This window comes from Pinus tabuliformis, chromosome 4_1, assembly GCF_031772625.1.
Source record: "Pinus tabuliformis cultivar Carrire ecotype Pingquan chromosome 4_1, CPIR1, whole genome shotgun sequence".
NCBI classification, from domain to species: Eukaryota; Viridiplantae; Streptophyta; class Pinopsida; order Pinales; family Pinaceae; genus Pinus; species Pinus tabuliformis.
Window position 1 is genome coordinate 254,291,719 of NC_142303.1, and position 288,358 is coordinate 254,580,076.

A 288,358-nucleotide genomic window follows, 5' to 3' on the forward strand; every position below is an offset into this window, starting at 1 on the left:
AAAGAGACGAAGCTCACCCCAAGGGAGAGATTTAAATAACTCACGAAAGGAAAGAGGTTAGGCAAAACTCACCAGAAATGAGGTGATTAGTGTTAACGTTTATAATTTTATTGATCGATAAAAATTTATTTGTGCAGTGAAAAAATAAAGTTTTAATTTTAACGGTCATGTAAATATAGTTTTAAAATATTTTTTTTTTCCGAAGGTGGCAAAACCTATCAAATTCAAGTGTCAAACCAAGTGAGGACAACCATCTCTGGCTGCTATCCGCGAATGTCGATTTGACTCATCACCGTTATCAAGGAAAACCACACCACCTGTAATAACCCGCTGGTGGTCCGTAAGGGAGCAGGCTTTCACTCCTGCCAGATGCCTCTGGGTCTTGGGCCGTTAACCTGTTTCCTTACGTCCGAGGAAGACGAGCTCTTAGCCAAGCAGAAGCAGTTTTACGGCATACTCCAGGCCGTTAGCTTTAAAATATTATAATATTATGTGCTTATTTATATAATTATATTTGAATTATATTAGTTGTTTAAATCAAAATTGTCTATCTAAATTAAGAATTATATATTTTATTTCTTAAAATTTGAATTAAAATATTCAATAAAAAATAATTTTAATATAATTATTAGCTTATAAAAATATATAAATTTTATTTTAAAAATTTTAATTTATATTTGAAAAATATAATAATAACACTGATTTATTATTTAGTTTATTATTTTGAAGCTTCATAAAAAAAATGTCTGAATACATCAAGCAAATGAAAAAACAATCTGTCCTATAAATTATCTTTAACCTTATAAACATTAAAATAATTTCTTTCTTTTTTCTATATTTTATTTTATTAAAATTTAAATTTAAAAAAAACAATTTATATATATAATTTTTTATTTATTAAAATTAAAATTAAAACATTCGATTAATACAATAAAATATTCAAATTCTTAACGAATAATAACATGAATAAATATTAATTTTTTATTATAAAAAACATTATATAATTCAACATTATTAAATAAAAAAATATGAAACATATTGACTCAGGGTCAATGCAATTACCTATTGACGCGGCAGAGAATAATTCACGTAACGACAAGGGCGAGACCATTTAAATAGTTCGTGTAAGGACCAAAGGTGGCTCCAGATTGGCAATCTATAATCACCATCGTCCCCACCTCCCGGTGATCGCACATGGTCTCAACCAGAGTGTCCAATCCATGTTTTAGGTAGCAGACAGGCTTGGAATCTTATGTTTTACATTAAAAAAAAAAATTCAAGTTATTTAGATTTATTTTAATTGTTTTAGTGAGATTTTTTTAAAAATGTTTTTGGTGGGTTTTTTAGTCTAATTTCTCTAAAATTTAATACGAATTAATTGAAATCACAATTTTGACCTAAAGATTTTTCAAGTCCTTCAATCTATGTATAAAAAAAAACCAGTTTAAATAATACAAATCAAGATTTCACCTCAAATTTTTCTACTTAATTAAACACCCAAAAATTCAAAAAATCACCATCAAAAATGAAACATTTCCATATTCTTAATAAATGAGCTACCCACGAAAAGCTCCACATCAAAAGCTATACTTTTCTTTTGAAAAAAAAAAACCAATCTAGAAAAGATGATCTATATAATTGATATATTTAATACATACATCACGCTGTGCGATGCACTGCACTGATTTTTGACGCGTACTGTGATGGCTGGAGCTAACCAACCATATATTGAGTATTTAATGCCCTCAGAGCAGCACACCACTTAGTCTGAGCGGGCAAATATTATTTAATGCCGAATTTGCCCGCTCCGTGTTATGCGTTAAGTCGCGCGCTGCTCTAAGGGCATTAAATACCCAATATATGGCTGGTTAGCTCTTTCCTACTGTGATCACTTTTCCACATCGAGTTTATGATCTGTCCCCGATTTTTACCCATACTGATCGATTGCCCTTGCCTATCCTTTAGTTACGATGCTTTAGGTAGCAGACAGGATTGGAATCTGACGTCCCACAACTTCTTATATATTTTCAATGGTTTCTATTTTGATTTAGTTAAATTTATTTTAAATTTGATTTCTTTAAATGGTAAATATATATATATTTAAAATAACACCGTAAATTTTTATTCAGCCTAAATTTCAATTTCATTAAATTAATTTAAAATTTGATTTTTTAAATTGTAAATATACTATTTATTTATTTACATTTATTTAAAATTTGATATTTTAGATGGTAAATATATGTTTTTAGAAATTAAATGATTATGTTATAAATATATGTTTTTAGAAAATAATTAATACACAAAAAAAGATTAAATTCATAGAGGTGTAAAAAAAAATTCAAATTTTCATTTTAATTAAATATGGATCTATGTTAATTATTAATGTCACTTGTCAACTCCATATTTATTATAAAAAAATTACATTTCTATCTCACACTAAGTAACACTTCATTTAAATGTATTAGCTAATATGTATTGTGAGGGATTAAGTTTTCAAGTTTACAGACTTGTCCTCAAATTTTAATTTTTTTTTATGGGTGATCAATCTAGAGTTAACATAGATTTAAGTTGATTTTTAAAATATTATGTGTAAATTTCATATTAACTATAAGAATAATTATACATCTCCCTTACTTATATTAAGCAACAAGTTATTCAAATATTTTATATTTTAACCATAAGAATCTCTATTTTATATTAAAAAAAACAATTTAATTTACTTCAAATATTTATGTTTATCTTCTTAAATTACTAATAAATATAATATAATGTGATTTTTTAAGCAATAATAATAAATCGACAAAAAAACCTTAAGTAATAAAATTAATAATCATTTTATTACTATCACTTTAATAATTAAAAACCAAACTATAATAACTATTATAACTATTAAAAAAATTGTAAATTTATTAAAAAGTTAGAAATGTGAAATATAAAATTAGGCAGATTACCAAAGTTTGCCTCATGAATTTCTAAATGATTAGTGACTAATTTCTTAATAGCCACATGCCAACAACAACCTAGTGACTAATATTTTATATAATGTGATTATTCTTAATACAATCATTTAAACCAACTTGTGTATTGTCTATTTACAATTTTAGTTTTTTATTGTTTTTACTTTCTTTCTTTTTTGTAAGCTGAGGTAGTGCCTTTCCTTTTCTATTTACATAAAACCAGGTTAAGCCATGTACATCGTTTTGCTGGCCTCAACCCGCCCAGATGGGAAACCGAGTCTGTTGGCCACCTTAAATTAATATAAGCCATCCAATAGAAAAAATGAGTAAGTCTATCAATCCAAGCTAAATAAACTTCGCAATAAAAATACTAAGCATATGTCTGACAGTCATGAAAACAAACAAGAAAATGGAATACTATTTTCAGAAAACCAACATGGTAAACAACTGCAAGAACTAAAATGTCATTCTTCCACAAGCTCGGGTGGTGCTGTCGCTTCCCTCTTTGCTGGAATAAGCTGCTTCCGCTATTGCTAGATTTCATCAAGCTTACTATCCTGCATGATCATTGTGATTTGAAGGTTCTTCATTTCCTTCTTCATATTAGGCATGCCTTGGGCTAAAAACCACCATTTTGCCTGCAACTTGCTCCAACGCCCTGGCGAGTAAGCGTTTCAACACCCAATAAACATGCAAGACCTGTTTATATAACGTCATTCGTCCCCTGGTGTTACCCGGGTCTGGAATGAGGTTCCCCCATTCTTCTATTTCAGGCTCTGAATCTTCTTCCATTACGTTTTCTTATAGTTCCTTAATGAGCCTACAGATATCCTCATCAGTGCCTTCTCTGTATGCCCTTTAAGCCTCTTGAACAGATGTCATACTTTTCCGACTGCGTCTTTGAGGGGTCGGCATTAAGGTTGTTGGGTTATTGCGACCGGGCTGGTTAGACCGACCTCTTCCACCATGCCCCCTACCCCGTCCCTGGCGCGCCATTTTCCTCCTTACAACCTCCTGTTTATCATGGCCAACAGAAAAGGTTAGATTCTCTGCAATTGCTTTTGTTCCCGTTTCCTGAGTTCCCTTTTCCTAGATTTTTCCCTCCCCTCTCCAAGTTCTCTCGATGGTCTGGCTGCTTCCAGGCTTTCCTCCCCCTAGCCCTGACAATTGTTTACTCTCTGTAGTCTTCTCTACCTCCCAGATTATTTCCTTCTCCTCTTCAGGTTGTCCCTGAGCGCAACACTTGCAGAAGCCCAGCGGGTCTTTACCCTGGTTTCCACGGTTCTTTCCCATGCTATGCCCTTCCTCTGAATTTTCCTTCGTGCCACCTTCCGCCTTCTTATTGCGAGCTATAAGGGGTATTGCCCCCTCTGGCATACTTCTACCTCTCTCTGCTATTCCTAGCTCACCTCCCTCTTCCATCAGACTACCTAAGATTAAAAAAATTACAAGATTTGGCTTTGCGAAAACATACCCGGACCTTTGCTTCGCCTCAAATGAAACCAGTTCACCCTGCACTCCTGCTATCTTCCTCCTTCGCTGCATAATGATCTCCCTTACTCCCTTCACCACCCTTATTAGCCATCTCCCACTTGTCCCACATCCCATCATTCTTCCACCATCGATTCCTATTGTTTCTTCCCCCATTCCCCTGTCACCTCTGTTTCTCGGGATGCTGTCCCACCTGCATGCCGCCCCCGCGTCCTGTTTTATTATGGGAATGTTTGGTGGCCGGCCATGCCATCCTCTCCTCGTCATGATCTGTGCCCACATCATATCCCCGTCTCTCACCCCGATCGGGGGCCACTTGTATCGATTATCTTGAGTTCGTGTCCGCATTATTGTCATGGGTAATGATTACTTTGAGGGGCTCCCACCTTTGATCTTCCGTATGCATCGGCCATATACTATCAACCTTACTCCCTTGTTCATTGCATCCCCAATTAGCAAGGAGGTCCGCTGCCTTATTGCCATCCCTTCTGATATGATTGATGATATTGTAATCAATTCTTTTTATGATCATTTCTATGTCCTGAATTAGGCCTGCCATCCTCCATCTCTGCGCTACTTTTTCCCAACCCTTGCCATTATTCAATTTTATGAGAATCTCTATCACAAGCTTTGAGTCATCCTCGATTTCCAGATTATTGTATCCATTTCGGATCGCTATTCTTAATCCTTGGTGAATTGCCATTAGTTCTGCTTCGTTGTTGCTCATAATACCCACATAATCTGCGTACACCCATCTTGTCCTCCCTTGATGATCCCAAAAGATGCAGCCTAACCCAGCTGGCCCTGGATTTCCTTTAGAGGCTCCATCAAAGTTCAGTTTGATGAAGCCATCTTGAGGGCACCTAAAATTTGCAGGGCTATGGATAAGCGTTGTTGGGTCTTTCTGTTTCTAGGGGTGAACCATTCCTTGTTCTAAATTGAGGTATGCCAAGATATTTCCTTCCTTCGGAGTTGTTTTCCAGTCTTCTTGATTCCAGTTTTCCACTAGGATTGTTTCCCTTATGTGGCTTTGAGTTTTTTTCCAGATCAATTCAAGTGTTATTTCTTTGTCTTGAAATATTTCTTGTTTTTCTCTTTCCATATCGTCCACATGTTTAAGCCCACCGTTAAACTCCAGGCCCTTCTAACCCGGGCTCAGGAATTGGCCTCGTCCCCATTGATTAATAGTTTCTTTAATGCTGTGAGGATCTCTATTTGTCTTCCCAAAAATCTTGTTGATTTCTTCCCATTGTTGCTGAGCGAAAGGGCATGAGTTTAGGAGATGTTCCTGTGTTTCCTGAGCTTGTTTACATAGACAGCATCTGGGGGGTCCATGGATTCCACGCTTCTGAAGCTGATCCCATGTCAGGGTGCGACCCTTCCCTACCAGCCATAAAAACATAGTTACCTTTGGCCACCAATGACTCTACCATATTTGTTTCCATATGGGAGCATTTTCGTCTTGCCCTTGCTGCGTGGTTAGATGGTAGGCTTCTTTGATCGTGAAGGTTCCTATCGTAGATTTACCCCATCTCAATATATCTGGACCTATTCTAATAATTATTCTCCTAGACTTCATTTCTCTTTGTTCCGAATCAATGTTTCTATCCCACACTTCCGGATCCTTCCAAGTTCTCCAGGTTTCCTCCTGCCTTACTTCATTCCAGTAATCTCTTACATAATTTTGTCCTTCCTCCTTAGCCCTCTAACATGTGTTTCGAAGGCCCTCCATTTCCTTCAGTTTTCCTTTTTGCTGCCAAGCTTCATCCCAGAATTTAGTTGAGTTCCCATTTCGGATTTCCCAGAATGCATATTTGGAGATCATGTCTCTGTTTTGATTGGCCAGGTTCCATATTGTAGAACCTCTTGGTGTTTCTTCAAGTCTTAGGAGGTCTTCAATAGTTGTGGGCATGTTATATTTTTGCATCCAAATTCTTTTCCATAGGTCTCCTCCTCCCTTCATCCATCTCCACCACAACTTCGCTCCCATTACTTGATTCAGGATATAGGGATCTCTTAGCCCTAATCCCCCTTCTGCTTTGTTTTTTGTCAGGCCCTTCCACGATATCAGGGCCCATTTCTTTTGTTGTTGTGGCCCTCCCCAAATGAATTTTTTGAATATCTCCACCATTTTTGTGCATGCCCCTTTGGGTACTGCTATTGCCGACATAGGGTAGATGGGTATTGCTTGTAAGATCGATCGAAGAAGCATTTTTCTTCCTGCTATATTCAAGGTTAGAAAGGACCAGTTTGCCAATATGTTCTTGAGTTTTTCTATGGTTTGGTGTCAGTTAGCCATCTTGAGCTTAGGGCTAGTTGGGTTCCCAAATACTTTGTGGGTAAATCTCCAGAGCGAAAGCCCAATATTCTAGTCAAGAAAGATTTAACATCGTCTGGCGTGTTGAAGAGGAATGTGCAGGACTTGTCCTTGTTGATTTGAGTGCCTGAAGCTTCCATAAAAATGTCAAGAATCCTTTTTATTCTTTTTACTTCTCTTAGGGAGACTGCGCAGAAAAGCATGATATCATCTACAAATTTCTAGTGGGTGATCGGTAGGTTGTTACCCCATAGTCTTAACCCTTTGATTTTCCTTTCTCTCAATTCTTTCTTGATATATCTGCCCAGTCCTTCTGCTGCTATGATGAACAGAAATGGGGACAAGGGGTCCCCTTGCCTCAGTCCTCTTGTGGCATTGAATGTCGAAGTTGGCGTCCCGTTCAAGAGGATGGAGAAGTTTGGCGTAGAGATCATATCTTGCACCCACTGTATCCACCTATTGCAAAAATCGAATGCCGCTAAAACCGATTTAAGATAGTCCCAGTTTAATCGATCATATGCCTTTGAGAGATCCAGTTTGATCATCATGCTCGCTTCCTTTTTGATTTTCAAGGAGTGCACCACCTCCTGAGATACTACTAAGCCATCAAGTATTTGTCTTCCTTCCACAAACCCAGTTTGTTCCAGAGAGATAATACTTGACAGAATTGGCTTCAGTCTCTTGGCTATCAGAGTGGTAATAATCTTGTAAATTACATTACATAGAGCAATGGGTCGAAAACCCTGGGCAATATCAGAGTTAGCAGTTTTGGGAATAAGAGACAAGAGGGTTGAGTTTAGACCATGACATACCTTCTAATTTTGGCGCGATTCTTCAACCACCTCCAAAATGTCTTGCCCCAAGAATTTCCAACCCTCTTGGTAGAATTCCGCTGTGAATTCGTCTGGTCCTGGAGCTTTATTCTTCTTCATCCCTTTCACAATCTCTTCCACTTCCTCTAGGGTTGCAGCTCTCATAAGGGCCAAGTTCTGATCTCTAGTGATCAGTTTAGGGATCTCATTACAAATCTTACCAATAGTTGTTCTTCTATTCACCTGGGGTTCCGTAAGGAGTTCTTTGAAGTGATCTACTAGAGTCTGCTCCATTTCCTTATGCTGGGTTAGGCAACGTCCATCTTCATTTGTGATGGAAAAAATTCAATTTCGCTGTCTGTGCTAAATCATGGCTTGATGGAAAAATTTTGTATTTCTTTCTCCTTCTCTGAGCAAATTCGCTCTTGATTTTTGTTTCCATAAAATCTCCTCCTGTTTTCTTCTTTCTTCTATTTGGCTTATTAATATCCCTTCTTCCCGGATTCTTTCCTCACTTCTACCTTCTAAGATTATTTCTTGTTGCAAGATTTTATTTTCTAGTCTAAGAGCTGGTAGTCTTTGAATATGTTCCCAAATTCTTCTCTATTCCATTTTTTTATCTTCTCCTTGAGCTCTTTTAATTTTAATTGGAAGGTCTGCATTCTACTTCTTCCTCTTTGCTGGCTCTGATTCCACCATTCCTCCACTTTTGTCATGAATTTCTAATCCGTGAGCTAGAAGGACTCGAACCTAAAAGGGCGTTTTTTGGACTGGCCTTAATGTCAATTTCTAGTCTGATCGGCCAGTGATCTGAACCCATTCCTGGTAGGATCATTGCTTCAAAAAATATGTCTTTGTTTATTACTTGTTCAGATATTAAGAATCTGTCTAGTCTTGAAGCAATTTGGTTTATACCTCCTCTTTTGTTATTCCATGTATATATCCCATTTGTAGTGGGTATGTCCACCAGTCTTTGTTCCGCTATCATATCGCCAAAGGCTTCCATGTACAGATCAGTTCTTCTCAGGCCTCCTCGTTTTTCCTCTAGGGATGTGATCATGTTAAAGTCACCTCCTATAATCCATGGTAAATCTGGAAATAGACTTCGGATTGTTCCCACCATTTGAAGAAAGCTTCTGCATTCTCCCGTTAAATGGGGGCCATATACTCCAGTGAGGAGGACCCATTCTCGAGAACCTATATTCCTGAATTTTCCTGAAAGAATTCGAGGCACACTCACCCAATTTTCAAATTGAACTTCCTCTAGGTTCCATAGAATTTCCAGGCCCCCTACACTACCTATAGCATCCTGTCCCATTATTTCATAATGAGGCTGAAATTTCTGCATTATCTCTTTCAGCTTCTGTTCGCTAATTTTAGTTTCTTGAATAATCATTATACTTGGTTTATCTTTCTTCAATCTATTTGAAAGAGGTATAACTCTTCCTGAGTTGACTAGCATATCTCCAACCATTTGGATGGTTTTGCTCATGGGCATTCTTCCTCTTTTTCTCCTTGCTTTTTCGGTGTTTCCCACTTTTATGCCTTGTCCTCCTTGCGCTCCTAATTGTTCTGGTTGATTTGCTACGGTTGCTCCTCCTTTCTCCTTATATTTTTGGAACATATCCTTGTATAATTGTTTTTGTTCTTCTGGTATGAATCTTTCATCCAGATGACACCATTCATGCAGAAGTCTCTTCATTACTTGTTCTTCTTTGCTTCATTTGTCCTTTTCTGGGTCTATCTCCATTTCGAATAAGTCTTTGGGGGTTCCCATATTTCCTCCTTCCTTCTCATGTTCTAAGATTGTTTGCATCGTGTCTTTTCCTTCACTCCTTTTTATAGGTTCTACTTCACTAGTTTCCTTTTCCAGTTCCATTTCCTCTTCCTGCAATACCCCAAACTTGTTTTGGTTTTCTCTGATGATTATTTTGGTAGATGGTTTTAGAGGAACTGATCCTTTTTGAGATTTCATTCTGCTACGCACTTCTATGAATGCTTCATCATCCTCCTTGTTTGCTTCTGTCTCCTTCTGTTCCTCCTTCCCCTGTTCTGTTCCTACTCGAGGTGCATTCAAGGGACATTGTTTAAAGAGATGACCGTATTCATGGCATCTTCAACATTGAAATGGGATATGCTCATAATCCACTGGTTGCTACCAGACCTCATCATGGTACTCTACTTCAATATACTCCCGTAACGGTTTTGTGATATTCATGTATACATAGATCCTGGCATAGGACGTATATTTTCCTCTTTTGGTAGCCTCAGCCACTTTAACAAATGTCTCGATCGTGTTTCCTATCCCTTCCAGAATCTCTGGATCCCAAAACTCAATAGGGAGTCCAAACAGTCGGACCCAGATAGGCGCCGCTAGCATTTTTTCCTTATCTGGGTTGTAGCATTCCTCCCAGTGCCTCATAAATAGACAAGCATTATTCAGGAAATAGGGTCCCCCCTCAAAGATCCTCTCCTTATCCTCCAAGTTAGCAAAAATAACCGTAAAAAAACCCTTTGCTCCTAATTTTAGGTCTATGTGTCCCTTAGGTTTCCATCTCTGTTGTATCCATTTGGCTAAATCCTTCTCAGACGGCCAGGTCCCCACAAACTTACAAATCAGAGCATGATCTTTCATGTATCCTCTATATTCTTCTAGTTTATTGTTAGGGATTACGAACCTGGGTTTTTTCGTTGCTCTGGGCAGGCATCTGCTTCCCAGCCCTGCTTGCCAGTGAGCTCCCATAACCGGGCTATCCTTGTTACTTCTGTCGGTACCTCCGTACATCCCATTTCTGCTGGTCTTGCTTGCCGCTACATTTTTATAGGAGGGGATCTCTCCCCTCCCGTCCCCGTCTGCCATTTCTCTGTCAGTCCCACCTTCCTTTGAATCCCCGTACTCCTCTCGTCTCAGTGCTCCTCGCCTCTCTGATCAGATTCAAGTGGCTTTAGGCTTCCCCTGCTCTCTGTCCTGGGTACAATACTGCCAGAAGCGGCCCGTGCCGGAACCCTAACCCTAGTTGAGTGCCTTCATTGCTTTCTCTGCCATGTGCTTCCCGAAATTCAAAAAATTCTCCTCTTATTGTTTTTACTTTAATTTAGTTGTCAATTTCTTTTTATATAAGTGCATATTACACTCGTTTTTAATTAGTTTCCCATACGTATTTTTAAGTCATCCAAATTGAAACTTTTACATTAGCTCCCCCAAAAAGCTCCATATTATTCATTATTAATAAATATTATAAAATTTAAAAAAAGACACTTTTAATTTCTCAATATTTTAATTAACATTAGACTTTTCCTCTTATAAAAGATGTATGTGAATCATAAAATATATTTTTTAGTTGTTAACCCCTATTAATTTATTTTAGTTTTAGTTTTGATACTTAAACACTAAAATCATTTATGATATTTAAAGACTAAACTCATTTCTATTTTTGTTAGCTCTAATCTATTTTTTGATATACTATACCATTCTACAATTTCAAAATCCATGCTCGCATATATTATCACTATATTGGGGATATATAAGATTCTGAGTGCCACTTAATATAAGTTTCCCATAGAAGCTTACACACTTTATCTTTCTAATTCCCACTTGAAGTCATCTATTATGTGCAAATTTTATCATTGAAAATATAATAATTGGCATGGCATTTAATGTGTATAGTTAATGTATACAAATCTCACACTTGCCATAATGTCACTTCCTTTGTTAACTTTTCCCTCTCTTGGCTTTGCAAAAAAATAAAACAATTAGTCAGGGATTATTGCAATGGCATTGAAAACTTATTAGCAAGATTCAAAATATGTGTAATACAATGACATTTTTGAAGAGAAAAAAATAAACATCTACACAACCAGGAAATGAGGTCAATTTTCTTTCTTCGTGATGATATACTACATCTCTCTAAAAAATCCAACACATTGATAAATATAACATGGTTATAACATTGGTGTCTAATATTTTATTATTATTTGCGAACATTTGTTGGCTTATCAATAACAGAGTATAGTTGTAAACGACAGTGGCATTGAAAACTTATTAGCAAGATTCATTACAAATGTGTGGTTAAATGACTATTTCGAATAATAATAAAAAAGACACATATTGAACCTAGGAAAATGAGGTAATTTCTCTTTCTTCATGGTCATATATTTCATCTCTCTAAAAGTATCTAAGATGTTGAAAAATATTACATGGTTATAACATTGGTATCTAATATTTTATTATTATTTGAGAATATTAGCTAGCCTTTTCACCACTTAGTATGTTGTTCATAACATCTTTGTTGCAATAAACACTTGGAGAAAAACACATAATTAATATTTTCATGTAAATATCTCAAAAATTCTATGATCTCATAAAGGTTTTGTTAAGCTCATTATAAATATAATGCACAATTTTTGTGGTTTTCAACACAACAATCGTGTTAATGATTTTGTTTGGTATTAAAAAAAAACTTTGTGTAGATTAGTAATAACTTGTATGCTTTTGATTAAGTATTTATATGAATATATGCAAAACAGAATTTATCAATATCACAAAACTTAAAGTTGAAATTACAACAACGAAAAGTGTGATTCCAATTATTTGATTATTTGCATCTTCAATTCTTTACCATTCTAATCAATTATCTTCTCCCGAATTTTATGTATCTTTATCTATAACACTCCTTGTTTCTAGAAACTTTGACATCAATTTACTTTAACTGTAAAATATTCAAGAATGCTCCTTCAATCTCTTTCACTATGTCTCATCACAATCCCAAGAATACCTAGGTCTATCATTCACAACCTTATTGCTTGGAGAAACATTTGTAATGCTCGTGATGGATTCCTAGTAAGTAAGATATGTAGAAGATAACATAATTCAAGTTATCCTTAGACATATGCAATAAGGATATTCTCTAATGACCATTTTGTCACACATTTTTTGCATGATTTCAAAAATAGAATGAGTTGTTATTGTCCTCAACACTTGGTGGCCTTGATGAGAAATTTCCTTTAAATTTGTGTTTGTATCAACCTTAGGAATATCAAAATTATAGATATCTTAGCCTTCATAGTAAGCAATGGGTGCAATCATTCTAGATTTGCTCGTTCTTAGAGCCTTATAAATCAACTAGGCTCTTTTCATGCCTTTTATATCACTTTGGTAGAATTATTCCCTTTCAGCAAAAGCCTCAAGGTCCAGGACAATTTCTTTTTCTTTGATGAGATATACAACAGGCATGACTCCTATGGTCAAGAATGATTATGATATACTTAAGATATGAATCTAAGTTATAATGTCTACACATTATATGGATATGAAAAACAAATTCTCTCTTGTATGGGTATTTCATCAAAATGTTTGATTTTAACATTGTGTCTAAAGCTTTGCATTGTCATTTTTACACTTTGAAACTCCTCCATAGTTCAAACAAGTACAACTTGGTATTTGTGATTTACATTTTATATTGTTAATATACATATAACCCATAAAAAGGGTTAGCTTAAATTGCAAGTATGATTATTATTATTATTTATTGAAATTACAACCATCTTTCGATGGTTTGTTAACTTTTTAATAGTGTAAAAAAATTGGAAGGATGATATTTAATTTAAAGTCATTTTTTATTTTGAAATGTGTATTTAGTTTACTCTTGAGAATTAAAGTACAATTACTTTTACAACTATTCATCATGGGAGGGTTGGATGAAAATATGCCTTTCAACTTGAAATAAAGAGTAACTCTTCAAATTCGATCATTAATTTGAATCAATCAAAGTATTTTACTATGTAATCCTTATGTTCGATGTAATTGATTGGCTTATTATCCTATATGTATGTTGTTAAGTAAACTAAATATTTGTAAATCCATTATATTATATTAAGCTAGAAATCGATTGAGTTGATTCTATATATATGCTTGACTGAAATTATGGCTAAGGGGTATTCAAGTGTATCCTGTGCCATATTTCATTGCATATATCATACCTTAACTATAGCACTTCACTGAAATGGAGATTACTAGTTTATACTAGTTTGGTCATAACCAAGACAATATAATTTTGGATTTTAATGATGAAACATTGTGAATTGTTCAGTGGCATGCAAGCATTGCATTTGATATGGGTGACATAGATCACCCCATTTTTGGCAAGTCTCTTTTTTCGGACGAGTCTCATTTCTAAGTATCTTGATCATTTTTTTGGAAAATTGATGATTTGGTTGAACTTAAAATTGGCCAAAAACCCCTAGGGGAGCCAAGTTTCTTGAACAAAACTTAGACTTCCAACATAATTCCAACAGGATTTAAAGAAAAAGTTGCATAAAAAATTAGAGCACTTTGATTATAAAATATTCCACAATTCCCACATTTGCATCACCTATGCACAATGGGAACTAAAAAGTACACTCTAGTTAAGTTAGATATAATACCATGCATAAAATCACCTAGGTGGGATACATATATCACACCAATATAGCATGCTCACTGAAATACTCTAATTCCTTCCCATTCTCTTAGGTGACATTAAATTTGATTAGATCCATATAGGTCATGTCAATTCTCTCATATTGAAGAGATTAGAAAGCAACAACACCAATAATTATGGAAACACAAAATTATCCCTTGGTCATCTACCTAATCTATATGAAAATCAAAGCCATCCCTTGGTGACACTAAAAATGATTACTAGTGTCAGAATAACTTAAATAGATGGGCGAGTGTTGTTTCTATACCTTTCAAAGGAAGATCATATTTTAATATTTTGTAAGTCAAGTAGAGTTTACTTTTAATATATATATATATATATATATATATATATATATATATATAAAGTTTATTAAAATCTTAAAAAATTATGTACTTAATTTAATATTTTAATAATTATGTGTGTGTGTGTGTGAAGTGGGTGTAGCTTGGGTGGTAGGGAGGAGTTGCTATTATCCTCCCCATTTAGGTTTTAGTCCCACCGAGGTTGACATGCTTGTTGTTGGTAATATTAGCATTGATGTGAAATGGTCATGTTAAGGAAACTTGATGTCACTCATCTAATTGATTGGTGTTGATTAATTTATGTTGAATGCCATTTTTACAATATTGCTTGGAATGTAAAGGCTGAAAGTGATGTGGAGTGTAAAGGCTATGATAGTTAGTGTGAAGGCTCAACATTGTTGATGGTTGTGCAAAGGGTATGATAATTAATGTGAAGGTTGAACATTGTTGATTGGTTGTCATTGTTGAAAAATGAGACATGATATATTGAGACACACGCTGGAAAATATATTCTTTATGCTTTCATTAAGCAAAAAAATTGAATGGTACAAGGTTGGAAAATGTAGCCAATACAAGTAGATTTGTCTGTTGTAATCATTACTGTTGAGTTATATTATTTCAACCCTATTTTATGTTACAAAATTCAACTTTCATATTTGAAAATGAAGAGAGAGGTAGTGAAAAGTTTTGGAAGATAAAGAGACAATGCCTTATTTCATATTCATCCATAGAATACAAACAGCCAATAAGTCATGTTTATAAAATATACATTGTTGAATGGACTACATAACTTTTTGGAGTTAAGCAGTTTGTATGAGAAAGTTCATCAACAACAACAGAAGAGGAATATAATTGAAGAAGAGAAACGGAGAATATGTGCAATAGTCTTGACAGTAAAAATTAATATCAGGTAACTAGAACACTTGACTTCCTATTGTGATTGGGAGATTGCAGTCTCATTTCAATTTGTAGCTTGATAAAGAACAAGTTGTAGCCTGTTGAGGTACGAGCCTCCTGTGGGTTGTAGTATGCAGAAAATTTGTGGGAGTTGGGGCTTCCTTTGAGGTAGGAGACTCTTGTAGGTTGGAACCTACAAAAATATGATGTAATGGTGAAGTAGGAGCTTGCCTTCACATCACTTTCAACCAAAAATTTGTTGTTTTCTCCCTTATGGGTTTCCACTTATATCTGGTGTCTTCATGTGTTGTTTCTTGAATATTGTGTGAATTCTCTTGAATTATTTATAAGTACATCTGCAAATATGTCTCTTTTGTAACTACAAAAGGAAACCATTAATAATTGAGTATATACATAAATCATTAGCTGCATAAGAAGAAATTTAAGCTGAGAAAAAATTGAAGTTTAAAATTACTGATTCACCCTCCCTCTCAGTGATTTCCAAACATAAATATCAATTGGTATCAAAGCCAAGTTCCTTCACTATCAGTCTAACAACTGGAAGGAGGTCCTAAGTCAGTTGAATGGCTAATCAGGAAGGATGCTCAAAAAATAAGGCCCCCCGGTTTACTGGTACAAAATATGCCTTCTGGAAAGTGAGAATGAAGGCATATTTAATATCTCTTGGAGTAGAAGTCTGGGTTGTTGTGATGGTAAGGTATGAAGAACCAAGGAAATGACTAGTGAAAAAGATGTCAAACTAGATTTTATAGCTAATGAAAAAGCTATGGATGCACTTATGAGTGGATTATGTGAGGCTGAATTCATTAAAGTAATGCATTGTCAAACAACTAAATATATATGGGTTAAATTGGAAAATATTCATGAAGGAGATAAAAAGGTAAAGATGGCCAAATTACAAGTATATAGAACACAGTTCGAGACTTTAAAAGTGAATGAAGATGAAGATATTGCTAATTTATTTTTAGGATTTGATGGAGTTGTGAATGTCATGATGGGTCTAGGAGAAACAATCAAAGAAAGTGTAATAGTTCAAAAAATATTGAGGTCATTACCTTTTAAGTTCAATCCCAAGGTTTCAGCGATAGAAGAGACATCAAACTTTGAGACTTTGAAATTAAAATGGCTCTGCTCGTAATTAAGCCACAATACCACAGTCCACAGCGTCACTAGGAGTCCTCTAAATCCTCCAGCTATGTATCATGAAAGCAAAAGATTTGTATGCTAGGTTATATTTGAATGCAGGAATTTGAATGAATACAAATAATAAATGCTTGAAGTATCAAAGAAGAAATTCCATGAAGCTCTTCTGCAACATAGAGTTCATTTGCATAAGAAGAAAGAATAGCATATGCAGAGGCCATTCTTCATATCCCTCGAAGAAGACATACATGTAGAAAATACGGATCATCTATCACATCGCAAGAAAATCCAATATATAGTATTCTCTACAATCAATGAAATAAAATAGCCATGCTCACAACATTCTCAAATGAAAACTCTAAATGCATTTGGCATTCTACACTAAAGAGAACTTCAAGAACACCAAATCATTAAACAAGAAGTCACCAGTGCATGTCATTGAAAGAAGCATCACCAGCAATGACTAATTGCATACATTGAAAAACTTTAAAAAAAAGAGGGGGAAGCTCCCTAAAAGATCAAGAAAACATAGATAGTAAGCACACATGTCAAGGAAGGAAATGGCAACCCAAAGAGAATTGAGCGCTCAGAATAATCCCCATATGTAATAGTGAGAATGACTGCTCATAAGAAAGGTAACGTAAGGAAGAGTAATGACCATGTGGTAGGAATATTATTATGATTATTCAGAACTGACATGAGCAGAAATGATAGAAGATAGAAAGATAGACAAGGCAGTCAATGAATAATCTGCATATCAATCCATTGGGAAACGTCGATCACAATGTTAATTGAACAACACTATACGTTGAGGAAATTTGCAACAAATTAATACATAGCGGCATCAATATTATGCCAGGACAAAGAATGACAGCGTTAATATATATTGAACATCCTTATATCTATTGAAGACATATATTGAACAACATTAATATATTGAAATGCATTATACATTGGTTCTTTTATTATACATTGGACAACGTCTAAATGGAATTGGCATATCATAATTAATACCCTCTGCATATCATGATTACTTGTGTGTGCATTCAACATATTTGCAGGGTTAATACTTGTGCGTTTAGTATATCAATGGTCAACATATAATACTTGTGCCTTCAGTATATCAAAATTCAACATACACTTATCTTCTCAGAGCAACATTATATATTCTCCTTTATAATTGTGTCCTTGGCATTCACATTTATGATAGCCATGTGTTCACGGTTATGGAGCATGTTTTTTAATTGGAGCGAGCCTTTTAGGAATGAAGTATATTTTAGGGTTTTATGCGCTAATCTGAGCACATGCAATTTGATGAAAATTTCATCTTCTTGAACGTTGCCTGCAATAGAAACCTACAAAAGTTGAAGCGATGTCCTATTTTTTAAAGCGATATCCTACATTTTTTTAGGCGATAATCAATCCATGAGTAGTGGGGAATTGAAAATTCGATCATCATTGGTTGGGAATCCAAATAGCTGAAAAATGTATTCATTTCTGAATGTTTTTACTTGAACCAATGGAGTCAACAATCACCAGTGCATCTCATGCAGGGAGCCAAGTTTTAGATGAGCCAATCAACATAAACAAATCTTCTTGCAATTACAACCAAATAAAAAGCATTACAAACAAGGATCAAATCCAAACAATAACGTTCATTGTGGAGGAATCGGCTTCTTATGATCTTTAGCATTTATTTTTGTGTCATTGTAGCACATCCTCTTTGCAAAATTTCTGACTGGTCATGTTAAGGAAACTTGATGTCATTGATCTGATTGATTGGTGTTAAGTAATTTATGTTGATTTCCATTGTTGCAAGATTGCTTGGAATGTAAAGGCTAAAAGTGACATGAAGTGCATAGGCTATGATAATTAGTGTGAAGGTTGAACATTGTTGATTGGTTGTGCAAAGGCTATGATAATTAATGTGAAGGCTCAACATTGTTAATTGGTTGTCATTAATGAAAAATGAGACATGATATATTGAGATGCAAGCTGGAAAATATATGCTTTATGCTTTCATTAAACAAGAAAACTTTACGGTAAAAGGTTGGAAAATATAGCCAACATAAATCTGATTTGTCTTTTGTAATCATTATTGTTGAGCTATATTATTTCAACTCTATTTTATTTTATAGAATTCAGCTTTTCATATTTGAAAATGAAGAGACAAGTAGTGAACTGTTTTAGAAAATCAAGAGACAATGCCTCGTTTCATATTCTTACAGAGAATACAAACAACCAATAAGTCATGCTGATAAAATATACATTGTTGAATGGAATAGAAAACTTTTTGGAGTTAAGCAGTTTGTATGAGAAGGTTCATCAGCAGCATCAAAAGAGGAACAAAATTGAAGAAGAGAAGCAGAGAAGATGTGCAACATTCTTGACATCATAAATTAATATCAGGTAACCAGAACACTTGACTTCCTATTATGATTGGGAGATTGCAATCTTGTTTCAAGTCGTAGCTTGATAAAGAACAGGTTGTAGCATGTTGAGGTAGGAGCCTCCTGTAGGTTGTAGCCTATAGAAAAGCTGTGGGAGTTGGAGCTTCCTTTGAGGTAGGACCCTCTTGTAGGTTGGAGCCTACATAAATTTGATGTAATGGGGAAGTAGGAGCTTGCCTTCACATCACTTTCAGCCAAAAAATCATGGTTTTCTACTTTATGGGTTTCCACTTATATCTGGTGTCTTCATGTTTGTTTCTTGAATATTGTGTGAATGCTCTTGAATTCTGAATAAGTACATCTACAAATATCTCTCTCTGGTAACTGCAAAAGGAAACCATTAATAATTGAGTATATACATAAATCATTAGATACATGAGAAGAAATGTAAGTTAAGCAAAAATTGAAGTTTAAAATTATTGATTCACCACCCCCCCCCCCACCATTAATTTCCAAACATAAATATCACTTGCTCTTTGGGAATCTTTTCTACACGAAAGATAATCGGGTCACCTAGACATGGGTAGGTTTTCCATAGATGTAGCTAGTATTGATCTCCAGTACGGTAAACCACTCGAAAAAAATTGATAAAAATACATACATACATATATATATATATGGGTGTATAATTGTAAATTAACTAATTTCATGTGGTTTTATATGAAATTGTTATATATAAAATAATTAAAAGCACAATTTAAATTTTTGTTTGTTTGCTAAGTGGTGTGAGTCCTGAGATGATTGCACGCTTAACCTTTGGCTTGAGAAACTACGGCCCAGGGGGCATCTAAGCTATCAAAATCACCCAAGGATCACACCCGGCTTTGGCCACACTAGCCCTTACATGGTTGGATCTTTTCCCATGGAGTTTCGAACTAGTGGCCTTCACATCTCAGAGTGCCTTGACAATACACCACATCACCATCTATGCTATGCCCAGTGGGATAAAAGCACGATTTAATATTAAAAATTCATTGGTGATAATGAATCTATTGTTTAATTACAATTGATAGAAATTAAGAGGAAGTTGCCTTGTCCTGCAACCAAATTATTGATATATGAATGTTCTCTAATTACAATTGATACGAACTAACACAAAGCTAATAGCATTGCCATGTTCTTTTGATATATCAATGCCTATTTAATTACAACTAATACAACATGAAGCTAAACAAAAGTTGCCATGGCCTATTGCAAAATTGTTGGTATATGAATACCTTGATTGATCCCATTTCATAATTATGCCATTGTTGGTATATATCAAATTTCTTCCATGTTTTTTTATAAGCTAGTGTTATTCATCTAAGTTAACATATTAAATACCAAATCTTGTTATTGATTGTAATGCACCGAAGGGGATAATATGGGGTACCTAGGGAGGCTCCCAAAGGGAATAATAATGCATAGGTCTTATGTATCGCTATTCCCCTTGGGTAATTCCCTAGATACCCCATGTTATCACCCATAGGTACATTATATTGATTCATGCAAGTCATTGAACTCTTCATATTCATGGAACATAATTGAATTTATTAAAGTTATGGCATTACAAGGAGCACTCATATCATTGTTTATACTACCTTGAATGGCGAAATATCCCAAGAAATCTCATATCATTGTCTATCCTACCTTTAATGGCGAAATGACCCAAGAAATATCATGGTGAAATGAATTTTCATTTGAATAATCAAAATACAAATTGGTGATCAGAATAATTTTGTTCTTTCAAATGTTGATAGATCCAAACCACATCCATTGTGGAAAGTTGTTATTTTATTTTGATTAAGATAATTTATAGTATGTAAGGGGTCTTTGCTAGCCCAAAATCTTATTGAGGTGCTTGGCTTGAATCATATATTTTCAGTCTTTGCATGATTTAATTCATGGCTTAAGTTGTTTCCATTATGTTGTGTACAAGTATGCTCTGTAATATGTTAAAAGTATCATCCCTATTATTATTTTTTATTTTTTAAGAGAGGTCGTAATTTCTCTATAGTTTTTGTTGCCACGAATAATTTGAAATGAATGTTGGCTTATTGGAATAATATTACCATCATCTAATCCATTATTTATCCATTCTTTTCATTGTTTCGAAATATGTATTTTTATTTATTTATTGCTTACTTTTAGGCACAATCATATTTGTTTTCTAGTAGTACATGTAAAAAATGAAGTGTGAAAAGGGCAATGTATATTTTGTTTTTATTTGTTATAAATCTAATTTTTTCGAATGGTTATTTGCTCATGGTCTAGGTTTCTGGTTAGAAATCTAGATTTGTGATAACATAATCTGAAAGGGGATATAACTGTTGAATTTTCATATCTACTTAGTGTTGGAATATCTAATTCCTACTTGTATCTAGTTGTGATTCTTTCTATGTAAGGAGTCAATTCCTATTCTATAGGAGTTGGCTATATCTACTTGTTCCTAGTTTGGTGTGTAGTTAAGAGATTTCCTCAACCAACAGATTGTGTGTCCAAAATAATCTCCCTATCTTGAGACAACACTCTGTATATATGTAATCTTATTTTAATGAATAGAAGACAGATAATGTGCATATTGAAATTTTTAGTTGGTATCAGAGCCCTAAGGGCCTAGCCCCTTGTGGGCTTGGCCTCTCCTGGGCCGAGGAAATAAAGAGTTGGTGATTTTTAATTTGTCCATCGACTAGGGTTATGAGATTCAAGGGAGCGTAATGCTATGTGTGGAGCATTGATTCAGCCTATCGATTAACTAGATCTTGGAGCGGTGGTGGTGACTAATCCTGGATTTGCCCACAACTCCAGTGGTGCTTATTTTTCCTTTTGGATCTATTCGTGGGCTATGTTCTGGTTAGCTCAGTTCGGAGTGGTGTATTCGTGCCTTTGCAAGTTCTAACAACCTGTTCGTGCCTGCATTGATTCTTCAGCGCTGATGCATTCATCGATTTATATTATTTAAATTGGTGCAGTGAAGCCAGCATGAGAGTCGTGCCAACCAGGGATGTTGAAAAAAAAGCTCGAAACCTTATTTGTGTTACACAATTCCTTCAAGGAATCCATTCTGTCAGAGATCCATTCAGACTGTTGAGATCGAACAATTGAACCGCTTGATCCGACATTACAAACATTGAAAGAGATGCGCTACTTGAAGAGATACACAATCTTCGATCACATTAATAGTAACCTGCTGATGCATGCTAAGACACAATCTCGGTTAATTGATCCTCCTCCCCCTGCTCAAGAAATCAAGGTTGAGATACAGTGGAGCACATAAAATCCAAGGCATTGCGGGGCGAGACGCTGGAGCGGTGCAACAAATTCGAAGCTGTGACTGCTCATCTCTGGAAAGCGCAAATAATGGTGCTGTGAATCGAAGCCAAGGAGATGTCGTGGGTGTTGTTTGCGGTGGACATGAGCCCTAGAATGGACCCCCCGATCCGTAAAGAGTATGCGGGTAAAGCACTTTGTTCCCATATGAAGAGCCTCAGTTTTCAGTCCAAATTCCAGGAAGCTTGATACTGGATCGAATTATGAATCTCAAGGTCCAATAGGGTTGACATTGGGTCGAATAATCAATAGATCGCCATGAGAAGGCCCTACACAATATAACACGATTGATTTGGTTATACTATGGTGAAAGTTTGAATGCAATACACGCGTGTTTGAACAACAGATACAGCTCATGTGATTACAGCAATGATAGGCGCAGGAGTTTTATCTTTGCCACGGTGTGTTGCTCATGTAACTGGAGGTTTACTACTTTCTTTTTTTTCTTCAGGTCAACTTGACAGAGTTGGAGTTTGGGAAGGTAAAGGCATTGAGCCTGATCAACTCAATGTAAAAGTGAAATTTGTTAGAATTTCATATTTAAAATAAAATAAAAGACTCGAATGAGAAACAAATTAATGTGGTATTTATAAATGTTTTGGAATTATAAGCATTGAGCTTAGCTAACTCAATGGACTGGTTTTGTTAGAATTAGCTACTCTAACGAATCATGCAGGTAAATCCAAGACAATTAAATCAGAAACATAAATAAAAGACAAAGATGCTTAGGATGTGATCAAAAGATAAAGTGCACAAGCATATTGGAGGATGATGGACAATTTAGTTTGTGTGAGCCTGAGTGTGTTGTGGAATAGACTCATGATGATTATAGTATATCACAAATTTTAATTTTAAGCAAGTCTAGGATGTTTTATAATGGTCTTTGTAAACTGTGTACCTGGTAAGTCCAGAGTTGGAGTGTGAAATGTAAGCCTTGTAAGGCATGTGTATCCCCATACAGTTTGTGGTAATCTAAAAACCATTTTGTATTTGCAGTGTCGGTTTGTGGTAAGCCAGAAACCACGTGTAATAGTGAAGTGGGACAGAAAATCCTGTAAACATGGTTTAGGATTTGCCGACAAAACCCTTGGCCCATGGTGGTTGGAGTGCCCTAGTGGTATCTCATTTTAACATGGTATCATTTTAACATTGTTGAGCCTTCATGTTGAGAATGCAACAAGATGATGGAGCTTAGTGGAAAGAAGTTGCCCTCACTAAGTGGGCCCGCAGGCTATTTTTGGCACAAAGTCTATTTTTAGACATATGGATCATGGTCTATGAGTTGCAGGATGTTATTTGTGGATGATTGGTCATGTTGGTAAAAATAGATGGACTTCTATTTTTAGACATATGGGCGGATTCTATTTTTAGACTGCCAGGCTAAAAATAGAACAGTCTAATATTATTAGCTCATAATAATATTTGGACTATAAACATTATATTATCCTCTTGGAGCACTTCAGTTTGAGCTATAGATGTGGCACATGCAGCTGTCAGAAGGAAATACGCTTTTCTTGTGATTCAGTTGAGCTATTGCATGGTGGACTTCAGTTAGAACTCAAGTGGTTGAGTTTTGGAGAAGTTGATTGAGGAGTTGATGGAGTTGTGTTCAGTTTGACTTGGTTAAACTAGTTGTATTTAGTCTAACTGCAGAATACACTAGTGATGAGTGATGTGAATTAATTGTAAATTAATTCACTAATTATTAACTCATAAAGCAACTAAAGAATACATCAGTTAACTCAGTGCATGGACAGTTCAGTGGAGACAGGTGTTAGAGGTTGAGATTGCTATCAGTTGTGACTATAGTTGTGCATGAGATCTTGCACAATCAATGGATTGAGTAATGCCAATGAGGATTGCGTGGTTCAGCCAAGGAAATACGAGTTTGCTTCAGCCATTCATCATTATTCTCATGCAGGATTGCGCAGTGGAGGCAGGCAAAGCAGTGGAGGAGATTTGAACCTGTGATTGATTCAGATCTGAGCTAGTTTTGTGTGTAATAGGTGGAGATAGTACTGAGTACTTGTGAGGAGTATTGTACTATGTATTGTTACATGTTCTCAATCATTATAATATACAGATAGTGTGGGGTTTTCAGCTGTATGCTTTCCCCGGGTTACATATTGTGTTAATGTGTGCATGCGATTGATGTTTCATTGTTTTTAATGCTGCTAAATTGATGATCAACGTAGAGGAGGTTATGTATTATGCATGTATTCCACAATAGTGTATAATCGGGATAATATCTGTGAATAAGTGTCATATTATTCAAAATTTCTACATGGTATCAAAGCTGTTGATCATCAGATCTATTATTCAGAAAGTGTTTACATTTTATTTCTTCAGGCAGAGTCTGTAATCGGGCCAGGTAGCCTCTGGATTCATCCTTCCTTTGGAAGGTGAGATATCTGGTAAAATCCCATACAGTCAATCTCTGTACGAGAAATACTTTGTTCTCACGAATTCTAGATCAGAGGCGGTTGAGTTCTGAGCTAGTGGAATTCGTATTTGCAGCAGTGTTTTCTTGGTGTCAAAGTTGAAATCTCTTTCAACGGATTGCGATTGGAGTATGCTCTTGAGGGCAGCTCGAATTATATTGCATGGAAAGACAGGATGGAGGCGATGTTAGATGATAATGGGTTGAAGGAGTTCATAGAGGCTGAGGTCCCAAAGCCTACTGAAACTACGCAAGTTGAGGCTTGGCAAAAGAAGATAGCAAAGTCTCGAAGGATTCTATTGGAGGGCGTGAAGGATCACATTGTGTCCAACCTGCATGGAAAAACTTCTCCATACTTGATGTGGAAAGCGTTGATAGATCTATTCCAAGCAAGAGCGACTAGAGGAAGTTGGCGCTCAAGGATAAACTCAGAAACATTAAGTGCGAGAAGGGAGACAGTATGCCAAGTATCTCACAAAGTTCACTCAGTGCCGGGATGAGCTGGGAAGTGTGGGGGTGACTGTCGATGATGAGAACTTGGTGAGCTTGGCTCTCCTTGGTCTTTCGAAGAGTTGGCATTTCTATCAGGACTCTGTCAATGGTCGGGAGAAATTTCCAGGATGGGAGAGACTTTGGTCAGATCTTGTGCAGGAGGAGATCAAGCGGAATACCAGGGACGGATCTTCATCAAAGGCACCTAATAAAGAAAATTGTGCTTTCGCTGCCAAAGCAAAGAAGGGGAAGAACAAGAAAGCTTCTCATTCTAGTGCGAAAGGCAAGAAGTAGGACATGTCCAAGGTGAAGTGCTTTCACTGTCACCAGGACGGACACTATGCCACAAATTGTCCATAGAAGAAGAAAAATAAGCATGCTGCTGGATCTGCAGCAGGAGAGGCCTTAGCCTCGCAGTTTGAGATTGATTTTTCATTGATCGCATGCTTGGTATCAAGTGTGATGGGATCGGTATGGTTCTTCGACAGTGGCGTGTCTTTTCACATGATAGGAGATCGAGATTTGTTTTCTGATCTGGAGGAGAAAGATCTTGGAGTGCACATCGAGATGGGCGACGATGGTAGATACAGTGCGACCGGTATCGATACCATTTCCTTTGAGAGGGAGTCTGGTAAACCCTTCGTATTGAAGGAAGGGATGCATGTTCCAAGATTGAAGAAGAATCTTATCTCTGTGGTGATGTTAGAAGACAAGGGATATGATGTTGTTTTCAGCGAGGGAAAGGCTTTCCTGCGTAGTAAGACAATCGGAGAAACCTGGAAGATAGGGGTTCGAGTCAGGAACCTTTATCAGTTACATGTAGATGGCTGCGCAGCAATGGCATGCAAGGCAGAAGGATTGGTGAGCCGAGATGATGGCGAGCTGTAGCACAGGAGATTGGGTCACCTTCACCATGGAGCCTTGAAGATACTGCAGCAGATTACTACAGGGCTTCCTAAATGCATTCTTGCTAGTCAGATCAGTGCAAGGGGTGTACTTTGGGAAAATTTGTGAAAGCCACCTTTCACGAGAAGGATAGTTGTGCCACGACGATCCTTGAGAGAATTCACACAGACATGTGTGGACCTTTCTCAGTAGCTTCGACAGCCAAGCACAAGTACTATGTGATCTTTGTTGATGATTTCTCTTGAAAGTGCTGGATCTTCTTCATGCAGAAGAAGAGTGAGACATACTCAAAGTTCTGTGAGTTCAAAGCACTGGTCGAGAAGGAGTCAGGGAAGAAGGTGAAGGCTCTTAAGAGCGACAATGGTGGTGAATACATCTCTGGCGAGTTCAAGGACTTCTGCAATGCAGAAGGGATTCGAAGAGAGCTCATAGCTCTCCATAACCCACAACAAAACGGGGTTGCTGAGCGGAAGAACAAAACGATCGTGGGTGCTGCACGGGCAATGTTGCATGATCAGGGCCTACCCCTTCACTTGTGGGCGGAAGCATGCAATACTACAGTATATGTGCAGAACTGTTGTCCTCACAGGATACTTGGCATGAGTACACCTGAGGAGGCTTATTCTGGTAAGAAGCCTGATATATCTCATTTGATGATTTTTGGTTCTAATGTTTACATGCATGTGACGAAGGATTCCAGGAAGAAGCTGGAGCCAACCGCAGAGGTTGGGATATTTGTGGGGTACACTGATACGCCCCACAAATATCGTTTGTATTTTCCAGACAGTGGCAAGATTGTTGTGCGACAGGATATTAAATTTCAGGAGGAGAAAGCCATGAAGTGTTCGCTTGAGAGGGAGCCACACTTGCATGCAGATGAGGAGCTATTAGTTCCTAAGGATGAGCTTCAGGATGTGGATCAGCCACAGGATGAAGTTCATGGAGTGGAAGAGACCACTCATGCAGCGCCAACCATCAGAGGGCGAAAGCGCACTACAGAAGCTGAGCGACTGGCTCAAGATGCAGAGAAGGTTGTAGGACCACCTACAGCTCAACGTAGACAGAGACAGTCACCTGATCGGTACACTGGATACATGGCTCTTATGAGCAAATGTGTTGTAACTAAGCCATCCTCTTTCGAGGAAGCTGTGGAGGATCCCGCATGGGTAGATGCCATGGTGGAAGAGTATGATGCGATTGTCAGAAACAGTGCATGGGAGATTGTCCCAAGACCGGAAGGGAAATTAGTGGTGGGTTCGAGATGGATCTACAAAGTTAAGCAGGCAGCTGACTAGAGTGTGGAGAAGTACAAGGCTAGATTTGTTGCCCGAGGCTTCTCACAGATAGAGGGGATCGATTATGAGGAGACCTTTGCACCTGTCGCAAGGTATTCTTCCATACGGACGATTCTTGCTCTCTCAGCGCAGATGGGGTGGCACATTCATCAGATGGATGTGTAGACTGCGTTCCTCAACGGATTCATTGAGGAGGAGGTGTACATAGAGCAGCCCGAAGCTTTCGAGATCTTCAGCAGCGAGTCGCATGTGTGCAGGCTCAAGAGAGCGATGTATGGGTTGAAACAAGCACCACGTGCTTGGTACACATGGATAAACAGTTATTTCACCAGACTTGGATTCTCCAAGAGTGAGGCGGATCCTAACCTATACCAGATTGTGGTGGAGGATAAGTTGCTTATCATTGTACTTTATGTAGACGATTTGATTCTAACAGGTGATGAGTTGTTGATACTTTCATGCAAGGATGATCTTGCTAAGGAGTTTGAGATGAAGGACTTGGGCCTCCTTCATTATTTCCTGGGTTTGGATATTTGGCAGCGCAGTGATGGACTATTTGTTTCTCAGGGTAAGTATGCTCGGCAGATAGTGGAGAAGTTCAACATGCATGGTTGCAAGCCTGTTGATACTTCTCTTCCTGGAGGTTGGAGGAAGGAGGATGCTACTTCAGCAGAAGTAGTGGATGCCATTGTTTATCGACAGTTGGTGGGGTCGCTTATGTATCTGGTCAATACATGACCCAATATATGCTATGCTGTTAACCATCTTTCACAAGCTATGGTTAAGCCAACCAAGCTCTTCTGGAAGGCAGGAAAGCATGTATTGCGTTATCTCAGAGGCACATCGGGATATGGATTGTGGTACAGATAGGAGGATGAGGTGAAGCTATGTGGCTTCATGGATGCAGATTGGGCAAGGAGCTCAACAGACAGAAAGAGCACAGCTAGAGAGGTCTTCAGTATTGGGTCGACAGCAGTTTCTTGGTACAGCAAGAAGGAGAGATCCGTGGCACTCACTTCAGCAGAGGCCGAGTATATGGTAGCAAGTTTGGCTGCATGCGAGGCTATATGGATGAGGAAGATCCTGGTCGGGTTGTGTTTGGTCAATTTAGTGATGTCTAAATTGCAACTTTTAAATGTCAACCCGGGGATCGTAAGCTGATGAAGTGAGGTGTACTATATGTACTTAGATAACCTTTTCTTAATCTTTTGTCGTTTTTATCTTTTTAGTTTGTTTTTTATTGTATCTTTCCTAATGTGATGTGATGGAGATGTAATAAAGTGAGTGAACGTGGGTGATTGTGACGATTTCTAAGTGATTTCTTGAAACTTAAAGGGTATTCTAAAAGAAAGCTTGAACAACAATTGCGATAAAATCAAAGATTGAAATCAAATAAAGGACTAATGGCATTGGCCCAGTATCTCTGCTGCTGATGAAAATGAAAATGAAATCTATATTAACTCAATTAAAAGCAAAAACAACTACTTTACACTACTTTACACTATTTTAACTCTTCATTTAAATCTAGTCAAAGTGAGACAAATCACACTATTTTAACCTTTTCTTAATCATGTGAGAACAATTATGAACAGGTCAGTAATGTGAGTCCTAAAGCAAAATAAACCAAGCTGCACTAAGTGATATTTTGGCTCCAATAAAGTTAGTTGATTATAGAAAAAGAACCATCAATAAATGAACAACTTGATAACTACTGAGCAGAAAGTAAAGTGCAAGTTAAAAGAAATGATACTAATGAAAATCAAACTGCAGAAAAGTAAAGGTCAGCAGCCTAGACAAGATGATCACACATGCCACTAGTTGTAAAAAGAAAAGAAAGAAAACTGTCCCGGGCTCGCCTAAGAAACCTGCATAACACACTGATCAGTCATGAACAAAAGTGCAGAAATGTAAATCAGCAGAATTCAAAGTTTATGTACACTAATATACATGTTGAAAAAATAAAATGTAGCAATTCATAAAGGTAACTGTACATTAATATACATGAAATCAGAAAAAGAAATGCAAGAAATTAAAAGTAAAGCTACTGTACAGTGGCTGCAGCAAACAGGGGCCCTCTGCCTACTTCAGCCAATCCAAAGAGCAGTTACATGCTTAGAAACAGAACAGTCTTCTCATAAATTAATCAGCAAATGTAAAATACAGTGGGGAGCTTATGAAACGTTTACAAAAGAGGTTTCAACAGAGTTTACAAAATGGATTAATGACTAACTATCCAGCGTTCAAAGACGCTTTATTTATAGCAGAGGAAAGCAAACTAACTTAACGAAAACTAAGCTATTCAAGCAGCTGTGTAAAAACACGTAATCTTGCTGCGTCCTTGGATTTAGGTAATGGTCGTTGTGGGCATTCAATCTGCTGTTGGATTCATGTTTCCCACTGTCTTCGTGGCTGAGGGAGATGCCACCTGTTCTTCACGTGCTCCAAAACAGAACACGCAGAGCTGTGCCACCGCCAATGACCTCTGTTTGACCGTATTTACTTCCTCGTTGACCACGGGTTTTTATGACCGGTTTGGGTGAGCTGGAAGGACACACACCATGTCCTTGGTTCCACGAACTTGCCCATATGGCTCTTCTTCCCGGAGGACACCTGGAACATATCATTTAATAAAACGGCTGCGGAATCCGGGGTTGGCTGCGGAAACTAGGATCAGCTGCGGAAACCCTGTGTGAGCTGCGGAAACGCAGCACTTTGAACCAAAATTCTAAACCAACAACAGTCATTAGCATAATTAGCAAACCATGTAAAAAGTCCTAAAATACAATGATTTGAGCAATTTGATGGAGGGAATGAGTGGCAAAAGAAGGAAATGAATAGGAAAAGGAGGCTGAGAGGATGTGTAAAGAAATGCAGGTTTGAGGCTCAACATACCCCCACTGTGAAGGTGTTGCATGTCCTCATGCAACCAAAATTTTGTCATTGTTTTTCAATCCATGTGCTCAGATGCTTCTACCAAAACATCTAGCCTTCTTCTCTTTCTCCTTGCTGCCAAAATTGTCCTTGGTTTTCTGACTAAACACCTGAATTTCAAATTGATCAATGCTCTGCTCAGCTTCTTACAGTTTCTCTTCAATTTTCTGTTCTTCTTCTGCCAGAGTCCTAAGTGAAGCATGGTATTGTCATGGACAATTTTGTCCACCTTGCTTTGTTCTTTCAATGCTTCGTTTTCTTGTTTAATATGTCGGTTCAGGACTTCTAGCTCAAACACCTCTTGTTTTAAAGATTTGACCTGTTCATCAAGGGGCAATATAGTGCTTGGACCTGCAACTGATTGCTCCAAGGTCTCTAAGTAGTTATAGGCTTCTTGCTGGGTGGAATCAACCTCAGGTGTTTTTCTCGGCCTGAACTCAAATTCTGATAAAGGAGGACTGTTTTCTCTTTCCTGCTGAAAAGGACTTTCCTCACGTGGAGGACTTGCCTCTATATCTTGCTGAGCTGGACCTTTTTCAGGTGTTCCTAAGTCAATGAAATGTGATTGTTTAGTCACACTGATTTTTCCTTTAAGTCTACTGCTTCTTCTCACTTGTGCACTAGTGCTCTTTTGCTGGGCACTTTGTTTTTCTTTTTGTTTCTTCTTTGAGAGGGCAGCAGCTTGAAGTTGTGCTAGTCTATCAGCCAAGGTTTGAGAGTCTTCTTCTACTGAAGGTTCAGGTGATGGATGTGATTCTTGAACAATTGTTTTCCCTTTATCCTTTTTCTGCTTCTTAGTTCTGGCTCCCTCCTCTTCTTCTTGAGCAATTTCTTGAGTTTCTACTATAGGAGGATCTTGGGTTGCAACATCTCTTTCTCTTCTCCTACTTCTTTTTGGGATTCTAGGGGAGCTGCTAGAGGCTTCAGTCACCTCTTGGAAATGGTTTCTGATTAAAAACTTTTCCCATGTATCCTTGTTATTCTTCAATTTCTCTTCTATGAGAATTCTAATGAACCCGTGATGATACAAGTGGGATTCAATATGGCCTACATGCTTTTGGACAATGGAACTCATTTTCTTTAGGCTTGCTAATAGAAAGTAGGGTAAATTGAGGGCATGGCCTTCCATGAAATTCATCATAATCCTTGCATGGTACATATACATAGTGCCAAACCTACCCTCACATGTAATAAACTTCTGAACAAGTAATAACAGCGCAGACCATTCTTCTTTAATTAGGTTCACAGGAATTCCTTTGGTAAATATGGAAGTATCCATACCTGGGTTCTTAAGCATGTCTTTCCATCCCTGATCTTCCAGCCCTCTGTTCTTAAACCATCTGTCTCCCTGCTGTGGTAAACTGGTTGCTGCTGCTATTGTGGCCTCTGTTATTGTGAATTTCAGGTCCCCTACTTCCACGGTGTGTCCATTGAAGGATCGAGCAAATGCTTTCGTTACCTCCTTATCATACCCTCTGAATTTTTGAATGAACTTCAACCACTTTGCTTTCTTTAATGCTTCCTTCGTCTGTGGGTACCCTTCTAAATACTTCGGACCCTCAGGTTCAGCTCTAAGCAGCTTCCCCATCTTCGGCTCTCAACTTCGGCTGAAGCTTTGACTGTGTGTGGATGCTCAAGGAGGATGCTCACGGGAAAAAAAACACAGGTGGATTACGGCTGTAAGTGGAGTAGCCGATGCTTACGGGAAAAAACACAGGTGGATTACGGCTGTAAGTGGAGTAGCCATAACGAAATGCAAGGCGTATTGCAAAACTGTAATCGGGGTTTGAAACAGAGCTGTGGAGTTTGCAGCGGAAATGAAAGTGGAAATGGTGTGAGTACGAGGGAGTAGAAGACAACACGAGAAATGAGTTCGATGCATGCGGAAATAGAGTGATAAGTGGACGGAATAACGGCCGAATCCTTTAGAGTCGGGTGGCTTACGCACACGTCTCAGCGTTGGCTGCGGAAATGACGGTAAGGAGAGCCGTGGTACATTGGGTTACGTCACAGAGGTACGGCCAGTAATGGAGGAGCAGCCCCGTTTCAAGTTTTGAATTAATGATGATTAGGGGACCGTTAGAAAGATATGAGGTGGATGAAGCATTATCATGGAGGAGGAGTGGGATGATCTTGCCGAATCATTGCATTTAGTGGCTCTTCCACGATTTAATAATTATGCATAAAATGACATTAAATTGTTGTTTGGAAAAGATTTTGATCATACCTTCATGAGTTTGCCATTTGTTGATTAAGGTTGCTGACCCATTATTGCTTTCTGATCTTGCAGATGCCTCATATCCTTGCTGCCCTTGGTGATGATGATACCTCTGACTGTGATTTTTGAAAACAGAGTAATCCTGGTTGTAGAGACAGAGTGTGCTGGCTGCGGAAATCGTTTCGAGCTGCGGAAACTGGTGTTAGCTGCGGAAACGGTTCCCAGCTGCGGAAACTGAGACAACACTCCTTTCACTTCACAAAATAGTTAGAAAAAGAACTAACTGAATGAAATAGTCCTGAGAGGGACTTTTATTGATGGAATGGAATGAGATGAATGAAATGGAATGAAAATGAAGTGGAATGGAGATGGAGATGGAAGTGAGGTGGATGAACTGAAATGGCGAATGAGATGGAAAGGGAGAGAGATTTTTTTTTTGGAAAATATAAAGTGTCAGGTGCCCCTGATTTTCACCTTATATTTTCTGTATAAGACTGCCAATTCAAGATTGGTTTTCAGGCTTATACAAGAGATTTTTTTTATTTATTTTTTTTTTTTAACTGAAAGAAACAAAGACTAGGCTGATGGAGGAGAAGAATTCTTCTCCACCAGCCTCATTGCAGAATTTTCTTGGAATATTTTGACAAAGTCCTCTTTTGAGAGTGGCTTATGATAAATTTTCAATCGGTGGCCATTCACAATGAGAGGAGTTTGAAACTCATCAATAGTCTTGACTCGAACTGCTCCATTGCTAAAGACTTCATCAATCTCATATGGTCCAAGCCAATGAGTTTGAAATTTTCCTTTGAAGTCTTTAAACTTGGAATCAAACAGTAACGCCCAATCTCCTTTTTGAAACTTTCTCTCCTTGATATATCTGTCATGCCACTTAGTTGATTGGTGCTGAACTAGATCAGTCCTTAAAATTGCATCTTGTCTTATTTCATCTAGCTCATTCAGCTGCTCCATTCTGTGCTTTTGGGCTTCTGATAGATTCATCCCCAACTGAACTGCCATCTTGAAGGTCTTGACTTGAAACTCAATGGGGAGCAAGACTTCTTTCCCATAAACAAGTTCATAGGGAGAATGTCCTGTTGTGTTCCTCCATGTAGTTCTATAGGCCCATAAGGCTTCAGGAAGCCTTTCTGCCCAATCTCTTCTATGGAGATGAACAGTTTTGGTGATGATGCTCTCAAGAACTTTATTTGTGGATTCCACTTGACCATTTGCTTGCGGATGGTATGGAGTAGATTTTCTATGCTTAATTTTGTATTCTTCCATCAGCTTCTCCATCAAGTTAGATGTAAATTGGCTTCCCTGATCTGTCACAATTTATCTTGGGACACCAAAACGAGTAAAAATATCCTCAAAAAGAAATTGAACAACTGAATTTTCAGTGGCAGAAGGCAATGCCTTGGCTTCTACCCATTTAGTAACATAATCAGTGCAAACCAATATATACTTCTTTTGTTTAGATGGTGGATTGATAGGTCCAATGAAATCTAAAGCCCATTTTTCAAAGGGTTCGATGAGTACCTGTGGTTGTAATGGCATTTCATTTGAAAGAGTTGGTCTCCCACCTCTTTGGCAGCTGTCACACCTTCTAACATATTGTTTTGCATCTTTGAAGAGAGAAGGCCAATAATATCCCAAAGAAAGGATTTTATAGGCAGTCATCTTGTCAGCAAAGTGTCCACCGCACGGTTCATCATGACATGCCTTAAGGATGTCAGGCATTTCATCTTCCCGAACACATCTTCTGATCACACAATCTAGCCCTGTTTTGAACAATTCATTAGAAATCCATGTATACTTTGAACTTTCCTGAATGATTTTCCTTTTCTCATTAGGAAATAAATGTGGAGGTAGCTTCCCTGTAACCAAATAGTTAGCAATGTCTGCATACCAAGGGGTTTTAGTAGTTACTGCAAACAAATATTCATCTGGAAACTTATCCTCTACAGGAGAATCTTCATTAGTGTTTTGGATTCTAGACAAGAAATCAGCTACTGTATTTTGTTTCCCTGGTCTATCTAACACAGTAATATTGAATTCTTGTAAAAGTAAAAGCCATCTTGTAACTCTGCCATTAGTAACAGGTTTGTTCATGAGATATCTAATTGCAGAATGATCAGTATGGACAAAAGTTTCATAGCCGGTTATATAATGTCTAAACTTATTGATTGCATGAACAACGGCTAAGAACTATTTTTCAGTCACAATATAATTTAACTCAGTGGGAGTCAAATTTTTACTGGTGTAGTAAATGGCATAAGGAATTAAATCCTTTTGACCCAACACAGCTCCTAGAGCTGTATCTGAAGCATCTGTAGAAATATGGAAAGGAAGTTTGCAATTTGGTCCTCTCAAAATGGGTGCTTCAGATATTCTTGTTTTTAAAGTTTCAAATGCAGATTGACAGTCAGGATCCCAATTGAATTCACAGTCTTTTGTAAGCAATTTGAAAAGCGGAGATGCTATCTTAGTGAAGTTTTCAATAAATCTTCTATAATATCCAGTAAATCCAAGAAAACTTCTAACATCTTTCTGACAATTTGGAATAGGTAACTTGGAGATGACTTCAACTTTTGATCTATCAACTTTAATTCCATCTCCTGAAATATGATGTCCTAAAACAATCCCTTCAGTAAACATCATGAAGCATTTTTCATGACTTAATGAAAGATTTGTTTCTTTACATCTTATAAGGACTTTTTCCAAATTTTCTAATGCTTCTTCAAATGAGTTACCATAAACTGTAAAATCATCCATATAGACCTCTACACAATCATGAATTAGATCAGAAAAGATTCCTAATACTGCCCTTTGAAATGTTGCAGGTGCATTACATAATCCAAAAGGAAGTACTCGGTAAGCAAAAGTCCCCCATGGACAGGTAAATGTGGTTTTGTCCTGATCTTCAGGTGCTACCTGAATCTGATTGTAACCACTAAAACCATCCAGAAATGAGAAATACTTTTTACCTGCTAAAGTATCTAATACTTGATCAATAAAGGGTAAAGGAAAGTGATCCTTCAAAGTTGCTTTGTTCAATTCCCTATAATCAATGCAAACCCTCCATTTACCATTCTTTTTAGGTACTATAACCAAAGGAGAAACCCACCGGCTATCTGAAATGGGGTAAATGAAGTTTACATTAAGTAACTTTTGGAGCTCTTCTTTCACTATTTCCCTAAGGTTTGGATTCATCCTTCTTTGAGGTTGTCTGATTGGTCTACTATTTTCCTCAATATAGATGTGATGAATGCAAGTCTTCGGGTCAATACCTTTCATATCTGTATATTCCCATGCAAATGCAGTAGAATGCTTTTGCAAGACTTTGGTTAGCTCTTCCTGTTGTGATTTTTCCAAGTTTTCGTTGATATTCAGTGTTTTTCCTGGAAAAATCTCAATGGCAGAACTACCAAACTCTTCCATAGAGAAAAGAGACATCTGTCTAGATGATAGACACTCAATGTCAGAATCCAACTGAAATTGTGTGTGGTCATATTCTGAAGATGGTTCAAAATTTTCTAATGTGTTCAGAATTTGACTATCTTCACTAATCTCAGAAATGGTAAAGACAGGCTGTATAGTATCTTCATCATCAACCCACTCATTATCCCCTATTTCTGTAATTGCTTTTGCTGGAGGATACAGATTGAACTTCTTTGTCGAATTACCATCAGAAATATACATATCCCCGGACCTACAACTTATGAAAGCATCAGCTGTGGCTAGCCAAGGTCTTCTTAAAATAAGAGGATGTCCTCCTAGATTACTCTTGGGAGTTAAAATCATGAAATCCACTGGATATTCCCAAGAGTCTAGGGAGACTGGAATGTCTTCTAATACACCATCTGGTTTAATAATTGATCGATCTGCAAGTTGCAATAAAGTAGGTGTAAAAAGAAGATTAGGAAGTTTTAGCTGATCCATAGTTTGTCTACTCATGATGTTGATAGCAGCCCCTAAATCAATCAAAGTATTTGGTATTTCTACCCCATTGATATGTGTTTTGACAATTGGACTACCGGGATCTACATATTTCTGCATAGTAATTTTTCCCATCATGATATCTGCAATTTTTCCTACCAGGTGGATCCTTCTGGTATCTCTTGGTTTCCTTCCTGGTCTTTTAAGACTCAACTCCTTTATTGTTTTTGCTAGAATAGGAATCTCTTTAATGGCTTGTAACAACGAAATCTTGATACAGACATTCTTCAATTCATCTAGAAAATTATAGTCAGGCAACCAAATTTGTTTTTCCACTCCTTTATCAATTTGTAATCTTTCAGGGAAAGGAGGTGTGGATAAGGATGCAGGTTGCTCAACTATGGGAGTTGTGGGGGTTAATTCTTTTTCTTTTTCTTTTTGAGTGTTTGGGTTTTGAAGAGATGCTTCAGAACCCTTATTGGCTTCAAGAGACTCTTCCTCAAAAATGCTTTGCTTTTGATCATTTATAGAAGGTTTATCTAAGACTCTACCTGATCTGAGTTGTACTTCATTGAGAGGAACAATCATATAGGTAGGAAATTGCTGACCTTCCATCATGTAGGCATTTTGAGGGTTTTTATTATTGGGGTTTGGCAATGGCTGAGAAGGAAGTTGATTTGACTTCTGTTGGAATGGAAGCAAGAGTTGAGAATTTGGATTCTGTTGAGAAGGTTGTTGTTGTGGAAATGGCAATGATAGTTGTGGATTTTGATTTGGAAGTTGTGGAGCTTGTTGGTTTTGAAAAGATGGAGGATATTGGTAAAATTGAGCAAATCTCCCATAAGGATTTTGCATACCTTGTACCCATGATTGAAAAGAATTTTGAGGTTGGGACCAAGGTTGTTGCCAAGGATTCCAATTTGGTTGGGGTTGAAAATTCATATAGTTGTTAAACCCTTGATTTTGTTGCCCCTGCCAAGGTCTCCTTGCAACAAAACAGAGAGATTCGATTGTATTTGTATTTTCTTGAAAGACAGCTTTGAGCCCAGGAATTGAAGGACAATCCTTGGTCTCATGGTTCTCTGAACAAATTACACATGTTTCTACAACTTTTGCATCCAAGGGACATTCCCTTAGAGCATGTTTCTTCCTACACTTTGGGCAAAAGATGGCCAAAGCCTCAGCTTCTGCTTTCTGCTTATTGTGAATCTTAAGGGTGTCTAGTTGCTCACTAAGACTCCCTAAGATATCAGTTTTGAATTCATCAATCATGTTTCCAATCTCAGCCCTACTTACCGATCCAGTCGCAGATTTATTTGCTCTGATGAGAGAAGGATCTCTAGACCCTTTTTGAGTTTTGGATTTCCCCCTTGAGAGATGGACACATAATTCTGCTATATCAGAAAGTGGAAGTTGAGATACATCCCCTTTTCCCATCATATTCAAAAGATCTATCCATTCATCTCTAATGGCTTTTAGTAAAAGGGCTTTCAAGGTCTCCTCATCCAAGTTACTCATTTTTGCTCTTTTCAGATTGTATTGAAATCTTTCAAGTAATTCCTCCAAGTTTTCATCTTCTTTTTGCATCATTTTGAATACCTCATCCTTGTGATTGGTGGGCATACAATAGTCCAGGTACCTATCCAAAAATGCCTGTTTCATATCATTCCAAGACCTAATGGATTGAGTGAGTAATCCCATGAACCATTTCAAGGCTGCTCCTTTCAATGTTGAAGGAAACAGTTTGAGTTTTTGAGAGTCATCCAGATAGTCATAAGTTCGACACACTACCTCAAACTCAAATAGAAATGTTTCAGGGTCCTCATTCCTAAACCCATGGAAGTTTGGGAGGACAGATGGTGAGATGTTTTTCATTGTGGCTCGGGAGTCCTCATCAACTATAGGAAACCCGAATGAGTTATCCCCATCCCTATTTCCTCCAATGTTACCTCTACCTCCTCCATTGTTTCCTCCTCCTCCTCTACCTCTACCTCTACCAAATCCAGTTGCTCCTTCCTCTGTCATGGTAGTTTCCCTGGAGACTTCAGAGTCTTCTGGTTCTTCTACTAAGGGTGTATGAGAAGGAATTTCTCCCTCTTTTTCAGGTGATTCTACTTCTTCAATTACAATTTGTCTCTCTGGAGAAAGAAGGAAAGGATCTCTCTCTAATTCAGATTCGATGGAAGGTATGGGAAAGTCGACTCCTGCCTCTTGAATTCCAGGAATCCTAGGGCTAGGAGTGTAAGTTGGAGATGATGGAGGTGTCTCTTGTCTATTCCTTGAAGTAGATGGAGTTGTAAAAATCGAACTTTTGGCTCTAGCTAAAAACCTTCCCCTAGAATCTCTTGCCCTATGCATGTCATTTTATTTTATTTTTATTTTTTTTTCAAGTCGGGCTAATAATTCTCTTTTTGATCTTCCAGGTCACTCTAGGTGCAAGAAGAGAGCATACTCAAGAAACTATTAAACCAATAACTTTCTCTTTTCTGATCCTCCAGATCACATTAAGTGCAAGAGGAGAGCATACTTTGAGATGTTATCAATTTCCTTCCTTGAAATTTTCTTGTTGTTTTTTTTCTTAAGAATCTGGCTACCTAATTTCACTTCCCCGGCAACGGCGCCAAAATGTTTGGTCAATTTAGTGATGTCTAAATTGCAACTTTTAAATGTCAACCCGGGGCTCGTAAGCTGATGAAGTGAGGTGTACTATATGTACTTAGATAACCTTTTCTTAATCTTTTGTCGTTTTTATCTTTTTAGTTTGTTTTTGATTGTATCTTTGCTAATGTGATGTGATGGAGATGTAATAAAGTGAGTGAACGTGGGTGATTGTGACGATTTCTAAGTGATTTCTTGAAACTTAAAGGGTATTCTAAAAGAAAGCTTGAACAACAATTGCGATAAAATCAAAGCTTGAAATCAAATAAAGGACTAATGGCATTGGCCCAGTATCTCTGCTGCTGATGAAAATGAAAATGAAATCTATATTAACTCAATTAAAAGCAAGAACAACTACTTTACACTACTTTACACTATTTTAACTCTTCATTTAAATCTAGTCAAAGTGAGACAAATCACACTATTTTAACCTTTTCTTAATCATGTGAGAACAATTATGAATAGGTCAGTAATGTGAGTCCTAAAGCAAAATAAACCAAGCTGCACTAAGTGATATTTTGGCTCCAATAAAGTTAGTTGATTATAGAAAAAGAACCATCAATAAATGAACAACTTGATAACTACTGAGCAGAAAGTAAAGTGCAAGTTAAAAGAAATGATACTAATGAAAATCAAACTGCAGAAAAGTAAAGGTCAGCAGCCTAGACAAGATGATCACACATGCCACTAGTTGTAAAAAGAAAAGAAAGAAAACTGTCCCGGGCTCGCCTAAGAAACCTGCATAACACACTGATCAGTCATGAACAAAAGTGCAGAAATGTAAATCAGCAGAATTCAAAGTTTATGTACACTAATATACATGTTGAAAAAATAAAATGTAGCAATTCATAAAGGTAACTGTACATTAATATACATGAAATCAGAAAAAGAAATGCAAGAAATTAAAAGTAAAGCTACTGTACAGTGGTTGCAGCAAACAGGGGCCCTCTGCCTACTTCAGCCAATCCAAAGAGCAGTTACACGCTTAGAAACAGAACAGTCTTCTCATAAATTAATCAACAAATGTAAAATACAGTGGGGAGCTTATGAAACGTTTACAAAAGAGGTTTCAACAGAGTTTACAAAATGGATTAACGACTAACTATCCAGCGTTCAAAGACGCTTTATTTATAGCAGAGGAAAGCAAACTAACTTAACGAAAACTAAGCTATTCAAGCAGCTGTGTAAAAACACGTAATCTTGCTGCGTCCTCGGATTTAGGCAACGGTCGTTGTGGGCATTCAATCTGCTGTTGGATTCATGTTTCCCACTGTCTTCGTGGCTAAGGGAGATGCCACCTGTTCTTCACGTGCTCCAAAACAGAACACGCAGAGCTGTGCCACCGTCAATGACCTCTGTTTGACCATATTTGCTTCCTCGTTGACCACGGGTTTTTATGACCGGTTTGGGTGAGCTGGAAGGACACACACCATGTCCTTGGTTCCACGAACTTGCCCATGTGGCTCTTCTTCCCGGAGGACACCTGGAACATATCATTTAATAAAACGGCTGCGGAATCCGGGGTTGGCTGCGGAAACCGGGATCAGCTGCGGAAACCCTGTGTGAGCTGCGGAAACGCAGCACTTTGAACCAAAATTCTAAACCAACAACAGTCATTAGCATAATTAGCAAACCATGTAAAAAGTCCTAAAATACAATGATTTGAGCAATTTGATGGAGGGAATGAGTGGCAAAAGAAGGAAATGAATAGGAAAAGGAGGCTGAGAGGATGTGTAAAGAAATGCAGGTTTGAGGCTAAACAGGTTGTTTGGTTCATGCTTGGAGCCTACAGTGATTTATTGTGATAACCAGAGTTGCATTAAACTCTCGGCTAATCCAGTATTTCATGATAGATCTAAGCACATTGACATCAGGTACCATCATATCAGAGATTGTGTGCAGCGGAGAATCATGTTACTTTCATAAATTCCAACGGAGGATCAGGATGTTGATATCTTGACGAAGGCGCTCACCAGGAGCAAATTCGAATACCACCGAGGCGGGATAGGGGTTGCTGATAATCCATATCTTGTTGAGAGGGAGTGTTGAGAATGCAACAAGATGATGGAGCTTACTGGAAAGAAGTTGCCTTCACTAAGTGGGCGCGCAGGTTATTTTTGGCGCAAAGTCTATTTTTAGACATATGGATCATGGTCTATGAGTTGCAGGATGCTATTTGTGGATAATTGGTCATGTTGGTAAAAATAGATGGACTTCTATTTTTAGACATATGGGCGGATTCTATTTTTAGACTACCAGGCTAAAATTAGAACAGTCGAATATTATTAGCTCATAATAATATTTGGACTATAAACATTATCTTATCCTCTTGGAGCACTTCAGTTTTAGCTACAGATGTGGCACATGCAGCTGTCAGAAGGAAATATGCTTTTCTTGTGAGTCAGTTGAGCTATTGCATGGTGGACTTCAGTTTGAACTCAAGTGGTTGAGTTTTGGTGAAGTTGATTGAGGAGTTGATGGAGTTGTGTTCAGTTTGACTTGGTTAAACTAGTTGTATTTAGTCTAACTGCAGAATACACTAGTTATTAGTAATGTGATTTAATTGTAAATTAATTCACTAATTATTAACTCATAAAGAAATTTAATAATACATCAGTTAACTCAGTGCATGGACAGTTCAGTGGAGACAGGTGTTAGAGGTTGAGATTGCTATCAGTTGTGACTATTGTTGTGCATGAGATCTTGCACAATCAATGGATTGAGTAATGCCAATGAGGATTGCATGGTTCAGCCAAGGAAATACGAGTTTGCTTCAGCCATTCATCATTATTCTCATGCAGGATTGTGCAGTGGAGGCAGGCAAAGCAGTGGAGGAGATTTGAGCTTGTGATTGATTCAGATCTGAGCTAGTTTTGTGTGTAACAGGTGGAGATAGTACTGAGTACTTGTGAGGAGTATTGTACTATGTATTGTTACATGTTCTCAATCATTATAATATACAGATAGTGTGGGGTTTTCAGCTGTATGCTTTCCCCGGGTTACATACTGTGTTAATGTGTGCATGTGATTGATGTTTCATTGTTTTTAATGTTGCTAAATTGATGATCAACATAGAGGAGGTTATGTATTATGCATGTATTCTGCAATAGTATATAATCGGGATAATCTCTGTGAATAAGTGTCATATTATTAAAAATTTCTACACTTCATGGCTGTGGTTAGCCTTGGTGGCTGAGAGCCCTTGGTGGCATGGTTGAGGGTGATCCGATAAAACCCAGTGCATGGTTACGGGTAATTCGACAAAACCCGAGTTAACAATGATGGAGGGGGATTTACAGGTACAGGTACATGTGTGCAGTTATAATGGTTGGAAGAACCATGTATGCAAAGGAGATCCTACAAGACTAGCAGTTGCAGTGGTTAGTACCCATGCATTCTGGTGGATGGTTTCTCCTTTATATGGACATCAACATATTCTTTTTGGTATATTTGACCACAAATAGACTTTGCAAACTGATATCGAGACAAGTACTGATTAAGGGGGAGTGTTGGAATATCTAATTCCTACTAGTCTCTAGTTGTGATTCTTTCTATGTAAGGAGTCAGTTCCTATTCTATAGGAGTTGGCTATATCTACTTGTTCCTAGTTTGGTGTGTAGTTGAGAGATTTCCTCAACCAACATATTGTGTGTCCAAAATAGTCTCCCTATCTTGATACAACACTTTGTATATATGCAATCTTATTTTAATGAATAGAACACAGATAATGTGCATATTGAAATTTTATGTCTTAGTAGTCTATATTTTATCTTTGTTTTAAGATGTTTGGATGTGAAAACCATTGTCACTCTAAGGAATAGATTGCCTCTAAATATTATTTTCATTTGAACAAATCCTTACTAAGCTTTAATGTGCTTTTAGGGTTAAGCTACAATATGATTCTAAATATTCAGGTCAATAAGGACATGATTAGAATTTTCAAGTTGCTTTATGTAGAGTAGATGGTCAAGAAAGGGAAATGACTTATTCTTCGCTTTGAGTATCTCGACATAGAATTGAATAAATTCATAGATTAACATCAAAACACAATGTCATTGTTGGCCCTTTGTAGCTACAAACTATTCAGACATTATTTTCGCTTAATCTATGTGCTCTTTATTCTCAACCTTGCATTTTATTGGCATTTTTTTTCCAAAAACATTGCTCTTATTTTTGCACTTAGGTTTTCAAATACAAAGTTCTTTGTATTGAATGTGCAAAGAAGTCATCGTCCCAATGATGGATTAATGTGGATGATGGTTGATTATATGTTCATGTTACAACTTTAACATCTTTTTGGATTCATTTATACTATCTTATAACATAACGCATCATCAGGAAACATTTCTTGTCGATTTAGGATGCGTGAGTTCAAATTATTAAACAAGATATTAAAATAAAGGTATACAGCTATGGTCTTCAATGGGATTTTATTTTATTTAGGGACTTAAAGCCATGGAATCTATCAATGAAAAAAAGTAAAGGCTTACTTAAAACTATGGATATGGCCTTTAGGAGATGTTTTACTATTCCCATGTAGAGTTAAACCCATGAGATTGTCCTTTAATTTATTGCCATTGTATGAGGCAAACATACTTTAATTTATCATTCTTTAACTTCTCCATGATTGATAAATATTTTGATTTAGCTTTCAATTTTGATGTTGCATATTGTCGCTTTATGGCATAGGGCTTTAGAGTTATTATCAAAACCCACCCACTACTCCGCGTCTATAGACATTGGTTGCTTATATATATATTTTTAGTGACTATGTGTTATGCCCTAGACAAGCCCCATGTTAACCCTAAAACTCCTTATTAAGAGCTAGATATTGTGTTTATATTTCTATTGTTATATTGTTATGTAGGTGAGAACCTTTCATTGTACCCTTTCATTATAATTGTAACAAGGAGACCTAGTCCTAGGATCAGTGCATCTTGTATTGTATTATATTCACTGTAAAAGGAGGTCCCACCCTCCAAGTGGATTGTATTCATTGATTTATTAAAAAAATGAAAGCGCAAGGTTCATAACAATGTGGATTTAGTGTATCCAAATGATTGTTTTCAATTTCTTTTTTTCTATATCTCGTTCATAGAAGTAAGGAATATATAACCACATTGTTGTCTTGATTATTTTTGTTGAAATATTGATAAGACAATCTCTTCTCCCTCATATTTAGAAAAGAAATAATTACTTCATATCTTTAAATACAACTATAGATTGATTTGAAAAATATGTTTATGTCCTCATTCATTCAATTATAAATCAAATTGTTGAAATGTTATTTAAAATCCCAATTGACAAAATATGGTCAAACCTAAAAAGTTAAAGACATTAAAATGGATATCCTCAAGCCCAAAAGCCTAACTTAAACAGTGTTCCACATCTATAACTTAGTTGTCATAATCTTGACAATATTTATTTTGGTTTATCCGTTAAAACCATAAATTTTGTTAAATTATAAAGTATTAAAACAAAATCAAATTTATGCAGATTTGCAAATGATACTACAATGAAATCCTTCAAGGAGGATTTTGGTGAAAAAAAATCTGGTTTCACTCTTTGATCTTGATAAGTCGTAGTTCTAAATACAATATATTATTCATCGAGGATCCCAAAATGTAAAGGTGAATATATTCATGACATTGGTTTTTGTTGATATTGGGATTGGGTTTCCATTTTTTTTATTGCAAAATCAAACAGATTTTCCAACCTTGCATTTTATTTTGGTCAACATGCTCTTATATTATTCATTTAACTGCACTTGTAAAATCCTTGATGGATGTGTTCGACCCAATCCCTTTGTACAATTGAATATTAGTATATTTTATTCATTTAATGTGATGGGATGTGTTTGTCTATTCCTTTGTGCAATTGATGGTTTGTATTTTTAGATTTAAAGACCATATCTAACTAGAGTATGATCACAATATAATTTGAATTATTTAAAAAATAAATAAATTTTATTATAATTATAATTATAATTATAAGTATGTTTATTGGTGTGTTTATTTTGAAATAAAATTGTTTAAATTTTAATTTAATTATTAATAATTATTAAGTAGATAGTAAGAATTTAACCTCCACAAAATATTCTAAAGTATTATTAATAGTCTTCACAAATGAAAGGTTGTAATTTATCTTCTAAATAGTTATTGTTATTTTTATCCTTTTAATTTAATTTATTAATTAAAAAAATTGTCACATGAATAAGAGTTATATGAAATGAGTTATGGTTTTTTGGGCATGTGGTATTGATATGCCATGGTATTAGCCTATATTATTGTAACAAATACTATTTACAAATTAAAAATCTCCATAGTAAAGTGGCGTGAAGAGCAATGATTAAGAATTTGTTTTTTTGTTTTTAATGTATATATGTTTAACCTATATATTAATTTGTTTTATAATTAATAATAATAATTTTAAATAAAGCTATAATTAAATTATATTTTATGATTTTTCTAATTTTAACAACGTAAAACATATAATGAAGTAAGTGCTTTAATCCTTATCATAGATTGATGCTTATAAATGCTTACGAGCCATTTAATTTATATGGTTGTCCTAATTATATAAAATTTAGAAAGAAGTAGATGAATAAAAAGTAATTTATTTATTTTTTTAATTTTCATGTATATATGAGATTATTCAAAATTTTGATTTTATATATACAAAATTTTGATTAAAATTTTTATTTTTATGAAATTGAAATTTTATATATATATATATATATATATTAAAAAGGATTTTTTTACTTCAATTATTTTTTATTTATTTTTTTATTTATTTGTTTTATTAAAATCTTTTATGTATATTAACATATTTTTATTATTTTATTATTAACAAGTAATGCATAGAGGGGTAGCAGGAGCGAGAGGGGTTATTTTATGCCTCGACGAACAAACAAAGATTCAATACGCATATGGATTGGATATGATAACCAACAACCAAGTGAAATATCTAACGTTATGGCAGGGCCTAGAAATTTCAATGACAAAAACAATATCCATATTAACAATATTCGGGGATTCAATGATAGTGATCAAAGAGTTGTGGAAGGCCAAAGGAATGCCAAGAACATATTCTCCCCCATTTTGCAAAGGCTTATTTTGCAACTTAGACAATTTGAACAAATCGATTTTTTCCATGTGTTACAACATTTAAACACGAGGGCAAATTCATTGGCCAATAAAAGAGTAATGCTAGAGAAAAGGAAGTTAGAAATGGACCATAGGTTCACTCAAACTTCGCCCATTCCATGAATATTGAATTTAATTATCAAAGCATTAACTCCCAAGTTAATGGCATACACCATTGGATATCTTAACAAACCTCTATGGAGAAGGTCACCTGAACATTCCTCTTGTCAGATACATGGACTACAACCTATTGGATGGTTTATATAGTTGGATGGTTTATATATAAAGGCACGACAGAATATATTAATTCCTTAGCCACACAACTTCATGGATAGAAACCCTTGTCCAAATCAATTAAACATCTAGTGAAATCCCGTGGTGAATTGCAAGAACATGTGGCATAAGAAATTATTGCTTCGAGATGTTATTTCATTCACACAAATGAGGGGCACCTTAGCGCTGGTTGAGCATTCAATCCACTATAGGATAAATTTAACTCTCCTCAACCTCCATAGTATTCAAATGACACTCCCAAGAGCACGTTGAGATTTAGGTATGGATTTGGCAGCCCCGAAATTCAATGCTATAGGAGGTAATCCATAGGAAGGTTTGCTTATAAATGGTATGGTATGGTCCTTCTGTTATACGTCATGCTATTGTTGAGTGTTTCGAAAAGTGATCAAAAGAGGTAATTATCCCATAAATCCAAAAGCACGAAACACCTCATTACTGGAATGTAGAACGTGGGTGATTAGACATAGGAAGACGAGCAAGCTAAATACAACAGGTTGTTGGCGTGACTACTGGAATCGATCAAAGGGTTTTTGCATGCCCTTGAGTTGAAGAATCTAGCGGAGGATCAAGAACGGTGAACTTTTCAATTGCTTATAAATACCAAATTCGAATTGCTATAGGGGAAGCTTAAGCAATTTCAGGCTAACATCAGAAAGAATCTGGTCGCCCTAGACATTAAGGTGGCAGCTCTGGAGGAAATATTTAGCAATAGTGCCTAGGTAACTGTGGAGGAAATATATAGCAGTAATGCCTAGGTAACTCTGGGGAAATATTTAGTGGTGATGCCCTATTCAATGTCAGAAAGGCAAGGACTAGTAATGAGCCTGGAAAGAAAAAGGCTAGACATGATTGGGAGGTAGGAAAAATGAGATAGATATGGAGCATCATGTTGCACTGGGAGATGGGTGAATCTAAATCTCTTTTTGCATATGTTGAAATTTTCTAATGTTATGTAAGTTTATATTGTTATTAGGAGTACATTGTCGTGAATATGGTCAACACTTATTTAGAACAACAAGAAAATGTTGCCATAATAGTAGGTTTTCAATTTTGTGGATCTCTAATAATAATGTTTTGTTGGAGCATGAAGACAATTATAAGGGACCTAGCCCAAAATCCAATATTTTTTATATAATATAAATGTTAATAGTTCCTTTGAAAAAAAATAACAAGTTTTGCATGGTAGTTTAGAAAAATTATAATGAATAGTTAAACTTAATATATACAAGTAAAGAGTTCTTTGTTAGAAGATAATTAAAATAAGAAAAATATTATTTACTCATAAAATCTCTAAGGAGGATTGAACTATGTATCCTAAAAGCAAAAGGAGATTTAAATCTTTTGAAGCAAGTTCATATGAATAGTTATTAATTATAAAATAAATATATATCCTATACTATGTTAATAATTACACCGAAGGTCTCTCGATCGGGATGAGGGCAAGTGTCAGAGGCGCCAGGCTTGAGTTGACATGGTCAGTACAAAAAAATTCATTACAGTCACACCCCACATGCTCAAGGCAGGGAGTGCGGTGTCCTCTGCCTTGAATGCATGGGAGGTGGGTTGGCAAGGTGGTAGAGGGGGACATAAGGGAAGGTGGTAGAGTGGGAAGAGGTATTCGACATGCAGGGAAGGTGAATGGTATAGCGGAGAAGGAAGGAACTGCAGAGCGGAAGGGAGGTGAAGCAACCAAGTCTGTGGGCAAGCGACGGCTCTCGGGTATGTAGTCTGGTCTTGGCCTTGTTCAATTCATAAGTTCTGGTCGGGTTCAAGGGGAAATTCCATGAGTTGGTGGGAGATTCACTGGGGAGGAGGGAGAGGCGTGAGGCCACCCCAACGAGGCTTAGCCCAGCCAGGGAGGAACCAGGGAAGGAAAGGGGGAGCTATGGCTCGGCTCTACATTATTTTTATTTTGCTTTCAAGAAAAAGTTGGGGCTATGGCATGATTGATACTGAGTGGAGCTTAGAAACAAGACCCGACCTGAACGACTAGCCCGAGGGTATAGGGACTAAAGGGCAAGCCCCGCTTGGGCGACTGTGTGTAGCTGAGCGAGGCAAGGGAGAGTTGTAGGTAGGGGGTTGGGATGCTAGCAGGGTGGGCAATTGGCTAAGCAAACCCAGGAAAATGGCAATGCAGAATCATATGGGAGAAGTCAAGGACCCTAGGTGGCCTGAGTGGTGAGCAGAACTTGGACAAGAAATTGTCGGCAGAGGCAAGGGTTTGCAGGTATGATAGCACTAGCAATACCTGGCTCCAGATGGGTCTGAGAGCCAGGTCATGGCCACAAGGGGGTGACCAACCTCCGAACCTTGGCAAGGGCGAGAGGCATGGAAATAAACCAGGGGAATCCTACTCAAATCCCACTTCCACTGGCCACCTATGGGCACAGGGATACCTTAGCCTGTCGCAGGCCAGGCATGGCAGCGAAGTATGGTTATTGCAGTTGTGTTGTGTTGAGATGAATGAAATAGTGAAACTAACAATGTTGGAATGTATACATGTTACAAATCGATAAGGTATGGCTCTAGCAAAACGTGGTCGTGGTCGTGGCAATAAGGGCCCGAAACCCCGGGCAACCAAACGACCAAGTAGGACAAAACGCCACAGGGGTCGCAAGCTCGTTGTGCACTTCATAGCTGAGGTAGCCGTGACATACAAGGAGGAAACAGATGAGGGTATCCGAAAGTTGATAGATGATTGGGAAGACCAGGTAAAGCATGAACTGGAACCAGATGATGAAATAGAAGTCTGGAGAACAATGGTGCCTGACCTGGGGACCACAAGAGGGCGAATTACACAATTCAAGCACACCCTGTACCTGTATTTTCTGATGAAAAGTCTGCTAGGCAAAGCAATGGAGAAAATTTCTGTGGGGATGGCAGTTACAATGCAGGGCCTTCCCAACTACAAAAAAGACATGGAGAAGATCCTATTTCAGTTGCACAAACATGACATTAGGATGGACCGTATTGACCGACACATCCCTTGCATTGTGGAGCTCTTCGGAATGCCAGAAGCAACTGCTTGCCCCAGTAGCCTCAGACTCTGAGGAGCAGAATGTCAAGAAAGATTAGTCTTCCTATGCTTAGTTTTTGTTTATGCGGATAGCATTTAAATTTCCAGTTGTTTATGTCAGTTGTCATAATTATATTATTTATGGTCATGAGACTGAAACTTACCTAGCTTTGCTAAAAAAACTGAAAAAGTTTTGTTTTTGGATGGCATATAATGTTGACCGTTGGCCAACAAAATCGGTTTCCCATCGGGGATGAATTGAGGCCACCAAGTAAAACAATGTGGTGTAAATTTATCTTTTATATATAATAGAAAATGGCAAATGGATGGTCTTGCCCAGCATTACAAAAAAAAATGACACAGAAGGTGTCTCTTTTGAATCAATTAAAATGCCGACAATCGTCTACCCTTTTGTTTTCTACCATACAACTATCGCTACTACTTTTGTTTTCCCCCGTTAATCAGCTGCTTTGGTTTTCCACAGTTTTCTTCAGTTTGCTTGTCAATCAGCGTGCGGGAAAACTTTAAATATCTCGAGATGGCTCTGCCAGAATTGTCGACACCCTCTCTCCATCATCGGAGCAGAGTCCTACGCCGAAAAGTTTGGAGCAGAGCCCTGAAGATCAGGTTAGGGTTTTAATATTAATTAAATGACATATGTTCATTCGATTATCCAAATGCATACAGGTCAAAGACCATTGCAGTTCCATCAGATGAAGCTGACACTCAAACACCAAAGTTGTTTTCTTCAATGGACATTGTGCATTCTGGTTATTCTCACGAGCATCAACCTGAGTTAATTACGAATCCGAATCAACGCAAAGCAACTTCTGTTGAACAACCTCTAAGTTTCACTTCATTGACAAGAAATCTCGAATTAAAATTCTTAATCATGGTAAAAGTGTTCATCCACAATTAGCCCTAACAATCTATATTGCCGCTGTCTGGATTTCAACGTTGGTCATCTGTACATTCCTCTGATTATCAAATTAGAATGGCGCTGAGTTTTCTGGTTCATGAAACTTGGGATATTTATCAATTTTGTAGAATTTCCTCGTTCTCAAAACAAGACTTGATAAAAATAGCTAAAACAACACAATTACAGAAACTCAATCATATATTATGCACAAATGGTGTATGTGCAAAGACACTCACACACACACGATTACATTCAGATTACTCTATTAAATAGAGTTTTTGAGATCCAACTTATTCCTAAATTAGATAGAGAGGTTGAGAGAATTTCTCAACCATCACAAACCAACTTCTTAAATATGGAATGTAAGCATTAATTCCAACATCCCCCCTTAATGATTACATTACATGAAAATAACAAAATAATCAAGCTTATCAGTAGATGCTCCATCAAGTTGCCTCATAACCCTCGGAAAGGTGTAGTTGGCAAGTTGGATTCCCGAGTTCCCTTCCTCAACTCCCGAATCAAGGATCTCCCGAAGTCAATTACTGGACAGCATCCCAATCTGTCGCATAACCTCATTAGGAAACCACCACGTTTACCACTAATGAGGGATCCTTCCCTAGATCCGCAACTGCCATACTATCTGGACAACCATCCATATTGAGCCTTACTACTACTTGATCTTTAAAAAACTGGCATCAGACACATAGTTGAACTGCTGGTTATTTTAAAAGAGTTTAATAGGTTCACTCTCTTCATCATCAGAATTCCATCATAATATGAATGGTTTTGCCAGCTCACTAAGACAGAGAGCAGAACCAAAAATATAATGACTATGAATACGATAGCACTGAACACCTCGAACCATGTCGTGACAGAAATAGGCAAGCACATCAGACATGTAAGAAACGAGATACATCTCAGAAAACATTTGTGATAGTGCGCTTAATGTCACTCCTCCAAGGTCGGCCCAAACACTTATAAAACCATAACTTGCCAATCCCGGAAGCAAATAAGCAATAAATACATGCATCGCAATTCGTCCGCTATCAATTACAAGCTGAAATTTTGGACGTGTTGTATTAAACTAAACAAATGAAATCTAGTGCTGAATCACTACTAAACAAACTAACATTTGTTAATTGTGATAAACTTTCAGAGTCAACCATAAGCGATTACCTCAACCTAAACCACAACTACAGCCTTTCTATGCGTATAGAGTCATTGGAACAACCCTGTATAGAGTCATCGGAACAGCGCTGTATTTATAGAGCAACCCAAATGCACCTGAATAAAAGCAATTCCATGGGGACCAACTAACAAATTTACGAACTAGAGAGTAAGCCGAATGATCTTCCGCTCTGGTTGGCAACGACATCGCTTCAAATTAAATCACAAACCTCGTCTTAACTCCGCACTGGTTGGAAACGGCATCGCTTCTGTCACTATCGTTGTTCCTCTATGGAAGCTCACGGCTGCAATGAAGATGGGGATGGTTTACGGCTGCATACGCAGGTTGCTCCGTCCAGAATACTCAGGTTGCAACAGCCCGGTTAACATCCAGATGCACCTGATCTAGCTCTGATACCATGATAAAAATAGCTAAAACAACACAATTACAGAAACTCAATCATATATTATGCACAAATGGTGTATGTGCAAAGACACTCACACACACACGATTACATTCAGATTACTCTATTAAATAGAGTTTTTGAGATCCAACTTATTCCTAAATTAGATAGAGAGGTTGAGAGAATTTCTCAACCATCACAAACCAACTTCTTAAATATGGAATGTAAGCATTAATTCCAACATCCCCCCTTAATGATTACATTACATGAAAATAACAAAATAATCAAGCTTATCAGTAGATGCTCCATCAAGTTGCCTCATAACCCTCGGAAATGTGTAGTTGGCAAGTTGGATTCCTGAGTTCCCTTCCTCAACTCCCGAATCAAGGACCTCCCGAAGTCAATTACTGGACAGCATCCCAATCTGTCGCATAACCTCATTAGGAAACCACCACGTCTACCACTAATGAGGGATCCTTCCCTAGATCCACAACTGCCATACTATCTGGACAACCATCCATATTGAGCCTTACTGCTACTTGATCTTTAAAAAACTGGCATCAGACACATAGTTGAACTGCTGGTTATTTTAAAAGAGTTTAATAGGTTCACTCTCTTCATCATCAGAATTCCATCATAATATGAATGGTTTTGCCAGCTCACTGAGACAGAGAGCAGAACCAACAATATAATGACTATGAATATGATAGCACTGAACACCTCGAACCATGTCGTGACAGAAATAGGCAAGCACATCAGACATGTAAGAAACGAGATACATCTCAGAAAACATTTGTGATAGTGTGCTTAATGTCACTCCTCCAAGGTCGGCCCAAACACTTATAAAACCATAACTTGCCAATCCCGGAAGCAAATAAGCAATAAATACATGCATCGCAATTCGTCCGCTATCAATTACACGCTGAAATTTTGGACGTGTTGTATTAAACTAAACAAATGAAATCTAGTGCTGAATCACAACTAAACAAACTAACATTTATTAATTGTGATAAACTTTCAGAGTCAACCATAAACGATTACCTCAACCTAAACCACAACTACAGCCTTTCTATGCGTATAGAGTCATCGGAACAGCCCTGTATTTATAGAGCAACCCGAATGCACCTGAATAAAAGCAATTCCATGGGGACCAACTGACAAATTTACGAACTGGAGAGTAAGCCGAATGATCTTCCGCTCTGGTTGGCAACGACATCGCTTCAAATTAAATCACAAACCTCGTCTTAACTCCGCACTGGTTGGCAACGGCATCGCTTCTGTCACTATCGTTGTTCCTCTATGGAAGCTCACGGCTGCAATGAAGATGGGGATGGTTTACGGCTGCATACGCAGGTTGCTCCGTCCAGAATACTCAGGTTGCAACAGCCCGGTTAACATCCAGATGCACCTGATCTAGCTCTGATACCATGATAAAAATAGCTAAAACAACACAATTACAGAAACTCAATCATATATTATGCACAAATGGTGTATGTGCAAAGACACTCACACACACACGATTACATTCAGATTACTCTATTAAATAGAGTTTTTGAGATCCAACTTATTCTTAAATTAGATAGAGAGGTTGAGAGAATTTCTCAACCATCACAAACCAACTTCTTAAATATGGAATGTAAGCATTAATTCCAACATCCCCCCTTAATGATTACATTACATGAAAATAACAAAATAATCAAGCTTATCAGTAGATGCTCCATCAAGTTGCCTCATAACCCTCGGAAAGGTGTAGTTGGCAAGTTGGATTCCCGAGTTCCCTTCCTCAACTCCCGAATCAAGGACCTCCTGAAGTCAATTACTGGACAACATCCCAATCTGTCGCATAACCTCATTAGGAAACCACCACGTCTACCACTAATGAGGGATCCTTCCCTAGATCCGCAACTGCCATACTATCTGGACAACCATCCATATTGAGCCTTACTGCTACTTGATCGTTAAAAAACTGGCATCAGACACATAGTTGAACTGCTGGTTATTTTAAAAGAGTTTAATAGGTTCACTCTCTTCATCATCAGAATTCCTTCATAATATGAATGGTTTTGCCAGCTCACTGAGACAGAGAGCAGAACCAACAATATAATGACTATGAATACGATAGCACTGAACACCTCGAACCATGCCGTGACAGAAATAGGCAACACATCAGACATGTAAGAAACGAGATACATCTCAGAAAACATTTGTGATAGTGCGCTTAATGTCACTCCTCCAAGGTCGGCCCAAACACTTATAAAACCATAACTTGCCAATCCCGGAAGCAAATAAGCAATAAATACATGCATCGCAATTCGTCCGCTATCAATTACAAGCTGAAATTTTGGACGTGTTGTATTAAACTAAACAAATGAAATCTAGTGCTGAATCACAACTAAACAAACTAACATTTGTTAATTGTGATAAACTTTCAGAGTCAACCATAAACGATTACCTCAACCTAAACCACAACTACAGCCTTTCTATGCGTATAGAGTCATCGAAATTGCCTTGTATAGAGTCATCGGAACAGCGCTGTATTTATAGAGCAACCCGAATGCACCTGAATAAAAGCAATTCCATGGGGACCAACTGACAAATTTACGAACTGGAGAGTAAGCCGAATGATCTTCCGCTCTGGTTGGCAACGACATCGCTTCAAATTAAATCACAGACCTCGTCTTAACTCCGCATTGGTTGGCAACGGCATCGCTTCTGTCACTATCGTTGTTCCTCTATGGAAGCTCACGGCTGCAATGAAGATGGGGATGGTTTACGGCTGCATACGCAGGTTGCTCCGTCCAGAATACTCAGGTTGCAACAGCCCGGTTAACATCCAGATGCACCTGATCTAGCTCTGATACCATGATAAAAATAGCTAAAACAACACAATTACAGAAACTCAATCATATATTATGCACAAATGGTGTATGTGCAAAGACACTCACACACACATGATTACATTCAGATTACTCTATTAAATAGAGTTTTTGAGATCCAACTTATTCCTAAATTAGATAGAGAGGTTGAGAGAATTTCTCAACCATCACAAACCAACTTCTTAAATATGGAATGTAAGCATTAATTCCAACAAGAATGCTAGAAATCAAAGCTCCAAAAAAGGTCACGAGCGTCATAATGATAAACGAAAGTTGGAAGCATTATTGTCCAGTGCAAGTAATCTCTTTATAATTATGGAGAGCCGCACACTGCCTGCCTGCTTCTTGGTCGTACAAGTATCCCGCAACTCTCACAGATAGAAGATAAGTTCCCAAGGGACTTGCCACTGCTCCAAGATTATGGTGAGTCGCATAATACTTGAGACCAAAAAGCTCCGAGACGACAGCAAACAAAAGAGGCCATTGAGATCCAAAACAAAGTCCAATTATGATGGATGCAACGTACAAAGAACCAGGAAGAGCGAATGCTATGAAAATATGCCCAATGCAAGCAATAAATAAAACTATTGTCATCATCAGCGGCCTGGGAAATCCATACTTGTGGAGAAGAATTTCTGATAAAAATCCAGCAACAACACGGCCTAGACAATTCCATATGCTAATAAGAGAAACAAAGATGCTTAAATTATGGGGAGTGTAACCAAGAGATTTCCCAATATATCCCATATTATCAATGGCGGTCAGAGTTGATCCAATCTCGCAAGTAGCGGCTACAAACATGATCAGCATATTGATGCTCACTAAAACTTGAGGAATTGTAAAATCGTCTCCTCTCTTGGGGTCTTTGAACAATTTCACAATACGGGATCCAAGAAAAGCTCTCACTTTTCTTTTATGATTATCACTATATTTTTTGTTGCTCCGCAAATCTTCTTCCTTGGGGTAATGTTGGGTTTGGGTTTTCTTCTCTTCATTTTCTTTTGTACGTGCCGTGATTTTGGCATAACCTGCTGCTTCAATTTCTACGGTTGAGCTATGGGTGGAAATCTGTTGCTGCTTCTTTTTGTCCATCTCTGCCTTAGCAATCATCACGAGAGGAAATGAAAGGAAAATCACGATAATTGCAACCACGATTCTGTAGCCTGCAACAGAAAAATTCTTTGAGACATTCGATGAGAACCATGAGAAACCCCGCCAATCCCAATGTTATGTAGATAAAATGGTAAAATCGCTTCAGCTCATTCTTCTCTATAGTCTGTTTTGTGAAAAGAACTATAAACATAACAATCAGAGAAACTGCACTAGGCAACGAGGGGAGCAACAAAATCACACCAGCAGATCCACTGGCACTATTTCCATAAACTGCATGATATATCTGAGTAAACATTGCTCCACTCAGACCTACAAATCCTTTCATAATCCCCAAGACAACTCCTCGGCTCTGCAGAAAACTCTTGACACAGGTAACCATAGGTCCTGTGTTGGCAAATGCCTGAGAATTAGCTCCAACGATCATATACACATACATCTTCCTTAACCTGGTCTTGGAAATTCGTTAACCATACCAATGAATACCCATCGATATTCATGATGGCTCCAATTCCAACAACAACCCATGCAGGGAAGACTTCATTGACGAGACCTGAAACAATCCCAAGATTAGCACCTAGATCCTTGAAAAATCCTAAGTTATCCAGAGTGCTCTGGTCATAGCCCATGGTTGTTTTGATTACTCCTGAGTATACCCCAAATATGTAGGTTCCACCAAAACATGACATAATAAGGAAGGACACAAACAGTACAAACCATCTTCTCTTGGCTACTCTTTTAGCCCAATCCAACACGTCCTCTCCCTGCATCATCTTCAATAGTGTAACTAACAGGAATCACTTTTTCACTAAGAATCGAATCAGGACTACCAGAACTCCCAGTAGTCTGTACTAAGGCGGGTGCGCAGATTCAGGACTACCAGAACTCCCAGTAGTCTGTACCAAGGCGGGTGCGCAGCGCAGTGGAAATCCAATTGTAAGGATGTTTGGATCGCTAGAATACTCTTATGCACCGACTTGAATAATAATTAGAGCATTTGAATTGGGTATGCGAGATGAGCGAAACCTGAGAGCACTTGAATTTGGTATGCTGGATGTACGACACATAGATGGAGTTTGATAACGTCAGGACAAAAACACTTGTTTTTCTGGTTTGATAGGGTTGAATTTGGTTAATATATTCATGTACTATCTTGTCGATTTCCTATTTATATTTATGGACTATAAAAGGATTAAAATGATTGAGGAGATCTGTTTAAACATTTTATTAAAAGGATTAACAAAGACAAAACCGATTTGTTTAACCATTTTTTAGTTGGTTACACCAGCGATAATACATTTTCTTTCCCCGGTGGGATAGCAAGTAGTAATGACTTGGATTTTTGTTTTATTCAATTTGTATTATTTATTTGTAACTATTAATCACCATGTACTAAATTAATGATTTTCTCGTTGCTTTTTATATTTTGATTATTGGATGAGAATCAATAGAGAGAGGATAGAAAACTAGGGAGTTGATGATTCAATGATTGTTTCACTGCATAGTGCTTAATATTCGTTGAGTGCTTAATTTTGTGTTCTAGGTCATTTGATATTTTACTTATCATAGCACTATTTAATTGTTATTACTTAATTAAAATTGAATGAGAAATAATATATTCTTTATACAAGTTATTGGTAAGTATAAATAGAGTATCTCTTTTCTAATTCTTAAGTTTTGTAAATGTAATTAAAGGATGATAATGTTGATGCCTTGCCAATATTATTTGATGTAAATATCTCATTTAATTAAATTATAAATTGCTAAACTTGAGGAAGAATTACTAGCTTATACATACCCTAATGTTTGAAAGAATAACTTACTTAAGGAAGTCAGTAAGGAAGATTGGAAAGTTTCATATCTTCCCTAATTTTAGTTTTTCTGAGACTTGATGTTCTAGTTTAGCCACCCAACTTCCAAGAAATTTTGAGAAGAATATGGAAAGGGGTATGAGACTGCCCAAGCATGGGCTATGTACTATATGGTAGTCCTAGTTGACTCCATAGCCCGGGTAGGAACCCCAATTCTCTCATGTGATGAGGTAGTGTTGGGGAAAGGCGAGGTTAGCCATCATGAAAAAAAAAGAGGAGCTTGTGTGTGAACCTAAACTCATCATGGGGTATAGAGCAATAATGCTTTTAGCAATTGTGCATAAGCGATTATATCTATGTTTAGAAGTTGGACCACAAATTCTAGGCTTGACTAGTATTGGCTGAGGAAACCAATGAGGATGCCCTCATTCTGATATGAAATTGGCTATTTGGTATTTTTGTGCACATGAAGCACTAAAAAGAAGGAGTATCACCAAGGAACCATACGAAGTGGTGAACATGTATCCTTTTCTATTGTGAAAATTTTAAGAGACCATATTTTACTATGTGATTAGCCTAGACTCGGTTCCTAGGGTTTATTATTCCCTTGGGTTTAATATTATTTCTTTAGATTTATAGTCACTTGGGTTTTTAGTATTAATCCCTTGACTTTGTTATTCCCTTGGGTTTCTAATATCATGGTCGACGTTGTTCAATCATGGTCAGCGAAGGTCAACCATGTTTTGTAAAATCAATCATGTTCTATCATGGTCAACCATGGTCTAACGTCGCATTGTGACAAAGATTGTCTCAATATGGAAATCAATCATGGTCATCCATGCTCCATCATAACAATGTGACATACATTGTCTTGATATGAAAATCAATCTCGGTCAACCATGGTCTAACATCACATTGTGACATTGATTGTCTCAATATGAAAATCGACCATGGTCGACCATGTTTATTTTAAAGTTATAATATTTATCTTAGGGTTTATATACCTTGGGTTTATAATCCCTTGAGTTTATATTTATTAATTATAATCCCTTGGGTTTATACTATTATTATTATTAATTAATATTACTATTATTATTAATTAGTATTACTACTATTACTATTAAATAATTAATTTATATTACATAATTTAAAATTAAATAATAATAAATAACATCTAATATTAAATAATTATTATAATTAATTATAATGATAATAATAATAAAAAATATTGCGATAGTTTTTTGTATTATTATTTTTACTATTACATATTTATCAATGGTAGATACAAATGAAGTCTTCCGCTATATCAACCACATTAATATATTAGTGTGGTTTTGCTAGTAGTATTCATAAATTAATGGTTGAGATTTATCTTCAAAACAGTTATGCAATTTCTATTTTTTAGTTAAATTGATTATTTAATAAAAAATGTCATATGAACGAGTACATTATGAAATGAGTTATCCTTTTTAAACATGTGGTATTAATAAACCATAATATTGGTCTATAACATTGTAACAAATTCTATTTAAAAATTAATAATCTCCCTAATAAATTAGAGAATATATATATATATATATATATATATATATATATAAATATATAAAATCATCTTTGGATTTGAACTTGTGACACTGGTTTTTAATTATTAAAGGAAAATTATAATTATATTACAAAATTTAAAATAGAAAGTATAGATGTTAAAGGAAGAATAAATACAACAAAATCATTAATTGAGAAGAGTTCTTGCAAATTCAAGATTTATCTTGATGCACATTCTGAATCAAATTTTTTTATGTGCAACTTTTCCTTAAATTTTGCACTAGTAAAAAATCTTGCACCTCATACAATTTGATCCCTTTGGATGCACAAAGGATTTTATATGTGTAATGATAGATATATATGTCAAAATTAAGTTAAATACAAAGAGAATTACACATCTCTTTATATGTTGTTTTACTTTCAATTGCTTTACATAGCCCAACAATTTGACTACTAAGATTTAAGAAAGTGTACATACTCTATCCCTTTGGATTTGAACTTGTGACATTGGTTCTTAACTATTAAATAAGTACAAATTGAAATATTTAATTTATAATTAATATTGAAATATTTTTTATCGTCAATTTTTTTTGAAATATTATATCTCTATTTTCCAATGGAATGAAAAATTACAGATATATAGAATTGTAAAAAAACACATTACACTATAAAAATAAAAATAAAAATAGCAAGTGCTACGTAGTAGCTAATACTTGTCACTTAGTTTAAATATACCTAATTGGAGTTTGAATTGTTGACATGTTGTGAGCTGATCAATTAAAGCCTTCATAAACAAATAGAAATGAAAGTGAAAATGTTGTGCTCAACTGGTGCTTTTTGTTGAGCACCCTACATTATTGGTTGTAATGAAGCTTTATAGCTTTATTTCTATTTCTTTAATTTCAACTAAGTAAGATGTCAATTCCAGAATACTTGTTTTGCACAACTTTCCTATATAGTTTGTTTGATATATATATAAAACAAACTATGTATAAAATATTAAAAAATGTTATATTATTAATTAACTTTGTAGATATTATTATAACGTATTCAATTTTGTATTAACTTGTTATTAATTTCTTTTTTATTGAAAATATTTAAAGTTTATCCCAAATTAAATGAATTTAATACGAAATGAACAGCATGTTAAAATACATGTGTGGGAAACAAAAATCAAACAATTTGCATCGAGTGGAGGTAGATAAAACTAAGGCTACACGTTATTTCGTAGCAGAGCAGGTTGCTCTCTACCAGGTTTGATGTGTATGTTATCCACTCTCACTCTAACCGTTAAATTGGCCCAAACAAAAAAACTATCAAATTGTACCCATTATAATAATTTAAAATCAATTGGGTGGCGTGCCAGGATAATTTGGCTTTTCATTTTTTCAATTGAGTAGAAATTTATCTTTCCTTGAATGCAATGAAACTTTGAAATTTTAAAAAGAAAATTTGAGTAATTAGGAATTTTAAATAAATCATTTATTTTTGTATATAGTGTAAAAATTTATTATAATAGAAATTTATCTTTCGTTGAATGCAAGGAAACTTTGAAATTTTAAAGTGGGAAATTTGAGTAATTAGGAATTTTAAATAAATCATTTATTTTTGTATATAGTGTAAAAATTTATTATAATTTAGAAAAATAGTAAGGGGATAGTAAGAAGACATATACTACAATAAAAAATTGCAATAATTAAGTAAAAATTAGTTATATTGATAGTAATATATCAAAATATATTTTTAGATAAAAACAAATAAATTATAGTAAAAGATTTATTTATAAAACCCCGGATGCGGGTGTCTGATGGCAAGGAGGGCAGGCACGTGGTCGGTCACATGGACAAGTGTCCGAACACGCCTGATATGAGGTGGTGTACAGGGCTTTTAATGCTTTTAACGCGCGACATTAATTCCTCAACCAGACTCCCGGTTAACTGTGCCATGGAGCACCATATCCGTCGCTCTCCTGATGCTTCCGAGTTCATTTCTGCTGCTCCAGTCTCTTGGGATACTGTGGTCAGGGTAAAGAAGAGTCTCTCCCTCAGCGTGGCAGTGTTCAATTACTTTCCAGGTTCATTCGCTCCACCTCAGGGCCTGGCAATGCCGCAAGAACGGCTCAGGATGATAAGTAGGCGAGGAGGCTCCAGGGGTCGCGCCATCTCGCAGCGGTCAACCTCCCCGACGCGCTCATTCACGGAGGTGCAGGATTCTGGGCGAAGCAGTCCTCCTGGCACAAGATTTGGTCGTGGCAGAGGTCGAGGGCGCGGTAGACGGAATAATTGTGAGCATGAGGCACACCCCACGGTCCGCTATCGAATCCCCTGCACTCTTGCTCATTCGACCTTTATTGTTTCTGTCACAATTGAGAAATGTGAAGATCCCAGAGGCCAGGTAGATGCTCCTCCGGAAATGCCGGCCGTCCAGCGAAGGGCGTCTCCAATGGACAGTCAGCGCCCAGTCTCAGGAAGCTCCTCGATGGTGAATCAAGCGGTCACTGCAGGTCCAAGCGAGCCAGTGCAGAGAGAACCAACAGGCTCGGGGGCTCGGCACTCAGATACGGAGGACTCTTTACAATTTGGTTGCAGAGTTGTAGAGGAACCATACACCACTGATGATGATTGATCTCTCTCGGCTCTCCGCTAAAGGCAGCTTCAGCAGCAGGAACACCACTCTGTTTTGCTTCTTGACTCATGCCAGTATCGGGTCTCTGTCTGTGTTTAGCAATGTTTCGGGTACTTTACTGTCTTTGTTGTCTCTGTTTAGCCTTGTTTCGGGCACTTTACTGTCTCTGTTCAGCAATGTATATGTGTCGGGTCTTATAAGAGGCCATATCAAAAATGGAGGTCCTCTGAGAACTAACAATGTGAACACTTGTGCAAATTGCCAACCTCTTGGCAAGACTTTCAAGGCCACAGCCTTGCTGTAATTTTTGCTCTTTTTGTATAATAATAGAAGTAGACAGATCTAGAAAAAAAAGATTTATTTATAAATATGTAAAACTTGTATATATTAAATAAAATGATGAAAATTATTTTTATAGTGTAAGGATTATATAAAATATAAATTCGTTTATCAAAGTGCAAATATGATAAATATTATTTTAGATTTATTTTAATTTTCAATTATCTAGACAAACCAAATTTTTGGAGTTGTAAATATATTTTTGAACTCAAAATTTGACTAAAGGTTTACAAAGAGATTTGATATCTCTCAAGTCTCAACTACATTTGGGGTGTAATTATTATAATGTTCTTTCCATATTAATGAATTCACATTTGTATTTGTTTTTTTTCCTTAAATTACATGTAATAAATACATTATAATATTTTTCATCTTTCATTTTTAAAATTTTATTGGCTGCTTTTAATTACAATAAATATAATGCCAATAAAAATGAAAACATTTTAACTTTTATTTTTTATTTTTTATGTACATAAACTAGAATCCCATGATTTTTGAAAATAAAATTTTGAAAATTTATCTTTTTAGTATTAATAAGAATTCAATCCTACTATTGTGCTTTTTTATGTGACTAATTGTTCACTATTAAATTTCCATGGAAATGATATCTACCAATATTCTAGCCTTCCATGCGAATATATATGAAGAAATCGTTCCCATATGATCATGCTATATCAAACCAACTATGTTAATATATGTAGACATAAACAAAAACAATATATATATATGGCAACATCTCCTATATTAAATTGTAAAACAAATCTACAATTAAATTCAAAATATTTCTTAAAAAACAATAGTTTTCAACACACATTCTTAGATATAAAATACGTAAGCATTGATTTCAAAGTTAAATTAAAAACTTTTCCCACCCATAAAGAAGATAATGTATTCTTGATTAAGCAATTATTTGACAACTAAAACTAACAGAGAAGCTTTGCATTGAATATGTCACGTTTATTTGCAAAAATAAAATTTTTGGAGTGTTTTTCTAGTATTAATTTGTAAAATAAAATTAAGGATAAAATCATTTGGTTTAAATATTATTTCATAATAAAATTAACGATAAAATCATTACTGCCTAGATGAGGCATCCTCACTAGTAATGGCCTTGTGAGTGGGGATTTTGGTTGCCTAGGTGAGGCATCATCACTAGCAATGGCCTTGTGAGTGGGGATTTTGGTTCCCCGAGGTTCCTGGTTTAAGTCCTCCCTAGGTTAACAATGTAATCATATGTAAATATTGTATCCACCTAAAAAAAGATAAACTCATTATTAATAAAATCTTATTCTAACTATTATATTTTATTATATTCTAAGAGTTTTTTATTAAATTGTAAGTTAGTGTGTTGTGCATATTTTATTATACACTTTTCCAATGTCACGACAATAAAGTGCTCATAAATCTTATTGTATCTATTATATTTTATTATTCTCTAACAAATTAAACATTAATAATGCATGCATCTAAGTAGAGAATTGATGCACTCATGGGCCTGGACCATTAGTCCAATCAAGATTTGTGAGTCAAGGTAAAATTCATAGGAAAATGAAGAATTATAAAAAGAAATGTTATTTTTTATTAATATATTAAACTTTTTCAAAGCATAAAAATTGATGAGTATGTTGGACAATAATCACAATCCAAAACTTAATTTGATATTAAAATAAAGGTTGCAAGAAAACCCTCTGTAAAGCATAACATAGATACAAATGGACAGTAAAATTAAAATTCATTTATGAACTAGTTCATCTGTGCGGGACCATAGTAATATAAAACATTTAAGATAATAATAAACTAAGCACATAAGTGTAGTCCATAGAAATGGACAATAACATTAAAATTCATTTATTAACTACTCCATCGATGTGAAATACTTCATCTATGTGGGACCACAACAATATAAAACCTTAAGATAATTATAAACAAAACACACTAGTGTAGTCCAACTTTGAACAAAGTCTTTTTGTGTTCTAAGTGATTTAAATTTTATGAAAAATCTGAAGTTATCCATAGTGCTCTGGTCATAGCCCATGGTCGTTTTGATTACTCCCGAGTATACCCCAAATATGTAGGTGCCACCAAAACAGGACATAATAAGGAAGGACACAAACAATACAAACCATCTTCACTTGGCTTCTTTTAGCCAAATCCAACACGTCCTTTCCCTGCATCATCTTCAACAACGCAACTAACATGAATCACTTTTGCACTAAGAATCGAATCAGGACTACTAGAACTCGCAGCAGTCTCTACCAAAGAGGGGTGTGTAGCACAATGGAAACCCAATTGTAAGGATGTCTGGATCGCCAAAATACTCTTATGCACAGACTTGAATAATAATTAGAGCATTTGAATTAGGTATGCGAGATGAGTGAAACCTGAGAACACTTGAATTTGGTATGTTAGATGTGCAACACATAGATGGAGTTTGATAACGTCATGAAAATAACACTTTTATTTTTCTACTTTGATATTGTTGAATTTGGTTGATATATTCACACACTTTATTGTCGATTTCCTATTTATATTGATGGACTATAAAGGGATTAAAATGATTGAGCAGATTTGTTCAAACATTTTATTAAAAGGATTAACAAAGACAAAACCGATTGGTTTAACCATTTTTTAGTTGGTTACACCGGATGCAATACATTTCTTTCCTGAGTGGGATAACAGGTAGTATTGAATTGGACTTTTGTTTTATTCAATCTGTATTATTTATTTGTAAATATTAATCACCATGCAGTAAATTAATGATTTTCTCATTGCTTTTTATATTTTGATTATTGGATGAGAATAAAGTGATAATCAATAGAGAGGATGGAAAACTAGGGAGCCAATGATTCTGTTGTAGCCTACTCTGTTGTTTAAATTTTCATTTTATATATTACTCAAAATTCAAAAAAATGGAATATTAAATTTTGAAAATCAAAAGAGAATTAGAAATTTTAGAGTATTTGTTACACTAACAGCGACATTTAAGATGTTATGAAAGTGGGCCCGATCCATCAGTTAAAGCCCGAACATGTCAGCGAAGTGCGATCAAAGATCGGTGAGGGAGACAGGTAAAGTGTTCTGCGGGGGAACAAGGAGCACGAGTTATAATTTATAGCCCAACCCCCGCAGTTGACCCTGACGTCAACATGGCTGACTGAAATCAATGACCCATGATCGCTGCGGGGGTTCAACCTTGATCAAAATCCCGTACACTCCGCATTGTTTACTCCACATCACCTCTGCCACGCCATCCGCCACTCCCATTCATTTCCATCCAACTCACCCACCATACCCCGTCACCTCATCTGCCACTCCATTAATTCGTTACATTAATTGCAAATTTCCCTCCATTTTGCTTACCATATATAAAAGGAAAGTGAAAATATTGTTGCATCAGTCATTTGTTTTCGGTACTGAGCGGCTTCACCTCCATTTCAGCATTCCAAGTCAGCAAATTCCATTCACAGACGCCATGGCCAAACAAGGAAACTTGCTACCCTGGAAAACATTTGAGACCTTGCTAGTTGAGTCAAAAAGCAAAGTTGACAATACCCATGAGAAGACGTGTCTCTGGTGCTTTGCCTGCAGCCTCAAGAATACTTAAAGATTCTTCCTCATTTCACAGGGGAAGATGAACAAACAACAAAGAAACATATAGCGACATTTTGTAATTTTGCATAAAATCTCAATGTTGAACACTTGGATGTTGTTTTAAGGCTCTTTGTGCAATCTTTAGATGGTGAAGCAAGAAAGTGGTTTAAAGGGCTTGCAAATGACTGTATTCGTACATGGGAAGAGATGGAGCGCATTAGATGGGGAGAGAAGCAAGATCATGGATATTTGCTTACAGAATTCAATTCTATCAAAAAAGGAAATATGATGAAAGCATTGTTGATTTAGTCAGAAGGTTTAATAAGCTTTATAATGGTCTACTAGTGGAGAACAAGCCCCCTCCTATTGGTGCAAAAGTGACTTTTATAGGGGCATTTAAATCAGATTTTAGAATTACATTAAGGGAGAGAAGATCCACAACCCTTGGCCAGATTCAGACTAATGCTTTAGAGATAGAAGAAAATCTGGTGGCTGCAGGAAAAGCACCAGAGACACATCCTGCACAAGATAAGGGAAAGGCCAAAGAGGAATCATCTTAGAATCAGACATTGAAGGAAATGAACAAGGTGATAAAGAATTTGTCTAGCAAATTGATTAAACTGGAATTAGAAAATAAAAATTCTCAAAGGAAAGTACAGGAGAACAAAGGTTTTAATCCCCAATTTAGAAGGCAACCTTTGCAGATTTTGCAGAAGGAAAGAAAGGACCAAGATCAAGTCCAAGCACCACTCTACTTAGAGGCAAACCCTGGTGAAGCATCTAAAGAATATTCTAAAGATCAGGATGATCATATTTCCACAATGTATGCAGGGGGCAAAGATGAAATTGGTGTTGAAGAAGAATATACTAAAACAAATGTTACTTTTGATGAAAATGAAATGGATGAGTATTGGAAGTAGTGTACCAATTTTATGCAGGCAGAATTGCATAAGAAGTATGACTTGAGATCAAGGAAAAGATCTAGATTTCAAGAAAATGAAGGTGAGCAGCAGGTTTCTGCTCCCTTACAAAAGGCAACTCCACAAGAGGCACAGCCTGCAAAACAGCTGAATAAAGGAAAGTAGCAGCAAAGTGTAAATAACAAGACTCAGATACATCAAGGTGAACCTTCTCAAGATAAAACTGATAAAATTCCTTTAGAAAAAATTGTTTCCATCCCTGAAGAAATTCCAATTATGAGGAGAAGAAACAGAAAGGAATACAAGACAGCTCCATGCATTTAGTCTCACTAAAGAATTGGAGAAGATTAAAATTCAAGTGCCTCTCACAGAGCTGGTCAAGACACCAGTTTACAGAAAGGAAATTGTTGAGTTTATTAACTTGTCCCAAAATTTAAATTTGAATGATACTGTGAATCTACAAGAAGATAAACCAGTATTTTTTTTTGGCCCACATGTCGAGGAGGTAGATTCTTCAACTCCCCCTTTCTACATCTCTTTATTGATTCATGATTTCATCTTACATAATTGTATGCTCGACCCCGGGGCTTCACATAACCTCATGCCATTGTCAGTGATGAAGCAGCTGAATTTTCAAGTCACTAAGCCTTACAAAGACCTATATTCCTTTGATTCAAATAAGGTCAAATGTCTTGGTGTCATTAAGGATATGATGGTGTCATTAGCTCAGATCCAAGCCAGAAGCTTAGTAATAGACGTAGTAGTGGCAGATATCCCTGCTAGGTTTGGAATGCTGCTATCTAGGTCCTGGGGAGCTAAATTGGGAAGAGTTCTGAAATTGGACTTTACTTATGCTATTATACCGGTTTTTGGTGGGGAAGAGAGAAGGTTGTATAGAGAAACAAGGTTTGTTAAAACAATTACAAAGAATGGAGCAAGTAATTCACCTATGTACAACCAAGATAAAGATGATTTCTCTTGTTTTATGTTGCATGGCAATGTAGAACTGGCTGAAGATAATCAAAGGCAGCTCACTTCAGCATGTGTAAGTACAAAGCTACAAACAAAAGGATTATGGAAGTGCTTTGATGGTGCTTACTCTAAGGAAGGAACAGGTGCTGGTTTCCTGTTGATTACACCTGGAGGTAACATGATGCCATTTTCCTTTAAATTAGAGTTTGAAGCAACTAACAATGTGGCAGAATATGAATCCTTAATAATTGCTCTTCAGACAACAAAACAAATGGGGGTTTAGTCTATCTCTATTTTTGGAGATTCAAAATTGATCATAAAGCAGATAAAAAATCATTGTCAAACAAAACACCCTAGACTTAGGGCATATAGAAATGAAGTTTGGGATTTAGTTGAGAATTTCTTTGAGGCTTTCAATATACAGTTCATTCCAAGAGATGGGAACAGGTTAGCAAACTCCTTGGTTGTGGCTGCCAGTACCTTCAGACCTCCTATAAATCCAAGACTGAGGTATGCAGTCGAGATGAAGTATAGACCATCGGTTCTAGATAACATAAAGCACTGGCAGGTTTTCGAGGATGACCAACAAATTAAGGAGTTCCTGACAATGATTGAAGACTTTCAAGGCACCGAAATCGATCAATATAGGGAGGAAGTAACAAAAAATGTAGAGGTAGGTGATTTTAAAAAGTCTATAGCTAATCAGAAGATCATCCAATTGAAAGATAATGTTATGCCAAGAGGACTTGTCCCTCTTGAAAGACTTTTTAATTCTAATGATGTAGTTGTCGGTCCAGAGAAAGTTTCACATGATGAACAGATCCAAGATTGCAATATTGGAACCCAGAAGGAGCCTAAGTTAGTCAAATTGTTTAAGGGAGTTCCATTTAATTATAAATAAAGGTATATTGAGCTTTTTAAGAAGTACACTGATGTTTTTGCTTGGTCATATGAGGATCTCAAAACATATGATGTGAACATAATTCAACACAAGATTCCCCTGAAAGAAGGGATTAAACCATTTAAACAGAAACTCAGGCAGATCAATCCTTTGTTGTTACCATCAATTGAGAAAGAAGTTAAGAAGCTTCTCGATGCCAAGATAATAGTTCCACTCCGGTACTCTGATTGGGTGGCCAATTTAGTACTTGTAAGGAAGAAAAATGGAGAGATAAGGTTATGTGCGGATTTTAGGAATTTGAACAGAGCCTCCTTAAAAGATAACTATCCATTACCTAAAATGGATCATGTGTTGTAGAAGGTAACTGGATCATTCAGAATGTCAATGGTCGATGGTCTCTCCGGGTATAATCAAGTGGCTGTTGATAAAGAAGATCAAAAGAAGATTGCATTTACAACCCTTTAGGAACCTTCATGTATGCTCGAATGCCCTTTGGGCTAATGAATGCAGATGCAACGTTCCAAGGAGCTATGGACAATGCATTTGTGGGTGATAATTTTGTAGTGATATACTTGGATGATATCACTTTTTTCTCTAAATCAGATGAGGAGCATTTGGAACATCTGAAAAAGACATTTGAGAAGTGCAGGAAATATGGGCTATCTTTGAATCCCAAGAAGTCTGTTTTTGCTCTAGAAGAAGGCAAACTGTTGGGGCACATTGTTTCAAGAGATGGAGTAAAGATAGATCCAGCAAGGGTATAGGTTGTACAAAAAATACCTCTGCCCAGAAGTAAGAAAGACATTCAAAAGTTTCTGGGAAAAATAATTTTTTTAAGGAGATTTGTGTCTAATTATGCTGAAATTGTGAAAGAGATTACTAATATGCTAAAGAAGGAGAATGAAGTACATTGGACTAAGGAGGCTAAGGAGTCATTTTCCAGAATCAAAGAAGCATTACAAGTAGCTCCAGTTTTGATTAGTCCTGATTATCAAAAGCCCTTTCAAATATTCTCATTTGCATCACCTTGTTCAATAGTTGTTGTTTTGTTACAGAAAAATGATGAAGGTAAAGAGCAGCCAATTGCTTTCTTTAGTAAGGTGCTCAGGGATGTTGAACTCAAATACAATATTCTTGAAAAGTAGGTGTATGCCTTGGTGAAGGCCTTAAAAGCCTTCAGGACTTATGTGTTACAGTCACAGATTATTGCCTATGTGCCAAATGCTGCAGTGAAGGATGTCCTAGTCCAGAGTGATGTGGAGGGTAAAAGAGGTAAATGGATAGCTAAGATCCAAGAATATGACCTAGACATAAAGCCAACCAAACTAGTGAAAGGACAGGGATTGGCAAAGATGTTGACTGAGTCAAACTTTCAGGATTTGGGAATAAATTTATTAACGCCTGAAAAAGAAGAAATAAGTAAAGGGAACGATGAAAAATCAAATCCAGGTATGAAGATTCGATACAAATTTTTATGCTCTAAATGGTATAAGCACATATTCCACTATCTATATTTTCTTTCTTGTCCTCGGTCATTGGATAGAACAAGATATAGAGCACTAAGAATCAAGGCACAACCATATGTGATTGTGGAAGGTAGATTGTACTGGAAAGATCCTGTGGGAATTTTGCTGCTATGTTTGACAGAAGACGAGTCTACGGAAATGATTAAGGATTATCATGAAAGGTTATGTGGTGGCCATTACAGTTGAAAGGTCATAGCACACAAAATTCTCCAGGCAAGCTTTTATTGGCCTACCTTATTTGGTGATATATATAGGTTTGTCAGAAGTTGTCAAAAGTGTCAGCTTTTTGCTGAAAAGAAGAAGTTAGCCCCATTGCCATTGATCCCAGTCTTCATAGAAGAACCATTCAGACAATGGGGGCTAGACTTCGTTGGAGAGATTAATCCACCTTCGAGTGGACAGTACAAATGGATTCTTACAGCAACTGATTATTTCACCAAGTGGGTAGAAGTTGTACCTACTAAAAAGGAAAATGACCAAGTGGTGATGAAGTTTTTAGAGGAAAACATCTTTAGCATATTTGGGTGCCCTGTCAAAATCATAATTGATAATGCTCAAGTGTTCAGTTCAATTAAGTTTGTTGCTTTTTGTCAGAAATATAATGTCATTCTATCTCATTCAACAACTTATCACCCTCAAGGGAATGGATTGGCTGAATCCACCAACAAAACGTTGATGAAAATTCTTAAAAAAACCATTGCAGAGAATCAGAAGGACTGGGATTCAAAATTAAAATTTTCTCTTTGGGTTGTCCGAGTGACCACAAAAAGGTCTACAGGCAAATCACCTTTCGAGCTAGTGTATGGAACGCAAGCCCTGTTTCCTAGTCAGCTTGTGAAACCTGTAATTGCAATGATTCAGGAGGCAAAAGAAGAACCCAATGCCTTAGTGAGGAGGATGCATAAGGTAATGGAGTTGAATGAAAGCAGAGATAAGGTAAGAGATAATTTGATTATGTATCAATAAAAAATGAAGGGTATTTTTGACAAGAAAAACTAAAGAAATTGATTTTAAAGCTGGAGACTTGGTGTTAAGGTGGGATACCAGGAGAGAAGACAAAGGAAAACATGGGAAATTTGACCCTCTCTAGTATGGCCCATTCAGGATTACAGAGGCAAGGGCAAATAATACATTTTTCCTGGAGAACCTTGATGGTGATACTTTACAACTGCCTGTCAATGGGTAGTATCTCAAACATTATTTCCAGTTCTAAGTCACATTCACCTTGTCATTGTAAATACCAGGGTGAATCCATTGTACATTTTTCATAAAGTTGAATATGGCGAAGCAATACATGACTCCATGCCCGAAGTGAAGGCACTAATATGCGGTTCTTAGTGTTTCTGTGACAAAAGCACTATCCCCAGGTGGAGCTAGGTGTTGTAGCCTACTCTGTCGTTTAAATTTTCATTTTTTTATATTACTCAAAATTTAAAAAAAAGAAAGATGGAATATTAAATTTTGGAAATCAAAAGAGAATTAGAATTTTAGAGTATTTGTTACACTAACGGTGGTATTTAAGATGTTATGAAAGTGGGCCCGATCCATCAATTAAAGCTTGAACATGTCAGCGAAGTGCAATCAAATATCGGTGAGGGAGACAGGTAAAGTGTTCTGCGAGGGAACAAGGAGCACGAGTTATCATTTATAGCCCAACCCCCACAGTTGACCCTGACGTCAACATGGCTGACTAAAATCAACGGCCCATGATCACCATGGGGATTCAACCTTGATCAAACTCCCGTACACTCCCTACTCCCGCAGTGGGCCACCTCGCATTATTTACTCCACATCACCTCCGCCACACCATCCACCACTTCCATTCATTTCCGTCCACCTTACCCATCGTACCCCGTCACCTCATTTGCCACTCCATTAATTCGTTACATTAATTGCAAGTTTCCCTCTGTTTTGCTTACCATATATAAAAGGAAAGTGAAAACCTCATTGCATTAGTCATTTGTTTTCGGTACTGAGCGGCTTCACCTCCAGTTCAGCATTCCAAGTCAGCAACTGCCATTCACAGATGCCATGGCCAAACAAGGAAACTTGCTACCATGGAAAACATATGAGACCTTGCTAGTTGAGGCAAAAAGCAAAGTTGACAATACCCATGAGAAGGCAGCAGTACTGAAGCGAGCAACTATTGTGAATTACCTTAATAAAGATTTTAAGCTTTTGTGGATGGTGAAGACTTTGTTTACAGACAAGCCTACTTATAGTAAGATTACAGCATGCAGAATGGCACTCAACAAATTGGAAGAAGCACCAAAGTCACAAGTACCATTGTGGAGAAAATGTAAAGAGTGGATGATAGAGCAGACAAAAGATGCACCAGCAGGACCATCTACTCAAGCTACTGATTTGAACAGTGACCAACAATCACCAATCATAATTTAATTCCTTTCCATTTTATGTTATCTTATTTCCTGAGGAAAATGAGGTGTCTTTTACCCTCCAATGTAATGTTCTGAAATGACTTTTTACTTTAGGCAGTTAGAAAGTAGTTAAGTAGTTTGACAGTTTTGGTAGTTACCAACTGTCCTATGATGTATAAAAAGAGGAAAAATCAAAGAAGAAGGGTCTGAATTTTGGAGAATCTGGAGACTACATAATTTTGTACTTGATAGATGAATGAAAGAATCAGGAGTTTTCCATACAGTGTTGGGTATGATTTGTAATCTTTCTATGATGTGCCATTTTGTCTTTCCCTCTCTTTAAATATGGTAATGAAGCTGTGGGTCTTTGTTTGCTATTGTGAATAAAGTTAAATTTCCTTAAAATAGTGCTTCCATGTTTAAAACTTCTTTCTCTGTAATTCTTCTAAGTTAAAGATAATAGTTTATGTCAAACACAACATATTGTCTTTAATTTCCCAAAATATTCTTCACACATTATTTATATTCAGCATCACGTGGCATCTTGAGACTTTCATATCAGCTATATATCAGGGGTTTTAAGATAATGCTCTTCATACTCCTCAAGATAAAGACACCTTATACAAATGAGTGACATGCATAATAATACTTTAATGTCTTAGGCACAATTTCTCCACAACCTAGAAATTGGTTTCCTAAGGGACAACAGATTCAATGATTGTCTTACTACATAGTACTTAGTATTCGTTGAGTGGGAATTAAGCACCATGAAGTAAGCTAATCATTGGCTTACTGATTTTCCATCCTCTCCATTGAATATCACTTTGAAAATATTATTGCTTAGTACTCAATATGATTAATCACCATATAGTAAGGCAATATTAATTCACCGTTTTCTTAACTTGTCCATCAAATATCACTTTATTCTCATCCAACAAACAAAATAAAAAAGCATCAAATATCACTCTATTCTCATCCAATTAACAAAATAAAAAAGCATTGATATTTACCATTTACATAACACTCAACTCTGAAACTACTTTGATTTCTATATAAAAATTTGGATTTAAATTTTTACACTCAAATCTAAAACTACTTTTATTTCTATATATAAATTTGGATTTAAATTTTTACACTCAACTCTAAAACTACTTTAATCATATCACAAATTAGCCCAATGTCAAATCATTCTTACTCCCTCATTTACGTGTCTATGAATTGCATGTTTGTCCTTTTACCTATTCTTCCTATCGTTCAACGATGTTCAAATAAAAAAGATGGAATTCTAAGACTTGTAATACATTATCTATGCATGCAAAACTCATTTATGATTCACTCTAAGTTGGTTATGTATCCAAGCTAATGATAATTCTTTTTACTTGTTTAGATATGCCAAGCAATAGTCAAAATGCGGATAAAAACGAACGATGATGTCTTCTTTAAGCACAACACAAAGATACAATAAATGCATGTCGACGACTTCTTTATAAAAACCGCAACAACCCTACTACTTCCACTACATCCCTTCCCACCTCAAGTGCTCTCCCAACTATGCAAACCAACCCACCTCACCTTCATCAAAACCAATATAAACCCCCCCCAATGATGAACATCGTCACTTTCGACAAAGGATAGATAAAATTTCTACCATGCATGTTTGCATAGTATGCAAAAAATTATACCCAGGAATGAAAACAAGGCTTTTACACGGTAGCCTTTCTTGCATTCGTTGTGCATCATCTAAATCTACCAATCGTTTTTCTCATCTGAACAACATGGACCTTGGTGAACAACCATATGTCCTTCAACATTTAACACGAGTTGAGGAAATGCACATTACACGTGTGAACCCCATTCTACAAGTCACTCATGCCCGTAGTGGTCAATACAAATATAGTGGCCATACAATCAACTTCCCTCAAGACATCACTACTATTGCTAAATACTTACCTCTAATGGTTTCTGAGTTAGATATCCTCATTGTGAAAGGGCACAATCCATCTGAAAAGGCTTATGAATTCTTTGTTTGCAAATCATGTGTACTTGTAGCACTTGAATACAAAATAAATAATGATCCTTACTATAACGATGTCCAACTCAGCTCATCTTCAATTTCTGCTCTACCAGATCACCCTACTGATATTTCTTCTCTTCTTCATAATGTAACCACCTCCTCTTTTGAACCCCATAAAACCAATGTTGATTATACTTACGATCCTGATGTCATGCTAACTCCATTAGAAATCCAACCCTCTTCTTTCATTCCAATACTCCCAAATTCATGTACTGAACTTGAGCACATTTGTGATTATTTGCACTTGACCCATTCAAATTCAACAAGCTCAGTTGATTGGCCTCCAATATCTTTAACAACTATGAATGAATACAACACCAAGGGCCTCTTTTCCATGGAATTCCCCACACTCTTTCCTACAAGCATTGCCATGATCACGCAACCAAGAATTAGAAAAGTTGAGACGCATGAATATGCTTTGCACTTGTTGCACTACCATGATAACTGATTTGTCCAACATCCAAGATTTCGCTACTACCTTTACAACATTCTAATGCGCCATCGTAGCCAAGCAACTGCTACTATTTTTGTGAAGAAATACATTGAGAACAACTTGCCAACAACTGTTTCAAACCTACAACAATGTCTTCGTGACTTTCTAGGTTCAAAATTGCTCGAGCAAGCAATATGATTCGGTTCAGGCTTGTGAGAAACGCGATCTTTCTGGCAAGCGATGATGTGAACTAACTGACATGATCACACAAATTAGAAGCCCGACATTCTTCTTCACTCTGAGTGCAGTTGATACCAAATGGCATGATTTGCACATCATCATGCCTACCAATGTTCCCTCTAGTTCAGACAACCACTTCCAATGGAGAATTCAAAACATAGTTAAAAACCCACATCTAACATCCCAATATATGCATTGCAGGTTTACAATTTTCCTCGAAGAAGTCCTGCAAAAAGGCCTCCACGCAATAGATTATTTGTGCATGTATTTTTTAATATCCATTTCTCTCTGCATTAGTTTGTACATTGCAAATATGTTTGAACCAACTTTTACTTTCATATCGTATTAAGATACGAATGGAAACATAGAGTATTTGCACACATTCATGTCTTCCTTTGGTTGCAAAATGCACCAAATATGGACACTCTTGATTGGAACAATGCATTAGAAGTTGTTGATGCTCAGAAATATTTTGATCACTATGTAACTGCCTGGAATCCGCAACAGCCACAACATCGCAATCTTGCGCTTTACCAGTGAGCAATTCATAACCCATGTCTTCTTGACACAACATCAATCTTCAGGTCAACCCAGTCTGAATACTATGAAGAGCTTGTCAACTGCGTTCAACGTCACACAAAGTGTCATGAATCTTCTTGTCTTCGCAAGAAAGACAATGTTCTTAGTTGTCGATATGGAGTACCGTGGGAGTTAAACTCCACATATTCACTTTTCATTGATGATAAAGGTCATAAAACCTACGTCCCTGCTCGTAATGATGATAGATTGAATATCCACAATGTCGATCTACTTTCTATTTGGAGAGAAAATGTTGATTTTCAACTAGTTCTATCTCGCCATGTTGTGTTAAACTATATTTCAAAGTATGCAGCAAAAGTAGAAACAAGATTTGAGAGCTACCAGAAAATGCTATCACGTCTTTCGCAAAGTGCCACTCCAAAAGCACCTACTGTTAATGTCATCCAGAACTCCTTATAGAAACCATTGCAGATAGAGACATTGGGGCACAAGAAATATGCCATATGTTACCAAAGCTACCTCTCTCTCTCTCTCTCTCTCTCTCTCTGTAGTCGTACATTTGTTTCTTTGAATGTTAATAGAATTGTTTTCAAATGTATTTCTCAAGATACTGAGAATCCCCTTTCGACATTAAAATTTATCCTCGCATACATGAATAGACCTATTTCATTGGAATCATTGCCCCTCCTTGAAGTTGCATGCTCTTAGTCATTTTCTGCCCATCGAAAAAAACCAATGGAAACACATATTCCCTCCACTGATTGTACATGTCTTGCCACGATACATTACCATTCCTTCCTCTGATTATCCTTGTTATTTCACTTTCTGTTGGAGTGAACTACTATTGTATTTCCCTTTCCGCACACTCCCCAATGACATTGGTTCAACTAATGCAGAAATAATTGCACACTAGGAACAAAAGAAAGGTACATATATACCATGGCATGTCCATCGAGAAACTGAAAACCCATAAACCCCACATACTGAAGATCAATATACTTCTGACCCCCCCCTCCCCCTGACTCCATGCAAATGAATGAATGGCAAATCCTCTATCAACTCCACCCAGGTTACAATATTGAAATTGATGACCTTGAAATGATTGGCTATCGCGACTTCGATGATAACCACAATTGGTCACATACTTCTATCCCTCTCTACTTGCAAGAAACTGCCATAAATTTCATTGAATTCAACCGCTCAAACATTCAAAACCAACATCGTCCTTTTTCCAACCTCTCCCAAGATCACACATTATCTCCTACCCAAAACACAACTTTTACCATTATTTTTTCTCACTTCAAAACCCCTTCACCAAAACCCCCATGCAGAATCATCATACAAGGAATAGATGGGATAGAAAAATCTCATTTAATTAAATGTTTGCACCATGCATTTATGCAAAACTCACCAACAAACAAAAGCCCTTTGTTGTTACTTGCACCAACCGGCGTTGCAACTTTCAACATAAATGCCTTCACAATAAACTCCGCCCTTCATATCCCTATCCAATCAATGCATCCTCTTGAAGGATAGTCACTCCTACACTTGCAAGAGAAACTTCGTCATGTAGAATACATCCTCATTGATTAAATGAGCTTCATTCATCCAAAAATGCTTTCTCGCATTGACAATCATCTAAGAGAGGCATTTCCCCTTCATCGGAATGCACCATTTGGCAATCACTCCATTATCCTTGTCAAAGATTTAAACTAGCTGCCACCTATGAAAGACATCGCTCTACACATTGGAACATCACGTGGCACTACACTTTGGCGCAACTTTGACACATTCATAACACTTTCAACTATTTTTCGCCAACAAGGAGCTAAACTGTCCCAGGTTCCTTTCCGGCAAATGCTCACAAATCTCATAAATGGAATATCTACTCTTGAAGATTGGAAACTCCTAATGTCAAGGACAAATCCCTCTCTTAAGCATGAAGAGCAACAAACATTTCAAGACTCCATGCACCTATATGCAATGAACAACTCAGTTGTCTTGCATAATACAAGAATTCTTAAAAAATTGAACATGCCAGTAGCACTTTGCTCTGCAAGACAACAAAGGCAACATACTTCTACTACAACAACAGATGAGCATTTGGATGCAAAAGTGCTCTTATGCAATGAACAAAAATGTATACTCACCAGCAACTTGTGGGTAAATGTAGGCCTTGTTAATGGCGCACTTGGGAAAGTCATTTCAATATTTTATTCACCTGACTCAAAGCCCCCATAATTTCCATCTTTCATGGTCGTCGACTTCAACGAGTACAAAGGAACGCCATGGGACATTTCACACCCAACATATGTACCCATTTCCCCCATCATAATGGGTGCACGCTAACAGATACCACTTTGAATGGCATGGGCTTTAACGATATACAAGTCACAAGGAATGACATTATACAAAGAAACAATAGACATTGGCACCAAAGAACGCCAAGGTTTAACATTTACTGGAATTTCAAGAGTGCGGTCATTGGCAGACATTCAAATCAATCTAGAATTTCCATTCTCATGCATCGCACACATGCACGAGAATCCATATCTAAAACGTAGACAACGAGAGGAATCACTGCTCGCATCAAAATCTGTGTAGGAGAATACACTCTAGCCAACCGTACACCCTGTCTTCCAAATTTACCCACATGGTACATCACTTGCTACTTAACCAAATTTCACATACACTTGCTTGCTACTACATTTAACCTCATAGTGTTTTACACTTATTTAAATATATATATATATATTTATTTATTTTACTTCATTTCTTAAAAAAAAAATGTTTTCAGTAAACACGTCCATTATCACTTACTATTTTTCTTTTCTAATGGCCAACAAGTATGGATACAAACTACTTATGCATGCTATATGAATATTGCCAAGAAATTCAACAACAAGAACTTACCTTACAAGATATTCAAGCAAGGATCCCGCCCTAACAATCATTGCCTCTTTATCGTTTGTGTCCAACTATTGAATTGTTACGGAAGATAAGAAAAATATTGAAAAAAACAATTCACATCCATGAAAGGGACACATATAGGAAAATGTAGGCTCAATTGCAGGAACAACTTTCACAACTTGGCACCACAATAAACATTAATTGGTGTTGTTGATGCCATGCCTCATCATGTATATATGATTAGTTGCTCACTGTTAATTACATCTATATGTCATAAAATACTTTTATTGTATATATGTTTAGTTATTAACTGCCAAACATGTCTCTATGTATACACCATATGTAAAATTTCAAACAAGACATTGCATAACATGTACAATATTGTTGCCACTTTTATGATAATGCTCATCAACATTGTATATGATTCAAATTTCATCTGTTGATCGTTGTATATAAATACTTGTTAATGTTGTTACTTTCAATTATATCACTTTACAGTCAAATTATTCTTATGAAGTACATGATTTGAGTGCGTAATCGACATTGGATAACATGTACAATATTGTTGCTACTTTTATGATACTGCTCCTATTCAAAACTTACGTTTTTGAGTAACTAGAATGTGTTTTCTAATTTAATTAATGACACATGGTTTGAGTGAGATGGTTTCATATGATGCTATAATTGGCCTTAAAGAAAATTTTCTTCCATGGAGAGATTGTAGTGCTATTTTGTTATCTCTTTATCATTGAATCTCGTTGGAATTAAATGATATGCTCAATTAATGCAATGTCAAACTCTATTTATTTAGTTTCATTGTGGTTTTACAAAGGAAAATGGAATAGTATGGGAAGGCTAAGTTGGATTCTTCATATTAATTTATAGGGATGTTTACATGTCAATATTGTTAGGCTAATCATTTTGAAGCCTATAATCTTCCAAAACTTCCATGATTCAAATTTGGACCTCACATTAATTATCTCTATAAAAAAGAGATATATTTCCTCATAGTTCTTAAAATAAATAAATTTATACTTAATGAACTCAAACTTCTTCTCAGGCTTCACCAACATATGAATTATGTAAGATACAAATCATATCTACAAATGCATTCCACTTAAACAAACCTACCGGTGTCTCTTTGCACCTTTTGGGCCATTTGCTATTAAATATCATCAAAAGGCAAAGGATTTTCCACTTATTCCTCCTAGCAAGAATCCAGATGATATGGCACATGTAGGACCGAGCCGCAAGTCATATCTACAAGAGCTTGTGGGCTTAGAGAGATTATGACTCTCTTTTAATGAATTCCATGTGAATTGCACACAAAATTGGATTAGTTTTTGTTAGAAATGTGTTAAGGAAGACAATGAAGGTCTTGGTTTCTTTTGAGAGGAAGCTATGCAACAGGATCTTTGAGACATTTGCTATTGAATTTTGAACAAATTTCTTTCATAAATTGGTTTCAGGAAGCAGTATGAAAGCACTGATATAATTTGAAGTTGTTGTTTCCCTAAGCCAGAGAGAACTGGAAAAGTTGTTCAAGTTGTTAGACATGGTTGAAGGATTGGAGACATTGAAGGGGGACTTCAGAGTGGTTTTTCAAGGGCCTGGAAATCAGACCTCAGTCGTGTAAAATGGAGCAGCACTTGGTGCACAGTGCTTGTCAAGTTATGTGGGGCTTTGGGAAGCAGGTAAAGGAAAATTCAAGGATGTTTGTTTATGGGAGTCCACCAAAGCTTACAAGTTACACTGTGAATTATCTCAAGTTTATGTTGATTGAATATGAGGAGGTAATGGAAAAGGTCTAAGGAATGGGTCAAAAACAATATACCATGCCAAATTCATACAAATCTTCAAAATTAATTTCTACAATTAGGGCTTTTGCTTTCTTGGCTGGAAATTATAGTCAACTATCTTGCATTATATTGCAGCTTGCTAGATATTGTGGTTCCTTATAATGCTCAAAACTAGAATGGTTCCAAGGTAACTAGAGAATAGGGTGAATGGTGGTTGAGCATAGACTACGAGGCACTGAATATGGTAACAATGAATAACTGTTTTCTTCTTGATATGATAAAAAAAAATGAACACAATAGCAATTTTATGGATTGGATCCATTATTGTTGCTTTTGGGAATGTTTAGTTATCTTTTATGCCTTATTTGGTATCATGTCAATATCATACTTATTTGCGAAGTTAGAGATTCCCATCCTATCACAAATAGAAATATTCAAATCCTTGTAATTAGGTAAGATCCCTTCAACCGATCCCCATCTTATTTCAAATTGAAAGAACCAGATCCCTGGCACCTGGAAATGTCCTACAACCGAGAAGCTAGAGGTGGGCTATTTATTCAGCCAAATTTCCCTGACATTTGTACTTAGTATGTATTCTTCCAAATTTACCCAGGATTTGCATTGTGTAGGATTTGTATCTCTCTATCTGGCATGTATTATGCCAAATTTACCTAGGATTTGCATTGTGTAGGATTTGTATCTCTGTATCTGGCACTAACAAATGGAAGATGAAACCTTGATTGTTTGCACAAAGATTTCCATCCTATCTCATATCAAAAGATCCCTGTGATTGAGAAGCAGTAAGTTCGCCCATATTTGCACATAACCCAGTCTGTGATCAAGTAAGTAGTCCATGACTTGGAAAACTTGTGTTTTGAAGATTAATACCTTTGGTAGATTTGAGACATTCCTGTTTCACCAGATAACCAAGGTCCTATTGGTTATCATGTCTATTTTATCTCATCCAAATCCACAATACCTTAATTTGTGGGCATATACTTGGCCCAACATGCACACTCTCTGAATTGCTTTCTTAAATATGTTGGCATAGTGATTTCTCTACCACCACCTCTCTTAAAAAACTGGTTTGCTCCCAACATTAGTTTTACCAGAGTTTGCAGATTGATAGTGAGCTATTTGACATAGAGATTGCATGACCTGAGTAGTTCTATATTTGTCCTTGCTTATTGATGAATTTGTTGTGCATACAAATCCAAATGAGGTCAAAGTTCTGGCTTGCTTGCTAAATTTGTCTGACAAATAAAAATGGCTCTCATGGAGCTTGGATGTTGACTGATCTTTTTAGAAGCTCAAGGATTCTCTTTCTTCAACTTTTGTGCTTCCCCTTCCTGATTTGCAACAGTGTTTTGAGATAGATACTAATGATTCATAATACATAGTTGTTGTTGTCCTTAAAGCTGGGAGGAGACCTAGTTGTAGTTCAATGTCGAAGCACACAACATTGTCACTCAACTAGGCTAGCAATGAAACAAATTAAACATCAAAACAATAGAGAAAATAGTTTACAACTACATTCTACGCATAGTTGAAGATTCAAGGCATAAGGGAGTTCACCACTATAATGAACCTCCCTATTATGGAACTGAGTTAGCAGGCCAAAATATGAGTGAGAATAAGCATAAAATAAGAAAATACTTTGCAGTTTCTATGCTCATACCCACAGGCACCAATAAAACTAAAAAAGAGACGATAGTTCACACAATTAAATTTTGCAAGAGTATAACAACAACTAGCTAATCACCAAGATAACTTAAAATGACCAAAAGAACCCCCTTTTGCTTGAAGAGCAAGCTTCATTTTATAACACGAATTCATGGCTCTTGGCCTTCCTATTTCCTATCCTTTCCTCTACCCATTAAGCCTCTTCATCTTTTCAAAGCTCTGGACTCACAAAAGAGTTTCACATTTCAAGCAAGGTTGAGACTTGTGAATGATAAGTGTTTCATTAATTTGTTATGAAACCAGCTCACAAAAAGATAGAAAAGATAGATCAACGCCTTAGAATTCAGCCTCTTCGAGGGGGCAACCTCCTTTACATTACACAAATGAACAATTCTTAGATGATACAAATGACAAGACCTCCTTTCTATATATAGGAGTCTAAGGAGTCATAATATAATCAGAGCTGACATAACAATAATAATGTAAGGGCACAATAATAATAATAGTGGGCTTCTATGGGGCACAATAGTAACAATATGTGGACTACATGGGTACAAACAATATAATAAGGGGGTTGTACTAATAACAATAAGGGGTTACACTAGTAGTATAGGTGCCTAACATGCCCCTCTCCTTCAAAAAGTGTTGTCCTCAATGCTTGAGTAGTTCTTGATGCTTCTGTAGAATATTCTTGTCCTCCATGTGGAATCTTCAGCGGGTAAGTTCTTCCACTTAATGAAATACTCTGAAATTGATCGATTTTGTAGTTGTTGGGTTCTTGTTTCTTTGACTGCTCCAGGTTCCAATATGATTTTTCCTTCCTCTTCAAGCTTTGGCAATACTGTTTGAATTGGGATCTTCTGCAACTTTTGAATGAGTGGCCACACTTCTTCGTCCTTCTTCCATTCATCCCTTGCTTCGTTTATCCAATCTGGTTGGATAACAGAAATAACACAAAACAATGCTTCCACATCCTCATCCTTTCTTGAGAGTGCATCTGCAAGAAAATTTTGCTTCCCTTTTCTGTAGATGATGTCAAACTCATAACCCAATATATTTGTGACCCATTTTTTCTATTCTTCTATAAATAATATTTGTTCTAAAAAGTATTTAAGACTATTAGGATCCATTTTTACCTTGAAGTGTCTTCCCATTTAGTTAGATCGCCATTTCTTAAGTGCATGTAGTATTTCCAACATTTCCTTCTCATAAATAGATTGCTTGAGATGTAGCAGTAAAAATACCCAATCACCTACATCAAAACATTTTTCACTACAATGTTGATCTACCTGTTGTTTCATTCGATTTTGCACCAAAGTGGCGTTATCCTTTAAAAGTTGGAGAACTTGTTGTTGATGTTCGATGTGATCTTTCACTGCTTGAACCTTTTTCTTCTTGATATGTCCTTCTATCTTGAGAGTTTGAGGAGTGGTAATTTCTTCCAATGCTTTACAAGATATGGTCGGATTCATTTCTTGATGCTTGATGTGATCTTTCACTTCTTGAACATTTTTCTTCTTGATATGTCCTTCTATCTTGATAATTTGAGGAGTGGTAATTCCGGCCAATGCATTACAAGATATGGTTGGATTCATTTCTTCTTTCTCGATGTGATCTTTCACTTCTTGAACCTTTTTCTTTTTGATATGTCCTTCTATCTTGAGAGTTTGAGGAGTGGTAATTCTTGCCAATGCTTTACAAGATATGGTCGGATTCATTTCTTCTTTCTTTGGGGTTGGTTCCTGGTGTATATACTCTTCTTTTGATGTTTCTTGATCATTTTCTTCCTCCTCTTCATAATCTATGTAAAATAATTTCTTTTCAGCACACTTATGACCTTTAGTGCATTTGCTATCACAATTGTAACAAAGCCCTTTTTCTCTTTTCTCTTCCAATTGTTGTGGTGTAACCCTTGTAGGTTGTGGAAGGCTAGGAGAAACAACACTTCCATTATTATAGTTGTGAGGGGTAGACTTCCTTGTTGCCATAATTTTACTTTCCACTATGTAACAAAGCTCTTTTACTCTTTCCAATTGTTGTGGTGTTGCTCTTTGTATCCTCATAATGTGCTATCATTTCCTCCGTGAAAATTGACCACATAACAAGTTGCTTACAGGAACAAAGCCCTTTATACCATAAAAATTGATCTAGTTCTAAATATGAAGATGCAATACTTATCTTTTATAACAGTGGTACACCATGTAGATCAAAATATTTCTCCATCTAAAGTATCCAATTTACCGGATCCTTGCCATCAAACTTCCTCATATCGCCTTTTCTTGATTTTAGGAGCTCGATCTTGAAACGACTATAACTTTGTAATTTCAATTCTTTCAGTTCTAAAATTGCGACTTGCAGTAGCCCTCTGTGTCCTCTTTCCACTTCCACCAGTCTAATACAAATTGGATTCTCCAGGGAAGAGTTATGCCAAATCTCCCACAGTGACCTAATTATAGACTAGTTTAGTAGAGCGAACTTGTTCGACATGCCACGTGTCACTGTTTCGACCTTTGGCTCTAAAAAATATATACAAGAAACCACAGTCCGTCCTCTTTCTGTACCTTCTTACGAAATTTTAATCCGATGCTCAGAGAGAAAGCTATGACGATTTTCCCTCGGTCACCTATTTGGAATGTAATTCGGGACTCTGCAAAAAGACCAACTTCCTCAGATCATATCTCCGCAAATATAGCGCAAAAAGATCTTAAATTCGGACCCGAGGTTCAGTGCGATTTCATCTCAAATGGGTTTTTTTTTTCGCTTCTCAAACATCGCAGAAAAAAAAAAGTTATAGCGAAAATGCTACGATGACCTGTTTGGAGCAGCGAAACCCTAGAATCCAAAGCTCTGATACCAAATGTTATGAAACCAGCTCAAAAAAGATAGAAAAGATAGATCAACGCCTTAGAATTCAGCCTCTTCGAGGGGGCAACCTCCTTTACATTACACAAATGAACAATTCTTAGATGATACAAATGACAAGACCTCCTTTCTATATATAGGAGTCTAAGGAGTCATAATATAATTAGAGCTGACATAACAATAATAATGTAAGGGCACAATAATAACAATAGTGGGCTTCTATGGGGCACAATAGTAACAATATGGGGACTACATGGGTACAACAATATAATAAGGGGGTTGTACTAATAACAGTAAGGGGTTACACTAGTAGTATAGGGGCCTAACGTAATTTTTATAAGCACACACTCAAGTGAGTGAAACTTAACCATTCTTGACTCTTTCTTGCATATTTGATCACTTGTTTGACAAATTAAATGTGATTTTTTCATTCCCCTTGCACTTTACTGGGGAATCCTTGCACTTGCATTTTGATTTAGCTGGAAATTCCAGTCAACTATCTTGTATTATATTACAACTTGCCAAATATTGTGGTTACTTATAATGCTCAAAACTAGAATGTTTCCAAGATGACTAGAGAATAGGGTGAATGGTGGTTGAGCATAGACTATAGGGCATTGAATATGGTAACAATGAATTCACTGTTTTCCTCTTCACATGATAAAAAAAAAGTGAACACATTAGCAATTTTATGGATTGGATCCACTATTGTTTCTTTTGGGAATGTATCTTTAAGCAAGCTTCAATGGAATCAACATAAGTAATCACTTTCATACATCTAAGACCATCATGAAATGTATAAAAAGAATAGGGGCAGGCACGCGATTACTTCAAAATTATTCACCTAGCCTGAAATGCCAATTAAGTGCAGGGTAAATGATTAAATTGATGCCAATTAAGATTGATCTCCAATTTATCCAACTCTAGGTTGAGAGGAAAAAAACTTGTAAACTTCCAGAGTGTTAAACGAATTTCTTGATAAAAGAATGATCAAGTTGTCATGGACCGTGTTTCAGTGGCTCACACATTTCTTTTCTTTTGAGGTTGAGATCAGAGAGATCAGAATTCTGTGAGGCTTCTTTGTTAATAAAAATATAGGTAGTTGACCTATTTCATTATGTATTCTGCAAACTTTAATTTTTTTTATTGATTTACGTTAGGGTTTTAATTGGAATATGTTTGATGACAAACTGTGAAAAGTTCATAACTTTGCTATCATGAATGTGTCTTTTTCTTCCTTTTTTCTTGATTTTGTCAAGGGTTAGGAATTCCGGGGTGTTGATTATAGTTTTAGCTGTAGGCTTTCAAGCTTTTGGGCTTCGACAACTTTATAGAAGTGGGTTTTCTTATATCAAACATTTGTGCAGGGTTTCAGCGAAATAACATTTCATTGAGTGGATATTTGCAAATCAGTGGTTTTGGGATCAAATCCCACAAAGTAGTTTTATACCTAATCCTTCAGGTTTTTGAAAGTAAAACCAATGAATGTTTTTTTTTTGGTAGGTAAGCACCCACGGGGGATTTGAACTAGTGACCTATCGCAAGGAGTGCCTTAACAGTGCACCCATTCACCGTCAATCCAAAGCCCCATGGGCAAAACCAATGAATTCATCATTACCATTTATCAATATAAATTTACCATAATAAAAAATAATTAGAAGGGCTTTGGCCAGCTCAAATTGCTTTGGGCTTAAAATACCTCAAAATAATAGCTACGACCTCAACAGTGTAGCTACAACAAATTAAGAGGTGGAGAGAGCATTCCTCCTAAATTTACATAGAGGGCATTGGTTAGGCTTGAACCAACATCTCTTCTAGAGAACTTCCCATGTAAAAAACTTGCCACTATGAGCTATCCAAGAAGAAAGCTTTTATTTAAGTAAGACATTTACTTGCCACTAGAATAGTCAAATTTCATCATTTCAATATTTCAATTATTATTTTAATCATATATTACCAATTTAACACAAACACGTTGTAGAGCCTCTAACTTGCACCTAATTATCTATCACTACCTACAGCTTTTCCTCACTTATCTCTCTCTTTTGCCCTATTTTCCCCATAAACCTATCCAGATCATTACATTTGATGTCTTTAAGCATGATTGGTTAACTTTGCTAATGTTTGACTGTTTGTCTAGATTTTTGACATATGCACAGCAATTCCGCAGCCATTCAACAATTCCGCAGCTATCTAGTCATTCCGCAGCCTTTTCATTGATCTCTATGTTCCACGTGTCATTTTGAAAAACGAATCACATGGGCACGTGGGAATGAAGGTGTTAAAGGTTCCTATGCTATTAGTTCGGTCAGCAACGCCACGCACACCTCCGGTCAACGTGGATCAAACTTCGGTCAACAAAGCCAGCTCAAACGGTGCTGCGTGAGCTGATAGGTCACGTCACTCCAGATGGCGATTCCTCCACGCTATGCAGGTTATGGGAGACAGGATCTAACTTTGGATTCACCCTCCATGACGACAGAAGCCTCCAGATAACGCACGGACCTATTGACGTGTTGTTGTACCTTTAATTAGCATGACTGTCAGTTAATTTCTAGTTTCATGTTTTACGCAGTAGGCAGTTGTTCATACGCCTATAAAATCCAGCGTCTGCGTACGCTTAAGGATTAGTTTTTAGTTGCTTTGTTTATGTAATTGCTACAATTTTAGTGTATACAGAAACTCTGTTTTGAAGCTGCTGTTTCAGCACTTTTTACTGTAATTTCTGCATATGAGTTAATAGAAGACTGTGCTGTTTTGACTCCTTCAAGTAGCTGATCTTTCCTTGGGTTTTGTGGATGGAGGGCCCCAATTCATAACAGCCTTTGTACAGTAAATTTACCTTTATGTTCTTGCCATTTCCTTCTTTTGAATTCAGCAATTTTCCTTTTCTTTAATACATGTACAGTTTTGATTTACTTTCACTGTCATTTCATTTCCAGCATTTACTTTAACTGATCAGGATTGTTTTCTGCAGGTGTTAGCCCGGGATTGTGTGTCTTTGTTGTATTTGCTTTATCTCTAATGGTATTTTCAGTTGTCATATTCATAGTTGCTGCCTTTACTCTGTTTTTCTAGCTTGATTTCTAGTTTAGTTTCTCAAGTTGTATGCTAACATATTGATAGTCTCCTTATCATAAGTTGTTCATCTTTAAGAGATCAGAATACTAATAAATTACAACTTGCTTTGAGTAGTTTTTGACTTATATCACTAACTCTTTCTTCACTTGTTACACATTACAATGTATGTTGGAAGCAGAATGTTGGAGAGAGGCAAAGTGGTGTTATAATTTGTCATCTTAGAGCTTGATTACTTTTGAGACTTATATCTAACTACTTCTTAATCATGTTTCACATAGTACTATATGTTGGAAGCAGAGTGTTAGGAAGAGATGAACATTATAATTGGTCTTTAAAGTGGTTTTTCTTACCTTTTTATTGCAGCAGCATGAGTAGTGACTAGTGCCATTAGAAAGTGGTTTTTATGCTTTGCTTTCAGTTTCATTTCAAGTTATTTCTTTCAAGCTCTTTCTTTGCAAGTTTAGAAGGTAGTTAGAAACCACCAGTAACACACACTAACTCATTTAGAGATCACCTTACACACACTATCACTCATCTGTTTATAAAACCTCCATTCCATCTTAGGAAGATAAATTGACCACAAACAACACCCCCAAACGACAAAAAGATCTAAGAGGTTGCTTAAGTACATATAGTACACCTTCACTTCATCAGCTTACGAGCCCCGGGTTGACAATTAATGACATCAATTTAGGAACACTAAATTGACTAAACATTTTGGCGCCGTTGCTGGGGAAGTGAAAATTAAGTAGCCAAATTCTTAGAAAAAAAAAACATAAAACATAAAATTTCAAGAAAAGAAGTTGATAACCTATCAAAGTATGCTCTCCTCTTGCACTGCAAAGTGATCTAGAGGATCAGAAAAGAGAAAGTTATTGATTTAGTAGCTTCTTGAGTATGCTCTCTTCTTGCACCTAGAGTGACCTGGAAGATCAGAAAAAGAACTATTAACTTGACTTGAAGAAATAAAAAAATGACATGCATAGAGCTAGAGATTCTAGGGGAAGGTTTTTAGCTAGAGCTCGAAGTTAAATTTTTACAAGTCCATCTGCTTCAAGGAATAGACAAGAGACACCTCCCTCATCTCCAACCGACACTCCTAGCCCTAGAATTCCTGGAATTCAAGAGCCAAGAATTGACTCTCCCACACCTTCTATTGAATTTGAACCAGGAAGAGACCCTTCTCTTTCTCCTACAGAAAGACCAATTGTAATTGAGGAAGTGGAATCATCTGAAGAAGAAGGAGAAATCTCTTCTCATTCACCCTTTGTAGAAGAACCAGAAGATCTTAAAATCCCTAGGGGAACCATCATGGCAGAGGAAGAAGGAGGTGGTAGAGGTAGAGGTAGAGGAGGAAGAGGAGGAAACAACAATGGGGGAGGTAGAGGTCCCATTGGAGGAGGAAATAGAGATGGGGATAACTCATTTGAGTTTCCTATTGTTAATGAGGATTCCCGAGCTACTATGAAAAACATATCGCCATCTGTCCTCCCAAATTTCCATGGGTTAAGAACTGAGGACCCCGAAACATTTTTATTTGAGTTTGAAGTTGTGTCTCGAACTTATGACTATTTGGATGACTCTCAGAAACTCAAATTATTCCCTTCAACATTGAAAGATCAAGCTTTGAAATGGTTCATGGGGTTACTCACTCAATCCATTAGGTCTTGGGATGAAATGAAACAAACATTTTTGGATAGGTATCTGAACTATTGTATGCCTACTAATCACAAGGACGGGGTATTTAAAATGATACAAAGAGAAGACGAGAGCCTAGAAGATTTACTTGAAAGATTTCAATATAACCTGAAAAGAGCAAAGATGAGTAACTTGGATGAGGAGACCTTAAAAGCCCTCCTATTAAAAGCCATTAGAGATGAATGGATAGATATCTTGAACATGATGGGGAAAGGGGATATATCTCAACTTTCACTCAGTGATATAGCAGAACTTTGTATCCATCTCTCAAGGGGCAAATCAAAAACTCAAAAAGGGCCTAGAGATCCTTCTCTCCTTAGAGCAAACAAATCTGCAACTGGATCAGTAAGTAGGGCTGAAATTGGCAATATGCTTGATGAATTCAAAACTGATATCTTAGGGAGTCTTAGTGAACAATTAGATACCCTTAAGATTCACAATAAACAAAAAGCAGAAGCTAAGGCTTTGGCCATTTTTTGCCCGAAATGTAGAAAGAAACATGCTTTAAGGGAATGTCCCTTGGATGCACACGTTGTAGAAACATGCGTAATTTGCTCAGAAACTCATGAGACCAAGGATTGTCTTTCAATTCCTGGCCTCAAAGCAGTCTTTCAAGAAGATCCAAATACACTTGAATCTCTCTGTTTTGTTGCAAGGAGACCTTGGCAAGGGCAACAGAATCAAGGGTTTAACAACTCTATGAATTTTCAACTCCAACCAAATTGGAATCCTTGGCAACAACCCTGGTCTCAACCTCAAAATCCTTTTCAATCATGGATGCAAAGCATGCAAAATCCTTATGGGAGATTTGCTCAGTTCTATCAATATCCTCCACCTTTTCAGAACCAGCAAGCTCCACAACTTCCAAATCAAGGTCAACAACTATCATTGCCATACCCTCAACAACAACAACCTCCTCCACAAAATCAAAATTCTCAACTCTTGCTTCAATCCCAACAGAAGTCAAATCAACTTCCCTCTCAGCCATTACCAAATCCCAATAATAGGAACCCTCAAAATGCTTACATGATGGAAGGTCAACCATTTCCTACCTATATGATTGTTCCTCTCAATGAAGTACAACTCAGATCAGGTAGAATCCTAGATCAACCTTCTATAAATGTTCAACAGCCAAGCATTTCTGAGGAAGAATCTCTTAAAGTCAATAAGGGTTCTGAAGTATCACTTCAAAACCAAAATATCCAAAAAGAAAAAGAAAAAGAATCAACCCCTACAACTCCCATAGTTGAGCAACCTACATCCTCATCCACTCCCCCTTTTCCTGAGAGATTGCAAATTGACAAAGGAGTGGAAAAGCAAATTTGGTTGCCTGACTATAACTTTCTAGATGAATTGAAAAATGTCTGTATCAAGATTCCCTTGTTACAAGCCATAAAGGAAATTCCTATTCTAGCGAAGACAATAAAGGAGTTGAGTTTGAAGAAAACAGGAAAGAAAACCAGAGATACCAAAAGGATCCATCTGGTTGGAAAAATTGCAGACATTATGATGGGTAAGATTACCATGCAAAAGTATGTGGATCCCGGTAGTCCTATTGTCAAAACTCATATTAATGGGGTTGAAATCCCAAATACTTTGATTGACTTAGGAGCCGCTATCAACATCATGAGTAGACAGACCATGGATCAGTTAAAGCTTCCTAACCTTCTCTTTACACCTACTTTACTGCAACTTGCAGATCGATCAATCATTAAACCTGATGGTGTATTGGAAGACATTCCAGTCTCTCTAGACTCTTGGGAATATCCAGTTGATTTTATGATTTTGACTCCCAAGAACAATCTAGGAGGACATCCTCTTATCTTAGGAAGACCTTGGCTAGCAACAGCTGATGCTTTTATCAATTGTAGGTCTCGAGACATGTATATATCAGATGGTAATTCAACCAAGAAATTCAACTTGTATCCTCCAGCAAGAGCAATAACAGAAATAGGAGAAGACGAGTGGGTCGATGATGAGGATACTATACAATCTGTTCTAACCATCTCTGAGATCAGTGAAGACAGTCAAATTCTAAATACATTAGAAAACTTTGAAATATCTTCAGAATATGACTCTACACGGTTTCAGTTAGATGCAGACATTGAATGTCTTTCCTCTAGACAAATGTCTCTCTTCTCAATGGAAGAGTTTGGTAGTTCTACAGTTGAAATCCTTCCAGGGAAAACATTGAATATTAATAGAAACTTGGAAGGACCACAACAAGAAAAAGTAACCAAGCTTTTGCAAAAACATTCTACTGCATTTGCATGGGAATGCACTGACATGAAAGGAATCGATCCTAAGACTTGTATTCATCACATCTATATTGAAGAAAACAGCAGACCTATTAGGCAACCACAGAGAAGGATGAATCCAAACCTTAGGGAAATCGTGAAAGAAGAACTTCAGAAATTGCTCAAGGTAAACTTCATTTACCCCATTTCAGATAGCCAATGGGTTTCTCCCTTAGTTATAGTGCCCAAAAAGAATGGTAAATGGAGAGTTTGCATTGACTATCGAGAATTGAACAAGGCAACCTTAAAGGATCATTTTCCTCTACCTTTCATCGATCAGGTACTAGACACTTTAGCAGGTAAGAAGTATTTCTCATTCTTGGATGGTTTTAGTGGGTATAATCAAATTCAGGTAGCACCTGAAGATCAAGATAAGACCACATTCACCTGTCCTTGGGGAACTTTTGCCTACCGAGTACTTCCTTTTGGATTATGTAATGCACCTGCTACTTTTCAAAGGGCTGTATTAGGTATCTTTTCAGATCTAATCCATGATTGTGTAGAGGTCTATATGGATGATTTTACAGTCTATGGTAATACGTTTGAAGAAGCTTTGGAAAATTTGGAAAAAGTACTGATAAGATGTAAGGAAACAAATCTTTCTTTAAGTCATGAAAAATGTTTTATGATGTTTACTGAAGGGATTGTTTTAGGACATCATATTTCAAGAGATGGAATTAAGGTTGATAGATCCAAAGTTGAGGTCATCTCCAAGTTACCTATTCCAAACTGCCAAAAGGATGTTAGAAGTTTTCTTGGGTTTACTGGGTACTATAGAAGATTTATTGAAAACTTCACCAAAATAGCATCCCCGCTCTTCAAACTACTTACAAAGGACTGTGAATTTAAATGGGATCCTGAATGCCAATCTGCATTTGAAGCTTTAAAAATGAGAATATCTGAAGCACCCATCCTAAGAGGACCAAATTGGAAACTCCCTTTCCACATTTCTACTGATGCTTCAGATACGGCTCTAGGAGCTGTCTTGGGACAAAAGGATTTGATCCCTTATGCCATTTATTACACTAGTAAAAATTTGACTCCCACTGAGTTAAATTACACTGTGACTGAAAAAGAATTTCTAGCCGTTGTTCATGCAATTAACAAGTTTAGACATTATATAACCGGCTATGAAACTTTTGTCCATACTGATCACTTTGCAATTAGATATCTCATGAACAAACCTGTTACTAATGGCAGAGTTACAAGATGGCTTTTACTTTTACAAGAATTCAACATTACTGTGTTAGATAGACTTGGGAAACAAAACACAGTAGCTGATTTCTTGTCTAGAATCCAAAACACTAATGAAGATTCTCCAGTAGAAGATAAGTTTCCAGATGAATACTTGTTTGCAGTAACTACCAAGACTCCTTGGTATGCAGATATTGCTAATTATCTAGTTACAGGGAAGCTACCTCTACACTTATTTCCTAATGAAAAAAGGAAAATCATTCAGGAGAGTTCACATTATTCTTGGATTTCTAATGAATTGTTCAAAATAGGGCCAGATTGTATAATCAGAAGATGTGTTCGGGAAGATGAAATGCCTGACATCCTTAAGGCATGTCATGATGAACCATGCGACAGACACTTTGCTGACAAAAGGACAGCCTATAAAATCCTTTCTCTAGGATATTATTGGCCTTCTCTCTTTAAAGATGCAAAGCAGTATGTTAGAAGGTGTGACAGCTGCCAAAGAGTTGGGAGACCAACTCCTTCAAATGAAATGCCACTACAGCCACAGGTACTCATCGAACCTTTTGAAAAATGGGCTTTAGATTTCGTTGGACCCATTAATCCGCCATCTAAACAAAAGAAGTATATATTGGTTTGTACTGACTATGTTACTAAGTGGGTAGAAGCAAAAGCTTTGCCTTCTGCCACTGAAAATTCAGTTGTTCAATTTCTTTTTGAGGATATTTTCACTCGTTTTGGTGTCCCAAGAGAAATTGTAACAGATCAAGGAAGCCAATTTACATCTAATCTGATGGAGAAGCTGATGGAGGAATACAAGATCAAGCATAGAACATCTACTCCTTACCATCCGCAAGCAAATGGTCAAGTGGAATCTACAAATAAAGTCCTTGAGAATATCATCACCAAGACTGTTCATCTGCATAGAAGAGATTGGGCTGAAAGGCTACCTGAAGCTTTATGGGCCTATAGAACTACATGGAGGAGTACCACAGGATATTCTCCCTATGAACTTGTTTATGGGAAAGAAGTCCTGCTCCCCATTGAGTTCCAAGTCAAAACTTTCAAGATGGCAGTCCAGTTGGGGATGAATCTTTCAGAAGCCCATAAGCACAGAATGGGGCAGTTAAATGAACTAGATGAGATAAGACAAGATGCCATTTTAAGAACCGATCTAGTTCAGCACCAAAGAACAAAATGGCATGATAGATACATCAAGGAGAAGAAGTTTCAGAAAGGAGATTGGGCTCTATTGTTTGATTCAAAGTTTAAAGACTTCAAAGGAAAATTTCAAACTCATTGGCTTGGGCCATATGAGATTGATGAAGTCTTTAGCAATGGAGCAGTTCGAGTGAAAACTATTGATGAATTTCATACTCCTCTTATTGTGAATGGCCATCGCTTGAAGATCTACCAGAAGCCACTCTCAAAAGAGGAATTTGTCAAGTTTTTTAAAGAAGATTCTGCAATCAGGTTGATGGAGAAGGATTCTTCTCCTCCATCAGCCTAATCTTTGTTTTGACTCAAAAAAAAAAATATATATATATATATATATATATATAAAAGTATAGGCCTAAAAACCAGTCTCTGATTGGCAGTCCTATGCAGAAAATCTGAGGTGAAAATCAGGGTCACCTGACACCTCACATTTTCCAAAAAAAAAAAAAATCTCTCTCTCCTCCTTGTTCCATCTCATTTCGCCCACTTCATTCACCATCTCATTCATCCAATCACTCTCACTCCACCTCATTTCTTTCCATCCAGCCATCCATTACATTCCATCTCACCAATAAAGTCATTGTCAGATTTATTTCACACAGCTAAAGTTGTTTTGTGCAGACAGAGGGTATCACTGCAGTTTCCGCAGCTGAGGAGCAATTCCGCAGCCAACATCCCAATTCCGCAGCTGATACACTTTCTGCACCTGCATAAAAAAAAAACACAGTCTGTTTTAAGAAGGAATCTGCAGTCCAAAAGTCATCAGCAATAATTAAAAAAAGGTCATGTAGCAGCAATAAACAATGAAAGGTTAGTGTCATATGAGCAAAAGGAATCAAAGTGCGGATGCATAAGGTATGATCTAATTTCTAAACCTACGGTTATAACATTTTGCATGGTTTCCGGATTGTGTTTTTAGCCATTTAATGTAATGATTACCAGTCCTTTCCATTACTCGACCGGAAATCCACGTATCTCTCAGCCTTAACAGTCCCTATTCATCACGATTTTAAAACTCAAACACGACTGCTCTTCCATTAAAACTTTTGTACCTGAGTGACGTAGACAATTGTACTACGGCTCTCTGCGTTATGATTCCGCAGCCAAATGTACACTCATGACCGATATCTAAGGGACTTAACCGTTTCTTCCCATTATTCATAACCCTCCTACGCATGTATAATCTCATTCACGCTGTTGATTCACTTCCGCATTTCCCTTGTTTTCCACTGCTCTGCCTTATTCACTACTCTGCCACCGTAACCATACTCTGTTTCATTTTTTTTCTCCGCTAAACTTTGACCACTGTTGTGAGTGCATTACGGCTGTTGTGTTGAAGCCGTAAATCTATTGTGTTGAAGCCACTGTTGAAGCCGTATAACCCTTTCTCCAAAGTATTAAAACAGAGCTGTAAGACAAGCCAGAGAGCTGATGGGTAAACTTTTGAGGGCAGAGCCAGAGGGCTCCAAATTTCTGGACGGATATCCCCAAATCAAAGACGCTTTGCAGAAGGCAAATTGGCTCCAGTGCATCCAAAAATTCAAGGGTTACCATAGAGAGGTCACAAAGGCTTTTGCACGTTCTTTCAAAGACAACCAAGTGGAGATAGGAGATCTGAAATTTACAATCACCGAAAGCAGTTTAGCACAGGCCACTTCACTACCACAAACTGGGGAGAGATGGTTCAAAAACCGATCAGTAAAAGACCAGCAATGGAAGCAAATTCTGAAGAATCCAGGTATGGATACTAGCAATTTTACAAAGGGAATCCCTGTTAGTCTTATCAAAGAAGAATGGACAGCTTTGCTTCTACTAGTACAAAAATTCTTTACATGTGAGGGAAGGTTTGGAATTCTATATGTTTACCATGCCAAAATTATGATGCATTTCTTAGGAGAGCATGACATTAACCTTCCATATTTTTTACTCTCAAGCCTTAGAAAAATGTGCTCAATAGTCCAAAGAAACCCAAGAAACATTGAGCCACATTTGTATCATCATGGGCTTGTCAAGATACTAGTTGAAGAACAGTTGAAAGCAAAAAGAGATACATGGGAAAGATTTCTTGTAAGGAATCATTTCCAAGAGATAGGGGAAGCCTCTGGTGGTTCACCTCAAGTGCCTAAAAAGAGTAGAAGGAAAAGAAGAGAGGAAATTACCCCAGAAATTGTTGTCCAATTAGAAACTGCTGACCAAGAAGAAACTGTCCAAGACCTGATTGAAGAAGAAATTGCTGCACATCATTCTGAAGAAGAAAATGACCCTGAGCCTGCTGTAGATATTGACCAAACAGCCCAAGAAATCATTACAGAAACCCTGCAAGAAATTGTCCAAGAGGCTGCTCAAAAGAAAAAGGAGAGTAGGAAGAGACAAAAAAAGGATAAGGGAAAAGCTATAGCCCAAGAAACCTACCTTACTCCTAAAAATTCTAGTGAAGAGGACACTCAGCCATTGGCACATAGATTGGCCCAACTTCATGAGGCTGCCCTTTCCAAGAAGATGCAAAAACAAAAGCAAAAGCAACAAAAGGAAAAACAGAGCATCACCACCGTGAGGAGGAGCAGTGGGCTACAAGACAAAGTGGGGGCCACAAAGGACAAAGAGTCACTCATTATTGACTTGAGCACACCTGAAAAGGTTGCTACAAGACTTGACTTTGAGGCAAGCCCACCACATGTTGAGATTACTCCTCCACGAGAGGAAAGCCCTTTTCAACAGGAGCATGAAATCGAATTTGAGCATGAGCCTAGTCCAAAGAGGTCACCAGAGATTGACCCGGACCAGCAAAAAGTTTATAACTACCTGGAGACGTTAGAACAAGCTGCTGCTGGTCCAAGCACTGTTCTACCTCTTGAGCAGCAAGTTCACTCACTCAAACAGGAAATTTTTGAGCTTGAAGTTTTAAATCGCCACATCATACAAGAGAATGAAGCATTGAAGGAGCGAGCTAAAGTGGACAAGATGGTCCACGATAATACCATGCTTCATCTGGGCCTTTGGCAAAGGAAAAACAGAAAGCTAAAGAAGAAATGCAGGAAGCTAAGCAGAGCTTTGGTCAATTTAAAATTCAGATGCTTGGTGAGGAAACCAAGAGTCAATATGGCCACACAGAGGAAGAGGAGAAGACTAGATGTCCTAGCAGAGGCATCTCAGCAGGTGGATTAAACAATGTTTTCGTTGCATGAGGACATGCAACACCCTCGTAGTGGGGGTATGCAGAGCCTCTAACTTGCACCTAATTATCTATCACTACCTACAGCTTTTCCTCACTTATCTCTCTATTTTGCCCTATTTTCCCCATAAACCTATCCAGATCATTACATTTGATGTCTTTAAGCATGATTAGTTAACTTTGCTAATGTTTGACTGTTTGTCTAGATTTTTGACATATGCACAGCAATTCCGCAGCCATTCAGCAATTCCGCAGCTATCTAGTCATTCCGCAGCCTTTTCATTGATCTCTATGTTCCACGTGTCATTTTGAAAAACGAATCACATGGGCACGTGGGAATGAAGGTGTTAAAGGTTCCTATGCTATTAGTTCGGTCAGCAACGCCACGCACACCTCCGGTCAACGTGGATCAAACTTCGGTCAACAAAGCCAGCTCAAACGGTGTTGCGTGAGCTGATAGGTCACGTCACTCCAGATGGCGATTCCTCCACGCTATGCAGGTTATGGGAGACAGGATCTAACTTTGGATTCACCCTCCATGACGACAGAAGCCTCCAGATAACGCACGGACCTATTGACGTGTTGCTGTACCTTTAATTAGCATGACTGTCAGTTAATTTCTAGTTTCATGTTTTACGCAGTAGGCAGTTGTTCATACGCCTATAAAATCCAGCGTCTGCGTACGCTTAAGGATTAGTTTTTAGTTGCTTTGTTTATGTAATTGCTACAATTTTAGTGTATACAGAAACTCTGTTTTGAAGCTGCTGTTTCAGCACTTTTTACTGTAATTTCTGCATATGAGTTAATAGAAGACTGTGCTGTTTTGACTCCTTCAAGTAGCTGATCTTTCCTTGGGTTTTGTGGATGGAGGGCCCCCATTCATAACAGCCTTTCTACAGTAAATTTACCTTTATGTTCTTGCCATTTCCTTCTTTTGAATTCAGCAATTTTCCTTTTCTTTAATACATGTACAGTTTTGATTTACTTTCACTGTCATTTCATTTCCAGCATTTACTTTAACTGATCAGGATTGTTTTCTGCAGGTGTTAGCCCGGGATTGTGTGTCTTTGTTGTATTTGCTTTATCTCTAATGGTATTTTCAGTTGTCATATTCATAGTTGCTGCCTTTACTCTGTTTTTCTAGCTTGATTTCTAGTTTAGTTTCTCAAGTTGTATGCTAACATATTGATGGTTTCCTTATCATAAGTTGTTCATCTTTAAGAGATCAGAATACTAATAAATTACAGCTTGCTTTGAGTAGTTTTTGACTTATATCACTAACTCTTTCTTCACTTGTTACACATTACAATGTATGTTGGAAGCAGAATGTTGGAGAGAGGCAAAGTGGTGTTATAATTTGTCATCTTAGAGCTTGATTACTTTTGAGACTTATATCTAACTACTTCTTAATCGTGTTTCACATAGTACTATATGTTGGAAGCAGAGTGTTAGGAAGAGATGAACATTATAATTGGTCTTTAAAGTGGTTTTTCTTACCTTTTTATTGCAGCAGCATGAGTAGTGACTAGTGCCATTAGAAAGTGGTTTTTATGCTTTGCTTTCAGTTTCATTTCAAGTTATTTCTTTCAAGCTCTTTCTTTGCAAGTTTAGAAGGTAGTTAGAAACCACCAGTAACACACACTCACTCATTTAGAGATCACCTTACACACACTATCACTCATCTGTTTATAAAACCTTCATTCCATCTTAGGAAGATAAATTGACCACAAACAACACCCCCAAACGACAAAAAGATCTAAGAGGTTGCTTAAGTACATATAGTACACCTTCACTTCATCAGCTTACGAGCCCCAGGTTGACAATTAATGACATCAATTTAGGAACACTAAATTGACTAAACACACGTTAAACAACCTAAATCTAATACGATAATTGTTATTTTAAATCAAATTACAATTTTACCAATTCAACAATTCCAATTTAACTGACCTTCTTTACTAATTACGCCGTAAGGCGTTCTATGAAATCAACTCCCCTCTCTGCCTACCTGTCATCTTTATACGCCATAGGATTATATGTTAGACGATTGCAAAGGTTTCAGCCATTAGATAAGAATGGTTACAAAAAATTAGTTGCTGAAACGGTTTGCGCACTGGTCTAATGGTTACAAATTCATTGCTGAATCTGTCTCGACTATATACTCAAAGGAAATGACAATTGAAGCCAAGTCTTCTCCGTTTTCTTCCAGAAATCCTCGCGTTACCTGGTGCTATGAGCAGGACAACGCGTTCCCTGCTGAGTTGCATTCAATGGGAAATCCACCAAAACTGCACGCATGCTCTACTTGTTTTTGTAAGCTAGCTTTCCTTAATCACTGTGTATGGAACCCTGTGCATTAAATGGTTCTGTTCACATGTTTTTGTAAGCTAGCTTTCCCTGATCACTGTGTATGGAACCCTGTTCTGTTCAATGGTTCTGTTCACAGATTTATTTTTTGAGGATTTTGTTTATGAAAATAGTTTTATGAGATTTCTTTTTTGCCAACACATAATTTGTTTATGTGTAGAGTTAGGGTTTTGGATTTCCTGGTTTGAGATTTCGTGGCAATTTTATTTTTTACACTTAAATTTATTGGGTGGATTTCTAAATCCCACAGGAAGCAAAGTCTTATATCTTTTATGTCTGTTCGTCTTCTGCGTTTATGGAAAATCTCTATTTCTCTATCATCCTATAGCCCTGCAAGGGTTTCTGTTCATTAAATTCAAATTAGAAGAGGAACCTAATTCATGCTTTGTACAAGGTCCCGATTGGAGACACCCCGTACAGTAGAGCCAAGCACCTTCAGGTGAACTATTTTGTCAGATGTTTCTTAGAACACGCTATTTTATTCATACCTTCTGTGTGAAAGATCAAATTAATCGAAATTTTGAGGATACAGCTCGTGGAAAAGGATCCTGCTGGCGCCATTGCATTGTTCAGAAAAGCTATTAATGCCGGAGACCGTACTGACAACGCATTGAAGGATATGGCCGTCGTGATGAACCAGCAGAACCGGTCATTGGAGGCCATCGAGACCATAAAGTCCTTCAGACACCTCTGTTCTAAGCAAGCACAGGAGTCTCTTGATAATGTACTCATTGATCTCTTTAAGGTATAATCTCAAACAAATCGCATATTCATAAGCACTATACAGTATATACTCTGCTCTATAACATATTATGTCGTGCGTTTGTATTGCAGAAATGTGGGAGATTTGATGAGCAGATTAGACTATTGAAGCATAAGCTCCGCCTAATTCAGCAAGGAGTTGCATTCAATGGGAAATCCACCAAAACTGCACGCATGCTCCTATTTGTTTTTGTAAGCTAGCTTTCCTTGATCACTGTGTATGGAACCCTGTGCATGCAATGGTTCTGTTCACAGGTTTTTGTAAGCTAGCTTTCCTTGATCACTGTGTATGGAACCCTGTGCATGCAATGGTTCTGTTCACAGATTTATTTTTTGAGGATTCTGTTTATGAAAATAGTTTTATGAGATTTCTTTTCTGCCAACATAATTTGTTTCTGTGTAGAGTTAGGGTTTTGGATTTCCTGGTTTGATTTAAGATTGCGTGGCAATTTTATTTTTTACACTTAAATTTATTGGGTGGATTTCTGAATCCCACAGGAAGCAAAGTCTTCTGTCTTTGCTATCTGTTCGTCTTCCGAATTTAGGGAAAATCTCTATTTCTCTGTCATCCTATAGCCCTGCAAGGGTTTCTGTTCATTAAATTCAAATTAGAAGAGGAACCTAATTTGGAATTCTGGGGTAAGGCTTTCCTTTCCTATAGGAGGTGGAGAAATGCCTAGTGTAGAATATGACACCTGTGATAAAGACAGGGAGCCCTTTGTGGAACTGGATCCCACTGGTAGGTATGGTCGCTATGAAGATGTGTTGGGCCGTGGTGCTATGAAGAAGGTATACCGAGCTTTTGATCAAGAAGAGGATATTGAGGTTGCTTGGAACAAGGTGCCTCTGCAAAACCTAGATGATGCTTCCACACAGAGGATCTATGCAGAAGTCTGTCTGTTGAAATCTCTCGGGAATGAAAACATAATTATGCTCTACAATGCATGGCTGGACAGAAAGACAAGTCATGTGAATTTCATTACTGAGGTCTGTACCTCGGGACTCTGAGAGAGTACCGCCAGAAGCACCGTCATGTCTCAACGAAGGCTTTGAAGAATTGGGCACTTCAGATACTGGAGGGTTGCATTATCTTCATAATCATGAGCCTTGTGTAATTCATAGACATTTGAATTGCAGCAATATTTTTGTGAATGGCAATGGTGGCGTTCTGAAGATTGGGGATCTGGGTCTTGCCACTACCCTGGGAAATGTTCATGCTGCGCACTCTGCCCTCGGTACTCCGGAATTCATGGCTCCAGAATTATATGAGGAGGATTATAATGAGCTTGTAGATATTTATTCTTTCGGCATGTGCTTGCTGGAGATGGTTACTTTGGAAATTCCTTACAGTGAGTACCGTAGCGTTGCTCAAATTTATAAGATGGTGAGTTCTGATATAAGCCCTGCAGCATTGGAAAATGTTATGAATCAAGAAATGAGACAGTTTATTGAAAAGTGCGACCATTGGTTGAGATGAGGCTCTGCACAGTTTGAGCTCTTGTGGTTTTGACATAGTCGATGTTTTGCTGAACCGTGATATTTTTGAAAGTGGCGTCATCGAAGAGATTGTAGTAATTCACATCCACAACTGTGCAGGACAGGCCGTTGTTAATTTGAAACAACTCTTTTGGATCAACAGGGCCGATTCTGTTGCACATTATCACATACGCCGACGACGAATACTTTCGAACTATGCCGTAACCCCTTGAGTAGTACTCAGTCACATTTTTCAAGCTAACTGCAGACGAACGTGGCTCATTCAATAGTTCAGTGCCCAAAAGGGCAGGGTGTGCAGCATATCTGTCAATCACAAAAGCAATTTTTAAAAATTTGCTATGGACCTGATTGATTGGAAAAGAAGGGGCTTTTTTCTACTATATCTAGAAATATAGTTACTCTATGGAGCAATTTCTTAAGCCATGTCAAAATCTATTGAAATGAATTACTGCTACAGGAATTTGTTGTACCTCGCAGCAAGAAAATCAATGACAGAAAGACTCTTGTCGATGTTCTCTTGCGACTCAGGCCATTCAATAAATCCATCTCTGGTGCCACTATGCTCATCACCATTTTGTGAGCCTGGAGTAGCATGGAGATTGATAATCACCTTAATGTCGTGTTTCCTGCAACATTGTTTCCAAAAAGTTAATTAACCTATAGTCCATTATCTTGACTTCTGATTGTTTTCTATTTTTAGGATTGAAAATTGTCAGAATGAAGGCCAGTTTTCACTCACTGTGCCCACGAGAAGGCTTTGTCGAGACAAGCTAGAGATCCTGCAACAAAAGGAGCAGGAGGTTTTGGATCACTTGCAATCCACCATCCAATAGCAACTCTGACAGCATTTATCCCGTGCTTGGCCAGGAAAACGAAATCATTCTCTGTAATGAAAGTGCTTTGGTGTTCCTGAGAGACCAAAAAGTAAAATCATGAGAGGCCCCATTGGCTACTATTTCTCAACAATGTAAGAGTAAGATGTTTAGTAGGAATTGCCCATTACGTTCAAGACTTGTGTAGCTTTCTCAGGTCCATAACCATTTGAGATTTGAAACTCCCCCTGCAAATAGATGGATTTACTGCTCTTCCAACATAAGAGACCGAAAGGCAGCTACAACAAATTTGAATAACAAAAGAGAAAATATTTCTTTGTGAAAAAATATAGAAAACACTTAGGCAATGGATCCTCGAAGATTATTACCCTCTATAAATATTTTACACCAATGAACAACCGATGTGAATTGTTGCGAGTGATAATATTGTTGGGTTGCAGAATTTACTTGGATTAGCATTTTCAAAAGTCTATGGAGAGCTATAATTCTCCAAAAATACATTTCTCATGCATCGATATTGGATTGTATAAGATCCCCATGGAAATCTATCAAGAATGTTTGAAGTCAGTGGAAAGCTTGGGTGCTAGGTTTTGCTACGAATGGATAGTTTCTAACCGAGTAAGTTGGTAACCAGGAAAATGGAAGGATAGGATCTAGATCCTATTATGGGGTGTGCAGATCAAAATTTCTTAAATCAAATATGAAAAACCATGTTCATGAAAATGTATGGCATCAGGAATTGAAATCAACCCCATATTTGGGCATAGATGCGGCCCAGTCTAAAAATTGGCGAATGTCTCTGAATGAGATGAAAAGAATTTATGTTAGAATTTGAGATGAAGAGGACTCTCTGATGTGTGCAAATAATAAGGCTACAAGAATATAGATATCAAAAAGGGGATATGAAGCTTTAATTGATCCAACTAGTCTAAATGATATGTGGTCGTGGTCTATAAATCTAGAAAATAAAGCTGGAAAATAGAGGATCCATAGAAAACAATATTTTTTCTCTATCTAGTACTTACGTAAAAGGTCCTAACTTGGGACAGTTCAGAGAAAAGAGGGAGACAAGGCCTCAGTGATTGTATGTCATGTACAAGGGAAACAAAATCTATTCCTCATTTATTCATCTACTACTCATATGGTCACATTTGTGGAAACATATCGAGAAATTGACTACAATAAATATCTGGAGGGGATTCACAATGGAAGAATGTCTTCAAGACTTGTATCCAGAGAAGGATCTAAGAGAATATAGAGCAATTCCATGTTTTTCCTTATAGGGTATATCATTGTCAAGAAATGCTCAAATTTTTTAAAGAACCCAAATTCCTACTTTCTAGATATACAATAAGCTCTGTGGACTTTATCTAGGATGCAAAGTGTCTACGAAAGTCAAACATCATTGACAGTCCAAAAGCCAAGACCCACATGATATGAACGGTGAAGATGGAATTCCGAGTAGTATCTCCAAGGATCACTTCATCAAGTACAAGGCTTGCCTGGGCACTCGAACAAACAATTTTGCAGAATTGAAGGCTCTTCACATATTATTAAAGCTATAATGGATATCATGAGGTTGCAAATATTCAGGGATTCTTCTTAGGTCATAAAATGGATGAATTATGAGATACATATTCATTGTTAATTGGATGATTTGGCGAGGCAAATAAAGAAGGCTGCATTCAGGTTTATCTCTTTCACAAATGGTTTTCATTACCATAACATGCTAGTAGATGCACACTACCAAAACAAGCAGAATGGGTTCAAGCTGGATTTAGTTTGCCAGAAGAATAAAAAAGGTAACTTGACACAAACAGGTACATCTGTTTTTAGCAGAATATCTATTTCCTGAAACCATATATATATATATGGTCCTTTGTGGTTTTTGAGCAGTCATATGAATTCATATTTTTGTACAAGTTGACACTTGAAAGTATCAATTCTCAGGACTCTAGAATGAGAAAATATTTTGTTTTTACCGATGGATTTTTTTTGAGAAAATACTCAAAGAAATATATGAGAGACACTCCAATCCCAGTGTTCCATGTTAGGTGACTTAGGTCGAAATACATTGAGACAAAAACGTTGGCTAATTAGAAAAATCAAGATGTTATCAACAAGATGATGCGAATGGAGTATTATTGTGAGTGAATAAGTGTAGGGAATGGTAAAATTTTGAAAACTTTAGGATTATGGCAATCCATGGGCCCACATGAATCATCGAGTGGTAACTGTTTTTGAAAATTGTTATATTATAACAACAAGTTGGCATTGAATTGTAGGATTATAAAGAAGGTAGTTGCTTGTTCTTTTTTGTTTTGCTGCGCACTCTGCCCTCGGTACTTCGGAATTCATGGCTCTAGAATTATATGAGGAGGATTATAATGAGCTTGTAGATATTTATTCTTTCTGCATGTGCTTGCTGGACATGGTTACTTTGGAAATTCCTTACAGTGAGTACCCTATCGTTGCTCGAATTTAGAAGATGGTGAGTTCTGATATAAGCCTTACAACATTGGGAAATGTTATGAATCAAGAAATGAGACAGTTTATTGAAAAGTGCTACCATTGGCCAAGATGAGGCTCTGCACAGTTTGAGCTCTCGTGGTTTTGATATAGTCGATGTTTTGCTGAATCGTCATATTTTTGAAAGTGGCGTCATCGAAGAGATTGTAGTAATGCACATCCACAATTGTGCGGGATAAGCCGTTGTTAATTTGAAACAACTCTTTTGGATTAACAGGGCCGATTCTGTTGCACAATATCACATACGCCGACGACGAATACTTTCGAGCTATGTCGTAACCCCATGAGTAGTAATCAGTCACATTTTTCAAGCTAATTGCAGGCGAACATGGCTCATTCAATAGTTCAGTGCCCAAAAGGGCAGGGTGTGCAGCATATCTGTCAATCATAGAAGCAATTTTTAAAAATTTGCTATGGACTTGATTGATTGGAAAAGAAGGGGATTTTTTCTACTATATCCAGAAATATAGTTACTCTATGGAGCAATTTCTTAAGCCATGTCAAAATCTATCAAAATGAATTACTGCTATAGGACTTTGTTGTGCCTCATAGTAAGAAAATCAATGACATAAAGACTCTTGTCGATGTTCTCTTGCGACTCAGGCCATTCAATAAATCCATCTCTGGTGCCACTGTGCTCATCACCGTTTTGTGAGCCTGGAGCAGCATGGAGATCGATAATCACCTTAATGTCGTGTTTCCTGCAGCATTGTTTCCAAAAAGTTAATTAACCTATAGTCCATTATCTTGACTTCTGATTGTTTTCTATTTTCAGGATTGAAAATTGTCAGAATGAAGGCCAGTTTTCACTTACTGTGCCCACGAGAAGGCTTTGTCGAGACAAGCTAGAGATCCTGCAACAAAAGGAGCAGGAGGTTTTGGATCACTTGCAATCCACCATCCAACAGCAACTCTGACAGCATTTATCCCGTGCTTGGCTAGGAAAACGAAATCATTCTCTGTAATGAAAGTGCTTTGGTGTTTCTGAGAGACCAAAAAGTAAAATCATGAGAGGCCCCGCTGGCTACTATTTGTCAACAATGTAAGAGTAAGATGTTTAGTAGGAGTTGCCCATTACGTTCAAGACTTGTGTAGATTTCTCGCGTCCATAACCATTTGAGTTTTGAAACTCCCCCTGCAACGTCCTTACGATGGTCATCTCAAAAGTTGCTGCATTATCGCCTTCCCAACCAGGCTCCCCTTCAAAATCAGCAGTCAGCTGATCCTTACATTGTGCCTGCATGTGTCGAATATTAACAAAAATATATATATGATGTTAATGGTTGAATATGAATGTGAAATTAATGCTTATCAGTTTTTTTGCTTGACTCTATCAAATTTAAACCATCCCTTCTGGTATTCCTATCTACAAGATGCTTTTTGGCTTATGGTTAAACCAATTGAACAAACTCCTATCGTACTTTTACACGGTGCCGTTCTGAAGATTGGGGTTGCCACTACCCTGAGAAATGTTCATGCTGCGCACTCTACCCTCGGTACTCCGGAATTCATGGCTCCAGAATTATATGAGGAGGATTATAATGAGCTTGTAGATATTTATTCTTTCGGCATGTGCTTGCTGGAGATGGTTACTTTGGAAATTCCTTACAGTGAGTACCGTAGCGTTGCTCAAATTTATAAGATGGTGAGTTCTGATATAAGCCCTACAGCATTGGAAAATGTTATGAATCAAGAAATGAGACAGTTTATTGAAAACAATCTGCATAGAATTTCTTTTCTCCCAACATAATTTGTTTCTGTGTAGAGTTAGGGTTTTGGATTTCCTGGTTTGATTTAAGATTGCGTGGAAATTTTATTTTTTACACTTAAATTTATTGGGTGGATTTCTGAATCCCACAGGAAGCAAAGTCTTCTGTCTTTGTTGTCTGTTCGTCTTCCGAATTTAGGGAAAATCTCTATTTCTCTGTCATCCTATAGCCCTGCAAGGGTTTCTGTTCATTAAATTCAAATTAGAAGAGGAACCTAATTTGGAATTCTGGGGTAAGGCTTTCCTTTCCTATAGGAGGTGGAGAAATGCCTAGTGTAGAATATGACACCTGTGATAAAGACAGGGAGCCCTTTGTGGAACTGGATCCCACTGGTAGGTATGGTCGCTATGAAGATGTGTTGGGCCGTGGTGCTATGAAGAAGGTATACCGAGCTTTTGATCAAGAAGAGGGTATTGAGGTTGCTTGGAACAAGGTGCCTCTGCAAAACCTAGATGATGCTTCCATACAGAGGATCTATGCAGAAGTCCGTCTGTTGAAATCTCTGAGGAACAAAAACATAATTATGCTCTACAATGCATGGCTGGATAAAAAGACAAGTCATGTGAATTTCATTACTGAGGTCTGTACCTCAGGGACTCTGAGAGAGTACCGCCAGAAGCACCGTCATGTCTCAATGAAGGCTTTGAAGAATTGGGCACTTCAGATACTGGAGGGTTGCATTATCTTCATAATCATGTGCCTTGTGTAATTCATAGACATTTGAATTGCAGCAATATTTTTGTGAATGGCAATGGTGGCGTTCTGAAGATTGGGGATCTAGGTCTTGCCACTACCCTGGGAAATGTTCATGCTATGCACTCTGCCCTCGGTACTCTGGAATTCATGGCTCCATAATTATATGAGGAGGATTATAATGAACTTGTAGATATTTATTCTTTCCGCATGTGCTCGCTGGAGATGGTTACTTTGGAAATGCCTTACGATGAGTACTGTAGCGTTGCTCAAATTTATAAGATGGTGAGTTCTGATATAAGCGCTGCAGCACTGGAAAATGTTATAAATCGAGAAATGGGACAGTTTATTGAAAAGTGCGACCATTGGCCGAGATGAGGCTCTGCACAGTTTGAGCTCTTGTGATTTTGATATAGTCGATGTTTTGTTGAACCGTCATATTTTTGAAAGTGGCGTCATCGAAGAGATTGTAGTAATGCACATCCACAACTGTGCGGGACAGGCCGTTGTTAATTTGAAACAACTCTTTTGGATCAGCAGGGCCGATTCTGTTGCACATTATCACATACGCTGACGACGAATACTTTCGAACTATGTTGTAACCCCGTGAGTAGTAATCAGTCACATTTTTCAAGCTAACTGCAGGCGAATGTGGCTCATTCAATAGTTCAGTGCCCAAAAGGGCAGGGTGTGCAGCATATCTATCAATCACAGAAGCAATTTTTTAAAATTTGCTATGGACCTGATTGATTGGAAAAGAAGGGGCTTTTTTCTACTATATCCAGAAACATAGTTACTCTATGGAGCAATTTCTTAAGCCATGTCAAAATCTATCGAAATGAATTACTGCTATAGGAATTTGTTGTACCTCGCAGCAAGAAAATCAATGACAGAAAGACTCTTGTCGATGTTCTCTTGCGACTTAGGCCATTCAATAAATCCACTCTGGTGCCACTGTGCTCATCATCGTTTTGTGAGCTTGGAGCAGCATGGAGATCGATAATCACCTTAATGTCGTGTTTCCTGCAGAATTGTTTCCAAAAAGTTAATTAACCTATAGTCCATTATCTTGACTTCTGATTGTTTTCTACTTTCAGGATTGAAAGTTGTCAGAATGAAGGCCAGTTTAAACTTACTGTGCCCACGAGAAGGCTTTGTCGAGACAAGCTAGAGATCATGCAACAAAAGGAGCAGGAGCTTTTGGATCACTTGCAATCCACCATCCAACAACAACTCTGACAGCATTTATCCCGTGCTTGACCAGGAAAACGAATTCATTCTCTGTAATGAAAGTGCTTCGGTGTTCCCGAGAGACCAAAAAGTAAAATCATGAGAGGCCCCGTTGGCTACTATTTCTCAACAATGTAAGAGTAAGATGTTTAATAGGAATTGCCCATTACGTTCAAGACTTGTGTAGCTTTCTCGGGTCCATAACCGTTTGAGATTTGAAACACCCCCTGCAACGTTCTTATGATGGTCATCTCGAAAGTTGCTGCATTATCGCCTTCCCAACCAGGCTCCCCTTCAAAATCAACAGCCAGTTGATCCTTACATTGTGCCTGCATGTGTCGAATATTAACAAAAATATATATATGATGTTAATGGTTGAATATGAATGTGAAATTAATGCTTATCAGTTTTTTTGCTCGACTCTATCAAATTTAAACCATCCCTTCTGGTATTCCTATCGACAAGATGCTTTTTGGCTTATGGTTAAACCAATTGAACAAACTCTTATCGTACTTTTACATGGTGCCGTTCTGAAGATTGGGGATCTGGGTCTTGCCACTACCCTGAGAAATGTTCATGCTGCGCACTCTGCCCTCGGTACTCTGGAATTCATGGCTCCAGAATTATATGAGGAGGATTATAATGAGCTTGTAGATATTTATTCTTTCCGCATGTGCTTGCTGGAGATGGTTACTTTGGAAATTCCTTACAGTGAGTACCCTAGCATTGCTCAAATTTATAAGATGGTGAGTTCTGATATAAGCCCTGCAGCATTGGAAAATGTTATGAATCAAGAAATGAGACAGTTTATTGAAAAGTGCGACCATTGGCCGAGATGAGGCTCTGCACAGTTTGAGCTCTTATGGTTTTGATATAGCCGATGTTTTGCTGAACCGTCATATTTTTGAAAGTGGCGTCATGGAAGAGATTGTAGTAATGCACATCCACAACTGTGCAGGATAAGTCGTTGTTAATTTGAAACAACTCTTTTGGATCAACAGGGCTGCTTCTGGGTCACATTATCACATATGCCGACGACGAATACTTTCGAACTATGTCGTAACCTCGTGAGTAGTAATCAGTCACATTTTTCAAGCTAATTGCAGGCAAACGTGGCTCATTCAATAGTTCAGTGCCCAAAAGGGCAGGATGTGCAACATATTTATCAATCACAGAAGCAATTTTTAAAAATTTGCTATGGCCCTGATTGATTGGACAAGAAGGGGCTTTTTTCTACTATATCCAGAAATATAGTTACTCTATGGAGCAATTTCTTAAGCCATTTCAAAATCTATCGAATTGAATTACTGCTATAGGAATTTGTTGTACCTCGCAGCAAGAAAATCAATGACAGAAAGACTCTTGTCGATGTTCTCTTGCGACTCAGGCCATTCAATAAATCCATCTTTGGTGCCACTGTGCTCATCACCGTTTTGTGAGCCTAGAGAAGCATGGAGATCGATAATCACCTAATGTCGTGTTTCCTGCAACATTATTTCCAAAAAGTTAATTAACCTATAGTCCATTATCTTGACTTCTGATTCCTTTCTATTTTCAGGATTAAAAATTGTCAGAATGAAGGCCAGTTTTCACTTACTGTGCCCACGAGAAGGCTTTGTCGAGACAAGCTAGAGATCCTGCAACAAAAGGAGCAGGAGGTTTTGGATCACTTGTAATCCACCATCCAACAGGAACTCTGACAGCATTTATCCCGTGCTTGGCCGGAAAAACGAAATCATTCTTTGTAATGAAAGTGCTTCGGTGTTCCCGAGAGACCAAAAAGTAAAATCATGACAGGCCCCGTTGGCTACTATTTCTCAACAATGTAAGAGTAAGATGTTTAGTAGGAATTGCCCATTACGTTCAAGACTTGTGTAGCTTTCTCGGGTCCATAACTATTTGATATTTGAAACTCTCCCCTGCAACGTCCTTACGATGGTCATCTTGAAAGTTGCTGCATTATCGCCTTCCCAACCAGGCTCCCCTTCAAAATCAGCAGTCAGTTGATCCTTACATTGTGCCTGCATGTGTCGAATATTAACAAAAATATATATATGATGTTAATGGTTGAATATGAATGTGAAATTAATGCTTATCAATTTTTTTGCTCAACTCTATCAAATTTAAACCATCCCTTCTGGTATTCCTATCTATAAGATGCTTTTTGGCTTATGGTTAAACCAATTGAACAAACTCTTATCATACTTTTATATGGTGCTGTTTTGAAGATTGGGGATCTGGGTCTTGCCAATACCCTGAGAAATCATGGGTCTTTGTAAGATTTCCCATACTAACAGAACTGGTTTTTTCAATATCCTGCTTCCATCTTCAAGGTGGCTCTTTATCCAACTCTACAAAAATGAAAGTTGGGTCTCCTCATCTACCACAGCAAGCCTTTAAAAGTTAAAATCACAGTTCAATATATTAGTGAAAACTCAAACATTATGACCGAGCAATGAACAAAAATGAAAGTTGGGTCTCCTCATCTACCACAGCAAGCCTTTAAAAGTTAAAATCACAGTTCAATATATTAGTGAAAACTCAAACATTATGACCGAGCAATGAACACTTGTTACTATAATAATGAACTGCATGCCTATAAGATTACATGAATGAATGCAACAGCTGTTGTGACTCAATATATTAGTGAAAACTCAAACATTATGACCAAGCAATGAACACTTGTTACTATAATAATGAACTGCATGCCTATAAGATTACATGAATGAATGCAACAACTGTTGTGACTCAATCAATTTCTGTAAAAACCCAACATCTCGAATATAGATTGAAGTCTAGAGAATAGATCTAAGTTTGTAAGAACCTATCAATCTCAAGCTTTTAATCACTCCTGTACAATATAAACATGGGAAGAAAAGATAGAGACTTACCATATGACAAGATAGGAATGAATTGTTGCAAAATAAAGTCAAATAAAGTCCTTTGATTTGGTTATTGGTGATGAAATTTGTATTGATCTCTCTTTTGTATTCTCCATAAAAACCTTCCAAACCAGCCTCGAGAAGATGGTTTCCATCATCCATGTTTCTCATGACACTACACATGGAAGAGATCTAACATTTTCTAAAAAAAGCCTTCCATACACTACTTTAAAAATTTAAGGAAGGGCCATTCTATTTTCCACCTATTTCCCTATACGAAAATCACTTTGCACTTGAAAAAAAAAATTCCATCAATGAATATTTAACACATTCACCACCAACCCTAAACAATATAAGAGACAATACATTTCAATATTCCTCCACACTCTATGCCTTAAGCAGTTTCCTTTGCAATATTAAGTACAAATGCTAATAAATAACTAAATAATTGAAACTACCCCAATTATTGATCCTCTTTCACACCGTTTTAATTTCCTTGGGTCCATCAAAGTCAGGCCATAGCTCTAATAGCTTTAAATTAAGATAAGTCGGTCGTACAAAAGGACAAGAATGCAATGCACGGCACGGCCTCTTTTCCCTTTTCCAGCTGGCGCTAACATTCAAATTAATATGTCGGTGGTACAAAAAATTAAGAATCCAATGCAGGCATTGCCTTCTTTTGCCTTTTCCAGCTGGTGTTTTGATCACCTTCGTCCATCTTTTTCCACCGCTTCATCTTCACCGTCCATTTACCCGCCACACCTATAAATTGACGAGTTCTGCATTTTGTGAAATCAGATTCATTCATTTCCTTCCCACCGTTCCTCCCTTTACAGGGATCGAAGGCAAATGCGATGGAAGGGGTTTCATCTATCTTTGGCGTCTTTGGCGTGGTTGCGTGCTGAGTTTAAAATAGCATTACTCGTTGGTAAATTTTTTTCTTCCCAGGGTACACAGTTGTACGGTTTTTCATCAGTGGTCATCTCTGTCCTTGCTTTTTCAACCCACCTTGTTTTTCTCTGGTGCTGTCTATCGTTAATTTCTGTACTTCTCTTGTTTCTACTATTATATATTCTAACACCTTAATTTCTACATCCGCTTATGTTGAGATGAACTGTGGATGCGATTGTGCATTGGGGGGATAGGTTTTCCATAGGTCTATGGAGATAGCAAGCGACGCATTTCAATTTGCTTATTCAGAAATTTAAGGCATTCTTTCAGGTACTTTTGTGAAGTTTCACTCAAGTGATTAGGTTAAAATATGTTTTTTCTGTTGTGGTTCAAGGATCAATATAAACCAGTGGAAGCGTTGTTCTGCAAGTAATTAGGTTAATTATATTTTCCTAGGAAGTGGGTTGTGTATGCATTATAACTATATGCGCATATGCTTTGTAAAAAAGCGGAACCTTTTAGTCGCTGACAACAGGAACGTATGATCTTATGCTTTTGGGTTTACCCTAAGGGGATCTGCTTGTGTTGGCCTATCTGGATGATAAGATCTAACGATGGGTGGCCGTCTACACTATTGGCTAGTGCACTTGAAAGTATTAGCTGAATCATTTCATTCTCTTCAATCTTAGAGATGGTAGGCCGCCGTCCACACCAATAGGCGCTATTGGTCCTTCTCATACTTGATTTGAGAGATGGTTGATCCTTGGGCTCTGCAGGCCTTTCCCGAAATTTGGAATTCGATCATGGGAAACGGATTGTTTCCTTCAACTTCTTCAAGAAGATTTAATTAGGGATCTGTTACAGGATCTACATATCCGGTTTGGTGTCGAATATTTTTTTTGTGTGTGTTATATTCATGTAATCAAGTCTATTTAGCATTACCCTTGTCTTTAATAATTGCTATGCCTGATTTGGTAAAGAATTGGTCCTTGGGCTGCAGGCTAAATATATTCCTCTACATTGATCATAGAAATCAGAGTATTCTCTTGAAATTTTATCAACAAACAGCCGTCTGACAAAATATCGCAGGTCTATAGATCTACAACTCTTTTTGAGCCTGTACTTTATAATCTTTGCATGACTTTAGTCCTCTTTTGAGTGTGTACTTTGTAGTGTTTGCTAGACTTTAGTCCGTCTACATATATTCTAGTGATATATTATGATTACTCCACAGTCTGCCGCCCTAGGCATAAATTTTGCAGGAAATTGGATGAAATGGCGGGTTTAGAAGGCATTTCGGGGTAGAAAAAAGCATCCAAGAGGTTTGCTGTTTAAGCTCTGATGTGTGGTTTTCAGATGGAGTTATATTTTCACGTTCTCTGTTTATTAGAGGTGCAAGTTATATGAGCCATTGATGTGAAACTAGAACAAGTGGATAAGCAGGGGCATAATACGTAAGGATCAGTCACTTTAATTGAACAAGTGTGTTTTCAATGTTAGTATGTGTTTTGGAGTGTTGGATAACTTGAGGATTAGTCCGTCTCTTGATATTTTGGTAATATTTATGATTACTCCGCAATCTGCAGCCCTAGGCATAAATTGTGCAGGATAGTGGATTGAAAGGTTAGAAGGCGTTTTTGGATCGAAAACATCATCCAAGAGATTTGCTATTAAGCTCTGAAGAGTGGTTTTTAGTTGTAGTTACCTCTGTTTGTTAGAGGTGCAAGGTCTGAACGATAAGCAGGGGCATAATACTTCTGGATTAGAAGTGTGTTTTCAATGTTTGAGGACTACTTTGGGTGCCTAGTCGCCATATTCTCCTTGGGAATAGTAAGGAGTTCAATCCCAAACCGGTGATTTTTTTCTTTTTTTTTTTTCCTTATTGGGTCTGTATCGTGAAGGTGTAATGGTTTTATGCTCTAATATATTTGAGACAAACGGTATTCTGTTTATATCTACAGGTTGTGCTGTAATGGTTCAGATGAAGTGACAAGGCAATATTTTATTGGGGTCTGCCAATGAATGGTTATTTTCTGAAAGCTCTCAAAAGCTTGCCTCTCAGGTACCTGAAAGCCTCTGGTTGTTCAGTAACTCAGTTTGCTTTGCTGTTTTAACTGCTATCATATTACCCAGTTAGAGATGCAAAATCATATTAGGTCGTATTAGACATATACTTCTCTATGTTAGAGGTGCAAGATCATAGTAGCCATTCATGTGAAAGTAAAACAAGATGATAAGCAGGGGCATAATACGTCTGGATCAGAGGTTTTCAATGATTGAGGACTGCTTTAGACGCGTAGTCGGCATATCCTCCTTGGGAATAGTAAGGATTACAATTACAAACAGGCCATTTTTGTATTTTCGTTTTGGGCCTGTATCTTTAAGGTGTAATGGCTTTTATGATCTAATACATTTGAAACAAGCGGTATTCTTTCTCTGACGAACCGGTACTGGATCAAGCTATATCTACAGGTTGTGCTGTAATGGTTCAGCCTTTTTAGTGGTAAAGCAAATATTTCATTGGATCGAAAACATCCAAGAGATTTGCTATTAGGCTCTGAAGAGTGGTTTTTAGTTGTAGTTACCTCTGTTTGTTAGAGGTGCAAGGTCATGTTAGCCATTGATGTGAAAGTAAAAGAAGAGGATAAGCAGGGGCATAATACGTCTGGATTATAAGTGTGTTTTCAATGTTTGAGGACTGCTTTGTGTGCCTAGTCGACATATTCTCCTTGGGAATAATAAGGTTCACAATACCAAACCTGTGGTTTATTTATTTATTTATATTTCTCCTTATTGGGTATCGTGAAGGTGTAATGGTTTTTATGGTCTTAATATATTTGAGACAAGCGGTATTCTGTCTATATGTACAGGTTGTGCTCTAATGGTTCAGATGAAGTGGCAAGTCACTATTTTATTGGGGTCTGCCAATGAATGGTTATTTTCTGAAAGCTCTCAGAAGCTCGTCTCTCAGGTACCTGAAAGCCTTTGGCTGTTCAGTAACTCAGTTTTCTTTGCTATTTTAACTGCTATCATGTTTAGCCAGTTAGAGGTGCAAAATCATATTAGATCGTATTAGACATACTTCTCTTTGTTAGAGGTGCGAGATCATATTATCCATTCATGTGAAAGTAGAACAAGAGGACAGGCAGGGGCATAATACGTCAGAGCTTTTCAATGATTGAGGATCGCTTTAGACGCTCAGTCGCCATATCCTCCTCGGGAATAGTAAGGATTACAATTACAAACAGGTCATTTTTGTTTTTTTCGTTTAGGGCCTGTACCTTGAAGGTGTAATGGTTTTTATGATCTAATATATTTGAGACAGGCGTTTTTTCTCTCTGACGAAAGTGTACTGGATCAAGCTATATCTACAGGTTATGCTGTAATGGTTCAGCCTTGTAGTGGCAAAGCAATATTTAATTGGATCGAAAACATCATCCAAGAGATTTGCCATTAAGCTCTGAAGAGTGGTTTTTAGTTGTAGTTACCTTTGTTTGTTAGAGGTGCAAGGTCATATTAGCCTTTCATGTGAAAGTAAAACAAGAGGATAAGCAGGGGAGTAATACGTCTGGATTATAAGTGTGTTTTTAATGTTTCGAGGACTGCTTTGACTGCCTAGTCGCCATATATTCTCCTTGGGAATAGGAAGGATAACAATCCCAAACCCGTGATTTTATTTCTTTTTTCTTTTTCTTTTTCTTTTTTTCCTTATTGGGCCTATATCGTGAAGGTGTAATGGTTTTTATGGTCTAATATATTTGAGACAAGAGGTATTCTGTCTATATCTACAGGTTGTGCTGTAATGGTTCAGATGAAGTGGCAAGGCAATATTTTATTGGGGTCTGCCAGTGAATGCTTATTTTCTGAAAGCTCTCACAAGCTTTTCTCTCAGGTACCTGAAGGCCTCTGGCTGTTCGGTTCTCAAAAGCTTTTCTCTCAGGTACCTGGAGGCCTCTGGCTGTTCGGTAACTCAGTTTTCTTTGCTGTTTTAACTGCTATCATGTTAGCCAGTTAGAGGTGCAAAATCATATTAGCAAAATCATATTAGATCGTATTAGACATATACTTCTTTTTGATAGAGGTGCAAGATCATATTATCCATTGATGTGAAAGTATAACAAGAGGATAAGCAGGGGCATAATACATCAGAGGTTTTCAATGATTGAGGACTTTCTCTCCTTGGGATTAGTAAGGATTACAGGTCATTTTTGTTTTTTTCGTTTTTATGATCTAATATATTTGAGACAAGCGGTATTCTCTCTGACGAAGGTGTACTGGATCAAGCTATGTCTACAGGTTGTGCTGTAATGGTTCAGCCTTGATGTGGCAAAACAATATTTCATTGGGGTCTGCCAGTGAATTACTAAGGATAACAGGTCATTTTTGTTTTTTTCGTTTTGGTCCTGCATCTTGAAGGTGTGATGGTTTTTATGATCTAATATATTTGAGACAAGCGGTATTCTCTCTGACGAAGGTGTACTGGATCAAGCTATGTCTACAGGTTGTGCTGTAATGGTTCAGCCTTGATGTGGCAAAACAATATTTCATTGGGGTCTGCCAGTGAATGTTTATTTTATGAAGGCTCCCAAAGGCTCTCTAACTCTTAACACCCTCATCGGATTGTTAGACACCATGATTATGTTACTTTTGTGTTTTAAGGTAACGACATATCACTTGTTCTGATTTTTCTCATTATATATTCATTTCTTTAAGCTTGCTTTAAAATCGTAGTCGGTTGAGTTGCCACAGTAGGGTTGTGGTCAACTTTTCCAGTTGTGGTTGAAAGTGATTGTTGTTTGGAGTGGTGCATTGGTCACTGTCTTCAATATTCTTCTCTCGTAAGTTTTTGACTGTATTATGTTCTTTTCACCTCCGACCTCCGATGTGCATTGAAACACTTGTCTGGTCTAGAATGGTTCTTCACTTCTCTAGATTGTCTCGTGGCTGTGTGGCAAGACTGCATTTTCAAGGGGGCTTTCTGAGCAAGATGGGTCTTCTCAAGCGAGCGTGTTCCAAGATAGGTTTCTGAGCTAGGTGAGTTATTCTCGAGCGAGCGTGTTCCAAGATAGGCTTCTGAGCTAGATGAGTTCTTCTCAAGCGAGCGTGTTCCAAGATGGGTTTCTAAGCAAGATGAGTTCTACGGTTCGTCATTTTTCCAAGCGAGCGTGTCAATTCTTGATTGCATATCTGCTTCTAATCAGCGGAGATGTCTGAACGAGTTCTTCTCAAGCGAGCGTGTCCCAAGATGGGTTTCAAAGCAAGATGAGTTCTACTACGTTTCGTCATTTTTCCAAGCGAGTGTGTGTCAATTCTTGATTGCCTATCTGCTTCAAATCAGTGGATATGTCTGAACGAGTTCTTCTCAAGCGAGCGGATATGTCTGAACGAGTTCTTCTGCTTCTTAACAGCGGGCCGCTTTCTATGAGTATTCCTGGATATAGTGACAATGACAGCGGATGCTCTTTCCTCTAATTGAGGTCTTCTATTTGTCAAGTGATATTCAGATTTCCTCATTTTATCATGGGGATGAATCAGATTTCCTCATTTTATCATGGGGATGAATCAGTTGGGATATCGGTTTATCTAAGAAGCATACTTGCCAACTGTTATCACCAAACCTTTGGAAGTTGTCTGTAAGTTGAAGCGTTTATATTCCTATTTACAGTCGTTCCTATTTATAGTTGAAGTGTGTATATTCCTATTTATAGTCGTTAGAAATAGAAGTTTGGATTTAATAATAGTAAAAATAAACATAGAAGTTTGGAGTTAATAATAATAAAAATAAAAATAGAAGTTTGGAGTTAATAATAATAAAAATAAAAATAGAAGTTTGGAGTTAATAATAATAAAAATAAAAATAGAAGTTTGGAGTTAATAATAAAAAAAATAAGAATGGTTGAGAGAACGATTAAGTTGGAGTTAATGATAATAATAATAAAAATGGTTGAGAGAACGATTAAGTTGGAGTTAATGATAATAATAATAAAAATAAAAATTTAATCGAAGAACGATTAAATGGTTGAGAAAACGATTTTTGAGTTAATAATAATAATAAAGTCCGAGTTAATAATAATGATTAATATGATAAAGTTTGAGTTAATAATATTATTGATAAAGTTTGAGTTGATAATAATAATAATAAAGTTTGAGTCAATATTATTGATATAAAGTTTTGAGTTGATAGTAATAATAATAAAAACAAAAATGGTTGAGAAAGGAGTTAATGGTTGAGAAAACGATCTAGGTTGCTAAAATTAACTTACCTAATTAAGTGGGAGTTAATAATAATAAAAATAAGATGGTTGAGAAAGGAATTAATGATATCTAAAGGAATTAATGGTTGAGAAAACGATCTAGGTTGAGTTAATAATAATAAAAATAAAATGGTTGAGAAAGGGTTAATGGTTTGAGAAAACGATCTAGGTTGGTAAAATTAAGTTACCTAATTAAGTTGGAGTTAATAATAATAAAAATAAAATGGTCGAGAAAACGATCGAGATTGGTAAAATTCGGAGTTGATTGGGAGAATGAACGATCAAAATACCTTTTGGGCATGAAAAGGGTGGGAATGGGAATTTATTTATAGCAAAGTGATATTTATGTTATTGTATTACGAGTCGGCATGAAAAGGGTGGGAATGGGAATTTATTTATAGCAAAGTGATATTTATGTTATTGTATTACGAGTCGAAAGTTATGGAGAAGCAAGTGATATCCATACATTAAATTATAGCAAAGTGATATCCATACATTTCGAGGATAGGAATTGGAATTTATTTATAGCAAAGTGATATTTATGTTATTGTATTACGAGTCGAAAGTTATGGAGAAGCAAGTGATATCCATACATTAAATTATAGCAAAGTGATATCCATACATTTCGAGGATAGGAATTTGTTTGAAAGTTGCGCATAACTATAAGTGACAGCCATGCATTCCATAACGTGATATTCCTAAATTTCCTAGGGTTGAAAAGTTATCCATAAGCGACGTCCATACTATTCCAACTTTTCCAAAGGTTGAAAAGTTATGCATAAGCAAGTGACATTCATACATTCCATAGCAAAGTGATATCCATACGTTGACATTCATACATTCCATATTATGCATAAGCAAGTGACATTCATACATTCCATAGCAAAGTGAAGTGAGATTCACACTTTTCCAAAGGTTGAAAAGTTATGCATAAGCGACATTCATACATTCCATAGCAAAGTGATGTCCATACGTTGACATTCATACATTCCATAGCAAAGTGAAGTGATATCCATGCGTTTCTTGTGGTTGCTCTTGAGATTTTCTGTTTATTAAATTTGGCAAAAATTTCATGTAGTGATAACAATAGGATTTGTTGCTATATTAGCTTCATTATTTTTGAGGAGTTAATACATCCTAAATTTGTTGTGAGAGAATTTAAGATTCAGTTTTATACTCCAGCTATAAGAAATGTAAGCCCGTAGAGGATAGGTGTGTAGAAAATAGGGTGCGTTGAGAGTATGTGTGAAGAATTAAATTGTTGTAATTTCCTATAAGATTGCCGATGCCTCTGTTTGGTAGATGTAGCCCAGATTGGTTGGGTGAACAACGTTAAATCTTTGTGTTATGTTTTTTATGATTTTGTATGCGCTGTGTATGCTTTTTTTCATTTCCGCTGCGCATTGTTTGCTCCAACAATTGGTATCAAAGCATGTTGTGGAGCTGGTACGTGTGACAGAGACGTTACGGAAGGAGGAAGGTCGAGTTTTTTTATTGGCGGTTTTGGCACAAACAGTCGCGCCAATTTTTGAATTAAAGTGTTGGAGCAAACAATGCGCAACGAAAATTTAAAAGGCATACACAGCACATACAAAATCATAAAAACATAACACAAAGATTTAACGTGGTTCACCCAACTAATTTGGGCTACATCCACCAAACAAGGCATCGGCAATCTTATTATTCAACAAGAGATTACAACAATTTAATTTTTCACACCAACTCTCAGCTCACCCTATTTTCTACATACATCTCCTCTACGGACTTACGAGATGGTATGTGTGACAGAGACACTATGGAAGGAGGAAGGTCGAGTTTTTTTGTTGGCGCAGTTTTGGCATAAACAGTGGCGCCAATTTTTGAACTGAAGTGTTGGAGCAAACAATGCGCAACGGAAATTTAAAAGGCATACACATCACATACAAAATCATAAAAACATAACACAAAGATTTAATGTGGTTCACACAACCAATCTGGGATACATCCACCAAACAGAGGCATCGGCAATCTTATTATTCAACAGGAGATTACAACAATTTAATTTTTCACACCTACTCTCAGCTCACCCTATTTTCTATATACATCTCCTCTACGGACTTACATTTCCTTTATAGCTGGAGTATAAAATTGAATCATAAATTCTCTAACAACAAATATAGGACGCATTAACTCCTCCTCAACAATAATGGAGCTAATATAGCGATTAACCTATTGTTGTCACTTACATGAGATTTTTGCCAAATTTAATAAAACTAGAACTCTTTCTTGCCCAGCGGATAAAACTACTGGGACAGTCTCACAGACTTCCACTTTCACTGGCACAGCGGATAAAATGACTTCACTTTGACAACAATTAGCCTGATACCCTGTTCATTTATTATTTTATCTTTTTTGCAAGCTAAGAAAAGCCAGACACCAACGTAGCTTCTCTAACAAAATTGATTTCGTGAACATGTTTGCACAGTGTTCCTTGTATGCACTTTTTCAAGAGAGACTCCCTTTTCAGTGATAACCTGTCTTACAAAATGGGACTTGATAGGTATATGCTTTGATTTACTATGATAGGCCAGATTCTTAGCCAAATGAATTGCATTTTGACTATCACAAAATCACTTGATGTTGTTCTGCAACCTACCAAACTCACCAAACAAACCTTTCAACCAAATCGCCTCTTTGCAAGCATGTGAAGCAGCGATGTATTTTGCTTCAGTAGTGGATAAAGCAACAATATTTTGTAGCTTTGACATTCAGCGAATAGCTCCACCGGCAAGAGTAAAGACATCTTGAAGTTGACATTCTCTTATCCAAATCCCCTGCAAAATCGGAATCAACATATCCGCAAACAAATTCACTACTCCTCTTATAAGTGATACAATAAGCACTTGTGCCTTTCAAATACCGAAGCACCCATTTCATTGCTGACTAGTGTTCTTTTCCTGGATTTGCCATATACTTGCTGACAACCCCAATTGCATGTGAAATATCTGGTCGAGTACAAACCATCACATACATCAAACAACCTACTACATTGGCATATGGAATTCGAGACATATATTCCATTTCTTCATTTGTATTAGGACATAAATTAGAAGAAAGTTTAAAATGGGAAGCTAAAGGGACTGAAACAAGCTTCACATTGTTCATACCAAAGCTCAAGAGTATCTTCTCAATATACTTCTGTTGTGATAGCCACAGCTTACCATTCCTTTTGTCTCTGAAAATCTCCATGTCCAAAATTTGTCTTGCTGCTCCTAGATTTTTCATATCAAATGTCATAGCCATCTGAGCCTTTAACTTGTTGATCTCTACTATGCTTTTGCTTGCTAAAAGCATATCGTCAACATACAACACTAAGATAATGAACATGCCATTACTTAATTTCTTAAAGTAAACACAATGATCATATTCACTTATTATATAATTTTGACTCATCATGAAAGAATCAAATTTCTTGTACCATTGTCGAGGTGACTGCTTCAGACCATACAATGATTTCTTTAGCCTGCAGACAAATTTCTTGTTGCGATTTTGAACAAACCCTTCCAATTGTTCCATGTAAATTTCTTCATCTAAATCTCCATGTAAAACGCAGTTTTAATTCGAATATTAGCATTTTTACATGGAGATTTAGATGAGAAGATTTACATGGAACAATTGGAAGGGTTTGTTCAAAATCGCAACAAGAAATTTGTCTCCAGGCTCAAGAAATCATTGTATGGTCTAAAGCAATCGCCTCGACAATGGTACAAGAAATTTGATTCTTTCATGATGAGTCAAAATTATATAAGAAGTGAATATGATCATTGTGTTTACTTTAAGAAATTAAGTAATGGCATGTTCATTATCTTAGTGTTGTATGTTGACGATATGCTTTTAGCAAGCAAAAGCATAGTAGAGATCAACAAGTTAAAGGCTCAGATGGCTATGACATTTGATATGAAAGATCTAGGAGCAGCAAGACAAATTTTGGACAAGGGGATTTTCAGAGACAAGCAATGGTAAGCTGTGGCTATCACAACAGAAGTATATTGAGAAGATACTCTTGAGCTTTGGTATGAACAATGTGAAGCCTGTTTCAGTCCCTTTAGCTTCTCATTTTAAGCTTTCTTCTAATTTATGCCCTAATACAAATGAAGAAAAGGAATATATGTTTCGAATTCCATATGCCAATGTAGTAGGTTGTTTGATGTATGCGATGGTTTGTACTCGACTAGATATTTCACATGCAGTGGGGGTTGTCAGCAGGTATATGGCAAATCCAGGAAAAGAACACTGGTCAGCAGTAAAATGGGTGCTTCAGTATTTGAGAGGCACAAGTGATTATTGTATCACTTATAACAGGAATAGTGAATTGTTTGCGGATATGTTGATTCCAATTTTGCAGGTGATTTGGATAAGAGAAGGTCAACTTCAGGGTATGTCTTTAACTCTTGCAGGTGGAGCTATTAGCTGGATGTCAAAGCTACAGAATATTGTTGCTTTATCCACTACTGAAGCAGAATACATAGCTGCTTCACATACTTGCAAAGAAGCGGTTTGGTTGAAAGGTTTGTTTGGTAGGTTGCAGGACAACATCAAGTTATTTTGTGATAGTCAAAGTGCAATTCATTTGGCTAAGAATCCGGCCTATCATAGTAAATCAAAGCATATACCTATCAAGTACCATTTTGTAAGACATGTTATCACTGAAAGGGGAGTCTCTCTTGAAAAAGTGCATACGAAGGAAAACTGTGCATATATGTTCACGAAACCAGTTTTGTTAGAGAAGCTACGATGGTGTCTGGCTTCTCTTGGCTTGCAAAAAAGATAAAATAATAAATGAACAGGGTATCAGGGTAATTGTTGTCAAGGTGGAAACTGAGAAGGAACTTGTTGAGGTGAAGGTATGATTGAATGTGCTTATGAAGTTGCTACAATAAGATGAGGAGAATTAGAAAAGTGAGTGGAATATGAAGAAAAGGGGAAAATGGCTTATTGAGAAGTTATTTGCAATAAAGTTTATATGAAAACAAAGGCACAAGTTGAAGGAATAAAACTTGAGCAAGGAGAAAATCTTAGCAAGGATGGTGATAATGTTGATGAAGATGAGGCTAAGTAGCCTTCTTTTTAAAACTTAATGTTTTGTGTGTGATTGTAGGTTTTGATATAGGTGAAGAACAACCATTTGAATTTGTCATGAAGATAGAGGAAATCGGGGGAGAATAACAACCAAAAGTAGGAAACGATTTTCAGTTCTCAAGCTAATTTTGTGTATGCAGGTAGTAGAAAATTGAGGATGGACAACTTCCAAAAGTTGTTTATAAAGAAAGATGCAACAAAACAAAATGTTGAAGAATTTATTGATAACCTAGAAACATGGTTTAATCAACACATTGAAATAGGACAAAAAGTGTTTAGGAACAACTCTACAAGTAAATGAACGTAGGGGTAAATGTAAGGTACATTGGTTTGGTTTTATACTCTTATTTTGATTGTTCTCGTAGTTGAAAAAGCTATATTTGAAATAGTGAATAAAAGTGACATGCGAAGTTGAAAGGTGAGCAACAAGAAGTGCAAGTATGGAATCATGGTGAAGTTTTAGAAGCATAGATGTAGAAGGACAACAACATGACGAGACAAATGATGATCAACAATAGTGAAAAGTATGGGATTTGGGAGGATTTGAAAAATGATAACACATGATTAGGAGGTCATGAAATGTTTCTACCTTGGAAGTTTGATGCAAGGGAATTAGATCTTCCAAGTCGTTAATTCATCGATGAGAAAAATATTTAAAAGGGGGTCTTGACATTTGAGAATACTTCAAATGATTTTATGTAAATAAATTGTATTTTCTAAGTTGATATATTTTATAAGTTTTAAAACTAGATGCTTAAAAACTATGGCAGGGAGATTTTTTCTCCAAGGCAAAAACAAATCTACCTTGAAAAACATGAAATATTATAGGGATAAATTGAATGACTTCAAAATTTAGAAAAAAATGATTTATGGAGTGATTTTAGAGTTTAGGAAAATTTGATTTATGGACTTCTTTTACCATTTAGAAAACTATTGCATTTCTTAATTCTATTTGTTATAAGTTTACAGATAATGAAAACTAATAGCCAAATGATTGTAAACTCATACTTGTATAAGTTTAGTTAATGAAATGAAGTTTCATACCTTTTTGTGTATGAAGTTTGTGTATGGAGTGCTTAGGGATTCTTAAAATTTGGAATTGGTAGAATTAAGTGCTTATGTGTGTGAATCGGGCAACAAAAACCCTTGTTGAAGATTTAGTGAAACTAAATTTGCTACGTGTTAAATGGTGTAGACTTGTATTATTTTATGAAGAATAATTATTCAATGTGCTTAATGGAAAGAAAGATAATGGGTGCTCATGAATTATATTTTTGTATTGAGTGGGCATGGTGAATTCTCAAGGAAATGTTATGAAATGAATGAAAATGTACACGTGTATGGAGTGGATTCATGAAATTGGTGTTAGGATAGATTTGGTGTAGATTTTTATGATTTTTTTTTTTTTTTTTTCATTTACAAGTAACAAAGGAATACATCTTAAAACAAGACAAAAATATATCACTATTTTAAGAGAGGTTGATAGGATTGTTAAGTTGTGATAATTTCAAAGAGATGTACATTTGAATTCAGCCTCCCAATATTATTAGCCTTTCAAGGGAGAATATATCACTATTTAATAAAAAATTAAAGTGGAATCTCAACTCATTAATTGATTAACTTTGTAGTGTTAATATGAAAATATCAAATTGGGAAAAAGTTGAAACAGCTTTTTAGGTGATTTTTTCCAAATTTCAATGTGAAGTTAGAAATATTTATGGTTGTGGCCCAAATTGTAATGTGATTGTAATAAATCGATGTATATGCAGTTATATAACTTCTTAAGAAGTGTTGGTTAGATCATTATAAATATCCATATATGAAGTTATATAACTTCTCATAAAATATTGGGTAGATCATTTTTAAGAATGAGTTTTGTTTGCTAGAGGAAATTGTCAGGAAAGGGATTTTTGCTTGGCCTATATTGTGACCTCGATTAGCGCCTTTGCAGATGGAGACATCTTCTTGCATGGCCAGTGCGCGACCAACAACTCTCACACACCTATACTACTAAGCCCCACTCTCGCCTTCCAGCGAGATTAAGAAAAGACAAACGACAATGTATTAAGAATAAAATATGTACTTATGACCAATATAACTTATATAACCCATATTCTGACACTGTGCCTACTGGGCACCACCATATAAGAATATATATGATGCACGGTGGGGGTGAATGCAATCTTAGTTATTGTTAGTATGGGTGAACGTGTATAGTTAATATATATATGAAATCACCAAAAATTATGTGAGTTTGCAAAAAACAAAATAATTGTTTTGTCATTCGAAAGAAAAACTAAAATAGATAACCATCTTGAAAACCACAACAAAGAGTAACCACACATTTTTGGGTATAAGATAATTAATTCCTCTCTAATTTGCAAAATTGCATGGTGGAGATCTTTTTAAAACTAAAAGAGGGGATACTTGTATTCTTATACATACAAGTGTCTCATTAATAATACAAGTGGAAGAGTAATATGATTTTATCAAGACTTGACTATCTACTTTAAGGACGTCATTTATATGCATGTGAGACTATAAATGTATAATGATAAGTCTTGAAAGTTAAATTTCAAAATATCTCCAGAAGCTTCATTATTGTAACAAGCCTTACACCTCGATGAAAAGAACAATTGAAGAGAACTGACCTCTCTTAAATTAGGATTTACTTGGGATTTACCAAATGAGAAATTAAAAAAAAAAGAATGTTGGGTCAAATTTGAAAATAACCTTGGGATTCAATTAATTAACCATAATTGAGAATCGACTAATTTGCTACGTTGCGATAGAGGGCTTTCAAGGCATTATCTTCGTTCGCTAGTCGACACATGGAAGAATTCATCACGGAGAGACAACACAAACTTGGATAATCCAAACAATTGAGAGTGTGCGTTGTTATTTCGGTAACCAATTGCTCCATCATTGATGCTCTTGGAGGGAGCTGTGATAATGTCTCAACTAACTCGCCGTTAATCAAATTGGTGGTAAAATTTTGTGATAATGTCTTAACCAACTCGCCGTTAACCAAATTGGTGGTAAAATTGTGTAATTCTGGCCTTGAATAACTGGTTCTACATACAGTTTATCAGAAAGTTAGGATGACCACATCCACGTTTTTCTACACTGAAAGGATACGTTATATTCATACTCCCACATGTATTAGCATTTTTGCAAGACTGGTATTGCACGTCCAAGCATATCCAAGCATAAGTAGCAGTAGAATAGAGTGGCACATCAGGTAATAAGGATAACAAAGAATGATCCCATGTTCGTACCCCTTTCATAGCCATGAAATTGATTCAAAGTTAGTATATTTAGTATAGAATGATGATTTCGTAATGTGGAGGTCGTCACATTAAACCACCTAACCATTTTAAAGGTTTGTAATTAATGTCCTGCACTTAAATGGGACAAGACTAATTGTTACTCCCAAATGAGAATTCACACATGCCTCCCATCCCTTACCATTATATCTAATTACCAAACCTTAAATTTCCATATAAATTTTCATATTTTTCTTAACTTAAAAAAATGATTTTGAATAATACTTTTTACACAGACTTTTGTTCCTCTGCAAGGTTGCACTAGGCAGATTTAGCTAATCAAATCCTTCCATTTTTGTTTACCTTCATCAAGTGATATTTTACCACATGGCACTGTCCCTTTCCAAATCGCAACCTTTCATTTTTCAGTCGGCAGAGCAGGCAACCACTGTCGTCCACAAAAAGCAGGGGTGATGAGCCCAAGTTTACCATTGGATTTCTGGTTATTTCGACTTTAGAGAATTGATGTTTTGCATCCTCCTACTAATTAAGGAAATGGAGTAGTTTTACAACATGGCCATATTCGAATAATTCGTGTAACAAGAACAACTTGTTGAGATCATTTTGTGAGAAATAAGGTGAGAGAACACATTTATTTGAACATTTCTTTCTGGAATTTGCAGGTGGTGCAAGCATTCTCTGCCTTCGAAACTTGGCTCATTCTTTGCAAAACAATTCCACACAATTTTTTTGTTATATCGGTTTTTCCCTTTTCCTTTGAATTCATTAATCTTAAGGAATATGGTTGTTTACCTTCCCATTTTTGTATCGAAGAATAATATAATTAGTGACTAGTAGTAGGAGGAGGTTCCTAATTTGTGTAGGACTCTAGGCTTAGGGCACGTGCCTCCAACTTGGAGATAGGAGGTTTGCTCAACCATGTTGTCAAAAGCATTTGTTATCGTCTTAGGTGGATACAAGAAGGTATTCAATTGAATTTTTTCCAAGACTATCTCAAATCATCGGTTCAACACTAATCTCGAGCTTTGCTTATAGTGCATTGTCTTAGCTTGAGCTTAAGTATTTTATTTTGTGGTTTCCTTTCCCATTGGTTATTATGTTTTTGTTTAAGTGTATTTTCAATTTTTGTGACCTTTTTCAACAAGAAATTCTATCTCTTGGTACTGCACTCAAGTTTAGATCCCCTCTTCATTCACAACTTGTTTTTATTAAGTTTGGCTTGAGGAGGGTCTTTTTTGGGTCATATCCTGTCATCCTTCTGGTTTTGTTTATTGTATTAGGGTTCTTCCCGGTTGATCAATTTCTTCCCCCTTTCCCATATTCTTGGTCAAGCCACCCCTGTTCATTGTTACTTCATCAATGCAATGTTAATAGTATAAGCATCACCAAATTAATATCAAACTAAACTAGAGAACTATCACCAAGATACTCATGCATAGCTCTCCCTGATATCATACAATACTGATAATGTGGACTTGATAATCATCCCATGAGGTCATGTACCTGCAATGATTGTTAGAAGTATGCTTTAAGAACATTGGATTGTAGTAGCTTCAATCTTCCCAATGTATGTAACTGATGTTCCTTCTTCCTCCAAATCTTCTTGCAATTTCTAATCATGTGTCAGATACATAGGGAAGATTGACCCTACTACAGTCCATTGTTCTTAAAGCATACTTCTAACAGTCATTGCAGGTACATGACCTCATGAAGAGCATGCGATGATTATCAGGTCCACAAGATCAGTGGTGTATGATATCAGGGGGAGCTATGCATGAGTATCTTAGTGATAGTTCTCTAGTTTGGTTTGATATTCATTTGGTGATGCTTACACTGCTGACATTGCATTTCTGAAGTAACAGTGAATAAGAATAGGTAGGGTATGTTCAGAGGGCGCTGATGTGATGAGAAATTCAACGTTTTACTTTCTGTATGTGGATCACCCCACCAGACAGATTTGTCGTTGAATGATACCTATTTAATTCAAATAAAAAAAGTGGTCTTTTGAAATGTGAGTTAATTGATCAATTTGATGAATATGTGTTTAATATGTACCCCTCACCAGTAGAGTAGACAGAGTTCAACGCCAAGATTTTGAACCCCCTGGGTTCATTTGCAGGCTTGAATCAAATTCTTATGAATTCAACTTAATAAGATATATACTCCTTAGATTCCTATGGGTTATTTAATTCTTTTTATCAGCGATAGGATTTAATAGATCTGAAAACTTATTTCATTAAATTGTTCATGATGAGTAGAAATGGACGCAAGGCTTGTGGGAAGATGAAGAGGGAAAGAAACAAATGTTAGCAATGGTAGTGTATATAATGGTGATCTTGAAGTGGAATCTAAAGTGAAAACATGAACGGAAGTAACCTCGATCTCCCTTGGGATTCAAAAAAACTCCAGACGAGTATCCTCAAGGCATCAGTTAGCAAAAGATAGGTTAACATTGTCAAAGCTCACTTTTCTTGGCGGGAGAATTTCCAGAACCAAGGATGCTAAATTTGGAGACAAAAAGGCATCTAAAGTCCAATTCTCTCTAACATCCGATGTAGGGGTTGCTTCATCTGAACCTAAGCTTGAAGTAGAGGTAACTCAAATGATTTTGACTTTATGCATAGAGGATAACTCGTAAGAGTGGCCATGCTATTCAAAAAAGGGATATACTTCAGAAACTTGACGGTTGTGCATCTATAACATTTTTGTTTCTATTGAGTGTTGCTCTTAATACTTGAAAGGTCAAAAAACTGCAGAAATCTAGCCATGTTTTTAATTATTGGGCAATTACCTTGTTCTCCTCCCAATCTTTCTTTTATGAGTGAGATATTGCATGGATTTTGATCCAAAATAATCTTGTTGAAGAAACTCTAAATGCAATGGTGTTTTTTTTAATGTTCTTTGTTGCGAGTACAGGATGGCATTTGGGAGAAAAGCATGAGATGTTCTACCCATTGGAGAGTAAGCTTTAGAAATCTGTATGAAGTCATATGTGAGGATGAGGAGAAAGGTCTTGAGGATACTGAATTAGAGAATGACTTCACAATGCATAAGGCAAAATTAGCAGAAAGCAGGTATACTTTATGCTTTATCGATCACAATCCATGCTTGTATTTCTAAACAAATAAATGTCTAAGTGGATTTTTTTATGAAGTAATGCAAGGTTGCAATTTATAGCTGCAACAAACAATTGCTAAATAAATTGGCTATTCCTTTGTAATGCAGCTCTCCAATACAAATATCCTCATCGATGGCAGAAAGTGAAGAGGATGTTAGCCAAAGCTATCTGGTTCATTCATCTGGTAAATCCACTCCTCGAAGAAGGCCTCCAAAGGATTTTTTATGTCCCATAAGAGGTCAGCTTTTCAAAGACCTAGCCACCTTGGAGACAGGCCAAACATATGAGTGTCAGACAATTTAGGAATCGCTAGATTGAGATTCTAGTTTTTATTTGTTTTATTAAATAGTGATATATAATTATTTCATATCGGCCTCTCTTAAAACCTCTATAATTATTTTTAAAAATATGTTTTATTCAACTATATATATATATATATAGAGAGAGAGAGAGAGAGAGAGAGATTGTTTTTCATCCATCTTGATGCATTCCGAGTGGAAAAAGTAGAGGAATTAGCTCACGAGATTGTTTTTATAGGCGAGACCTAGTTTGGCATCAAGGTTTGAAACCTTTCGGGAGTGTTTTGAGGGATCAAAAGAGATTTTTGGGGGTAAAAATTTACCACTTTAGCGCCACATATTTTCATGCTATTTTACACAAAGATATTTCCAATGGTGTAAGAAGTACGTCAGTCAGAGTCCATACGCTGCCACTTAGAAGTTGACCTCCTTGTTTTCACCACCATGGTTCAAGAGGATGTTGCGTCAGCCCCCATTATTCATGGAAAAGGGGATAGCCACATGATTGTGACGTAAAAGACTTGGAAGAGTCTATATTGTAACTCTGGTTAAGAGTTGATGTAGTCACATTTAACCACTAGTAGGGTATTGAGATGTGTTATAATCGAACCACTAGGAGGAAGAAGTATTCCATTCTTTTGAGTGCATTTGCTCCATAGCTAAGCAAAAATAGCCAAGAGGGATAGGAGATATATTTCACAGAGGATTTGTGCACCGGATCAACGCACATGCCGCAAGGCATACTTGTTTGTACCTATAGCCATATTTCCAGACAAAGAAAGAAAGTGAAGCAACTTCACCTTCCAACTTGGTTTTGTCCCAAAAGGATTTCCCAGAGCATATCTTATGTTTTATGTGTGTATGTGTAAACTTTTATTTTTCCGTTCTCTATTTTTTGCATAATTTCTTTTTGCATGCATGTACTAATTACAGTGAAATCTACAGATCTAAAAATTTAATAACTGTAATAATGTAGAATATCAAACTTTTAATATAATATTATTAGATATATTGTGACAAATTGTCCAGTGAAATATTCACGATAGTTTATAGATCATATATATATATATGAGGTTATTAAGATAAATAGTATAAGAAATTTTCAATTTAACTAATTTCAATTTTTATTTAAATTAATACTTTCTAATTGGTTTAGAAAGGTGAATAAGATCCTTGAGAAAAGCTTTTGCCATTATTTTGCAAATGATATCCTATTATGTTTAATCATAGTACCCATTGAATTATCCCAATTTTTTAAAGTATAATACAATTATGACTTTGAAAAAATCATTTTTAATTTATTATAACCTAAATAAATTAATTAACATACTTTATTGAGTGTAGGTAATTTAAAGTACAAAGAAAAATATTCAATTAATACGTGCACATTTACATTAATAAATGTAATTGATATTAAACTAACTATTAAATATATAGTCTATTGATTATCCAACTTCATTTTAAAATAAAACGCACTTGATACAATGGAATCTAGCACAATCAATAATACACACCTTTTGCTTTCAACAACACAATGTCTTCATTCTAAAAATGAATAGATACTTCCAAAAAGTATTCCTACTATAAACGATGGGTTTCGTCACTTCACGATTAAATTAGCCTTATTAGTTTGTAAACTTCTCATATGCAAACCCTATTTAAGAAAAATAATCTCTACGTCATAAATTCTATATAAATATAATTTATAAACTTATATGTAATTCCTCTTTAAGAAAAATAATCTCTACGAACAGGAAAAACACTTACCACACAATACATAGGTACAAACCATGATACATGACTCATGTCCACGGACCTATTTCCGCTATAAGAGAAAGTCAACCAGATAAAATGTTGCTTAAACAATTTAGTAGTCCCCAAAACTGGTAAGAAATTATTTTTTCCATAATATGATGGCATCAAGTGATTCTGTTGAGCGTAACATTTTATTCATTGAATATGTAATATTTTACGTATCAAAGCAATAGTGTCATTGAATTTTATGAGCTTATAAATAGTGTTATTGAATTTTATGAGTTTATTTTATAACAATGGTATTAAATTTTGTTGAAAGGCTTCTCAAATTTTTTTCAACTATTTTTTTTTGAGTAACTAATTTAATTATTTGTGTAAAAAATGAGTTTATATTTTTAGACTCTTTCATATAAATTGTCTTAAAGTCTCTCCTCAACATTTGTAGTTTTGTTGTTTTCACTTTTGCTATGTCTTAGTAGGATATATGGAGGGTGTTCCATGCTTGCTTGGACTTTATCGCTGCTGCAATCCTTGGGAAAATACTTTCATGAATAGCTTGAAAGATGTAGAAGATGTATTTTGAATCCTCCTTCTTGTTGTCTCTCAACAAATCCTTTTCTGCTTGTGACAAGACATTGTATGATGCCGCATTTGTTGGTTCTTGAAAACCATTCTCCACCAAATCCCAAATATCTTGGGAAGAAAACAAAACCTTCATTGCTATAGCCCAATAATCATAAATTTCCCCATTAAATTGAGGTATCTGAGGATTAGTCAAGCACAATTCTCTCTGTTGGTAAATAGGGGAGATCAAGTTGCAACTAAAATGGAGCTAAAAATACAACAATTTAACGCACAGGTAAAACACTAAAATTTGGGAGTGAAAAAATAAAACTTTGGATTATAATTCTAATACAAGAAATACATTCATATGGAGGTTTGCGGCTCTTGCGGCTCCTTCATCCAGTAAAACAAAATAAAACTTTGGATTATAATTTAAATACAAGAAATACATTTATATGGAGGTTTGCGGCTCTTGCGGCTCCTTCATCCAGTAAAACAAGAATTCTTACTACAATTTAAAACAATAATTTTTACTGCAATTTACATTCACCACATACCAGTAAAACAAGAATTCTTACTGCAATTTACATTCACCACAGATTAACTCTTTGTAAAACCCCACCAAGAGTTGGAGAGTAACTCTATGTAAAACCCCATAATTAGTGCGATTTACATTCACCTCACATTACCTCTTTGTAAAACACCACCAAGAGTTGCAGATTAACTCTCTGTAAAACCCCATACCTCTTGGTTTTCAGGCGTCCACTAAAATTTGCTCCACGATTTTCTTTTCTTGACCTCTCAGGGCGTCCACTAAAATTTGCTCCACTATTTTCTTCTCTTGACTTCTCAGACTTAACTTTGGATTATAATTCTAATACAAGAAATACATTCATATGGAGTTTGCACTCCTTCATCCAATAATTCTCTTGACCTCTTAGACTTAACTTTAGATTATAATTCTAATACAAAAAATACATTCATATGGAGTTTGCGGCTCCTTCATCCATTAAAACAAGAATTCTTACTACGATTTACATTCACCAGGAGTGGGTGATTAACTTTATGTAAAACGTTTGTTTTCACGCGTCCATTAAAATTTTGTCCACGATTTTTTCCTCTTAACCTCTCATACTTACATCTGCTCAACTAAACTAATAACTTTCACATTTATATTCAAACATATTTTTGAACGCATTAATTCACGACTAAACAAAACATTAAGAGAAAGGATGGGTGGTTTTACAGAAAATGTTTTTGTATGTTGCGGAATAAATGTTTGACCATACTTATTTTGCCAACCCTTCATTAGATGTTCATTTGTTCTTAAATGCTTGATGTCTGTTGCGGATTAGATAATTTGTACTCATGTTCAGAATTTCATTTAATCTGTCCTTCAACGTGCAAACAAGGATAATTTGTACTCCTGCTCAGAATGTGTCCTTCAGCATGCAAACAAAATGCAAACAAGGATAATTTGTACTCCTGCTCAGAATGTGTCCTTCAGCATGCAAACAAAATCCGCAACCTATAGTTTAAAGTGTTCCATACTTATGGCTATTATTAGTTTAATAACTACGATAGTTGAGATTAATTTTTCCAACAAAGTAAATTTAAAAATATGATAATGAAAACACAACTTTCAAACTTAAATTTTAGTGACAATAAGAAAAAATTACCTGGTAACCAAATAAAACCGAATCTCACTAATGATGATAACGTTTTTGGATAAATTGTTTTTTTTAATTGATACAAAAGTATTCAATAATAAAAAGATGCGTGTTGAGAGATAACATAGACACAATTGGAACCCCATTAAAGCTTACAATTTTTTTTGAGAAAATTTTGTTTTCTCTACCCCTGACTTGACTTAAAAAATACACATGGACATAACAATCTAGCTTACGATTAGTTACTAGATGAATTGAATGGCTCTGAATTTGGATGCATTTAGGTTTATAAAAATGTGTGTATTTAGGTTTATAAAAATGTGCGTAGAGAGATAACATAGACACAACTGGAACCACATTAAAGCTTTACAATTTTTTTTGAAAACTTTGTAGAGACGGTTGTAGCGTTCTCTACACCTGACTTGACTAAAAAAAACACATGGACATAACAATCCAGCTTACGATTAGTTACTAGATGAATTGAATGGGTCTGAATTTGGATGCATTTAGGTTTTTGTAGCCAAGTGGTAAAAGGTTGGATAAGTGGTGATATTCATATTTATTTTAATTAAAATTTTCAAGTGGATTGTTTAAGAATCTTATCACTGATTCTGAAATCAATACGAGCCATCGAATTATTCATATTATATGAATATTTTTTTTAGATATTTTGTATAGGTTAAATTTCATTGTCCATTTAATTTTTTTACACAAATACATTAAAAAGATGTCCAATTTCAAAATAAACATGCCTCTAAGTATAATAAATTTCGTTCAATCATAACTTACCAAAAAAATGACTTGAAATTGGGCTAAACAATGTTTAAACAAATCATGCTTTTTTTGTTACAAAGAGTTCACAATTAAAACTTGTGATTTCAACTAATCTTTTCCAATTTCTAAAAATATACTTAAAAAAAACTTAAACATAAATTAGCAAGTGGGCAGAAGAAAGAGATAAGCGTGCTAAAGGGCAAGCAGATTTTAGACCTAAACATTTCACAGTTGATCATTGTATAACTTTAAGGCACGTCATAGAAAGAGTTTGGGAGAAAAAGGGAGAAGCCTTTTGTTTCTTTGTTGATTTCAGAAAAGTGTTTGACTCGGTTCTTAGGGTTAAGATTTAGCACAGAGTGGAGGAACTTGGGGTCCCTAAACATTTGAGAGCAGCAGTGCATAGGCTGTATGAAAAGGTGAAAGTCAAAATTAAAACTTTAGCAGACATTTATGAAAGTTTTAAAAGTGATATCGAGGTCAAGCAAGGTTGCCCACTATCTCCTACCCCCTTTTGGTTTATATATCGACAAGCTTGAGGAGTGGTTAAATTCGCAAGGGGGTGATGGTATTTATTTGGGCAATTTTGTTATAAGGCTTCTTTTGTATGCAAATGACCTTAATTCTGATTGCAAGAGCACTTAATATCCCTTAAGTATTTTTATAGAAGTGTGGGGATGCAAGTCAATATCAGCGAAACGAGAGTACTGGTCTTCTCTAAGAAAAGAAAACATAACCAGCGTAAGTTCTACTTTGAAGACAACATTCTGGTAGAAGTCGCAGATTACAAATACCTGGTAATTGACTTCAACAAAAATCTAAGTTGGAATGGTTGTAGAAAGAAAAGAATTTTGCGGGGAAAGAATTTTATGCTTTTCAAAATAGGTGTAGAGAGACAGAGTTATGGGACTGGAAAACCACTCAAACTCTTTTTGGGCTTCTAGTGATTTCGATGATTCTCTATGGTTATGAACTATGGGCCAGTAGTACATCCGACATGCAGTGGAGACAAATTGAGAAAATTCAGAAGCATTTGGTTACAAACAAATTTAAGATTAAAAGTGCAGTTCCTTATGCTATTTTGTTAAGTGAAACAGAGACTGCTCCTATTGAAGCAATTGTTATGGTGTGAGTCATAAAGTATTTAAAAAAGTTTGAGCAAATGGAAGAGGGTAGATGGCCTAAGGTTGTCTTTAATTATAGATTGTGCAAGGGCAAAAAAACATGGATGCAATGAAATAACAAACAGTTTAGTAAATGGCGTATTTGTTTGAACGTTCGTCCCATAAACAACAAAGAGAAAAATAACTATATTGAAGTGTTTAATCCCACTCATAGTCATCAATCAAAAGCATAGTCATCAATCAAAAGCATACATAGAGGCCAATATCTCTTGGAGAGTCAAAATTCGTATTGCTCAGTTAATGACTAATTCTCATCAACTGGCGCTCGAAAAGGCCAAGGGAAGTGTGGGGGAAAAAGTATGCATTTTTTGTTCTTCCAAAAAAGTGGAAACAGAAAAACATTTCATTTTAGAATGTGAGGCCTTCAAAGACAATAGCGAAAGTTATGCAAATATGCTTACAACTAGCTTTTGGGATAATCTATTTAGCCAGGGGTTTGTTGAGAAGCTAGGAGCATTTATTTTGAAGTTTCACACAAAAAGGGCCAAATATATCAAGTAAATGAAGAAACGATTTGCCCCATAAACTATCTTTAGCCTCATAAATATTAAAATAATTTCCTTCTTTCTAAACTACCACCCAAAATATATGTGAAAAAAAACTACAACCCATAGATTACTTAGACTAACCAGTCCATAATGTTCAAACTGGACAACAAGCTCTCCAATTATGGAGGTACACCACATCTTTGTTTTACAGTTGGCCATTTTCAGCGGTTTATGCGTCTTGTCCTTTTTGGGATGATGCGTACGTCTCCTTCTCGCATTGTTCACTACATGTGGAAGGCACAGGGGAGCTTTTTGGCAACCAATAAATCCCATGCTATTGGGCCATTAATGCATAAGATTTATGGGTTGCCAGTACCTTATGGCTACCATGAGCCATGAAAGCCATACCATGAGCCATGAAAGCCATACATATTTCCGGCGACGTTCAGCGTCAATTTCGACGGCGCAGGCCTCTCGCTCCAACTCACGAAAGTCCATCATTCGTACTTCATCATTAATACAACTTGTACAAGCATTCAATGCCACCTCCCCCTTTACCATTTCAAACCTCCTAGGTTTTCGATTTCAAACTGGCATTGGCGCGCATACTACCATTTCAAACCTCCTTGCTTTCGATTTCAAACTGGCATGGGCACGCATATTTTATTTTCAAATGAATTGAGATCTTAAAAGATTTCAATCTGGGCAATAGCACTCAATTCTTTTTGTTATGCTGCGCTATTGTATCCACTCTCGGAGAACAGCAACCGACTAAGCATAAACAACCTCAACAGAACCAGAAACTATCCACAGCTCAAGTCACTGTTTTTCAAGGTTTCTTGTTCTGTATGCAGATATGGAAATAGCGAAGAAACTAGCTTTGAAACGCTTCCTCCAAAAGCGAAAGGAGAGGTAATCAAACTCTACATCTTCTATAATATTTTCTCTGTATAAATTGAGATGATTGAATCGGCAAATGTGTATTAATGCGATGTTTTTTTGGAGTGCAGATTCAACAGCGTTGCTCCTTACACCAGCGTGGAGAGGGCAACATTGCCTTGGAAAGTAGGAAAGGATTCAGATGACCAGATCATACTGTCGTTGGGTTGTGTATGACAACAATTGTAAAATGTTGGGGAATGCCACTGACTTTTAATTGCATCACGCAGCATGTTTTACCCTTAACCGATCTGTTTTTTAATCAAATTTTTAGATCGAGGGAACCAACGCGTTTTCTGTATTTCTCCACTGTGAGTACACGGTGGCAGGCAAAACTGATGGCCCGGATAAGAAAGTGGCACTCGAAACGGCAATGTAGCATGAAAGTGCAGAGGAATTTCTTAATCCGGAAATATTCAATCTTGAAACATTCAGATTAACATTAATGTTGTGACATTTTTTTTAAGTATATTATAGATTTTTGTAATATATCTTATTTGTGTGGATGTTTGTTTATTTCCTCAAAAAAAATGAATTTAATTATTAAATAATTTTTAGAATAATTATTAATTAAATTAAATTATAGATATTTAATTTTTTAATAATATTTTAAAATATTCTTAATAATATTTATAAATAAACTAAATGTTTAAATTTACCATTTCATTTTTTAAAATAAATTGTTTAACTAAAAATGATATTATATAAAAAAGTTTTATATAAATCATGATATTAGTTTATGGTTTTGTAATAAAATAAGTTTATAAATTAACAATCTCAATATGAGTTTCTATAATTAAATAATTTTATTTATATATTTTATTTATATATTAATATTTTATAATAATAAAATTATAATTTAATTTGATTTTATATTTATTTTGCTATTTAATATATCATATATATTATGGAGTAATTATTTTAATATTTGTATTAGACTAATGAAATATTCTCATTTAGAATTTTCAAGATTGTTAAAAGAAATATTTAATGAGTTGTTAGTGGAACCATTTTTTATTTATGGATATTTCTTTTAAGTCATTTATCTTTTTAGTTTTGTGTTTGGGAAATATTATTAAATTATAAAATATTTTAAAATCTATTTTTTTTTTAGTTAGGCTAACAATTTTTGTGGAAGTAAATTTAGTAATAAAATGATTTAGTCACTAAAGCTTTCTTTCAAGATTTATTGTTTCAAAATTTATTTGATCATAACATTTTAATGAGATTATATTTATTAAATTTATTAAGGGTTATATTTAATTAATTAATACAATCTTTTCTATAATTTATTTAACTTAATTTACAATATATCAAAACACAAATACATTTAGAGACTAACAATATTTAGGTGCCTAATAATTTTTAGCATTTTCCATTTATAACTTTTATTCATGGAAAAACCACGAACATTTGTTCCTCACAAACTCATAGTCCACCTCTCTCATATTTCAAACTTTGAATAGAGACTTAACTTAAATTAGTTTGGACTTTGAATAGGGACCCAAACCTTATATTAGGATAGATAGATGGACATTAAATGGTAATTAATCCAAAATCTTTAGTTTAGATCTTGCTTAAAAATTCAACCGATGTCATTAAATATTTTTTCGGAAAGTAAAATTTAAATTAATTTTAAAAAAAACATCATAGCAAGTTTTGGTTTGCCATAGTTTACCTTGGTTTAGCAATAAGAAAACCAAAAAAATAGAAAAACCATAATTATTTTGGCATCCAAACATAGTGTCTTTGACAATTCACACAATTCATATATACAAATAAACAATGATACCACCACACCACATAACTCATTTTGTAATAAACTAAATTCAAACTTTCTACACCCCCATCAAAACACAAGCGTAGATGAATTCTTCCATGATACTTAACATCTGGTTCTCCATTTACTTTTTCTAAATTGAACCACCTTGAGCTTACCATAATGTAATCTAGTCTCCTTTCAACTGTATTTAGTGCAATTATGGTTTGGCCTAAGTCCTCCACATCCTTGTTACCACTGCTACTAGGTCGATCCTCAACCAATAACACAAGTTGTTCCTCAAATGGTTCAGCTTCTACAAAGATCAAATCTTCATTCCAAAATGGGCTTGACAAGGTTCTAGAATTACATGTTCTAGTCCTCAAAACCTATATACCCAGTTGCACCCTCACTATGAGCTCAGAAAAATTATCTTTTCAGGAATCTACAAGTCTTGGGCTTCAATCACATTGACCCTTAGATACCATAATTTTGGGGACAAATATATTTTTGATCTTGTATTCATCATACCTCCTGTATCATATTATCAAGCCTCTGGGAATGTTTCGTCTACTTGTGTTCCCATCCAAACTGCAAGCATAATATCACCTTTGACTCTACCATCACTATCACACCTACGAGTTGGCGATGTGCAATGAGTCAGGTGACATGACTCTCGGTTAAAGGCGATGAGTCGTGGTGTGATGAGTCGGGCGATCGGTTAAACGCGCCCAAGTCACATGTGAAGAAATGCGACGAAGGTACGAGTCATGTGCGACGAATTATGACAAGAGGGCAAGTTGCGACGAGCTAGCATGGGGGTCGAAAAATGACTAAGTGTGGGACGAGTTGCGACGAGTTTATATGATAGGAGAAAAATTGAACGGTTGGGTGGAGTCGACCCATAGTTGGGCAAGCCGACTTGAGGATGGACGAACTGACATGTTTGGTGGCCGAGTAATATGGTTGTCCTGGGAAAGCCGACCCATCGACATCCACGGAGGAACCATATAAAAGGATGGAGGACACATGGAGGAGAATACAAGCAAGAACACAAGTCATTCCAAGCAAATCAAGAAAACTTGGCGAGCAAAGGAAGTGTGAGCATACGGTGCAAGCGAATAGGTTGGCCCGAAGCACTAGGCCGAAATTGCATAAAAACCAAACTTCAGTGTGGCGGGTGAACCGAAGGGCGAGGCTGCCTGGACGAGTCAGGTGACAGTCACAGGGTGAGTTGCTGCGGGCACGCCTGCCCGAAGTTTGAACGTATGGGTGAACAGTCAAGCGAGTGAAGAGTTAGGCGCGGCAAGGTTGGGCTAGCCAAACCCGAGGTGCAGGTAGGTTGCACGAAGGTGCGGGCGCCCTTGCCCACGAGCTGGGCAGTGTAACATAAAGGCGTTGGGCGAGGAGAAATGACGAGTCAGAGCGAGTGTGCACGACAAGTCGGGTGGGGTCGAACGACCAGCTGGGCAAGTTGACACAGAGAGTTAGGCACAATGAGCTGGGCGAGGTGACACGACGATCTGGGAAGGGTTGAATGACAAACTTGGGTGAGGCTGAACGATAGCCTGGGCGAGGCTGAACGAGAAATTGGGCAGGGCTGAACGAAGCTTGGGTGAGGCTGAACGAAGGCTGAATTGGAAGTGAAGTTTGGCAATTTTTCCCAAGGTAAATTTGGGGTTGCCTTGTAAAGGTTGATGTTGTATAAACACTTGTAAAAATTATATATTTATATATTGTTGGGCAAGATCTAATGAGGGAGTTTCCCCTCCCTTTGAAGAAATATTGTATTGTTGTACTTTTATGATGATGATGAATGTTTCCGCTGTGTAAGAGAATGATGAATGCTTAGTGAAGTTGAAAAATATTCTAAGTATTGAATGTTAGGCGTAGTCCGTACTCGAGAGTATTGTTAAAAAGAAACTGGGTAGCAGTGCCGCACCTGCCTATGTGCAGTTGAAAGACTACCGCTAGGATAGGGGCATGACATGTGATATCAGAGGTTGATTCAGTTGAACCAGATTTACAAGAAGTATATGGTCGCTAATAGATCACAGAGAAAGATGATGGCAAGTCAAGCGGAGGAACCTCAAGTTATGACAGGGGAATCTAGCAAGGATGCTGAGACAGTTTTCATGGATAAGGTATTGGATCGAATGGAGGAATTAACTTCTGAAGTAGCTTCGATGAAGGCCGAGAATGCTGAATTTCGAGATAGCTACACAAAGTTGAAGGAAGATTTTGAAGACCTCAAAAGCCTATACGAGTATACATAATGGTTGTATACACAAACAAAGAAAGAAGTCAAAGAGATTGGAGCTGCAAGGGACCAAGGTTTGGCAGATATCTTGAAGTTGCAGAAAAATCTTGGAGATGCTCAAAATGAGATAACGGTTCTGAAGAAGGAAATTGGACAAAGTTCTGGTGGAGGAGTTTCTCATGTGAAGGTCAAAGAACCTGATTCTTATGACGAGACAAGAAGTGTGAAAACTCTTGGTAACTTTCTATGGGATATGGAGCAATACTTGGAGCGTTTGGGTATGTCTGATGATGAGGCCAAAGTGAAGGTAGTTGCTCAATTCTTGACGAAGGATGCTAAGATGTGGTGGCAAAGAAAGATGGACCAGATTGCTAATGGAAATGTTGTGGAAATCACTTCGTGGGATGACATGAAGAAAGCTTTGCAAGCTCATTTTAGTCCACAAGACGAGACATGGGATGAAAGGATGAAGATAAAATACATAAAGCAAACAGGGAGTCTACAAGCATATCAACGAGAGTTCTCAAGTGCAGTTTTGGAGTTACCTAATATGGCAGAAAGGGACAAGGTGTTCAATTTCATTATAGGATTGAAACCTTGGGCATGCAATGAGGTGAACAGGCAAAAGATTAAGACACATGAAGAATATTTTGCAGCAGTTGATAACTTGGTAGAACATTATTATGAAGGAACCGAAGAGAGAAAGAAGAAGATTGATAAGCCGAAAGAGAAGTCTACGAAAGAAGAGCCTTCGAGATCGTATGATAAGACGAAGACGAAGAAGCCCTTGAAGTGTTGGATATGTGAAGAACCACATACGATGAAGAATTTTCCTTCTATCAAAAGTGGCAGTGATGGCACAATTCGATGTGAAGAAGAAGAAAAAAGAAACTTTCGTTGGAGTTATGCATATTTTGGGAGTTGAAGTGGCTACGAAAGCGATCTCACGAAGAGATCCCGAAAGGAACCAGTTGGAATATGTGGAGATGAAGATTGGGAAAGGCACTATTCTCACTATGGTGGATAGTGGTGCAACTCATAACTTCATGAGTGAAGATACTACGAGGAAGATTGGGCTGAAATTTATACCAATTCAAGCACAATTGAAAGCGGTGAATTCTCCATCTGATTTTGTGATTGGTGTGGTTGAGAAGGTTGATGTGACACTAGGTGAATGGACAGGGAAGCTCGATTTCACAGTTGTGCAGATAGATGACTATGAAGTTGTACTGGGCATGGAATTTATGAAGCAATTTGAAGCTATGATAGTTCCACACATGAAGAAGTTGTATATTTATGACGAGCGTAAGGAAGTACCCATTGGTATACCAACCAAAGGGGCTACAACAGTCGAATGCAAGCTAACAATGATGAATGTGGAGGAAGTCAAGCGAGATGAGGAAGTCTATAAGAGGTTGTCTTCTACAGAGGAAAAACTTATGGAGCAGTCATAGGTGATTAGATCGTTGTATTATAGTATCTTGGATCTATCAAGCAGACTAGAGGAAATGGAGAAGGATGAGGATGCTAGACCGGATGATCAGACGGAGAGCCAGGAAGCATACTTGCAGAGATTAGAGGTGGAAGATCCTTATATATGGATTGAGCTAATATGAGCCCTCATGGCAACCAATAAATCCCATGCTATTGGGCCATTAATGCATAAGATTTATTGGTTGCCAGTACCTTATGGCTACCATGAGCCATGAAAGCCATACCATGAGCCATGAAAGCCATACATATTTCCGGCGACGTTCAGCGTCAACTTCGACGGGGCAGGCCTCTCGCTCCAACTCACGAAAGTCCATCATTCGTACTTCATCGTTAATACAACTTGTACAAGCATTCAATGCCACCTCTTCCTTTACCATTTCAAACCTCCTCGGTTTTCGATTTCAAACTGGCATTGGCGCGCATACTACCATTTCAAACCTCCTTGCTTTCAATTTCAAACTAGCATGGGCACGCATATTTTATTTTCAAATGAATTGAGATCTTAAACGATTTCAATCTGGGCAATAGCACTCAATTTTTTTTGTTATGCTGCGCTATTGTATCCACTCTCGGAGAACAGCAACCGACGAAGCATAAACAACCTCAACAGAACCAGCCCCCTGAGGGAATAACAAAGGGGACATGTTCATCACGGGGAGGAGATGTCAAGAGTTGCCAAGCCTGTGCGCTCTGTGGATTGCAAGACCATGATCAAGCAATACACCGTCTCTCTTTTATCATAGAGCACAACTCCTACAAGGTGCTCATGCTTGGAAAGCTTCCAACGCTGAGACTGAAATATAGTTTCAGCAACAATAATGTTAATTCCATATTAGCAGATAATGAGTTGGCCATTGATGCACTACTTACAGTGGGCACTAGTTTGTTCCGCTCGAACGACTTTGCGTCTGGTTTGGCGATTTGCGACATCATTATGTAGAAAAACCATGATCATGCAAAAACCGCTGAAATAAGAGTGGGGCTGGAAAATTGAGTGAAACTAGAGGTTATTGAAGTTATTACTAAAGGTGTGGGAGGAAGAGGGCATTGGTATCAATGTCTGAATGGCCATTACTACGTGGTAGGGGGATGCAGAGGACCAAAGCAGACATCTCAATGCCCAGATTGCAGGGTCACAGTGGGAGGACTCTCTCGCCGTCCAGCAGATGGAAATCGCCATGCAGACATTGATGGCAGTTCTCATCCTGCCTGGAGCAACAACACAGGTCTTGGAGCTCTTGCCTGACAGATGATGTTGAAATTATGAGTATGTTTGGGAGTTTTACAGTTGCAACAAGAAGGAAAGGTGTATAAGTACAGTGCAGTAACCATCAAAGTGGAATACTTGTCTAGTTTGAAGAGTCTGATCATTTTTGAAAATTTGGCCAAAATGCATTACATGTTATAAAATATGTGAAAAAATACTCTGGTATCAAATCCGTGTCTTTTATCAATTGGTTCTATGATTTATCGTTTCTCAGTTGATATTATCAAGGAATGTGTGTTTGTATTAGTATTTCAGTTGATATTATCAAGGAATGTGTGTTTGTATTAGTATTTTTAAATTTAGATATAGTAAAAAAATAACAGAATATATATTTTCATTGGCCATTGAATATTTCGAATAAATTTTTATGTCTCGTTACAATGTTAAAATTACTATTTTGAAAGGTTAAAATTAAAATTACTATTTTTAAAGGTCAAAATTATTTGTAGAATTGAGGCTTTTCATAACAATTATGAGAAGAGTTTCCCCATAAATTACATGTAGAAAACTTTTGTCCACGCGTATCGAACCAACTAGTGTGGTTCATTGTCACGACAATTTGAGGAGTCAGATCATGGCCGCACATTAAATAAGGAGAGCAGACCTTCCCAACAGCAAGGTTGACTAGGTTGACCATCAACGACTATATAGAAAAACGGCTAGATAATATTTTAATGTCAAAATAATATTATAAATATAATAAATAATTATATATTAGAATGTAATTCCATTTTATTTTATTTATATATATTATAAATATATTTAATTCTTTTTTAATTTATTTATTTAAATCATTAGAGATAAGTAAAGGGGTTTTAGAAATTTATTTAATTCCTTTTTAATTTAGTTAATCATTTAAAATTACTATGGATTGTTATTTTATTTTATTTTATTTATATATTATTCTTAGATTATTAAATTAATTTATTATCATTAGGGATAGGTAAAAGGGGTTATTTTTAATAATATTGATTTAGTGGAATTAAAATTATTAATATCAATTTAATAATATTGATATTGATTTGGAACATAGATTTTATGGTGAAGGGGGGTTTTTAGAAAAATTTTCTTTGTTATTAAATTAATTTATTCAATTCCTTTTTAATTAATTTAATCACTTAAATTACTAGGGACAAGAATGTTATTAAATTTCATTTTATTTATATATTAATCTTAGGTTGTTAAATCAACTTATTATCACCAGGGAAAGTGAAAGGGGTTTTTTTCAAAAATATTGATTTAGTGGAATTAATTCAATACTATTGATATTGATTTAATAATATTTGTTGGAATATATTTAATTTATATTGATCTTAAGGTAAAGGTAAAAGCTTAAAAAGAGAAAAAAAAAAAAGGAAAGCCATCTAATAGAACAAGTCAGGAAAAAATAAATAGAATGAGCGACAGAATTTAAAAACAAGAATGTCAAGAACAAGATCATTAGTAAAACAACTAAACCAAAGGAAAAACCTTTGGAGGATGGAACAGACAAGGCTCAAAAGAGGGGGGGCAGGGGGGAGGGAGAAGGGGGGAAAGGAAGGCAAGACTAAGAAGAAAGGGCAGGGATCCAGCAACTACTGATCTTCCAGCCGTCATCTCTATTGAGATTGTTAGGCCTTCTTTCAATTTCAATAGCTTCCCTGAATTTTCGGTGATGGAACTGCGCAGTTCCATCACCGAAAATTCAGGGAAGCTATTGAAATTGAAAGAAGGCCTAACAATCTCAATAGAGATGACGGCTGGAAGATCAGTAGTTGCTGGATCCTTGCCCTTTCTTCTTAGTCTTGCCTTCCTTTCCCCCCTTCCACCCCTCGCCCCCCCTTTAACCCTTTCTTGCTTTTGAGATTTCCCGAATCCTTCTCTTTTGAGCCTTGTCTGTTCCATCCTCCTAGGGTTTTTCCTTTGGTTTAGTTGTTTTACTAATGGTCTTGTTCTTGACATTCTTGTTTTTGAATTTTGTCGCTCATTCTATTTATTTTTTCTTGACTTGTTCTATTAGATGGCTTTCCTTTCTAAAGGAATTATATAAAAAGTTATTTAAAATTTAAATCAAACTTCAAATTAAATCCAATATAGTTCAATCTACACAAATATAATAACAAGAAATACTATATGAATCTAACTTATTCTAAAAAAAAATTATTTATTAAACATTTCTCATGTCAAAAAAATTCCAAATCTTGGAAGTTGCTTTGAAAAGTTCAACTTCAACATGCTATCAAGTGTGTAATCCAAAATTCATTTGAGTTTCAAAATTCATTTAAGCTTTATTTTGAGAAAAATGGAATCCGTGCAAGATCTCAACCTATATAGATATTGAAAGCCATCTAATAGAACAAGTCAAGAGTTATGTGGTGTGGTGGTATCACTGTTTATTTGTATATATGAATTGTGTGAATTTAGTTTATTACAAAATGAGTTATGTGGTGTGGTGGTATCACTGTTTATTTGTATATATGAATTGTGTGAATTGTCAAAGACACTATGTTTGGATGCTAAAATAATTATGGTTTTTCTATTTTTTTGGTTTTCTTATTGCTAAACCAAGGTAAACTATGGCAAACCAAAACTTGCTATGATGTTTTTTTTAAAATTAATTTAAATTTTACTTTCCGAAAAAATATTTAATGACATCGGTTGAATTTTTAAGCAAGATCTAAACTAAAGATTTTGGATTAATTACCATTTAATGTCCATCTATCTATCCTAATATAAGGTTTGGGTCCCTATTCAAAGTCCAAACTAATTTAAGTTAAGTCTCTATTCAAAGTTTGAAATATGAGAGAGGTGGACTATGAGTTTGTGAGGAACAAATGTTCGTGGTTTTTCCATGAATAAAAGTTATAAATGGAAAATGCTAAAAATTATTAGGCACCTAAATATTGTTAGTCTCTAAATGTATTTGTGTTTTGATATATTGTAAATTAAGTTAAATAAATTGTAGAAAAGATTGTATTAATTAATTAAATATAACCCTTAATAAATTTAATAAATATAATCTCATTAAAATGTTATGATCAAATAAATTTTGAAACAATAAATCGTGAAAGAAAGCTTTAGTGACTAAATCATTTTATTACTAAATTTACTTCCACAAAAATTGTTAGCCTAACTATTAAAAAAATAGATTTTAAAATATTTTATAATTTAATAATATTTCCCAAACACAAAACTAAAAAGATAAATGACTTAAAAGAAATATCCATAAATAAAAAATGGTTCCACTAACAACTCATTAAATATTTCTTTTAACAATCTTGAAAATTCTAAATGAGAATATTTCATTAGTCTAATACAAATATTAAAATAATTACTCTATAATATATATGATATATTAAATAGCAAAATAAATATAAAATCAAATTAAATTATAATTTTATTATTATAAAATATTAATATATAAATAAAATTATTTAATTATAGAAACTCATATTGAGATTGTTAATTTATAAACTTATTTTATTACAAAACCATAAACTAATATCATGATTTATATAAAACTTTTTTATATAATATCATTTTTAGTTAAACAATTTATTTTAAAAAATGAAATGGTAAATTTAAACATTTAATTTATTTATAAATATTATTAAGAATATTTTAAAATATTATTAAAAAATTAAATATCTATAATTTAATTTAATTAATAATTATTCTAAAAATTATTTAATAATTAAATTCATTTTTTTTTTGAGGAAATAAACAAACATCCACACAAATAAGATATATTACAAAAATCTATAATATACTTAAAAAAAATGTCACAACATTAATGTTAATCTGAATGTTTCAAGATTGAATATTTCCGGATTAAGAAATTCCTCTGCACTTTCATGCTACATTGCCGTTTCGAGTGCCACTTTCTTATCCGGGCCATCAGTTTTGCCTGCCACCGTGTACTCACAGTGGAGAAATACAGAAAACGCATTGGTTCCCTCGATCTAAAAATTTGATTAAAAAACAGATCGGTTAAGGGTAAAACATGCTGCGTGATGCAATTAAAAGTCAGTGGCATTCCCCAACATTTTACAATTGTTGTCATACACAACCCAACGACAGTATGATCTGGTCATCTGAATCCTTTCCTACTTTCCAAGGCAATGTTGCCCTCTCCACGCTGGTGTAAGGAGCAACGCTGTTGAATCTTCACTCCAAAAAAACATCGCATTAATACACATTTGCCGATTCAATCATCTCAATTTATACAGAGAAAATATTATAGAAGATGTAGAGTTTGATTACCTCTCCTTTCGCTTTTGGAGGAAGCGTTTCAAAGCTAGTTTCTTCGCTATTTCCATATCTGCATACAGAACAAGAAACCTTGAAAAACAGTGACTTGAGCTGTGGATAGTTTCTGGTTCTGTTGAGGTTGTTTATGCTTAGTCGGTTGCTGTTCTCCGAGAGTGGATACAATAGCGCAGCATAACAAAAAGAATTGAGTGCTATTGCCCAGATTGAAATCGTTTAAGATCTCAATTCATTTGAAAATAAAATATGCGTGCCCATGCCATTTTGAAATCGAAAGCAAGGAGGTTTGAAATGGTAGTATGCGCGCCAATGCCAGTTTGAAATCGAAAACCGAGGAGGTTTGAAATGGTAAAGGGGGAGGTGGCATTGAATGCTTGTACAAGTTGTATTAATGATGAAGTATGAATGATGGACTTTCGTGAGTTGGAGCGAGAGGCCTGCGCCGTCGAAGTTGACGCTGAACGTCGCCGGAAATATGTATGGCTTTCATGGCTCATGGTAGCCATAAGGTACTGGCAATCCATAAATCTTATGCATTAATGGCCCAATAGCATGGGATTTATTGGTTGCCGAGCTTTTTGGGTAACATGGGTGCAACTCAAGTTGCACTGCGAGATCGAAAAGCAAATTGAAAGTGTAATCATTGTGGTTCGCACAACACAAAGAGATCAAGATTCTAGCATGTATATCATTAACGATGTGGTCCCCACAAGCAAAGTAGATAAGATTGAGGCGGTTGATGGCGCTGCCGCGAAAATATTTTACTTCATTTTATTCGCCTCTACAAGCAGCGCTTCTAAATAATCTCCGCGCTTTCGATTTTACTTTATTATCCTTCAGCGAGCAGGCATAACGTATTTGATTATAAGTTGATTATATATTAATCCACATTTCACTGAAAAGTCAAATGCTCAGTGAAATGCGTATAGATAAAGTTAATTTTACCCTACCAAATTAATTTATTTTTTCAAATGTTTAATTTTATTTATGTAAAAGTTGATTGGTTTAAAGACTCTTATTGAGTAATGATTATTGTCCAGTCATAGAGTACAAAAATGCATGACATGTGAGAGTTGACATGATATCAACTCATTACTAATATTGTTATATGAGCGAATTAGGGGAGGGACGCCATTACCTGTGCGCCCTCCCCTCCACCTGGCGGACGGGCACGTTGCAGGCACGTGGCCTCGTACGACACCACGCCAACTCAATCCGCCACCTGTTAAGGAACGTGTCAAGGGTTTAGGGTTTATTTAACGAGCATGGAGGGGCTCATTTCCGCCTTTACCGCGCGATGTATGCTCCGACTGTGGGTTTTCTGTTCGGGTCTGGTGGTTGTTCGAAGCCCTCCGCCGATGATGGCGCGGGAGGGCTCCATTACCTGTGCATGAGGTCCGCCATTGTTGAGCTCATGTCCGCCAATTGCTGTTCAGCCAGGACCGCCGGTGGTTTAGGGTGGTCCGCCATTGTTGAGCTCATGTCCGCCAATTGCTGTTCAGCCAGGACCGTTGGTGGTTTAGGGTTTCCTGGGTGGTTGTTTAATTCGTGCTATTTGCTGTTTGGGGAGGAGCCAGTACCAATTTACAGGTAACTGCAAATTTCGGTGGTATTTGTGTGGTTTTTTGGGTTTTTTTCTTCTGCATTTGCTCATTTGTTAATTTTTTCCAATTGTTGCAGGTGTGGCAGGTCCGGCGAGCACTGGAGAAGGTCCGCCGAATGTGTGGCGAGCTCTGGACTGATGGCTTCTATCCGGTAGGATTTTTATCCTACCAGCCATTTTCTGAAGTGTTTTTCAACACCTCTCACCGTGTGTTTCTCAACACCTCACCTCGCTTATTGGAAGTTTTGTTGTAGCTTTTCGGTGTTAAGGTCTTGTGCTTTTTTCGGTGTTAAGGTCTTGTGCTTTTTTCTGATATAATGGTAGCCCTCTGGTTTTGTTGAATGTATAATTTATTAGCTGCTTTGTTGAAGGGTTTAGGGTTTTGGATTCTAATGGCAGCTTGGTTTTGGTTGCCATATCCAAAGCTTGCAGCTAGTGTGAGACTCGGAACATACGGAAATGATGTTGTAGCTTTTCGGTGTTAAGGTCTTGTGCTTTTTTCTGATATAATGGTAGCCCTCTGGTTTTGTTGAAGGTATAATTTATTAGCTGCTTTGTTGAAGGGTTTAGGGTTTTGGATTCTCATGTGTATATTTCTTAATAGGAATTGTAAATGCTCTTCCGAGGCCAAGATATGCTATTTTTACTACACCTCTTCGCGTATCCACCAGGAGATTGTGAGGCTTCAGGTCCCTGCCATATTATAGGCTGCCTTTCAATATTGGAGCATGAACAGAGAATGTTTCAACTGCCTTTCGAGCTTCTGTACCATTCCATATAATTTAGGCATACTTCATGAATTGTAAGACTCCTAAGCCGGTGGTGTTCTAAGTTGTTTGCTTGTAGGAAGTTTGTCAGACTGTCTTAAGGTGGCTAAGCTGTTTCTAGGGTTCTACTGCGTCTAGTCTTGTTCTGAGGGTTTGAAGGGAGTTATACAGATAAGATGGTATGCGGATTCCTTCCTAAGCAGGTATTGGAATTGAACCACTAGTTCTTTGATATCATGATTTGAACAAGGTTACTGCTACTAATTTGAATACATCTTATATGTGTTAACACTATCATACCTAAGCTTTGAACAGTGTTAATTGAGTACCCCACTAGTTCTGTCCAATAATGATTGTTGTTGTATTTTATTCTTATCGCTAGTTCTGTCCAATAAAGATTGTTGTGGGTAAAGTTACACTATCATTACATGGATCTTCTTGAAGCGTGGTTGAGCTTACGAGCAGTCTAACTTATGACTACTAGATTGTTTCACTTTCTTATATTCTTTTTTCACAATATTTTGGGACCTTAACGCATGCTCTAGGATGTTTTCTTTTTGTTTTTCCACCTTATGTTTTCTATGAGATGTAAGGTTGTTTGCTTGTAGGAAGTTTGTCAGACTGTCTTAAGGTGGCTAAGCTGTTTCTAGGGTTCTACTGCGTCTAGTCTTGTTCTGAGGGTTTGAAGGGAGTTATACAGATAAGAAGGTATGCGGATTCCTTCCTAAGCAGGTATTGTAAGGATTCAAGGTCTAGTGTTTCATTCCAAAGATCTAGCTTCCTCAGTCCTTCTAAGCTAATGTCTCAGACCATCTTCAGATTGTCTCTGTCCTTCTTCGGAATGTTGGTTTGCTTCTTGAAGGATACTAGAGCCTATGGTGTAAGCAGCTTACGTATTATTCATATATTATGATAGCTTGTTTCTCTGTATTGGTTACTAGTAACCACAATGCATAACCTTATGGACAGTGTTCACATAATCTACATGCCTTAATTACGATAAGCTCTTGTTCCTGTATTAGTATAGCTTGATTACAGTGATATCATAACTCTTACATATTACTGATATAAGCTCAATGTAAGGATATGGAATATGAAGCGTATAGTCTAATCACTTACACGGGATCAATTGATGTACCATATATAATTGACTAAGCTTAAACTCCATATTAGTAGAAGTTGTAATACATTTATACCTATAACTATTTCACGCATATGGCTCTGATTCCCATTGAATTGATTACAATGAGTACTCTTATTCAAGCATTGTGTTAGCTTCTCACTTCCATGGGACTAATCTGATGAATACCGATATAGTGCTTGCAGTAGTTTGGGTTAGGTTCCTAAAGACTATCTCCCATGTTTGCCTATGCCATTCAATTTTGTCTATCACATGCATTTTGTTCGTTTCCTTGGAAAAATACTTAGCTCAATTATTTTAGAACTATATATGACTACATATTTGATTATATTAAAATCAGAATTGTTGGATTTATTTACTTATTTATGGTTGAGAATTTATTTGCAGCTCTGTGTCTTATTATCTCAGTGTTTCAGGTTTTCTTCAACAAATTTAAATAATAATTACTTCAAAAATGAAGAAAATGACTTCAAAGAGTCCAGTAGTTCCAATTGTAACTCTTTATGATCTTTGTGGAGTAAATATGTTGTGTAGGCTTTAAGTTTAGTTCAGTTTTGGTTTTGAGCTATTGTTGTGTATTAACTTCTTTCTGTATTCAATAGAAGATGGATGTGTTTGAGAGTTGGGATATTTTACAGAAGTATGTGCTTGTAGGTAAGCTTACTTAGATCTAGGTTATTCTTTCAAAGTTGAAAAACTGCTTACAGTGGCCTGCTTTCTATGATACTTGTTGACTGCAATGAATAATTAGATCTAAAGCATATTGCTACGGTGACTGCATAAATACCATAAGACAATAATAATAAGCCCAAGACCACTGCACATTGACCATAAGAGACTAATAAAGTCATATGTTTTTCTGTTGGTGACTTTCCAAGTGTTTATCTAAGGTCTGGTATATGTTTTCTGATATCTGAAATATGCTTTTCGAGATCTGGTGTACTTGTTTTAGTAAGAAGAAATCAATTTGCTAAGGTTTAATATCCATAAGAAATCACTTATCAGTGTTGGGAGCATCATTTTGAAGCTAATGGTGAAGTATTAAGTGATTTATTTTGTGAAATATAGTTCATCTTTGTAGTGGAAAAAGATGCCCCAAGACATAATATGAATTGACATAACAATTTCAAAAGGGAAATAAGTATCTAAGTTATCATTGTAGTGTCTTTTGTGGACTGATATCATTTGTGCTTAACTCGCAAATAAAACTACTTTACAACCAACCAAGCTGCTGTTGGCTTTTCAATGTAGTGAATGCATAGCACCATAATGTTGTTAGTGTTTCAAAGCAATAAAACAACCTAGGTTGTAAGCCAGAATGTTTTTGTGACAAGAAAAAGACACAATCCATCCAAAATCCACATCATAATGTGGTTACAAACAAAAACATATGACACCCCTATTCTTTATGGCCCTAAGAATCTTGAGTGCCAAAACTCCCCGAGTTACCTTCTTGAGCCAAGTAGGTTGGCCTACCTGTCAAGGGTTGATTAGGAAATGGTTGATTGCTGCCATATGATTGACTCCAATTTGCAGCTTCCAACCATGGAGGTATTGAGTACCCATACCTCACATTTGCACTACTGGTCCCTGCATTAAGTGGAGGTGTGTAATGAGCATACATAGAATTGGCACCAACTCTGGTAGGAATAAGGCAAGTGGGTAAACCCTCAGTAGTATAGTGAGGCACTTGAATGTTTATGAGATCTTGGAATAATGGTGTATTATCTGCAATGGAGTCCAATGAGTTTGAAATAATTCTGGTTTCATTAGCTATTCTTGTATCATTGTCAACCATATTGATCATCCCTTGTTCCTTTTCAAGCATTTGTTGTGCCTTTCGTTTTTCCTTTTCCTGTCTTGCCATTTGCTTTTGTTGGTCCTTAATTTGCCTTGCTTTATCTCTTTCAATCTTTTCATCTGCTCGATGTTGTGCGGCAACAATCCTTGCTGCCTTCTTCTCCTTGACTAGATCCTTCTTTTTCTGTTTTAATTCTTGCATTTCAAATTTCTTTTTTTCAGACTCAACTAACAGGGTTATATAGTCCTCTGAGGTGAGTAACTGTGAGCTTCGGCCCAGACGAAGACTACCTGGTGCACCTTGCTTTTTTTTCATTGATACTCTCTGTACTGGTAGCTTTAGGAATTGTCCAAGTGTCTTCTCCACCCCTCCCACCTGCATGTCATTGCTTGGTACTTCCCTTCCAGTTTCTGTTGGAACTGATTGAACTATATCATTATCTTCATTTGATGCCTCATTATGTCCTTCATCTTCTTCCATTGATATATTGTCCACAAAAAAATGAACAATTTCACTGTTCAATTCTGCTGGTTGTGAGGGCATGTTCATGCTTTCTTCATTGGTTGCTGAGACACTATGTGCATTCATATTGATCATTGCTTCTGCTAGCCATGAAGGTGGGGTTACTTGGCTTGGCAATGTCAATTGGTCATTGTCAACTGCATGTTCAGCAATAACATTAATAATATCAACAACAGGAATTTCATGTTCTTGAGTTGGTGGAACAATCTCCATGTTACTGCGAATTTGTTCATTGTTATATTGTGTTTCACATACAGTTTCATCATCTTCAGCATATAAGTGTCCTTGAGACAAGGAAATCATATTACCAGCTGCAACAACATCATCTTGGTCATCTACTTCTTGCACTTCAACACCTGTTTGGGCATTCCCTTCTTCCTGACCATCCACATGAAACGCTTGGCTACAACCAGTATCATGCATGAGAGCATCATAGTTCAGTGGCCAGATTCCTGTCCTCCTAAAGCCAGCCTTGATATTTGATGGTGTCAAAGCCCTTTTAAAAGCTTTACTTGCAAGCTCTGCTAGCTCAAACCTTTTCACCTCAACCCCTGGATTCTTTGCCATCCATGCAGCACGCTCCGACCTGAAATAGTTCTTGAAAGGGCCAAACACACTAACATCAAGGGGTTGCAGTCTATGAGTGGTATGAGCTGGCAATGTCAATAGGTCGATGCCTAAATTGTTTGCTTCCTCAATTGTTTGTACAGCCATGTGGCTCCCATGGCCATCTAATATCAAAAGGTGTCTGTTATTAGGCGAGACGCCACCTGGTACCGATGCAGCAAAGTGAAAAAGCCAACTTAGAAACAGTTCTTTAGTCATCCATGCATGGGGATGTGCAGCCATGCATGCACCTGGTTCGCAGTTCTGTATATAGTTTTTCAGTTGATTTTTACCTTTGAATAGATAAAATCCTGGGATTGAAGTACCAATTGCATTAACACAACATAAAATAGTTATCCACTCCCTGCTCTTGGGCAAAATCTTTGGCACATTTCGGCTCCCTCTCTTGGCAATTACCCGCATGCCACAATTCCTCCCTGCCTGTAAACCTGTTTCATCACAGTTCCATATATGGTCTGCTCCATAAGAATGTTTATCATAAGCACTAGAAAGTGTGTCATAGAATTTTTGCACAACTGCAGGGCGCAAATTTAATGCTCTGTCTCTGTCAAGGCCCTCAGCAGTACGCAATACAAGTTCTGGATGCCTTTTTTTAAACCCAAACCACCATGATTTACCAGGAAACCCATCTTTGAATGGGTTTGGCCTCCCTTGACAGATTTGAGCAACTGTTGATTTGAGTTGTATCAACTCTAGCCCATGTCCCAGTTGGGCCATCTCTTTACACCACTCAACCACCTCGGCCTCCTCATCCTCAGTCATAACTGTAAGAGGCCCTCTACGTTTTGTATGAGTCAGTCCATTTATCCAATAATGTATTGATGAGGGAGGAATACCATGTTTTTTTGCAGATGCCCGAACTGAGTATCCATTAAACTCTATGTCGTCAATTGCAACTAACATTTGTTCTTTTGTCCATCCTCTTATAGCACTGATTTTTTTAGTTGAGCTTGCCCCTTGGACTGTTGTTGATGGTGGTTCTGTGGCTGATGGTGTGTTAACATCAGCAGCTGTCACATGGTCATCTTCAACAATGTTCCCTGGTGCATTGCTGGCATCGACATCAGCTGGCCTGTCATCATCGGACGATGTGCATCGCAGCTGCGCACCCCTTGTCACTCTCCTGCCACTTCTCCTTGTACGAGCAGAGTAACTTCCTTTTGCCATAGATGCAACAACCTATAAAATTATTGCATGCATTTAGACATTAGAATATATGTTAAATTATGCTTTATTACTTCTGCAAAAATTATCCCTATGAAGCTGATGATCGAATAATTCCTGTAAGCTAACCTTCAATTCCTGTAAGGTAAGCAACAAATAAGGTCAACAAATTATTACAGTTTTAAAATAAAATTAAACATAAATAGATAGCATTCTTAAATTTTCAAGGCTAACAAAAGACTTACACACATGAATACCATTTTGAAAGAATTCATACCATTTGTAACTTACAACACTAGGTAGATCTTGAGATTAAGATTTTTTCTCATCTGTGATGTCAGAACAAGTTTTTACCATGGTGGTGAACTTGTGCTTTTATTTACATTATTGGGACTTTCTTTCTCTGCTTAGCATATTTGACTACAAAAATTTAGGTAGATAAGATGTTTTCTCATCTGTGGTGTCAAAACAAGATTTTTACGATGGAGGTAAACTTGTGCTTTTATTTACATTATTGGGACATGTCTTCCTCTGCTTCGCATATCTGGTTACAAAAACTTAGAAATGCTTCCCACTTGACTGATATGGAATTTGTGAGTTTGATTTTAGTTTTTCATGTAATGTCTAAATGAGTCTTTTTCTCTATCTTTACATAATTTCAAAAGAGTTGAAATTATTGCTTCAGTGCTTAGTATTTTATTGGTGTTTACCATGCTTACTGGAAATTTGGATTCAGTGCCCTGTTTTGATTGTTTCCTTTACAGTTACTCTGTCTCTTCTTTCAATTAATTTGTCCTTAGGCTTTTTGAAACAAATGGCTTGCATCTCCTCATATTACTTCACCGATAGTTCACTAAAATCCTATTTAGTTTGTTCCATGTGCTTGTTGCATGAGCAAAAATAAGCGCGACCTTTGTAAAATGTGACTGAACTTAAAATTCGGCTGAGAGGTCTCACTTTTCATTATATTTTGATATATAAGTTCACGGGGTTTCTTCAGTATCTGTTTTTTTCTGGTATACCACTTTTGTTGCAGTTCCAAAATCTTTGCAATTCTAATATATATTCATAACATGACCAAGTGTGAAATAATAATTCTTACGCCAGGAGAACTTAAACTAGTATTTCTGAAATTGGCACCTTTAAAGTTTTGAGTTTTGCAGCTATGGCTTAATAGCGAGCTGGATTACTAATGTAGCCCAAGTATTTTTAAACTTAAAAACACCTGTTTTATTAAGCAGACTTAAAATCTAATAGCATCTTGTCCTCTTATTTGATTTGCTGTCTTTCTGAGCAAAATGTTTGATAGCTTACTGCACTAATTTGTTTGTAATCCTAGAAAAAATGATCTATTTTAGAAGTCTGAAAGTTGAGCTTACTGTACAGTGTATTGTTTCATATTGCTTTTGTTAAGTTGGTCCAATCAACATGGACACAGCGGGGCTTTCGTTGCGCTTACTGTACAGTGTATTGTTTCATATTGCTTTTGTTAAGTTGGTCCAATCAACATGGACACAGCGGGGCTTTCGTTGCGGAGACCCTACCGTGTATAAAGGGTTATCGGGAATGACAACATGACGAGGAACGATGTTTAGAAGTTTCCCATTGAAGAAACTAGGAGAAACGATGTTTAGATGTTTAGAAGTTTCCCACTGTATTCAATAGGTTAACTGTATAAGCTAGAACACATACATAAACTCTGTATAAAAAAGGTTAATTGTAACTGTATAGGTTAACTGTCACCACCCTATGGACAGAACTGTAATGTAAGAAATCTGATAAATGAATGGACAGAACTGTAATGTAAGAAATCTGATAAATGAAAACAATGAAAACAGAACTGTAATGTAAGAAAAATCTGATAAATGAAAACAGAACTGTAAGAAGATATAACTAACTTGAATATATTGGCCACTGTTTTGTGATGTTGTCTTCAAGTTTGCTGAATAGTTTGAAAGCATAAGATGCAACTTCAACAGTGGGTGGATTTGTTTTATAGTTTTGGGGACTTGATTTTAATTGGTGGACATGGATGCACATGGATTGCAATGGCTTCATTTTGAATGTGTGGTATGGATTTAATTTGCTGTGATCTAATGGTTGGGAATTGTTTATTTGTTGATCCATGTGCTTTGATTTGTTTTAATGAGAAATAGAATGAGTTGGGTGTCATTTATTGCAGTTATTGGGTCTGGGTGTCATTTATTGAACAAAGTGGATTTAATTGTTATTGGGTTGGGTGTCATTTATTGAACAAATTGGATTTAATTGTTATTGGGTTGGGTGTCATTTATTGAACATAGGGTGCTTAGTTGTTGAACAACACAGCAGTTATGGCTGACATACATTCCTTTTGTTATGTGCAGGTAGGCATATTTATTTGGGATGCAAAGTTGGAGTTCTCATGAGTGGGGGTTGAAGTGACTGCTATTTTGTACTTCTGGAATAGACCAGTTTGGAAGCCTTTATGGCTCTAGCTGTTTTCTACTTGGGTCAATATGTTTTGCAATATTAAGTAGTAAAATACTATTTATGGACAGTTGTGGGCCCAGTGAATGTATGGGTGATTTTTGGACATAATTTAAAACTTATTTATACATAATGTTATTTATTTCTGTTTAAAATTTGGTTTCACAAGTCTTAATCACTGGTGGTTTGGTGGGACCAGTATTATATCAACTACTGGTCCCTGCACAAGAATAGGAATCCCTCCCCTATATTGTATGCGATGTCGATGTTTTATTTCATAAACGTGTCTAATTTACAAAACATGATATTAAGAGGATCTATCGTGGGTTTTTATTATTGTGTTGTACCCTCATACAACATTCGTGGGCTATACGTTATTTAATGTGCTTTAAAAGGTTTTAATATACCAAGATGTGGCATTGCAATGGATGATGGTCATTCATAGTATGATAATATATTATTTGATTGTAATATAATATTAAGTTTTGTTATTTCGCCCATTTTACATTAAATATTTAAAGATCTCGTTTTCTTTACCCTGTAGAAGGTAGAATATGGAGTAGTTAAAAGAATTTGTGTTTTTTTTTCAATATAATATTTTTAGTTTTGAATTTGGTTGAAATTATTCCGAAATTCAAACTTTATTTTTATAAAATTTTAATTAACTTAAAAATAACTTATCATAAAACTTAATTTTAGAATTTTAATTAACTTAAAAATAAGTTATTTTATCACATTTAAAAAACGATAAAAATATGTGAATGTTACATATCAGATGCCACCTTAAAGTCACATTTGATTTATCATTCGACTTATTTAGAATTAAAAATGCCTCGGTTAACTTTGGGCTAAATTACATTGAACACGATCGCTATTATTATTTTTTTTTTTTTTTTTTCCGAAGGTGGTAAAACCTATCAACTCAGGTGTCAAACCAACAGTGAGGACAACCATCTCTGGCTGCTATCCGCGAATGCTGGGTTTGACTCATCACTGTTATATAGGAAAACCACGCCACCTGGAATAACCCTGCTGGTGGTCCGTAATCGGGAGCAGGCTCTCACTCCTGCCAGATGCCTCTGGGTCTTGGGCCGTTAACCTGTTTCCTTACGTCCGAGGACGACGAGCTCTTAGCCAAGCAGAAGCAGTTTTACGGCATACTCCAGGCCGGGACACGATCGCTATTATTAATTTAAATAAGTTTTTTTTTCCAAACAATATTCAAATTGATCATAGTTATTAAATTAGGTATAATAATGAAATAATGTTTCAAACTATTTTTCTCAAAAAGCATTGCAAAAGTGTTCCTATCAACATGGATTTTGGTTAATTATTTTATTAAGATTTGAAATATTATTTTTCCATTATGTTTATTTTATAATTTAATTTTATGATTTCAAGAAAAAGGGTTTCAACCATCATGATTTTTACGAACATGATTAATTATACAAATTTTTATTAAAATTTTAAAATTAACAAGAATAAAAATAGTGGACAGTATATTCAAAAATAAAATGGATATGAGTGTGGTTGTGTGAAATGAATAGCAACTAATTATAAATAGAAGTTGTTGAATTTTATATCATTTCCAAATTGAATTTTTTAATTATTTAAGATTCCTCAACTTTTTAGTTTTTGATGTTTTTAAAATTATTATTAGTTAAGTGAAAAACTTGATTATTTTATCCAAGTTATTGTTTTTAATTGATTGTAAAAATTTAAAAATATGTAGTTAATTTTGATTTTATTGGATTTTTTCATGTTATTATATTACACCTTAGATTTTTCCTTTGAGCACTATTAGTTTAGCATTTTAAATGATAGAATGTGCATTGACTTATTATTCTTATTTCTATTTTATAATAGTTTTTATTGCTTGGTATTTAGGGTAAAAATTAGTTACTTTGAATCAACTTTTTTAAACAATCATTAATTCAAGTTTTATTATTATTTTTATAATTATATAAATTAAATTATATGAAAAATAATCTAATGAGTGTATTTGTACATCATCACTAACACCTAGATGTTCTAATTTAGACATTTTTGTGACCCTGCAAAACACTTGGTTTTACCACATTAAATACAAGTATGACAATGTTTCAATTTAACATCATAATTTTACATTGTGAGTGTTCTATTTTTAAAACTTTGTGATTTTGTAAAATGATTTCGTCAAAAGAATATTAGCTACTAAACAAGGAACTTCAAACTCAATGCTTTAAGCACATAAAATTTAAAACAAAAACTTATACTTTGCCTATTATTATGATTACATCTCTCTCAATCACCCCTAATGAAAGTTTTGTTTTTTACTCTAATTTAAGTATATTTACACTAACCAAGAGTATCTACAATGTAGACCTTGTTCAAATGTTGCAGTTGGTTCATACATTGCAAAGTTCAACAAGTAAACTAAGCTACAAGAACGCTAGCTATGCGGCCTTGCTTTATTAGCCTCTACAAGCAACACTCATAGATAATCTGTGCATTCATCCACAATTACCCCTAACAAGCTATATTGTCGCTCTCTGGATTTCAACATTGGTCATCTGTACATTCCTATGATTATCGAATTAGAATGGCGTTGACTTTTCTGGTTCACGAAACTTGGCATATATATAAGTTTTGTAGAATTTCCTCGTTCTCAAAACAAGAATGCCAGAAATCAAAGCTCCAAAAAAGGTCACGAGCGTCATAATGATAAACGAAAGTCGGAATCATTCTTGTCCAGTGCAAGTAATCTCTTTACAATTATGGAGAGCCGCACACTGCCTTCCTGCTTCTCGGTCGTACAAGTATCCCACAACTCTCACAGACAGAAGATAAGCTCCCAAGGGACTTGTCACTACTCCAAGATTATGGAGAGTAGCATAATACTTGAGACCAAAAAGCTCCGAGATGACAACAAACAAAATAGGCCATTGAGATCCAAAACAAAATCCAATTATGATGGATGCAACGTACAAAGAACCAGGAAGAGCGAATGCTATGAAAATATGCCCAATGCAAGAAATAAATAAAACTATTGTCATCTTCAGTAGCCTGGGAAATCCATACTTGTGGAGAATAATTTCCGATAAAAATCCAGCAACAACGTGGCCTAGACAATTCCATATGCTAATAAGAGAAACAAAGGTGCTTAAATTCTGGTGAGTGTAACCAAGAGCTTTCCCAATCTGTCCCATATTATCAATGGCGGTCAGAGTTGATCCAATCCCGCAAGTAGCAGCTACATGTTAGAACATTAATCACGCTTGACCGTATGACGACGATAGTCGGCGAGTCATCAATGTTAGTCGGCAGCAAGCAGCGGTAGGCAATGATCAAGCTCATTCTATGAGTCTTCCGCTCTCTGATATGGTATCATAGCAATATCTAATATGGTATCAAAGCAATGTGACCTGTTGTGCGTTGATTTGAGTTCCTGAGTCGTGTTCCTAATATGGTATCAGAGCAATATCCAATTTGGTATCAGAGCCGAGGGTTTCGGCTGAGTGTTGTAGAGCTGTGAGCTGTGAGGAGACTGAACTGTGTATTGAGTTTAGCTCCGTGTAAGGAATAAGGCGTTGAGGAACCATGAGGGCTCTGCAGTTGTGAAGATTCTTGCTTAAGAGCCCCCGCTGTGTAGAGAAGCAGTAGAGTTCAGCGCAGTGGAGCGTGGTGGAGCAGTGTGCTCGGCGAGTTGCAACTTTCAGCTGGAGTTGAAATTATCTGCGTGTGGCTGCGTATGGTGGAGCTGTGTGCTCATCGAGTTGGGAGTTGTGCGTGTGGTTGCGTGTGGTGGAGTTGTGTGCTCATCGAGTTGGGAGCTGTGTGCTCAGCGAGTTGTTGGCTCAGCAAGTTGTAATTTAATTCTTGCTGCCTGTGGACATTAAGCTGTGGAGGTGAAAGTTGCAAGTATCAGGCTTGCTGTAAGTGTTCAAGATATCTAGTGTTCCCTTCCCATAAAGAAGAGACTGTGTTGTTGTTGTGAAAGGTTCATCGAATGTGTGGTGAAGTTCTGTTAGAGAGCATGTGAAAGGAGATTTCAATGTTCAGTTGTTGGAGTTGTGAGCCTGTGGTGAAGGGAGAGACTTTTTTCTTTGAGGAGTCGTTGAAGGTTTCAGCAGCGTTGTGGGGCCGTGAAGATTGGAGCTTTGATGTTGCATATGTGTTGAACATTGTTTGTGCTCGCTGTAAGAGCGCCAAGGGCTGTAGGTGCCAAGAGTGGCGAAGTTGCTAGCCTATTGGGTTGTGCCTTCAGCGCTGTCTAGAAGTGTTGCTATCTTGTTGTGCGTAGAGCAACGTGAGGGAGTGTTGTTGTCCTGCTGGGCGAAGAGGCGTTGTTGAACCTGCACTCTGTGGAGACTAGTGGAACACCGAGGAATTATTGTGTTAAGCACTGACTTTGATGTGTGGAACTTTGTCTCCTTTCTTGTGTAGCCAAGACACAGGGCGTTGTCAGCTGCGTTGAATTGATTGGCATGTTGCGGTGAAGAACTGGAGACTGCTCCCAAGTATTTTGTTTGTGTGCAGCAGTGTGTGATGTTTGTGTCACTGCAGCTCCAGAGGGGGTCGGGAATGTGAAGATTCCCCCTCTAGAATGTGAAGATTAGTGAACCTGTTTGTGCCTATTGTGGACCACAGCATCTGTGGCTGTGTTAAAAGAAGAGTGTTGTGTTAAGAGAAGGAGAGCTCGTTGTTGGAAAACGCTGATCAGAAGAGTGGGGCAGCGAAAGTGTGGTGTGCATCCGGGGAAGTGAGAGGCAGAGCCGAGAGGTGCTATTCCAAGAGTGGTGCTATTCTGAAGTCAAAGCTCACCAGAGTTTAAGGAAAATTTAAGCCTAGCTGATATGTCTATCTTTTTAGACTTTTTTGACAATGATCCTTTCGATGATCATTTTCTGAGGAACCCATTTGGAAACATTTTTGGGTTTGGCAGTATTTTTGAGTTCGAAGAAATCTTTGACAAACAGTCTCATGTTGTTGAATAAATCACTCATGTTGTTGAGGATCATGTTGTTGAAGAAATCACTCAGAGTAAAACTTGCTTCTCTCATGACCCAATTGTTAGAATTTTTATTGGATCTGCTTTCACGATGACTATGATTGTGGAGGATACTACCATGGATGTTGTTCTGAGGCCACTCATGTTCGAGGATGAGTGCATTTTGGTGGCTCCTCATGGAAAGTGGGGAGAACATGAATTAGATTACCTTGTTCGGGATCTTGCATTGCATCCCAATCTAGAAGAGGTTGTTGATGATAAGTACGTAAGCAAGGAGCAAAGGAATTTCATAAGGAAACCGATAAAGGTGAAGATGAAACTGCACCAGCAAAAGAAAAGGAACAAGCATGGACCTTTTAGCAAGAAGACAAAAATGAAATGTTTTGTTGTAAGCCTAGTTAAGACTTAGACCAGCAGGCAAGTTAAATTTTAGGTCATCGTGATTAAGGGGAGGTGTTAGAACATTAATCACTCCTCACCGTATGATGGCGATAGTCGGCGAGTCATCAATGTTCGTTGGTAGCAAGCGGCGGTAGTTAAGTGCAGACCGTGTGAGGTTTGTTTGTGTAAGAGCAGTGTTGTGTGAACAACGTGAGGAGCCTAGAGCGTATGGAACTGGTGAGAGTTTCCGACTGGGGTTTGACTGCGTCGTGCATGTAGTTGTCTAGGCATTGTATTTGAGGGTCGCTTATGGTGCAGCTGTGTATCATGTATAGCTGACGATATTTGGGACAATGTGTTAAATTCATGGTGTGTTGAAGTAGATTGGTGTGAAATTCGCGTGGAAGGAATCTGGCATGGAGTGTGTCTGCCAGCGTGTGAATCTTCATCATTGAAGGCCATCGAAAGGAGATTTGCTCCATCTCGAAACTGGAGAAGAAAAGCTTGTTGCAGCCAGCGTGGTCTTCGTGTGTGAAGTGGTGGATTGTGTGCCGCTTGGACAAGAATAGCAATGGCTCTGTCTAGCGATTGGAGCCTGTGTGATTTAGTGGTGTGTAGGAGCCGTTGAGGCTTGTGAGCATCCGAGAGGGCCGAGATTTGTGAGGCTGAAAATAGGGAAAGTCTATTTCGGTGTTGTGTGTGACCGCATTGGTGAAGGGTCGTATTGTTATGGTTGTTTTCAGCTGTATGAGACTTGGAAGAATCATAGTGTAGGAGGGTGTGAACGTTGACTTGCCGAGTTTGGTGTGTTGAGTAATTTGCTAGCTTGGCACAGTAGTGTTGGAACTTGGTGGACACTGATATTGTCGAAATTGTTGAGTTATATTCTCTGATTGGAGAATGAGAGAACATGCGGTAAGGTGCTGACTGTGGAGTAAAAGCTTGTGGCTTGGCAGTTGAATTTTCTCAAATGGCAATAGTTGCAGAAGAATATGAAATGCTTCAACCAAAAGTAGATTTGAATCAGATAGAATAATTTGAAGACACTGATGCAATACTGAAATGATTAATGCCAGTTCTGCCAATTTTATCGGGTAAAAATTTTAAACTTTGGGCAATAAAAATGGAGGGATTGTTTGGTTCAGTAAATTTATGGAAATTTGTCCAAGAAACTTCTATGAATTTGAATGATAAATGTAGAAGTGCAATAGCATTACTTCTCATTATATCAGCTCTAGATGAAAACATTTTGTCTAGTATTTTACATGAATTTGGTGAAATGCATAATGCAAAAATATTTTGGAATGTTCTTGAAATGAAGTACAGTATGGAGGGGAGTGAGAAAATTGAAGATGATGAAAGTGGTGGTGTTAAAAATGGTGATTGTGTTGAAAGCATCATAACTGGGATCAAGACTGAAAGTATATCTGTAGTTGACAATAGAGTAGCATGTGATAGTGAGGAAATTCCCTGTGATGCAGAAACATATGAAGTAAAATTTGATGACAATTATGTATCCCATGATGAGTGGTTAAATATGATGCATGAAAATCATCTTATTGATGAGTTGTTTTTTGGTGAGAAGAGTTGCCTACCTCCATACACAAATCAAATGCAGGACAACATGTTTGTAGCAACAGAATTGACGAAAGAGGTTGAAGACATGAATCAACCAACTATGTCGGCAAAGAAAAATGAAGGAAGCAAAGCTCTTTCCAAAGAGCACGATGACAAAAATCAATATGGTTCTGTTTATGAATCTAACATTATTTTTTAGTGTGCAGATATTGACAATCAGGAAGAAGCAACAAAACTTGAAGAAATTGCAAGTATTAAGGACAAGTATAAGTCTCAAGAACGTGAAGCGATGCTGAATACAAAGAATGTTAACCTGCAATCAAGAAAGGAGAAGCTCAATCACTATCTTATGACAAGAAAGGTGAAGATGAAAATGCATCAACAAATGAAGTGCAAGAAGTCAAAAATGAAATGTTTTGTTGTAAGCCTAGTTGAGACTTAGACCAGCAGGCAAGTTAAATTTTAGGTCGTCATGATTAAGGGGAGGTGTTAGAACATTAATCACTCCTGACCGTATGACGGCGATAGTCGGCGAGTCATCAATGTTAGTCGGCAACGAGCGGCGGTAGTCGGCCATTGTTGTTGAACCATAAATGTTAGTCGGCAGATTTTTGTAGCATCTACGACTGTCTCTGTGTATAAATTTCTATGTTTGTAATGTAATGAACAAGCTCTTTTCGTGAGTCTTCCATGTTTCTGATATGGGAGCAGAGCAATATCCAATTCTACAAACATGATCAGCATATCGATGCTCACTAAAACTTGAGGAATTGTAAAATCATCTCCTCTCTTGGGGTCTTTGAACAATTTCACAATACGGGATCCAAGGAAAGATCTCACTTTTCTGTTATGATCATCACTATATTTTGTGCTGCTCAGCAACTCTCCTTCCTTGGGGTTATGTCGAGTTTGGGTTTTCTTCTCTTCATTTTCTTTTGTACATGTCGTGATTTTGGCATAACCTGCTGCTTCAATTTCTATGATTGAGCTATGGGTGGAAATTTGTTGTTGCTTCTTGTTGTCCATCTCTGCCTCAACAATCATCACGGGAGGAAATGAAAGGAAAATCACAATAATTGCAACCACGATTCTGTAGCCTGCAATGGAAGAGTTCTTTGAGACATTCGATGAGAACCATGAGAAACCCCACCAATCCCAATGTTCTGTAGATAAAATGGTAAAATCGCTTCAGCTCATTCTTCTCTGTAGTATGTTTTGTGAGATGAACTATAAACATAACAATCAGACAAACTGCACTAGGCAGGGGAGCAACAAAATCACACCAGCAGATCCACTGGCACTATTTCCATAAACTGCATGATATATCTGAGTAAACATTACTCCACTCATACCTACATATCTTTTCATAATCCCCAAGACAACTCCTCGGCTCTGCAGAAAACTCTTGACACAAGTAACCATAGGTATTGTGTTGGAAAATGCCTGAGAATTAGCTCCAATGATCATATAAACATACATCTCCCTTAACATGGTCTTGGAAATTCGTTAACCATACCAATGAATACCCACCGATATTCATGATGGCTCCAATTCTAACAACAACCTATGTAGGGTAGACTTCATTGACGAGACGTGAAACAATCCCAAGATTAGCACCTAGATCCTTGAAAAATCCCAAGTTATCCAGAGTGCTCTGGTCATAGCCCATGGTTGTTTTGATTACTCGAGTATACCACAAATATGTAGGTTCCACCAAAACATGACATAATAAGGAAGGACACAAACAGTACAAACCATCTTCGCTTGGCTACTCTTTTAGCTAAATCCAACACGTCCTTTCCCTACATCATCTTCAATAGTGAAACTAACATGAATCACTTTTGCACTAAAAATCGAATTAGGACTACCAGAACTCCGAGTAGTTTGTACCAAGGCGGGTGCGCAGCGCAGTGGAAACGCAATTGTAAGGATGTCTGGATTGCTAGAATACTCTTATGCATCGACTTGAATAATAATTAGAGCATTTGAATAGGATATGTGAGATGAGCGAAACCTGTGAGCACTTGAATTTGGTATGCTGGATGTGTGACACATAGATGGAGTTTGATAACGTCAATGACAAAAACACTTTTGTTTTTCTGCTTTGATATTGTTGAATTTGGTTGATATATTCATGTACTTTTTTGTCAATTTCCTATTTATATTTATGGACTATAAAAGGATTAAAATGATTGAGCAGATTTGTTTAAACATTTTATTAAAAGGATTAACAAAGACCAAACCAATTTGTTGAACCATTTTTTCGCTGGTTACACTGACCGTAATACATTTCTTTCCCGAGTGGAATAATAGGTAGTAATGACTTGGATTTATGTTTTATTCAATCTGTATTATTTATTTGTAAATATTAATCACCATGCAGTAAATTAATGATTTTCTCATTGCTTTTTATATTTTGATTATTGGATAAAAATAAAGTGATAATCAATAGAGAGGATGGAAAACTAAGGAGCCAATGATTCAATGATTGTCTTACTGCATAGTGCTTAATATTCGTTGAGTGCTTAATTTTGTGTTCTAGGTAATTTGATATTTTACGTATCAAAGCACTATTTAATTGTTATTACTTAAGTTAATTAAACTTGAATGAGAAATAATATATCCCTTATACAAGTTATTGGTAAGTATAAATATAGTAACCCTTTTCTAATTCTTAAGTTTTGTAAATGTAATTAAAGGATGATAATGTTGGAGGGATAATATTGATGCCTTGCCAATATTATTTGATGTAAATGACTCATTTAATTAAATTATAAATTGCCAAACTTGTTGAACAATTACTAGATTATACATATCATAATGTTTGAAAGAATAACTTACTTAAGGAAGTCTGTAAGTAAGATTGGAAAGTTTCATATCTTCCCTGATTTTAATTTTTCTAAGACTTGATGTTCTAGTTTAGCCACCCAACTTCCAAGAAATTTTGAGAATAATATGGAAAGGGGTACGAGACTGCCCAAGCATGGGCTATGTACCATATGGTAGTCCTAGTTGACTCCATAGCCCAGGTAGGAACCCCAATTATCTCATGTGAGGAGGTAGTGTTGGGGAAAGTGGAGGTTAGCCATTATGAAAAAAAGAGGAGATTATGTGTGTGAACCTAAACCCATCATGTGTTATAGAGCAGTAATGCTTTTAGCAATCATGCATAAGCCATTGTATCTATGTTTAGAATTTGGACCACAAATTCTAGGCTTGACTAGTATTAGCTAAGGAAACCAATGAGGAGGCCCGATATGAAATTGGCTATTTGGTATTTTTGCGCATATGAATCACTAAAGAGAAGGAGTATCACCGAGGGACTGTACGAAGTGGTGAACATGTATCCTTTTCTATTGTGAAAATTTTAAGAGACCATATTTTACTATGTGATTAGTCCAGACTCGGTTCCTAGGGTTTATTATTCCCTTAGGTTTATTAATGTAAGATTTAATATTATTCCCTTGGGTTTAATATTATTTCCTTCGATTTATAGTTGCTTGGGTTTTTAGTATTAATCTCTTGACTTTGTTATTCCCTTGGGTTTCTAATATCATGGTCGACCCTAGTCAATCGTGGTCAGCGAAGGTCAACCATGGTCCAACGTCACATTGTGACAAAGATTGTCTCAATATGGAAATCAATCGTGGTCATCCATGCTCCATCGTCACATTGTGACATAGATTGTCTTGATATGAAAATCAATCTTGGTCAACCATGGTCTGACATCGCATTGTGACATTGATTGTCTCAATATGAAAATCGACCATGGTCGACCATGTTTATTTTAAGGTTATAATATTTATCTTAGGGTTTATAATATTAATTCCTTTGGTTTCATATTATTCCATTGGGTTCATAGTCCCTTTGGTTTTATTATTAATCCCTTGGGTTTATTATTCCTTTGGGTTTATAATCCATTGAGTTTATATTTATTAGTTTATAATCTCTAATTATAATCCCTTGGATTTATAATATTACTATTATTAATTAATATTACTACTAGTATTATTAATTAATATTACTATTATTATTAGTTAATATTACTAATTAATATTATTATTAATTAATATTACTACTATTAATTAATATTAATATTACCACTATTACTATTAAATAATTAATTTATAATACATAATTTAAAAGTAAATAATAATAAATAACATTTAATATTAAATAATTATTATTATAAATAAATAGTTATTTATTTTTTGTAAAGCTTGGCAGGACCTTCTGTTTTCTATTTATAAAAGACAAGTTTACACCACATAAATGAGATAGGTGGCCTCAACTTGCCCAGTGGGAAACCAAGTCTGTTGGCCACCTATCCTCGTTATAAGCCATCCAAAAATAATATAGTTTCAGGCGATCTACCCAAGCTATATATATATCTATATCATGATAAGAGTCTAAGTGTCTATCTATCATAAGCATACATCAGTAAAAAGTAAATGTTATCCGCAAGAAACCAAAAAGCATCCTGGAGCCTGACTATTCCTTCTGATCTTCTGAGGCTGAGTCCACTAGAGCTGGGTCTTCAGCTGAGTCTTCGAGTATGTCTTCCAGCTCGATAATACAAGGGATGTGCCTTTGAATATGATCTAGGCAGATGTCCTGCTTGCACAGCTGGAATTGAATGGTATGCAGGTCTTTCTTGTAGTTGGGCATGTCCTGGAGGGTCATGGCCATCCCCATTGATAGTTTCTCCATGGCCTTCCCCAGAAGGCTCTTCATGAGCCAGTACAAGTATAGTGTCTGCTTAAACTGCGTGAGTCTGCCCCTAGTATTCCCAGGATCTGGGATTACCTCTCGCCAGGTCTCCATTTCCTCTTCAGATTCCGCCTCCTCCTTTATCTGTTCCTCCCAATCTTCTAAAATCTTGCGGATGCCTGCATTCGTTCCGACCCTATACATTGTTGTTGCTTCACTGATGAGTCGTTCTATTGACTTCCTCCCACACTTAGGTTCCGAGGTGCTCGGGTTTGCTACTTTAGGCAGCTCCCTCCCCCTTCTGCCTCGTCCTCTTCCACGTGCTGGTCTAGCCATCACTTCTGTTGTGTGAGCCTGTTCACACACGATTCGCATTAGTTCACGGAGCATAGGTTCATGCCGTTCCAGGTTTCTACTGATTCCCCTCCCCTCACTTTTCAAGCCACAATTGCCTCTTCCCTGGTGCCCCTCTGCCCAAGGATGCAAAGCCTCTCCTCTGCCTGAGTTATCAGCGCCACTCACTTGCCAAGCAATAGCTTCTCCACCTTTCTGGTTTTGGCATATCTCTCCCCTACCCCCAGGGGTAATCTCCTGGTGCCCGACTCGAATTATGCTTACGTCGCTTACCGCCAGCCCATCAAGCCAAGTTACCATCACTCCCATTCGCATAACCTTCCCTCGCCCCTCTGTCTTATGTTGCTTTCGCTCCTCTCTGCCACACCCAATTGCCTTCCCACGCTCTTGTTTATTTACATTCTCCCCTCCCTCCCTGGTAATCCAGCTATCCTACTTAATTGCAAGTGGTTTCTCAAGGTCCCAACCCTGCTTATCTCTCTTGGTGCCTGTCTCTGGCTCAGACCCGTTTCCCGTCCCTCCCCTCATGCAGTTGTCTCCCCAGCCTTTTCCTATTTCCCCTCCCTGGTCTATTCCATCACCCCCCCTCCATGGAATAGCACAGAAAGCATTGCATAAGGCTTGTAAGGCCAGTTAACATACCTGGAGACGATGCGTAGAGGTCTTTGTTGGTCACTTCCCTACTTTGTCACGTTGTTTCTCCCTCCTCTCGTATCAACTATGCTCTTCCCACCACCCTGCCTGTTTTCTTAATTCGCATCCTCCTTTCTCTGTCCCATCAGCCCTCCTGGCTTATCCTTCCCACCTTCGTCACTCCCCTGGCACTACTTGCTACTTCTCCCTTGCCCTCTATCAGTAGTCATGTGGGAGGCCATCGCACCCATCGCCATGAGCGTGTGGGATGCGGTGGGTAGTACTTGTCCCTTAGGTGGCTTGACTACCATCACTGGCAGACGTACTTGGGCACACACCTCGATCAGGGGAAATAAATAATTATTATTAATTATAAGGATAATAATAATTTTTTATTGCAATAGGTTTTTGTATTATTATTTTTGCTCTTATATATTTATCAATGGTAGATACAAATGAAGTCTTCGGCTATATCAACCACATTAATATATTAATGTAGTTTTGCTAGTAGTATTCATAAATTAATGGTTGAGATTTGTCTTCAAATTAGTTATGCAATTTCTATTTTTGTAGTTAAATTGATTATTTAATAAAAAAATGCCATATAACCAAGTACTTTATGAAATGAGCTATTCTTTTTAAACATGTGGTATTCATCAACCATAGTATTGGTCTATACATTGTAACAAATCCTATTTAAAAATTAAAAATCTCCCTAATAAATTGGAGAATATATATAAATAAACTAGAGAATATATATATATATATATATAAAATCATCTTTGGATTTGAACCTATGATATTGGTTTTTAATTATTAAAGGAAAACTACAATTATATTACAAAATTCAAAATAGAAAGTATAGAGGTTAAAGAAAGGATAAATACAACAAAATCATTAATTGAGAGGAGTTATTGCACATTCAAAATTTATCTTGATGCACCCTATGGAATCAAATTTTTTGATGTGCAATATTTCCCTAAAGCGAGTTAAGATGGCAGCGAGCTGGGATAAAGAAGTTCAGTCAGAGTGGGAAGATTACAGAGATAGACAATTCGATTGGAGCATAATCAAAATTGAGGTCGAAAGCTCAGAAGACATGGAGATTAACCAGGATGAGGGTTTCCTGAGGGGGACCTTTGAAATAGGACAGAGCAGTAAAAATGTTAAACGAGGCAGAACAGGCGGAAGAGGGAGAGGACGCGGACGAAGAGGTAAGGGCCGACCTCGGCAAGAAAACAATGGAGAGGAGGGAAACCCGACACGGGAAAAACAAAAAAGGGGGAGGAAATCTATCTGGAGGACGGCTCATGAGGTAGAGCAGGCTTACAATCAGGAAACAAATGAAGACATCCGAAAAATCATAGACGTCATGGAAAACAAAGTCCTGGAAGAACCGTCAGACCCGGAGATGGAAGAGTGGAAATCTCAGTTGCTAGACCCAGGCAATACCAGGGGTAGATTAACCCTATACCGTCAAGCTCTCCACATTTACTGGGTCCTGAAGCACCTTTTGGCCAAGGCAATGGAACAGGTCGCTGTAGAAATGGTGGAGATGGCCTAGGAAACGCAGACAGCAAGGAAGGAGATGGCTAATGTCGAAGTTATAATGCGTCAACAGAATGAGCAGATCAAGGAGATACAGGGGATGTTGAAGGAACTGATAAATACCAAGGACAATAATGAAACCAAAAAGGGAAGCGCGGAGGCTTGAAAGGCTAGTTAACTTTCTCTTTTTGATTTTGTTGCTACAGATCTGTTTTGGGAATTTGATTGCATGATACAACAATCAGTAGTGAAGATAGGTCTTTGAGTAGATCTTAGAAAAAACAGTCTTTGAAAACAATCTGATTATGAAGGTTTAATGTCTTGTAAGTTTTTTCTGACGGTATGATGAAAGAAAAACAGTACCGAATGCATGATGAAGAGGAACCAACAGATCCGGTTTCCCATATGGGTGGATTGAGGTTCCTTAGTATGTAATTTTTCAGTTTTCTGTAGATAATAGAAATTCCTCAGTTTACAAAAAAAAAAAATTCCACTAGTAAAAAATCTTGCACCTCATAGAATTTGATCCCTTTAGATGCACAAAGGATTTGATATGTGTAATGATAGATATATATGTCAAAATTAAGTTAAATACAAAGAGAATTACACATCTCTTTATATGTTTGTTTACTTTCAATTGCTTTACAGAGCCCAACAATTTGACTACTAAGATTTAAGAAAGTGTACATACTCTATCCCTTTGGATTTGAACATGTGACATTGGTTCTTAACTATTAAACAAGTGGAAATTGAAATATTTTTTATCATCAAATATTTCTGAAATATTATATCACTATTTTCCAATGGAATGAAAAATTACATATATATATATAGAATTGTAAAAAAACACATTGCACTATAAAAATAATAAAAATAACAAGTGCTACGTAGTAGCTAATACCTGTCACTTAGTTTAAATATAGTTAATTGGAGTTTGAACTGTTGACATGTTGTGAGGTGATCAATTAAAGCCTTCATAAACAAATAGAAATAAAAGTGAAAATGTTGTGATAAAATGGTGTTTTTTGTTGAGCACCCTATATCATTGGTTGTAATGGAGCTTTATAACTTTATTTCTTTGGCAATATTTTGTTCAAATTGATATGGAAGAACGTAGTTTCAACTAAGTGAGATGTCAATTCCAAAATACTTGTTTTGCACAACCATCTATATATCTATCTATCTATATATATATATATATATATATATATATATATATATATATATATATATACAAACAAACTATGTTGGAAATATAAAATAATGTTATATTATTATATTGTTAATTAACTTTGTAGATATTATTATACTTGTCATAGACAAGATATAAAGTATTCAAATTTCTATTAATTTCTATTAATTTATTTATTTATTTATTGAAAATATTTAAAGTTTATCCAAAGTTTAACATTATGAAATTAAATGTATTATTTTTAAATAAAATTGAAATTCATTTATCTCAAATATTATTGGTTGAAATGTTTCACCTCTTATTATGTAATGATGGCAAAAACTGGTTTCAATGTACTGCATCATTAATTTTTTTTTTTTTTTAGGTGGTTCATGGACACCCGCGGTCACTGGGTGGCCGCTACGTCCATGGAAATATCTGAGCTTGATCAAGGGTATCAAGCCCCACAGCCAATAGTTAGGCCTAACCCCAAGGGCTTTGGGGAGAATTGACCCTGTGACCTCCTGAATGGCGAGGCGCTTATTTGACCAGTTGAGCTAACCCTTGGGGATCTGCATTATTAATTATTGTTGTACCATCTAGATTATTTTTATTATTTATTACAAAATAGACTAATTAGAATTTAATGTGAAATGAAATGCATATTAAAAATGCATGTCCGGGAAACAAAAATCAAACAACTTGCATCGAGCAAAGGTGGATAAAACTTAAGCTACACATTATTTTGTAGTAGAGCAGGTTGCTCTCTACCAGGTTTGATGTGTAGGTTATCCACTCTCACTCTAATCGTTAAATTGGCCCAAGCAGAAACACTATCAAATTGTACTCATTAAAATAATTTAAAGTCAATTGGGTGGCACACACTATCAAATTGTACCCATTAAAATAATTTAAAGTCAAGTGGTTGGCACACACTATCAAATTGTACCCATTAAAATGATTTAAAGTCAATTGGGTGGTGTGCGAGGATAATTTGACTTTTCATTTTTTCAATTGAGTAAAAGTTTCTTTTTGGTTGAATGCAAGGAAACTTTGGAATTTTAATCACTATCAAATTGTACTCATTAAAATAATTTAAAGTCAATTGGGTGGCACACACTATCAAATTGTACCCATTAAAATAATTTAAAGTCAAGTGGTTGGCACACACTATCAAATTGTACCCATTAAAATGATTTAAAGTCAATTGGGTGGTGTGCGAGGATAATTTGACTTTTCATTTTTTCAATTGAGTAAAAGTTTCTTTTTGGTTGAATGCAAGGAAACTTTGGAATTTTAATCACTTTTTGGAAGGGAAAATTTGAGTAATTAGGAATTTTAAATAAATAATTTATTTTTGTATATATAGTGTAAAAATTATTATAATTTAGAAAATTAGTAATGGGATAGTAAGAGGACATATATTACAAGAAAAAAATTGTAATAATTAAGCAAAAAATAGTTATATGGATAGTAATATATCAAAAAATGTTTTTAGATAAAAATAAATAAATAAATAAATTATAGTATAAGATATAACTCTATAGATTTATTTATAAATATGTAAAACTTGTATATATTAAATAAAATGATGAAAACTATTTTTATAGTATAAGGGTTATATAAAATATAGCTTCGTTTATCAAAGTGCAAATTTTATAAATATTATTTTAGATTTATTTTAATTTTCAATTATCCAGACAAACCAAATTTTTGGAGTTGTAAATATATTTTTGAACTCAAAATTTGATTAAAGGTTTACGAAGAGATTTGATATCTCTCAAGTCTCAACTACATTTGGGGTGTAATTATTATAATGTTCTTTCCATATTAATGAATTCACATTTGTATTTGTTTTTTTCCTTAAATACATGTAATAAATACATTATAATATTTTTCATATTTCATTTTTAAAATTTTATTGGTTGCTTTTAATTACAACAAATATAGTGCCAATAAAAGTGAAAACATTTTAACTTTCATTTTTTATCTACATAACCTAGAATCCCATGATTATTGAAAATAAAATTTGGAAAATTTATTTTTTGAGTATTAATAAGAATTCAATCCTACTATTGTGCTCTTTTTTTCCCAGAAAAGAAAAATAGTAATTTCCATTATGCAGAAAATTACGTGTTATAAATGCCCTTGGCATATGCAGTAAGTTGACCAAGATCAACAGAGAAAAGTTGTAGAAACTATTCCAAAAATTACAAAAAAGAGCACCTGCTCAGGTGTGTTGTTAGTAGTTCAATCTATAAATATTTACATTCCCATATTTCTATGCAATATTAACAAAAAGAGTTTTGACTAGGGCTCATCTGCCCTTTGCAAAATTTGGTCTATATACGGTCTGTGGTAGTACTGATAAACTTGTGCCTGTATGTGTTCTCTGATCAACCATTCTCCTCGAGGGTGATTCGTTGCCTCTTTCGATAACTTGTTTGCGGCTGCATTGCGTTCCCTGTATATATGCGAGCAAGAAACAAAATCAAATTGAGATTTTAAATATAATACATCATCCAATATTGTTCTGAGTGAGATAGCATGGCATGTAGTTGTGCAATTGAACCAGTTTATGACTATCTTAGAGTCCCCAAAAATCTGTAAGTGGCCGCAATTTTTGGATTTAGCAAAATATAGCAGGTGACGGAGGGTCATGAGTTCCGCGAAGTTGTTGGTGCCATTTCCCAGTCCCAGATTGATATGGAAATAATGAGATGCAGATATGTGTAAGATGATCCCCCCCCCACACCCCAGATCTTGGGCAGCTCCATCGAAGTATGCCCAGGGGATTTCTTTATCAATTACTTCAGGGATGATGTGTCTTGTCCGGGTATTCTGCAGTTCCTTCGGGATCTCAAGGAAGCTTGAACATATCTTTGGGATAATCAGAGCCCTATTCATTTGCTTGCCTTGAAATATATTGTTGTTCCTACTTATCCAGATGTACCAGGAGACTATGAGTGGCAGGTTCCTCACTTTCAGGTTAGTTGTATTGTTCCACCAATTATTCCAGGCCATTTTCACATCCTCCCCGCCCCAGAATTGTGCTATCTTTAGGATCTGAAGGACTTGTGCCCAGACTATCTGTGTTTCCGGACAGGCAAGGAAAATATGGTTGGTAGATTCCTCCTCCTGTTTGCAAAGGACACACCATGTAGGTCCAAGGAAAGCCCATTTCCTAAGATTGGTACCAGTCGGGACTTTGTCCTCAATTATGTTCCACATTAGTAAGCGAGTGCGGGGAGGGCCCAGTAGTTTCCAGATGTTCTGCCACCAGTTCTTGCAGACTTCAGGTTTGTATCTAGCATGAATTATTAAGTAACCCTCTTTGGGGGAGTCCCCAAAACAGTTCATCCAGCGCTTCCCTCAATCTGACATGCGATTCTGTTAGGGCTCTTAAGTAGATATCCCATTCCCGGTGCCATCTGTCCAGGATATCTAAGGTGATCCCTGATAGCTAGGCCTGTTGAAATACATTTGTGTTTAGGGGGTCTCCAATATGAGCAATAGAGAATATGTCTTTTTGATTCAGTATTTCTATCAGGGGCTGTGGAAGGAGGTGTGTGTTCCCACAACCAATCCATGGGTCTAAACCAATACGGGCATCCTCTCTGTTGCCAATCCTCCAGGTAAGACCCTTTCTGATGGTATGGAGAGTATTTAAAATAGCCCTCCAGATCACCGAGATGTTCTTTCTATTCCAGGTAGGTATTCTGATCCAATCCAATAGTGGTATTGGCCAGATGTATTTGTAGGTGATCACTTCAGTCCACAGGCTCCTTTGTTTGAGGAGTAGCCACCCCAATTTTGCAGCAAGGGCCTGTGCAAAGGTAGCTAAATTTTTTAGCCCCCACCCTCCCCATTTTTTGGGGATGGCTATACTACTCCATTTGACCCAAGCATATGGTTTCCCCTCTTTGTTTCCTTTCCATAAGAAGTTGCAGCAAATTCTCTGTATCCTTTGTATAATTCCTTGAGGGATCCATGCTAGGGACATCTAGTAAACAGGTGTGGCCTCGAGAACAAATTTGATAAGGACCAATCTTCCAGCTCTGGAAAGTAACCTATGACTCCATAAATTTAGTCTTCTTTCAATCCTGGCGATTAACCAAGTCCAGTCAGCTATTTTGTATCCATCTGGTTTAATTTTGAAACCCAGGTACTTCAATCCATCTTTGAGGGCCTGAATTTGAAATGGGAAGCTTTGGATAGCTAGATTGGTTTCCTGAAGGGTACATTTGGACAGGGATATGGTGGATTTAGCCTGGTTAATTTCCATCCTTGTGGCCAAGCTAAAGAGCCTTAGGGATCCAGTGAGGGTAATTATGTCTTGAATGCCTCCATCCAAGAAAATGAGGATATCATCCACAAAGAGAAGGTGAGTTAGAGAGCATTGATCTGTAATCTTGAGACCTTTGAGATTCCCAGCCACCTTCTCTACAAGAATCCTTCTGCTAAGGCCTTCCATAACCAAGAGAAAGAGTAAGGGGGAAAGGGGGCATCCTTGTTTGAGTCCCCTTGCAGCCCGGAAGGTGGGGGAGGCCGACCCATTGATTAATATAGCAAATGAAGATACAACACATGATCCATATGATGAAATCAGGTGGGTGAGTAACATCCTGAGATATAGCCAACTGACCCTATCAAATGCCTTTGAGAGGTCGATTTTAAGCATCATTCCTTTTAGGTTCTTCAACTTGATGGAGTGGATGGCCTCTTGTGCCATGCCAATGGCCTCATGTATTTGCCGGTTTTGAAGGAAGGCAAACTATTTCGGGGAGATGTGCTCTGATAGGATAGGTTTGATTCGATTGGCTATAATCTTGGCAATGATTTTGTAAAGGCAATTGCAGAGGGATATAGGGCGAAAGTCATTGAAGGAAAGAGGAGAGTCCAATTTGGGAATAAGGGCAATGAAAGTGGAGTTGATAGGATCATGAAGTCTACCACTTGTCCGGCATTCTTCCACTACTGCTAGAAGGTCAGGACCAAGAATATCAAAGAATGTAAGGTAGAACTCCACAGGCCAACCATCTGGTCTCAGGCTTCTATCTCTTTTAAACCATTTCAAGGTGCTCTCCAATTCCCCTAGGGAGACCGGCTTTATGAGATCCTCCATACTGTCTGGATCCACGAATCTAGGGAAAAGCCCAACAGTCCGAATGATATTAGGTAGTGAAACACCTGGAGGGGCTTTGAACAACTGTTTGAAGTGTGAGATGCCAAGCTGTGACAGCGATGCATGAGTGTTTGCCGGTGAGCCTTGGTCAGAGGGTAGCTGCCAAATCATGTTGTTGGCTCTCCTTCCATTTGCAAATTTGTGGAAGAATTTAGTGTTTCCATCCCCCGCTTGTATCCAGATGGCCCTGCTTCTAAGTTGCCAAGTTTCCTCTCGGGCCAATAAGATCTTAGATCTCTGGGCTTCCAGCTCAACAAGCTGGACTTTTGTTTCAATAGAGTTGTAACCTTTTCCTTGCTCATCCGTTAGATTTGCAATCTGGGATTCAAGATCGGATAATGCCAGGTCCTCCCTAGCTTTCTTCTGTTTGGCCCAATTGATCGAGAGTCGCTTGAGGTGGTGCAGGTTATTGTAGAAACCCACAGCCTTCCACCCTCCAGATATAAGGGGATGAGACCTCCAGTAGTTAGTGACCATCTTAAGGTAGTCAGGGTCTTTGAGCCAGGTCGAGTTAAACTTGTAGGGGGCTCGAGGTTTGACAGTGGATCCTGCCAGCTCCAAATATATAGGTAAGTGGTCAGATATTCCTCCAGAGCCCACCCATTGTCTAAAGATGGTAAAAGTCGGCAGCAGGTCTTCATGGATGAGGAAACGGTCCAGTCTTCTCCCTAGGGCAGCTTCCCCTATTCTTCTGTTATGCCAGGTAGGCATCTTCTTATTCATAGGTACATCTATGAGACCATGTTGTTCTAGCAGAGAGCTCAATTGATCCGAGAGGGAGTCCAATTGTGAGTGATGGCCCCAGGACTCTTCATGACCAATGGTGAAATTAAGGTCACCCCCCATAATAGTTGAGGAGTTGATCATCAAGTTGTCCAGGAGATGATTCCAGAAGTGCAACCTATTTTGATAGGGGGCATAAATATTAATTATACAGATTTTTTTGCCCAAAGCAGCTGAGAAAAGGTCCATACCAAGGAAACCAAGACCACCCCAAGAGGCGATCACCTTGATGGTCCGAGGGTTGATTCCGAGGGCGAGTCCCCCAGAGCAACCGCTACATCCATAGCTTGAAAGTACCATCCGGGCATGATGTTCAGAAGAATTTTTACCATCTGTTCAGAAGGCCCCAAGGTTTCTTGTAGGAAGATTATGTCACATGGTTCACAGCTCAGAAGTCTCTTGAGGGCCAGTTTTTTTTTGGGGGCTGGCTAGGCCCCTACAGTTAAAGGAGAGCCATTTCATCGGGAGAACTTGGCTGGGGTGTCTACTACTCTAAGCACCCAATCAATGGTATTTTGACATCCCTGGGCAACGTCATCCCCTGCAATTTTAATTGCTTTGGCTAATTTGGAGGGACGCCCTCTAGAGGGCTTATGGTTTATGGATCCGAGAGATATGCCCAGGCCCACTACATCTGGGGTGACTTGCCTACAGGAATGGAGATTATAGGCATGAGGGCCTGGGGAAGTGAATTCAGATGTCAAAGGGATATCGTCCAGTCCGGTAATCGACGGGGGGTTGTGACGAAAATTGGCTGAGATGGAGGAAATGTGCATGAAATAGGAGCAGTATATACACAAGTGGGGTGAGCAGACGAAACCTCAGAGACAGAGAATTGATTAAAATGCAAGATAGAGGAGCAGGGAGTAGAGATGGTACACAAAGAAGGAGCGGCTTCTGCTGCAAATCTGGATCTGGTCTTTGGAGGAGATGGAGGCCGCTTCTGGGATGCACTGGAGTTCTGAAAATTATTCCCAGCATCTTCCTTTGTACCATCCAGATCTGGGGGTAGCATGTCCACCATCGGCTCTTCTGATAGCCTGTGCACCGATCCCTTAGCTGCAGTAGACGAATTCATGAGAAGGGGACAATCTTTGTATAGGTGTCCAACCTTGTGGCAGCGTCTGCATCGGAAGGGCACGCCTTCATAGTCTAGATTTTGTCTGCGGGCGAAATGACGCCAAAGCAAGGTTATCTTCTCCTCCAACTCGGCTCGAGTGTCCAAATGAACCAGTATACGGGCCATGGTCATGATCTCGGTAAATTCGAAGGATTGGTCGTGGTCCAGGTAGGTACCCAATGCGTCTCCAATACGCTTAAAGATAGTGGGAGTCCAGTATTGCAGAGGAAGACCTAGAAGCCGAACCCAAATAGGACCAGCCCCCAACTATTCATGCTCGGGATCGAACAAAGGATCCCATCGCTTCAACAAAACGGATGCCAATTCTATGTGCCAGAACCTCGAGAGGATCTAGTCCGTGTATTCCTCCCGGTGGAAATGGAGAGTAAACCAACCCCTCGCCAGAACATGAATAATGGGTAATTCTTTGAGAAGGGAGCCCCATATTTCCTCAGTCTAGAGGCGTAACCTCTCAACAGTGTAATTCCTCCCACGAACACGCCCTACAAGAACCTTCTTAGCAGTGTTATCCACTTCACCCATTGAGAGATCCTCACCTAGGGCCAGCTTGATGTCCCTGTCTCCCGCCCTAAGACACCAGCCCTTTTTTTGTTTGTCAGAGCGCCTGACCATCGGGTAGTCTTTTAGCAGTCCGCGGATGCCTTGATTAACTGTCTGCAGGGTGGAGGGGGTGGATTTCGGGGTAGGAATAGGGGAGATGAAGCAGCCAAAATGGATGGGGGTGCTAGGGTTAGGGTTAGTCACCGAAGGGTTAGATGGACCAGCAGGGAGATGAGGGTTAGGAGTAAGAGTTTCAGGTAATGAGCTAGGGATGGGTGCAAATACAAGCGAAGCGGAGACGTGGGGAAGCTGTGATGGAGGCACATTGAAGTTGGCGATGCTTGTAGGCAGGAACCCAATATGTTTAAGGTCTCTGGGGAGAGAGGGGGGCAGTCCAGCCCAGGAACATTGTCAAGGTGAACAAGGGAGGGGTGGGGCACCGAGGAAGTGTTGGTCGGATAAATCGATCTTGCAGACAAGGCCGATCTCCCTAGTATCAAAAGATAGTCTAGCAACAAATTGACAAACAAACCTATCTTTCTCTAGACATATCCGATTTATAAGTAAATACTACAAAGGTGTTAAGATCCTACCTTAGATCCAATGCTTGTTTGTAGTAGTCATCCTTCAATCGTTCGAAAGAGTTACCTTTAGAGACCTGCAATCACAAACAATCAAACATTAAATAGCACCTGCATAGCAAATATTATAAATCATGTCTATTATGGTGATCAAGGAATCCATAAAATAAACCATGAATCAATAGCTTATTGAGAAAAACAAACTTATTTGTATTAAATTTGAAGTAGAAGAACCTTACAACCTTTTCAGCCTTGATGTTGAACAAGCTCTTCCTGGGGTCTGAAACAGGGATTTTCTTTACTTTGACAAGCCTTGCACTCTTACAAATGAGAGCTTAGAGGTATGTAATCTCTCTTGATAAAACTCAACTAAAGAAGACTAAGTTCCGGCAGAATTTCACCTCAAAAATATTTAGCTTTCAACCTTCCCAATAACTAGCCCAATGCTTCATTTTATAGTGCAGAGGGAGGAGGTTACAGGTCCACCTATGAAGGGATAGAGTCCTCCTTCAAGGGGATAAGCTCCTCACTTCAAGGGGTTAGCTCCTTAAGATATGGGATGCATGAACCTTAAGAGAGCGAACTTGCCACCTCAAGATTCCTTCCAGAAGCTTCTAGAAATGAATGAAAGTGAGTTTTTTCAGAATGTACTCGTGCCTTTTTAACTTTTATAGGGATCTGCACCCATCACATAGAGACAAAGCAGTCAAGTGCGTAGGGAACATGACCATTAGGTGCGGGACCGCAGGTAATGCAAAGAGAAAGTGCGGAACCAGAGTTTTAAATACTTTTGATGGCTTTCTCTTGTTTTCAAGGCTTGATATGAGGAACTGAGGCTTAATACTTGCAAAGGAGGAAAGTATGAGTGGTAATGAACTCACACAGATTGCAGAATGTCAAGGTGACAATTTTTAGTGCAACAGATTGCCCCCTAAAGTGCGAAGTCTGTAATAGATGAAGATAGAGTCTGTCATTTATGAAGAGTGAAGTGCTTTATCATTTCAAGGATCATCCGGACACCCCAGTCGAAACCTGTAAAAACATTCAATGCAAAATATATATATAGACATATCATCGCTGAGGTAGGCATTCCCATACTCAGATCAAAACTGACTATAAAACTGACTAAACTGTTCTGATACAGGAATGATTTTGTAATACATAAAGAGTATAGACATGTGTAGACACAGTATGGATGTAATCATCTGTTTATGAATAGTCCACTGTATAATGAATAACAAAATTCCTCGCAGCCTGGATGGTAGAAACTAGATCCAGGGTCTTGATTTCCGCTTCTCGAACTAGTACGATTCTATCCATGTGAATGCATGTGTCGAATTCGAACATGGTAGAAACCACTTGATTACCAGTCAATGATGTGAACTGTTAACAAGTGTGAGAGAAACCACCAGTAGTGTCAATGGCTCTCAAAGTACCCAGTACAATCCATGAAATGTGATAAATGAGTTGAAGTTGAACATGTCATAGAATCATTCGATCGAAGGTCAATGATGCAACCTATCGTCGAAGGTGAGAAAATTGCCATTAGGGCATGTAGTTTTCAAGGTACTGACGGTTTCTAGATCAAATTCCTAGATAATGAGCTGAAGTCGATAGAAAGTTATCTGTCGTAGGGAAGCCCACAACACGAAATCATAGATCAAGTTTTGAAGAAATATATCGGCAAGGACTGAATCAGGGATGGTCAAAATGGATGATAGATATTTTGCAGATAAATGGTTTGTTTGAACTGTTCTCTTGAACAAATAATGACACTGTAGATGGCTTGGTGACAATTGACCCAAAGCTAATACCCAGAAACCGACTGAATACTTTCAATGTGGTTTGATTAACTCTAAGGCAAAGGATTTTCCCAACCCAGGTGAACAAAAAGTGTCATGTTCAAGAGTGGTTGACGGATTTTTACAAGACAAAGTTTAACAAACAGGTTCATTTTTCTCTCTTTTCCCCCACCATTTCTGGCAAGTACCTCTTTATTTTTGACAAGCTTGAGGAGGATAACATTTGCTTGTTTATAAGCTCATCCTTTGGATGAGTCCAACTTAGCTTAAAATTCGAACCCTAAGAAGGAGTGGTTCGTTCTTGTTTAAAATCGAACAGGTCATTTACTGTTAAATTTTAACGAGTCTAGTATAGGAAAAACTCGGTGTTTTTCAATTTTAGGGAGTCAGAAGAAAAACTTAAGAAAACTCCATGGGGGTCCTTTTTCGTAAATTTGTGTCCCTCGAGCCCGAAAAAAGTATAAAAGAATACTTGAGAGAACCGCTTGACCATTATAATCAAAGAGCACTTTTCATAATTAGTGGCTCTGATCCAAAAAAGTAAAAAAGTGATCGAAGACACGTTGTTTCATAACTAGTATCGAACTTGAAACGAAAAAAGTCCAACGATCCTTTCATGTTTATACGGTCAGAAAAGAGCTGTAAGTGGACGACCCTTTTGATTCCGTTTAACAAGTTAAAAAGGGAAAAACTCAGCAATCTTTTTATATTTTACGAGTCAGAAAAGAGCTTAAAGATGACTCTAATGTTTCTTTTTTTTGTAAATTTTTGAAAGAGTCCGAAAAAGTGATAAAAGTATGCTTTTTGTTGAAAAATGATCAATTTCCCCGAAAAATCCAATATTCTACACATATTCTCAAAACATTACACATACCTGTTTAAGATAAATAAAAATGATTTAAAAATTTACCTTTTTAAAGTGAAAAATAAATAAATTAAAATTCATTTATTCGAAAAAACTTATAAAAAGGGCTTTTCTAACTTCATTTTTACCATTTGAGTTCAGAGTGAAAAGTGAGAGCTTTTGAGTAAGAAAGTTCCTATGAAGATTCTGGAAAATCCATCCATCGGAATTGAAAACCGTCAGCTCCAGGTAATCCACGTCTTCTTTAACTTGCATTTCATCCGTTTACTTTTTGATTTTAGGCTTTAAATTCGATTTTTAAGGAAAAAATAGGTTTAGAAAATCGTTCGCGGGGGTCCGCAGGTGCAACACGCGGCCCCTGCAGACCCCGACTTTTTCTTATAAAGGAAAAAGTTATGGGTCCGCACCTGTTGCTCACATCCCGTGTGGACCTACGCACTGTTTGTAAGCAGTGGGTGCGGACCCCGCGAAATAGAGTTTAAAAACTTAAATTTCTTCAAATTTGCCCAAATTTTTTTGAACTAGCTTGTTCTAATATGTCTTTTTATGCATTGTAAGACATTCAAAATGCTTATTTGGCGAGAATGTGAGCATGAGGATGTAGATCTTGCCGCAATAAATCATATGCCAACATTGCAGGCATTGAGAGCGTGCGCACTGTTTAAGTTCTGGGCCATACCGGGCATGAGGGCCCAAGTAGACCTCTTGCAATGGCTGGTAGACAAATGGAACACAAAGGACCAGTGTTTCGTGATTGGTGGCCACCAGCTCGAAATCGAGTTGGATGACATATAATTTTTGACTGGTTTGTCCAAGAGGGGCGAACAATTATCTCTTTTCGGGACTAGGCCAGGTGGCCAGTCTGTCGCTAGTCTCTGATTGGAGTTTTGTAATGATCAAACAAAGGACAAACGGATTGATATTAAAACTATGAGCCATCCTGAGCTTAAGGTTATTGCATTCACTGTTACCAGGCTATGCGGGAGTGCAGCATTGCACGTGGCTATTAGATCCCAGATGCAGATGGTTGTAGACTGTTTTCGAGGCACCATATTCAACTGGTGCCAGGCTGTGTTGGCAAATGTGAAAGGCCAACTGACCAGAGCAAAGAACGGACAATTGAAGAACTTTGGACATGGATTCATTGTAGTCAGCTTTTCTCTAGAGAGGATCCCCATGTTAGCCCCGTAGCATATTCTTGTTGATGCTGGTCTTCCTCGAGAGCCTAGGATAATTCACTGGGTTGCATTGATGGCCCATCACCCTGAGGAGGGTTCAGAGGTTGTTCGATTTCCGCTTGAGTATTTTTGTTGGTTGAACAACCAACTTTTTGTGATTCAGGATTTTCTATATGCCGGGATGAATTATCGCAGTGACCCAAACATGATTCTTCCACCAGGAGAGCAGTGGGATGATTCAGGTAAAATTATTTTCAACACTTTCTAAATTTTTATTTTTTTATTTTTTTTAAATCGTCCCAAACTGATAATCAAAAGTTTAAATGCAGATGTGGGTCCACGACGACCAACCGCTCTCTAGCCTTACGAGAGGAGACACCCAGCTGCAACAGCACCAGCCCCACAGGATCAATCAACAGAAATCCTAACCGACTTGGAGCAACATCTAGAGCGCTTGACACTAGATATTCCAGAGACTGGCATAGATGATATTCCACTTAGGTTACAAAGATATGTGATTGGGGTCCCAGGACCTTTTAGGAGGTTCCTGTGTAGGGTGGCCCGAGCAGTGGTTTCTTATCGTGATCATCACCAAGGATAGGATGATCGTTTTGTAGACTCACGACATTTTTTGTCTTTTTGTATTATCATTTTTGCTGATCATAAGGTGTTTTTCAACCTATGATCGAAGACGATGTATATTTTTACACACACTTCTATGCTATGATATATCATTATTACCGGCTATCTTGTGTAACATGTTATTGAATGTTATTAAATTTACTGTTTTGATTATTGCAAATGTCTATTTATCATACTAGAAGCAACTGCATCTGCTAATGTATTTAAATGTCTTGGAATACACTGATATTCAATGTAATCAAATTCACGTTCCAAGAGACGAACTCTAAAAAATAACCTTAATAACACTAGATTTCTAGTGGCATAAACCCTGTTAAGCTGTAATACAACGAGTTCAGAATCCAACCTAACAATCAAACTCTGAATCCCAAATGAGATGGATTCGGATAATAACTCAACCACTGCACTATACTCTATAATGTTATCCATTGTTTGACCAAGGCTTACCCCATACATAGACACTAACTCATCAGAGGGTGAATAGATAACCCAAGCTGCGGAAGAAATGTTCTGTTTACTACGACAAACACCATCAACAAAACCAATGTATGTTTGAAGAGACGTCGACATCTGCAATATCAAGAGTAAAATCAAGATAAGTAGGAATAATGATAAAAGCACTCTCTAAACTAGGCACACTTTTCTAATCTAAAACACACCAGCTGTAAAGAAACTAATCTAACAAAAAATCTCTACCCAGAATTTAAGCATAATATCTCTTTAGCTAAAGTCCATCTCTGGGTTTACCCAAAGAGACACCGTCAAAATCTATCAATTCATAAGCCCCTTTTGCCAGCTTTCGCTTAACAATGTAAGGACCATGCCACATAGGCACAAATTTTCCAGCCCCTAGCTTATTGTTTGCTTGATCATATAGTAAAACTAGGTCTCCTTCTGAAAAATTACGAGGTGTAACATTTTTGTCGTACTGAGCTTTTATTCATTTCGCATTAGTCTCGTTTGCTATTGCAACAGTACGTCGATTCTCATCTAGCTGAGCTAAGTACAAAAAATGTTTCTCTTCTTCAGAAGTAGCTAGGAGTAATTCTATGGCTAATTGTAATGACAGAATTTTGCATTCAATAGGTAACATTGTTTCTAAACCATAGACCAGTCGAAAAGGAGTGAAACCAATCGATGTTTTTACTGAGGTCCGATATGCCCAAAGTGCTGAAAATAGCATGGTATGCCAATTCGACTTATGAATACCAATGATTCGTTTGATGATAGTGACTAAAACTTTATTGATAGCTTCAACCAGACCATTAGCCTGCGGGTAATACGGAGTAGAACTATCGTGGCGCAGGCCAAGTTGATTTGTCAGTTCAGTCATCATGATGTTTTGAAAATGACTTCCATGATCAGTAATAATAGCTTGAGGAACATCGAATCTAGCAATTATATGATTGAATATGAAAGTTGCAGCAATTTTTCCGTTTGCCGAAAATGTAGGCATCACCTCGGCCCACTTAGTAAAATAATCTACCGCTAGAATAATATATGCATGCCCCCTGGCCGAGTGAGCCGAGTGAGGGTTACATGTAATAAAGTCAATACACCACTTTGCAAAAGGACCGACAACAATTATAGGGTGAAGAGGAGCGGTTGAACAGGAATCAGAAAACGACTGTACAGCCCGATAAGCAATTTCAAAGGAACTCAGAGGCATCATGCCACGAAATGAATCCACCTAAGAATCGGAAGGTACGATCCAAGGATCATCAAAAGTAACAGTATTCGATGAAATCATATGAATAGTTGCAATAGAAGGCAATACGTTAAGAGGAGGGAAGCAAAAAGTTCTGAGTAAACCAAAATCTTTAATCAAACCTATGCCAACATCCTTGTAAGGGATAGTCGTTTTACCGATGTGTTGAATACTATCTGTAGAGGCTGGGTTGGATGAAAAATACGTCAGCGGGTCTATCGTAACAATCTTTCCGTTATGAGGAAACTTGATAAGCCGAAAAACTGATGAAACAATAGCAGTCATAGCATAAGACCAACTGCAACCCAGGAGAAGGTTGTAATCTAGAGGGGCATCAACCACTTCCACCTCTATATTCACGGTTTTGCCTTCGACCCCTATAGGTAAATCCTGCAAAATGCCAAAAGGATGGAACCCTCGGCCATCAAAAGCCTTTAGAATTGTCGGACACTGATTGAGTGTGGGAGAACCAAGCAATTTCCAACACTGGATCGATATAATACACGTAGAAGCCCCTTCATCAATCACGGTCTGAAAGCAAGGTCCGTTTTTTTACTAAAACTAGAATCTGGAAAGCCATTTGATGAGGGAGGCGGGGTGTACTATTCTCTAAATCGAAGATTATTAGGTTTGAATCCTGAATATCGACAGCTCCTATAGCAGACAATAGTAATTTACGCTGTGCTGGGCACGACTGCAGCACTTCCAAAGCCGACATTGTTGAAGGGGAAATAGTTAAGTCTTCAACAATGTTATAATTCTGAGCAGCTCTCGCATGTGGATTGAAAGTTGATTTCTGAAGTATACCTTTAGCAGGCGGTTTGATTACTAAGTCAGGGTTGGGTTTTTCGATCTGTAGCGGATCAGAACCAAGAGGAAGTGTAGTTGATGTGTTTGAATTAGAAGATTTTGCTTCTTTACCACCAACAAGATTTTTACTACCATAATCTTGAGATCGAGTCGCAATCCTAACATGAGACATCATCATAATGGGTTCTTCTAAGGCATTCAAGGAAGAATCAATCATCTTACTATCTTGAGTATGAAAAGGATCCTTCAAGACAGCAGGCGTTTGAGAACTTTTAACGATTTTCGAAACCTCCGCTCGATGTGGGCAGGCCTTGGTAAAATGATCCTCGTCGAAAATGAAACAAGGATAGCGAAGTTTCCATTTTTCATCAGTAGATTCATTTTTATCTGTTTTATCTTTTGAATTTTGTTTGTTTTTCTTCTTCCCCTTCTTTTTACTACCAAATTTTGATTTGGCCGTAGATGATTCTACGACATGGATGTTAGCAGAAATTTCAGCGGAAGAATCTCTGTCGGGGAATCAGGTAAAGCTATTATAGGAGAAGAATTCTTTGAAAATTTCTTCTTGTTTTTAGTACTAACTAAACCAATCATATCGTCAGCGGCATGAGACCCTGAAGGAGTTGCAGTTATTTGACCGTGTTTTGGAAGATCAGGGATTTTTTCATGTAAAGTACCTGACTGCGTATAGACGAGGTCAAGGTACTGAGCTTGAGCAATGACTTGCTCTTCAGTGACAACTCCTACCTTAGCTACATCTTCAGTGATTTTAGGTAACAATGATTTAATGAACCATGCCGCTAAAATTTGATCCAGAATGAAAACTTTCACTAAACGCCTTCTACGTCGCCATTCATGAATATGATCAGAAATATATGTGGAAGTGGATTGTTTCAGTGAAGTTAACAATTCCGTGCCATTGTCATATTTGACAGACAACTGAAAATGAGTTAAGAAAGCAATGGTTAAATGACTGAAATTATAACAAAATCCTTGTGGTAACTCAATGTACCATTTGGCGGCAAGACCAATAAGAGTTCGTTGAAAAATATGCAATCAAATTGAATCATCAATGATTGAATTAGATGCACACCAGAGGTGATAAGTCATAACATGATTTGACGGGTCCTCTCCTCACTTACCCTCGAATTTCGGGATATCACTGGGCAACTTACTAGGCATTGGCGACCAATACGGAAGATAGTATATCGGATCGTTCGTAAGGCGCGACAAATCAGGTAATCCAAAGTTGAAATAAATCGTAACTAACGGTTAGGGTCGCGAAAACCTTGAGTAATGAGACCAGTTCCAGGAGGAGGATATCTAGGATAACCCGGAATCGGATTTTCATTAGGAATGTTATAACCTCCTGCAAAATCAGGATTAACTGGACCAAACTGGGGTTGTTGAGGTTGTTGATAAGTATAGCCAAGATACGATTTACTAATAAACTGGGTTTTGTATAGCAAGACCAAATTGTCCCTGGTACGTTTGATATGTAAATTGCAGTTGACTTGTGGCAATCGTACTTGTACTAGCTTGTCCTGTAGGTATCTGGACCGAAGTCTAAATTGTAGGTCCTAACTGGGGCACAAAGACTTGTGGAATTTGCACTGATGCAGGGGTAGTAGAAATCGAAGCTGCAGATACTCCAGAAACAGGTTTTGTAGGTTGAATAGAAGCTGCAGTAGTTGCAGCAGTTTGAGGCGGAGTACGAGGTGAGATAGGCCCAGGCTGCTGAATTGTACCAAATGCGGTGGTTTGAACGTTAGGCTGGACAGGTTGCTGGGTTGGACCAGAAACCAAAGGTTGTCCAGGTTGATTAAGTAACTACACATTAGGTTACAAAGTCTATTGAGTTTGAGACGGATCTCACACCAGGTTCATTCCGGAGTATGGACCCATAACAAGTTGTGCATATGGAGGACCATAACCTAGTTGAACGTAGGGCTGATAATTAAGCGGTACATTTCTAGCTCCTTGAAAAAATGGTTGACTATAAGGCGGTTGGAAACCTTGAGTTGGGTACTGACCTTGAGGTTGATAACCTTGAGGCACGTATTGAAACTAGGGTTGACCTTGAGGTATGTACTAAAACTGGGGTTGACCTTTGGGTATGTACTGAGTCTGAGGTTGACCTTGGGGTCTATACTATCCTGAAGGTTGAAAATTTTGAGGAAGCCCTTCAGGCAGTAACTGACTACCTTGGGGTTGCCCCCCAAGCGGTAACTAACTACCTTGGGGTTGCCCCCCAGGCGGTAACTGACTACCTTGAGGTTGCCCCCCAGGCGGTAATTGAATACCTTGAGGTTGAGGATTTGGAATACTACCAGACATCATAAGGATTTGTTTTCATTCAACGTTTGAGTTCCATTACTTCCAGATGATAACACTTGTTCAATTGGTCGAGGAGTTGCTCCTGAAAAGGTACGTGATTGGTACCCCGAAGGAATAGAAGGACTGCCAGATAAAAATGTTTTCGGTGTTTGGGAAAACATAGATCACTATCTTGACATGATCGATGAAGGATAATAACCTCTTGGTGTAGGATGAAAAGAAATTCGAGGTGGTGAAAAACTAAGACCCGGATTTTCTAAAAAAATTGTCAATGATAAAGACCAAGCGTCACTCCTGAAAGGACTATAGAATATTGATTCACGCTCCCTAAGATTCAAAATCTGTTGGTTTTCGGGAAGAGTTACTTCTTTTTCTGGACTAACAAGTTCTTCAATAGAAATGAGGCCAGAAGGAAGATTTTGAGTAATAATATTTCTTACCCTAGGTGAACCAGGACCACTAGAAGTTGGAGAAGCAAATCCTGAAGTTGGAGTAACAACAGGTTCAATGTCAGGCTCAGAAATTTCAGGTTCTTTAGCGAATTCACTGGAAGGAGAAATACTACTAGTAACTTCGGAAAATGAAATGGGCTCTTGAATATACTCTTTTGTTTGTATTTGATAATCAAGATGAACAATTAAAGATGATTCTCTAGCTTCTGGTGATCCAACTCTACTGTCACTAGGTGATACAAGAGCTCGTAGCTCTTCAAGCTAGCTTGGTGTATACTCAGGAGGTTTCCCCTGAAGTCTACGAGATTGTCTCGGTAATTCAGCCACGATTAAAATAATTAATCACACGCAAACAAAGAAAATTTCAATAAAAACACCTAAAGTCTCTAAAGAAACAAACAATTGAATCACACGCCTAAAAAATATAAGAGTTCAAACCACACACAAACAATAACTTCCCATACTAAAAACACTAGTTGGTGATGAAATCCAACTTAGTAGAAGTTTAATACAGAAAGGGCGGTTGGAACAGTTACCCCGACAACCTGCTTAATGAAACAGACTGGCACAAGTTTCTTCACAAAACCATCTCAAGTGAAGAGAACCCCCCAGAGAGTCCAAGTGAGTCTAGTCGACGTCTGCTCCAGGTACAGTGAGATCTTTCCTTCACCGTCACCTTAGGAAATAATCTTAAGTTTATGGACACTAAGGTTACCAACAACAACACATACAACTGGGGGAACAGTCTATGATCCGATCTATGCGCAAGGGAAGAGTAACAAAGCTCATCCCCTTGAAGGCTCCTCGACATGGTAAATCTGAGGTTTACCAAAAAGTGACCCCAGGCTCCTCGACAATGGTTAATCCTAGGTTTACCATTTATAATACACACAAATCTTCTATCTTTCCCAATGAAACATAATTGATTGTCTTAAAGGTTCGGACATGATCTCGCGATTGACTCCTTTAAGAGAAGCTTCCCATAATGTATCAATTACAATTGGATTTGTTTCCTACCGCAAGATGTATCTACTTGTTTATTTTAACTATCTTGGAGAGTTAATTACTCCCTACTCCAAGATACTAGCCTAAGCTATATTGGTGATAAGAGCCTTAGAAATAAAAAAATATTACTAGATCAATTTTAATTAAGCGTTGCTTTTATGGGTTGTTCTTTAAGTCAATAGGTATGAAAATGAAACTTTGATGGTGTGAAGACTCGACTCCAAAAACACTAAAAATGCACCTAAAATGATAAACAATTCGTTTTTCTTTCAATGAAATTCTAGCTAAAAGAAAGAGTTTGAGAATGCAATTCTTTAAGAAACAATTATTTCTTTCAACATGGAAATGGAAAGAAAATCTTTTTATCTTTTTCAATAAGAACTCATAACGAGACTAATAATTAATGCTCACAATAAATTCCTTTCCTTTTTCAAAACTCGAAACTACAAAAAACAATTTGCTTCAAAAGAGATCTACAAATTCTAGAAAAACACTCAAAACTACAAAAACTAATTTTGAGATCTAAAAACTTTTAAAAATCTAATTAAATAAAAGCTTCAATTCTTTTTTAGGACATTTTGCTTAGTTTTTCAGTAAACTAAGGATTCATTTGTTCAGAATAACAAACCAATCAAAAAACATCCAGATATGTTTTCTTTTGTAAAAATGAAATTCAAAACTTATAACAAAGTTTGTTCAAAGATTTTCAAGGAGAAAACTTAATATATTTCTCACAAAGGATAGATTTCACAACCAAGTCAGACTCATCAAGAAGACGAAAAGACACTAGGGTGATTTAAGGTTTCTCAAGCTTCTGATCTTTGAGTCACTACAGAGACAAAGTGAAAACCACTCCAAGCATGTAAAACTTCTAGAAAATCATCCAAAACAAAAATACTATCGGAACTCACTCACAAGAGATTTTTGACAGGAAAAAATACAGATCTGGGTAGACACTAAAAATCCTAAATGAAACCTAAACTTAACTGGAAGAAGATATTTTAGGTTTTTCAAAAAAATTTACAGGGTCCGCAAGCTCCAGAAGAAACAAGTGCGGTTCCGCTCTGTTTACTAAAGGAAAAGTGCGGAGATGGTCGCATTGTCTGTAAAGAGAAAGTGTGGTCCCCTGAAAACTTCGAAAAAAACAAAAAATACTCCAGATTCTAAAAAACGACCCAAGCCAGTATACATCAATCAAAAACCAGAAACGAAAACAATTTTCTCAAGGCAAAACAAAGGAAAACCAAAAACCAAATTCACTCCCCAGTGGAGTCGCCAATTTGTTGGTCGGATAAATCGATCTTGCAGACAAGGCTGATCTCCTAGTATCAGAAGATAGTCTAGCAACAAACAGACAAACAAACCTATCTTTCTCTAGACATATGTGATTTATAAGTAAATACTACAAAGGTCTTAAGATCCTACCTTAGATCCAATGCTTGTTCGTAGTAGTCATCCTTCAATCATTTGAAAGAGTTACCTTTAGAGACCTGCAATCACAAACAAGCAAACATTAAATAGAACCTGCATAGAAAATATTATAAATCATGCCTGTTATGGTGATCAAGGAATCCATAAAATAAACCATGAATCAACAGCTTATTGAGAAAAACAAACTTATTTGTATTAACTTTGAAGTAGAAGAACCTTACAACCTTTCCAGCCTTGATGTTGAACAAGCTCTTCTTGGGGTCCAAAACAGGAATTTCCTTTACTTTGACAAGCTTTGCACTCTTCCTAATGAGATCTTAGAGGTATGTAATCTCTCCTGATAAAACTCAACTAAAGAAGGCTAAGTTCCAGCAGCGTTTCACCTCAAAAATATTCAGCTTTCAACCTCCCCAATAACCAGCCCAATGCTTCATTTTATAGTGCAGAGGGAGGAGGTTACAGGTCCACCTATGAAAGGATAGGGTCCTCCTTCAAGGGGATAAGCTCCTCACATCAAGGGGTTAGCTCCTTAAGATATGGGATGCATGAACCTTAAGAGAGCGAACTTGCCACCTCAAGATTCCTTCCAGAAGCTTCTAGAAATGACTGAAAGTGAGTTTTTTCAGAATGTACTCACGCCTTTTTAACTTTTACAAGGATCCGCACCCATCACATAGAGATAGAGCGGTCAGGTGCACAGGGAACATGACCATTAGGTGTGGGACTGCAGGTAATGAAAAGAGAAAGTGCAAAACCAGAGTTTTAAAGACTTTTGAGGGCTTTCTCTTGTTTTCAAGGCTTGATATGAGGAACTAAGGCTTAAGACTTGCAAAGGAGGAAAGTATGAGTGGTAATGGACTCACACAGATTGCAGAATGTCAAGGTGACAATTTTTAGTGCAACAGGAAGATGGTCTACCGTGAGCAGGGAAGGAGGATGACAGTGGACACCTAGGAGCAGCGGGAAGACCCGGAATGACACGGCATGGTATGAGCTTCTGTTGACCTCGTGATGCGAAGGGCTCGTTGTTTTGTCCGCCCCTTCCATGTTCTCGGAATCTCCAGTAAACGGAGGGAGCACTTGCCGGGAGAAACGAGTAGATCACCATTACAGTGCCCATAATAACCGTGAGAAATCTTGTGCTCTTTTATGTGACTAATTGTTCACTATTAGATTTCCATGGAAATGATATCTATCAATATTCTAGAATTCCATGTTAATATATATGAAGAAATCGTTCCCACATCATCATGCTATATCAAACAAACTATGTTAATATCTATAGACATAAACAAATTTATATTATTATTATTATTTTTAATGAAATATATATATATATATATATATATATATATATATATATAGGGCAACATCTCCTATATTAAATTGTAAAACAAATCTCCAATTAAAATAATTAAATTCAAAATATTTCTTAAAAAATAATAGTTTTCAACACACATTCTTAGATATAAAATACGTAAGCATTGAATTCAAAGTTAAATTAAAAAATTTTCCCACCCATAAAGAGGATAATGTATTCTTGCTTAAGCAATTATTCAACAACTAAAACTAACTGAGAAGCTAAGCATTGAATATGTCATGTTTATTTGCAAAAATAATTTTTTTGGAGTGTTTTTCTAATATTAATTTGTAAAATAAAATTAAGGATAAAATCATTTGGTTTAAATATTATTTCATAATAAAATTAACGATAAAATCATTATTGCCTAGGTGAGGTATCCTCACTAGCAATGGCCTTGTGAGTGGGGATTTTGGTTCCCTGAGGTTCCTGGTTTAATTCCTCCCCAGGTTAACAATGTAATCATATGTAAATATAATATCCACCTAAAAAAAGATAAACTCATTAATAATAAAATCTTATTGTAACTATTATATTTTATTATTTTCTAAGAGTTTTTTTATTAAATTGTAAGTTGTTGTGTTGTGCATATTTTATTATACACTTTTCTAATGTCACGACAATAAACTGCTCATAAATCTTATTGTAACTATTATATTTTATTATTCTCTAACAAATTAAACACTAATAATGCATGCATCTGAGTAGAGAATTAAGGCACTCGTGACCCTGGACCATTAGTCCAGTCAAAATTTGTGAGTCAAGGTAAAATTCATAAGAAAATGAAGAATTATAAAAAGAAATGGTTTTTTTTTATTAATATATTAAACTTTTCAATGCATAAAAAATGAGGAGTATGTTGGACAATAATCACAATCCAAAAATTAGAAAAATTAATTTGATATTAAAAAAAGGTTGAAAGCAAACCCTCTGTAAAGCATAACATAGATACAAATGGACAATAAAATTAAAATTCGTTTATGAACTACTTCATCTGTGCAGGACCATAGTAATATAAAACATTTAAGATAATAATAAACTAAGCACATAGGTGTAGTCCATAGAAATGGACAATAACTTTAAAATTTTATTTATTAACTACTGCATCGATGTGAAATACTTCATCTATGTGGGACCGCAACAATATAAAACCTTAAGATAATTATAAACAAAACACACTAGTGCATTGCAAATTTGAACAAAGTTTTTTTGTGTTCTAGTTAATTTAAATTTTATGAAAAATCTGAAGTTATCCAGAGTGCTCTGGTCATAGCCCATGGTCGTTTTGATTACTCCCGAGTATACCCCAAATATGTAGGTGCCACCAAAACAAGATATAATAAGGAAGGACACAAACAATACAAACCATATTCGCTTGGCTACTCTTTTAGCCAAATCCAACACGTCCTTTCCCTGCATCATCTTCAATAGTAAAACTAACAGGAATCACTTTTGCACTAAGAATCAAATCAGGACTACCAGAACTCCCAACAGTCTGTACCAAGGGAGGTGCGCAGCGCAATGGAAACTCAATTGTAAGGATGTCTGGATTGCCATAATACTCTTATGCACCGACTTGAATAATAATTAGAGCATCGGAATTGGGTATGTGAGATGAGCGAAACCTGAGAACACTTGAATTTGGTATGTTGGATGTGTGACACATAGATGCAGTTTGATAACGTCATGACAAAAACACTTTTGTTTTTCTGCTTTGATATTGTTGAATTTGGTTGATATATTCAAGTACTTTCTTGTCGATTTCCTATTTATATTTATGGGCTATAAAAGGATTAAAATGATTGAGCAGATTTGTTTAAACATTTTATAAAAAGGGTTAACGACAAAACGGATTTGTTTAACCATTTTTTAGCTGGTTACACCGGATGCAATACATTTCTTTCTCGAGTGAGATAATAGGTAGTAATGACTTGGACTTTTGTTTTATTCAATTTGTATTATTTATTTGTAAATATTAATCATGATGCAGTAAATTAATGATTTTCTCATTGCTTTTTATATTTTGATTATTGGATGAGAATAAAGTGATAATCAACAGAGAGGATGGAAAACTAGGGAGCCAATGATTCAATGATTGTCTTACTACATAGTGCTTAATATTCATTGAGTGGGAATTAAGCACCATGAAGTAAGCTAATCATTGGCTCACTAAGTTTCCATCCTCTCCATTGAATAACACTTTGAAAAGATTATTGCTTGGTACTCAATATTATTAATCACCATATAGTAAGGCAATATCAATTCACTGTTTTCTTAACTTGTCCATCAAATATCACTTTATTCTCATCCAACTAACAAAATAAAAAAGCATCAAATATCACTATATTCTCATCCAATTAACAAAATAAAAAAAGCATTGATATTTACCATTTACATAACACTCAACTCTGAAACTACTTTTATTTCTATATATAAATTTGGATTTAAATTCTTACACTCAACTCTAAAACTACTTTTATTTCTATATATAGATTTGGATTTAAATTTTTACACTCAACTCTAAAACTACTTTTACTTCTATATATAAATTTGGATTTAAATTTTTACACTTAACTCTAAAACTACTTTAATCATATCACAAATTACCCCAATATCAAATCATTCTTACTCCCTCATTTACGTGTCTATGAATTGCATGTTTGTCCTTTTACCTATTCTTCCTATCGTTCAACGATGTTCAAATAAAAAAGATGGAATTATAAGACTTGTAATACATTATCTATGCATGCAAAACTCGTTTATGATTCACTCTAAGTTGGTTATGTATCCAAACTAACGATAATTATTTCTACTTGTTTAGATATGCCAAGCAACAGCCAAAATGTGAATAAAAACGAACGACAACGTCTTCTTTAAGCACAACACAAAGATACAATAAATGCATGCCGACGACTTCTTTATAAAAACCGCAACAACCCTAGTACTTCCACTACATCCCTTCCCACCTCAAGTGCTCTCCCAACTATGCAAACCAACCCACCTCACTTTCATCAAAACTAATATAACCCACCCCCCCCCCCCCCCTAATGATGAACATCGTCGCTTTCGACAAAGGATAGATAAACTTTCTACCATGCATGTTTGCACAATATGCAAAGAATCATACCCAGGAATGAAAACAAGGCTTTTACATGGTAGCCTTTCTTGCTTTCGTTGTGCATCATCTAAATCTACCAATCGTTTTTCTCATCTGAACAACATGGACCCTAGTGAACAACCATATGTCCTTCAACATTTAAAAAAAGTTGAGGAAATGTGCATTGCACGTGTGAACCCCATTCTACAAGTCACTCATGCCCGTGGTGGTCAATACAAATATAGTGGCCATATAATCAACTTCCCTCAAGACATCACTACTATTGCCAAATACTTACCTCGAATGGTTTTTGAATTAGATATCCTCATTGTGAAAAGGCACAATCCATCTGAAAAGGCTTATGAATTCTTTGTTTGCAAATCACGTGTACTTGCGGCACTTGACTACAAAATAAATAATGATCCTTACTATAACGATGTCCAATTCAGCTCATCTGCAATTTCTGCTCTACTAGATCACCCTATTGATATTTCTTCTCTTCTTTGTAATGTAACCACCTCCTCTTTTGAACCCCATCAAACCAATGTTGATTCTACTTACGATCCTGATGTCATGCTAACTCCATTAGAAATACAACCCTCTTCTTTCGTTCCAATACTCCCAAATTCATGTACTGAACTTGAGCACATTTGTGATTATTTTCACTTGACCCATTCAAATTCAACAAGCTCAGTTGACTGGGCTCCAATATCTTTAACAACTATGAATGAATACAACACCGAGGGCCTTTTTTCCATGGCATTCCCCACACTCTTTCCTACAAGCACTGCCATGATCACGCAACCAAGAATTACAAAAGTTGAGATGCATGAATATGCTTTGTACTTTTGCACTACCATGATAACCGATTTGTCCAACATCCAAGATTCCGCTACTACCTTTATAACATTCTAATGCACCACCGTAGCCAAGCAACTGCTACTGTTTTTGTGAAGAAATACATTGAGAACAACTTGCCAACAACTGTTTCAGACCTACAATAATGTCTTCGTGGCTTTCCAGGTTCAAAATTGCCCGAGCAAGTAATATGATTCGGTTTAGGTCTGCGAGGAACGCGATCTTTTTGACAAGCGATGATGTGAACTAACTGTCATGATCACACAAATTGGAAGCCTGACATTCTTCTTCACTCTCAGTGCAGTTGATACCAAATGGCATGACTTGCACATCATCATGCCTACCAATGTTCCCTCCAGTTCAGACAACCACTTCCAATGGAGAATTCAAAACATAGTTAAAAACCCACATCTAACATCCCAATATGTGCATTTCAGGTTTACAATTTTCCTCGAAGAAGTCCTGCAAAAAGGCCTCCATGCAATAGATTATTTGTGCACATATCTTTTAATATCCATTTCTCTCTGCATTAATTTGTACATTGCAAATATGTTTGAACCAACTTTTACTTTCTATTGTATTAAGATACGAATGGCAACATAGAGGATTCGCACACATTCATGTCTTCCTTTGGTTGCAAAATGCACCAAATATGGGCACTCTTGATTGGAACAATGCACTAGAAGTTGTTGATGCTCAGAAATATTTTGATCACTATGTAACTGCCTGGAATCCGCAACAACCAAAACATCGCAATCTTGCGCTTCACCAGTCAGCAATTCATAACCCATGTCTTCTTGACACAACATCAATCTTCAGGTCAACCTAGTCTGAAGACTATGAAGAGCTTGTCAACTGCATTCAACGTCACACAAAGTATCATGAATCTTCTTGTCTTTACAAGAAAGACAATGTTCTTAGTAGTCGGTATGGAGTACCGTGGGAGTTAAACTACACATCTTCACTTTTCATTGACGATAAAGGTCATAAAACCTACATCCCTGCTCGCAATGATGATAGATTGAATATCCACAATGTCGATCTACTTTCTATTTGGAGAGAAAATGTTGATTGTCAACCAGTTCTATCTCACCATGTTGTGTTAAACTATATTTCAAAGTATGCAGCAAAAGCATAAACAAGATCTGAGAGGTACCGGAAAATGCTATCATGTCTTTTGCAAAGTGCCACTCTAGAAGCACCTACTGTTAATGTCATCCAGAAACTCCTTACAAAAACCATTGCAGATAGAGACATTGGGGCGCAAGAAATATGCCATATGTTACAAAAACTACCTCTCTCTCTCTGTAGTCGTACATTTGTTTCTTTGAATGTTAACAGAATCGTTTTGAAAAGTGTTTCTCAAGATACTAAGAATCCACTTTCGACACCAAAATTTATCCTTGCATACATGAATAGACCTATTTCATTGGAATCATTGCCCCTCCTTGAAGTTGCACGCTCTTGGTCATTTTCTACCCGTCGAAAAAAAACCAGTGGAAACACATATTCCCTCCACTGATTGTACATGTCTTGCCACGATACATTACCATTCCTTCCTCTGATGATCCTTGTTATGTCACTTTCTATTGGAGTGAACTACTATTGTATTTCCCTTTCTGCACACTCCCCAATGACATTGGTTCAACTGATGTAGAAATAATTGCACACTGGGAACAAAAGAAATGTACACATATACCATGGCATGTCCACCGAGAAATTGAAAACCCACAAACCCCACATACTGAAGATCAATCTACTTCCGACCCCCCTGACTCCATGCAAATGAATGAATGGCAAATCCTCTCTCAACTCCACCCAGGTTACAATATTGAAATTGATGACCTCGAAATGATTGGCTATCGCGACTTCGATGCTAACCACAATTGGTCACATACTTCTATCCCTCTCCACTTGTAAGAAACTGCCATAAATTTCATTGAATTCAACTGCTCAAATATTCAAAACCAACATCATCATTTTTCCAACCTCCCCCAAGATCACACATTATCTCCTACCCAAAACAGAACTTTTACCATTATTTTTTCTCACTTCAAAACCCCTTCACCAAAACCCCCACGCAGAATCATCATACAAGGAACAGATGGGACGTGAAAATCTCATTTAATTAAATGTTTGCACCCTGCATTTATGGAAAAATCACCAACAAACAAAAACCTTTTGTTGTTACTTGCACCAATCGGCGTTGCAACTTTCAACATAAATGCCCTCACAATAAACTTTGTCCTTCGTATCCCTATCCAATCAATGCATCCTCTTGAAGGATAGTAACTCCTACACTTGCAAGAGAAACTCTCTCATGTAGAATACATCCTCATTGATTAAATGAGCTTTATTCGTCCAAAAATGCTTTCTCATATTGGCGATCGTTTAAGAGAGGCATTCCCCCTTCATTGGAATGCGCCATTCGGCAATCGCTCTGTTATGAAACCAACTCAAGAAAAGATAGAAAAGATAGATCAACGCCTTAGAATTCAGCCTCTTTGAGGGGGCAACCTCCTTTACATTACATAAATGAACAATTCTTGGATGATTCAAATGAAAAAACCTCCTTTCTATATATAGGAGTCTAAGGAGTCACAATATAACCCAGCCAACCTAACAATAATAATATAAAGCCACAAAAATAACAATAGAGGGATTCTGTGGGGCACAACAATAACAATATGGGGATAATAGGGGCACAACAATATTAATAAGGGATGCAACTACAATAGTAATGGGGTAATCACTAGTATTATAGGGACCCAACATGCCCCTCTCCTTCAAAAAAGTGTTGTCCTCAACGCTTGAGTAGTTCTGGATGCTTTCGTATAAAATTCTCATCCCCCCATGTGGAATCTTCAACAGATAAGTTCTTCCACTTGATAAGATACTCCGAAATTGATCGATTTCGTAGTTGTCGAGTTCTTGTTTCTATGACTGCTTTCGGTTCCAATATAATTTTTCCTTCCTCGTCAAGTTCTGGCAATATTGTTTGAACTGGGAGCTTGTCGCCTATAACCTTATTTAAACATGAAACATGGAAAACTGGGTGCAATCGAGAAGCTGCAGGAAGTTCCAATTTGTATGCCATAGTAGCAATCTTTTGCAACACCTTGTACGGACCATAATACTTTGGTGATAATTTATTATCCTTCTTAGCTTGCTTGAGGGACATTTGCTTATATGGTTGTAGCCGTATGAATACCCAATCACCTACATCAAAACTTCTTTCGCTGCGATGTTGATCTGCCTGTTGTTTCATTCTATTCTGTGCCAACACAAGGTTATCCTTTAAGAGTTGGAGGACTTGTTGTTGATGTTCGATGTGATGTTCCACTGCTTGAACCTTAGAATTTTCTCTTAAATATGATGTGATGGATGGTGGCTGATATCCATAAAGTGCCATAAATGGGGTCATTTTTGTTGCTGTGTGGAAGGAAGTGTTATACCACCATTCAGCCAGAGGCAACCATTTGACCCATTGTGTCTGTTTATCAGATACAAAGTAACGAAGATATCCTTCCAAACATTTGTTTACTATCTCAGTTTGCCCATTAGATTGAGGATGATAAGATGAGCTATGAGCTAACTGAGTACCAAGATAAGAAAATAATTATGTCCAAAAATTTCCAGTGAAAATGGGATCTCTATCACCACTTACAATAATCTTTGGGTTTCCATGTAGCTTTTGAATTGTTTCCATAAATGCAGTAGAAATTGTACTGGCTTTAAATGGATATGATAATGCACAAAAGTGTGCATACTTGGTAAGTCTGTCAACTACCACCATGATGACACTCTTTCCCTCAGACTTGGGTAAACCTGTGATAAAATCCATTGAAACCTCCTCCCAACATTGGCTTGGAATGGATAAGGTTGTAATAGACTCGGTGTCTTAATCGTTTCAACTTTATTTTGTTGGCAAACCAAACATTCCACCACAAATTTTTGAATATCCGATTTAAGGCCATCCCAAAAAAATTCCTTCTTAACCCTGTGGTAAGTTTTTAAAAATCCTGAGTGCGCTCCTAAGGGATAAGTGTGCAATTCCATAAGAATCTTTTGTTTTATTTGGGAATTCTTACAGAGGTATAAGCGATCTCTGTACCATAAAGAATCATTTTTCCAGCTAAATGTATCAGACATATTGGAGTCTTGTTGTAACTTTAGAATAAGTGCCCACACTTCTTCGTCATTCTTCCGTTCCTCCCTTGCTTCGTTTATCCAATCTGGTTGGATAATAGAAATGGCGCACAACAATGCTTCCACATCCTCATCCTTTCTTGAGAGTGCATCTGCCACCACATTTTGCTTCCGTTTTTTGTAGATGATTTCAAAGTCATAACCCAACATCTTTATGACCCACTTTTGTTGCTCTTCAGAGGATAATCTTTGTTCTAAAAAGTATTTAAGGCTATCATGATCCGTTTTTACCTTGAAGTGTCTTCCCATTAGGTAGGGTTGCCATTTCTTAAGTGCATGGAGTATTGCCAACATTTCCTTCTCATAAATAGCTTTATGTAAAAACTTTCCCTTCAAAAGCAATGGGTCTTTCATCTTGCATTAAAACAACACCAATTCCATTTCCTGAAGCATCACATTCCACAATAAAGGTTTTTGTGAAGTCCAGTGTAGCTAAGACCGGTGCTTGGCACATTGCCTCTTTAAGATGTTCGAAGGCCTTTGTTGCTTTTGGAGTCCATGAAAATGCATCTTTCTTTAATAATGTTGTTAGAGGTGCTGCTATTCTCCCATAATTCTTAACAAACTTGTGATAATACCCTGTCAACCCGAGAAATCCTCACAGATGCTTTATGGATGTGGGGATTTTCCATTCCTTAATGGCTTTAATTTTGCTAGGGTCTACCTTAACTCCTTCATGAGATACAATATGACCCAGATATTCCACCTCTTGTACTCCAAAGAAACATTTGAATCTTTTTGCATATAATTGTTTCTCCTCCAATACTTGTAGCACCCTGTCAACATGTTCAACATGATCCTTCCAAGACTTGCTGTAGATTAGTATATCATCAAAAAATACTAACACAAATTTTCTAAAGAATGGTTTGAAAATGGAATTCATCAAACCTTGAAATGTTGAAGGTGCATTGGTAAGGCCAAAAGGCATGACCATAAATTCATAATGACCCTCATGAGTTCTAAATGTTGTTTTCGGAATGTCTTCACTCTTCATTCTGATTTGATGATATCCTGAACGAAGATCCAACTTGGTGAAGTAAATTGATCCATGCAACTCATCCAGTAATTCATCAATGACGGGAATGGGAAACTTATCTTTAATAGTGAGCTTGTTAAGCTCCCTATAATCCGGACACATGCTCCATGATCCATCCTTCTTGTGCACTAATACTACTGGAGCAGAGAAAGAACTTTGACTCGGTTGAATTATACCAGCCTCTAGCATTTCTGCAACCATACGTTCAATTTCACTCTTTTGGGCATAGGGATATCTGTACGGCCTGATGTTTGGAGGAACACTTCCTGGAATCAAATGAATAGCATGATCATGATCACGAATAAGTGGGAGACCTTTGGGAGTCTCAAATACCTTGGAATGATTGTCCAAGACTTTTTGGAGATATGGAGAAGTAGATGATTGCAATGTGGAAACATCTAGCGAACATAATTGTGCAATTACACCCCTTTGTTCCTTTTTTAGAAGCTTTGTCATACCATTAGAGCTAATTATCTTTCCCGGTTTCCCTGCAATACCCCTTAATTCAACTTCCTTTCTTTCCATGGAAAATTTCATGAAAAGTTCTTGAAAATTAGAAGCTATTGTACCCAAGGATTGTAGCCATTGGACTCCTAGTACAACATCAACACCTCCCATTGGAATGGAAAGCATTGGGCTAGTCAATACATATTCTCCCATCGATAGCTTGATATTATGGCACTTTCTAGAGCAATTTATTGTTCCTCCATTTGCAACCATCACTTGACACTCTGGTGCTGGATATAAGAAGCAATTCAATTCTTTTGCTACCTTACAATGAACAAAATTGTGGGTACTTCCTAAATCAATCAACACTATTACCTTTTTCTTCTTGATTTGTCCTTCTATATTAATGGTTTGAGGAGTGGTAATTCCCGCCAATGTATTACAAGATATGGTTGGATTCATTTCTTCTTTATCTAGGCTTTGTTCCTCGAGTATATCCTCTTCTTTTGATCTTTCTTGCTCCTTTTCTTCTTCCTCTTTGCAATCTATGTAGAATAATTTCTTCTTAGCACACTTATGATCTTTAGTGTATTTGCTATCACAACTATAACAAAGCCCTTTTTCTCTTTTTTGTTCCAAATGTTGTGGTGTCAACCTTATAGGTTGTGGAAGACTAGGGGTAACCACACTTCCATCTTTATAGTTGTGAGTGGTATGCTTCCTGCTTGCCATAATTTTGCTTTCCATTTTTCTTGTTAACCTGAATGCCTTTTCTAATGAATCAGGTTCCCAAAGGCGAACATCGTGTTGAATATTATCCTTTAAAGTCCCTATGAACACATCAATCCTATGCTCCTCTGGAATATTTTTTACCCTTATGTTCAATTTTTGGAACTCCTCAATGTGCTCCATTATTGAACCCTTTTGTTTGAGACTTATCAATTGGCTAAAAAAGGTGTTGCTTTTTGTATCCTCATAATGTGCTATCAATTCTTCCATAAAAATTGTCCAAGTGATAATTTGTTTATGAGAGCAAAGCCATTGATACCATACGAATTGATTTGGTTCCAAATATAAAGTTGCAATACGTACCTTTTGTGTGTTTTGCACATTATTGAGATCGAAAAATTGCTCCATTTGTAATATCCATGTTGCGGGATCCTTGTCATCAAACTTCCTCATATCGATTTTTGGAATATGGTGGTTCTTCGATCCCACATTAGGGTCTAATAAATCATGATTAACATTTCTTTTGTTTGCATCATGAGTTTTCTTTACTACCTTTTCACCATTAGTAAGTATTTCTTGTAGAAATTTTGTCAAATCTGCCATGTCTGTCTTCAAATTTGTGTTCAAATCTATCTTCAATTTGTCCATCTTAGCTTCCATGCCATTCATCTTAGCTTCCACACCATTTATCTTAGCTTCTGTTAGCTTTTGTGAGAGTGACATTTGTTGCACATGTTCTTGTAATTTTGATATATCATGTAGCATTTCTTCCTCTTCTTCATGAGTCATGATAGAGCTTTCAGGTTGCTTACTAGGTGTTTGCATTTTCTTTCCTCAGGGCATTAGTTACCAATAATAATGCTCTACTATTCCCTTTGAATTCCTTCAAAATAAATTTTCAAACCAAGCTTAAGCAAAAATTTAAAAAATCTACGCACCCTTTTTTTCACTTTGTAGGAGCTCGATATTGCCTCTGAGGTATCTCTGTATTTTCTGATCATCCAGTTCTAAAATTGTGACATATAGTAACCCTTTGTGTCCTCTTTCCAATGCCACCAGTCTGACCCAAATTGGATTCTCCAAGGAGGAGTTATGTGAAATCTCCCACAGTGACTTGATTATAGACTAGTTCAGTAGAGCGAACTTGTACGACGTGCCACGAGTCACTGTTTAGACCTTTGGCTCTGAAAAATATCTACAAGAAACTACAGTCCGTCCTCTTTCTGTAACTTCTTACGAAATTTCAATCCGATGCTCAGAGAGAAAGTTATGACGCTTTTCCCCAGGTCACATGTTTGGAATGTAATTAAGGAGTCTGCAAAAAGACCAACTTCCTCAAATCATATCTCCGAAAATATAGCGTGAAAAGATCTGAAATTCAGACCCGAGGTTCAGCGTGATGTCTTCTCAAATGGGTTTTTTTTAGCTTCCGAAACATCGCAAAAAAAAACTTATAGCGAAAATGCCATGATGACCTATTTGGAGCAGCGAAACCCTAGAATCCAAGGCTCCGATGCCAAATGTTATGAAACCAACTCAAGAAAAGATAGATCAATGCCTTAGAATTCAGCCTCTTCGAGGGGGCAACCTCCTTTACATCACATAAATGAACAATTCTTGGATGATTCAAATGACAAAACCTCCTTTCTATATATAGGAGTCTAAGGAGTCACAATATAACCCAGCCGACCTAACAATAATAATATAAAGCCACAAAAATAACAATAGAGGGATTCTATGAGGCACAATAATAACAATATGGGGATAATAGGGGCACATCAATATTAATAAGGGATGCAACTACAATAGTAATGGGGTAATCACTAGTATTATAGGGACCCAACACACTCCATTATCCTTGTCGGGGATTTAGGCCAGCTGTCATCTGTGAAAGACATCCCTCTACACCTTGGCACATCACATGGCACTGCACTTTGGTGCAACTTTGTCACATTCATAAGACTTTCAACTGTTTTTCGCCAACAAGGAGCTAAACTGTCCCAGGTTCCTTTCCGGTAAATGCTCACAAATCTCATAAATGGAATATCTACTCTTGAAGATTGGAAACTCCTAATGTCAAGGACAAATTCCTCTCTTACGCATGAAGAGCAACAAACATTTCAATACTCCATGCACCTATATGCAATGAACAACTTAGTTGTCTTGCATAATAAAAGAATGCTTAAAAAATTGAACATGCCAGTAGCACTTTTCTCTGCAAGACAACAAAGGAAACATACTTCTACTACAACAAAAGATGAGCATTTGGACGCAAAAGTGCTCTTATGCATTGAACACAAATGTATACTCACCAACAACTTGTGGGTAAATGCAGGCCTTGTCAATGGCGCACTTGGGAAATTCATTTCAATATTTTATTCACCTGACTCAAAGCCCCCATAATTGCCATCCTTCGTGATTGTTGACTTTAGCCAATACAAAGGAACGCCATGGGACATTTCACACCCAACATATGTACCCCCATTTTCCCCATCACAAGGGGTGCTCGCCAACAGATACCACTTTGAATGACATGGGCTTTAGTGATACACAAGTCATAAGGAATGACATTAGACAAAGCAATGGTAGACATTGGCACCAAAGAACGCCAAGGTTTAACATTCACTGCAATTTCAAGAGTGCGGTCACTGGAAAACATTCAAATAAATCCATCATTTCCATTCTCACACATCGCACACATGCACGAGAATCCATATCTAAAACGTAGACAACGAAAGGAATCACTGCTCGCATCAAAATCTGTGCAGGAGAATACACTCTAGCCAACCATACACCCTGTCTTCCAAATTTACCCACATGGTAAACATCACTTGCTACTTAACCAAATTTCACATACACTTGCTTGCTATTACATTTAACCTCATATTGTTTTACACTTATTTAAAAAATATTTATTTTACTTCATTTCTTAAAAAAAAATGTTTTCAGCAAACACATCCATTATCACTTACTATTTTTCTTTTTTATTGGTCAACAGGTATGGATACAAACTACTTGTGCATGCTATATGAATATTGCCAAGAAATTTAGCAACAAGAACTTACCTTACAAGATATTCAAGCAAGGATCCTGCCTCGACAATCATTGCCTCTTTATTGTTTGCATCCAACTATTGAATTGTTACGGAAGATAATAAAAATACTGAAAAAAAAAAATAAAAAAAAAAATAAAATAAAGAAATAAAATTAATAATAATAATAATAATAATAAATTTCACATCCATGAAAGGGACGCACATAAGAAAATATGGGCTCAATTGCAGGGACAACTTTCACAATTTGGCACCACAATAAACATTAATTGGTGTTGTTAATGCCCTGCATCATCATGTATATATGATTAGTTGCTCACTATCAATTACATCTATATGTCATAAAATACTTTTATTGTATATATGTTAAAAAACAAAAAAACAAAAAAAACAAACAAATAAACAAACAAACAATTCACATCCATGAAGGGACGCACATAGGAAAATATGGGCTCAATTGCAGGAACAACTTTCACAATTTGGCACCACAATAAACATTAATTGGTGTTGTTGATGCCCTGCATCATCATATATATATGATTTGTTGCTCACTATCAATTACATCTATATGTCATAAAATACTCTTATTGTATATGTGTTTAGTTATTAACTGCCAAACAAGTCTCTATGTATACACAATATGTAAAATTTCAAACAAGACATTGCATAGCATGTACAATATTGTTGCCACTTCTATGATAATGCTCATCAACATTGTATATGATTCAAATTTCATTTGTTGATTGTTGTATATAAATACTTGTTAATGTTGTTACTTTCAATTATATCACTTTACAAGTACATGATTTGAGTGCGTAACCTACATTGGATAACATGTACAATATTATTGCTACTTTTATGATATTGCTCCTATTCAAAACTTATGTTTTTGAGTAACTAGAATGTGTTTTCTAATTTAATTAATGACACATGGTTTGAGTGCCATGGTTTCATATGATGCTATAATGGGCCTTAAAGAAAATTTTCTTCCATGGAGAGATTGTAGTGTTATTTTGTTACCTCTTTGTCATTGAATCTTATTGGAATTAAATGATATGCTCAATTAATGCAATGCCAAACTCTATTTATTTTGTTTCATTGTGGTTTTACAAAGGAAAATTGAATAGTATGGGAAGACTAAGTTGGATTCTTTAAATTAATTTATAGGGATGTTTACATGCCAATATTGTTAGGCTAATCATTTTGAAGCCTATAATCTTCCAAAACTTCCATGATTCAAATTTGGACCTCACATTAATTCTCTCTACAAAAAAGAGATATGTTTCCTCATAGTTCTTAAAATAAATAAATTCATACTTAATGAACTCAAACTTCTTCTCAGACTTTACCAACATATGAATTATGTAATATACAAATCATATCTACAAATGCATTCCACTTAAACAAACCTACCAGTGTCTCTTTGCACCTTTTGGGCCATTTGCTGTTAGATATCATCAAAAGGCAGAGGATTTTCCACTTATTCCTCCTAGCAAGAATCCAGATGATATGGCACCTGTAGGATCGAGCCGCAAGTCAAATCTACAAGAGCTTATGGGATTAGAGAGATTATGACTCTCTTTTAATGAATTCCATGTGAATTGCACATAAAATTGGATTAGTTTTTGTTAGAAATGTGTTAAGGAAGACAGTGAAGGTCTTGGTTTCTTTTGAGAGGAAGCTATGTAGCAGGATCTTTGAGACATTTGATATTGAATTGTGAACAAATTTCTTTCATAAATTGGTTTTAGGAAGTGGTACGAAAGCACTGACATAGTTTAAGCCAGAGAGAACTGGAAAAGTTGTTCAAGTTGTTGGACATGGTTGAAGGATTGGAGACATTGAGGGGGGACTTCAGAGTGGTTTTTGAAGGGCCTGTAAATCAGACCTCAGTCATGTAAAATAGAGAAGCACTTGGTGCACAGTGCTTGTCAAGTTATGTGGGGCTTTGGGAAGCAGGTAAAGGAAAATTCAAGGATGTTTGTTTATGGGAGTCCACGAAAGCTTACAAGTTACGCTGTGAATTATCTCAAGTTTATGTTGACTGAATATGAGGAGGTAATGGAAAAGGTCTAAGGAATGGATCAAAAACAATATACCATACCAAGTTCATACAGATCTTCAAAGTTAATTTCTACAATTAGGGATTTTGCTTTCTTGGCTAGAAATTATAGTCAACTATCTTGCATTATATTGCAGCTTGCTAGATATTGTGGTTCCTTATAATGCTCAAAACTAGAATGGTTCCAAGGTAACTAGAGAATAGGGTGAATGGCGGTTGAACATAGACTATAGGGCACTGAATATGGTAACAATGAATAACTCTTTTCTTCTTCATATGATAAAAAAATGAACACAATAGCAATTTTATGGATTGGATCCATTATTGTTGCTTTTGGGAATGTTTAGTTATCTTTTATGCCTTTTTCGGTATCATGTCAATATCATACTTGTTCGCAAAGTCAAAGATTACCATCATATCACAAATAGAAATATTTAGATTCCTGTAATTAGGTAAGATCCCTTCAACCGATCCCCATCTTATTTCAAATTGAAAGAACTAGATCCCTAACATCTGGAAATATCCGACAACCGAGAAGCTAGAGGCGGGCTATCTATTCAGCCAAATTTCCCTGGCATTTGTACTTAGTATGTATTCTTCCAAATTTACCTAGGATTTGCATTGTGTAGGATTTGTATTTCTCTATCTGGCATGTATTCTACCAAATTTACCTAGGATTTGCATTGTGTAGGATTTGTATCTTTGTTTCTGGCACTCACTGATGGAAGATGAAACCTTGGTTGTTTGCACAAATATTTCCATCCTATCTCAAATCAAAAGATCCCTGTGATTTAGAAGCAGTAAGTTCGCCCAGATTTGCACATAGCCTAGTCTGTGATCAAGTAAGTAGTCAATGAATTAGAAAACTTATGTTTTGAAAATTAAAACCTTTGGTAGGTTTGAGACATTCCTGTTTCACCAACTAACCAAGGTCCTATTGGTTATCATGTCTATTTTATCTCATCCAAATCCACAATACCTTAATTTCTGGGCATATACTTGGCCCAACATGCACACTCTCTGAATTGCTTTCTTAAATACGTTGGCACAATGATTTCTCTGCCACCACCTCTCTTAAAAAACTTGTTTGCTCCCAACATTAGTTTTACTGGAGTTTGTAGATTGATAGTGAGCTATTTGACATAGAGATTGCATGACCCAAGTAGTTATATATTTGTCCTTGCTTATTGATGAATTTGTTGTGCATGCAAATCCAAATGAGGTCAAAGTTCTGGCTTGCTTGCTAAATTTGTTTGACAAATAAAAATGGCTTTCATGGAGCTTGGATGTTGACTGATCTTTTTAGAAGCTCAAGGGTTCCCTTCAATTTTTGTGCTTCCCCTTCCTGTTTTGCAACAATGTTTTGAGATAGATACTAATGATTCATAATACATAGTTGTTGTTGTACTTAAAGCTAGGAGGAGAGCTAGTTGTAGTTCAATGTCTAAGCACACTACATTGTCACTTAACTAGGTTGACAATGAAACAAATTAAACATAAAACAATAGAGAAAATAGTTTACAACTACATTCTACGCATAGTCGAAGATTCAAGGCATAAGGGAGTTCACCACTATAATGAACCTCCCTATTCTGGAACTGAGTTAGCAGGCCAAAATATGAGTGAGAATAAGCATAAAATAAGAAAATAGTCTGCAATTTCTATGCTCATATCCACACGCACCAATAAAGCTAAGAAAGAGATGATAGTTCACACAGTTACATTTTGCAAGAGTATAACAGCAACTAGCTAATCACTAAGATAACTTACAATGACCAAAATAACCCCCTTTTGCTTGAAGAGCAAGCTTCTTTTTATAACACGAATTCATGGCTCTTGACCTTCCTATTTCCTATCCTTTCCTCTACCCATTAAGCCTCTTCATCTTTTCAAAGCTTTGGGCTCACAAAAGAGTTTCACATTTCAAGCAAGCTTGAGACTTGTGAATGATAAGTGTTTAATTAATTTTTATAAGCATGCACTCAAGTGAGTGAAACTTAACCATTTGAAAATTCAAAGACAACTTTGTCTTCATTCTTGACTCTTGCTTGCATATTTGAGCACTTGTTTGACAAATTAAATGTGAGTTTTTCATTCCTTTTGCTTTGTTAGGGAATCCTTGCACTTGCATTTTGATTTAGCTGGAAATTACAGTCAACTATCTTGTATTATATTACATCTTGCCAAATATTGTGGTTACTTATAATGCTCAAAATTGGAATGGTTCAAAGGTGACTAGAGAACAAGGTGAATGGTGGTTGAGCATAGACTACGGAGCACTGAATATGGTAACAATGAATAACTGTTTTCCTCTTCACATGATAAAAAAAACGTGAACACATTAGCAATTTTATGGATTGGATCCATTATTGTTTCTTTTGGGAATGTACCTTCAAGCAAGCTTCAATGGAATCAACATAAATAATCACTTTCATACATCTAAGACCATCATGAAATGCATAAAAAGAATAGGGGCAAGCACGCGATTACTTCAAAATTATTCACCTAGCCTGAAATGCCAATTAAGTGCGGGGTAAATGACTAAATTGATGCCAATTAAGATTGATCTCCAATTGATCCAACTCCAGGTTGAGAGGAAAAAAACTTGCAAACTTCCAGAGTGTTCAACGAATTTCTTGATAAAAGAATGATCAGGTTGTCATGGACCGTGTTTCAGTGGCTCACACATTTCTTTTCTTTTGAAGTTGAGAGATTAGAATTCTTCGAGGCTTCTTTGTTAATAAAAAATAGGTAGTTGATCTATTTCATTATGTACTCTGCAAGCTTTAATTTTTTTATTGATTTACGTTAGGGTTTTAATTGGAATATGTTTGATGACGAACTGTGAAAAGTTCGTAACTTCGCTATCACGAGTGTGTCTTTTTCTTCCTTTTTTCTTGATTCTGTCAAGGGTTAGAAATTTCGGGGGTGTTGATTATAGTTCTAGCTATAGGCTTTCAGGCTTTTGGGCTTCGACAACTTTACAGAAGTGGGTTTGCTTATATCAAACATTTGTGCAGGGTTTCAACGAAATAACATTTCATTGAGTGGATATTTGCAAATCAGTGGTTTTGGGATCAAATCCCACAAAGTAGTTTTATACCTAATCTTCTAATTCCTTAAGGTTTTTGAAAGTAAAACCAATGAATTCATCATTACCATTTATCAATATAATTTTACCATAACGAAAAACAATTAGAAGGACTTTGGCCAGCGCAAATTGCTTTGGGCTTAAAATACCTCAAAATAATAGCTACAATCTAGTATAGCTACAACAAATTAACAAGTGGAGAGAGCATTCCTCTTAAATTTACATAGAGGGTATCCGTTAGGCTTGAACCAACATCTCTTCTAGAGAACTTCCCATGTAAAAAACTTGCCACTAAGAGCTAGCCAAGAAGAGAGCTTTTATTTAAGACATTTACTTGCCACTAGAATATTCAACTCTCATTGTTTTAATATTTCAATTATTATTTTAATCGTATATTATCAATTTAACACAAACACATTAAACAACCTACATCTAATACAATAATTAGTATTTTACATCAAATTACAATTTTACCAATTCAACACTTCCAATTTAATTTACCTCTCTTTACTAATAAATAACTAAATAGTTGAAACCACCCCAATTATTGATTGTCTTTCACCCCGTTTTAATTTCCTTGGGTCCATCAAGGTCAGGTCATATCTCTAATAGCTTCAAATTAAAATAAGTCGGTCGTACAAAATGATAAGAATGCAATGCACGGCACGGCTTCTGTTCTCTTTTCCAGCTGGCGCTAACATTCAAATTAATATAAGTCGGTGGTACAAAAAGATAAGAATCCAATGCAGCATTGCCTTCTTTATTCTTTTCCAGCTGGCGTTTTGATCACTTTCGTCCATCTTTTTCCACCGCTTAATCTTCACCGTCCATTTACCCGCTACACCTATAAATTGATGAGTTATGGATTTTGTAAAATCAGATTCATTCGCTTCATTCCTACCGTTCCCCCCTTTACAGGGATGGAAGGCAAACGCGGTGGAAGGGTTAAAGGGTTTTCATCTATCTTTCGCATCTTAGGCGTCTTGCTTGTGGTCGTTTGCAGACAGTTTAAAATAGCATTAGTCGTTGGTATTTTTCTTCCCGCGATACAGAGTCGTACGGTTTTTCATCAGTGGTCATCTCTGCCCCTAATTTGAGTGCTTTTTTACTGTTCCAACCCACCTTATTTTTCTCTGGTGCTGTCTATTGTTAATTTCTGTACTTCTCTTGTTTCTACTATTATATATTCTAACACCTTAATTTTTTACATCTGCTTATGTTGAGATGAACTGGGGATGCGATTATGGATTGGGGATGGGTTTTCCATAGGTCTATGGAGATAGCAAGCGACGCATTTCAATTTGCTTATCAGAAATCTAGGGCAAGCGATGCATTTCAATTTGCTTATTCAGAAATCTAGGGCATTCTTTCAGTTATTTTTGTGAAGTTTCACTCAAGTTATTAGGTTAAATATGTTTTTTCTGTTGTGGTTCGAGGATCAATATAAACCAGTGGAAACTTAGCTCTCTAAGTAATTAGGTTAATTATATTTTCTTAGGGTGTGGATTGTGTATGCTTTATAACTATATATGAGCATATGCTTTGTAAAGAAGCGGACCTTTTTGGTCGTTGATAACAGGAACGTATGATCTTATGCTTTTGGGTTACCCGAAGGGGATCTGCTCGTGTTGGCCTATCTGGATGACAAGATCTACTGGATGACAAGATCTACTGGATGGGTGGCCGTCTACACCATTGGCTAGTGCAATTGAAAGTATTAGCTGAATCATTTCATCCTCTTCAATCTTAGGGATGGTAGGCCGCCGTCCACAACAATTGGCGTTATTGGTCTTTCTCATACTTGATTTGAGAGATGATTAATCCTTGCAGATTGATGGTAGGCCGCCGTCCACAACAATTGGCGTTATTGGTCCTTCTCATACTTGATTTGAGAGATGATTGATCCTTGGGCTGCAGGGTCTTTCCCGAAATTTGGAAGTCGATCATAGCAAACGGATTGATTCCTGCAACTTATTCAAGAAGACTTAATTACAGGATCTCTTACAGGATTTACATATACGGTTTGGTGTCGAATATTTTTGTGTTATATTCGTGTAGTCAAGTCTATTTGGCATTATCGTTGTCTCTAATCATTGCGATGCCTGATTTGGTAAAGAATTGGTCCTTGGGCTGCAGGCTAAATATATTGGCAACCAATAAATCCCATGCTATTGGGCCATTAATGCATAAGATTTATTGGTTGCCAGTACCTTATTGCTACCCTGAGCCATGAAAGCCATACATATCCATGGACATTCTGGCAACTCCATCACTCTACCTCCGGCAAGCTCCAGTATTCAATGTAATTAATGCAGATATAGTATTCCTCTACATTTGCGAGTTAGTCATAGAAAGCAGAGTATTCTCTTGAAATTTTTTCAGCAAACAGCCATCTGACAAATCAGCAAACAGCCATCTGACAAAATATCGCAGGTCTATAGATCTACAACTCTTTCCGAGCGTGTACTTTATAATCTTTGCATGACTTTAAGGATTAGTCCTCTTTTGAGTGTGTACTTTGTAGTGTTTGCATGACTTTAGTTTGTCTACATATATTTTAGTGATATATTATGATTACTCCACAATCTGCCGCCCTAGGCATAAATTGTGCAGGACGTTGGATAAGCAGGGGCATAATACGTATGGATCAGCCCTTAGTTGAACAAGTGTTTTCAATGTTAGTGGTTTTTAGTTGTAGTTACCTCTGTTTGTGAGGTGCAGGGTCATATTAGCCATTCATGTGAAAGAAAAATAAGATGATAAGCAGGGGCATAATACGTCTGGATTATAAGTGTGTTTTCAATGAGGGCTGCTTTGGGTGCCTAGTCGCCATATTCTCCTTGGGAATAGTAAGGATCACAATCCCAAACCGGTGATTTTTTTTTTTCCCCTTAATTGGGCCTGTATCGTGAAGGTGTAATGGTTTTTATGGTCTAATATATTCGAGACAAGCGGTATTCTGTCTATATCTACAGGTTGTTCTGTAATGTTTCAGATGAAGTGGCAAGGCAATATTTTATTGGGGTCTGCCAATGAATGGTTATTTTCTGAAAGCTAAAAGCTCGTCTCCCAGGTACCTGAAAGCCTGTCTTTTCAGTAACTCAGTTTTCGTCTCTCAGGTACCTGAAAGCCTGTCTGTTCAGTAACTCAGTTTTCTTTGCTGTTTTAACTGCTATCATGTTAGCCATTTAGAGGCGCAAAAACATATTAGACATATACTTCTCTTTGTTAGAGGTGCAAGATCATAATAGCCATTCATGTGAAGGTAGAACAAGAGGATAAGTAGGGGCATAATACGTTTGGATCAGAGGTTTTCTATGATTGAGGACTGCTTTAGACGCGTAGTCGCCATATCCTCCTTGGGAGTAGTAAAGATTACAATTACAAATAGGTCATTTTTGTATTTCGTTTTGGGCCTGTATCTTGAAGGTGTAATGGTTTTTATGATCTAATATATTTGAGACAAGCGTTTTTCTGTCTCTGACGAAGGTGTACTGGATCGAGCTATATCTACAGGTTGTGCTGTAATGGTTCAGCCTTGAAGTGACCAAGCAAATGTTTCATTGGATCGAAAACATCATCCAAGAGATTTGCTATTAAGCTCTGAAGAGTGGTTTTTAGTTGTAGTTACCTCTGTTTGTTAGAGGTGCAAAGGGCATATTAGCGATTCATGTCTAAGTAAAACAAGAGGATAAGCAGGGGCATAATACGTCTGGATTATACGTGTGTTTTCAATGTTTGAGGACTGCTTTGGGTGCCTAGTCGCCATATGCTCCTTGGGAATAGTAAGGATCACAATACCAAACCGGTGATTTTATTTCTTTTTTCTTTTTTTCCTTATTGGGCCTGTATCGTGTATGTCTAATGGTTTTTATGGTCTAACATATTTGAGACAAACGGTATATTAGCGATTCATGTCTAAGTAAAACAAGAGTATAAGCAGGGGCATAATACGTCTGGATTATACGTGTGTTTTCAATGTTTGAGGACTGCTTTGGGTGCCTAGTCGCCATATGCTCCTTGGGAATAGTAAGAATCACAATACCAAACCGGTGATTTTATTTCTTTTTTCTTTTTTTCCTTATTGGGCCTGTATCGTGTATGTCTAATGGTTTTTATGGTCTAACATATTTGAGACAAACGGTATTCTGTCTAGATCTACAGGTTGTTCTGTAATGGTTCAGATGAAGTGGCGAGGCAATATTTTATTGGGGTCTGCCAATGAATGGTTATTTTCTCCAGTAACTTAGTTTTCTTTGCTGCAAAAAAAAAAACATATTAGATCGTATTAGACATATACTTCTCTTTCTTAGAGGTGCAAGATCATATTAGCCATTCATGTGAAAGTAGAACAGGAGGATAAGCAGGGCGATAATACGTATGGATCAGAGGTTTTCAATGATTGAGGACTGCTTTAGACGTTTAGTCGCCATATCCTCCTCGGGAATAGTAAGGATTACAACAGGTCATTTTTGTATTTTCGTTTTGGGCCTGTATCTTGAAGGTGTAATGGTTTTTATGATCTAATATATTTGAGACAAGCGGTATTCTGTCTCTGACGAAGGCGTACTGGATCGAGCTATATCTACAGGTTGTGCTGTTGTAACGGTTCAGCCTTGAAGTGACCAAGCAAATATTTCATTGGATCGAAAACATCATCCAAGAGCTCTGAAGAGTGGTTTTAGTTGTAGTTACCTCTGTTTGTTAGAGGTGCAAGGTCATATTAGCCATTCATGTGAAAGTAAAACAAGAGGATAAGCAGGGGCATAATACATCTGGATAATAAGTGTGTTTTCAATGTTTGAGGACTGCTTTGGGTGCCTAGTAGCCATATATTTTCCTGGGCTATAGTAAGGATCACAATCCCAAACCCGTGATTTCTTTTTCCTTGTTTTTTCCTTATTGGGTCCGTATCGTGAAGGTGTAATGGTTTTTATGGTCTAATATATTTGAGACGAGCGGTATTCTGTCTATATCTACAGGTTGTGCTGTAATGGTTCAGATGAAGTGGCAAGGCAATATTTTATTGGGGTCTAACAATGAATGGTTATTTGCTGAAAGCTCTCAAAAGCTCGTCTCTCAGGTACCTGAAAGCCTCCGGCTGTTCAGTAACTCAGTTTTCTTTGCTGTTTTAACTGCTATCATGTTAGCCAGTCAGAGGTGCAAAATCATATTAGATCGTATTAGACATAATACTTCTCTTTGTTAGAGGTGCAAGATCATATTATCCATTCATGTGAAAGTAGAACAAGAGGATAAGCAGGGGCATAATACATCAGAGGTTTTCAATGATTGAGGACTGCTTTAGGCGGCTTAGTCGCCATATCCTCCTTGGGAATAGTAAGGATTACAATTACAAATAGGCCATTTTGGTTTTTTCGTTTTGGTCCTGTATCTTGAAGGTGTGATGGTTTTTATGATCTAATATATTTGAGACAAGCGGTATTCTGTCTCTGACGAAGGTGTACTGGATCAAGCTATATCTACAGGTTGTGCTGTAATGGTTCAGCCTTGATGTGGCAAAGCAATATTTTATTGGGGTCTGCCAGTGAATGGTTATTTTATGAAGGCTCCCAAAAGCTCGTCTCTCCGGTGTAGTTCAGTTTTCCTCGCTGTTTTTAACTCTTACCGCATTCATCGGATTGTTAGACACCATGATTATGTTACTTTTAAGGTAACCACGTTCTGATTTTTCTCATTATATATTCATTTCTTTTAGCTTGCTTTAAAATCGTAGTCGTTGAGTTGCCACAGTAGGGTTGGTTAACTTTTCCAGTTGTGGTTGTAAGCGATTGTTCTTTGGAGTGGTGCATTCGCTACTGTCTTCAATATTCTTCTCTCTCTTAACTTTTGACTGTACTATGTTCTTTTCACCTCCGACCTCCGTTGTGCATTGTAACACTGGTCTAGAATGGTTCTTCACTTCTCTAGATTGCCTCTTGGCTGTGTGTCAAGACTGCATCTTCAAAGGTGGTTTCTGAGCAAGATGGGTCTTCTCAAGCGAGCGTGTTCCAAGATAGGCTTCTGAGCTAGATAAGTTCTTCTCAAGCTAGCGTGTTCCAAGATAGCTTTCTAAGCAAGACGAGTTCTAAGTTTCGTCATTTTTCCAAGCGAGCGTGTCAATTCTTGATTGCATATCTGCTTCTAATCAGCGGATATGTCTGAATGAGTTCTTCTCAGGCGAGCGTGTCCCAAGATTGGTTTCTAAGCAAGATGAGTTATACGTTTCGTCATTTTTCCAAGCGAGATGTCAATGCGTGTCCCAAGATTGGTTTCAAAGCAAGATGAGTTCTACGTTTCGTCATTTTTCCAAGCGAGATGTCAATTCTTGATTGCATATCTGCTTCTGATCAGCGGGCCGCCTTCTATGAGTCAGCACATATAATGAATGTTCGAGTCAGAACTATCTTGTGATAAAATGATACTTAAGGTGGCAGCCTTCCATGATTCAGAGATATGTCCGAATATCTTGCTCGCCCTTCCTGTGAAATGAAGAAGGCGGCATGCAGGCTTTGTAATATTTATTGCGAAGTTAGTTGTGGCTTCGTGAGGGTTGTTTTTCCCATGCTTTCAGCCTGTTCGATCATTGGACTGTCATAGCGCCTGGCGTGCACGCGATTGTTGTATCTATGAGCGGGTTTTTGTGCTACTTGGCTTCGATCGTAGCCATTTGGAGTGGCCTTCTGCACTGTGATTTGCATTCATCATGAGCTAGACAGTGTATGTTGTTTTGTCTTGTTCTCTTATGAGCTAGGAATCTGTTCTGTTTGACCATTCTTTTGTGTCTTCGATCATGATTCCAGTATTCCTGGATATAGTGACAGTGTCAGCGGCTGATTTTTCCTCTAATTGAGGTCTTCTATTTGTCTGATATTCAGATTTTCTCATTTTATCGCGGGATGAATCAGTTTGGGTGATGAAATGAATAAGTTGGGATATCGGTTTTATGTTCTCTAATCAGCACCTTCTACCTTTGTACATTTAAGGTGTAATGTAATGGTATTATGGGTTGTCTCGATGTTAGCAGATATATGAAATTTAAGGTGTCATGTAATGTAATTTAGAAGGGTACTTGCCAACTGTTATCACCAAACCTTTGGAAGTTGTCTATAAGTTGAAGTGATTATATTCCTATTTATAGTCGTTGCTTTTGCTCGCTGGTTTTTTTGGCTGATGGTTCTTAATTATTACATTTCGTACGTATATTTGTAAATATTGTGAAATGTGCACCTGGGATTCTTGTAAAATTGGAGTGATCGGGCGTAAGGATGATAATTTTATTTACAACTTGTTTGCTTTAAGAGGGAATCAACGTCTTCACCGTACAGATCTCTATGCTTGCTAATGGGTTCTAAGCAAAATAACACATTCGTGTAAAATCATTTTCTGTGAAATGATAACGCAATTTTGTATGCATCTTAGGTATATGACTGTTTATTTGTTCCCAGAATTGAGTCTATTTGAATTTGATACCTCAAATGAACTTCTGCGCCTGGTTAATTTATTAATTCGAATTTGTCTGATCTGTTCTTCACCGAGTAGGAGGGGAACCTATATTTGCAATTACATGCTGCTATGCTGGAGGAGAGGAATCACGGGAATCACGGCCTGCGCGGCTTTGGCTGGAACATAATTGGAATTGTTACTAAAACCATTTGACTGCTTTTATGCGAAAGAATGACCTCAACTCAATATGAGATGTGACGTAATGTCATTTTAGTTGTGTTGAGAGATTCTCATTTCAGATTTGCGAGGTGCAATGAAATAATGTTTTATGTGTTAATGTAATTTAAATATAAAAATAAAATAATAATAATAATAATAAAATAAAATAAAAGTTGATAAGAATAAAAATGGTTGAGAAAACGATCTAGGTTGGTAAAATCAAGTAGTGAATATTTTATTATAATCAATATCGTATATTGCTATGGAATTTGCAACTGAACATTCTTTCAAATGAACCATTGGTCAGTGAACCAACGGTGAAAATAATTATAATATTTTTAACAATGCGACGCCAATGGGCCACTTGTTGCATTTTCCAACTGAAGTCAAGAATTTATATAGAGATCACATCGGTAAGTGGATTAAAATTGTAAAGCGACATTGATTTAATTGAAATTAATTATATTTGTTGAATCCCTCCTGTTCTGCCCACAGAAATCTTTACATCCGCCTGTAAAACTGTTGGTTTGATTTAATGGTGTTGATTTACCAAATTAAGGTGGAGTTAATAAAAATAGCTTTAGTAAAATTAAGTTGGAGTTAATAATAATAAAAATAAAAATGGAGTTAATAATAATAAAAATAAAAATAAAAATAGCTTTAGTAAAATTAAGTTGAGTTAATAATAATAAAAATAAAAATAGGTTAGTAAAATTAAATTACAGTTGATAATAATAAAAATAAAAATGGTTTTGTAAAATTAAGTTGGAGTTAATAATAATAAAAATAAAAAATGGCTGAGAAAATGATCTATGTTGGTAAAATTTGGAGTTGATCTATCGCTTGGTATATAAGCAAGTGATATCTATACATTTATCCATAACATTTCGAGGGTAGGAATTTGTTGGAAAGTTGTGCATAACTATAAGTGACAGCCCTGCTTTCCATAACCAAGTGATATCCGTAAGTTTCCTAGGGTTGAAAAGTTATGCATAACCAAGTGTGACATACATACTATCCGTAAATAAATTTCCTAGGGTTGAAAAGTTATGCATAAGCAAGTGACATACATATACTGTCCATAAATTTCCTGAGGTTGAAAAGTTATGCATAAGCAAGTGACATCCATACATTCCATAGCAAAGTGATATCCCTACGTTTCCTAAGGTTACGTTGAAAAATTACGCATAAGCAAGTGACATCCATACATTCCAATAACTGATATCAATAACTGATATCCATACATTTCCTAAGAGTACGAATTTATTCGTAGCAAATATAAAGGAAGAGTACGAATCTATTCGTAGCAAATATAAAGGATAGAATCCGTGTGGTTTAATATCTTCTTTTTTTTAATCTAAGGACTTTTAGTTGGCATTATACATGTACGAATAGCAAATGTAAGGGATAGAATTTGTGTTCAATATTTTCTTTTAATCTAAAGAATTTTAGTTGGCATTATACATGTTTTAATTTATTATTTTAAAAGTAATATACGTTTTAATATATTTTAAATATGATGAGAAGCTAAACAATTAAGAACTAAGAAAATTATAGGTTCGATAGATTAATTTTTAAATATGATGAGAAGCTAAACAATTAAGAACTAAGAAAATTATAGGTTCGATAGACTAATTTGGTCTCAGTGGACATTAATCACCATCATCATCATGAACTCTAGTATTATGACTTCAAATTCCATCATCATCATCATCATGAACTCCAGTATTATGACTTCAAATTCTTTTGCATATTATTTGTTCTCAGTGGACATTAACCACCACCATTATCATCATCATCATCATCATCATGAACTCTAGTATTATGACTTCAAATTCCTTTGTATATTAACGTTAACCACCACCACCACCATCATCATGAACTCTAGTATTATGACTTCAAATTCCTTGCATATTATTAATCCCACTCAACACCCATGCATCCCCTCTTTATTCATTTGAAATTACTATTCAAAGACCATTTGAAAGATGCAATGCAAAAAAATTTAAGCATTTGAAATGGTTTTTATTTACTCTTAGTGTCTTACATAAGAAACATTTATGTAATTTTCATAGCCCATAGTTGAGTCAAGATTGAGAATCTTTAATTTTATTTATTATATTTAATAATTTGCTATATAATATGAAATGGTTTTTATTTATAGTCTTAGTGTGTCAATTGTACATAAGAAACATCTATGTAATTTTTATTTTAATTTAGTTGAATTAAGATTCAGCCTTTAGTTGAGTTAAGATAGAGCCTTTAATCTTTAATCTTTAATTTTATTTGTTATATTTAACAATTTGCCATACATTATTTGAGTTATGTTATTATTTTTATTTATAATTATATGGGATTGCTTATTTCATGCATTTAATTTTCACCCTTCACATTTAGCCCTTCCTCTTTGTGTGGTTGGTTTAATTCTAGATTTAGGGTTTGCGGTAAGAAGTGTGGTAGTGTGGTTGATATCGAGGGTTATGTTTATGTTTTAGTTGGTTAATGTTTTTAGATGATTGTAGTATCTAATTGAGATTTTGGTTCTTGGTTCTCAAAGTTGTAGATTTGAATGTTTGTATCTAAATTTTGGTAATTCTACATTGTAGTAGTAGAGAAGGTGAATTGTGGCAAGAAAACTTATAGCTTGTATAATTGTGATGGAAGGAGGAAATGTGAGTGTAAAAACATAAATGAGCAAAGTATATGGATAATCATTTGAAGAATTCAAATGGAAACCACAAAGGTGCCACAACAATTAGCATGAGGAAGATCAGTAATGAAGAATTTGAGAAGGAACTCGTTGAGGTGAAGACATGATTGAATGTGCTTATGGAGTTGCTACAACAAGATGAGGAGAATTAGAGAAGCGGGTGGAATATGAGGAAAAGGGTCAAATGGCTTATCGAGAAGTTATTTGCAATAAAGTTGATACGAAAACAAAAACAAAAGTTGAAGGAATAAAACTTGAGCAAGGAGAAAGTCTTGGCAAGGATGGTGAGAATGTTGATGAAGATGCGACTAAGTAGCCTTGTTTTTAAAACCTTATGATTTGTGTGTGATTGTAGGTTTTGATATGGGTGAAGAACAACCATTTGAATTTGTCATGAAGATAGAGAAACAGGTGGAGACCATAATCCAAATTTTGAGCAATATTTAAATGCAATGCTTGTGAAGGGTAATGAAGAATAACAACCAGAAGTAGAAATGATTTTCAGTTCTCAAGCTAATTATGTGTATGCAGGTAGTAGAAAATTGAGGATTCCAAAAGTTGTTTATAAAGAAAGATGCAATGAAACAAAATGTTGAAGAATTTATTGATAACTTAGAAACATAGTTTAATCAACAGATTGAAATAGGGCAAAAAGAGTTTATGAACAACTCTACAAGTAAATGATAGTTTAATCAACAAATTGAAATAGGACAAAAGAGTTTAGGAACAACTCTACAAGTAAATGAACGTAGGGGTAAATGTGAGGTACATTGGTTTGGTTTTATACTCTTATTTCGATTGTTCTCATAGTTGAAAAAAGTTATATTTGAAATAGTGCATAAAAGTGAGATGTGAAGTTGAAAGTTAGATATGGTTATCTTGCAGGATTGTAAGCAACAAGAAGTGCAAGTATGAAATCAGAGTGAAGTTTTAGAAGCATAGATGTAGAAGGACAACAACATGATGAGACAAATGATCAACAACAGCGAAAAGTATGGGATCTTGGAGGATTTGAATTAGATCTTCCAAGTCATTAATTCATCAATGAGAAAAAGATTTAAAAGGGGGTCTTGACTTTTGAGAATACTTCAAATTATTTATGTAAATAAATTGTATTTTCTAAGTCGATGTATTTTACAAGTTTTAAAACTAGAGGTAATTTTTCTATAAGGCAAAAACAAGTCTACCTTGAAAAACATGAAATGTTATAGGGGATAAATTGAGTGACTTCAGAATTTTAAAAAAAATGATTTATGAAATGATTTTAGAGTTTAGGAAAATTTGATTTATGGAGTTCTTTTACCATTTAGAAAAGCTATTGCATTTTTTAATTCTGCTTGTTATAAGTTTACGGATAATGAGAACTAATTGCGAAATGATTGTAAACTCATATAAGTTTTATTAATGAAATGAAGTTTCATACATTTTGTGTATGGAGTGTCTAGGGATTCTTAAAATTTGGAATTGGTAGAATTAAGTGCTCATGTGTGTGAATCGGGCAAAAAAAACCCTTGTTGAAGATTTAGTGAAATTAAATTTGCTACATGTGTTAAATGGTGTAGACTCGTATTATTTTATGAAGAATAATTATTCAATGTGCTTAATGGAAAGAAAGATAATGAGTGCTCATAAATTATATTTTTGTATTGAGTGTGCATGGTGAACTCTTAAGGAAATGTTATGAAATGAATGAAAATGTACATGTATATGGAGTGGATTCATGAAATCGGTGTTAGTGTAGATTCTTTTTTCCATTTACAAGTAACAAAGGAATACATCTTAAAACAAGACAAAGAAATATATCACTATTTTAAGAGAGGTTGATAGGATTGTTAAGTTGTAATAATTTCAAAGACATTTACATTTGAATTTAGCGTCCCAATATTATTAGCCTTTCAAGGGAGAATATATAACTATTTAATAAAAAAATAAAGTGGAATTTCAACTCATTAATTGATTAACTTTGTAGTGTCAATATGAAAATAGCACAATCAAATTGAGAAAAAGTTGAAACATCTTTTTAGGTGATTTTTTCAAATTTCAATGTGAAGTTAGAAATATTTATGGTTGTGGCCCAAACTGTAATGTGACTGTAATAAACCCATATATATGGTTATATAACTTCTTCAGAAGTATTGGTTAGATCATTATAAATATCCATATATGAAGTTATATAACTTCTCAAAAAATATTGGGTAGATCATTTTTAAGAAAGGTGAATTAGAAGAGTCTCTCATTTATCAAGAAAGAAATTTTCAACTTTGAATTGATAGTCTCCAAAAATGACTAGGAAGAATGAGTTTTGTTCATTGGAGGAAATTGTCACGAAAGGGCTCCCTGCTTGCCCTATATTGTGACCTCGATTAGCGCCTTCACAGATGGAGACATATCTTCTTGCATGCACAGTGCGTGTCCAACAACTTTCACACATCTACTACCAAGCCCCACTCTCGCTTGCCAACTAGACTAAGAAAAGACAATCGACAATGTATTAAGGAAATGTTATGAAATGAATGAAAATGTACATGTATATGGAGTGGATTCATGAAATCGATGTTAGTGTAGATTCTTTTTTCCATTTACAAGTAACAAAGGAATACATCTTAAAACAAGACAAAGAAATATATCACTATTTTAAGAGAGGTTGATAGGATTGTTAAGTTGTAATAATTTCAAAGACATTTACATTTGAATTTAGCGTCCCAATATTATTAGCCTTTCAAGGGAGAATATATAACTATTTAATAAAAAAATAAAGTGGAATTTCAATTCATTAATCGATTAACTTTGTAGTGTCAATATGAAAATAGCACAATCAAATTGAGAAAAAGTAAACACCTTTTTAGGTGATTTTTTCAAATTTCAATGTGAAGTTAGAAATATTTATGGTTGTGGCCCAAACTATAATGTCACTGTAATAAACCCATATATATGGTTATATAACTTCTTCAGAAGTATTGGTTAGATCATTATAAATATCCATATATGAAGTTATATAACTTCTCAAAAAATATTGGGTAGATCATTTTTAAGAAAGGTGAATTAGAAGAGTCTCTCATTTATCAAGAAAGAAATTTTCAACTTTGAATTGATAGTCTCCAAAAATGACTAGGAAGAATGAGTTTTGTTCACTGGACGAAATTGTCACGAAAGGGCTTCCTGCTTGCCCTATATTGTGACCTCGATTAGCGCCTTCACAGATGGAGACATATCTTCTTGCATGCCCAGTGTGTGTCCAACAACTTTCACACATCTACTACCAAGCCCCACTCTCGCTTGCCAACTAGACTAAGAAAAGACAATCGACAATGTATTAAAAATAAAATATGTACTTATGACCAATATAACCTATATAACCTAAATTCTTACATTGTGCCTACTGGGCACACCATATAAGCATATATGCGATGCACGGTGGGGGTGAATGCAATCTTAGTTATTGTTAGTATGGGTGAACGTATATAGTTCAATATATATATGAAATCACTAAAACTTATGTGAGTCTGCAAAAAACAAAATAACCATTTTGTCATTCAAAAGAAAAACGAAAATAGATAACCATCTGGAAAACCACAATAAAGAGTAACCACGCATTTTTGGGTATAAGATAATTAATTCCTCTCTAATTTGCAAAATTGCATGGTGGAGATATTTTTAAAACTAAAAGAAGGGATTTGTATTCTTATAAATACAAGTGTCTCATTATTACAATTGGAAGAGTAATTAGATTCTATCAAGACTCTACTAACTACTCTAAGGACATTTATATGCATGTGAGACTATACATGTATAATGATAAGTCTTGAAAGTTAAATTTCAAAATATCTCTAGAAACTTCATTATTGTAACAAGCCTTCTACCTCGATGAAAAGAACAATTGAAGAGAATTGACCTCTCTTAAATTAGGATTTACTTGAGATTTACCAAATGAAAAAATAATAATAATAATAATAAAAATAAATAAAATAAAATAAAATAAATGTTGGGTCAAATTTGAAAAATAACTTTGGGATTCAATTAATTAACAAAAATTGAGGATCGACTAATTGCGATAGAGGGCTTTCAATGCATTATCCTCGTTGGCCAGACGACGCATGGAAGAATCCGTGATACAACACAAGCTTGGATAATCCAAATAATTGAGAGTGTGCGTCGTTAATTTGGTAACCAATTGCTCCATCATCGACGCTCCCGGAGGGTGCTGTGATAATGTCTCAACCAACTCACCGTTAACCAAATTGGTGGTCCAATTTGGTGGTAAAATTGTGTACTTGAATTGTGTAATGGGACAAGATTAATTGTTGCTCCCAAATGAGAATTCACACATGCCTCCCATCCCTTACCATTATATCTAATTACTACACCTTAAATTTCCATATAAGTTTTCATATTTTTTCATAACTTAAAAAAATGATTTTGAATAATACTTCTTTTCACATAGACTTTTGTTCCTATGCAGGGTTGTGCTAGGCAGATTCCGCTAACCAAATCCTTCCATTTTTGTTTACCTTCATCAAGTGGTATTTTACCACATGGCACTCTCCCTTCTAGATCGTAGCCTTTCGTTTTTCAGCTGGCAGAGCAGGCAACCATTGTCGTCCACAAAAAGCAGGGGTGATGAGCCCAAGCTTACCATTGGATTTTCAGGGATTTCGACTTTAGAGAATTGATGTTTTGCATCCTACTAATTAAGGAAATGGATTAGTTTTACAACATGGCCATATTCAAATAATTCGTGTACCGACAAGAACTTGTTGAGATCATTTTGTGGGAAATAAGGTGAGAGCACACATTTACCTGAACATTTCTTTCTGGAATTTGCAAGTGGTGCAAGCATTCTCTGCCTTGGAAACTTGGCTCATGCTTTACAAAACAATTCCACACAATTTTTGTGTGTTACTAGTTTTTCCCTTTTCCTTTGAATTCATTAATATTAGGGAATATGTTTGCTTACCTTTCCTATTTTTGTATCGAAGAATAATATAATTATTGAATAGTAGGAGGAGGAGGTTCCTAATTTGTGTAGGACTCTAGGCTTAGGGCATGTGCCTCCAACTTGGAGATAGGAGGTTTGCTCAACGATGTTGTCAAAAGCATTTTTTATCGTCTTAGGTGGATATAAGAAGGTATTCAATTGAATTTTCTCCAAGACTGTCTCAAATCATCGATTCAACACTAATCTCGAGGTCTGCTTATAATGCATTGTCTTAGCTTGAGCTTAAGTATTTTATTTTGTGGTTTCCTATCCCATTGGTTATTATGTCTTTGTTCAAGTGTATTTTCAATTTTTGTGACCTTTTTCAACAAGAGGTTCTATCTCTTGGTATTTCACTCAAGTTTAGATCCTCTCTTCATTCACAACTTGTTTTTATTAAGTTTGGCTTGAGGAGGGTCTTTTTTGGGTCATATCCTGTGATCCTTCCGGTTTTGTTTATTGTATTAGAGTTCTTCCCGGTTGATCAATTTCTTCCCCCTCTTTCCCATATTCTTGTTCAAGCCATCCCTGTTCATTGTTACTTCATCAATGCAATGTTAATAGTATAAGCATCACCAAATGAATATCAAACCAAACTAGAGAACTATCACCAAGATACTCATGCATAGCTCCCCCTGATATCATACAATACTGATAATGTGGACCTAATAATCATCACCTGCTCTTCATGAGGTCATGTACTTGCAGTCACTGTTAGAAGTATGCTTTAAGAGTATTAGTTTGTAGTAGCTTCAATCTTCCCTATGTATCTGACTGGTGTTCCTTCTTCCTCCAAATCTTCTTGCAATTTCTAATCATGTGTCAGATACATAGTGAAGATTGACCCTACTACAGTCCATTGTTCTTAAAGCATACTTCTAACAGTGACTGCAAGTACATGACCTCATGAAGAGCATGCAATGATCATCAGGTCCACATGATCAGTGGTGTATGATATCAGGGGGAGCTATGCATGAGTATCTTGGTGATAGTTCTGTAGTTTGGTTTGATATTCATTTGGTGATGCTTACATTGCTAACATTGCATTTTTGAAGTAACAGTGAATAAGAATAGGTATGGTATGTTCAGAAGGCGCTGATGTGATGAGAAATTCAACATTTTACTTTCTGTATGTGGATCACCCCACCTGACACATTTGTCGTTGAATGATCACTATTTAATCCAAATAAAAAAAGTGTTGTCTTTTGAAATGTGAGTTAATTGATCAATTTGATGAATATGTGTCTGATATGTACCTCTCACCAATAGAGTAGACGGAGTTCAACGCCGAGATTTTGAACTCTCAGGATTCATTTGCAGCCTTGAATCAAATTCTTATAAATTCAACTTAATAAGATATATACTCCTTGGATTCCTATGGGTTATATAATTCTTTTTTATCAACTATAGGATTTAATAGATCTGAAAATGTATTTCATTAAATTGTTCATGATGAGTAGAAACAGAAACAGGGCATGTGGGAAGATGAAGAGGGCAGAGCAACAAATGTTAGCAATGGTAGTGTATATAATGGTGATATTGAAGTGGAATCTAAAGTGAAAACATGAACGGAAGTAACCTCGACCTCCATTGGGATTCGAAAAAACTCCAGAGGGTACCCTTAAGGCATCAGTGAGCAGAAGATAGGTTAACATTGTCAAAGCTCACTTTTCTTGGAGGGAGAATTTCTAGAACCAAGGATGCTAAATCTGGAGACAAAAAGGAATCTAAAGTCCAATTCTTTCTGATGGCCGATGTAGGGGTTGCTTCATCTGAACCTGAGCTTGAAGTAGAGGTAACTCAAATGATTTACACTTCATGCATAGAGGACAACTCGTAAGAGTGGCCATGCCATTCAAAAAAGGGATATGGTTCAGAAACTTGACGGTTGTGCATCTATAATATTTTTGTTTCTATTGAGTGTTGCTCTTAATACCTAAAAGATCAAAAACCTGCAGAAATCTAACCATGTTTTTAATTATTGGGCAATTACCTTGTTCTCCTCCCATTCTTTCTTTTATGAGTGAGATATTGCATGGATTTTGATCCAAAATAATCTTGTTGAAGAAACTCTAAATGCAATGGTGTTTTTTTTAATGTTCTTTGTTGGAAGTACAGGATGGCATTTGGGAGAAAATCATGAGATGTTCTACCCATTCGAGAGTAAGCTTTAGAAATTTGTATGAAGTCATATGTGAGGATGAGGAGAAAGGTCTTGAGGATACTGAATTAGAGAATGACTTCACAATGCACAAGGCAGAATTAGAAGAACGCAAGGAAACTTTATGCTTTATCGATCACAATCCATGCTTGTATTTCTAAACAAATAAATGTCTAAGTGGATTTTTTTATGAAGTAATGCAAGGTTGAAATTTATAGCTGCAACAAAAAAACTGCTAAATAAATTGGCTATTCCTTTGTAATGCAGCTTCCCAATACAAATATCATCATTGATCGCAGAAAGTGAAGAGGATGTTAGCCAAAGCTATCTGGTTCATTCATCTGGTAAATCCACTCCTCGAAGAAGGCCTCCAAAGGATTTTTTATGTCCCATAAGAGGTCAGCTTTTCATAGACCTAGCCACCCTGGAGACAGGCCAAACATATGAGCGTTGGACAATTTAGGATGGCTAAATTGATATTCCAGTTTTAATTTTTTTTATTAAATAGTGATATATAATTATTTCATATCGGTCTCTCTTAAAACCTCTATACTTAACAATATAATTATTTTTAAAAATGTCTTATTCAACTCAATATATATATATATATATATATATATATATATATATATAGAGAGAGAGAGAGAGAGAGAGAGAGAGAGAGAGAGATTGCTTTTCATCCATCTTGATGCATTCAGAGTGGAAAAAGTAGAGGAATTAGCTCACAAGATTGTTTTTATAGGCGAGACCCAGTTTGGCATCGGGGTTTGAAACCTTTCGGGAGTGTTTTGAGGGATCCAAAGACATTTTTGGGGGTAAAAATTTACCACTTTAGCGCCACATATTTTCATGCTATTCTACACACAGAGATTTCCAACGGTGCAAGAGGTACGTCAATCAGAGTCCATATGCTGCCACTCAGAAGTTGACCTCCTTGTTTTCACCACCATGGTTCGAGAGGATGTTGTGTCAACCTCCATTATTCAGGGAAAAGGGGATAGCCACATGATTGTGACGTAAAAGACTTAGAAGAGTCTATATTGTAACTTTGGTTAAGAGTTGATGTAGTCACACTTAATCACTAGTAGGCTATTGAGATGTGTTATAATCGAGCCATTAGGAGGAAGAGGTATTCCATTCTTTCGAGTGCATTTGCTCCATCACTGAGCAAAAATAGGCAAGAGGGATAGGAGATATATTTCACATAGAGGATTTGCGCACTGTAGCAGCACACATGCCGCAGGGCATACTTGTTTGTACCTATAGCCATATTTCCAGACAAAGAAAGAGAGCGAAGCGACCTCATCTTCCAACTTGGTTTTCTCCCGAAAGGGTTTCCCAGAGCATATCTTATGTCTTATGTGTGTATGTGTAAGCTTTTATTTTTTCGTTCTCTATTTTTTGCATAATTTCCTTTTGCATGCATGCACTAATTAGAGTGAAATCTACAGATCTAGAAATTTAATAAAACTGTAATAGTGTAGAATATCATATTTTTAATATAATATTATCACATCTATTGTGACAAATTGTCTAGTGAAATATCCACGACAGTTTATGGATCATATAGGATTATCAAATATATATATATATATATATATATATGTGAGGTTATTAAGATAAATAATATAAGAAATTTTCACTTTAACTAATTTCAACTTTTATTTAAATTTTTACTTTCTAATTTTTTTAGAGCGCTGAATAAGATCCTTGAGAAAAGCTTTTTGCATTATTTTTAAAAATGCAAATGATGTCCTATTATGTTTAATCATAGTACCCATTGAATTATCCACAATTTTTAAGTATAATACAATTATGACTTTGAAAAAATCATTTTTAGTTTATTTTAACCTAAGTAAATTAATTAACATACTTTATTGAGTGTACGTAATTTAAAGTACAAAAAAGAATATTAAATTAACGCTAGCACAAGTACATTAAGAAATGTGGTTGATATTAGCCTAACTATTAAGTATATAGACTATTGATTACCTAGTTTCATTTTGAAATAAAACCCACTTGATACAATAGAATATAGCACAACCAATAATACACACTTTTTGCTTTTCAACAACACAATGTCTTCATTTTGAAAGTGAATGGATACTTCTAAAAAGTATTCCCACTATAAACGATGGATTTGGTCACTTCACCACATGTGAGTTTTCCAGGCCATTAAATTAGCGTGATTAGTTGTAAACTTCTCATATGCAAACCCTACTTAAGAAAAATAATCTCTACATTATAATACATCTCGAAGAAAAACAATCTACTAAAAAAATTCTATATAATGTAGAAACTTATATGTAATTCCTCTTTAAGAAAAATAATCTCTACGAGCCGGAAAAACACTCTACCACACAATACATAGGTACAAACCATTGATACATAACTCATGTCCATGGACCTATTTGTGCTAAGAGAAAGTCAACTAGATAAAATGTTGCTTAAACAATTTAGTAGTCCACAAAACTGGTAAGAAATTATTTTTCCCATAATATGATGGCATCAAGTGATTCTGATGAGTGTAACATTTTATTCATTGAATATGTAATATTTTACGTATCAAAGCACTATTTAATAAATAGTGTGATTGAATTTTATGAGTTTATAAATAGTGTTATCGAATTTTATGAATTTATTTTATAACAATGGTATCAAACTTTGCTGGAAGACTTTTCAAAAAAGTTTCAACTATTCTCTTTTTCTTGAGTAACTATCAGACCAGGCAGTAACTCCTCCAAATCAATTCACATTTATTCATTTAGGTTGATCTTTATTATATACATGAGGGAGACACTGTTCACTTCATCTCCCGGTGACTATTCATATTTCTTATTATTTATTTACATCATTTACACTTATTCACCCAATCCTGATGATTAAGTGTCAAATTCCCCCCTTAATTTTAAGGGATGTTGGTGAGTCCAAGCATCATTCTGAATTGTTCAAGTTTTTCTCTTCCAAGCGCTTTGGTGAAGATGTCTGCAATTTGCTCATTAGTGGAACAGTGGTGGAGATGGATTGTTTTGGCCTCAAGATGATGTCGAATCAGAGGATATTTAGTATTGATGTGATTCGTTCGATCATAAAACTTTGGGTTCTTGGCCAACTTTATTGCCGAGGTATTGTCAATCATGAGTGGAGTCGATTGTTCTTGTTTTACCTGCAAATCTTCAAGAATTTTCCTGAGCCACACAATTTCTTTTGTTGCCTCAGCTGATGCCACATATTTTGCTTATGTTGTGGAATCTGCTGGAACTGATTGTTTGCGTGATCTCCAGGAGACATCTTCTGATCCAAGACTCATAGCATAACTTGAAGTAGATACCCTAGTTTCTTTGTCTCCATCGAAGTCTGAATCAGAGTATCCAATCAAGCTGAAGTCATCCACCTGTCTATACTTGATTCCAAAGTCTTGAGTTCCCTTCAAGTACCTTAGAACTCTTTTTGCAGTAGACCAATGTCCCTCACAAGGCTTTTGCATAGACCTGGAGAGGATTCCAACATCAAATGAAATGTCTGGTCTGGTAGTAGTTAGGTAGTTGAGACTTCCTACAAGCTGTCTATACTTTGTTGCATCCTCAAATTCTTTTCCTTCAATGGATGTGAGCTTTAAGTTTTGTTCCATTGGAGCAGTAAGAGGATTGCATTCTGTCATGCCAAACCTATTCAACAAATCTCCAATGTACTTCTTTTGAGAAAGGAATATGGACTTTGGATGTTGAGTTACTTCAATACCAAGATAGTAATGAACATAGCCTAAATCAGTCATTTCAAAACCTTTCCTCAATTCCTTCTTTATGGATGTAATGTATCTTTCATTGTTCCTTGTCATCAAAAGATCATCTACATATACCACAAGATATACAATTGTTTTGCCAACTTTCTTGACAAATAAATTTGCATCATTAAGATCATAATGTTTGAAATTGAGTTTTAGAAGATGTTCAATTAGTTTTTCTTACCAGGCTCGCGGTGCTTGTTTGAGGCCATACAAGGATTTCACAAGTTTGCATACTTTATGTTCATGTCCTTTCACAACAAATCCTTCAGGCCGGGACATAAAAACTTTCTCTTTTAGATCTCCATTCAAGAAAGCAGTTTTTACATCCATTTGATGGAATTTCCAACCATTCTAAGCTGTTAGGGCAAAGAGTGTCCAGATGGTAGCCCATTTTGCTGTGGGGGCAAAAGTCTCCTCATAATCGACCCCTTCCTTCTGTGCAAAACCTTTTGCCACAAGCTTGGCTTTGTGCTTGTCAAGTGAGCCGTCAGCGTTATACTTGTTCTTGTAGACCCACTTGCAGCCAATTGGTTTGGTTCCTAATGGAGGATCAACCAGCTTCCAAGTGCCATTCTTTATCAGGGCATCATATTCCTTTAGAATCGCTTCTTTCCATTCATCATGAGAAGTAGCTTCTTTGAAGGAAGTTGGTTCGAAATTTGTAGACAAATTCAATTCACAATCATAAGAAACATCCATATCAATAGGTGAATCATAGTCATTTACATCACCTCCATTTTGTCGGTTTGAATTTCTAGTTCCTGTCTTTCCAACCTCATCGGGATGAACACTTTCAAGTGTCTTTATCAGCCACTTTGGGGGACCTTTCTCAGATGGTCCAGGCTGCTCCGTTGATTGAGTTGGGACTGAATCAAGATTGAGTCTCCCAATTCTATCAATCACATCACTTAAAGCATCATCCGTTGTTGGAGTTTCATGCGAGGGAGAGAGTTCTTCAGAAGAAGATTCTACATGTTGATCTAGTATAGGAATCCCCCCTTCAAGATGTGGAATCTGATTATCAAATTCTTGAAATGATTTTGCATTTGCGAATCTATCCAAGCGATCAAGTTGCCGCTCAACAACATTGTCAGTTTTGGATGATTCAAGAAAGATTACATCTCTAGATGCAACAAACTTTTTATTGACTTCATCATAGAGATGGTATGCTTTGGAGGTGTTTGAATACTCCAAGAAGATACACTTACGACTTCTTGCACCAAGTTTGTTTCTATGTACCTTTGTTATCAAGGCATAACAGATGGAACCAAAGACCCTGAGATGCTTTACCGAAGGAACGTGCCCATACCACATTTCATATGAAGTCTTGTTTCTAATAGCATTAGATGGACATATATTCTTTATATATACAGGACATAGAACTGCATCAGCCCAAAACATCAACTTTACATTTTTTTTAAACATCATGGAGCGCACCATATTTAAGATTGTCCTATTCATTCTTTCAGCTACACCGTTCTGTTGGGGATTATAAGGCACAGTAGTTTGATGTTTGATCCCATGTTGGCGAAGATAGTTTTCAAATTCATTTGAAGTGTATTCTTTTCCATTATCAGTGCAAATAGAGCCAATATGAGATTGTGCATCATTTTCAATCCATGTATGAAAGTTCTTGAATGTTTGAAAAGCATCAGATTTGTTCTTCAATAAATAAACCCAACACATTCTGGTGTATTCATCAATAAATGTCATCATATATTTATTTCCATTTGCAGAGGGAACAGGCATTGGACCACATAAATCTGAATGAATGAGTTCAAGTTTTCTATGTGCTTTTGAAGGTGAATCATGAAAAAATGGTTTGCTATGCTTTCCTAGAATGCAAGCATCACATTGCCTAAGTTTCCTAGGAATTGTAGGCAAACCAGCAACACAATTTTTCTTCAACAAGCGGAGGCTGTCATAGTTCAAATGTCTGAATCTAGCATTCCATAATAAACTTGATGGAAGTGTGCCTTCTTCATAATGAGAATTGTATGAGAAATGTTGTGCACGAGCAGAGGTACCTTGTAGCTTGAGAAGCATTTCTTCTTCTATTCCCCTCATGACAAGTGAGTGGTCATATGCTTTTCTCACCTCAAGCTTGCCATCAAACATATGAATGTTGTGACCTTGCTGGCGGATGTGGACCAAGGACAACAAGTTTCTCTTCAGCTGTGAGAGATATAGAACATGATGCAGAAGAAAGTCTGGAAGACCAGGCAATTTAAGACTGATTGTGCCAAGCCCTGATGGCTTGATTTTTGCTTGGTTTGCAAAGTATACTGTTGCATCAACATTGTTAGTAAATTCTTCAAAAAAATCTTTTCTACGAGTCATGTAGCAAGTTGCTCCTGAATCAAGCAACCAATCCTTTTTCCAAGAAGCCAGTGAAGCATCAAATAAGTCTTCATTTACTCCGATATTACATTGTGCCACAACATAATGAGCAGATTCAAGTGCTTTACCTTTGTCTGTGTCATTAGTTTTACCTTTTTGTTGGTTTCTTTGCTGCTCAATTTTGTCCGAAGGTAGCTTGCATGTAGAGGCATCATGTGATCCATTTCTTTTGCAGCGTACGCAGTGCAAATCTGACTTTTCTCCTTGAGAGTGTCTGCCCCCCCTGCCTCTGAAATATCTTCCTCTTCCTCTTCAACCACCTCTTCCTCTAGAAGAATCTTGAGCAGGATTCTTTTCTTTATGAGCAAGGCACACAACGTCTTCAGAAGATTCAGGGGTTGTCTTCTTTCCAAAACCTTTCTCTCTTTCAGCAAATTTTTTCACAAGAGAGTCAAAGGTAATATCTTTGAGATTTCCATTTGTTTGCAATGACTCAAGCTAATTGGAGTAAGTAGGATAAAGTGCCTTGAGAAAAGCGATAAGAGGAATATCCAATTCAACCTTAGTGGCTTTGATATCATGCATTATAGATTTTACTTCGGATGCAAGAGCAAGAGGATCATTATTTTGCAATTCAAGAGTGAAGAGTTTAATCATGAGTTGAACAACTTCAAGTGCAGAATGTGAGTCATAGAGTTCTTTCAGCTTTTGTAAGGCTTCGAAAGCAGTTGAAAATGGAAAAATATGGCGACTCACCTCTTCACTTACAGATGCTGCAATTAATGCATAGGCTTTGTTGTTCTTATTTTCCCAAATGGCGAACTCTTTGTCTGAGGTAGGTTGTTCTGGCTCTTTGTCTCCGTCTCCAATACACACTCCTTTCCACAACTCATTAAAAATAAGGGTGTGTTTTATCATCTGGGACCACTCAGGATAGTTCTCCTTGCCAGTAAGAACTGTTCCCACAATAGATATGATTGAATGCATATTGTAAAAAAAAATTCTTCTACTGGCCAAAAAATCTGTGTACTGTAAAAAATACTTCTGCTAGCAAAATGTGCTTCAAAATAATACAGCCTTATTCTTCCTTCTTGATTAGGTAAGAAATTGATTTAATATACCAAGAACAAAACTATATTCTATCCATATAGAATATCACCATTTTTTTTTGCATTACAATATGGTTGCAATTCAAGAGAAATAAAAGATAAACAATATCAACTGCTCAAAAGCGAATCGGAATTCTGATGCAAATCAGAATTTGCCAAAAACTTGGACGGAAATATAAATCCCTATGCTCAAATCCTATGCTTTACACCTTGACTGCATACTTTCTCATTGGAAAATACATCTCTTTCTTTTTCTGTCTCTCAGTCTTCAATGATGCCTAATGCTTGGTAAGGGTTGCCTGATAGCACGAGTCTTCTGGGGACACAAATCAAAAGGCAGGTACTTCCTTTTTTTAGACTAGCTAAACTTATGTGAAAGCAATGTTATATATACCAGGAGCAGCGTATATATGACATATATGAAACAACATATATATGGAGGGAGCAGCGTATATATAACATATATGAAACATCGTATATATGATACCCAGAGCAGCGTATATATGAAACAGCGTTTACACCAGCGTTTACCAAGAATTTCATACAAGGATTGAACCTGGAGCGTTGTTATACCAGCGTGGAGAGAGCAATAACGTATGGAGGGAGGCCGACTAGCGTGGAGAGAGCAGGTCTGGGTTTTGTAGGAGCAGCGATTGCTGCAACAGAACTTCTTCAAGGATACCAGACAACGTTATATGCAACAGTGTTATGTACAGAATATTCAACAGCGTTTATGGAGAGAGCAGCATGATATACCAGCATATGGAGGGAGCGTTGTTATACTAGTGTGGAGAGAGTTCTTCAGAGCAGCGTGATATCAGGATAATCGGAGCAGTGTGATATACATTTCTGCACAGGTTAGGCTTAATGCATATACAGTAAACGGAAAAACAAAGAGATCAATGCTAAATCTTCAACACAGAGCATTGGGTATTCGATGGGTATGCAAAGCGTTACCCTGATTATCACGCAGAGGGCAGACCCTGATTATCAGGCAGAGGGTAGACCCAGATTTCTAAAAAATGGCAGAAAGGAGTTACAATGGCAGTTAGAAGCCAAAAATGGTCTGGCTCTGATACCATGTCAGACCAGGCAGTAACTCCTCGAAATCAATTCACATTTATTCATTCAGGTTGATCTTTATTATATACATGAGGGAGAGACTGTTCACTTCATCTCCCAGTGACTATTCATATTTCTTATTATTTATTTACATCAGTTACACTTATTCACCCAATCCTGATGATTAGGTGTCAACAGTGACCAATCCAATTACTTGTGTAAAAAATGAGTCTACATTTTTAGACTCTTTCATACAAATTGTTTCAAAGTCTCTCCTCAACATTTGTAGTTTTGGTGTTTTCACTTTTACCATGCCTTGGTAGGATATATGGAGGGTGTTCAATGAACCATTTGAAAGATGTAGAAGATGTATTTTGAATCCTTCTTCTTGTTGTCCCTCAACAAATCCTTTTCTGCTTGTGAAAAGACATTGTACGTTGTTGGTCCTTGAAAACCATTCTCCACCAAATCCCAAATATCTTGGGAAGAAAACAGAGCCTTCATTTCTATAGCCCAATAATCATAAATTTTCCCATTAAATTGAGGTATCTGAGGATTAGTCAAGCACAATTCTCTCTGTTGGTAAATATGCTCCAAAAAAAATGCCACGTTCCAAAAAAAATGCCTTCAAAACAACCTTTAACTCCAAGTAAAAACACTTGCTCTTACACCAATAAAATTTCACTCGCTCTGATACTACATGAAAGATTTAAGCCAGAGGATATTTTCCCTTAAGACTTTGGGGAGATCAAATCGCAACTAAAATGGAGCTAAAAACACAACAGTTTAACGCACAGGTAAACAGTGAAATTTGGGAGTGAAAAAATATAACTTTGGATTATAATTCTAATACAAGAAATACATTCATATGGAGGTTTGCGTCTCTTTCATCCAGTAAAACAAGATTTCTTACTGCGATTTGCATTCCCCGCAGATTAACTCTTTGTAAAACCCCACCAAGAGTTGCATATTAACTCTATGCAAAACCCCATAACTCTTTGTTTTCATGCGTCCACTAAAATTTGTTCCACAATTTTCTTCTCTTGACCTCTTAGCGCGTCCACTAAGATTTTCTCCACAATTTTCTTCTCTTGACCTCTCAGGCTTAACTTTGGATTATAATTCTAATACAAGAAATACATTCCTATGGAGTTTGTGGCTCCTTCATCCAATATTTCTCTTGACCTCTTAGACTTAACTTTGGATTATAATTCTAATACAAGAAATACATTCATATGGAGTTTGCGGCTCCTTCATCCATTAAAACAAGAATTCTTATTATGATTTACATTCACCAGGAGTTGGGGATTAACTCTCTGTAAAAATGTTTGTTTTCACGCGTCCACTAAAATTTGCTCCACGATTTTCTCCTCTTGACCTCTCATACTTACATCTGCTCAACTAAACTAAAAACTTTCACATTTATATTCAAACATATTTTTGAACCCGTTAATTCATGACTAAACAAAACATTAAGAAAAAGGATGGGTGATTTTACAGAAAATGTTTTTCTATGTTGCAGAATAAATGTTTGACCATACTTATTTTGCCAACCCTTCATTAAATGTCCATTTGTTCTTAAATGCTTGATCTCTATTGCTGAATGGAGAATTTGTACTCCTGCTCAGAACTTCATTCAATCTGTCCTTTAGCGTGCAAACAAGGAGAATTTGTACTCATGCTCAGAACTTCATTTAATCTGTCCTTCAACGTGCAAACAAAATCTGCAAAGGTGTACCACACTTATGGCTATTGTTAGTTTAATAACTACGATGGTTGAGATTAATTTTTCCAACAAGACAAAAAAAATATGATAATGAAAACACAACTTTCAGACTTAAATTTTGGTGACAATAAAAGAACAGTTACCACACTGAAGTTGTTATGGTAACCAAATAGAACCGAATCTCACTAATGATGATACTTTCTTTGGATAAATTGCTTTTTTTTAATTGATACAAAAGTATTCATTAATAAAAAAATGTGTGTAGAGAGATAACATAGACACAATTGGAACCACATTAAAGCTTTCCAATTTCCTTTTGAGAAAACTTTGTTTTCTCTACCCCTGACTTGACTAAAAAAATACACATGGACACAACAATCCAGCTTACGATTAGTTACTAGATGAATTGAATGGGTCTGAATTTGGATGTATTTAGGTTTATAAAAATGTGTGTAGAAAGATAACATAGACACAACTGCAACCACATTAAAGCTTTACAATTTTTTATTTGAGAAAACTTTGTAAGACGGTTGTAGCTTTCTCTACACCTGACTTGATTAAAAAAAATACACATGGACATAACAATCCAGCTTACGATTAGTTACTAGATGAATTGAATGGGTTGGAATTTGGATGCATTTAGGTTTATGTAGCCAAGTGGTAAAAGGTTGGATAAGTGGTGATATTCATATTTATTTTAATTAAAATTTTCAAGTGGATTGTTTAAGAAGCTTATCAATTCTGAAATCAATATGAGCCATTGATTTATTCATATTATATGCACGCGACGTGCATGACTTGACGGCTGGGGCAGATGGCTTTCGCACCCCCAGCCGGGATCGAATCCTGCAGCGATGTTTGGACCCCGCGCTTTGGTGCTGGCTTGCCTTATGAACGATTTGTATCGGCTATGCCGTAAAAATTCTGAAATTCTGCTGGCTTCGGCCATATGTTGTAAAAAATCTGTTGGCTGGCCTCGGCCATATGTTGATTTTCCCTCTGAAAAATATTATATGAATATTTTTTTAGATATTTTGTAGAGGTTAAATCTCATTGTCCACTTAATTTTTTCACACAAATACATTAAAAGGATGTCCAATTTCAAAATAAACATGCCTCTAAGCATAATATATTGTTGTTCAATCATAACTTACCAAAAAAATGACTTGAAATTGGGCTAAACATTTTTTGAACAAATCATGCACTTTTGTTACAAAGAGTTCACAATTAAAACTCGTGATTCCAGCTAATCTCTTCCAATTTCTAAAAATATACTTAAAAAAACCTTAAACATAAATTAGCAAGTGGGCAGACGAAAGAGATAAGTTGCTAAAGGGAAAACAGGTTTTAGACCTAAACTTTCCACAGTTGATCATTGTATAACTTTAAGGCACATCATACAAAAATTTTGGGAGAAAAAGGAAGAAGCCTTTTGTTTCTTTGTTGATTTCAGAAAAGCTTTTGACTTGGTTCTTAAGGATAAGATCTGGCTGAGAATGGAGGAACTTGGGGTCCCTAAACATTTGAGAGCAGTTTTGCATAAGCTGTATGAAGAGGTGAAAGTCAAAATTAGAACTTCAGCAGACATTTCTGAAAGTTTTAGAAGCGATATGGGGGTCAAGCAAGGTTGCCCACTATCTCCTACCCTTTTTGGTTTATATATCGACAAGCTTGAGGAGTGGTTAAATTCGCAAGGGGGTGATGGTATCTATTTGGACAAGTTTGTTGTAAGACTTCTTTTGTATGTAGATGACCTTATTCTGATTGCTAAATCGGTTCTTGGTTTGCAAGAGCACTTAATATCCCTTGAGAGCATTTTTGTAGAAGTGTGGGCATGCAAGTCAATATCAGCAAAATGAAAGTAGTGGTCTTCTCTAAGAAAAGAAAACATAACCAACATAAGCTCTACTTTGAAGGCAACATTATGGAAGAATTTGCAGATTACAAATACCTCGGAATTGACTTCAACAAAAATATAAGCTGTAATGGTTGTAGAAAGAAAAGAACTTTGGGGGGTTGGAAAGCATTTTATGCTTTTCAAAATAAGTGTAGAGGCGCAGAGTTATGGGTCTGGAAAACCATTCAAACTCTTTTTGGGCTTCTAGTGATTCCGACGATTCTCTATTGTTGTGAACTATGAACCAGCAGTACATTCGACATGTGGTGGAGACAAATTGAGAAAATCCAGAAGCGTTTGGTTACAAACAAATTTAGGATTAAAAGTGAAATTCCTTATGCTATCTTGTTAAGTGAAACAGGGACTGCTCCTATTGAAGCAATTGCTATGGTGCGAGTCATAAGGTATTTAAAAAAAATGAGCAAATGGAAGAGGGTTGATGGCCTAAGGTTGTCTTTAATGATAGATTGTGCAAGAGCAAAAAAACTTGGATGCAACAAAATAACAAATGGTTTAGTAAATGGGGTATTTGCTTGAACGCGTGTCCCATAAACAACAAAGAGATAAAAGCTTTTGTTGTGGAAAAGTTTACAAGCGTACTTGGGATAAGGAGCTAGGAAGAAAGAAAAATTACTATATTGAAGTGTTTAATCCCACTCATAGTCATCAATCAAAAGCATACATAGAGGCCAATATATCTTGGAGAGCCAAAATTCTTATTGCTCACTTAAGGACTAATTCTCATAAACTCCGTTGTGGAACAGGGCGCTGGAAAAAGCCAGAGGAAGTGTGGGAGGAAAGAGTATGCATTTTTTGTTCTTCCGGAAAAGTGGAAACAAAAAAACATTTCATTTTAGAATGTTAGGCCTTCAAAGACAACATGGAAAGTTATGCAGATATGCTGACAGCTAGCTCTTGGGATAATCTATTTAGTGAGGGGTTTGTTGAGAAGATGGGAGCATTTATTTGAAGCTTCATAGAAAAAGAGTCGAATACATCAAGCAAATGAAGAAACAATTTGTCCCATAGGCTATCTTTACCCTGGTAGACGTTAAAATAATTTCTTTCTTTCTTTCTAAACTACCACCAAAAAAATATGTGAAAAAAGGCTCAAAACCATAGATTACTTAGACTAAGCGGTCCATAATGTTCAAACTGGACAACATGCTCTCCAATTATGGAGGTACACCAAATCTTTGTTTTACAGTTGGCCATTTTCCAGCGGTTTATGCATCTTGTCCTTTTTGGGATGATACATATGGAGTCGTCTACCGAGGCAGAGGAATTGCCCGGAGGGCCATTTCAAAAAATCTTGTAGAGGCAGTGTTTGAATCATGTTTTTGATGGTGGAAATGGATTCAGCACCATAAAAAATGTCTAGGACACCTAAAATTTTAAAGTTTAACAACTATAACTTGGATTTACAAAAATCCTTGCCAAATTTTCTCTAAATATAACTGGAATTTCCATAACTTTCCGGGCAATTCCTTCGGCTAGTTAGACTACAGCGATGCATACCTCTCCTCCTCGCATTGTTCACTACATGTGGAAGGCGCAAGTGAGCTTTTTGGGTAACATGGATGCAAGTCAAGTTGCACTGCAAAATTGAAAGTGTAATCATTGTGGATCGCACAACACAAAGAGATCAAGATTCCAGCATGTATATCATTAACGATGTGGTCACCACAAGCAAAGTAGATAAGATTGAGGCGGTTCATGGCACTGCCGCAAATTTTTTTTACTTTATTTTGTTCGAGTTAGCTAAGATCCAGAGTCAGCGAGATATCCTGCTGCGTGCATTGGGACAAATAGCAACGGACAGCGCAACCTCTACCAGCAAGGGAGAAAGCACACCTCCTAGATCACTTTCTATTGTGATCAATACACTTCGGATGGAAGAAGTTAACTCAGGTTGCCCTCCATTCCTACTATCTTTTGAAATTTTCAATTGCAATGTTCACAACTAATTGGTTGATTCCAGCGCGGCAGCCAACGTCATGCCACTCTCCATTGCCGAAAAGATCAACGCACAATGAAGCGAGACCTCCGCGCGAATCATCCAACTTGATCGAACATCAGTGCCAGCCATTGGTGAACTACAAGACGTGATCATCCGACTATCTCATGATGGTCAAGTCCACCAATGCATTAACATAGTGGTTGTGGACATACCGGAAGCATACGGTCTACTACTCAGCAGAGACTGGTCCTGCAAGCTAGACGGATATTTTTCTACAGACTGGTCTCACATGTGGCTTTCGTACAAGGGAAAGTGAAACCAAATTTGGGTGTTGTCCGAGAGGTACATGAAGCATAATGTCACTCCCCTTAATGGCAAGAATGAACCATTGGCCTTCGCAGATCTCATGTTTGGCAACTACCTCCTTGAAACAACATTGGGGTGTTATCCTGCACAGCCAGCTCCAACCCCACCAGACATGCAGTTGGGACTCCTTCCTTTCCCAATTGATGGTAATGAAACTTGTACAGTACATTGTACCAATAGTAGAAGTAGTACTAGAACATCAAGTGGTCCGTGTACAGACAAGTTGTGGACCATGTACTTTGATGAATCAAAGGCACAGGACGGCTCAGGAGTCAGGTGTGTCTTGATCGACCCTTACAACAGGAAGCATCTAGTTTCAAGTCGCTTGGAGTTCGAGTGCACGAATAACGTTTTTGAGTATGAAGCACTCATGTTGGGCTTGCAGAAAACCATCAACCTCAACGTGGTCTCACTCAAAGTGTTAGGTGATTCAGAGATACTAGTACGGTAGGTACGTAACACCATTCACTGTTTATCACTGCATCTCAAAAGTTACTAGCAAGAGGTATGGTGACTAATATCAAACTTCCAAGCGTTTCATATCATTGTTGTACCACATACGTGTAATGCAGCTGCCAATGCACTGGAAAATGCAGCTTCGAGAATGTCACCAATAAGGGATAGATTTAATATTGAAATTTTGTACAAACCATCTATCCCGAACAACATAACTAACTTACGCGTGTTTAATGATGATCAACAGATACTACCACTTTCATGGCCAACTCTGATGTCTTCAAAGATGTTGTGATAGACGATGATGAGCACGAGCACTCTCTGCAAGCTGAAGATGGTAACAGGAAAGGCCACCTTATCAAAAAGGGTGTGGCAACATTGGAAAAGCTTTATGACTTGCAAGAACATTTTCAGGGGCCAAGGAACAACAATAGCCACAGTTCCACCATGAGGCACGAACTGATTAACCTGGGAACAGAACAAGATCCGAAGTTAGTCAATCTTGGTACATGTTGTACACAGCAAGAGCGGCGAGCCTTTATCCACTTGTTCAAACAATACCAAGATGTGTTCATGTGGATGTATGATGATCTGAAAACTTATGACATGCGGATCATCCAACACATCATCCCAATCAAAGAAGGGGTCAAGCCATATCAACAGAAGCTGAGGAAAGTACATCCATCGCTTGAACCCCTCATACAGAAAGAGCTTACTAAGTTGTTGGATGCACAGATCATATACAAAGTTTGTCATTCCACATGGGTCTCAAATCTTGTTCCTGTGCGTAAGAAGTTTGGGGAAATCCGCTTGTGCATCGATTTCCAGATCGTAAACCATGCCTCAGACAAAGACAACTACCCCGTGCCGTCTATGGACCATATTTTTCAAATAGTATCTTGGGCACACATGTTTTCCCTTCTTGACGGTTTCTCAAGATACAATCAGGTTCTGGTAGCAGAACCTGACAGACTCAAAACTACTTTCCGTACCGAGTGGGGTACGTTCGCTTACAAATGAATGTCGTTTGGGCTTATAAACGCAGGTGAAACATTTCAACACGCCATGGACATCGCTTTTTGCGGACTCATCAGCCAAATCATAGTGGTATACCTCGATGATGTGATTGTGTTCTTAAGAAGACGAGTGGACCACATACGCCATCTGAAGAAAATTTTTGAGTGATGCTGGAGATACGAGATTTCCTTGAATCCCAAAAAGAATGTATTCGCGGTGTCAGAGGGGAACCTCCTCGGACACATTGTTGCCAAAAGAGGGATCAAGGTGGACCCGAAACAGGTCCAGAATATTACACAAATCCCTTACCCAGCCAACAAGAAAGCCATGCAGTCCTTCTTGGGCAAGATAAACTTCCTTCGGAAGTTCATCTCAGATTATGTGCAAATAGTCAAGCCCATGTAGGACATGATCAAGAAAGACACAGTCTACAGCTGGGGCAAGAGGGAAAAGTATGCATTCGCCCAAATCAAGCAGACCATTGCAGAAGCGCCTGCACTCTACAACCCAGACTTCAAGAAGGATTTCCTGCTATACATCTACGCCTATGATAATTCACTAGTTGCAGTACTCACTGAGAAGGATGAGATGAATGGTGAACACTGAATCTCCTTCAAGATCGCAAGCATGCGGGGACCAGAACTCAACTACCTCACTGTTGACAAGCAAGCTTATGCAACTTACAAGGCAGTGAAACACTCGGGCCCTACTTGCTGAAGAACCACCACATAGTCTTCGTTCCTCACCCAGCAATCTGCACATTGCTTGTAAAACAAGAACTGGGTGAACGACGTGCGAATCGGATGACAGGCTTGCAAGAGTATGATCTTGAATTCAAGCCAGTTCACACAATCAAAGGACATGGGCTCTACAGACTTACAGTTGAAGAGTACACGCTCCGGAGAGCGAAGAAGAGCTCGTCGGATGGGAGCAGGAAATTGAGATGTATGATATAACACAAGCAACACCCACTGAAGATGGGACTTCTTGGAATGCAGATGTGCGCCAGTACCTTAAGCACGGCACCGTACCCTCTCACTTTTCCATCAGAAGAGGGCATTGCGCCTTAAAGCCTTAGCATATCGGTCGGTGCACAAAGTTTTGCTCAAGTGCCTGGAGGCACATGAATCAGAGAAGGTACTTCAAGATCTGCATGAAGGACCCGTCAGGGGTCACTTTGTGGGAAACACCACTACGCATAAAGTTATGAGAGATGGTTTTTACTGGCACACATTATTTAAGGATGCACATTCTTACGCCCGCAAATGCCCGATCTATCAGTGATGTGCCAACAGAACACGAAAATCAGCAACCCCACTGCACCCTGTTGCAGTGACCAAACCATTCCAACAGTGAGGCGTGGAAATCATTGGAGAAATATTCCCACATTCGTTAAAGAAATACCACTACATCCTAACAGCAAATGAATACTTCACACAGTGGACAGAAGCAGTTCCTCTCAAACAAGTGAATGACCAGGAGGTTATCAACTTCCTCCAGCAGAACATCATCTCACGTTTCAGCGTTCCGATATCACTTGTTTTTTATAATGAAACGTACTTCTCGTCTTTGAAACTCTATGATTTTGCATTACAGAATGGTATTGTGCTAAAGAATTCATCTAACTATTACCCGCAAGGAAACAGTCTCGCAGAATCCACAAATAAAAACCTCATTCGCATAATCAAGAAGACCATTTTCTTTGAGCAGTGTAACTAGCATACTGCCCTAATGAATGCATTATGGGATGACCGTGTAACACCCAAGCCCTCTCTGAATACCTCACCATACTTCCTAGTTTATGGTAAAGAAGCCATCCTTCCACCAAATATCTACTTGCCTGCACTTCAGCTTTCCCAAGAATCCCAAGGCAAGCCTTGCCAACTAGTACAGTGTAGGATGGATGCTCTCCATAAGCTTCAGGAAGAAAGGATGAAAGAAAAAGAAAAATTCACACTCCACCAGAACCATATCAAGAGATGGTTCGATAAGAAGTCTGCAGGGAAAGCTAACTTCGGTGTTGGTGACTTAGTTCTGAAATGGGATAAGCCCCATGAAGACAAAGGCAAACATACGAAGTTCCAGTCCCTGTGGATTGGTCCGTATATAGTCCACGAGAAGCTTGGCCCACACACGTATCATCTGCAATCACTTGACAGGAGGATTGAAAACCTTCCTGTCAACGGCCAAGATCTCAAACATTACTTTCAATATGCTAGGCCGCGCTCATGCCATGTACATAGTCTGCTTGTTGCTTGTTGTTTTCATCTTGTTTGCTTTGCTTATTATCTTTGTTTTCACTTTGTTTTCTCTACTTACTATTTTTGTTTACGTTTGTTTTATTTACTTGGTATATTACTATTTTTGTTTTCGGAAATAAGTGCCGCCAATTGCTACGTTCTTGCTTTTGAATAGAGTATGTGGCTGAAATTTGAAGAGACTTGTGACACTGCAACACTTGGCCAGTCTTGTGTCTGTATTCTCTGTGCTTAGTTATAACCTTCGACCAATGAAGTCTTGATGGAAAATATAAACCGTCTGCGAGGGAAGTTTTGGTCCAACCATGAACCTATGTCCACACTGGGAATCCCTGTGCTTGTACTCAGCCTTTTGCTTTGTGCGTTCAAGCTCATCGAACTAGTAGAAACAAAGAAGGGGAAAATCTAAACGAGCAAAACTATGTCAGAGGTCTGAAATGCTTCTCTGAAGGAACAACCTCTTCTACTCTCAATATGTCGGGATCCCTCTTCCGCCCCAAAAATAAATAAGTGCCTATGCACAGTCCTCTTGAAAAATACAAAGGTGAAAGAAGAGAAAGGCTTCCTGCACAGAGAGGTTAAGCATGCAACTCCATAGGGGAACTAACCAGGCTTGCTTGCAGTGGAGCATTGTGTGTGTTCCTACGTGACTCCGTTAGCTAAACTACCCTTCTTGGATTCGAAACATTGTGATCAAGTTGAACTTTTGATTGTGTTTGACTAAGTTGGAAAAAGGTGAATGACGTATGTCCATGGGGTAATTGGGGAATTCGAAGTAACCCGCACAATGTTTCAATACTCCTCGAAAGACCAAGGCCCTATGCTATCAATGAACCAAAACAGAGAAGCTGGATTTCTACTAGTGTGTCGCCAAGTGTTGTAGTGGCTACAACCACCCTCCAAAATTTTGGCCTACACCCAAATTTGGAGCCTCCCTTGAGAGTTTCACTTGATGGTTGCATACACTCGGGTTCACTCCATGAGCTCGTGTGAGCCTTCGCACCCACCTTGCTTGTTCATTCCACCCAAGCTTTTGCATGTTGATGTCAATGTCTTGTTTGCGACCATATTTTGGTCATGCTCGAGGTCTTCGCTTCGTGTGTACATGTTATGTTCGCTATGAAAACATTTGTCGCACTCACACACGGAGTCACATTCACTGTCACACAAGCATCTTCACAGTCGATCAATGATCAATCATGAGTGTCGTACTTGTCACTTGCACCGTCGATCAATCATGTTGAACATGTGTGTCTGGTTGGTTTGAGTCATCTCGTCGTCAAGTCATGAGGGTGTGTGTGTGTAAGATCACATTTGCATCTCTCACTCGTTCACACTCTTAGTCATTTTGACGACCAGGCTCCCCTTTGACAGTCGAAACATCACCCCGCCATCGACTCGATCGACTGTCACCCAGAACAGTGCAGAAGCATCAAGCAAGTATTTTCAAGCTGCGTTGCTCGCAAGCAATTCAACCAACCTTCATGTTGGCTACCCAGAGAGTCGGACCTGGTAGCAATACAATGACTGACTCCCCTCAAAATTTGTGCAGAGGTTGTTGACCTTGCCCACTCTGCTGACTGAAGAAATTGCGCAGACAAGTCGGACAATCACCAGTGCCTGTCCCTGTCTCCCTCAGAAAATTGCGTAGTTTTCCTTGTCAGTCCTCCCAACAGTCGACCGGATGCTCATCCAGAAAATTGCACAGCTTTCATGAGAAGGCCTTCTACTGCCCAGCAGTCCGCTCAACTCAGAAATTGTGCAGATATGATCAACAGGCTGACCTCCCAGCCTCAGTGCAGTTTCTCTCGCCAGCATCTCCCAGCAGCAGACTGCTAGTTCCCTCCAGAAATTGCACAGTTTCTGTTGCCAAGCTCTTGGTAGCTGACTGCCTGTTCCCCTTGGGAATTGCACAATTTCTGTTGCCATTAACTCAGCAGCCGGCTGCCAATTCCATGCAGGAATTGCGCAATTTTGGCTGCCAGACTCCCGGCCGGTTCCTCCAAAAAACTGTGCAAATCTTGTCTGCCAATCCTCCTTGCAGCGCGGCCTGGTCCTCCAATAAATTGTGCAAATTTTGTTGTCAAGCCCATGCTGCACGCTCATTCCAAAAATGCGCAGATTTTGTCTGCCTTGCCTTCCCGCAGCTCGAACTGTCCCTCCCAAAATTTGCGCAGTTTTGCCTTCCAACCAAGCCATACCTCGCGGACAGTCGCTATCGACTTAGTTTGCCCATCTTCGTCACCCAGTGACTCTTGCGCAGTTTTCATCAGCAATGCCTGGAGCCATCATCCCGCTTCTTAACCTTGCTACCTCTCCCAGTCACCTGCATCCAAAATGATCATGTGTCATGATAGAATAGGAGGTTTTTTGGATTTGATGTCGTCTCGTCATGAGTCACTGCAGGTACAAGTACACAAACAAACATGGCGTGACGACGAATGGGATGAACGAAGGGAGCACATGCAGAAGGATAGATTCACCAACGGACGAACGAATGATGCATGCAAAGAGATGTGCTCGCGAACAGATGATCATGCATATATGTGTTCATGGACGGACAGACGAGCAAACATGCAAGATGTGCTCACGGACGGACAAACGAACAAACATGCACCTTTCGCGAACATATGAACCTATCAAGCCTTCCAACATACAATCAAGAAGCAACGTGCCAAAGCAACATCAAGAAAACCAATGACCATCGAAGACTCTGTGCATTTTCCATGTGGAGGTGAAGCTTTAACACACCATGAAGACATCCATCTCCCAGCAGCACTACAACTCGACATGCACTCTAGCAACAACACGAATGTACCAGCACTGTCATGTCAAGTCATGTCATGAGTCATGTCATCCACGTATCTACTGTGGGCCATGTTGTCAATCAATGTAATGTAACGTGGAAGTCTAAGAGACTCACTCATTGTACAAAGAGTCATGTAAAGTCGAAAAGTCATGGAAGTCAAATAGTCATGAGGGTAGTCGAACAACCACAAGGGTCAGTTTCACCCTTGGTTATAAATACCCCCTCATTTGTACATGCAAAGGACTTTTCACCTCATCTCCTCCCACATAGCCAAGAGAGTCTGTAATCTTTTCTTTGAGAAGTAGTGGCTCCAACGCCCCGCGCACGGGGTTAGTGACATATGGTGTAACGACGTGTCTTGGAACTTTCACTTAATTAAGAAGCCTGCTAATAGGCCAACACGTTTTCACACATGTATTGTAACTGTTGTAAGACTAATCTTGAACACTTGTAATGCATGTTGCTTTAACTTGTGTTGAACACTTGAACTTATTTCACTTATTGTAATACATAATATGTTAATGAAATTGTGTTGTATATGTTGTTAATGATGTCTCGCCCGTTGTGGCTACCTCCCCGGACATCAGACAAACCTTCCACATAAAACTTGTTGTAACAACCATTGCACTCGTGCAGACTCATCCGTTGAGTGTTGTGTGTGTTATGTTACCTTGTGTGTTGTGATTGCCGCATCCGTGTGGACTGCTCCTCTGGAAGTTGTGCACGTCCTGTTGTGTTGTGTGTTCCTAGCTGAGTTGGGACTTCATCCCAACCAACTTGGGACTCACTCCCACCCTCTCCCTCTACAATGAAAGAACCATTGACACAAGTAACACTAGCAATCACCAGGCACGCGAACCTCACTTCTCGAAGACAAAGCAGACCACTCTCCTGTGTTGACAAGCAAGAGTTGAGGCAAATCCTTAAGACAATGGCAACTGGGCCATCATACCGGATGGGACTCCCACACCAAACGGTGTGAGGTCTAGTTGGGACTTCATACCGGGGTGATCCCCTAAATCTTGGCGAGTCCAACACCATCAACACTTGTCCATAACATAAGCATAGGCATAATACAAGCATACAATATATATTCATATTCACATGATACTGACCTCACATATTTGTCATGACTACTCTTCCCACTTGATTCCTCGTAAGACTAACAACCTCATCATGCCATTCATCTGCATAAGAAATCATTCATCCACAAGAACGATCCTTGAAAACCCTATCATACAGTGACATGGATACATAGATACATACATGTATATAAACATAAGCATAATCATAATCATAACATAATTACTATATATCAAGGTCAAGGTTAAGAGAAATTCCTTTATTCATGCAAAACATGCACAACATTGAGAACAACAGTTCCCAACATATCCAAGGCATCTAACAACTTAGATCCATTTAATTTACCTTTTCTAGTTACCTTTCACATGTATGTGTTGCCACCATCCATTTGCCACAATGGACCCAACCAGTCCAACTGGCTGTCATAGTGTTACCTTCCGTTGCGCTAACTCATGCACAAAGCTTCATCCATGCCTTATATCATTTGTCGAGTATGACACAGCTCTCCCAGAGGTCTATTAACTTTCCTCTTTCCCAAACAATTCCCTAGACTCAAAACATAAAAGGCAATACCAAGAAATAACCAAAAAGAAAACCATGAAAACCAGTAACAACACGACACCGCAATAAAGTGGCATAGTTATGCACCAGACACACTCAAAATTGCAAATCAAGCACAACAATCGCAAAGACCAAAAGCATGAGACTAACAACAAACATCATGACTCAATCCCCATGGTTCCCAAGGAAAGCTCGACCTAAGCCTTCTTCGAGATTTCATGGCAACCTCTCTTGCCATGCTACTCCCTACATCATGTTGTCATTAACACATAATTGTGAGTGCACAAATAAACATAATAGTACACCAATTACCTCATATTGTTGTACCAATCACGTTGCCTTGTAGCTGAACACATCCACGCCATCTCTCAAGGGACTCCAATCCTTTGACACATCCACCTGTAACTAAAGACTAGCTAATATACCTGTCAAGTACATGTTCATGAATATAGCATGTATCCACATAATGTTGGACAAGATTAAGGTTAAGAAGACTTCCTATGTGCAAAGCACTCATTCATTTGGAATTATGGTTTTCAAACATAGCCAAAGGAATTCTTGCCCAAATCCTTTCTTTGACCTTTTCGTTGCTACAATTGAGTGTTATTGTGCACTGTCACATCACCAATTGTTAACACATCAACTATTACCTTCTCAGGCTAATACCAGTATGCTTCCTGCAACTACTCACACATGTCAACCATGTGTTCCAAATATCAATACAATCATATCTATCAATTTGAAATCAACATTTAGAAATACTAACAATCATGTCATAATCCATAGTCAACTCATAGTCATTAGACATAATGCTACAACTATCAACTACGTTCAAGTACATATCAATTGTCTCAACACATACATGTGAGTACAATCATCTTAAAACAAAATCATTTGAACACATACTCAGCTTATGCAATTCATCAAACATTAAACCAACTTGCAACCATACCATGTTAAATAAATCAACTAGATGACGTAATAGACACCAAACACTCAAACACCCAATAGACGACATAATCAAACAGTCAAGGACCAAGTATATGACGTAAGAAAACTCATACCTTAATGTATCTCAGGGGTGGAAATCTTGTCTGCACAACCAATCCATATTAGCATGGTATATCTTCACAATATATTAACCCAAACATAAATGAGATCATGATATCCAAAATATTCACTAACTAACATGTTCACCTCATAAGCTCATAAAAATTTGTCGGTCATGCATAACAATCACATATGCACGATCAGTCTAGATTAGTATGACACCATATCACAAATATGTCGGCTCATACCTGAATATCATAACCATAACCATCTGCATTGGTCAAACCGAGTTAACACAATACATATAACATCAAGATCTTCAATGCAATGAACATAACCATCATGCATATGACCAATCCAAATTACAACATCAAGATCTCAATGAAATAACCCTAATCATCAAGTTAATATAATATAACAACAATAAGTTATATATCATGCTCATCAACAACATATAACCTAATCATCAAGTTATCTAACATAAAACAACAATAGCAATGCATACAACCATAGATTACTATTGTTCATGACTATCTGACACATGTGCATATAACTACACTAATAAACTAACATATGTCATGAATGTAACCATAACATCAAACGACATGTACATAAACCTAATGTATATAACCCTAATGCATATAACAATCCTTGACTTACATACCTACATAACAAACATACAATACATGTATGACGATTGTCTCTTGCCTCGAGGTCCAATGCTGCAACTTCACTTTAATGATTTGCATCTCTTTCTTTACCTCCTTCAACACATTAGCATCATAACATACCAATAGCACCATGATGACCTAAATTGCATACCATGACTTCACAAAGCATGTTTGACCTACATTTCATGCATAACTATAACAAAGACCATACATGCGTAACAACTGCATATGGACATATAACACATGAGTACCGAACCATATACACATCATTCTAGCTAGAGTCCAGTCATCAATGCATGACCATATCAAATTCACAAACCACGAACTCATGCATGAAAACAACAACCATTATGTCATTGTACGCATTTCCACATGCAACCATCAACATTAATAGGCAATTCATAATCAACTACACATACGCATGAATACATGTAATCTACATATTCAATAATGTAACCTAATATACACAGATGTAAGTATGCGACATAAAATCGACATGTAAGCGACATACAATCCATATGCAACCAGTCACATACTCATGACAGATGCATTCCACAAAATTAATAACAAATTCTCCATGATAACCATACTACAACCATAATCAATAATCAAGCAAATGCAACAAGCACATGGAATGCAAGTGTAAGAGACACACATGCAACTGACAAGCATGCATGACCAACACACACCACCCATCCAGTCTGGGGGGTGAACCATGTTCTGCTACCACTCTGTAACACCCTCCTCCCACATCCACCCAAATAACCATGCCAGCTGGGGTAAACATGAGACGAGAGGCTACTATGATCAGATTTGACCTCCTATGTGACCTTAAGGAAGTGGAATCGACGGAACATCACACACGGTCATTCAACATCATCAATAAAAACCTCAATGAGACAAGTATGCCACTTAGACAACCTGTCCCTGGGTCCCACTGTTGTTCTAGGTCTCTTAGGCCATAGTCGCTCTCATGCTATGGGCAAGGGAGTGACCAACAACCAAACGTCGCTCTCACAGGCTTGCCTGCCAGCGACCTAAGACCAAAATTTCTAGTTTTGTACCAACGACCCTAGGAATTAAGCCACTTTTTCAAGCCCAGAGTCCAAGCCACTGCTGAGAATGGAGTGATAGCTTAGAATCAGTAAAAATACAGGGAAACAATAATGCAAAAGCGATAAAGATAAAGGGACCATAACCAGACCCCTACTAGCCATGATAGGTATTTCATCAAACACATCATCAACATGTAACCTACAGGTGTAAACAACAAAATTAAGTGCAGGGATCTCATACTTATCTGAGAATCGCTATGACCAATTGTTCCCTCATGTCATTTACTGCATTATCATCTATTAGGTCATAGACACACTATCCATTCATTTATAAGTAAAAACATGCTGAGATCCATACATAGTTGTTGTCATAAAATATACATATAACCAGCATAGTAGGAACAGAAATACCATAAACATATCAGCCATCCAAATCCACATATACATCAATACATTTACAAATGAAAATCAAGGGAATGAATTTCTCATTAATGGATGCAATGAACCAACCGAAGATGGGACTACCACATTCCACCTGACCATAGATTGGTAGACCCAAGTCTCTCTTTAGCCAATCACCCCCATGCCATATTCCAAGCATGAATGTGGGACTCATAGAACACACCAAAAACGCCAATCAACATGGATGCCACCGAATTTCTCCGCCTACACCGTGAGGAATTTGAGTGCCTCCTAGTCTCTCAGGATTTACCATGCATCCACAGTCTGATTCAGTGATCACTAGGCCCTGCACCGATAAATACTCTTTAGGATTTACCATGCATCCATCTTGGGACCACTAGGCCCAATGGAGAGAAAATGCACCTCTTGCCTTTAGCGTACATCCCACCATTCACCGACAAGGATTCCTAGGCCCACCGAGGCACACAATATGGCTTTACTGCAACCCACAGTCCCGTTCAGGAGTTACTAAGCCATTGGCTTTGTGGTCCGCAGTCTAGTTCAGGGACCACTCAGACCATTTGTTTGTCAATTCGGAGATCCACCTCACTTAGCTTCGAATCCAATCCGGTCATCCCACATAAACTGAATGAGAGAATCCATCTCATAAAAGCTATCAAGAAATGGAAAGGCTAGGCTGAAAATATTGTCACACCTGGCAAAACCCATGCCATGGTAGAAAAGAAATGCATGCAATCCCTTGCATGCCAAATCTAGCAAGGAAAATACAAATGCATGTCGATACCTGAAACGAAGCCTGATGTAGCTGCTTGATCCTTCTTGATATTTGCTTCCTCTTTCCTTCTTTGTCTTTCTTGCTCCAATGCCAAAGTGCTCCAAGAAACTCTAAGTGTCCAAGAGTGAGAGAGAGAGAGAATAATGAGAGAGCTCCAAATCTAAACTGACCAAGCCTGCTAATTGATCCTCATAAGCCTTTTTATGAATGAGGCCTCTATTTTCTTCATTTTCCACTATTTTCCTTCATTTTCCTCCTCACATGCAACCTGTGACATTTCACCTTCCATTTCTCCTAATTTCCATTATTTTCATAAATAAATGTGCCAAAAATGCCATTATGCCTTTGCTTATTTCCTTAGCCATAAACAACGAAATGAACACCCCCACTAGGATGTTCAGCCCAACATTCAACTTAGAATATGTGTGCCATCATCTGTGGTATTTATATATTTTTACATGGAATTTTCACTAGGGATGTTACAGGCTCTGTAATCAAAAGGCCAACAAGTAATTAAGCCACAATGCTACATTCTATAGCATCACTAGGACTCCTTTAAATCCTTCAACTGTGTATCATGAAAGCAAAAGATTTGTATGTTATGTTATATTTGAATGCAGGAATTTGAATGAATACAAATAATAAATACTTGAAGTGTCAAAGAATAAATTCCTTGAAGCCCTTCTGCAACATAGAGTTCATTTGCAGAAGAAGAAAGAATATCATATACAGAGGCCATTCTTCATATCCCTCGAACAAGAGATACATGTAGAAAATACAGCTCATCTATCATATAGCAAGCAAATCCACTATGTTGTAGACTATATTCTCTACAATCACTGAAATAAAATAGTCATGCTCACAACATTCTCAAATGAAAAATCTAAATGCATTTGGCATTCTATACTAAAGAGAACTTCAAGAACACCAAATCATTGAACAAGAAGTCACCAGTGCATGTCATTGAAAGAAGCATCACCAACATTGACTGATTGCATATATTGAAAAACTTAAAAAAAAAGAGGGGGGGAGATCCCTAAAAGATCAAGAAAACATAGAGAGTAAGCACACATGCCAAGGAAGGAAATGGTAGCCCAAAGAGAATTGAGCACTCAGAATAATCCCCATATGTAATAGTGAGAATGAATGCTCGTAAGAAAGGTAATGTAAGGAAGAGTAATGACCATGTGGTAGGAATATTATTATGACTATTCAAAACTGACAGGAGCAGAAATGATAGAAGACAAAAAGACATACAAGACAGTCAATGAATAATCTACATATAAATCCATTGGGCAACGCTGGTCACAATGTTAATTGGACAACACTATATGTTGAAGAAATTTGCATCAAATTAATGCAAAGCAGCATCAATATTCTGACCTCCTCAATCCCTCTACCCTCTAGTTATTTTATAGACCAAGAGGAGGAAGTTTCAGATCCATAAGAGGAGGATGAGACTCCTTTATTGAGGTATTAGGTTACCATGAGAAAAGGGATGGAGATGCATCTTCTAAGGGTTATAGTTCGAATATCCATCACCTAGAAGCTTTCAGTTGGGAAATATTCGACCAACTATGTTTCTAGAATGTACTTTTTATTTTTACTTTCTAAAATTCACCTGCGTGGGTTTATAGTGGCATACAGAGCGTAACTCTACACTGTTCTCAGAGTCAATTTCAGCGCATGCACGGGAAACTCTAGAGAAAACGGCACAGGTGGAACTTAAAAAGGTGTGACAACTATTTTACTCAAATTTCTCATGTACTTCAACATATTTTGAGCAGTTGGACTTCTGAGGGAGTTGGTTCCGACATGTTCACGGATGGTAAAATTGTCCATAAACTAATCAAGTGTCATGGCGACAAATTGACATGTAAAAAACACTCTATTAGGTTTCCTTATATATGATTTACTTCTTCCAAACAATAGTATGCTTGTAACGTATATGAATGTAGATATTTTAATATTCAAAGTTAAAAATAGCATGACAAGTTCTTTAACAAATCATAAGCTTGTTGAATGTTCTCTAAATTTGTTTTTCCTTGTCAAGATAAAGATATAAAATTCAAAATCCTAGGGAGAGACTGAAGCTCTACAACCAAATCATCAAGAAACCCTATACATTGGCCACGGTCTGTAGGGGTCTCTAACTTGCCCTGCTAGATTTGTAGGGGGAAGAGGCACCCAAATCAAATCCAATGCACAGCCAAATTGAAGGAAGTCGACTAATTGACCTCAAACTAGGGTAATCCACAAGAACAACAACACATGCCTGAAAGTTGCTTACCAAAAGTAGCAATTGACCCTAAATTTGAGGTGAAATCACATAAAATTGCGGAATATATACAAAATACGAAGGATTGTGCCCTAATCGGGAAATTTATGGTGATTTGTCCCTTGTAAAAATCCCTCACTTGGTGGATCCAACAAAAGTGGAATCCAAAGGGCCGAATGAAGCTAGAATTAGGAGCTAAGGGTTTCTTCATTGTCTTTTTCCTCAATTTGGAGGATAAAATGTGCATCTTTGAAAATGGCCTCTACTTTTTCAACTTAGTTGGCCTATATTTGAGATTATGGATGGATTGGTTTATCCCAAACAAGGAAGACTTCAAAGAAACTCTCCTTTGGATTTGAATGTACTCCTTGTTGAGGAAGTATTAGCAAGAAGAGCTTTGGAAGGTATTGGCAATGCATTAGGTGATTTTATCAAAATATCTGAAGCTAGAAAACAATTTAAGTAAATTTAGTTGATAATGATATGATTCTATATGAATATAGCAAAACCATTGCCAAAATCGTTAGGCATATATTAGCATGATACAGTTTGGAAGCAAATCTTAGACTATGAGCATATTCCCTTCAAATGTAGAAGGTAGAATGGATATAGGAACTTGTTCAAAAATCACCCTCTTCTACCCCTTGCTACCACCCAGATCCAACATGAGAACCATGAATCAAATATATTTATCAAACCCCCATCTTGCAAATGGAATTAGCATTCCCCTCCTTTCCTGCACCATGGCAAGAACCACAAAACTAGCAATAGTTTTGATCCTCTTTCCAACATGGATTCTTTTGAAAAACAAGAGCCCCCTTCATGGACTACTCTCAGAAACTTAGATTTGGACATGCAAGAGGAAGAGAACCACTAGGATCCAATGATTGGCATGGTTGCCTCTTCGAGAACTCCAAAATAAGCTCTAGAACCATTTATTAAATAATTTAACATGGTCTAACTAGAGAATGATCAAGAGAACATGGAAGCGGAAGATATGGATTTAAATGTTATGGATTTACCAAGCATAACGGAAGCCTGGAAGGGTAAGGACCCCAATTCCATTTTAGAATATCAAGTCAAAATTTTGATTAAAGCTTATCTCAGAACTCATCTTCAAGCTAAGAAATATGCCTCATGTACGACTAGTCTAGTTCTCATCTCATAGTTCAAACTCATTCCTTTAAATATACTCGTAACTCACATAAAGAGGGGAAAAAAGGTAGAAAGAGTAATCGACAAATTTTAGAAGAATTAGGAGAAAAGTTGGTCAACTCAAGAAGAATAAAGCTTCTCTCAAAGGTATTTTCCTCCACCAATTTACCTTTTAAATGAAAATCATCCCGTTGAATATATAGGGCCTAAACTGCAAAGGAAAGAAAATGCTCCTCAAAAGAGGTTTGACCAACCAATGTTCATGATGGTATAGGAAACTAAAAACTCCAGTGAATAAATCACGAAGATAACATCTAAACATGGGAAGGGTTTTCAATCCATTGCCATAGATACATAAGGACAAGCAGGAGGACTAGCATTTTTTTGGAATCCCTAGGAATTCCTTGTCTTGGACAAGTTTGTGACATATAGAATATTAACAGTTAAGTTTCATTGCATTATGTCAATTGAAGTTTGGTTCTTTTCCAATGTTTATGGACCCAAATTTCCAAGAGACCAAGCTAATTTCTTGAACTCCATATGCCAGTTGCAACCCTGGTTATAAAACTCTCCATGGATATTGGGGCACGACATCAATCTTACTAAATCTCTTTATGAAAATAAGGGTCGTGTTAAAATATTGAAAAAGAATACCACACTATTTAAAGAGCTAATGGAATCCATCTAGTTCTTGGATTTGTATATTATCCATGGTATATTTTCTTGGAACAATAGGAGGAGAGGTTCTCAAGAGATTATGTCCTATATGGATTGATTTTTTACCAGAAAAATCTAAAGGGAAAAGACATATTTATGGAAGCCTCCATCATCCCCTGTAGTGGATCGGACCACTACTCTTTTAGTATGGATCTGGATATTAGGGCAAGCCCCAAAAATCAACCATTCAGGTTTGAAATTTTTTGGCTATCGCACCCTCATTTCCAAGGAAAAATTAAATAACGGCAGCATGATGTGGAAAGCATGGAAGGATATGTTATGTACAGACTTCAACAAAATCTCAAACACATCAAAATCCAAATCAAAAAGTGGAATAAGGTAGATTTTGGAAATATCTTTTAAGCAAAAAAGGAACAAGAGACTAAAATGAGCAAGATACAATAAGAAGCTATCCAATATGGACAACTAGAGGTACTAATCAAAGAGGAATCCAATTTGTTGACTAAACTAGAAGAAAGAAGGAAATAGGAAGACATCATATGGAGGAAAAAATCTAGAATCATTTGACTCAAGGAAGGGGAAAAGAACACAATTTCTTTTGTAAATCAACACTTCAACACAAGTGATAGAGTCTTAAAATTGCCATGTTTTTGCATACTTGTTTCTTTATTTATAATCCCTTTTCATTTACCCACAACAATATAGTAGTTGATTTTATTGTTTGTATGCATTATTTAAGCTTCAAGTGTTTATAATTACATTTTTTAGTGTTCCATTGAATTGTAATTAACAATACGGAAAATTAGAGTACTATGTATTTACTTTTAAGTATTTCCTCATGTGTGAACAAGTCATTATAAGGTTGGGTCCAAAAGTAACAAGGTTGAAGAAATTTGAGTTAATGGTGCAAAGCACTTGTAGATCCATGTATCGCAGATCTAGCATGCCATGGAGGAAAAAATCAACCACCACCAATCACATACCCACTTGGGCAAGATAACACAACACATACTTCATGGTTTCAATTATTGTAAGATAGATTTTTACATTCCCAAGTGTGCATATTCATTTTTACTATAAATTTAAAGGTATTCATGTATATGCCATACATCTAGGGAGATCAACACCATTAATAACTATTTTTGAACATATTTTGAGCAAGTTATTGTAACCCACATGACTAATTTTGAATTTGACAATTAGTTGGGAGTTAGCATGAATCTTGGAACTATTTATGAGTTATTGTAACCACTTGAGAATATTCTATCTTCAAGTGGAGACACATTTAGATAGTTGTTGTAACCATTTGAGAATATTCCAAAGTGGGTTTATATTTAGACATTTGTTGTAATTACTTGGGAATATCCTATCCTCAAGTGGATCTATATTTAGATATTAGTTTCAAGCAAGCTCATGTATAAAAGAGAGTGTCAACTCCATTCCAAAGGGGAGGTCTCCTAAAGCACATAGTCTATTTTTTTTATTATATATATATATATATATATATATATATATATATATATATATATATATATATAGTTGTGGTTCACTGCCCCTGGAGATTAATGGTCGCTACATCCACAAAATATCTGTACCAAGAATATATACCCGAAAGGATGACTTCATGTCAGCTCAAACATGTAGCCTTACCTCAAGAGTGTCAAGACAATTAAACCCATGACCTCTCAATAGCACAGGTGCTTTAACGAATAAGGACCTAACAACCTAAGATAACCCTCGAGGGGATGCACGTAGTCCAAACTATCATGGCATAAAATATAAATTTCATGGGATCTTACTCTAATAGCAATTGGAGTTTTCATAGTTCTTGGTGGTGTATGATTTGGTTAAATTTATGCTACTATAGTTTAATTCAGTGCCCTATTCTTGGAGGCAAATCTCACTCCATTACAATAGAGCATTGGATATTTTAGTAATCGTGTGCATGTGTGTTTATTTATTTATGCATCTTTATATCCTTTACAATTAATTTCTTTTTTATTCAAGTATGTTTTAATTTTCTACAATGGTATTTCAATTCGTAGAGTAGTTTTATCAAAGTTGCAAATAATGGGAGTTGTGATCTATAGAAAGAGGAATTATCTAACCCATGCAAGAAAGTTTCCTAGTGATAGTAGGGTTCAAATTAGCATGATCAAGTGTTCAAGTATATGGATCATTGGTAGGAGTGTTTGAGCTTTGGATTTATGGAATGCAATGATGGAATTTTCTTTTGGAATTTCATTTTGGAAAAATAACATTAGACAAACTAATGCAAGTTAAGAATTTGTAGCCTACACATATAGTGCATTGCATCTCACAAGCTCACAAGTACATTGGAGATCCAGTCGATAAGATTAAATGCACAAGTGTTCCTGGTCCAATAGAAAACTTATATAAACATTATCAACAAGCACCATAATTGATTAACTTCACTTCAAAATTCCATCGTTATTAAACTCCAAGATCATAGAGATATAGAATATGAATTAGTGCACCATTATGGAGACTTATTAACTAAATTGCAGCCATAAGGGAGGTAGAAACCTATTGTATATTTCAGAAAATACCTACTATGGTCTCCTAGGATTAAAATTAGGCTTTATTAAAAATCATCTCCAAGGAACAGGTGGAAGTAGCATCCAAATCCATCTCGTGCAATAAGGTGCCTATTCTAGATGGTTTCACAAGAGATTTCTTCTAGGCATGCTAGTCGATAGTGGAACAGGATCTATCAGCTACAGTCAAAGAATCTAGAAGTTCACTATCCATCATTCCTACTCTAGATGCTACTTTTCTTACCTTAGCTCCTAAAAAGGACAAAGTTGATGAACCAAGCAATTTCAAGCCAATTTCTTTAAGCAACATGGTTTACAAAAGTCATCGCAAAAGTCATAGTTAATTACCTCGATCCTATATTCCCCCGTTTAATTCCACGAGAGAAAACAAGCTATGTGGAAGGTCCTAGAATTCTCGATGAGATAATGATGGAGCATGAAGTTATTTATTCAATAAAAAACACTAAAAGACCTAGCATATTGATCAAATTAGATCTCCCCAAAGCCTTTAACAAGCTCAATTGGTCTTATCTCTTTCAATTTCTCTCAGCATTTGGCTTTACCATTGAATGGATCACTTGGATCAAGGCTCTTATTTCTTTAGTTTTATTTTTAGTACTTCTAAATGGGTCATCAACTACAACATTCCCTCCCTGATGTGGAATCCATCAAGGGGGTCCCCTTTCTCCCTTTCTCTTCACTTTATCACTTAAAGGATTGGGTTGAGCTCTACAAGTAGCCATGTCACAACAAAAATTGAAGGGTATCAAATTATTTGGTGAAGATATTCCTATATCACACCACCAATTTGTTTGATGACATAATCTATATGGGGGTCTGAGCAGCTCAAGAAGCTCGAGCTCTACACAACATTTTCTTTTTCCAAAGGAAAAATCAAAATATTATTCAACCTGGAAACCAAGGAACAAAAGAACATTTTTCAAATTCCCAAAAACATTTTATCATGTTAGCCTTTAGGCTGATGCACAAAAATGAAAAAAACTATAAAAAATACATAAATTTGTCAGGGATAAATGTGATAAAAATCACTGATCTTCCCCTTTTTTCCTTTCTTTTTCTCTACCTTTCACCAACCTCTTTGATTGGGAGTGGTCATTACTATTTCCATTTCCTCTGCTTCAATCTTCTTAGGCACTTCTTAATCTGAGTTAGAGCTCTCAGATATATGTGTCCTCTTTTTTCACCCACTCCTTGCATGTTGTGTCTTTCCTCAGGTTGTTGTTCTTTTACCTAGATCATTGTTAATTCAATGTCTTTCTCAACACGACTTTTAGTGTTGTTCTTCTTCTTTGCTCCCTCCTCCTCTTACGGTCCTTGTTGTTTTTGTTCCTCCTCTTTTTTATGATTCTCGTCTATTTCCTATTCTTCGTCTTCTGGGAGATGTGGATTTGGAACCTACCATCCCTTTGGCTTTTGTGGTTTTTTCTTTGTTCTTTTTGTAACTTCTTTTAGCTTGTGAGCATGTATTCTGCAAATGTCATGTTTGTAGACAGATACAACACCTGAATGATGTGTTTTCAAAATAACATTTGATTCCACTTAAAATATTTATGAGCCATATGGATGTGATATGATAGGTGTTTACTAAGGTCTATATCTACACAAATCCTGGCAAAGGTAAAAATACCATTTTCAATTATCTCTTGATCCATCTTCAAAAACATCCCTAATGTGTTTCCAACACCTTATAATAATTGGTCATGCCAAAAAGAGAGAGGGAGATTATTTAACCTCACTCATATCAGCATCTTTGTAACATCCATTATTGTAGCATCAAAATTTGGAAACCATGGAGTTACAAAGAGGCCCACCCTACCCCAAAACCATCGCCCCTCGTAGATGACTTCTCAAATGCGTCGGGTATGGATATCAAAGACTTGAAAGCTCAAATTTTCTTTTTGAATGCACCTCTTGCCTTGTAGATTCATGTAGTTATAATGTTAAGATTTCAAAGAAGCAGACTCCCTTCCAAATACCTTGGAGTCTCAATAGTTGATAACTCTTCGAGAATCAAGATATGTTCATAATCGTTAAGAAAATTTAACATCAAACTTTCCATTTGGACCTTTCTTTCTCTTAACATAGCATACCAACTTGTTCTCTTAATATATGTTTTGCAAGCCCTCCAATTTTATCTTCTTTAGGAAATGATGGCTCCTTGTTCCATTCTCAATTAAATTTGTAGTATTCAAAGATATTTGCTCTAGAGAGGTGCCAAACAAGAAATAAAGTGGGTTATGGCTGCTTAGGGAAAAAGTATGCCTACCCAAATGTAGAGGGGGGTAAGGCTTTAGCAGTGTTACTTGGGAGCGGGAGCGGGAGCGACCATTTTTAGAAGCTCCCAGTTTGGGAACGAATCCAAGAGCGATTTTTTAAAAATATATATATATTTTATATTTTTACTTTTTGATACATATATGTCAACAAAAACATGTAGAATGATGAATTAGATATTAAAAAAAAAAAAAAACATAGATTGATCATTGAACCATATCACATCAATCATCTAGATTCTAGAAATTATAATCTTCATCAACCATGTCCACAAGTTAGTAAAATACATATTACAACTGCAACATAATGAGTCTCGTGAATCATGATTCATCAAATTCAATCTTAAAGTTTCAACTTCAAGCTTTCAAAATTGAAAATTCAATATATAACATTTATCATCATTGATCACCAAAGTTGTACTTGTAAGCTAAGTTTAACCGTTAACCATTACAAGAAGTAATATCTTAGATATTTCTAAGTCCTAACTTCTAACTGTTAACATGAAATGAAATGTTATAAAATGAAACATGAATAATGAAATGAAATGAAACAACTTTAGTCTTTCACGAAGCATCATATTCATAATTCACAATCATTACCAATGAGTTATAATTGCCAACTTCAAATTTTCATTGTCACAGTCATATATTGTTTACAAAAAATATCATTATGATATGAAAGAGTCAAGAGTCAAGAGTCAAGGACTCAAGACTCAATAGTTATGAAAACTAATAGAAACTAGAAAAGACAAGTAAACTATAAATCTACATGTGGCCCTTGCCACAAGAGTCTCCAGGAGTATAAGCAGGTCGTGGTGGTCTTCTAGGAGTCTCCCGCACAGACCGACGACCAGAACTAGAAGGCACATGCCCTCCATGTGAGGGTGTAGATGGAGGTGGCGACAGCAAAGGAACAAGACTCGGACCTCGAGCATTGCTACTGGATGGTGGAGGTGGAGGTGGCATGGCTGCTGCAGCTGCAGCTGCTTCATCTTCATCCCTTATAAGTTCCTCTTCCAGTTCTTCAAGATGCACTATACCATCCTCCAAATTGTCATCCTCTGGGTGATTGTCCCAAATTCTATATGTGGGATCCTCATAAGCCCAATCACAGTAATGACTCAACAACCTCAAGTTGTAGTGCACATAAACCAAGCTTTCTGCTCGGTTTTCATTGAGTCTGTTTCTTTTCACATTGTGTATGACGTTGTAGGCGCTCCAACACCTATCTGCAGAAGAAGTATTCACAACCTGTGATAGAACTTTTTTTGCCAATTTTGGCAAAAGTCCATGGCCGCTATATGTTTCCCACCATGTGAGAGCATCAAATCTGTCTCTGTCTTCCATTGCATGGAAGGTACCAAACAAACCAGTACCACTGAAGTATTTGCCTATTTCAAGGCGCACAGCTGCACATTCCTCCCTGTCAGGTATCAACTTTTCCAATGCTTGCAAATATCCACTAGTTACCTCTGCATCTAAATGGGGTTTGGTCCTAATCCCACCCCCTGGTGCAAGTTGGTCCAACCAAGATGTAGAGTAGTATTTTGGCATAAGGATATACGCCAAGCAATGTAGTGGAAGATTAAGTTTATTCCACCGTACACACACAAAATCGTGAATCATTTTGTACAAGTCGGGATCTCTGTGATGAACAATATCTTTTATTTGCCCCAACATGGTATCCATTTGCTCATACACCTCGCCAATCACTGGTTTGTTTGTATTTGCAAATTGAATCATGTGATAAATGGGCTTGGTGAAATCCAACACTTGCCTCACACTTGTCCAAAACTGACCATCAAGAGCGGCCTCCTCCACTAGTTCAAAACCTTGCCTGTCAGCTGCATTTGTAGCCCTTTCCTTTAATACCTGCCAATGTGGACTTGGTACCATGCTAGCCAATGACTCTCTTACCTTCAAAAGGCGCCTGAAGGTGAGGTAATAGCTGCCAAATCTTGTCTTCGCAATCTTCAACAACTCCAATCTCGAGTGATTGCGAAAAAGGCCATGTGTATTGCTATGATTTGTAATAAATTTTATCATTTTGCCTTTCTTGTACAAATCACCAATCCATTGGTATTGTGCATTTTTGTTCTTGACAACATCATGCATCAGAAGGTTCAATGTGTGAACCAAACATCTAGACCAAAATATGTTGGGGTATTTATCCTCAATAATTGCTCCCGTTGCCTTACAATTAGGAGCATTATCAGTGATGACTTGGATGACATTGTATGGCCCAATACAGTCAATTGTTTCAAGTAATGCTTCTGCAATGTTGATGGCGGTCCTGAACTTGTCTGAGTAATCATGTGTAGTTAGAAAGATGGCACCACTAACAGACATAACAAGAACACTTATCAATGGCTTGCCTTTTACATTTGTCCATCCATCAGATACAATGGACACCCCATGGTCAGTCCAAGAACTTGTCATTCTATTCAAAGAATGTGATATTTTTGCTTTTTCATGATCAAGTCCAACGGTTCTTGCCTTGTCATAGCCAGGCTCTTGTATCCTTTAGGGGCATCATTTATGGCAGAAACCATTTCGTGCCAATAATGTGAGGGAAGAACATTGAATGGTATCCCACATGCATAGAGAAACTTGTAAACCTTTGAATCCACATCATTCCTACACCCCTCATCAAGGAAATCTGATATGGTTCTACGCCTTAAACCTGATGACCTTGTGCCTCCATATACACTGCCTTGGGAGGATGCTAAAGGAGTTCTTTGTGCTTGTGATTCTGAGCTTGGTTCAAAGAAACCCCTTGATTTTTTTGATTTGTATTGGGCTTCCTCCTCTCCCCTTATGTATTTGGCTCTATCCACTGCTGACACCGTTGGACAAGTTTTGATTCCTATTTGTTTGTCTCCATCCCATGGCCTTTTCCCGCAGAGGTGTTTTCTGGCACAGGTGTATGAACCTGTGTAATCATTGTTGCAATGGGGGCAATGAAATTTAGTGGTTCTACCCCCTTTCCCTGCTTCAGGCATGTTAACATATTTCCACAATGGGGTTTGGTCTTGTTTAGTTTTTTGAGAGTCATGTTCACCATCCTCCAGCTCTTCCTCACCGGGGTTTTCATCAAATCCACTTTCTCCAGCTTCTTCATCCCCCTCTTCATTTTGGCCCCTCCGTTTCCTACTCTCCAGCACCATAATAACCATAAAAGGGACCAAGAAGAGGAAAATCCCGAGAAATATAGCCAAGTCCATGATGTTTGATATTTGTAGGCTTTTGAATTTGCAAATTAATTTAATTTATTTAGATTAATTAATTTAATAATTTTAATCTATTAATTTAATTTAGATTCATAATTTTTTTACTAAATATAGTTAATAAACTAAATTAAACTACCTAAATTACTACCTAACTAAATTAAACTAACTAAACTAACTAAATTACTAAGTTACTTACCTCTCTGCAGGCTTCCTCCTCGCTCCTCGGCACTTGCTACTCGCTTCTCCTCACTCCTTTGCTCTTTCTCTCCTTGCTCTTTCTCTCATTCAAGTGATAATGAAATGTTTGTTTGCCCCATTGGGCTTTTAAAACAATTTTATTTTTTTTTTTTTTTTTTTTTTTTTTTTAATTGGAAATTTTTTTCGCGTCCACGGCTTTTTTTCCGCCCAGATCGCTCCTGGCATCAGTCGATTCACTCCCGAAGCAAATATTTAACGCTCGGGAGTGATCTGGGAGCGACGCTCCCGACCCGCTCCTGCCCGGAGCGCGGATTGGGAGCGGGAGCGAGGGGGGGGAGCGCTTCCCCGCAACACTGGGCTTTAGGGACCCCAAAATTCTAAGTATGATCATGGGGGGGATTATGGTGGAGATGGCTTCAAGGGGGTTTTGCCTTACGAAAACTAATCTAAAATTAAAAATATAGCAACAAGCCACCCTTCCTTTAACTTATTAGAATCTCTTTCAGTCAAAATGGATCTTCTACCTAGAATTTGGCTAAAAGAGGTATCCATCTCATCCATCGACACTATTTTTGGGAAACATAAGATGGTCAATCAACCCTTTTTTGGAAGGATTCTTGGCAACAATGCCTAAAATTCAATAGGTTGCAAAATGTGGAGCAATTAAGGACCAACATGATAACAAACAACAGACACAAGGTAGTTGAATATTGGATAGGAGACAACATTTAGACCCAATGGATAGTTTGGCTCTCACAGGAGGCTTGACAACCTAGATCTGCAGGAGGAGAATGGTCATCCTTTTTGCAAGATCTTTAGTTGCACCTTATCTCCATTTCTCATAATTTGGACAAGACGGACACACAATTCAAGATGAACCTTCATAATTGAGGAATCCTATCACTTGGAGGAAAGATTCCAATAGCAATGAAATGCATAAATTTGGCAAACCATTTAGGGCCAAAATATGTGCTTGAAAGTCTCCTTCTTCTTGTGACTTATAGTTCAAGGGAAAAATCTCACTTTGGATAACCTTCTAAAAATGGGGCTTCATAGGACCCTCCCTCTGTGACTTACTTATATCAGCCTCAAAAGACTCTTCACATATTTTTAATGGTTGTTTTTATGCAACCATTATTTTGAATGCTATGGAATATCTAATGTGTCACTCGAACGATAATACTAACAACATTCCCCTAACCATCAAGCATTAGAGAAAACAAGTCTTTCTTAATACTATATTAAATAAATTTGGACTCTTCTCCATGGATTCATTTTAAGGGCACTTTTCAAAGAAAGAAATCACAAAAAAATTCAATACCACTCACATACCCAAGACACCATTTGGAATCTTATTAAAGAAAACATTCGTAAATTAATAATCTCTCAAAAATGGTTGGAACAAAATTGGCAGGCAAAGGATTTAGAATCAACAATCCTCAAAGAATGGATTTTTAGTCATGGATCTTTGTCCTCCCTGAATACATTCCTCCCTCCCCTCATCTCTATAATATGGAAGCCCTCTCCTTTACACTTCCTCAAATTAAAACTCAATGGGGCATCCAAAGAAAACCAAATGAATGTTAGTGTTGGGGGAGTATTTCAAGATTAAGGAAATACCCCTTTTATCTTTACTATCCCCATGGATTTTAACGACAATAATACCAAATAACTTGAAGCTTTGGAGACAAGCCTCCAGGTTGCCTAGCCTCATGTTTTCTTCAAAATATTAATGTAAGAGGACACTCAACTTTTCACTAATATGATCACTAAAATCCTTCATGGAATTACACCAAGTAAAGTCTCCAATAGCTAGCATCTGGAAAGTATCTTGGAAAGGGTAGTCACTCTCCTCCATGTGATCTCGATTGGCATTATCTCACATGTCCAGAGATCTAGAAATAAAAATCATAGATTATCTTGCCAATGAAGGTTGCAAAGCATAGGCATCACTGCTCAACTATTTTTGGCACTCCCTTCCTAAATCCAATCTCAAACAAGAATGCTCTAAGTTAGCTTTGAAATACCTTCTTCCCTCGCACAGGATGTTAGAGTTAAGGTAGGTGGGGGGATGCATGGCCATTTTCCAACCAAGTATACATGGCCAATAGCGTGGCCATATGCCCCCCCAAGGTTGTGACCACCCCTTGGGGAAATTCCCCTCTTACAAACAATTGTAATATTGTTGTAATAAAATATAAAAAAAGGTTAGGCTTGGTACACATAATTCATAGCTTTGGGAGGAGGTTGCTTGAGGAAGGAGATTGCTTGAGGAATGGATTGTTTTAAATATCAATCTTGGTTGGCTAAGTGGATTTAAATGGGTTTACTAAGCAATAAATTTAATGGAAAATGATAGACAGGCCCAGGTGTCCTATAGCTCTAACAACAAGCAAGAAGAGGACAAAATATTAAAGCCAGTATGGACTACACTGTCCTAGGGGGTTGATTGGCATAGAGTTAGAAAAAGGGAAGACGGTTAATCTGTTTGGGGGAGGATTCCCACACAATCACACATAGCCATACGCAATAGAAAGAAAAAGGAGAAAAGGACACTCTCTCTCACCCTCATGCATGCAGAGACCGTGGAAGAAAGCGCACTGGTAGTGGGGAAGAACATGGGAGACATATGGAAGGTTGTGATTAAAAGTGGTAATCAATCAACCTTTGGATACATAAAACATGTTGAAGAACCCTCATAGAAGCTTGTTGGGTGAAAGCATTATAGAGAGTGGTGGCTTGCCTATAAGGTTGAGGAACCCACTTGAAGCTTGTGGATTGATCAACCTATTGGATTGGGAGGAGTCACTCGGGTGCTTGTGAGGTTGATGAACCACCAGGAATTTCCTCAAGGTTGAATCTTTGATTATTTTCTCACTGATGAACCACATGGAGAGTTTATATCTTTACCCAATAGTAGCTTATCAACTGATGAACCTTCCTTTATGTGGACTCCCTTCTCTTGAATGCAAGTTGAAAACTCTTTGTACTATGGTATCCTGGCAGAGATGTGATTATGCCTTAAAAGACTAAATGAAAATGTGTGTAGTTGGTGGATGAAGGCAGTGTGGCCTTGTGGCATCCTATTTTATTTGTTCTGTCAGTTGAAATTCACTAGAAGCATGCCACCTCAAGCATTGGAATCTGGGTCGGGGTGATAGCTACAAGTAAATGTGGTTGTAGCTTCAAGTATAAGGTTGGATGGAGAGTTGAAGTCCCAATCTCAGATTCCAAGATTTGGATATAAGATAAGTGTTTATTACATTTATATATGCAAGTAAATCTCACATGAATACTTGTTGTGTTGATTTTAAAGTCACTTGAATGTATGAAACTTGGGTTCATGAATTATTTGGAGTGTTGATATCTTGAGTATTGGTTATGCTAGGTAAGTTGTATAACTACTAATAATATCTATGGAATTTGACTTCATGTATGAATATGCAACACTAATGCCTTGGTCAATCTTTTGAGTGATGAAGTATTGAGTGCATGAACTGGTGTTGAAGAGTGGTATAACTTTGATTTGTCTGTGTAATAATGCTTTTTATGATTGATGTGCCAATAATTTTATATGCATGTTGGTTATGAGGATTATTTGTCATAGTAGTTGTGAGGGATATGTATCCCCCTTGTATGAAAAGGGATGTAATTCTTGTAATTGCTACATGAAATCTAGATTCATGTGTCTAAGTGGAATTTTTTATTCTTATATAAAGTTATGAGGAATGGTTGAGTTCCTATCTATCTTTCAAGAGTTTGAATCTCAGCGATTTTCTAGTCTTGAGGAGATGGTGAATCTTTGTGTTTATCTCATTGGATTTAATGAATATGGTCAACTAGGATGTATTGGTGTTCATTTAATTTTATTCTCTGTGCACATGAGTTGTTGTGAATATAAAAAAAGGGATGCAAACATCTATATACCGGGGCTAGGAGGCTGGATTGAATTCCTGTAACCTTGAGAAGTGCACTCAAGTCGCACATTCCCTGTGTATTTCATTGGGCAAGGAATAGCCCAAGTTTTGTGGCCATCCTAGCAAATTCTATGAGTAAGCTAATCTATGCACTTCAGCTTAGCTAATGGCATGAGTGCATCACTTGATGGCTTCTATGCTCAAGGGGTGTTGGGAAGATTCTGTGAGATCTTTATATTCCAATTCTTGATATCGTAGAGGCAAGTTTTTTACTTCATAGGCAATCAAATATGTTATGGTTTGGGCCTATGTGGAATTACAAAGAAAATTGAAAGAAAAAAATACTAAGAATGAACACTCACAAAACAGGTTGAATTCACGTATGGGGCCCACTAGGTCGGGGTCGGGCGAGTCGATTGGGAAGTGGAAGTTGGGATGAATCCATGCTCGACTACCACAGTGCAATCCAAGTAGTTGGGCGGGGTCGTTAGTCAGGAGTCGGGATAGTCGAGGCTCGGTGCGTAGTTAATCCCGGAAGTAAGGTCGGGTGTAACATCTAGGTCGATGTTCAAGTCGATCGACTTGGTCGAGGTCGAGACCCTAGTTAGATTTAAGTTTTTTGGATTTGCAAGGAAGGGTCAACCTCCGACTATAAAGGCCTACATTCCTTCGATGTAGGCTCGCCAATTGGCATAGTGGCCATGGGCACTGCTTGGGATGCCACATGTGCGTCACGTGGCAGGACAAATGACGTGGCAAGACCTAATATGTCAGTGATTAATCGACCATATCTTTTGATTCGGAAATCGAATTGGGGCATATTTTATATTGTTGGAAAGGTTTTGATGAGACAAACACAATGATTTCATCCATTTAAATTTTAAGGAAGTTGAAAGATATTGAAAAATTTAGACTCCATTTCCATAACTAAACTTTAGAGATTGGGTCATCATAAATTGCCTCCTTCTACTCTTACTAGGGGATAGGGATAGTAAGGGGTGTGTTACAAATGTCATCATCGTGTCTTAATTTCCCTTGCACAAATGCAACCTAGCTAATATATGATGCAAATTCACACCAATTTAAGTACAGGTTTAATGAACTGGATCAAGTGGAGATTCATTATTTTAATTATGAGAAAATTTGGGAGTTTGCAGCCATAAAAGTGTCTAATGTCAAGAAGCAATCCCATTCACTATCTTCATTACTCACAGTGATAGTGTTTCATCCTTATCTATGGGTGATTTCAAAAGAAGGGAATGGTAAATTCTAAATACCAAGAATTACATGGCGGCAAATTATTTTTTTTCATGGATCTAATTTTCTCCATCCAACTCACACTTTTCAAGGTTTTTTCCCTGACTCCATCTTTAAATCTCATTTTTGTCTGCTTTTTCTTTTACTACTTTCCCCTTTCCTTTGTACATCCTCCAGGACTTGTTGATTTTTTTTTCCTTCTAGCTAGGTTTTCTCAATGATTTATTTTCTTGATTTTGGCTCCACTAGTCTCGACGGGCTAGATACTCTGATATCGTACTTCTTACTTAATAGTACTAACTTGTTTAAACCTCTTTGTCTTAGGCCCTCCTCTGTCAACTACTTTGGTTCCTGTAACAACCCCAAATTAAAACATACAACTAATTATATCAATTATGGAATTTATAATCATCCAAGGGGTCTTGGATAGACGATGTTCAGGTACTTTGTGAAGACACTCCTTGATGTGAAATCACCAGTTCAATTCCCTGCCCTAATCGGGGTGATATATTGGACATGATGAAGATGCAGTCCTGCCAAGCTTACAAAAAAAATTTATGGAATTTATTATCATCATATAAACTATTCAACTAATTAGCATAGAAATTTCGAAAAACACGAGTAGAGACGACTTTCTTGTAGCGACGATAACCCTTACTTGTGATTTCAGAGTGAAATCTATTTGAATCTCGCTAGCTGCAACAAAGTTTTGGAGACAACTCTACACCCAACCATAGGCTCAGTTGCAAATAATCTTTCTACAGATGGCCACCCCGAGCCCTCAATCAATGTACTATTGTCAAGGAATCCTTTACCTCACAACAATTTTCTTCCAATATAAGGAATGAATAATCTCATCCTCCTCATCATCCGTTAAATAAACCAAACAGTTCCAAAAATGGACAGGGATTCGCATGCATACATTCCATGTGTCAACATGCCAACTTTTATTTCTTTATTTTAAGTTTTACTTAATACAATATTTCTCTTGATTTAATTATTTCTCATTTTATTCATTTTTTAACGTTTCGTTAATTTTACTATTTTTATAGTCATTTTAATATATATTTATTTAGAACCCTAGTTTATTATTTACTATTATTATATTCTCTTCATTATTTATTATTTATTTAGTAGAATTATATTTCCTTTATTATTTATTATTTATTTACTATTATTATATTTTCTTCATTATTTATTATTTATTCACTTGTGTATTAATATTATTTTATTTATTTATTTATTATTATTATTATTGTTATTATGGGACATTATAGTTCTCCAATTTTGGCTTAGTCTTGGTTTGTTATCTTCTTCTATACTCCATCTTTTGGTGCTCTCTTCATCATAGGTAATCAGACTCTTTGTTGGCTCCATTTTGAAATGTCATGCTAAATTTTAATGTGCCGGAGGTAGGAAGGGAGCGACATATTTCAAGGACCAAGGGCACTTTCGTGCCCAACAAAGGGAGGAAAACTCAACACAAAGGTATCAGGCGAGCACTCCGTAGGAAATCCAAGATGAAATCACTCGTGGAATATGATATTGCAAGGCAGGAGGGTGCTTCACTAACTCCAAAATGCTTGGGGAGATAGTTGACTGGATGCCTGATATGGGGCATAGTAGAGGGAGCTATAGTCAGTACATGTAAAATATTGACATATGTTGGCATTTGAGGCTCCTGCTTGGCTGAGTATTACTAGACAAAACTGGGACCAAGGAGGAAATCTGGATGAGCTACAATGTATAGTGAGTAATATGGATAGCTGGCTAGGACATTCCGTTTAGGCATTCCTCTGGCCCTAGAGGCTCCCTTGGTAGCAACAATGAGCCATTAGAATTGGATGCTTCAAAGTCCTCCAGTTCCAAAGGACAGGTTATCATCAATCTAGTATTTTTAGTTTTCAAATTTTGATTTTTAGGTTAGGCTATAAATCAAGTTTTTTAGTCCTACAATACACTTTATTGACTTTTTTGTTGAACTTTAAAAACTTTGTGTAGATGCTACAAAAATCGTGATTTTGTCACTGGTTTTATTTTCGAAGTGGCGGACTAGGACAAACCCCGAATTGATCTAACGTTTCTTTTTAAAATTTGAAATATAAATTTTACTTTTAAAAAATAAAAGATATAGCTTAACAAAAAATTCCATTTAAAACATTAATTTTCAACTTGGGTTGTTATGGGTAAATTTTGTTAATAAATATAAATTTATATAACACATATAAAAGATATATGGTTACATACATTAAGATTTTATAATTTACATTTACATTTTAATTATACATAAATAGTATATTATTAAAAAAATTTAAATATTTTATATTTTACTTCGAATTTTGTATAACTATTTTATATATATATATATATATATATATATTTTTATTATTATAAATAAATTTTATAATTGTGTAAGACATGATAATAAATTTCACAATTTGATGTGTTATAAGCACTATGAAAAAATTCCTTACATGGGGTGATGAAGGAAGAGATAGGGTGTGTTGAGGTTGTCAGGAAGATGTGTCATGCCACCCCTCGCCTACTTGACAATATACACCCACATTTTGATGCTCACTTGTTTAATGTTCTCTATTACCCTCTCTGATAGCTCACTCATGCGAGCTCAATGCCAAGACCATCCTCCTGTTTGCTTCCTGATGTGGCTCTGTTAGGTCCCTATAATACTAGTGATTCCCCCATTACTATTCTCATTGTAGCCCTTATTGTTATTATTGTGCCCCTATTGTTATTAGTGTGCCCCATAGAAACCCACTATTGTTATTGTTGTGCCCTTATGTTATTACTGTTATGTCGGCTTGATTATATTGTGACCCCTTAGACTCCTATATATAGAAGGAAGGTTTATTCATTTGTATCATCCAAGAATTGTTCATTTGTGTAATGTAAAGGAGGTTGCCCTCTCGAAGAGGCTGAATTCTAAGGCATTGATCTATCTTTTCTATCTTTTTGTGAGCTGGTTTCATAACATTTGGTATCAGAGCTTTGGGTTCTAGGGTTTCGCTGCTCCAAACAGGTCATCGTGGAATTTTCGCTATAACTTTTTCTCTACGACGTTTTAGATGCTAAAAAAAACCCATTTGAGCTGAAATCATTTTGAACTTCGGGTCCGAATTTCAGAGCTTGTCTCGCTATATTTTCGTAGATATGATCTGAGGAAGTTATGGTTTTTGCAGACTCCCGAATTACATTCCAAATAGGTGACCTAGGGAAAATCGTCATAACTTTTGTTCTAAGCATCAGATTTAAATTTCGTAAGAAGTTTCAGAAAGAGGACGGCCTTTAGTTTTTTGTATATCAGTTTCAGATACTAAGGTCGAAATAGTGACATGTGGCACTTCGTACAAGTTCGCTCTATTGAACTAGTCTATAATCAGGTCACCGTAGGAGATTTGGCATAACTCTTCCTTGGAGAATCCAATCTTGATCAGACTTGTGGGGTTAGAAAGAGGACTCCAAGGGCTACTGCAGGATGTGATTACAGTTATTCGAGATCCGCAGTTACAGAGATACAACAGATTCAATATCGAGCTCTTACAAAGTGAAAAGAATGTGTGTAGTTTTTTTGAAATTTTGCATGAAATTGGTTTGAAAAAATAGTTTGAGGGAATTCAAAGGGAATAGTGAAGAATTATTAGAATTAATTGATTCCCTGAAGAAAAAAATGGAAACACCTAGTAAGCAACCTGAAAGCTCTAGCATGACTCGTGAAGAAGAGGAAGAAATACAACATGATATATCAAAATTACAATACCAAGTACAACAAATTTCACTCTCACAAAAGGTAATTGAATCCAAGATGAATGGCGTGGAAGCTAATATGACTGGAGTGAAAGTTAAGATGGATGGCGTGGAAGCTAAGATGGATCGCATGGAAGCTAAGATGAATGGCATGGATACTAAGATGGAAGAATTGAAGATAAATTTGAATAAGTTGCTACAAGAAATGGTTACTAATGGTGAAAGGGTAGTAAAGGAAACTCATGATGAGAACAAAAGAAATGTTAATCATGATTCCATAGACTCTAATGTTGGATTGAAGACCCACCATGTTCCAAAAATCAATATGAGGAAGTTTGATGGCAAGGATCCTGGAACATGAATACTACAAATGGAGCAATTTTTCAATCTCCATAATGTGCAAAACATACAAAAGGTACGTATTACAACTTTATATTTGGAACCAAATTAGTTTGTATGGTATCGATGGCTTTGCTCTCGTAAACAAATTGTCACTTGGGCAATTTTTACAGAAGAAATGATAGCACATTATGAGGATACAAAAAGCAACACCTTTTTTAGCCAATAAATCTCAAACAAAAGGGTTCAATGATGGAGCACATTGAGGACTTCCAAAAATTGAACATAAGGGTAAAAGACATTCCAGAGGAGCATAGGATTGATGTGTTCATAGGGACTTTAAAGGATAATATCCAACATGAGGTTCGCCTTTGGGAACCTAATTCATTGGAGAAGGCATTCAAGTTAGCAAGAAAAATGGAAAGCAAAATTATGGCAACCAGGAAGCCTACCACTCACAACTATAAAGATGGAAGTTTTGTTGCCCCTAGCCTTCCACAACCTACAAGGTTGACACCACAACAATTGGAAGAAAAAAGAGCAAAAGGGCTTTGCTATAGTTGTGATAGCAAATACACCAAAGGTCATAAGTGTGCTGAGAAGAAATTATTCTACATAGATTGTGAAGAGGAGGAAGAAAAGGAACAAGAAATGTCAAAAGAAGAGGATATACTCTAGGAACAAACCCTAGATAAAGAAGAAATGAATCCGACCATATCTTCTAATGCATTGGCTGGAATTACCACTCCTCAAACTATCAAGATAGAAGAACATATCAAGAAGAAAAAGGTAATAGTGTTGATTGATTCGGGATGTACCCATAATTTTATTCATTGTAAGATAGCCAAGGAATTGAATTGCTTCCTATATCCAGCACCAGAGTGTTAAGTAATGGTTGCAAGTGGAGGAACCATAAATTGCTCTAGAAAGTGCCATAATATCAAGCTATCCATGGGAGAATATGTATTGAATAACCCAATGCTTTCCATTCCAATGGGTGGTGTTGATGTTGTACTAGAAGTCCAATGGCTGCAATCCTTGGGTACAATAGCTTTTAATTTTCAAGAACTTTTCATGAAATTTTGTGTGGAAGGAAAGGAAGTTGAATTAAGAGGTCTTGCAGGGAAACTGGGAAAGATAATCAACTCTAACGGTATGACAAAGCTTCTAAAGAAGGAACAACGAGGCGTAATTGCACAATTATGTTCGCTAGATGTTCCCACATCGAAATCATCTATTTCTCGAGATCTCCAAAAAGTCTTGGACAATCAGTCCAAGGTATTTGAGACTCCCAAAGGCCTCCCACCTATTCGTGATCATGATCATGTTATTCATTTGATTCCAGGAATTGTTCCTCCAAACATCATGCCGTACAAATATCCCTATGCCCAAAACAGTGAAATTGAACGTATGGTTGCAGAAATGCTAAAGGCTGGTATAATTCAACCTAGTCAAAGTTCTTTCTCTGCTCCAGTAGTATTGGAGCACAAGAAGGATGGATCATGGCGCATGTGTCCGGATTATAGGGAGCTCAACAAGCTCACTATTAAAGATAAATTTCTCATTCTTGTCATTGACGAATTATTGGATGAATTGCATGGATCAATTTACTTAACCAAGTTGGATCTTCATTCAGGATATCATCAAATCAGAATGAAGACTGAAGACATTTTCAAAACAGCATTTAGAACTCATGAGGGTCATTATGAATTTTTGGTCATGCCTTTTGGCCTTATCAATGCACCTTCTACATTTCAAGGTTTGATGGATTCCATTTTCAAACCCTTCCTTACAAAATTTGTGTTAGTATTTTTTGATGATATACTAATCTACAACAAGTCTTGGAAGGATCATGTTCAACATGTTGACAGGGTGCTCAAACTATTGGAGGAGAAACAATTATATGCAAAAAGCTCCAAATGTTTCTTTGGAGTACAAGAGGTGGAATATCTGGGTCATATTGTATCTCATGAAGGTGTTAAGGTAGACCCTAGCAAAATTAAAGCCATTAAGGAATGGAAAATCCCCACATCCATAAAGCATCTGCGAGGATTTCTCGGGTTGACAGGGTATTATCGCAAGTTTGTTAAGAATTATGGGAGAATAGCAGCACCTCTAGCAACATTATTGAAGAAAGATGCATTTTCATGGACTCTAGAAGCAACAAAGGCCTTCAAACATCTTAAAGAGGCAATGTGCCAAGCACCAGTCTTAGCTACGCTGGACTTCACAAAAACCTTTATTGTGGAATGTGATGCTTCAGGAAATGGAATTAGTGTTGTTTTAATGCAAGATGAAAGACCCATTGCTTTCGAAAGTTTTCTAATCAAAGGAAAGTATTTACATAAAGCTATTTATGAGAAGGAAATGTTGGCAATACTACATGCACTTAAGAAATGGCGACCCTACCTAATGGGAAGACACTTCAAGGTAAAAACGGATCATGATAGTCTTAAATACTTTTTAGAACAAAGATTATCCTCTGAAGAGCAACAAAAATGGGTCACAAAGATGTTGGGTTATGACTTTGAAATCATCTACAAAAAAGGGAAGCAAAATTTTGTGGCAGATGCACTTGTTAGCGCTGCTATGCAAAAGGCATAAAAAATGAATTTAAACACTCTCGAAGGCTGCAAATACCTTCATAATCATCCCGAAGGAACCATTGATGCTGTCAAAATCCTCATTGTTGGGCCAAAATGATCTATCGGGAGGCCTGAAACACTCCGAGACAAGCAAAAATTTAAAATCGCAGGCCTAGCAGTTCAAATGAGCGACAGCCGTTTGATCCGGCCGATCATCGGTCCAGATCGCATCGGCGGGTCGCAATCGGGGGGCGGCAGCGGCAGTGATGTGGTATCACCGATGAGCGATCGCCGATATCGCATCGGCATATCGCTATCGGCATTTCAATGGAGCATGGCCTGTGCATATATGAGTGACCGCCGATGGGCCGGACCCGGCGACCATACAGCGTTGTCTTCTATAGTGTTTTCGGATCCGCAATGTTCGCTGATATCGCATCGGCATTTCGCTGTCGGGATGCCAAAGTGGACAAGGTCTTTACCTTCAGTTATCTGCCGATGCAATGGGCCTGATCCGATGGGTGTACTGAGGTCCTTTTTATAAATTTCAAATCCGCGCTTAAGCCACTTTTAATGATTTTGGGCGCATTCTCTGTGTTTAATGAAATATAAAAATACAAGGGGCGGTCCCGATAGAAAAGATATATGTGTGAGGGCCTTTGACATTTAAAAAATAGTAAGGTGGGCAGTATTTATAAATGGCGCGGAAATGATTAATGCAAGCATGCAGTAGTACAGCGCAGTAGGCAGCTGTCTTCAATCGACAGTATGGCCTAGCAGGAAAGAAGATGTGCCCAAAACATATCAACATTTATCAGTCATGATTGACCCGTGGTTGGGACTTTCAAGTCCAGATGAAGCATTGTGGGCGGGAATGAACAGTGTAGCAGTGTTTCAGTGTCGCCAAGCCAGGCAGTCATATTAGAGCCGTTCAATAATTCAACAGCAGCATTTAATCAGCAGTATGGCCGAGGAGGAAATAGGACGCCACAGATCCAGTCAAAGCATTCAGTGGTTATGGGATTTGCCCATACTTCGTCTCACCTGCCCTAGAAGGATCGCAGAGCACCAGAGAGGGACAAACCTATTCAAAGCACTGCCAGATTTGTACCAGAGGCCCATTCTTGAATGTAAATATGGTTGGTGGGCATTTATAGGCTCCTCCACGCATTGTTCAACAGAGATATTTTGTATTGTAACAGTATATATACCCAGAACAGAGATGTAATGGATTGATGAGTGTTTGATGAATGAGAGTTTATTGTAGCCTTTTAACTTCTGGAGACTGTAAATACTATGAGACCTGCAGCTTCTGGTCTTGATTTCTATTAATACAAGCTTCTTTTGCTATCACCTGCTCACTTTCCACTTCTTCTTCTTGTTCTAGACTGCGCCTGCTTGCATTTATTTGATGTGCTGTGAATTTTTGGCATCGGAGGGGCTGTCATCCCACCTCTATGTTAAAATTTAGTAGTTTATTGAAACTTGTTTGCAGGTTGCTATTGTTCAAATAGCAGAGAGCTGTCATCCTCACTGCCTATTGAATAATAGTCGTGCTGATCCTCTAACTGATTGCAGCTGGCCATCGCAGAGCTCTGTGCATCTGCTGGTGCAATCAGTCTTCTCCATCATCACCTTAACTTTAAGCTGTGAGTAGTTGGTGGTTGAAAGCCTTGTAGTCTGGGGGTCTTCACCCATGTCTGGGGTAAATCATAGTAGGAGTGGTTATCTGGCTTAAAGGTGCTGCACATCTTCCATTTATCCATCATTTTATCCAACAAAACTGTTGAATTTTTAATGTTCCTGAGCATCACTGATTTACAACCTAGGTGAGTTTCTTGGGGTGATAACATTAATTGGCGCCGTTGCCGGGGAGAGGAGAATCGAAGCTCAACTTCCCTGGGAGACGACACAGCTTCAAACTTTGATGACAGACAAGGTTTGAACACAGATTTTGGTTGTAATCATCTGTCTGGCGACTCCACTGGAGGAAGGCCATCCTTTGGCGACTCCACATTGAAGTTCTGGCACAGTTTGTGAGGCATACTAGAAGAAATCCGCAGAAGTCTTCAGCTGTTCCAGTGCCTGACCCTGAAAAGATAGTTAACTCGAAGAAAACATCGCAAAAAGGAGCATCAGGATCAGGTAAGCCCAAGAAATCTAATTTGTCTCTGTATGAGGAGTTTTTAGTTGAAGATACACAGTTTGAAGATTTAGAGCCTAGTACTGTTAAGGAAGAAATACCTACATAGACTCATAAAGCTCCTTCTCCATTTAATTCCCCTTTGAAGCTGAGTCCGAAGAAAGTTTCCCATACTGTCCAAAACATCCCAATATCATTCCTATCCATTACATTATCTCCTACTGCTCCATCTGTTAGTATTCTTCCGCATATTCCAAACATGGCAGGACAGCAAGCACCTACTAGGATTGAAAGGATTGTTGCTGCTAGATATGGACCTTTGATATTGCCTACACCTTTAAATGCCATGCCTACAGGAGAATATCAAAAATATATGCCCAAATTTACTGGAACAGAAGGAGTTACAACAGAAGAACATCTTGAAGCTTTTTATAGTTATGCTGATAATTTAGACATAAGTGAGAACGATGTATGGATGAGAGTTTTTGTCCAAAGTCTTGATGGAGAGGCTAGGAAGTGGTTTAGAGAACTACCCCAGAGATCTATAACAGATATAGAAGCATTAGATGAAGCATTTTTGAAGCAATGGGGAGATAAGAAGGACTTGCTGTATTATCATACAGAGTTTGGAAACTTGAAAAGAGAAAAGGGTGAGTCTTTGCCTGACTTCAATAAAAGATTTAATAGAATGTATAGTAAAATACCAGCTGAGGTAAAGCCTACCCCTACTGCTGCCAAACTCACATATGCCAATGCTTTTGATTCTGACTTTTGCTTATTGTTGAGAGAAAGACGATGTGTTACGCTGGGTGATATGCAAGAGGCAGCCTTGGAGGTGGAATCAAATATTATGGTAGCAGAAAAGTTAAAGAGTCAAGGTGACAGAAGAAGGCCTAGAGCTGAGGCTTCTTCTTCCACTGCATCAACTTCCGAGCCTAAGTTAGACAAAATGACCAAAATGATAGAGTCATTGGCTGCTGAAATTTCTAAGTTAAAGGTTGATTAGACCTCAAGCAAAACAAGGCAGCAAAACACATTTGTCCCAAGAAATCCAAACCCCTTCAGAAAAGCAAATGAACAGCTGCAGATTATGCAAAGGGGTGAAGAAGCAAGAGAAGATCATAAAGTAAAAGCTCCCTTTCAGAATGCAGTCATGGAGGGTGAACGATCCGAAGAAGACGAGGATGAAATTCACTGCTTGGAGGATAAAGGGAATGCTGCATTTTTAACATTGGCCGAGTATGAAGAGTCATTGCTGCAAGGGCAAAACAGCCAGAGGTGGGACAGTGGTGCTGTTCTGCAATCTGATGAACAGCAGCAAAGATATAATCTAAGATCCAATGCAAAGAATGTCAAAGAAAATACTGCGCAAGAAGCAGCTGCTCGAACAGTGCCACAAAATAGCAGGCAAAGAAGACCAGCAGCTGATCCTGTCACCCTCAGAGCTCCAGTTCAAGAGGTAAAAACTGCTGATAAAGTATCCTCTTCTTTTAGTTTTGAGTCAGAAATTCAGAAATTGAAAATAGCTATGCCTATTACTGAGTTGGTGAAGAGTGAATTATTTAGGAAGACCATCTTTAAAGCCCTCGAGCTAGAGCCTAACCAACCCTCCATTGACTCTGTCAATTTGCAAGACGACAAACCTGCTATTGTGCTTAGCCCTATGATTGAACCTGCAGATGATACTTCTCCATCTTTTTATGTTTCATTAACTATCCATGATAAAATCCTCCACAATTGCCTGCTAGACACAGGGGCCAGCCACAATCTAATGCCAAAAACCGTCATGGAAGGGTTAGGCCTTGATATCACTAAACCTTATCATGATTTGTTCTCGTTTGATTCAAGGAAGGTAAAATGCCTTGGATTAATTAAGGATCTGGCTATTACCTTAACCCAGCTGCCCATGAAAAGTATGATGATGGATATAGTGGTGGCTGATGTTCCTCCTAAGTTTGGTATGCTGTTGTCTAGAGGGTGGATTAAGAGACTAGGAGGGACATTACAGAATGATCTGTCTTATGCAACTGTCCCAGTGTTTGGAGGAGAAAGCAGGAGGTTATATAGAGAAGCACAGCTGGCATATGTTATTAGTGATGAGAAGAATCCTACAAACCATCCCATATATGCAGTGGACACTAATTTTGGGGCTTGCATCCTCCAAATAGAAGAATCTCAGAAGGCTGCATTGCATATCCGGAAACCGACAGCTCAGGCTAAACATGACATGGGTGGTCAGATTTGGGAAATGTTTTTTGATGGAGCATGTACCAAGGAGACTGCAGGAGCAGGGGTGGTGCTAGTGTCTCCACAGCAAGAAACAGTTCAGTTATCTCTAAAGCTGGTTTTTCAGGTGACAAACAACGTAGCAAATATGAAGCACTGCTGCTGGGCCTTTATGAAGCCAAAGATAGAGGAATAAAAAATTTGAAGGTTTTTGGAGATGCTGATCTGATAATTCAGCAAGTAAACAGAACG

The 288,358-nt window shown here is 36.9% G+C and overlaps 3 protein-coding genes, 1 long non-coding RNA gene and 4 pseudogenes across 34 annotated transcripts; 5 read left to right on the forward strand and 3 right to left on the reverse strand.

Annotated features, from left to right (window-relative positions):
- Positions 1–50,420: 50,420 nt before the first annotated feature.
- On the reverse strand, positions 50,421–56,740 carry LOC149175234 (protein NUCLEAR FUSION DEFECTIVE 4-like; annotated as a pseudogene).
- A 43,836-nt stretch (positions 56,741–100,576) lies between these two features.
- Positions 100,577–101,521, forward strand: LOC149175235 (protein SULFUR DEFICIENCY-INDUCED 2-like). Its single transcript, XM_089422795.1, has 2 exons — positions 100,577–100,891; positions 100,981–101,521. Exons 1-2 carry the CDS (start codon positions 100,766–100,768, stop codon positions 101,107–101,109), a joined length of 255 nt encoding a protein of 84 aa, XP_089278921.1. The 5' UTR covers positions 100,577–100,765; the 3' UTR covers positions 101,110–101,521.
- Positions 101,522–101,528: 7 nt separating this feature from the next.
- LOC149175236 (putative serine/threonine-protein kinase WNK11 pseudogene) lies at positions 101,529–102,385 on the forward strand (annotated as a pseudogene).
- Positions 102,386–102,462: 77 nt separating this feature from the next.
- LOC149175237 (glucan 1,3-beta-glucosidase-like) lies at positions 102,463–107,010 on the reverse strand. The gene is made up of 8 exons (XM_089421088.1): positions 106,846–107,010; positions 106,582–106,751; positions 106,313–106,468; positions 105,833–106,145; positions 103,145–103,314; positions 102,876–103,031; positions 102,592–102,708; positions 102,463–102,496 (listed from the first exon to the last, which is right to left on the reverse strand). Exons 1-8 carry the CDS (start codon positions 107,008–107,010, stop codon positions 102,463–102,465), a joined length of 1,281 nt encoding a protein of 426 aa, XP_089277214.1.
- Positions 107,011–107,721: 711 nt separating this feature from the next.
- LOC149175238 (putative serine/threonine-protein kinase WNK11) lies at positions 107,722–111,135 on the forward strand (annotated as a pseudogene).
- Positions 108,576–109,794, reverse strand: LOC149175239 (putative glucan 1,3-beta-glucosidase A; annotated as a pseudogene).
- Positions 111,136–113,123: 1,988 nt separating the features above from the next.
- LOC149175240 (uncharacterized) lies at positions 113,124–222,239 on the forward strand. Of its 30 annotated transcripts, none has more exons than XR_016257992.1 (4): positions 113,124–113,562; positions 117,125–117,172; positions 117,517–117,608; positions 221,060–222,239. XR_016257992.1 is itself a non-coding variant. In XM_089419559.1 (3 exons), the coding sequence occupies exons 1-3, from the start codon at positions 113,191–113,193 to the stop codon at positions 117,743–117,745; spliced, it is 240 nt and encodes a 79-aa protein (XP_089275685.1). In that variant the 5' UTR covers positions 113,127–113,190; the 3' UTR covers positions 117,746–118,910. The 30 variants fall into 30 exon arrangements, 1 of the variants encoding a protein (XP_089275685.1); XR_016257991.1 differs by having other exon boundaries at positions 117,529–117,608; XR_016257993.1 differs by having other exon boundaries at positions 113,125–113,269.
- LOC149175241 (uncharacterized) lies at positions 217,894–221,784 on the forward strand. 2 transcript variants are annotated; one of them, XR_016257999.1, is made up of 4 exons: positions 217,894–219,599; positions 220,553–220,653; positions 220,780–220,910; positions 221,048–221,784. It is a non-coding gene; the product is annotated as an uncharacterized LOC149175241 (long non-coding RNA). The 2 variants fall into 2 exon arrangements; XR_016257998.1 differs by having other exon boundaries at positions 220,780–221,784.
- Positions 222,240–288,358: the final 66,119 nt, after the last annotated feature.

What these genes read in the sequence shown, in the direction of transcription:
- LOC149175235 (XM_089422795.1), top strand. Translation starts at nt 100,766, where the DNA reads ATGGCCGTCGTGATGAACCAGCAGAACCGGTCATTGGAGGCCATCGAG. An exon ending in TACTCATTGATCTCTTTAAG is followed by an intron (nt 100,892 to 100,980) that starts GTATAATCTCAA and finishes TTTGTATTGCAG; the next exon opens with AAATGTGGGAGATTTGATGA.
- LOC149175237 (XM_089421088.1), bottom strand. Translation starts at nt 107,010, where the DNA reads ATGCAGGCACAATGTAAGGATCAGCTGACTGCTGATTTTGAAGGGGAG. An exon ending in AATCTACACAAGTCTTGAAC is followed by an intron (nt 106,752 to 106,845) that starts GTAATGGGCAAC and finishes TTGGTCTCTCAG; the next exon opens with AAACACCAAAGCACTTTCAT. An exon ending in AAACCACGAGAGCTCAAACT is followed by an intron (nt 103,315 to 105,832) that starts GTGCAGAGCCTC and finishes TTGGTCTCTCAG; the next exon opens with GAACACCAAAGCACTTTCAT.
- LOC149175240 (XM_089419559.1), top strand. Translation starts at nt 113,191, where the DNA reads ATGCGATGGAAGGGGTTTCATCTATCTTTGGCGTCTTTGGCGTGGTTG. An exon ending in TAAAATAGCATTACTCGTTG is followed by an intron (nt 113,270 to 117,023) that starts GTAAATTTTTTT and finishes CTATATCTACAG; the next exon opens with GTTGTGCTGTAATGGTTCAG.